This window comes from Aquarana catesbeiana, linkage group LG09 (genome assembly GCF_042186555.1).
Source record: "Aquarana catesbeiana isolate 2022-GZ linkage group LG09, ASM4218655v1, whole genome shotgun sequence".
Lineage (NCBI taxonomy): Eukaryota > Metazoa > Chordata > Amphibia > Anura > Ranidae > Aquarana > Aquarana catesbeiana.
In genome coordinates this window covers 113,445,939-113,734,296 of record NC_133332.1, presented here as the reverse complement: position 1 = coordinate 113,734,296, position 288,358 = coordinate 113,445,939, and the positions used below count along the sequence as shown (strand labels likewise).

Here is a 288,358-nt window from a genome sequence, read left to right as displayed (position 1 = left end):
GAAGAAAAATGCATTTTTTTACAAAAATTTGGTCTCTTTTCATTTATAGCACAGAAAATGAAAAACCCAGAGGTGATCAAATACCACCAAAAGAAAGCTCTATTTGTGTGAAAAAAAAAGATGAAAATTTCATATGGGTACAGCGTTGCATGACTGAGTAATTGTCATTCAAAATGCGAGAGCGCTGAAAGCTGAAAATTGGTCTGGTTAGGAAGGGGCTTTAAGTGCCCAGTGGTCAAGTGGTTAAAACTGCTCACGGCTGTAATGTATTGTCGGGTCCCGGCAATATGGATGAAAATCATTGGAAAAAAACGGCATTGGTCCCCCCCCCCCAGTGCACTACCAGGCCCTTTGGGTCTGGTATGGATATTAAGGGGAACCCCACACCAATTTTTTTTTTTTAAATGGCGTGGGGGTCCCCCAGGCCCCCAGGCACTATATACTCTGAACAGCAGTATATATACTATATGGCCTGCTATATATACTCTGCAGAAAATTGGGCCTTAGGTGTTGGTGGTACCAGAACACTGTAAGCCCCCACAGTTACTCTTGGTGAGTGCAGGAATGGGCCCTGTTGTGAAATAGTATATAAAAAATTGTAATTACATGCCCCTGTTTCACAGGGGAAGAAAAATTGGGCCTTTGGTGGTGGTGGTGGCCCTCACAGTTAATCTTGTTGGGCGCAGGAATGGGCCCTTCTGTGAAATATTATATCAAGACTTGGAATTACATGCCCCTGTTAAATGGGCAGAAAAATTGGGCCTTTCGTGGTGGTGGTGCCACAACACTGTAAGCCCTCACAGTTCCGCTTGTTGGGCGCAGGAACAGGCCCTTCTATGAAATATTATATCAAGAATTGTAACTGTTACTGTAACTGTTAAACAGGGGCAAAAAAATTGGGCCATGGTGGTGGTGGTGCCCTAAACCAAAAATATTGTTGGAAGCTAGCATCATCAAGATTGAGGAGGAATAGGATAGTCACTCAGCATAGGCAGTCTTCGAAGGATCCCACATCCATAGAAAATTCAATCAGTTACATCAGAATCAGGTGCTTGATAGCTGCTGATCCAAGACTGATTCATTTTTATGACTGTGAGCCTATCAACAGAGTCTTTGGACAGGCGCACTCTATGATCCATTACAAACCCTCCAGCAGCACTGAATGTGCTTTCAGAAAGAATGCTGGATACAGGACAGGCCAGTAGCTCAATTGCATATTGAGCAATTTCTGGCCAGTGGTCCATCCTCAAGACCCAGTAACCCAGTGGATGCTCTGTTGGAAAGGTCTCCAAGTCTGCTCTTGCCACTAAATATTCCTGCACCATATAATGCAGACACTGGCGATGATTTCTTGAACTGATCAGACCTTGGCGTTGAGGACTGAAAAATTGTTTAAAGGCATTAGTCAGTCGGCCACCTTCTCCACCGCTCTTCCTCTGACTGAATGAAGCCTCAGCAACACGTTGTCCAGCACCAGGAAATTTTTAACCTCCCAGGGTCTGGAAATGCATTGTACAAACCTTTCTTCAAGGCCTCCTAAAGATGTTTCATCCTCTGCTCCCTCTGCATAGGATGAGTTCTGCAACCTTACCTCTGGGTCACCAAGGATCACATGATCCGTAACAACCTCCTCCCAGCCCAACTCCTTGTGTTTCTGGGGACTGAAAACCATTCCTTGAAGACTGCTGCTGAGTGTTATCCTCCATGTCCATGCTGACACAATCCTCCTCCTCTTCTTCCTGTGTGTTTGGCGGGCCCGCAGGAATACTATCTGGATAAAGGGGGCCTTGAGAGGTAAGGAAGTCCTCCTCTTCCTCCCGCTGTTCTGCCTCAAGTGCCCTGTCCATTATTCCATGAAGCGTGTGCTCCAACAGGAAGACAAGAGGGACAGTGTCACTGATGCATACATTGTCGCTGCTCACCATCCTCATGGCCTCCTAAAATGGTGACAGGACAGTGCATGCATTCTTGATCAGTAGCCACTAGCATGGTGAAAAGAAGCCAAGCTCCCCTGACCCTGTCTTGGTGCCATACTCACACAGGTACTCATTGATGGCCCTCTGTTGTGTGTGCAGCCGCTGCAGCATTGCCAACATTGCTTTCCACCTGGTGGGCATGTCACAAATGAGGCAGTTGGTGGGCAGGTTGCATTCCCTTTGAATGTCAGCCAGCCGTGCACTGGCATTGTATGACTGGCAGAAATGACCACAGATCTTTCTGGCCTGCCTCAGGAGATCCTCTAAGCCTGAGTACCTGCTCAAAATCCGCTGCACCACCAAATTCAGGACGTGTGCCAAACATTGAACATGGGTCAAGTGTCGGAGAACGGAGAGAAAGTTGGTGCCATTGTCGCATACAACCATTCCTGGCTGAAGCTGAATCAACCACCTCTGAACCTGCCCCTGCAGAGCTGACAAAATCTCTGCCCCAGTGTGGCTCCTGTCCTGTAAGCAAACCAACTCAAGCACTGCATGGCATCTTTGTACCTCACTGCTTGCGTAGCCCCTTGAATGCTTACAGAGCGTGGTGGCGGAACAAGCTCCAACAACAATTAACTCTTTCCTGCATCCTTCCCAGCTGCCAGCAGAGTTACCCAGTGAGCTGTGAAGGAAAGGTAACGTCCACGCCTATGCCTGTTGGACCATGAGTCAGCGGTAATATGCACCTTACTGCTTACTGCCCTGTCCGACGAGGCCAAAACATTGCCTTACACATGCCAGTAGAGAGCCGGAATGGCCTTCCGTGAGAAGAAATGGCATTTTGGAACCTGCCACTGAGGTACAGCACATTCCACAAATTCACTAAAGGGGGCAGAGTCTACCAGCTGAAAAGGCAGCAGTTGCGGTGCTAGCAATTTGGCCAAGCTAGCATTCAGATGCTGAGCATGTGGATGGTGTCACGGAACGCCCCACACTCCGCTTGAGTGCTTCCGTCAGTATACTGCTTCCTAAGTTCTGGAACATGAGTCCAATGGATCTGGCTATAGGAACCCCCAAGAACTAGACAACACCAGTCTGGGAGTACATCAGAACTAACTTTTATTTTGAGATCTCACAGACCTTTATACAGCAGGGATGACTCAAAGCTAACCTAATTAACATGAGCTAATTTACTACAAAATGTACCCAGACCAGATGACAGTCTTGTGGGCACCGAGCTTCACACATTAATATAAACACAATAGCTGGAGCTAATTACAATTAACAATACAAACAACAATCTCCCCCCTCCTCAGCCTAGACCATTTGTCTATTAGCCAGTGCTGGTGGCTAATATGATCAGCTCTCTCAATTAACATAAACACATGTTGATAACACCAGCATCTCCTCACAGGATGTGTCCCAACAGAATGAATCAGTCTTATCAGCAGGGGGCTGCTGGAGGAATCCTCCCTCTTCAGGGACACAAATCTACAGTAAGGAGTCCCCATACAATATATACATGACTGAGTCCGATTAGTATAGTTCAGACTGGATTTCTCATTCACCTCAAATGCTAGGGCCCATAATCGGTGGGCAACAGGCTTGCATACAGTCCTCTCCAACAGCCTCTGTACTGGCTAGGTCTGTGACAGATGGCTGGGACCGAATTTCTTTTTATGGTTCAGCAACTGGGGTAGGGAAATTTGCCTGCTAAATAAAATCAGATGGTGGTGTACTGCTAGCAGATTGGCTGCAAGTACTTGGGACACCTATTGCTATACCTTCATTCCTCTCAGTGCAGGTTTATGAGAGGACTGGAGGTACAGTGGGGTTGGAGATCCCAGATGAGGAGCAAGAAGAAGTCCATCTTTTTCTTTGATGTGGATCTTTCAAGTGCTGTTGCAAAAGGACTGGATGGCAGGTTGTCATATGTCTGGTCAAGCATGTGGTGCCCAAGCGGCTGTTGTTTTGGCCGCGCTTGATCCTCTTCAGACATAGGTTGCAAACAACAACGGGGCGATCTACTGCACACGTGATGAAAAAGGCCCACACCAAGGAACTTTTAGAAGTCAGTGGGGAGTCAGCAGCATCCTGCACCTGCGGAGCTCTGCTGTGTGATGCAATAGGGTGGCTTCCTTTAAGCTGCCCCCTAGAGGACATCCTGCCTCGTTGGAGTTGTGCCTCCTCCTCCTCTCTTCTCTCAGTCACCCAAGTACAGTCAATGACCTCATCATCCCCTCCCTCCTCGCCACTGGCGCAAACTTGGCAGTATGCTGCAGCTGGGGGGACATGGCTGCCAGTTTCTTGTTTTTCTTGGGCACCCCCTCTCTCTAGGCTCACATTACCCCCTTCCTCAACCTGAGATCCAACATTGGAGACTTCAAATTGCTGTGCATCCTCCAGCAGCATGTACCCGACCCTGTGGTCGATTAGTTCTGGGGACTCCTCTGTGCATGATAGTGGGGCTAAGGAAGGAGTGACTGTGGACAAGAAGCCGGTGGAATAGGCCGCTTTGGCAGCTGCATTGGAAGGCAAACTACTCTGAGCCTGGGTGACAGAGGATGAGGAGTATGAGGACTGCTTTGTTATCCACTCCACCAACTCTTCTGCATGTTCTGGCTCAATAAAGCACAAGCATGCCCCATGGCCACCTGCAGAGGATGCACCATGTCCACAACCAGTACTGTTGACTGTAGACACAGAGGCTGCTTTCCCTCTTTTAATGGCCTGTGAGCGTCTGCCTCTCCTTGGTGGCCTTCCAGACATGATGTATATTTTGCAACACCACACTATACTTTATTAGACAATGTGTGCACCACCCGAAGTGTAGTAGAAACTCTACACACTGTATTAGGTACTGTGTACACCGCGTGCACTGCATTAGCAACTGTACTATGGCTGCACTGTATTGTGTACTGTGTACACCACCAGAAGCGTAGTAGAAAATGTACATACTGTATTAGATACTGTGTACACCACCAGAAAAGTAGTAGAAACTGTACTACGGCTGCTGTCAGAGAGGTTACCTTGCTGGCCGCTCTGGTGCGCGCCGCTGCACGTTGGCACGTGTGTTCCTGTGTGCGCTGCTGTGCGTGCCCCTGTGAGCGCTGGTGTGCATGATCCTGTGGGCGCTGGTGTGCGCACTGGTGTTCAGGCGCGTGCGCGCCTGTGCACGTTGGCGTGCGCACGTGCGTGGCGTTTGGCGCCAACCGGCCTATTTAGGTCTGCTGTGCACTCTACTCGGTGCTGCCTGATCATCAACTCCCTGTGCCCTTGTTCCCGTTGCCTTTACCTGTGTTCCTGTGTTCCTGATCTCCAGATGACTGGGATGGCTTCTCGGATATTCCTGACTTCTGCCTGCACCTGACCTCGGCCTGTTTGACTCCGCTTCTGCCTGCTCCTGTTGTACCTTTGTTGCTCGCCTGTTGCCGAACCCTGCCTGTGCCCTGACCTGCCTGCTCTGCTCCTGCTCAGCATCTGTTTGCCTGTATTCCAGCCTACTTACCTGCTGCCTGAAGATCATCTTCCTTCCAGCACCTGGATAATCATCAGCAGGCTCTCATACCATTCCGCACTCCCATGCCTCCTGTCTACTCTATCAGGAGCAGCGAGTCAGACACGTAAGGGAGACCACCGTCTGCCCAAGTGGACTCACCGGTCTGGTAAGTGGAAGTTTGACAGTATCAGGCAGCCATGGCCGAGTCCGGGCAGGGGGCCTCCCCCATGGATGAACTGTGTAGACATCTGGCGGGTCTCACTCAAGCTGTGAAGAGCCATCAGGAAGGCTACTCAAGACTGGAGGAACAAGTTCAGGCCTTATCTTCTCCTTCCAGTCCCCAGGGAGCATCTTCTGCCGGATTTTCACCTGCACCCTCCGTAGTGATGCTTCCTCCAGAGCCCAGAGTACCCACACCTGAAAGATTTGCCATGGAACGCAGCAAGTACCGTGCTTTCCGTAAAGCCTACGAGCTCTACTTTGCTCTGCAACCTCGCACCTTCTCCTTGGAAGCAACTAAGGTGGGCTTTGCTATCTCCCTGTTGACCAACGAGCCTCAAACCTGGGCCCACTGCCTTCTGGAGCGAAAGTCTGGGTCCCTGGATAGCCTTGACGCCTTCTTCTTGGCTATGTCCCAACTATACGAAGACCCCCATCTGACTGCGACTGCCGAAGCTGCACTGCGCTCTCTTCAACAAGGTCGCAGAGCGGCTGAAGACTATGCGGTAGAGTTCAGATGCTGGAGCTCTGACACGGACTGGAATGACGCCGCCCTGCGTCACCAGTTCTGGATGGGGCTATCTGACCCACTTAAGGATGAGTTGGCACGAGTTGGAATACCTCAGTCCTTGGATAAACTCATCAACCTCTCCATCCAGATTGACCGTCGCTTAAGGGAGCATCGGTCTGAGAGGTCTACCGGCCATTTTCGCCCCACCTGGATGCTACCTAAGGTTCTTAGTTTTGCCGGTCAGTTTCCTCCCACCTCTACCGCTCCAGTTCAAGAAGCTCCCGAACCTATGCAGCTTGGTTTGCTCCGTCCCACGCTTACTCCTGAGATAAAGCTGCGCAGACGAGCCCACAACCTATGTCTATATTGCAGTGAACCCGGGCATTATGTGAGGGCCTGCCCCAACAAGACGCATAAGTGCTTTCCTTCCTCCTCAATGTGTGCATCTGTTTTGCCTAAATCCGATTCTCATCTTGCTCTTTCCATCACATTACAGCTTCCAGGAGGGAATATTCCAGTGTCAGTCATTATTGATTCCGGAGCATGCAGCTGTTTTGTCGACCTGACCTTCGCTGCCAACCACTGCATCCTGCTTAAACCCAAGGCCCAGGGGCTTGCTGTACACCTTGCGGATGGCTCCACCCTTAATTCCGGTCCTGTCACACAGGAGACCGTCCCTTTGCTGGCCACCATGGGCACCCATCATCAGGAACTTCTACGCCTGGATGCCATCTCTTCTCCTCTTTTCCCTATTGTAACGGAACATCCCCCACACTCCGATTGAGTGCTTCTGTCAGTATACCACTTCCTCACAGTCTGAATCTAGATATCAGATATTCCAACCGCTCATAAGCACAAACAAGACGACACTTGCTTAGCTGCTAACATGGACTGTTTTATTAGAACCAAAATTACAAGTCTTTATATACTATTAAAGAGGAGGTTCCCCCCTCCTGCTCATATTACTCTAAAAATACAACTGTAACCTAATTAACCTAATTAACATGAGCTAGTTTACTAAATCATTTACCCAGACTAGGTGACTCAGAGACATGAATAAAAAAAAAACAGAAGGTTAACGCTGCGCTACAAAAATAGTGAATTGAGTTTAAAAACATAAAGAAGAGTATAAAGAAGCTGCCAGCACCAAAAGTCCAATACCAAACTCAAATAAATTGTAATAGAATAGGATGCAGCGCTAATACAATGATAAATCAGGAATGGTGAAAAAAAACTTCAAAAAATAAAAAAATAAAAACGACTAGCACACCTAAAAGTCACTAAGGGTGATAGTCCAATTACTTCTGACACAGTATACACAATATTCGTTGAAAAATAAAAATTAATAAAAATAGGAGTAATGGTGAAAAAAAACTCACATAAAAAACTAAGGCAGATATCACAAACAATTCTTATTGAATTAATTGTAAATCTACATAAGTAAAAAAAGAAGATCAGTGAGAGATTACCAAAAACCAATCACTAGAATAAACACAAAAATAACAAAGTAGTGCAAAAAAAATAGTCCCAATATCAATTGGTGCAAAAACCAACAAAAGAGTCCATATACATTGTGAAATGCTCCAAAAGGAAATGTGGTAAAGGCAAATCCAAAATCCAAGGTAGTTCACACCCAAGTGAGAATTGAGACTCCTTACCGACTATAGATGACCACCGTACAGGTAGTCTCACCAGGCATTTGGGAAATTCAGGTCTCCCACTAACCTATACCGATATCCACGGTGGAAGCTGAGATCGTGGTACTGGGAACAGCGCAGAACAGAGCAGGGGAACCGACCTGCCTCCTTTGACTGCCAGGGGATTTCCCTCTGGTCTGCGCTGTTCCCAGTACCACGATCTCAGCTTCCACAGTGATTTCCCCCCTCCTCAGCCTAGTAGGCAACAAACTATAGTATGAGTAGACTGTCCGACTCCTACCCAGTTCTAGAGGCCAATGTGATCAGCTCTCTCAACTAACATGTCATTTTCACAAAGCTAGATCTTCGCGGAGCTTACAAATTAATCCGTATCCGAGAAGGGGACTAATGGAAGACGGCCTTCTGTACTCGAATTGTCATGACCTTCGGTTTATGCAACGCCCCTGCAACGTTTCAACACTTTGCCAACAACATTTTCCGTGACTACTTGGACTTGTATGTAATAGTGTACCTTAGCTGATCACGTCCGGTAGCTGATACGTCTGGAATGTTCTAACCCGGCTCAGGCAACACGGGCTTTATGTAAAACCCGAAAAATGTGAGTTTGAACTCCAGTGCATCCAATTCTTTGGCTTAGTCATCTCGGTCGAGGGCATCAAGATGGATCCCCAAAAAGGTACTCACCATCCTGGACTGGCCTGCACCCTTGGAAAAGAAAGGCGTGCAGCGCTTTATTGGTCTGTCCTGAAGACTGCTGAGCTGGTACAGCGCACTTTCTGGTGGCCCCAACTGCTCAATGATTGTAAAAATTTTGTGGACTCATGCAACACTTGTGCTCGAAGTAAAAATAGCCGGACAAAAGCTTGGGGATTATTAAAACCTTTACCCGTTCCAGAGAGACCGTGGAAAATGATATTGATGGATTACATCGTGGAACTCCCTCCGTCTGAGGGATTTTCTACCATCTTTGTTGTGGTGGACAGGCTGTCCAAGATGGCACACTTCCTTCCCATGAGGGGCACACCCTCGGCCATGGAAACAGCAAAGATCTTTGTTAAAGAAGTTGTAAGGCTGCATGGGGTCCCAGTAAGTATTGTGTCCGATCGAGGTGTCCAATTTACCTCGAGGTTCTGGAAGGCTCTCTGTGACTCCCTCGAAAAAGAGTTGGCATTCTCGTCGGCTTATCATCCCCAGACTAACGGGCAAACTGAGAGAAGCAATCAGACTCTGAAGCAATACCTCCGCTGCTTCTCCGCCTTCTCTCAGGATGACTGGGTCTCTTTATTACCCGTTGCAGAATTCTCCTACATTAACTCCCTGCATTCTGCCATCAATCAAACACCATTTTTTGCCAACTACGGTTTCCATCCATCTTTCCTGCCCAGTTCAATACCTGAATGTACCGTTCCTGCAGTCTCTGAAACAATGAATTTTTTCTCCACCAATAACAAACTTCTACAAGAAACTATGGCCAAGTCTCAGGAGTACAACAAAAAGATGTTTGATAAGAAGAAGCGCGGAGAACTTATCTTGGAACCCGGCAACCAAGTGTGGTTATCCACAGTTAACTTAAAAATGGCCTGTCCCTCTAGGAAAATGGGTCCTAAATTTTTGGGTCCCTTCTCGGTGAAGAGGAAAATAAATGATGTCACCTACGAACTTGATTTGCCCCACTCTCTAAAAGTACACCCGGTCTTTCATGTGACCCTACTGAAGCCTGCTACTCCTAATCCCTTTACTGGCCTCACTACCGGCCCACCCAAACCTATCATAGTTAACAATGAAGAGGAATTTGAAGTTGAAGCAATTCTGGATTGCAGAAAAAGGGGCAACGAAATCCAGTACCTCATCAAATGGAAGGGTTATGGTCCTGAGGACAACTCCTGGGAGCCAGAGAGCAATTTGCATGCCCAGGAACTTTTACGGGCATTTAAGAACTCCCATGCCTCCAGATTGGCCCAACTGGGCATCCGGAGTCTGCCCTTAAGGAGGGGGCACTGTCAGAGAGGTTACCTTGTTGGTCACGGTGCTAGCTGCTCTGGTGCGCGACGGTGTGCGCCGGTGTACATTGGTGCACACATTCCTGTGCGCGCTGCTGTGCATGCCTCTGTGCGTGCCCCTGTGAGCACTGGTGTGCATGATCCTGTGGGCGCTGGTGTGAGCACTGGCGTTCGGGCGTGTGCGTGTGCCCATCGGCGTGCGCGGCGTTTGGCGCCAACCTGCCTATTTAGGTCTGCTGTGCACTCTGCTCGGTGCTGCCTGATCATCAGCTCCCTGTGCCCTTGTTCCCGTTGCCTATACTTGTGTTCCTGTGTTCCTGATCTCCAGACGACCCGGCTTGCCTCTCGGATATTCCTGACTTCTGCCTGCAGCTGACCTCGGCCTGTTTGACTCTGCTTCTACCTGCTCCTGTTGTACCTTTGCTGCTTGCCTGTTGCCGAACCCTGCCTGTGCTCTGACCTGCCTGCTTTGCTCCTGCTCAGCATTTGTTTGCCTGTGTTCCAGCCTACTTACCTGCTGCTTGAAGATCTTCTTCCTTCCAGCACCTGGATCCTCATCACCAGGCTCTCTTACCATTCCGCACTCCCGTGCCTCCTGTCTACTCTATCAGTGGCCACGAGTCAGACACATAAGGGAGACCACCCGCTGCCCAAGCGGACTCACCGGTCTGGTAAGTGGAAGTCTGACAGCTGCACTGTATTGTGTACTGTGTACACCACCAGAAGTGTAGTAGAAACTGTACACACTGTATTAGATACTGTGTACACCGCCTGCACTGTATTAATAACTGTACTACAGCTGCACTGTATTGTGTACTGTGTACACCACCAGAAGTGTAGTAGAAACTGTGCACACTGTATTAGATACTGTGTACACCACCAGAAAAGTAGTAGAAACAGTGGCGGCTGGTGAAGTTTTAGGATGGGGGGGCGCCCTTCCTTTTTGACCCCTCCCACTTGGTGAAAACCGGCGTGGTTTCAGTGAAATAGTGGGCGTGACTTAAAGGGGTGTGGCTCTAAGCGGTTGTGGTTAGCGTCTGAGATGAACGAGGGATGGAGGGAGAGGGAGGGAGGGAGAGAGGGAGAGAGGGGTGGAGGAACAGCAGGCCCAGATCCTACACAATAGAAATATGTGTATTCCAGAAAGTTTAACAATCAACAGATAAAGATACTCCAAACACCTGGTGTTAGCGCTTCAATCATCCCGGCACCGTGGTTGTTATGATGTCAGGATGATTGAAGTGCATTATTTCTATTATTACATTGTAATATAAAATGAAATTATTCAACTCACCATAATGCAGAATCAGTGGGAGCCCTGAGCGTGTCACCTGCCACGTCGCCTGCCACCAGATGCCATCAGGTGCCCCCAGCAGAGTCCGTCCTTACATCATGTGCCCCCAGCGGAGTTCGCCTTATATCAGGTGCCCCCAGCGGAGTCCGTCCTTACATCAGGTGCCCCCAGTGGAGTCCGTCCTTACATCAGGTGCCCCCAGCGGAATCCGTCCTTACATCAGGTGCCCCCAGCAGAGTCCCTTCTTGCATCAGGTGCCCCCAGCAGAGTCCCTCCTTACATCAGGTGCCCCCAGCCGAGTCCCTCTAAACATCAGGTGCCCCCAGCCAAGTCCCTCCTTACATCAGGTGCCTCCAACAGAGTCCCTCCTTACATCAGGTGCCCCCAGCAGAGTCCCTCCTTACATCAGTGTCCCCAGGGGAGTCCCTCCTTACATAAGGTGCCCCCAGCAGCAGAGCCCTCTTCACATCTGTGTCCCCAACAGCGGAGTCCCTCCTTACATCTGTCTCCCCATCAGCGGAGTCCCTCCTTACATCTGTGTCCCCATCAGCAGAGACCCCCCTTACATCTGTGTCCACATCAGCAGAGTTCCTCCTTACATCTGTGTCCCCATCAGCAGCAGAGTCCTCCTCACATGTGTCCCCATCAGCAGAGCAGAGTCCTCCTCACACGTGTCCCCATCAGCAGAGCAGAGTCCTCCTCCCATGTGGCCCCCATCAGCAGCAGAGTCCTCCTCACATGTGTCCCTGGCAGCAGAGCATAGTCCTCCTCACATGTGTCCCCATCAGCAGAGCAGAGTCCTCCTCACATGTCCCCATCAGCAGCAGAGTCCTCCTCACATGTGCCCCCGGCAGCAGAGCAGAGTCCTCCTCACATGTGGTCCCGGCAGCAGAGCAGAGTCCTCCTCACATATGTCCCCAGCAGCAGAGTCCTCCTCACATGTGTTCCCGGCAGCACAGCCCTCCTTCATGCCGCATCTGTCTCTGTCCCCTTCAGTGGCAGCTAGTTCCCGGCTTTCTCTGTGTGTTCAGTGGAGAGGGAAGGGGCCTCCCCTCTCCACTGAACACAAGGGGATTAGTCCTCAAGGCGGTGGCCATCTTTTTGTAGTCCACTGGAAGTGACATTGTTCTCACACTGAAAACAAAGCACCCAGCCATAGTGATACACTATGGGCGCCAGGCGGAAGCTGCTCAGCGTGATGGACTGTGCCACAAAGCAGCTCCAAACCCTGCAAATGAAGCGCCTCGTCTGCAATCTCGTGAAGCTTCCCATAGTGCACTGTGTCCGGCGCCAGAACACAGTGCACTTAAGGACTTTTTTTTTTTTAAAGGGCCATGTTTAAAAAACTTTCTTTATTTTCTTGTTTTTTTGTGACTGCCTGGTGGCGCCTCGGTGCCCCCTATGGATGGGCTGCCACTGAGTAGAAACTGTACTACGGCTGAACTGTATTGTGTACACCACCAGAAGTGTAGTAGAAACTGTACACACGTATTAGATACTGTGTACACTGCATGCACTGTATTAGCAACTGTACTACAGTTGCACTGTATTTTATACTGTGTACGCCACCTGAAGTGTATTTGAAACAGTACACCACACAATGCAGTGGTGTAGCGTGGGGGTTGCGAGGGGGGCCGTGGCACCGGGTGCAACATTTTGGGGGGCGTAATTCAAAGTCAGTGTGTGTCACTGTCCTAATTCCGATATACTGTTTCCCCACGCTCCGGCCGCCATGTTTAATCTCAGGCACAATGGCCGGCGCCCTGTGATTGGGCGAATGGGGTCATGTGCAGTGGCAGGGCTGGCCTGTCCGTGATGTCGGGTGGCACATGCGCACAGGTTGCTCCTGGAGTCCCGCCTCCACCTTGTGACCTGCTGCCACTGTCATTTCCTCCTCCTCCTCTCCTGCGCATCTCCAATTGTTTACCGTTGTGGCAACGCAGATCGATAATGGATGGAAGATAAAACGCAGGTGAGACTCCCTCGTCAGAGACGAGTCATGTTGCTGGCCTGGGGGGGTGTGCACATGGTCTGGGGAGAGGAATCAGCCAGCCAGAGAGAGAGAGAGTAAACAAGCAGTTAGAGTCATGATGTGTAGTGGTCAGTATAGGAATACTATAGATAGAGTGGGTAGTGTAGTGGTCAGCATGGTGTAGTGGCTGTAGGGTTGCCACCTGTCTGGGATTCACCCAGACAGTACGGGTTTAGAGTAATTTTGAATCACATGTCCGGGTCTCCTGCCGCCTGGAACCCGGACAAATGATCCATACCGCACTGTGGCTCAGGGCTCCATGTGTTCAGCTGGGGGTCGGGGCAGGAACATTAGTAGGTTTTTAGGCAGAGGTTCTTATGCTAATACAGCAGTTTGGACAATTTAATCAGTCCCAACGCTGCTTCTATAGTATCCTGACGACTTTCTCAGGCAATGCACAGGATCCTACAGGAGGAGAAAAGGTGCCCGGCAGACACTGAGAATGAGGGCACTCGAACCCTGGAAAACTTTACAGAGGAGGAGACCGCTATAGAAGAAAGAGTCTGACCAGCAGTGCCCTGTCAGTGTTCGGGTGTCAGTGAAGAATTGGAGGAGCGTGCTGGATCGGGGATGGGAGCTCCATGATCGCCCGATCAGCATGTCATTTATCACACAGACAGCTGACCGTGAACAGACCATGCAGGAGACCAGCCGCATAATCAGCTACATCCACAATACTTGGCTGGGTAAGAAAAACTGAACATAGGAGGGAGGGGGGAGAGGGGGAATTCTTAGGATTCTTTGCTATCACCTCTGTGTTGTATGTGATGATCGGGAGTCAGGCCCAGTGCCAGCATAATACAGTGTCCTGCATAGAATAGTGTGTCCACTTCACAGGTCCTCCTGTCATCCTGCCCCTTCTGTCACTCTGCCTACCCCCCTCCTGTCACTCACTCTGCCCCCTCCTGTCCACTGCTTGCCCCCCCTCCTGTCATCCTGCCTCTCTCCTGTCATCCTGCCCCCCTCTTGTCACTCTGCCCCCTCCTGTCACACTGCCTGCCCTCCTCCTGTCATCCTGCCCCCCTCCTGTCACTCTGCCCCCCTCCTGTCACCCTGCTCCCCTCCTGTCACTCTGCCCCCCTCCTGTCACTCTGCCCCCCTCCTGTCACTCTACCCCCCTCCTGTCATCCTGCCCCCCTCCTGTCACTCTGCCCCCCTCCTGTCACCCTGCTCCCCTCCTGTCACTCTGCCCCCCTCCTGTCACTCTGCCCCCCTCCTGTCACCTTGCCCCCTCCTGTCACTCTGCCCCCCTCCTGTCACCCTGCCCCCCTCCTGTCACCCTGCCCCCCTCCTGTCACCCTGCCCCCCTCCTGTCATCCTGCCCCCTCCTATCACTCTGCCCCCCTCCTGTCACTCTGCCCCACTCCTGTCATCCTGTCCCCCTCCTGTCACTCTGCCCCCTCCTGTCACTCTGCCCCCTCCTGTCACACTGCCTGCCCCCCTGCTGTCACTCTGCCCCCTCATGTCACAATGCCTGCCCCCCTCCTGTCATCATGCCCCTCTCCTGTCATCATGCCCCTCTCCTGTCATCCTGCCCCCCTCCTGTCATCCTGCCCCCCTCCTGTCACACTGCCTGCCCCCCTACTGTCACACTGCCTGCCCCCCTCCTGTCACACTGCCTGCCCTCTCCTGTCACTCTGCCCCCTCCTGTAACACTGCTTGCCCCCCTCCTGTCACTCTGCCCCCCCTGTCACACTGCCTGCCCCCCTCCTGTCATCCTGCCCCCCTCCTGTCACACTGCCTGCCCCCTCCTGTCACTCTGCTCCCTCCCTGCCTCCTGCATTTGTCAGGCAGGGAGGAGGTGTTATATCACCTCCTTACCACCTGTTTAAACCCCACAGCATTGCCCCGCCATTTAATGCATTGCACATGGATGCAGGGATCCCCCATTCACTTGAATGGGCCACATTCGTAGTCAATACTGCTCGCTGAACCCAACAGTGCAGACATGTTTTGTTGCACTGTGATGCAAAACATTTTGGCTGTGGCAGGTATACATCCCCCTCTGTTGCCTTTTCAGCTTGAGGGGAATGGTTGGGTAGCAGTAAAAACACAGCTCAACCTCTAATTTTTACTGTCCCCCCAACCACAAGTGTAAACGGAGTCGCAGGGCACTCTGAAGAGTGATCCATAGTGGATCATGTTTTGAAGGTATTTTACAGGTGGTGAAGAAGCATTATGTTGCCTCCTCACCACCTGTTTTTAACCCCTATAAACCCATGCCACTGTGCTTTAGCCATGTGCATTGCACACGGTTGCAGCGCAGCCCCATTCAAGTGAATGGGTTGAGTTAAGCAAGCACAGTGCCGTGCACCACTAAAATGTCCGGGTTTGGCTTGAAGAAAAGGTGGCAACCCTAGTAGTGGGTAGTATAGTGGACAGTGTAGTGTAGTGGTCAGCATGGTGTAGTGCACAGTGTAGTGGGTAGTGCAGTGTAGTGGGTAGTATAGTGGACAGTGCGGTGTAGTGGTCAGCATGGTGTAGTGGACAGTGTAGTGGTCAGTGCAGTGTAGTGGGTAGTGGTCAGTGTGGTATAGTAGTCAGTGCAGTGTAGTGTAGTGGACAGGTAGGTAAGCGTAGTAGTCAGTGTAGGAATCAGGTATGTCAGTGTTAGTGGTCAGTATAGGAAACAGGTAGGTCAGTGTAGGAATCAGGTAGGTTAGTTTAGTGGTCAGGTAGTGTGGTGTAGTGGTCAGTGTGGTGTAGTGGTCAGTGTAGTGGGTAGTGTAGTGGTCAGTGCAGTGTAGAAGTGGGTATTGGTCATGGTAGTGTAGTGGTCAGTCTAGTGTAGTTGGTAGTGTGGTGTAGTGGTCAGTGCAGCGTAGTGTAGTGAGTAGTGGTCAGTGTAGTGTAGTGAGTAGTGGTCAGTGTAGTGTAGTGGTCAGTGTAGTGGGTAGTGGTCAGTGTGGTGTAGTGGTTAGTGTAGTGTGTAGTGTAGTGGGTGGTGGTCAGTGCAGTGTAGTGTGTACTGAATAGTGTAGTGGTTAGTGTAGTGGTCAGTGTGGTGTAGTGGTTGGTGTAGTGGTCAGTGTAGTGTGTAGTGTAGTCGTCAGTGTAGGAATCAGGTAGGTTAATTTAGTGGTCAGTGTAGTGTGTAGTGTAGTGGGTAGTGCAGTGTAGTGGTCAGTGTAGTGGGTAGTGGTCAGTGTAGTGTAGTGGTTAGTGTAGTGGTCAGTGTAGTGTAGTAGACAGGTAGGTAAGCGTAGTGGTCAGTGTAAGAATCAGGTAGGTTAGTTTAGGGGTCAGGTAGTGTGGTGTAGTGGTCAGTGTAGTGTAGTGGGTAGTGTGTAGTGAACAGGTAGGTAAGCATAGTGGTCAGTATAGGAATCAGGTATGTCAGTGTAGTGGTCAGTATAGGAATCGGGCAGGTAAATGTAGTGGTCAGGTAGGTCAGTGTAGGAATCAGGCTGGTCAGTACTATTGTAGGAAGGGAAGGAGTGCTAAAAGTTCACAGGTTAGAGGGCGCAAATGACTTGCCTTGCCCCGGGTGCTGACAACCCACGCTACACCACTGACACAATGCACTGACTAAATATGGACTAAACACCGAATTGATAAATGCAGAGTGTATATATATATATATATATATATATATATATATATATATATATATATATATTAGACTGACTGTATATATATATATATATATATATATATATATATATATATATCAAATACACTGCCACTAACTGAATAACCTGCCTGCTTAATCTAAATCAAGCTATCTCTCTGTCCACACCAAAAACACTACACAGGGCCACCGTGTAGGCAGCCTTATATAGTGTGGGGCGTGAACTTAGTTCCCCTGAGCCATGATTGGCCAAAGGCACCCTGTCTTTGGCCAATTTTGTCTCTCTTAGCAGAGGGCGCTGGGATTGGCCAAAGGTCATGGTGCATGCTTTGGCCAATCATCATACAGCAATGCACTGCGATTTCGCAGTGCATTATGGGGCGTTCTGCAGCGCTCAAATTTTCCATGAACGCCCCGTAATGTTCGCTCTTCCACCCGAACATCAAGCTCATCCCTACTAATTAGCCACTAGATTGCTTTTACAGGCAGTGGGAGTGCCTCTTGTTGCCCGCTGGTGCTCCTCCGGGAACTCCCATCCCTGCGGCGAGCCCGGAACGAAAGCTGGTGATTATGCTGGCTTACCACACAGAGATCATGGAGGACCAGAAGGATTTTAAAGCATGACATGTTAGGTACTGTATCTATTTACTTTGCGTAATGCCATCTTTTATATTTTACCAAAAATAGGTTATTATACTGTGTTTGTGTGCATTAAAATTCATTAAAGTATATTTTTTTCCAAAACATTTGCGTTAAAAAAACGCTGCAAAAATACAGCGTGACATAAAAAATTGCAAAATCAACTATTTTATTCACTAGGGACCATGCTAAAAATAAATATTTTCTAGCAAAAAATCGATTTTTTTTTAAATAAAAGTGTCAGAAAAAGGCCTTGTCTTCAATTGGATAAAGAAGAGAAAAGGTATGAGGCTTTTAGCTTCATTGGAAGTGTGCTGCTCACCATCTGTGTCTGAAGTTTGGATTTTAGAGGTTTAAAACAAATGGTAGACCAGTGGGCACCCCTGCACAGTAGTGTATGACTGTCAGCTATGCTGTAGACACCTTTTGGGTGGTCAGTCACTGATGCTCAATCACTGGTCAATCACTGATCATCACTGATGCTGAACAAGTCCATTGCCCAGCTGTAGGGGACAAGTGTTGCAGTCCCAGATTTATTTGCCGACAAGGAAAGGAGAGAGGCCACCACATGATTCAGAGAGAGGCCACTGGCCAGCCCCACTACACCCTATTAAAGGAACAGCATCGTCCATTATCAGTGTATCGAGGAATGTTTCTGTCAGAAACTATAAATCAGACTGAGACAGAAGTGTACAGTTAAATCTCACTTGTTTAATATTAATAAAAAAAGGTAAACAGAGTAACTGTAATCAAAACATAGCCAGAGTTCAGGAACTGGAATGGATAGTCAGACAAACCAAAACATCAGAGAGCTGAGAGTAGTAGAACAGCAAGCAGGATCTGGAGCCAGAAGGAATGTCAACCAAGTGAGTCTATACCAGGAACACAGGAGAGCGTCTCTGGAGATGTGACCAAGGCGAAGGCAGAGATCATCTGGGCTGGACGGCTTAAGTAGGCAGGATAAGCAGGATATCATCAACAGGTGAGTCACTGTGGAGAGATAGGAGCTGGCAATTAGCCGACAGCTGAGCAGCCAGCTCAGAGAAGGAAGGGCTGAGCCCAGCCCTGACAGTATCCCTCCTCAATGACCTCTCCTCCTCGGAGGACCACCAGGCTTGAGTGGAAAACGTCTATGGAAATCACAGAAGAGGACAGGGGCATGTACGTCCGAAGATGAGACCCAAGAGCGTTCCTCCGGACCGTACCCTTTCCAATGCACCAGGTACTGTATGCACCCACCGAACCTACCGGAGTCAACAATGGACTGTACTTCATACTCCTCCATGGTTCTCAACCTGTACTGGGCGAGGACAAGGCACCGAGGTGGTAAAGCGGTTGCAGACCAAATGTTTTAATAAGGAGACATGAAATACGTTTGAGATACGCATATTAGAAGGAAGGTCTAATGCGTAAGCCACTGGGTTAATCCCATGCGAAGAATATGGAAAGGTCCAATAAACCCAGGTGCACACTTCAGAGAGGGAACACGAAGTCGGAGGTTGCGAGATGACAGCCAGACCCTGTCCCCAATCTGGTAAGAAGGCGCAGGCAGGCGTCTGCGGTCAACATGGAGTCTGTACCTATAATCAGTAGCATGTCACAAAGCCTCCTGGACTTGTGCCCAGTGGAAGGAAGACCACGGAGATTCTCCTCTACCGCAGGAATGCTCTGCGGAACAAATGAGTCAGGCAACATGGAAGGTTGGAAACCATAGTTCGCTATAAACGGGGATAATCGGGAAGCAGAATTCAAGGCACTATTGTGAGCAAGATCCACCCACAGCAAGAGGTGTGATCAGTTGTTATGATGGTCAGAAATATAGCAACGTAGGAATTGCTCCAAGGACTGATTGACTCGTTCTATGACCCCATTAGACTGCGGGTGATACACAGAGGAGAAAGTAAGCTGAATTCCCAATTGTGCACAAAAGGCTCGCCAGACCTGCGGCACAAACTGACTACCCCTGTCCGAGACAAAATGAAATCCAGTTCCTTAGAAGTGGGTAATTTCTTAAATGGAATACAATGAGACATTTTCGAGAACCGGAAACCACCATAAGGATAACTGTGTTGCCCTGGGAGTTGGGTAACTCCACAATGAAATCCATAGACAAGTAGGTCCAGGGCCTCTCTCCATTGGGTATGGGTTGTAGGAGGCCCACTGGAAGGTGTCGTGGAGTCTTACTCTGAGCACACACGGAAAAGGCAGCTACGAAGGCAGTTACATCAGCACGTAGACTAGTCCACCAGAATTGTTGGGAAATGGCCCAAAAGAGTTGATTCTTCCCAGGGTGGCCAGCAGCCTTGGGAGTATGGTAAGTCTGGAGCATGGCAGTACGGAGACTCTCTGGGACAAAGCAGCGGTCACAAGGCTTCTCAGGGGGAGCTTGAACCTGAGCAGCAAGAATTTTATCACCCAAAGGAGAAGTGAGACTGGTGCGAACCGTAGCCAGAATACGATCAGGAGGAATCACAGGAACCGCAACAGACTCCAACTTGGAAGTGGAGGAAAATTGTCGTGACAAAGCGTTAGCCCTTACATTCTTAGTACCAGGTAAGAATGAGACAATGTAATTGAAACTAGACAAGAAAAGAGCCCATTGCATCCTTCTGGGAGAGAGGTTTTTAGCCTCAGACAAGAATGTGAGATTCTTATGGTCAGTAAGAATGAGAACCGGCACAGTGGTACCTTTGAGGAGATGTCTCCATTCTTTCAGGGCTAAAATGATCGCCAAAAGCTCTCTGTCACCAATCTCGTAATTGCACTCTGCAGGTGATAATTTCTTGGAAAGGTAGCCACAAGGATGCATAGTGCTCTCAGAGGTAGGACGTTGAGACAGAAGGGCGCCGACTCCAGTCTCAGAAGCATCAACCTAAAGGATAAAGGATAACGTAGGATCAGGATGTGCCAACACAGGAGCAGAAATAAAGGCAGCCTTGAGACTCTCAAATACCCTAATGGACTCCGGAGACCAACACTGCGGGTTACCGTCCTGTCTGGTCATATCAGTCTGGGGTTTGACCAGAGACCAGAAGTTACAAATAAACTTCCGATAATAGTTGGCAAAGCCAAGAAAACGCTGCAGAGGACATAAACCCACGGGTCGGGGCCACTGTAGGACTACTGAAAGTTTCTCTGGGTCGATCGAAAACCCAGTAGGTGAAATGACATAAACCAGGAATTTAACCTGTTCATGATGGAATTCGCATTTCTCCAATTTACAATAGAGATTGTTCTCTCTTCGTTTCTGAAGCACCCGACAGACATCTGTGTGGTGGCTCTCCAGGGACTTAGAAAACATAAGGATATCGTCGAGATAAACCACCACACATAACTGCAACAAATCTCGGAGGACATCGTTAATGAATTCCTGGAAAACTGCCAGGGCTTTACAAATGCAGAAAGGCACTACAAGGTACTCATAACGGCCTGTTCTGGTATTAAACACAGTTTTACACTCGTCGCCCTCCTTAATCCTCACAAGATTGTATGCCCCTCTCAAATCAAGCTTCGTGAAAACCGTTGCTCCCTTGAGGCGGTCAAATAACTCCGTAATCAACTGAATCGGATAGGCATTCTTAATCGTGAAACAATTGAGACCCCTATAATCAATACAAGGTCTCAGTTCACTACTCTTCTTCACAAATAAGAAACCAGCACCAGCGGGAGATGAGGATTTGTGGATGAAACCTCGAGAAAGTGCGTCTCCAACATACAGTACTCCTCCATGGCCTTATCCTCCATGACCGACAAAGGGTAAACCCGGCCACGAGGGGGTATGGCACCGGGTTGAAGGTCAATTGCGCAATCATACGACCGGTGTGGAGGCAAACTACCGGCTTGACCTTTGTCATAGACAACGCTAAAATCGCGGTACTCCTCCAGCAGGGAGGAGAGAGAAGAAGTGCACAGGACCTTGGCTACCTTCTGGAAGCATGTCTTACTGCATTGTGGCAACCAGGAGAGGACCTCAGCACAGAGCCAATCAAAAGGGGGTTGTGCCTCTGTAACCAAGGATAACCAATAACCAGTGGAAACTTAGGTGAGTAAATAACTTGGAATTGGATTATCTCATGGAACAGTCTCACATGGGTAGGCTGTAGAGGTCTTCTGTCAAGAGCCTCAATGACAAGTGGAGTGTCACGCAGCTGCGGCGGAATCTAGTGCTTCGATACAAAGGCAGCATCAATGAACAGGCCTGCAGCCCCAGAGTCGATTAGAGCCTGTATCTCGATGACGCAGCCCAAGAAAGGGTAACCGAAACCAGGGGCTTATCCTTCTGGATAACTGGAGATGAAACAACGCCACCTAAGGTCTGTCCATGACAGGACCTCAAGGTTCGGGCGTTCCCTGAACAGGTAGGACAGGACTTCAAAACGTGACCTGCCTGGCCACAATAAAGACACAATCTCTCCCTCCTCCTAAGGGTTCTCTCATCCGCAGAAAGATGTGTGAAACCCAAGTGCATGGGTTCATCTTCACTGACCGCCTCGGTACCAGGAGGCATGGGAGGTGAGGGAGGCAAGGGCGGGACTGCAAAGCGCTCCTTAAAAGAGTCTTTCTCTGAGTCTGGAGTCAATGAGGTTGGCAAATGTGATCAACTTCTCCAGCTCAGTGGGTATATCTCGGGCTGCTATCTCATCCTTGATGGTATCCGAGAGACCATGAGAAAAAGCAGCCACGAAGGCCTCATTGTTCCAAGCAACCTCTGCTGCCAGAGTACGGAATTCAATAGTGTAATCGGCAACAGTTCTCGTACTCTGATGGACATGAGACACTTGGCAGCAGAAGTAGAGCATGCGGGAACGTCAAATACCCTTTAATGGGGAAGCTACAAACTCAGGGTAACTCAAGACAACAGGTTTTTGCGTCTCCCATAGAGGGTTTGCCTCGGCCAAGGCTCTCTCAGAAAGCAAAGATATCACGAAACCTGCTTTGCTTCTGTCCGTGGGAAATGCCTGGGGCAGCATCTCAAAGTATATCTTAACCTGGTTGAGAAACCCTCTACATTGGACTGGATCTCCCCCAAATCATCGCTGGGAAAGTGGAGCGGAACCAGACACACCTCTTATAGAGGTAATACTCGAGGTGGGTGCCTGCACAGAGACTGGAGCAGCAGCAGGGATGGCCTGAAACACAGGTTGTACCAGAGCAGCCACAGTGGGAGATTCCAGGTGAGCCGTGCGACTCAGGAGCGTTTGTAACGCCATGCCAAACTGATCTATGCAGTGATCCTGCTCATCCAATCTGGAAAAAATATTACCAATGACTGGATTGACTGCATCTTCTGAATTCATGGCCTTTGCCTACTGTCAGATAACATAGTTACATAGTTACATAGTAGGTGAGGTTGAAAAAAGACACAAGTCCATCAAGTCCAATCTATGTGTGTGATTATATGTCAGTATTACATTGTATATCCCTGTATGTTTCGGTGGTTCAGGTGCTTATCTAATAGTTTCTTGAAACTATCAAAGCCCCCCCGCTGAGACCACTGCCTGTGGAAGGGAATTCAACATCCTTGCCGCTCTTACAGTAAAGAACCCTCTATGTAGTTTAAGGTTAAACCTCTTTTCTTCTAATTTTAATGAGTTGCCACGAGTCTTGTTAAACTCCCTTCTGCGAAAAAGTTTTATCCCTATTGTAGGGTCACCAGTATGGTATTTGTACATTGAAATCATATCCCCTCTCAAGCGTCTCTTCTCCAGAGAGAATAAGTTTCCAGTACATCCTTCCTGAGGACTGGTGCCCAGGACTGGACAGCATACTCCAGGTGCGGCCGGACCAAAGTCTTGTAGAGCGGGAGAATTATCGTTTTATCTCTGGAGTTGATCACCTTTTTAATGCATGCCAATATTCTGTTTGCTTTGTTAACAGCAGCTTGGCATTGCATGCCATTGCTTAGCCTATCATCTACTAGGACCTTTTCCATCCTATATTCCCCCAGAGGTTCTCCCCCCAGTGTATAGACTGCATTCATATTTTTTCCACCCAAATGCACTATTTTACATTTTTCTACATTGAACCTCATTTGCCATGTAGTTGCCCGCCCCATTAATTTGTTCAGATCTTTTTGCAAGGTTTCCACATCCTGCGGAGAAGTTATTGCCCTGCTTAGCTTAGTATTGTCTGCAAATACAGAGATTGAACTGTTTACCCCATCCTCCAGGTCATTTATGAACAAATTAAATAGGATTGGTCCCAGCACAGAACCCTGGGGGACCTCACTACCCACCCCTGACCATTCCGAGTACTCCCCATTTATCACCACCCTCTGAACTCGCCCTTGTAGCCAGTTTTTAATCCATGTACTCACCCTATGGTTCATGCCAACGGACCTTATTTTGTACATTAAACGTTTATGGGGAACTGTGTCAACTGCTTTTGCAAAATCCAGATACACCACGTCTATGGGCCTTCCTTTATCTAGATGGCAACTCAACTCCTCATAGAAGGTCAATAGATTGGTTTGGCAAGAATGATTCTTCATGAATCCATGCTGATTACTGCTAATGATACCGTTCTCATTACTAAAATCTTGTTATAGTCCCTTATCATCCCCTCCAAGAGTTTACATACTATTGATGTTAGGCTAACTGGTCTGTAATTCCCAGGTATGTATTTTGGGCCCTTTTTAAATATTGGTGCTACGTTGGCTTTTCTCCAATCAGCTGGTACCATTCCAGTCAGTAGACTATCAGTAAAAATTAGGAACAATGGTCTGGCAATTACTTGACTGAGTTCCTTAAGTACCCTTGAGTGCAAGCCATCTGGTCCCGGTGATTTAATAATGTTAAGTTTCCCAAGTCTAATTTTAATTATGTCCTCTATTACCATGGAGGTGCTTCCTGTGATGTGTCATGAGGATAAACACTGCAGTTTTGGTTACTGAAGCCCCCCCGATTCCCTCGTGAAGACTGAGGAGAAGAATAAATTCAATACCTTTGCCATCTCCCCATCCTTTGTAACCAGATGTTCTTCCACATTTTTTATGGGGCTAATATGGCCTATCCTCCCTTTTTTACTGTTTACATACTTAAAGAATTTCTTGGGATTTTTTTGCTCTCCTCAGCTATGTGTCTTTCATGTTCTATCTTAGCTGTCCTTATTGCATCCTTACATTTCTTGTTGCATTCTTTATAAAGTGTGAATGCTGATGACTGATGATCCCTCAACCCCATATTTTTTGAAGGCCTTCTCCTTTGCTTTTATATGCATTTTTACATTGGAGTTAAGCCAACCAGGACTTTTGTTCGCTCTTTTAAATTTATTACCCAATGGGATGCATTAGCTGATGCCCTTATTTAATATGCTCTTAAAACAAACCCATCTCTCCTCCGTGTTCTTTGTTCCTAAGATTCTATCCTAATTTATGCCTTCTAGCAAGGCTCATAGTTTAGGGAAGTTGGGTCTTTTGAAATTCAGTGTCTTTGTATTCCCCTTTTGTTTCCTATTTGTGTTATTTATACTGAAGCCAATTGACCTGTGATCGCTGTTACCTAAATTGCCCCATATTTCCACATCCCTGATCAGGTCTGTATTGTTGGTAATCAGTAGATCCACTAATGCTTTATTTCTAGTTGGTGTGTCTACCATCTGACCCATAAAATTGTCTTGCAAGACATTTAGCAACTCGCCAGCCTTAGATGAATGTGTGGTTCCCTCCGCCCAGTCCATGTCTGGATAGTTAAAATCCCCCATTATGCTAACACTTCCCATCCTTGCTGCTAATCCAAATTGTGATAGGAGATCTGTCTCCCCTTCCTCCCTCAAGTTAGGGGGCCTATAGCATACTCCCAGTATTATTTTCCCCTTAGCTTCATCCCTTTGGAGCTCTAGCCATAAGGATTCCACCTCCTCCCTAGCTCCCTTAGTGATGTTCTCTCTCACATTCACTTGTACATTATTCTTGATATATAGGCATACCCCTCCCCCTTTTTTACCCTCTCTATCCTTGCAATAAAGGGTATACCCTTGAATGTTTGCCAGCCAATCATGAGAGCTGCTGAACCAGGTCTCTGAGATTCCCACAAAATCCAAACCATGAATCAGACTGAGATAGAAGCACAGTTAAATCTGACTTGTTTAAAAATAATAAAAAAAGGTAAACAGAGTAAACGTAGTCAAAACATAGCCAGAATTCAGGAACCGGAATGGATATTCAGACAAGCCAAAACGTCAGGGAGCCAGAGATGAGCATAGTAGAACAGCAAGCAGGATCTGGAGCCAGAAGGAATGTCAGCCAAGCAAGTCTTTAATAGGAACACAGGAGAGTGTCTCTAGAGATGTGACCAAGGCGAAGGCAGAGATCATCTGGGCTGGACGGCTTAAGTAGGCAGGACTGATGAGCAGGATATCATTAACAGGGGAGTCACTGTTGAGAGATAGGAGCTGGCAATTAGCCGACAGTTGAGCAGCCAGCTCAGAGAGGGAAGGGCTGAGCTCAGCCCTGACAGTTTCTGAGTGCTCCAACACTTGTTTGGGCCCCAACTTGGTGGCCAGCTAAAAAAAAACGGGGTTATTATAGGCTGTGGAAGTTCTACCGTGGTACCACCCCCTTTGGGTAGGGCTACCCTCAGTATAAGGTTTTGGGACTGTCCTTTCTTCTACTTGTCACTAACTCTCCTTTATTCACCAACTGTATACCTTAGATGCCACTGTTTCACATATTTGCTGAACAATTATTGTTGTTTCTTTCATTTAAACTGTTATCTATTTGCAATACATATTGGCCTTTAGATCAGATGTGTCAGCAAACACGGTGCTAATTACAGAGTCCCCTAAGGATAAATCTGTTAGGGAGGGGGATATGAATGGGCTTTCCACACTACCTATTCCAGTCAGCACAGAATGGTCAACCAACTGCTTAAAAAGCACTGGAGAGTATTAAAAAGTGATGAGATTCTGGGTCCTGCTCTCCCTGAACAACCAAAAGTGATCTTCAGGAAGGCACCCGGATTGAGACATCTAATAGCCCCCAATGTAGTGGAACCACCAATTAGGCCTTCTTTCTTTGCAAATCTAAAAGGTTTTTTTCCTTGCCGGAAGTGTCCAGTATGCAAATGTGTGGGTCCAAATTCCATCAGGACCACAACATTTTCATCTAAAGTAACAGGTAAATCATACCAGATTGAAAAATTCATATCTTGTAACACAAAGAATGTGGTTTATCTATTGGAATGTAGTTGTGGCAAACAATATGTTGAGAGGACCAAGAGGGCACTACACTTTAGAGTGGGTGAGCATCTAACCAATATCAATAAGGGATTTCCAAAACACAACCTTTCCAGACATTTTGCGTTAAAACATAATAAGGACCCATCACAACTGAAGGTGGTTAGTATCATGGTGGGCATACCACATTGGAGGGGCATGAACATGGTCCGACATATATCCAGGCGAGAAACTCGCTGGATATACGAACTCCGATCCCATCAGCCAAAGGGGTTAAATGTTGAGTGGGACATCAATAGTTTTATTAATAATAGCTAAAGAATTTATTAGGGGACTACATTTATTTAATATTTTATTCAATTTTATTTAGTATTTTTTTACATATTTTATTGTATAATATTTACCATATAAAGGTACTAATATTTATTTATGGTACTGTTAATTTGTGCAGCGCTTTGCATCGGTCCCTGCCCTCGGGTATCTTGCTGCCTGGGGTCCCTGGCTCACATTCATGCATATACTTGGGCCATATTTTATTTTATTTATTTTTTATTTATTTTTTTTATATGGGATCCAGTTGACTGGCTGGCATGTTTTCGGGGTGTGGGAGGAGACCAGAGTGCCTGGAGGAGACCCACGCAGGAGCAGGGAGAGCATGCAGGCTCCGGGCGGATGGTGTCGTGGTTGGGATTTGAACCGGCGACCCTTTTTGCTGCTGGGTGAGGGTGCTAACCACTACACCACTGGGCTGCCATTAATATGGATATGCCATTAGATTAATTGGAATATTAGAAGAGGGGATTGAATGTATGCTAAGCTTAGGATAGCAATATGTTTGGTCAATTGTTGCTGGATAGGGGGGCAGTGGATCACTGGGAACATGGCCGCCATGGGAGGAATCTCTGGCTACATTAACATAGTGATGGGGTCCATGTTGGTTAGTGGACAAACTGCCCTCTAATGTCCGGCACTAATATTGCCTTTTGTTTACTAGTGATAATATGGCTATGTTAAAATTGATCGTATTCTGGATAACCAAATATAGGATTTGTATACTCTAAATGAGTGCATGGACCAATTGTATATGCCGATTAAAACAGCAATACGTTTGGTTATATGTTGCTGAAATAAAGCGCAGTGGATCCCTTGGAACAAGGCCGCCATGTCAATAGTCTTGGACTACAGAAATATGGCAGTGCAGTACATGCTGGTTTGAATACTAGCAGCACTGCTCTCCAGTGTTTGGCAATAGAAATTTCTCTGAATATAAGGAAGTGATGTGAGCACCGCTGACCCTTACTGCCTCACAGAAGAAGACCCATTGGACGAAACATACGTCAGGCTAGGCACGGAGCAGCGGTGACTTCCAAACTCTCGTGGAGGGTGCTGGACAATGAATGTTTCCATTTTGAGCCTAATTTTATCGTTTTTATTGTAAGTACAACTTTTAATAAACTCCTGTGTGCTTTTAAAAGAATGTTGCGCAATGAGTTTATCTTCCTCTTTCATATTCTGAATGTGTGACCGGACTCTGGAGTTTCCTTAACTGAGGATAGCTGTGGAATATACACCTGTGGAATCCAATTAAGCAGGCTGGGTAGTGGATGCGGTTGAGCCCATAGTGAGGGGTGAAAGCTCACTAATGCGCAGATAGACCCTGGAGGGTCTAAATATCTGGTAAGCAGGTATACTTACCCTGTCTATCCTATAGGGAGCACTGGGTGTCTTCACCAATTGAACATTGGAGCAGTACACATTTTGAGTTCACTTTATGGATGTGGAATTGGGACATTTGGACTATTATTAATAATAATTTTTTTTTTCTCCTTTTTTTCAAATTTTTTAGCTTTATTGCATTATATTAGATTTTTTTTAGACTTTGATCATTAAGGTCATGTTTTGACAGAGCTACACGTTTTTGAATTTAATTTTTGTTGTGAAGTGTATATTGTTGTGAGAGCTGCTGTCAGTCATGGATCATCCGCGTCACTTACATAATTGAATTTACTCTATATGCAGCAATATCACCATTTTACTAATTACAGTGTCATAGGTTCAGGAAACAGCAGCTCCTTTAAGGGTAATCGCTGCATTTACAATTGCTTTACCAGCAATATACAGATCTCAACAAGAAGCAGTAGTCAACCAGGCGTTAAAGGCTTTTACTATCAAAGGAATAAGACCTCAAGTGTAGCTGTACTTACACCTCAGGATGTGGTATGTGGTGTGCTAATAGAGTCATGGTAATGTGGAGGAGGCGTAATGAGAGTGTTCTCTGTGTAGGAAATCTGTAGTGACAAAACACTTTCAAAGTGAATCTCAGTGGGAGGAAAGGTTACACGAAGTTCATATTGCAATTTTTTTTTTTTTTTTGAAAAGTAGTTTTTATTGTAAACCTTTACACCTCCAGATTTTATCACTCAATATGCAAAAATCACTGACAAAAAACATGCTAGAAAAACACATACACAATCTCCTACTACATCAGGCAGACAACAAATACAAAAATTGATGTATTCGATAATACATAAGTAAATTATTAAACAATAAAAAAGCAGCGCTAATCCCCCAAGTTGAATAAAATTGATAAGTGAATAATCAAAAGTGAATAATCAAAAATTGGTGTAAAATTATTAAAACACTTAATAAATCACTAATGGTCAGAATAGAACTATATAGTCCATCTTCTTAATCCACGATGAAAGGATTAAGCGACATATGTCAAAATGGTGACACAAAGTTCATATATGTGCATAGAAAATAACAGGATTAGTGGCCCACGGTAAATACTCCAACCTCCACCACACCACTAGTGCTGAGAGAAATGCTCGCTTACCAGATGGCAAGCAAATGATGCTTGCGGCCTATACCCGGCCAGGGCCTTTATCCAATATAGCGACACAAGAAATCTCCAGAGGAACCCGTCTGGGGGATCGCCAAACTTATCAGCCAAGGACCGTGACCAGGAAGGATACCGTAATATTCAGATGTTCCCAGAATACAAAGGAATCACCATAGCGTAACATTGTAAAACACCATTTATTTAAAAAACGAAAAGCCACTTACAATAAATGTAGCAAATAAAAGCAGTTCAGCTGGCCGGCTAGTACGGACACCCGTCCCTTCGGATACAGCACGCGAGACGTCAGCACGTCAGCTCCTCCCGACGCACGTTTCGTCATACAATGACGTCGTCTGGGGCACGGGCGACGCACTGACGTGTCGCATATAAGTAAGTAAACACAAGGAACCAAGCCTCGATGTGAAACCTAATCCGGAAATCATCCGCGTTCCACCTCAAGACCTGGCGGAAGTTCCTGGCGGCCATTTTAACTATTGGGAGTTATCCTCAAATAGTGACCGGACAAAATAATTAATTAAACAGGTATAAAAGCAAATATCTGGGAAAACCAACTAAGCTGACAGCCTATGGGTACCGTACAGAGTGTACCTCCTAAACCAGGAGGTGGGACATAAGAATAATATAGCCTAAAAGTAGAACTTATAATGAAATAACCTCATACTCGAAAAAGTATTAAAAATTAATAGTTCATTAATTTAAGAGCCATCAGTTAAATAGGAGGCAAAAAAAAAGAGGACCAGAGAACCATATAAATCCAATAGAAGAATAAATAACCACTACAAGCCATAAAGGAGAAACCTTTTTGGCCCAAAGGTCATATCAGGGGAAAAACTTTGCTGGCTCCAGGCAACTATGGATACACCCAACTAAATTAAGTGGCATCATCAACAGTTATTCCCACACAGGGATCTTCATGCCCAAAAAATATCGTAACATCAAACTACAGGTGAGGTCAGGGATGATTTCCTTAGGCTCACAAGGAGTTAGATTCCAGAACCAGAAAGAATTTTTTAACAACATATTAATAAAATAATACATAATAATGATATCAGGTAGAAAGCCTCAAATATACATATTCTCAAGAATTGTCTATGAAAGCGTTAGTATCAACATCCACGTTGAGCCCATGGGGGGTATAACATTTGATTTTATGGATCCATAGCATCTCGAGTCTGGAGATACTCCTGACAAGAGAGCTACCCCTCCAGTGGGGGTGATATTTATCTATCCCTAGAAATATTGTATTCGAGGGATCTTTATTGTGGGTGATAAGATAATGTTTGGAAAACGAGTGTTTTGGGAATCCGTTCTTAATATTAGAGATGTGCTCATTTAATCTGACGGAAAGGGGTCGCCTAGTCCTGCCCACATACAAATAATAAGTAAATTATTCATTTTTTTTAATGCAAGCCATGTAAGTATGAGAATTTGGCTTGATATGAGGAGCTTACAATTTTTGTACAGCAGAGCTGAGATTGGGATAAGGAGAGTCAGTCATTTGTGCTGCAGTGTGGTAACAAAGAATAGGTGGAGAGAACAGAGTGACAGACAGATGAGCTGTCTGCTGCTACCCCTTGCACTGTCCAGTCTCTAACTGGAGGGGGGACAGGACCTACAAATGTTACAAAACTGCTGCAAAGAAAAATCTTAGTCTCCTTTCACACAGGCAGCCATGGGGTGATAAAAACAGGAGGTTGATTCACATTTTTATCTGCTACAACTGTGAGCCAAACGCTTGGTTCACAGTTGTAATGTGCTACTGAAATGCAAAGGTTGGGCAATAAAAAAAGACAAACCGGAATCAGGAGGCGGAAGCAACATCTCCTGAATGCTTGCAAACCTCCTTTCAATGTCCAAAAAGCCCAGTCCAAAAGGCTTCACACTTGTGTGACCTGCATTCTGTGGGTAGGGTAGCCCATTCATTCAGATAAAGTCTTAGACCCTGTGTCGCACGGAATCGCATTGGTTTAGCGTGGCGGAAAATGCTTTAATTTTGCCACTCATGGGGGTGCCATTAAGAATTAATGACGCCCTTGTATGACTGCTAAAGAGCGGCATGTTTTGCCTGTGGGTAATGTGCTCAATTTTGCGAGGGTTCCTGGCCTGCACAAGTGTGAACCAAGGCTAAAATAATGATCCACAGTGGATCGCTTTTTGGGGAAGGAGAGTGGTAAACACAATGGCTAGTGTGAAAGGAGCCTTAGAACTGGATGAACCTTATATGTATTTCATCTGTGTATTTAGAAGTTTGCCTGGAGGTCAGCTTTTAGGGGAGCCTACACCAATATATAGAACTCACCTAAATAAAATACCAAACTATCATCACAAAACCAAAACTTTCTTTGACAAATGAGCACAACACATTTCACGTTTTGTATTCTTCCAGCACTGACTTCCTTTGTAGCTCTTTACATTCAGTCACATAACATCCCAGAGCTACAAAGGAAGTAAATACCAGAAGACTTCCCTCTTCCCAGGCAATTGACCTGCTCTGCCCTTCAGCCTAGTTCTCTCCTGGTTACAAGTGCACTGAAACAGCTATATCACCCTAGGAAATCTTACTGAACCTCTACTAGTATACTTTGAGTATTAATCAGTAATGGCGGCGATCTGCAATTTTTACCGTGGCTGCGACATTATGGCAGACAGATCTGACACTTTTGGCGCCATTTTGGGACCATTCACATTTATACAGCGATCAGTGCGATTAAAAATGCACTGATTACTGTGTAAATGTGACTGGCAGTGAAGGGGTTAACCAGGAGGGGGCGCTGTGGGGGTTAAAGAGGAAGTAAACCCTGATGGGTTTACTTCCTCTTTGTTTCCCTGCAAAGGTAAAGCATAATGCCCATTATGTGTCACTTACCTGACACAGGAGCCTGCAATGTCACCGCTGTCCCCTCTGCTACGGAGCGTCCATCTTCTTTCCGGGTATCGTGGCTCCAGCGCTGTGATTGGCCGGAGCCGCGAAGACGTCACTCCCGTGCATGCGACGGGAGCCGCCACTAACGGCATGCTCAGTGCGCCTACGCGCCGCTGTCTACGGTGAATGCTCCGTAGACAGCAGTGCCTGTCTTTTTGCAAATATCTTCTAAACCGTATAGGTTTAGGAGATATTTCTTGGACCTACAGATAAGCCTTAATCTAGGCATACCTGTAGGTCAAAGTGGTCTGTAAGGGTTTACAACCACTTTAAGTGTGTCCTAGGGATGTGTTCTAACTGTGGGGGGGATGGGCTACGTGTGTCGCGACACTGATCACCGTTCCTGATCACAGGGAGCTGTGATCAGTGTCCTGTCACTAGGAAGAATGGGGAAATGCTTGTTTACATCAGCATTTCCCCGTTCTTCCACTCCATGAGACGATCGCGGGTATCCCCGCGGACATCGAGTCCGCAGGACCCGCGATCACACTCACAGGGTCCGCAGCGGGCAATGCCGCATCTTAAAGGGCAATGTACAGGTACGTTAATATGCTTGTACGTGCCATTCTGCCGACATATATATCGGCGTGAGCCGGTCGGCAAGGGGTTAGGTAGCTCCCTTAGGATTGGCTAAAAGACCTGAGGTGACTGGGTGGAGCCTGAACTCTAGGAAAAGGCTATGCTGAGGCACATCCAGCTGCACTGAGGAGATTCAGCTGTCACAAGAGTTGAACACCCTCCCGCCTGTTGTGATGTTTTGTCACAGCTTTATTGGCAGTTTTGACCTTGCCAGCAATTGATGTTGCTTTATGGGCTATGCCCTCAAGTTAAATTCTGGAGTCAGTCTAATTCCCGTCTGGCACTGATGGTAAGGACAGGCCTCTTAGACTATGTGAGTTTATATATATGGGTGCTCATGGTATACTGTGACTGGCATTGTTTGGTACATATGAAAAGTTCAATAAAGCTGTGGCCTTGCCCTATTTCCAACTTAATCAGCTTCTGTGTCTTTTTGGGGGGGCAAAATATTGGTTTATTAGTTAGTCATAAATGAGCTTATGCTTCTCAGTAGGGATGAGCTTCGCGTTCGAGTCGAACCCTTGTTCGTCTCGAACATCGGCTGTTCGATCGTTCGCCGAATTGCGAACGTTATGGGCCGTTCGCGCCAAATTCGTGTGGCGCGTCACGGCCCATAATTTACTGCGGCATCACAGTGCATTGCTGGCTGATGATTGGCCAAGCATGCACTATGACCCACATGCTTGGCCAATCACAGCGCCGTCAGTAGAGAGAGCTGTAATTGGCCAAAGCCAGGGTGGGGGTTTAGAACACGCCCCACACTATATAAGGCCGCCTGCACGGCGGCCCTGTGTAGTGTGATCCAGCGTGCTTAGATAGACAGAGAGACAGTGTCATTTCATTTGAGTTAGCTAGATTAGGCAGGACAGTCAGTGAGTTAGCTGCACTTACAGTGTATTGTGTATATATATGCATCCCAGGTGTTGTGTGTGTATATATATATATATATATATATATATATATATATATATATATATATACACTGTATTCAGTTTAGCTAGATCCGTTCCTGTTATCTTCCTACTGACAGGCAGGCTTGTCTTGTTACAGTATTTACAGCTACCTGAAGAAAATTGCTGGTGTTCTTTTGATCCTATTAGTACCACAGTCAGGCAGCTAGACTATTTACAGTTAGTGTAGTGCGTCCTCCTCACAGTGTTCAGTTAAAGCTACAAGTTAGTTTAGTGTGACCTCTGCACAGTGTTCAGTTAAAGCTACAAGTTAGTGTAGTGTGTCCTCCTCACAGTGTTCAGCTAAAACTACAAGTTAGTGTAGTGCGACCTCTGCACAGTGTTCAGCTAAAGCTACAAGTTAGTGTAGTGCGTCCTCCTCACAGTGTTCAGCTAAAACTACAAGTTAGTGTAGTGCGACCTCTGCACAGTGTTCAGCTAAAGCTACAAGTTAGTGTAGTGCGTCCTCCACACAGTGTTCAGCTAAAACTACAAGTTAGTGTAGTGCGTCCTCTGAACAGCGTTCAGCTAAAACTACAAGTTAGTGTAGTGCATCCTCCTCACAGTGTTCAGCTAAAGCTACAAGTTAGTTTAGTGTGACCTCTGCACAGTGTTCAGCTAAAGCTACAAGTTAGGGTAGTGCGTCCTCCTCACAGTGTTCAGCTAAAGCTACAAGTTGGTGTAGTGCGTCCTCCTCACAGTATTCAGCTAAAACTACAAGTTAGTGTACTGCGACCTCTGCACAGTGTTCAGCTAAAGCTACAAGTTAGTGTAGTGCGTCCTCTGAACAGTGTTCAGCTAAAGTTACAAGTTAGTGTAGTGCGACCTCTGCACAGTGTTCAGCTAAAGCTACAAGTTAGTGTACTGCGACCTCTGCACAGTGTTCAGCTAAAGCTACAAGTTAGTGTAGTGCATCCTCTGAACAGTGTTCAGCTAAAGTTACAAGTTAGTGTAGTGCGTCCTCCTCACAGTGTTCAGTTAAAGCTACAAGTTAGTTTAGTGTGACCTCTGCACAGTGTTCAGTTAAAGCTACAAGTTAGTGTAGTGTGTCCTCCTCACAGTGTTCAGCTAAAACTACAAGTTAGTGTAGTGCGACCTCTGCACAGTGTTCAGCTAAAGCTACAAGTTAGTGTAGTGCGTCCTCCTCACAGTGTTCAGCTAAAACTACAAGTTAGTGTAGTGCGACCTCTGCACAGTGTTCAGCTAAAGCTACAAGTTAGTGTAGTGCGTCCTCCACACAGTGTTCAGCTAAAACTACAAGTTAGTGTAGTGCGTCCTCTGAACAGCGTTCAGCTAAAACTACAAGTTAGTGTAGTGCATCCTCCTCACAGTGTTCAGCTAAAGCTACAAGTTAGTTTAGTGTGACCTCTGCACAGTGTTCAGCTAAAGCTACAAGTTAGGGTAGTGCGTCCTCCTCACAGTGTTCAGCTAAAGCTACAAGTTGGTGTAGTGCGTCCTCCTCACAGTATTCAGCTAAAACTACAAGTTAGTGTACTGCGACCTCTGCACAGTGTTCAGCTAAAGCTACAAGTTAGTGTAGTGCGTCCTCTGAACAGTGTTCAGCTAAAGTTACAAGTTAGTGTAGTGCGACCTCTGCACAGTGTTCAGCTAAAGCTACAAGTTAGTGTACTGCGACCTCTGCACAGTGTTCAGCTAAAGCTACAAGTTAGTGTAGTGCATCCTCTGAACAGTGTTCAGCTAAAGTTACAAGTTAGTGTAGTGCGACCTCTGCACAGTATTCAGCTAAAGCTACAAGTTAGTGTAGTGCGTCCTCTGAACAGTGTTCAGCTAAAACTACAGGTTAGTGTAGTGCAACCTCTGCACAGTGTTCAGCTAAAGCTACAAGTTAGTGTAGTGCGTCTTCTGAACAGTGTTCAGCTAAATCTACAAGTTAGTGTAGTGCGTCCTCCTCACAGTGTTCAGCTAAAACTACAAGTTAGTTTTTTGTGAGCTCTGCACAGTGTTCAGCTAAAGCTACCTGTCGAAGGTTGGTGGTGTTTTCCTGATCCTATCACTACCGCAGGCAGCTAAATAAGCTACAAGTTAGTTTTTTGCGAGCTCTGCACAGTGTTCAGCTAAAGCTACCTGTAGAAGGTTGGTGGTGTTCTCATATTACAGGCAGGCAGTTGATTTTGCTAGCTGCAGTATCAGTATATATATATTTATATATATATATATATATATATATGTATATATATATATATATATATATATATATATATATCGCAGCTTAATGCAGCTACAGGCCATTAGTATGTCTGGAAGGTCAACAAGGACAGGCAGACAGTCACAAGCCAATAAAAGAGGGCAAACAGGCTCTGTGTCTAGAGGCAACAGTGCTGGTCGTGGAGACGGTGCATCTTCATCAGCACGTGGCCGTGGGACACGCTTGGCCTTTTTTTCGGCAGCTGGCCGTGTTGAGCCGCAACATGCGGAAGACTTGGTCGAGTGGATGACCAAGCCGTCCTCATCCTCCTCATTCTCTCTCACCCATGCTTAGGGTACTTTGTCTGGCAAAGCAGCTGCCAATGCGGCCTCTTCCCTTGGCTCAATGGCATCAGTGACTCCTTCCCTAGCCCCACCATGTTCTCCTGAGGAGTCCCTCGAACTGTTTGACCACAGTGTTGGGTACATGCTCCAGGTGGATGCCCAGCGTTTAGAAGGCTCTGATGATGATACTGAGCTAGATGAAGGCAGTAACGTGAGCACGGACAGAGGGGGTGCCCAAGAAGGACAGCAATCTGGCAGTCATGCTCCCCCTGCTGCAGCATACTGCCAGGTTTGCTCCAGTGATGAGGAGGGAGGGGATGATGAGGTCACTGACTCAACGTGGGTGCCTGATAGGAGAGAGGAGGAGGAGGCACATCACCAACGAGGCAGGATGCCCTCCAGGGGCCAGCCTAAGGGCAGCACACTGACTGCATCACACCCCAAAGCTCCGCATGTGCAGGGCGCTGCTGTCTCTGTGCGTTATTCCAAAAGTTCTTTGGTGTGGGCCTTTTTTGAGACGAGTGCATCAGATCGCACCGCTGCTATTTGCAACATATATCTCAAGTGTATCTCGCGTGGCCAAAACATCTCCCGCTTGGGCACCACATGCTTGACCAGACATATGTTGACCTGCCATGCAGTTCGTTGCCAAGCGTATCTAAAAGACCCACACCAAAGAACAAAGAGGACCTCTCCTTGCTCCTCATCAGCTGAGATCTCCAACCCCGCTATACCTTCAGTCCTCTCTGAGACCTGCACTGAGAGGAATGAAGGTGTGTCACAGCCAAGTACTTGTGGGCAATCTGCTTTCGGTACACCGACGTCAGATTGTACCAGGCAAATTTCCCTGCCCCAGCTGCTGCACCGCCGAAAGAAGTTCGCTCCCAGCCATCCACATGCCCAGCGGTTGAATGCTAGCTTGGCAAAATTGCTAGCACTTCAACTGCTGCCTTTTCAGTTGGTAGACTCTGCCCCCTTCCGTGAGTTTGTGGAATGTGCGGTTCCTCAATGGCAGATACCCAAACGCTACTTTTTCTCACGGAAGGCAATTCCGGCTCTCTACCGGCATGTGGAAGGCAATGTCTTGGCCTCGCTGGACAGGGCGGTCAGCGGTAAGGTGCATATTACCGCTGACTCATGGTCCAGCAGGCATGGACAGGGACGTTACCTAAGTTTCACCGCACATTGGGTGACTCTGCTGGCAGCTGGGAAGGATGCAGGAGAAGGTGCAGTAGTGTTGGAGGTTGTTCTGCCACCACGCCTCCAAAATGCCACTACTAATGATTGTGACACACCTCTCTCCTCCACCCCCTCCTCTTCTTCTTCCTCCATGGCCTCTTCCTGTGCTTTGTCCTCGGAACCAGCGGTGCTCCATAGCCGTTCAAGGGACTACGCAAGTATGCAGGCCAAAAGATGCCATGCGGTGCTTGAGCTGGTGTGCTTGGGGGACAAGAGCCACACTGGGGCAGAGGTTCTGTCAGCTCTGCAGGGGCAGGTTCAGAGGTGGTTGACACCACGCCAACTTAAGGCAGGAATGGTGGTTTGTGACAATGGCACCAACCTCCTCTCTGCCCTCCGACAGGGACAAATGACCCATGTGCCCTGTTTGGCTCACGTCCTTAACTTGGTGGTGCAGCGGTTCTTGGGCAGGTACCCGGGCTTACAGGATGTCCTGAGGCAGGCCAGGAAAGTCTGGGGAGCTTGTTTTTTTTCCCCACGCCAGTGGGCCATGATCAGGGATGCATGCACTGTCCTGTCACCATTTGAGTAGGCCACGAGGATGGTGAGCAGTGACAGTGCATGCATCAGTGACACTGTCCCCCTTGTCCACCTGTTGGAGCACACGCTGCGTGGAATAATGGACAGGGCACTTGAGGCAGAACAGAGGCAGGAAGAGGAGGACTTCCTTAGCTTTCAAGGCCCCCTTTATCCAGACAGTGTTCCTGCGTGCTCGCCAATCACACAGGAAGAGGACGAGGAGGAGGATTGTGTCAGTATGGAGGTGGAGCCTGGCACTCAGCATCAGCAGCAGTCTTTAAGGGATCAGTCCCAAGAAACACATGGACTTGTACGTGGCTGGGAGGAGGTGGCTGCGGACCATGTCATCCTTAGTGACCCAGAGGACTCCGGACCGAATGCCTCAGCAAACCTATGCTGCATGGCCTCCCTGATCCTGCAAAGCCTGCGTAAGGATCCTCGTATTCATGGTATCAAGGAGAAGGACCAATACTGGCTGGCAACCCTCCTTGATCCACGTTACAAGGGTAAGGTTGCGGACCTTATTTTGCCATCGCAGAGGGAGCAGAGGATGAAACATCTTCGGGAGGCCTTGCAGAAAGGTCTGTGCAATGCGTTCCCAGAGACTGGGAGGTTACAAACTCCTGTTTCTGGACAACGTGTTGCTGAGGCTTTGGTCAGTCAAAGAAGGAGCGGTGGAGAAGGTGGCCATCTGTCCGATGCATTCAGACAATTTTTTGGCCCGCAGCCCCAAGGTATGATCGGTTCCAGCAACCATCGCCAGCGTCTGTTTTACATGGTGCAGGAATACCTAGGGGCAAGATCTGACTTGGACACCTTTCCCACCGAAAATCCTCTGGGTTACTGGGTCTTGAGGATGGATCACTGGCCAGAGCTTGCACAGTATGCAATTGAGCTACTGGCCTGTCCTGCATCCAGCATTCTTTCGGAACGCACATTCAGCTTTGTAACCGATCACAGGGTGCATTTGTCCACCGACTCGGTCGATCGACTCACCTTCATAAAAATTAATCAGTCTTGGATCACCACCAGCTACCAAGCACCTGATGCTGATGTAACTGAATAATTTTTTTTGAAATCTCAGATCCCTTTAAAGACTGCCTATGCTGATGCTGAGTGACTATCCTGAGTACTTATCCTCTTCCTCCTCAATGATCACGCTGAAAGCTTGTAAGAACATTTTTGGTTCTGGGCGCCACCACCAGTGCCTAAGACTCAATTTTTCAGCCCCTGTTTAACAGGGGCGTGTAATTACAATTTTTGATGCAATACTTTGCAGCAGGGCTCGTTTCTGCATTCCAACTAGAGTATCTGTGAGGGGTTGCAGTGTTGTGGCACCAGCACCAGTGCCTAAGGCCCAATTTTTCAGCCCCTGTTCAACAGGGGCATGTAATTACAATTCTTGATCTAATATTTCACAGCAGGGCCCGTTTCTGCGCCCACCAAGAGCGAGTGAGGACTTACAGTGTTGTGGCACCAGCACCACCACCACCAAAGGCTCAATTTTTCTGCCCCTGTTCAACAGGGGCATATAATTACAATTCTTGATCTAATATTTCACAGCAGGGCCCTGTGAGGGCTTACAGTGTTGTGGCCACAACAACACCTAAGGCCCAAATTTTTGCTGAGTATATAGGGCAGGCCCCTACTTTCAAACATCCAACTTACAAACGACTCCTACTTGCAAACGGAAGGAGACAACAGGAAGTGAGATGAAATCTACCCCTAGGAAGGGAAATTCTCTCCTGTAAGAGTTAATATGGGAAAAACGTTTCTCCTTTCCACTGATGCTTTATCACCAATCCTTGTTTCACAAAAAAACCCAAATTTTCAAAAAACATTTGTCATTGGGACAAAAAGTGAGGTGAAATCTTCTGAAGGGGAGCACAGACAGCAAAACAAATGTCACAGGGGTGATAACCCTTCCCTATGTTTTCTGAAAAGCTTAAAACAGATTTTTTGGCTGGAGCTAAACATGTTAAAAATGTACCAGTTCAAAATTACAAACAGATTCTGCCTACAGTCCCTGTCTTGTTTGCACCGCCTGTATACTGCTGTTCAGAGTATATAGGGCCTGGTGGCCCCACGCCTTTCCTTTTTTTAATTTAGGTGCGGGGTTCCCCTTAATATCCATACAAGACCCAAAGGGCCTGGTAATGGACTGGGGGTTACCCATGCTGTTTATCTCACTGATTTTCATCCATATTGCCAGGACCCGACATTACATTAAAGCCGCAGGCAGTTTCAAATGACTTTTTTTCCTTTAAAAATGACATTTTGTGCAGGAACTGTTCTAAGCACAGGAAACACGTGCCACTTTACAGGCATACTATAGACACCCCCCAGGTATGATATTTAAAGGAATATTTCACTTTTTTTTTTTAACTTTAACCACTTGACGACCGCCTCACGCCGATTTACGTCGGCAAGGTGGCACGGACAGGCAAAATCACGTACATATACGTGATTTGCCTTCCGCGGGTGGGGGGTCCGATCGGTGCCCGAGGCGGTCGTCTTTTGTCCAGCGGCGATCAGAGATAAGGGGGAGGCCATCCGTTCGTGGCGCCCCCCTCGCGATCGCCGCCGGCCAATCACATCATTCCTTTGCTGCTGTATGCTAAACAGCAGCAAAGGAAATGATGTCATCTCTCCTCGGCTCGGTAATTTCCGTTCCGGCCCGAGGAGAGAAGACAGGTATGTGAGTGCACAACACTACACACACACAGTAGAACATGCCAGGCACACATAACACCCCGATCCCCCCCCCCGATTGCCCCCCGATTGCCCCCCGATCGCCCCCCCCTCCCCCTGTCACAAACTGACACCAGCAGTTTTTTTTTTTTTTCTGATTACTGCATTGGTGTCAGTTTGTGACAGTTACAGTGTTGGGACAGTTAGTATTACCCCCCTGTAGGTCTAGGATACCCCCCTAACCCCCCCTAATAAAGTTTTAACCCCTTGATCACCCCCTGTCACCAGTGTCGCTAAGCGATCATTTTTCTGATTGATGTATTAGTGTCGCTGGTGACGCTAGTTAGGGACCTAAATATTTAGGTTCGCCGTCAGCGTTTTATAGCGACAGGGACCCCCATATACTACCGAATAAATGTTTTAACCCCTTGATTGCCCCCTAGTTAACCCTTTCACCACTGATCACCGTATAACGGGTGACGCTGGTTAGTTTGTTTATTTTTTATAGTGTCAGGGCACCCGCCGTTTATTACCGAATAAAGGTTTAGCCCCCTGATCGCCCGGCGGTGATATGCGTCGCCCCAGGCAGCGTCAGATTAGCGCCAGTACCGCTAACACCCACGCATGCAGCATACGCCTCCCTTAGTGGTATAGTATCTGATCGGATCAATATCTGATCCGATCAGATCTATACTAGCGTCCCCAGCAGTTTAGGGTTCCCAAAAACACAGTGTTAGCGGGATCAGCCCAGATACCTGCTAGCACCTGCGTTTTGCCCCTCCGCCCGGCCCAGCCCACCCAAGTGCAGTATCGATCGATCACTGTCACTTACAAAACACTTAACGCATAACTGCAGCATTCGCACAGTCAGGCCTGATCCCTGCGATCGCTAACAGTTTTTTTGGTAGCTTTTTATTGAACTGGCAAGCGCCAGCGGCCTAGTACACCCCGGTCGTAGACAAACCAGCACTGCAGTAACACTTGGTGACGTGGCGAGTCCCATAAGTGCAGTTCAAGCTGGTGAGGTGGCAAGCACAAGTAGTGTCCCGCTGCCACCAAGAAGACAAACACAGGCCCGTCGTGCCCATAGTGCCCTTCCTGCTGCATTCGCCAATCCTAATTGGGAACCCACCGCTTCTGCAGCGCCCGTACTTCCCCCATTCACATCCCCAACCAAATGCAGTCGGCTGCATGAGAGGCATTTTCTTTATGTCCTCCCGAGTACCCCTACCCAACGAACCCCCAAAAAAGATGTCATGTCTGCAGCAAGCGCGAATATAGGCGTGACACCCTCTATTATTGTCCCTCCTGTCCTGACAATCCTGGTCTTTGCATTGGTGAATGTTTTGAACGCTACCATTCATTAGTTGAGTATTAGCGTAGGGTACAGCATTGCACAGACTAGGCACACTTTCACAGGGTCTCCCAAGATGCCATCGCATTTTGAGAGACCCGAACCTGGAACCGGTTACCGTTATAAAAGTTAGTTACAAAAAAAGTGTAAAAAAAAAAAAATATATATAAAATTAAAAAAAATAGTTGTCGTTTTATTGTTCTCTCTCTCTCTATTCTCTCTCTCTTGTTCTGCTCTTTTTTACTGTATTCTATTCTGCAATGTTTTATTGTTATTATGTTTTATCATGTTTGCTTTTCAGGTATGCAATTTTTTATACTTTACCGTTTACTGTGCTTTATTGTTAACCATTTTTTTGTCTTCAGGTACGCCATTCACGACTTTGAATGGTTATACCAGAATGATGCCTGCAGGTTTAGGTATCATCTTGGTATCATTCTTTTCAGCCAGCGGTCGGCTTTCATGTAAAAGCAATCCTAGTGGCTAATTAGCCTCTAGACTGCTTTTACAAGCCGTGGGAGGGAAAGCCCCCCCCCCCCCACCGTCTTCCGTGTTTTTCTCTGGCTCTCCTGTCTCAACAGGGAACCTGAGAATGCAGCCGGTGATTCAGCCAGCTGACCATAGAGCTGATCAGAGACCAGAGTGGCTCCAAACATCTCTATGGCCTAAGAAACCGGAAGCTACGAGCATTTTATGACTTAGATTTCGCCGGATGTAAATAGCGCCATTGGGAAATTGGGGAAGCATTTTATCACACCGATCTTGGTGTCATCAGATGCTTTGAGGGCAGAGGAGAGATCTAGGGTCTAATAGACCCCAATTTTTTCAAAAAAGAGTACCTGTCACTACCTATTGCTATCATAGGGGATATTTACATTCCCCGAGATAACAATAAAAATGATTAAAAAAAAAAAAAATTAAAGGAACAGTTTAAAAATAAGATAAAAAAGCAAAAAAAAAATAAAGAAAAAAAAAAAAAAAAAAAAAAGCACCCCTGTCGCCCCCTGCTCTCGCGCTAAGGCGAACGCAATCGGCGGTCTGTCGTCAAATGTAAACAGCAATTGCACCATGCATGTTAGGTATCGCCGCAAAGGTCAGATCGAGGGCAGTCATTTTTGCAGTAGACCTCCTCTGTAAATCTAAAGTGGTAACCTGTAAAGGCTTTTAAAGGCTTTTAAAAATGTATTTATTTTGTTGCCACTGCACGTTTGTGCGCAATTTTAAAGCATGTCATGTTTGGTATCCATGTACTCGGCCTAAGATCATCTTTTTTATTTCATCAAACATTTGGGCAATATAGTGTGTTTTAGTGCATTAAAATTTAAAAAAGTGTGTTTTTTCCCCAAAAAATGCGTTTGAAAAATCGCTGCGCAAATACTGTGTGAAAAAAAAAATGAAACACCCACCATTTTAATCTGTAGGGCATTTGCTTTAAAAAAATATATAATGTTTGGGGGTTCAAAGTAATTTTTTTGCAAAAAAAAATAACTTTTTCATGTAAACAATGAGTGTCAGAAAGGGCTTTGTCTTCAAGTGGTTAGAAGAGTTGGTGATGTGTGACATAAGCTTCTAAATGTTGTGCATAAAATGCCAGGACAGTTCAAAACCCCCCCAAATGACCCCATTTTGGAAAGTAGACACCCCAAGCTATTTGCTGAGAGGCATGTCGAGTCCATGGAATATTTTATATTGCGACACAAGTTGCGGGAAAGAGACAAATTTTTTTTTTTTTTTTTTGCACAAAGTTGTCACTAAATGATATATTGCTCAAACATGCCATGGGAATATGTGAAATTACACCCCAAAATACATTCTGCTGCTTCTCCTGAGTACGGGGATACCACATGTGTGAGACTTTTTGGGAGCCTAGCCGCGTACGGGACCCCGAAAACCAAGCACCGCCTTCAGGCTTTCTAAGGGCGTGAATTTTTGATTTCACTCTTCACTGCCTATCACAGTCTCGGAGGCCATGGAATGCCCAGATGGCACAAAACCCCCCCAAATGACCCCATTTTGGAAAGTAGACACCCAAAGCTATTTGCTGAGAGGTATAGTGAGTATTTTTCAGACCTCACTTTTTGTCACAAAGTTTTGAAAATTGAAAAAAGAAAAAAAAAAAAGTTTTTTCTTGTCTTTCTTCATTTTCAAAAACAAATGAGAGCTGCAAAATACTCACCATGCCTCTCAGCAAATAGCTTGGAGTGTCTACTTTCCAAAATGGGGTCATTTGGGGGGGTTTTGTGCCACCTGGGCATTCCATGGCCTCCGAAACTGTGATAGGCAGTGAAGAGTGAAATCAAAAATTTTCACCCTTAGAAATCCTGAAGGCGGTGCTTGGTTTTCGGGGCCCCGTACGCGGCTAGGCTCCCAAAAAGTCCCACACATGTGGTATCCCCATACTCAGGAGAAGCAGCTAAATGTATTTTGGGGTGCAATTCCACATATGCCCATGGCCTGTGTGAGCAATATATCATTTAGTGACAACTTTGTGCAAAAAAAAAAAAAGTGTCACTTTCCCGCAACTTGTGTCAAAATATAAAATATTCCATGGACTCAATATGCCTTTCAGCAAATAGCTTGGGGTGTCTACTTTCCAAAATGGGGTCATTTGGGGGGGTTTTGTGCCACCTGGGCATTCCATGGCCTTCGAAACTGTGATAGGCAGTGAAGAGTGAAATCAAAAATTTACACCCGTAGAAATCCTGAAGGCGGTGCTTGGTTTTCGGGGCCCCGTACGCGACTAAGCTCCCAAAAAGTCCCACACATGTGGTATCCCCATACTCAGGAGAAGCAGCTGAATGTATTTTGGGGTGCAATTCCACATAGGCCCATGGCCTGTGTGAGCAATATATCATTTAGTGACAACTTTTTGTAAATATTTTTTTTTTTTGTCATTTATTCAATCACTTGGGACAAAAAAAATAAATATTCAATGGGTTCAACATGCCTCTCAGCAATTTCCTTGGGGTGTCTACTTTCCAAAATGGGGTCATTTGGGGGGGTTTTGTGCTGCCCTGCCATTTTAGCACCTCAAGAAATGACATAGGCAGTCATAAACTAAAAGCTGTGTAAATTACAGAAAATGTACCCTAGTTTGTAGACGCTATAACTTTTGCGCAAACCAATAAATATATGCTTATTGACATTTTTTTTACCAAAGACATGTGGCCGAATACATTTTGGCCTAAATGTATGACTAAAATTTAGTTTGTTGGATTTTTTTTATAACAAAAAGTAGAAAATATCATTTTTTTTCAAAATTTTCGGTCTTTTTCCGTTTATAGCGCAAAAAATAAAAACTGCAGAGGTGATCAAATACCATCAAAAGAAAGCTCTATTTGTTGGAAGAAAAGGACGCAAATTTAGTTTGGGTACAGCATTGCATGACCGCGCAATTAGCAGTTAAATCGACGCAGTGCCAAATTGGAAAAAGACCTCTGGTCCTTAGGCAGCATAATGGTCCGGGGCTCAAGTGGTTAAGCATCATTAAAATCACTGCTCCCGAAAAATGGCCCTTTTTTAAAAGTTTTTTTTGCATTGATACATGTCCCCTGGGGCAGGACCCGGGTCCCCAAACCCTTTTTAGGACAATACCATGCAAATTAGCCTTTAAAATGAGCACTTTTGATTTCAAACGTTCGAGTCCCATAGACGTCAATGGGGTTCTAACGTTCGTGCAAATTTTCGGTCCATCCGCAGGTTCTGGTGTGAACCGAACCGGGGGTGTTCGGCTCATCCCTACTTCTCAGCAGTCAAGAACAATATAATCAAGTAGGTTAGAAAACCTGTCTGTATTATTCGTCTCTCTCTCTCTCTCTCTCTCTCTCTCTCTCTCTCTCTCTCTTCTCCATGAAAGTGTAAAGCTGGATACACATTATACAATTGTTGTTCAATTTCCTTTAGATTTACCTTCAATATGTAGTGCAAGGGCCTGCCTGATTGCATACAATTTGAAAGTGTTTAGGTTTGACCTAATATTTTATGGTTTTGGTAAATCTAAAGGAAAGTTGTACAAGAACATTGTATAAAAAATGTATGGTTTGTAGCCAGCTTCAGTCTATTCCAATTTTTTTTCATTTTGGATACAGTGGGGAAGGTTTAGAAAGAACACATTGGCGTATGGTGCTTCATCGGTCTGGGGCGGGGGGGAGGGCAGACAGACGTGACCACAGACATCATCCCCCTTGCTCCAGCTTGCCACCCCACACAAACCCCCCCCCTGTCGCTTGAGCCCACCACCGCACACCCTACCCACACCCCGCACCCCTCTGGTCACTGGTTCGCTCGCTCGCTCTCTCACCCACTATGCCCCCGTCAGCCCTGCACTTACCCCATGCAGGTCACGGCTGTGGCGGTGGCTTTTCCCCACCATCTCCTCCATGTCCCAGCCGTCGCCCCCCCGGCCAACCGGGTCTTCGGACTCCTGGCCAATGGGGTCTTAGGACCCGCTTCCTGATTGGCCTGGGAGGAGAAACAGGAAGACATTAGCAAATATTAATTCGCTAATGTTAGGCAACACTGCGCCCCAAGGCCACCCTTTTTTGAAGCCAAATCGCGTGCTTAAAAAAAAAAAAACCCCAGTGGAATCCATGTGTTCAGCACCCTGCATGTAGATTAGGGGTCGGGCGCATAGATTAGGGGGGAGGCGCCCTGGTGCGTTTTTAGTGCTTTCCAAAGCCCCGTTAGAAAGACGTTCCCATGCTGTCACAGTGACAGCAGAAAGGAAGTGAGAAAATCTACAACAGGAATAACACTGAAAGCAGTTCTAGCCTTCTGCCCCTTTCACATGAGCGATCCGATCAGGTCCAACTGTCAGTTTTTCAGGCAGACCTGATGGGACCCTCCAGCGTCTTCTATGGAGTGGCAGATGTCAGTGGACACATGTCTGCTGACAGCAGCCGCCAATCTGATCCGACCCTGTCCGGCAAAAACAGACTGATAGTAAACCTATTCCCCATCTGTCTGGCGGATGGGATCGTATGGAAATGGACAAGAGGTCCGTTTCCATCTGATTGCCCCATAGAGGAGAGCAGGACTGTGTCCGTGTCCGCTCTGCATAGCGGAGTGGACACGGACCTGTCATCTGCCTGCTCAGCGGGGATCAGCAGAAAGATTCCCTGCTGAACAAGCGGATTCCACTTGAAAAGGGCCTCCCCCTACTCTAATAAAATGCATTCTTACACCCCTGGTCTGGCCCCTTCATGATTGGTAATGGACGGGCTCCTACAAATATGAGCGCTGATGGTTCCCCTATCAAAGGGGTTTAGGTTTCTGTACCCACCAGTTGTTTTGGCTACTCTATATTTGATTATGTCCTTATGATGGGACATGGGAAAGAAAATAAATTCTTTGTCAAAAAAGAGCTTCTACCTGTTTAACTTAAATGTTCCTTTTATTTTGGTTTGTTTTGACTGGAACCAATTTTTCCTTTAATATTCAATCTTTGTGAATGCTAAGATGTTTGACATGATCTGTAATGCCTTATTTTTGTGCTCTTTGATATCAATAAAAGGGTTTGGGGGTTTGGATTAAAAAAAAAAATGCATTCTTATTTCTGTTTGTGTTGGTTTTGGAGATTTTCTCTCTTTGCAGCTGAAGCTGTTGTCACCGTGACATTGAGCGTATGCCTCTTTAAAGAAACCCTGGATAGCAGTAAAAATCCAACAGGGGTTCTAATCCTTCCCCGCTCTATCGAAAAAAAAAGTAGGTTTGGGTAGACTTAAACTTAAAGCACTATTAACCCTGTTGCTGTCAGGTCTATATGTCATACAGACATAACAGCTGAGGGTTTTACACACATTGCCAATGGCTACAGCCACCAGAATTGTGTGGAAATCTGGAAGCATTAGGGCAGATGTGCTGCCACCCGATTGCTTCCACACGCCCCCCGGTAATGCCCCCGCACGCGTGCGTGCCCCCTCTATGTATCTTGGGCTCCACTTTCCCACCTGCGCGTCCATGACTGACATAGCAGGCGCCGCTGGGTAGAGAGGAGGGAGAACAGCGGATGCACATGCACTCTCCTCCCCTCCTTGTTGCTGACCCAGAAAGTGACATGTTTGATGTCCCTTCCGGGTCAGCCTCTCAGTGTCCCTTGCCACTGTGACCAGGATGGTCGGGAAAGAATATACTTCAATGTTATCTGTTTTGCATTACATTCAGTGGAGCATGCAGGAGACATCCACAGTCTTTTAGACTGTGGATGTCTCATTAAAGAGAACCTGTCACCAAAAAAATCATCACACAGAAAACATTTGTCCCCTATGTGATGAAAAAGAAAGTTAAGAAAAAAAAAATGTTTTCATAGTAAAGTAAAGTTACACCCAAGCACATAAATCCCCCCCCAATTTTTTTTCAGTCCCCTTCACCCCCACATATACACATGTACGAAATTAAATACATGTGTCGGGGAGCCTACGCATGAAAACATCAATTGTGATACACATGTTACATATGGCCATGCATGCCAGAGAGAGAGCAATATTTCTAGCACCAGTAACCTGATGACCTATAGGGGGCTTTTAAAATGTTGCCTATGGAAAATATAGGTTACTGAAGTTTGTCACCATTTCATAATGCATGCAAATTTTATGTTTGTCATGTTGGGTATCTATTTAATCAGTGCAACCTCGTCTTTTAGATATTACCAAAAATGGGGTAATTTAGCATGTTTGTGTGCCCTAAAATGAACTTTTGTGTATTTTTTGCTGACATGTTGTGTTTTCTAGACCTTTTTGGTAATATTGTGTGAAATAAAAAAATGGAACTACCACTATTTTATTCTCCATGGTGTCTGCTTTCAGAAAATATATAATGTTTTGAGGTTTTATGTAATCTTCAGGGCTAAAATTATTTTTTAAACATGTGTGCAAAAAACACAAAAACTTCTCTAGCAGCAAAAGAGTTAAACCCCAAATAAAAAATAATATAATGCAGCTTACCAATCATTAGAGGTGATGGTTGCATTAGTATTATTTTTGTAGGCTTTTTCCCCTCTATATTCAGCTGGTGATCTGGCCAGTAACACACCTCCTATATTAGAGTGTCCCCACTGTGGATTAAGGAGCACTGGGGGCACCTTTGGACAGCAGTATCGTCAGTCTTGGGGGAGAAGAGTGTTATATGTGCTAGCAGATTAAGATACACTAACAAATTGAAGCCAAACTCAAGTCCACACTGCAGTTACACAACCTGTTACAGCAACAGTTTTTTTTTCCATTTTGGGATAAAGTTTTTACATAAATAAATAAAAGCTAATCATTGTAAGCACCCCGTCAGTGGTAAATTATTTGTCTAAACACTCTACCATCTGCAGGACAGTTTGTTCTTTTGAAAAGTAACAGATGTACTGCCCAGATCATCAGAAGAAATTATAAAAAAGAAAGCCTAAAAAAGGAAACGAACGCAGCCATCACATATAAGAATTATTAAATTGCATAATAATAAATGTTTGATTTGGGGTTTAATAGTGCATTAATCGCTTGCCGACGGGCTCATGACGATATACGTCAGCAGAATGGCTCTGCTGGGCAAAGCCCCATATGGGTAAGTTGTTCTCTTCAAGAGCCGCCAGAGGGCGCATACCCGCGGTGCGTGGCCGGCGGGCACAATTGCTGCCAGGCACGCGCGATCGCAGGCACGAGAGCCAGCATGGGGATTTGTGTGTGTAAACACACAAATCCCTGTTCTGTCAGGGAAGAGAGACATATCGTTTCTTCTTACTAAGTAGGAAGAAACGATATGTTTCCTCCCCCAGTCAGTCCTATCCCCATACAGTTAGAACAACCTAGGGAACACATATTTAACCCCTTGATCGACCCCTAGTGTTAACCCCTTCCCTACCAGTGACATTTACACAGTAATCAGTGCATTTTTATAGCTCTGATCGCTGTATAGATGTCAGTGGTCCCAAAAATGTGTCAAAAGTGTCCGATCTGTCTGCCGCAATGTTGCAGTCCCGCTAAAAATTGCAGATCACTGCCCTTACTTGTAAAATAAATAAATAAATAAATAAAAATGCCATAAAAATGCCATAAATCTTTCCCATCGTTTGTAGACGCTATAACTTTTGTGCAAACCAATCAATATACGCTTATTGTGATTTTTTTTATCCGAAAATGATGTAGAAGAATATATATTGGCCTAAACTGATGAAGAAATGTGTTTTTTATAAACATTTTTAGGGATATTTATTATAGCAAAAAGTAAAAAAATATTGTTTTGAGTTGAGTACAAATGCTCAGAGTCATATCCAGAGGTTTTCTTTGCAAAATAGACATATGAGTGCTGCCAGCATTGCTGCAGAGGTTGAAGGGGTGAGGGGTCAGCCTGTCAGTGCTCAGACCATACTCCGCACACTGCATCAAATTGGTCTGCATGGCTGTCATCCCAGAAGGAAGCCTCTTCTAAAGTTGATGCACAAGAAAGCCCGCAAAAAGTTTGCTGAAGACAAGCAGACTAAGGACATGGATTACTGGAACAATGTCCTGTGGTCTGATGAGACCAAGATAAACGTATTTGGCTCAGATGGTGTCAAGCATGTGTGGCGGCAACCAGGTAGGGAGTACAAAGACGAGTGTGTCTTGCCTACTGTCAAGCATGGTGGTGGGAGTGTCATGGTCTTGGGCTGAATTAGTGCTGCCAGCACTGGGGAGCTACAGTTCATTGAGGGAACCATGAATGCCAACATGTACTGTGACATACTGAAGCAGAGCAGTATTCAGAGATTGGCCTGCAGGGCAGTATTCCAGCATGATAATGACCCCAAACACATCTCCAAGACAACCACTGCCTTGTTAAAGAAGCTGAGGGTAAAGATGATGGACTGGCCAAGCATGTCTCCAGACCTAAACCCTATTGAGCATCTGTGGGGCATCCTTAAATGAGAGCCCGAGTGGAAGGTGGAGGAACGCAAGGTCTCTAACATCCACCAGCTCTGTGATGTCGTCATGGAGGAGTGGAAGAGGACTCCAGTGGCAACCTGTGAAGCTCTGGTGAACTGCATGCCCAAGAGGGTGAAGGCAGTGCTGGAAAATAATGGTGGCCAAACAAAATATTGACACTTCGGGCCCAATTTGGACATTTTCACTTAGGAGTGTACTCACATTGTCGCCTGCGGTTTAGACAATAGTAGCTGTGTGTTGAGTTATTTTGAGGGGGCAGCAAATGTACACTGTTATACAAGCTGTACATTCACTACTTTACATTGTAGCAAAGTGTCATTTCTTCAGTGTTGTCGCATGAAAAGATATAATAAAATATTTACAAAAATGTGAGGGGTGTACTCACTTTTGTGAGATACTGTATGTGACACTAAAGATAATAGCCCTAGAATGTGGTTCCAAGATTCCCAAATCTAAGGGCACTTTCACACTGGGGTGGCAGTACTGTCATTTTAGTGGGGCGCTTTGAACCCCCGCTAGCGGCTGAAAATGGGTTAAAAGCGCCCGCAAAGCGCTGCTGCCATTGATTTCAATGGCAGGGGCATTTTAGGAGCGTTGTATACACAGCTCCCGCAACCCCCAAAGATGTCGATTGCAGGACTTTTTCTCCCGTCCTACAAGCGCACGCTCCAGTGTGAAAGCACTCGGGCTCTCACTGAAGCTGCAGGGGAGGCGTTTTTCAGGCGCTATTTTTAGCCTTTTAGCACCTGAAAAATGTCTCAGTGTGAAAGTAGCCTAACAAATACTTTTATGACATGTTTATCTCTAAAAATCTTCTGCCTCTCATTCCATAGCCCACGCTCTACTCATTTTATGTGACCCTGTTTGTTTCACACCTCTAGATTGCTATCTTTAGAGAATTAGGAATTTGGTTAAATATGAGTGAGCATTGATGTGCTCTAATATAGACAGTGGATCTCTCAAACGTTTGTTCTGAAAAATGGACAGCAGGTGCAAATGAAATTATAAAATACATGTGCCCACCCTCCTCTTTTCTCTTGTACTCACCCTCCTCTTTTCTCTTTTACTCACCCTCCTCTTTCTCTTTTACTCACCCTCCTCTTTTCTCCTGTATTCACCCTCTTCTTTTTACCCATACTCATATTTCTTGTTATTTCCCAGACCTCGTGTCTTGCAAATGAAGGACTAGAAATTCATACGGGTGTTTGTTATACATAAATATTTTCAAAAGACATGCAATTTGAAATGATGACTTCATATTCAGAATGTTGTATCCTGAAGAAATGTTCTATTATGTCCTGTTATATTCTCTACTATGACTCCTCTTCTACAGGTCAATTCTGACATCTGTTTGAACTATGAATATGTGTATTTTTTTCTTATCATTGCCCTTCTGTGAAAATTTGAAATAAAGAATATTTAAAAAAATGATCACATACATGTCAATACTACATACTACACAACTGTTTTGTTAGAATTGCACTAATGTTGTTACAATCACCATACTCATGTACAATATGTAAATGCATAAAGAAGTGTGAATAAGCTCTAACATATTGGGTAGATTTAAAACTACTTACTACATTATATAAAGATTTAAAGTGTCACTAATGGAAACACTTTTTTAAAAATTCTTTTTGTAGTAGGGCGTTATAACCCTTGTCAGTTTTGCCATCTGTGTCCCATTTGGGAGATTTCCCCTCACTTCCTTTGGCATAGCCAAAACAGGAAGTGAGAGGAAGTGCCTCCAAAGTGAAGGAATCCTTGGTTGTCACCAGGATCACCAGAACTAGTGTCCCTATTGGAAGATTTAACCTCTGTACCTGTTCTAGTGTCAACCCAGAATTTGGTATTTTCTTATATTTTCACTTTTGATGATAAGGGTAAACAGGACAGAGTGAAACTCCCTAACTAAGGCACAGACAGCAATTAAACTTGACAGGCGTTCCAATCCCTCTCCACTCTATGCAAAACAAAAAACAAAGCCTTTGCCTGTAGTTTTACTTTAACCACTTCAATACCCGCAAATAGACATATGACGTCCACAGATGGGATCTCCCATCCTGGGTGGACGTCATATGACGGCCTCAGGTTCCCGGCCGTCTAGGGGGCATGCGCCCGCCGCGTTGCTCGGGACCCGGTGCGTGTGCCCGGCGGCCGCGATGTCTGCCGGGCACCCGCGATTGCCCGTAGACCGGGCCGGACCGTGGATCTGTGTGTGTAAACACACAGATCCACGTCCTGTCAGGTGAGAGGAGAGCGATCTATGTTCCCAGTACAGAGGAACACTGATCGGTCTCCTCCCCTTGTACGTCCCCGCCCCCTACAGTTAGAAGCATTCCCTAGGAAACACATTTAACCCCTTGTGTCCCCCTAGTGGTTAACCCCTTCACTGCCTGTCACATTTACACAGTAATCAATGCAATTTTATAGCATTGATCGCTGTATAAATGTGAATGGTCCCAAAAATGTGTCAAAAGTGTCCAATGTGTCCGCCATAATGTCGCAGTCATGAAAAAAAATCGCGATCGCTGCTATTACTAGTAAAAAAAATAAATTTTTTTTTTTTTAAAATGCCATAAATCTATCCCGTATTTTGTAGACGCTATAACTTTTGCGCAAACAAATCAATATACGCTTATTGCAATTTTTTTTACCAAAAATATGTAGAAGAATACGTATCGGCCGAAACTGAGGAAAAAATTTGTTTTTAAAAAAAAAAATTTGGGATATTTATTATAGCAAAAAGTAAAAAATATTGTGTTTTTTCAAAATTGTGGCTCTTCTTTTGTTTATAGCGCAAAAAATAAAAACCGCAGAGGTGATCAAATACCACCAAAAGAAAGCTCTATTTGTGGGAAAAAAAGGACGTCAATTTTGTTTGGGTACAACGTCGCACGACCGCGAAATTGTCATTTAAAGTGCGACAGCGCTGAAAACTAAAAATTGGTCTGGGAAGGAAGGGGGTGAAAATGCCCTGTATTGAACCGGTTAAAAGAGAAGTATGGACTTTTTTTTTTTTTTTTTTTTTTGCACGTTTATACTCACCTAGGTGGATGCTGCCTCTGTCCCCCGCCACCGGTCTCTTGGTTCTCACAGCTCCCTGAGCAGAACGTTGCTATCAGTAAGCAGCTCTCTGCTCTGCTCCCCCCCCCCCCGCACTCACTGGAGCGCTGGGCTGTGGAGGAGGCGGGAGCGGCTTGCTGAGAGGCTGAGCCGGGTGCCAGTCCAGGCATGTGAGCAGATCCCAACTTCATTGTCGTGATCTTACCTGAGCCTGGACCGGCTCTGTGATGTCAGCTGACAGAGGGCTTCAGCCCGCTGTCTGCTGAAAACGGGTCACAGGAGTGCAGAACGAACTGCACTTCTGTGATCCACAGGAGGAGTACAACCAAACGTACTTTGGCTTTACTTCTCCTTTAAAAGGTATATTGGTTATAGGTTTGCATATTTGCATACTTTTTTATTTTATTCTAAAGCCCAACTCTGGGCAACTAAAAATGATCCCTTGCAGTGGGACTGTGCCTGCACTGCAAAGGTTAATCGCTGCTTAGGTCTAGGACAGTGATGGTGAACCTTGGCACCCCAGATGTTTTGGAACTACATTTCCCATGATGCTCATGCACTCTGCAGTGCAATTGAGCATCTTGGGAAATAATATCTGGGGTGCCAAGGTTCGCCATCATTGGTCTAGGGCAGTGTTTCTCAACTCCAGTCCTCAAGGCGCACCAACAGGTCATGTTTTCAGGATTTCCACTATTTTGCACAGGTGATTTGATCAGTTTCATTGCCTTAGTAATTACCACAGCCATTTCATCTGAGGGAAATCCTGAAAACATGACCTGTTGGTGCGCCTTGAGGACTGGAGTTGAGAAACACTGGTCTAGGGAAACAAAAAAAAAGAGGATGATTTATTTACCCGATCCTCTGCTCCTCTCTATGGCTAGACTTGCCCCTGATCCCCACAGCTCCTTCTCCTCCACACTCCAGCCGTCTATAGTCCTGACGTCATCAAGACCAAAGCAGGCTCCATAGTTCTGTATTGGACTTGATGGTACAGAGGGACAGTCCAGAGTGGGGGAGCACCATCTCCCGGGGGGAACTGAGGATCAGAATGGTAAGTAAAGCTGTTTGTCCTCATCCCTAGACAAAGTGAGTCATCAACCCATTCATTGAAGACACAGCCCTGCTACAAGGGATCATTTTAAATCATCCCAGAGTTGGGCTTTAAAATTAAGTACATATGTACATAATAAGTACTGACCAAGTATGACTTATTAAATATATATAATCTTTTTGTGTTTTTTTTTTTTTGATCGTCACAAATGTCCTCCATAAATGTTCTTACTGTAAAGTGAGGAAGTGAGGAAACAAACAGCAGTTGATCCAGAACAGGAAAAGGTGGGAATCTGCAATAAGGTTTGGTAAAGCCCTTCTCCAGGGAGAACAAACATCCCTTTTGCAAGGGGTCTTCCCTTACACTGCATAACAGCTGTTTTTTGTTAGCCTAGACATAAACAAGCATTTAACCCTTGCAGTGCATGGGAGCCCTACTTCTTTCCCCCTAGAGTTCAGCTTTAAAATCCTTGCAATGTGCATTTATCACTCCGGGGGGATTTTCTTTTACTCGCTATCAGTGCGGATCACATACGTTTTAAGATGAACAGTGCCAAATAAACGTAATCAACATGCAATGCTCTTAAAATAAATTAAATAAACTCTGACCATTCAACATATACAGTACTCATATATGACTCAACATACTGTATAATCAATGTGTCTATAGACATCAGTCTTTCAATAAAAAAGCAAAAAGAAAAGCAGCGCTGCTCTAAGAGTAGTAAGTAGTTAAAAACACTATTTTATTACAAATTGTACACTCACATTTGTGTGATAAGAAATAGGCATAGGTAGGTTCTCCTGGGCAACGCAGAGTCACATCATGAAACAGCTGGGCTGTGGCGGGGCCAGCCTTGGTCACTTGTGGTGGAGTCCGTAGCTTCCGATGGCTTGGGGTTCCCTCAGACAGCGCGTCAGCAGGTTCCTAGGAAGATGACGTCAGGTGGAGAAGAGCGGGGGGCGTGGCTGTAGCGTGCTCGTGTTCAGAGCATGCGGGCTCCTTTCTCAGGCAGGGATGCCTGAGGAAGGAGCCCGCATGCTCCGAACGCGAGCACGCTTCGGCCACGCCCCCCGCTCTCCTCCACCTGACGTCATCTTCCTAGGAACCTGCTGACGCGCTGTCTGAGGGAACCCCAAGCCATCGGAAGCTACGGACTCCACCGCAAGTGGCCAAGGCTGGCCCTGCCATAGCCCAGCTGTTTCGTGATGTGACTCTGCATTGCCCAGGAGAACCTACCTATGCCTATTTCTTATCACACAAATGTGAGTGTACAATTTGTAATAAAATAGTGTTTTTAACTACTTACTACCCTTAGAGCAGCGCTGCTTTTCTTTTTGCTTTTTCATACCACAGAGTCCCTTCTACTCTGACAAGCCGGCTGCTGCTCATCATAGAAGCCTTAACCATCTTTAACTGTTTTTAACTGTTTAATACCCCCTGGACATATCCTATCCCCCATGCTACTGCCCCTTATCTACCCACTAGCAGCATCTGTCAGCGCTCCATTTCCCCTCTGTTACTGTATCATAGTCTTTCAATAAAGTCTCTGTAAAAACAATGATGTCCCTGCATTCCTAATATTTTCTAAAGATTGTCACCATCACTGTGCATCCACTCCAAACCAATCATGTTCCCACATCGGTGCTCTCCTAGATTACCTTGACCTTTGAACAACCTAGATTTAGAGTAGACACGTGTGTATATATATTGAGTCAGATATTATTATACATGAACGCTGAGCCCTGATCATGACGTCTTTGCGTTCTTCAAACCAGGAAGTGAACTTTTTGTTACCCCAGGATGATTGTTTTATTCAAGCGCTTTGTCTTTTACCAAACGTGAGTGTTATTCTGCATTTTTAAATAAATTATGCTCTCCAGTTTTATGCTATGTGGGATTGTCTCTTTCTTACATAGATGTAGTCAGAGATACTGAGCTGCAACCCTAAGCCCACCCAGTTAATATTCGCTATTGTCTTCCTGATTCTCCTCCTGGCCAATCAGGAATCGGGTCCTGAGACCCGATTGGCCAGGGAGTCTTAGGACTGAAGCAGAGCATGATCCCCTCCCTTTGGGACTGGGCCGCAGGGCAGTATTCCAACATGATGATGACCCCCAACACACCTCCAAGAAGACCATTGCCTTGCTAAAGAAGCTGAGGGTAAAGGTGATGGACTGACCAAGCATGTCTGTAGACATAAACCCTATTGAGCATCTGTGGGGCTGCCTCAAACAGAAGGTGGAGGAGCACAAGGTCTCTCACATCTACCAGCTCCGTGATGTCGTCATGGAGGAGTGGAAGAGGACTCCAGTGGCAACCTGTGAAGCTCTGGTGAACTCCATGCCCACGAGGGTTAAGGCAGTGCTGCAAAATAATGGTGGCCACACAAAATATTGATACTTTGGGCCATTTTCACTTAGGGGTGTACTCACTTTTGTTGCCAGCGGTATAGACATTAATGGCTGTGTGTTGAGTTATTTTGAGAGGACAGCAAATTTACACTGTTATACAAGCTGTACATTCACTACTTTACACTACTACTACTACCACTACTTTTTTGTAGCAAAGTGTAATTTCTTCAGTGTTGTCACATGAATAGATATAATAAAATATTTACAAAAGTAATGGGTATACTCACTTTTGTGAGATACTGTAAGAGTCTGATAACACTTTGGGACTTACCGAACTGCACAGAAGGAGAGTGAACATTTTGATATGCTCTGAGTCCAATCATTGGTGTCAGTGAGAGGAATAGTGTCCAACTGTTGGTGTCAGTGGCAAGAATTATGCCCCATGTTGGTATCAGTGACAGGGATAGTCCCTCATATCAGTGGGAGGGATAGTGTCCCTAAGGGCTGGATAAAGGAAAGCAAAGGTCAACATCTGTCCCCGGGCTGCAATTTTCAGACCAATGCTCTAAATGAAAAAAGTTTGTCATTAGTTCCACTTTAATTTATTTTGCAAGCATTGTATATTGATTATTTTATTTTAATATATTGATTATGTTTATTTGGCAGAGTGAATCTTAAAATGTTGGAGATTTGCACTGATTGCACTTAACTAAAGTACAATATTTGATGAGTGACAAGTGCACTTTATTTCAGTTGCATGTAGTACTTAATGCAAGTTTAAACTTTTGTTTTCGAAGACGGAAGTTTTGCCTTCCCTCTGGGGTTTGTTATCATTTATGTAACAATAAACTCTCACTACCAGAATGGAACAGCGAGGAAATTATTCAATGGGTGTTTCCACAATGAATAATATCTAAAACGTGTGGTTTTAAACACACTGTGTACACGCAGCCTGTGTCACTTTGCGCTCAGATGTCATTGCCCAGCAAAGAGAGGAGAATAGTTGTGTTGAGGTTTTCTCCACGTCTGGCATAGTTTTTTCTGTAGAAGGCCATATTACACTCAGTGGGAGGAAAGGGGTGGACACACTGTAGGAGGAAGCGTGTTTTCCTGGAAATTTAGTTTCCTTATTCTTTCTGGGCAAAAGCTTCTAAAACAGTAAAGATCACAGCACTGCTAAGTTGTTTAGGACACAGATATTGACTTCTAAGCTGAATTCAACCCAGAAATGGAAACATCTCTCTGTCACCAAGGACTGATCATTTTAACGCTGTGTTTTGTGACTTCCACAGCTTCTAGGAATGGTAAGTACAAATTACTGGAGGAGACTTTAGTATGATTGTGTTTTTCTAGTGTCATACGGTATCTCTGATTGACAATAAAAGTTAATTCTTTGGGAAACAAAATGAGAATGTCAGTGACCTATTAAGTATTCAATTTCTGATATAGTCTGTTATGCTAATCAATAATCAATTGCACTGGTTGGTACACTAATATTAATGTCCCCAAAAAAACTTTTTCATTTATTATTTAAGTAGCAGCACTAAAATTATAAAACACTATAGGCGATTTTTTTTTTTTGGAATCCTAAGTGCAGTGAAATACACTTTTTTTGAGTCTATTATACTGCTTGTGTTGTCTGTGAAGGTTTTCAATTATCCAGGTCATGATGTCATAACTAGTACAGTAGTAGCTAAAGGCTACATTTGTGCATTTATTATTTTTTTAAAGCAGGTACACACTATAGGAAAATCAGGCAAACGATCATTGTTGTTTATTGTTTCTGATTATGCACAGTCTTTCGTATCTGATTTTTCTCGTACGAAAACAGTACACATTGAACGAAAATCGCTCTGTTCATGTCCGAGAAAAATGTTGGAGTTTTTCCCTTCTAAAAATTTTAATTTGGAAAGTCTCAATCGTTTGTCAAAAGTTGTGTACATACTATACGAAAATCGAAACAATCTTTTTTTCTTCTGATTTTCTTATCGTGTGTATCCTATTTTACTCTGCAGCCTGTAAGGATCTTGCAGACTCTCAGTGCACTCACCGGCTGCCGGTACCTCCGATACGGGCAGGCAGTTTCTGAATGACAGGAAGAATCAATGGACTACGAGAGTGCTCACCAGAGCCCTCGCAGTTCATTGAGAACTATAAGCCTTCAACCGTGGTGGCCAATGGTACTTGTAGTTCATTCATTCACAGAATTCTGTGAATGAATGATGCAGCTGTGTGTGTAGAGCCCCTGTGTTTAAATGTTGACAGCGGGTGCAGGGAGACGATCCACTGTCACAGGGAGGAGGGAAGAAGAGCTGGAACATGTAATATGTTCCACCCTAAGTCCCCAATCACACAAGCAGTTAGATCAGGTCCTCCTGTCTGTTTTTCAGGCGGACCTGATCGGACCCGCCATCCTTGTCTATGAAGGAGCAGATGTAAACGGACTTGTGTCCATTTAAACCCACCTACCACCAATCCGGCAAAAGCAAACGGAAGGGGATCCATTCCCCTCTGTCTGGCCAGATCGAAAGGTAGTTGGGTGTAAACAGACTGCTGGCCCATTTACATCCGACTGCCCATAGAGCAGAGCAGGCTGTGGCAATGTCTGCTCTGCGTAAGCGGACCCTGTCATCTGCTCCGCTCAACTCAGCAGGGATCAGCAAACAGATCCCCTCCTGAGAAAAACAGATCTGGCCTGTGTAAAAGGGGCCTTTATATGGATGAAACATGTAAGGTGTCCAAAGGTGAACTTATCCTTTATGCTGGCCATACACAGTTTTTCTTTTTTGCTTTGTTCAGCTGGCAGGCTAGACAAAATAAATAAATACATAAATAAATAAATAAATAAATAAATAAAAGATTCCTCCTTCTATATAAGCAAGATGAATAGAGGATTCCCCCCCTCCCGGAACATCATATTCTGACAGCAAGTCAGCTGCTATCAGAATACACTTATCACAGGCTGCAGATGATGATAAAAAACATTTTCCAGCATGACCCTTCAACAGAACTTGATCACACGATTGACTTCAGGGTCAGCAGGGACGGCCGGAATTTCAATCAGTGTGTGATTATCCTACAGGGATCTACAGCGACTGCACTTCCAAGTGCATTTCCAAGTGCACTTGTAGTGCAAAGTGGATTTGCCTTTAGTAAATCAACCCCTATGGAGCGCACTGCACTGCCCTGCCCTGCCCAGGGCTGAGATGGGCACAGACACTATTTTTATTATGGAGACGTTGGACGCATGAGTTTTTAGCATGATGCAATGCATGCATTAAAATGCAACAGTGTAAATGGGTCCTGTGTGGCAGAGCTCTTTAAAGTGATTGTAAAGGCTCGTTTTAAAAAAAACAAAAACAAACATGTTATACTTACCTGCTCTGTGCAGTGGTTTTGCACAGAGCAGCCTGGATCCTCCTTTTCTTGGGTCCCGCTTTGCTGCTCCTAGCTACTCCCTCCTTTGAGTCAGCCCCTCAGCCAGAAGTCTGCTACAGGGGGCAACCAAGCAGAGTCAGAGCTCCCTGTATCCATTCAGGCATGGACCCCCGACCTGGCCCTGCCCCTCTCCCCCTGATTGGCTGACTGACTTTGATTGACAGCTGCGGGAGCCAATGGTGCTGCTGGTCTGTCTCAGCTAATCAGGAGGAGTGTCATGGATGGCTGAGGGGATCGTGGACATTGCTGGAGAAAGATGGGGCTCAGGTAAGTAATTAGGGGGGCTGCTACACACAGAAGGTTTTTTATCTGAATGCATAGAATGCATTTAGATAAAAAAACCTTCTGCCTGTACAACTCCTTTAAGGCTGGGTCACACTAAAACACGCAGCGGCTCACAGCAGGGGGTCCAGTGCATCACTATTCACCATTTAAGGTTCGATTTCAGCCCAAATTTTGGGCTGAATTCGGGCCTGAAATGGACCAAAAGACGCACAGGACTCCTGTGTAATTCTCATTATAGAGAGCTGGTCACAATCTCTTGCTATGAGATTTGAATGCGGGGAAACACAAGTGTGAACCCAGCCTAAAACTCATGTCTGGATGAACAGTAATATAAATCCTTTGGAAGGTGAAACAGCTCTCTTATATGTATGTAATTTTTGTTTTTAAATAATGGCCTTGAATTCAGCTTAAGGGGCTCATTCAAATAGGGAGCTGGGGGAAGGGGATGGAGTGGTATAAGTAGTTTTATCACCTTCTGACCACCCACCTAAAAACGGACATGCAGCCTTTGCTTTGTGGCTGCAGCAAAAATTAAACTGCATGTTGTATTTGGTGGGTTACATAGAGGGTTATTTACGAAAGGCAAATCTACCCTTTCAAGTGCAGTCGCTGTAGATCTGAGGGTGATATGCAAGGAAAATAAAAAAAGAATTTTAGCTTGCACATGATTGGATGATAAAATCAGTAGAGCGTCCCCTCATTTCAGATCTTCTCCTCAGATCTACAGTGACTGCACTTCCAAGTACACTTGCAGTGCACTTGTAGTGCAAAGTGGATTTGCCTTTAGTAAATCAACCCCACAGTTACATAGTTAGTCAGGATGAAAAAAGACAGAAGTCCATCTAGTTCAACCATAAAAATAAATGAATAAATAAAAAATAATATTAAACAGTCCCATATACGCAATCCTATACCCACAGTTGATCCCGAGGAAGGCGAAAAACCCCAGCAAAGCATGATCCAATTTGCTACAGCAGGGGAAAAAATTTCTTCCTGACCCCCAAGAGGCAATCAGATTTTCCCTGGATCAACTTTACCTATAAATGTTAGTACCCAGTTATATTGTGTGCATTTAGGAAAGTATCCAGGCCTTTCTTTTTTTTTATAACAAACGATTTTTTATTGTTTAAAAGAAATAGAAAAAAAAGAATAAAACATACAGTCTGGTATCAATGTACATCATAAAAATGATATTCAAACCATAATAACATAAAAGGTTGTGACAAAATAATACTTCGAAAGCGTACAGAGTACATCATAAGAAAAAACCCATACATGAAGTTATTATCTATCCATGGTCAAGGTACTTCGCTTAGTGCCTAGTTATGTGTCAATAGGATGTGCTTATGGGATTTCCAAGGCTCCCATCTACGATCAAATAAGTGCATTCTGTCCTGTAGAGTATACAATATCCTCTCCATAATCATTATCATATCAATTCAATCTTGGATGGAAGTTAGGGGGACAACTGGGGATTTCCAGTGAAGGGCAACAACCCATAGGGTGGATATACATATCGTGTGTATGAGACATTCCTCTCTGCGGAGGATTCCTGGGATCGTTGCTCCAAGTAAACACATCAGGAGCGTGAGCCTCAGAGGGGTTCCGGAGATTGCAGAGGCAACCGCAGTCACCCTTTCCCATATCGGGGATAGAATTCTACAATCCCAAAATATGTGTTTGAATGTGCCCAGCATCTGACATCCTCTGAAGCACAGTCCCGATGTCCCTGGGTACATTATATGAAGTCTGGAGGGTGTGTAGTACCATCTAGTTAGGACCTTATCGGCTGTTTCCCTAACCGCTAGTGATTTAGTGGCCTTCCGAAGGTTTGCTAGCATGGTCTCCCAGTCCTCCGGAGTAAATTGTTCATTCCAGGCCTTTCTTAAAGCAATCCACTGAGCGGGCCAGAACCACATCTGGAGGGAGTCTGTTCCACATTTTCACAGCTCTTACTGTGAAGAAACCTTTCCATATTTGGAGATGAAATCTCTTTTCCTCTAGGCGTAAAGAGTGCCCCCTTGTCCTCTGTGTTGACTGTAAAGTGAATAACTCAACACCAAGTTCACTATATGGACCCCTTATATATTTGTACATGTTGATCATATTTCCCCTTAATCTCCTCTTCTCAAAAGAGAATAAATTCAGTTCCTCTAATCGTTCCTCATAGCTGAGCTCCTCTGCCTCTTATCAATTTGGTTGCCCTTCTCTGTACTTTCTCCAGTTCCCCGATATCCTTTTTGAGAACTGGTGCCCAAAACTGAAATGCATATTCCAGATGAGGTCTTACTAATGATTTGTACAGGGGAAAAATGATATCTCTCTCTCTGGAGTCCATACCTCTCTTAATGCAAGAAAGGACTTTTCTCGCTTTGGAAACCGCAGCTTGGCATTGCATGTTATTATTGAGCTTATGATCTACCAAAACTCCCAGATCCTTCACTACTACAGATTCCCCCAGTTGTCCTCCCCCTAGTATGTATGATGCATGCATATTCTTAGCCCCCAAGTGCATAACTTTACATTTATCAACATTAAACCTCATCTGCCACATATTCGCTCAATTAGACAGTGCACTGAGGTTGGCTTGTAAATTAGAGACATCCGGTAAGGATGTTATTCTATTGCATAGCTTAGTGTCATCTGCAAAGACAGAAATTATACTTTTAATCCCAGACCCTTTATAATTTATAAAGGTATTAAAACGTAAGGGTCCCAACACTGAACCTTGGGGTACACCACTGATAACCATAGACCATTCAGAGTAAGAATCATTAACCACTACTCTCTGAATTACTCTCTGTCTTTTAGCCAGTTTTCTATCCATTTACAAACTGATATTTTCAAGCCTCTATACTTTACCTTACACATTAGCTGTGTGTGGGGAACTGTGCCAAATGCTTTTGCAAAATCCAAGTATACCACGTCCACAGCCACCCCTCTGTCCAAAGTTTTACTTACCTCTTCATAAAAAGAAATCAGATTTGTTTTACAACTTCTGTCTTTCATGAATCCATTATGTCTGTTGCTTAAAATATTTTTTTTCAGCAAGAACTCGTCTATGTGGTCTTTTATTAAACTCTCCAGTATTTTCCCGACTATAGAAGTTAAACTAACAGGCCTATAGTTACTTGGTAAAGACTGTTCCCTTTTTAAATATAGGCACCACATTGGCCCTATGCGAATCCAGTGGTACTATTCCCGTCATTAATGAGTCCCTAAAAATTAGAAACAATGGCTTTGAAATGACAGAGCTCAATTCTTTTAGGATCCATGGGTGGATGCCATCTGGTCCAGGTGCTTTATCGACCTTTAGTCTGTCTAAATATTTTTGGTCTATATCACTTTTGAGCCATTGTGGATCATTTGGGGCTGTGTCAATACCACCCCCATTATGGATTTGAGCTCCCCCATGCTCCTTTGTATACACAGAAGTGAAGAATGTTTTAATAAATTTGCCTTTTCTTTGTCCCCAGTCACCCACTCTAGATTATTTTGTAAAGGGCCTACATGCTCAGACCTGACCTTTTTACTATTAATATATTTGAAGAATTTTTTGAGGTTTGTCCTGCTATCTTTTGCAATCTGTCGTTCATTTTGAATTTTTGCGTCCTTGATTTCCTTTTTACATATTCTGTCATATTCTTTGTAACATTTAAACGACAATAGTGTTCCTTCATTTTTATATTTTTTAAAAGCTCCTTTCTTATAGTTTATAGCTTTTTAAACTTTGGCCGAGAGCCACATAGGTTTTATTTTTAGCCTTTTAAACTTATTGCCCATGGGAATATACTTTGCAGTGAGTTGACAAACAGTCTTTTTAAAGAATTCCCATTTTTGTTCTGTGTTCATCTATGCCAATATTCCCTCCCAATCTAAGTCCTGGAGAGCAACTCTCATCCTTGGAAAATTAGCTCTCTTAAAGGTAAGTGTTTTTATCTTTCCTGTATGTGTTTTTTGCTTAGAGCTAACATCAATTGAAATCATGTTATGGTCACTGCTACCCAGATGTTCCTTTATATGAACATTAGTAATAAGCTCTGCATGGTTTGAGATTACCAGGTCCAACAGATCACCAATCCTAGTTGGGGCCTCAATAAACTGGACCATAAAATTGTCCTGCAATAGGTTTATACATTTTTGCCCTTTAACTGATCCAGCAGTGCCACTACTCTAGTCAATTTCCGGGTAGTTAAAATCCCCCATTATTATCACTGCCCCAACCCTTGCAGCCCTTTCCATCTGTGCAAAGAGCTGAGTCTCCACCTCCTCATTAACATTGGGTGGTCTATAACAAACGCCAATGATTAACTTTGAACTACGCACATCTATATGCAGTTCCACGCATAATGCTTCAGCCACATCACACTCTCCATCAATTGCGTCCTCATTCACACTCGCTTTGAGATCACTTCTCACATAGAGACAGACATCGCCACCTTTCCTTTTTACCCTGTCTTTCCGAAAGTGTGCATAGCCAGGAATATTAATAGCCCAGTCATGTGAGGAATGAAGCCAAGTTTCAGCAATACCGATTACATCATAGCTCTCCTCGTGCACTAGAGCTTCCAACTCACCTATTTTGCTTGGCAGACTTCTGGCATTTGTGAACAAATACTTTAATGCATTATTACATTTTACTCTGGTGTTTTGCATATCTTTTTTAGTAGTACAAATGGCACTATAATTTCCAATGGTTGTTTGCAACATGGGAACTTTCTTGTCACCTGCCATAACCCCCCCCCCCCCCATCTATCCCCATGCCACCCTCCATAAATGTCTGGCCCCTAACTGACCTGTCTGCCCAGTTCACCCTCCCCCCCCTCAATCCTAGTTTAAATACTCCTCCAACCTTCCCATAAATCTCTCCCCCAGCACAGCGGACCCCCTTCCATTCAGGTGCAAACCATCTTTAGCATATAGGTTGCACCCCAATGAAAAGTCAGCCCAGTGCTCCAGAAACCCAAACCCTTCCTTCTTACACCAGATCTTAAGCCATGCATTCAGCTCTCTAATCTCCCCCTGCCTTTCCCTGTGTTTCTTGCACATGGCACAGGCAATATTTCAGAGAATATTAGAATGAGAAACACAACTGGCTTCAGTGTTTGGGGCCATGTCACTACCACTTTGCAACAGCATACAATGCGGGTGGTTTAGCCTAAAACAAGTGGTGATGAGGTGACATATCACTTCCTCACCACCTGCCAAACACCCTCCGAAAAGCAATCCACCACAGATCTCTTTTCGGGGGCCAGCAAGAGCTGCCCCATGTGAGAATGAGCCCTAAAGCTTGAACCTGAGCTGAAGAAAAAGTTACCTGTTACAATGGGGCCCCCTATTGCACTGCAATACTTAAAACTGGGTTCACACATGCTACGGTCGCGGGTCACAGCAGGGGGTCCCTGTTCACGGTATCAGGTGCGAATCAGGTCTGAATTTTGGCCTGAATTCACACCTGAATTGGAACCAAAGATACGCAGGACCCTTTCCAAATGTGGACCGCGGCCGCCCCGGAGTTGTGTGAACCGGCTCCATTGAGAGACGGTCACACTCTCCTGTCATGGGGAAACCCACATCCTATTCGCATAAGTGTGAACCCATCTTAAATGTAAACTTTCTCTACGGGATGGTGAATAGGGTCAACTACTTACCTGATTTCTTGCTCCTCCAGCACTCTTCTCCACTCGGGCCCTCTAAATCATTACATACAATGTTGAACCACTTGTCATATTGTAAGTGATGACATCGGAGAGCTGTGACCACTCAACCAGTGAAGAGGAGCTGCTGGGGTGAGAGGTCTAATGAAGAGGAAGAATCCTGCAGAAGAGAGATTAGGGGGTTTTACTTTATTCCTCTCCCCCTAGGCAAGCATTTAACCTTTGCAGTTCAGGGGGCCCCACTGCATGGGTGACTTTTTCTTCAGCCCGGATTTCAGCTTATAGTGATATCATCTTTCTGCCCACTACCCACTGATTGGACAATAAGGGAGCGGCAGCACGACTCTTCACACTACACTCTCTACTTCTGTCAGTGTGTTTCCTTGCAGTATATGTGCATTTAGCAGGGACTTATTAGCTTCTGGTGCTGCCCTTTCACATCCTGTGTGCTACTGCTTCCAAGACATCAGGAGACAAGGTCTCAAGATGTTTTATATCTCTGTAAAGTTCATCTTTGAGTCACTTCCTACATCTCTAGCAATATGCCTTCACCTTTATGTCCCTCTCAGACATTGTTTATTTTATGAGGAATGCAGTATGATTATGAGAAGTAATTACCAGAATACAGGGACAAGGGTGGACGGTTAATGATTCATTGGCATTTCACAAATGCTCAAATCTGTTGGGAGAAGCCCAGTACTTAAAGGTTTATTCTTGTTTCCAGTAAGAGGACAGAGTTCTTTACATCATTTTCTTCCTGACTGCTGATGTATCTACATGGTCTTCATGAAAGTGAAACTATTTTGTGTGTTTTGCTTTGCAGTTAGTAGTGTATGTGACTGATAAAATCAGCCATTCCTTAAACTGGACCAAACTGTATCTAAGCACAACAAACTGAAAACACTGACTGAGCCTCTTTCTGAGATTTTGTGTTTACAGGTTTTTTTTTGCTAGAAAATTACTTAGAACCCCCAAACATTATATATATATTTTTTCTAACACCCTAGAGAATAAAATGGCTGTTGTTGCAATATTTTCGGTCTTACAAGCACACTTTTTTTTGAAAAAATACACTTTTTTGAATTAAAAAATAAGACAACAGTAAATCTAGCCCATTTTTTTAATATTGTGAAAGATAATGTTATGCCAAGTAAATTGATACCCAACATGTCACACTTAAAACCTGCGCCCGCTCGTGGAATGGAATCGTGGACAAACTTTTACCCTTAAAAATCTCCATACGCGACATTTAAAAAATTCTACAGGTTGCATGTTTTGAGTTACAGAGGAGGGCTAGGGCTAGAATTATTGCTCTCGCTCTAATGCCCCGTACACACGGTCAGATTTTCCGACGGAAAATGTGTGATAGGACCTTGTTGTCGGAAATTCCGACCGTGTGGAGGCTCCATCACACATTTTCCATCGGATTTTCAGACACACAAAGTTTGAGAGCAGGCTATAAAATTTTCCGACAACAAAATCCGTTGCCGGAATTTCCGATCGTGTGTACACAAATCCGACGCACAAAGTGCCACGCATGCTCAGAATAAATAAAGAGATGAAAGCTATTGGCTACTGCCCCGTTTACAGTCCCGACGTATGTGTTTTACGTCACCGCGTTCAGAATGATTGGATTTTCCGACAACTTTGTGTGACCGTGTGTATGCAAGACAAGTTTGAGCCAACATCCGTCGGAATGTCCGATCAATGTCCGACCGTGTGTACGGGGCATAACGATCGCGGCAATGCCACACATGTGTGGTTTAAACACAGCTTTCATATGCGGGCGCTACTCACGTATGTGCTCACTTCTGCACGCGAGCTCGGTGGTACGGCGCATGTTTACATTTTTTTTTTCTTATTTATTTTACCTTTTATTTTTTATTTTTACACTGTTCTTAAAAAAAAAATCGTGTCACTTTTATTCCTATTACAAGGAATGTAAACATCCCTTGTAATAGAAAAAAAGCATGACAGGACCTCTTAAAGAGGAAGTAAACCCTGATTGGTTTTACTTCATCTTTTGCTCGCTGCTGCAGCCTGCAAATGAAAAGCATAATAGGCTAGTATGCATCGCATACTAGCCCATTATGTGCCACTTACCTGCAAAAGAATCCAGCGATGTCCCCTGTGTGGGCAGCGTCCATCTTCTGGCCCTCTTCCTTCCGGGCCGCGGACTCCGGCTCTGATTCGCCGGAGCCGCGTGATGTCACTCCCGCACATGCGCACGGGAGCCGCGATTAACAGCATAGGCTAGGGAAGAAACGGCACTTAGTTTTGTTTCTTCCCCGCGCATGCGCTGTTGGAATTTCTGGCGGACTACAAGTGAAATATCTCCTAAACGGCGCATGTTTAGGAGATATTTCCACTACCTATAGGTAAGCCTTATTCTAGGCTTACCTACAGGTAGAAGTCCAAAAAGTGGGTTTACAACCACTTTAAATATACGATCTGGGGTCCAAAAAATTAAATAATTAAATGTCATTTAAAAAAAAAAACATGTCCCTTTAAGAGCTATGGGCGGAAGTGACGTTTTGACGTCGCTTCCACCCTGCAATGATATGGAGACGGGTAGGGGCCATCTTCCCCTCACTCATCTGCATGACTAACAGGGAGAAGAACCGGATCTCTTCCGCTGCTACCAACTGCTCCGGTAAGTGGCGGAGGGCACCAGAGCGTGGCAGGAGGGGGGGTGCCCTCTACCGCTACGTATAAAAGTGATCTTGCGGCGAATCCACCGCAGAGAACACTTTTATCTGAAAGTGGACTGCCCACTGCCATAACAACGATATTCCTCTTCCTCTTCTAACGACGGCGGGCGCTCCATAAGTGGTTAATTCATTATATTCAAAGCAAACCCACCACCTATTCATGTCTCCATGCTTTATTTTGTTGAGATGCTCAGGCTGCATTGCATGACACAGGTCATGCTCAGGCTGCATTGTATGACACAGGTCAGGCTCAGGCTGCATTGTATGACACAGGTCAGGCTCAGGCTGCATTTAATTGGCACTGGTCAGGCTGCATTTCATGGGCACTGGTAAATATTTTAGTACAGCATTTGGTTCAGAATATTTTTTTTCTTGTTTTCCTCCTCTAAAACCTAGGTGCTTCTTATGGTCAGGTGCGTCTTATGGAGCGAAAAATACAGTACACAGGTTCTGTGGCTGATTAAGGTGGTAATTAAACTCACTTGGTGCCTTATCTGTATTAAATTAGCCTCAGAACCTCAGGCTAAATTCGTAAGGAAGACCACCTTTAGTGGTGACATCGCGCCACTGGAAGGCTTTGTTCTAAGGTATTTGATACCTTAGCACATTATGCAATTTTCTTACTGGGTTTTAAAAAAAATGCAGTTTACTACCGCTTTAAAAAAGGGTTAAAACAAGTAAATATGATATACTTTCCTACCTATTTAGTAAGGCTAGTAGCTTAAGGATTAAAAATAGTTAATTTAGATTGAGAACATTTAGTTCTGCTTTTAATGCAAACTTCTGACCTAAGATTGTGGTCAACATAGAGCATTAAAATACATATTGAGAATTTAGCAAAAATTCCCCTAGCCCCCTCCTTAGCCCCCTTATTACATGCAGCTGGGGGTCTACCCCACCCCTGCAGATCTGTAGGTTGCATCCATCAGAGATGGAAGGGGGGGGGGGGCACCCAGCTGTGTGTTATGATGGGGTAAAGGAAAGGAACCATAGAAACGTATTACTAAATCCTGAAAATGTACATGAAGCTATGAACTGTTTAGAGGCAAATTATGAACTACATTTTTACACATAACAAATGTGAGTATTCTTTTAATTGAAGGCTGGAATTAAACAAGTAACGTTTCTTGCAGTTTGTTTATTTGTTGCTAATCCTTATGAACAATTTTTCTCAAATCCAGAGTCCTAGTGCAAGAAACCATGAAGGGCCCCCCTGACCGCCAGGCCCTTTCCATCGGTCCCAGGGCCCTTTCCTCTAGACCTAGAGCACTTCTGTCCAGGCCTGGGGCCCTTCCCACCGATCCAGGGGCTCTTTACTCCTGTCATGGGGCCTTTTATAAGCCTCGTTTCACACTGCAGCACATAAAGTCGCATGGCAGGTTAAACACATTCATTTCAATGAGTGCCATCCTAATCAATGTGACTCAAGTAGCAGCGACAAAAAAAGGTTCCTGCACTACCCCTCTGCGACTTTGGTGTGATTTGAGTGTGTTAAACCACAAAAGTCCCAAACAAATCAAAAGCAAGCCACACAACTTTGGGGTCACAGCAGTGTGAACTGAGCCTTACTGTAATGCAGCACCCACCACACCCCCCAGCCACCCCCCCACCCCCCCCCCCCCCCCACGGTAGAGAAGAAAAAAGCCGCTCACAGGACACTTACTCCTTTCTAGTGGTGAACGCCCTCACCCAGCCTCACAGGTGCTGGCTCTGCACAAATCTTGGAAAAGAAGGAAGAAAAAATCGGGACGGCCGCACTTCCGTGTAGAAAAAAGCACATTTATTGTAATAAAAAATAAATAAATGCAAAACAGGTCACATCACAAGTAGATGAAGTGGGATAGCTCCTAACGCGTTTCACATCAACCAATGCTTATTCATAGCTTACGGTGGTGGAATGCCAGGACCCAGTTGCAAGTGCGGCCTTTATGATAGTACAAGAAAATGGCCACTGCCCAGACCAAGGAGCACATGGAAGGGCAATGCATGTCCAGCAAAACCAAAGAGATTCCCAGCTCAACTTACCGACCAGTCTGCACTAAACCAAATTATCCTAAAAGTATGTGTTAAAAGCAGGGGATTCGTTAGCACACATTTACCCCCCCCCCCCTTAAAGGCACAGGGGTGCACTGGACACCCAGCATACAGCACATTGTCACACATGTCATTGCACTATATGCTAGGAGTCCAGTGTGCCCAGGGGTGGGAAGGTTCAGCTATCATGTGACCACTGTGACTATCTGTCATTATAGTCACATGATGGGAAGCCAGTCCTGGCAGCTTTGGATCGAGAGCTGTCCTTGAAAGTGAGCATGCTCTCAGCAAAGAAATATCAGTCGCCCGGCAAAAAACTGTGGGCGAATGCAGCTATGGTCTAACTTGCAATAAAAACACCTCACTCTCTAAGAACTGTACATCTACAGTATATAATATGGATTATGTCAACTAATCTGCTGCTTGGGTTTTCTTGCCCATAGGCAGACCTGCCTACTTGTTAGCATCACATGTGAATACTTCAATCTATTTTACATTCAAAAAGGTTTACTTTAACTCTAATGGAAAAAAAGGTGAGGGCCTTGAAATGCCTATGCTGTTTGACAGGGATGGTTGGATCACAAGACTGGCCGAACAGATGTACACATCTGTTGGCAGGTAGCACAGTTTAAACACAGTATTTGTATTGTAAGTGCGTATTAAAGGTATAGAAGATAGGTTAATCTACTCATCTCATCTTCTTCTCTTCCTCATTTTGTCACAGCCAAAATGTCTGATGTAACAACAATTTCCTTTCATGATGCAATTCAAGCTGTGAACTTGCTCTGTGTTTAGATAGCTGTTACTCAGCTTGGTGTAATTTAGGTTTTTAAAGAAAACAACATGCACCTTTATTGCAAGAAATATAGGGAAAATAAGATATGTGCCCGCTGTACCATGTACTTGTATGAAAAAGTATCCTGTTCTCTTTGTATTGCTTCATTTGTGTGAAATCCCTGGTGTTCCTGCCAGTCCCCCTGGTTTCTGATTAAAAATTAACCACATTAGGCATGAGAGCACATCGTGGTCAGTTCCTTAGCTGTACTGAGAGCTCAGCCTGCTCTCCTCCAATGATCTGACTTGACCTGTCACAACCCCCCCACCTGCACAATTATTCACTGGGGATACCAGTGTGCTGCTGTTTCTCCTCCGCCAGCTCTCAAAGGTCCTTATGCAGCTGAGAACAAATGTTATGTGATCACTTATACACAAGGGGAAAGATAGGTGTTTATAATGTTTTTCTTATATCTATGCACAAATGTTTTGCCTTTCATTTCTATTTTTAAAGGAATGAGTTGTTGTACAAGGTATGAGGATTGTTTACTTTAACTTTCAGGTCTTTAAAACAGGTCTGTGTTTAGGCCTTAAAGTGGTTCTAAAGCTGAAGGTTTTATTTTTATCTTAATGCATTTAATACATTTATGTAAAAACCTTCTGGATGCAGCTTCCCAGCTCCCTCTTATGCCCCGTACACACGGTCGGACTTTGTTCGGACATTCCGACAACAAAATCCTAGGATTTTTTCCGACGGATGTTGGCTCAAACTTGTCTTGCATACACACGGTCACACAAAGTTGTCGGAAAATCCGATTGTTCTAAACGCGGTGACGTAAAACACGTACGTCGGGACTATAAACGGGGCAGTGGCCAATAGCTTTCATCTCTTTATTTATTCTGAGCATGCGTGGCACTTTGTCCGTCGGATTTGTGTACACACGATCGGAATTTCCGACAACGGATTTTGTTGTCGGAAAATTTTATAAGCCTGCTCTCAAACTTTGAGTGTGATGGAGCCTACACACGGTCGGAATTTCCGACAACAAGGTCCTATCACACATTTTCCGTCGGAAAATCCTACCGTGTGTACGGGGCATTATACTTACTTGAGCCCCATCTTGATCCAGTGATGTGCATGAGAGCAGCATCTCTCCCAGGTCTCTCTCTCACTCCTGTCCATTCAGAGGAGTGTGGCTCAAGAGGCTTGCTACTGGGGGGACTAGGCAGCGGTGAGGAGCCAAAAAGAAGAGGATCAGGGCTGTTCTGTGCAAAACCGTTGCACAGAGCAGTAAGTACAACATGTTTGTTTATTTTTTCTTTTTACAGTACAACCTTTATAATCACTTTGGGCTAGTTTACACCAGATGCAGTCCAGTACAGTTTTTTTCTGCATCAAATACACATGAACAGTGGCGGCGCAAACAAGCTGAAAAATTAAACTCTTAGTAATGCAAAATGGTATATAGCCATTTATCAGGTGATTATATATCATTACTGCTAGATACAACTGTGCCCATCAAATGCAGCCTCACTGTGCCAATCAATTACAGCCTCACTGTGCCCATGAATTGCAGCCTCACTGTGCCCACCATATGCAGCCTCACTGTGCCAATCAATTGCAGCCTCACTGTGCCGTCATATGTAGCCTTACTGTGCCAATCATTTGCAGCCTCACTGTGCCAATCAATTGCAGCTTCACTATGCTCATCAATTGCAGCCTCACTGTGCCCATCATATGCAGCCTCACTGTGCCCACCACAGTAGGACAATCTCATCCACATTTGAAGTAAAAGAAAATAAAACCATTTAACATAAGGTGTCCTCATCAGAGCCCCCTTTTCCACCAGATGTCTCAATCAGAGTCCCCCTTTACAGCAGGTGCACCCCTTTACATAAGGTGGTCCAAACTGAGTCCCCCTTTACAACAGGTGTCTCCATCAGCATCCCTATACATCAGGTGTTCTCAACATGGGGTCCAATGACCTAGTTCACACCGGTGGTGCAGTCAGTTTCAGAGCATTCCAGTGCAGAAAACAAAAGTAGAACATGCTACATTTTTTTCTGCACAGAACTCTACTGAAACACTGAAAAAAATGCATTGAAAACGCACCAGAATGCAACAAAAATGCATTACAGCAAAAAAGAAACCCCAGGAAAGTTTGTGAAAAAAGAGGGGAGAAAACACATGTAAACACATAAGAAACACACATGGAGAAACGCATCCAGAACGCATCTGGACTGCGTTTCTGTGGTGTGAATCAGTCCAGGTTTGTTGAAATAGATGAGCAGCAACAGGATGAAATATTTTTTGGGGAGAATACACTGCTCAAGGCTCCTTCCAGTTCTGCTCACTTGAGCAAAAGACTTTTGGTCTCACATTTTCTGCTAGTTTAGCCAGTACAAATTCAGATCAACCTTTCAATAAAAATGAAAATGGGAAAATTCTGCAGAAAAATGACAGTCTGCACCCACCAATCCCCGTATACTTAGCTTTCCAGAGCTCCCCCACTGGATGTGCAAAGTGACAGTAGGGGTTATTTACTAAAGGAAAATCCATTTTGCACTACAAGTGCGCTTGGAAGTGCAGTCGCTGTAGATTTGAGGGGGACATGCAAGGAAAATAAAAAACAGCATTTTTGCTTGCACATGATTGGTTGATAAAATCAGCAGAGCTTCCCGTTATTTTAGAACTTCCCCATCTACAGCGATCTACAGCAACTGCACTAATAAGTGCACTGCAAGTGCACTGCAAGTGCCCTTCAAGTGCAAAGTGGATTTGCTTTAAGTAAATAACCCCCAGTGTCTCTTAAAGGATAATAAAACGCTTGAAGTACAACCCAGCCAATCAACCTTCTATGCTGTTCTGTGGTTTGCATTATTTAGTAAACCGCACAGTTATTAAACTACTGAAATGGTTTATGCTGCAAAGAAATATCCATCAATAAAAGAATAATTCCATCACTATGGGGTTGATTTACTAAAGGCAAATCCACTCTGCACTACAAGTGCACTGCAAAATCTGAGGGGAAGATCTAAAATCAGGGGAAGCTCTGTTGATTTTATCATCCAATCATGTACAAGCAAAAATGCTGTTTTTTAAAATTTTCCTTGCATGTCCCCGTCAGATCTACAGCGACTGCACTTCCAAGTGCATTTGCAGTGTACTTGTGGTGCAAAGTGAATTTGCCTTTAGTAAATAACCCCCATAAAGCCTCAACAGAAAAACTGAAAAGGGTTTAACCTTTCCCCACTCTGTCCAATGCATTCATTTGTACTCAGTCCTGTTTATCCTTTTCTCTGTTTTTTGTTTTTCAAAAGCAGCATGGTGGAGAAGATGAAACAACAGTGCTTCATTTATGAGCTCTATTTTAAGAGCTCTATATTGATATAAAACAACGATGACTTATAATACAATAATGCACACAACAAAATTCTGTTTGAGTAAACAGATATCAGCAGATGTTGGTAGTTACCACCGATTGCTGAAAATGAGGGTTTGGTGTGCCCCTGTATCCTCACATCACTTTGCATAAAATAACCACTACCTGCTAGTTGGAGCAGAGGCATGTCCCAAAATCCCCAGCAAACCCTAAATTCCCTGCCCATTACGTTTGCAAGCTATTGGGAAAATTAGAATTAAAATAGGTTGTTCAGGGGGGCTCCAAGGCATATATTAGAAATCCTATATGACAAACCAGTTAGACTTACCAATATCTTGTATTTTATATGTTACATATTGTACCAAATGGCAGACGCAGGGGGTGTTTACAATGTGTGAATCAAGTTTAGGCTTTCTTGTCCAAGGAGAGGATTATCCTACCAAATAGAGGCTTCCTGTTCCCCTGCAAAAACATGTGCATTTAGTATTTTTTTTCAAATAGACAAGCTTAGCCTTTAAAGTTATGCAGTCTAAATGCAATAGAAGATTTGATTAAAGAGATCCACCGAAAACAGGGGGGGCTGGAGGTTGCCAATCCCAAATACAATATATAAAGGAGCAAATGTCCCCCAGATAAATAATAGGACTTTTCAGGCAACAAGAAAAAAGGGGGTCTAAGTAAACATTAAAAAGTTAAATTTTATTGGTATATAGGAAAAAATATATAAAATTATTCAGGTGCAGACACCACCGAAAATATAGTAAGTTAAAAACAACAACAAGTATACAAAAACTGTATCGTTAATGCGTGGTAGACATTCAGCCTGACATTCAGTCCGATATGCTATGGTAACTCTGCCTCATCTTGAATGACCCTGATGAAGGGACCCAAGGTGTCCTGAAACGCATCGGGCTGAATGTCTACCACGCATTAACGATACAGTTTTTGTATACTTGTTGTTGTTTTTAACTTACTATATTTTTGGTGGTGTCTGCACCTGAATAATTTTATATATTTTTTCCTATATATCAATAAAATTTAACTTTTTAATGTTTACTTAGACCCCCTTTTTTCTTGTTGCCTGAAAAGTCCTGTTATTTATCAGGGGGACATTTGCTCTGCAATAGAAGATTTTTTCCATTTCTAGAAAAATGCCTAAAAAATGTTTTATGCTCAACTCTATCTATGCTTTTGCACTCGACCCTTTCTAGCAGCCTCTGCTGTGGTTATTTTGGATATCTAGAGGCAGCCTCATTTATGAACAGGAACAGCAAAGATCCTGGGGAGATAGGAGGCTATTATTTCTAACATCTTATCAGTGGTTGTGCAATGCCAGAAAATATACTAATACTACTGCATTTGTAAGATAGGTTAAGCAAAGAAAGTTGTTACATTTGAGATAAATGAAACACCATTCTGTTTCGCTTATCCTTAAGTGACACCTTTAAGCTGACTTCATCTGAACCTTAAGTTAGGTACACACTATGAGAAAACTGGAAGAAAAATTCCATACAAGGCTTGACCGTTTGATTAAAGTATAGTGTGTACATAACTTTCGACATCTGATTGAGACTTTGCAAACGAAAATTTTCAAAGGGACAAACATCAACATTTTTCTTGTACGCGAACAGAATGAAAGATTTCCGTTTAATGTGTAGGGTTTTCGTACGAGATAAATCAGATACCAAAGACTGCGCATGATCAGAAACTATAAACAACAACGAAAAAAAGCCTTTGTCGTATGAGAATTTTCGTACATTATTTCCTCCCTCGGTTCCAACTTACTGTGAAACAACAAGTAAAAAGCAGGACGATCGTTCCCTCGATTTTATCATGTTGTGTACCCAGCTTTAGCCTTATTTTTTTTCTAAAGAAATCTAAAAACTTTCTTTATACATATAGTTTGTATTCATATATGTACATGGGTGCAGCTATATTTGCTCACCGCCGATAAATGCTATGATGCTGTCTTTGGTACAGTGAATGCCCTTTACTGTTGCTTTCTATTTTTTTATATATATGCAGGCTTTGGGCATGCTACACACACTCAAAAAAAGTTATCATTGTATACTGGGCATGTGTAGCATGTCCAGTCCCTCTGCCCTTCTCCCCTTTAATGCCCTGTACACACGATAGGATATTCCGGCAACAAATGTTGGATGTGAGCTTGTTGTCCGAAAGTCCGACCGTGTGTATGCTCCATAGAATATTTGTTGTTGGAATTTCCGCCAACAAATATTTGAGAGCAGGTTCTCAAATTTTCCGACAACAAAACTTGTTGTCGAAAATTCCGAGCGTGTGTACACAATTCCAACGCACAAAAGTCCACGCATGGATGGAATCAAGCAGAAGAGCCACACTGGCTATTGAACTTCATTTTTCTTGGCTCGTCGTACGTGTTGTACGTCACAGCGTTTTTGACGTTTAGAATTTCCGACAACATTTGTGTGACCGTGTGTATGCAAGACAAGTTTGAGCCAACATGCTTCGAAAAAAAAAACACGGTTTTGTTGTCGGAAAATCCTATCGTGTGTACAGGGCATAACAGTACACAGCAGTCTGATTAATAAAAGCTGTATTGTTGTGTACACAGAGAATGTGGGCAGCTCTAGCTGTTAAAAAAAAAGAAGTCTGACAGTGTTTTTTTCAGATGCTACAGAAAGATACAATGTAACATATTGTAACATTTGTATCATTCTGTTCATTCATCTGTGGATCAAAGGGATAAACTTCTTTCTACAGATAAAGTTAGGAACCTGCCAAGTAAAAAAGTTTTTTGTTTTTTTTAAATAAAATGTTTTCTCTGTTTAACCCCATTATTAACCCTTAGTTTACTCTAATCAGCCATAATTAACTCCTTATTCTCTTTATTCATTCAATTGTTCTTTTCTTGATGTTTTTTTTGTTCATTTCTATTTTATTAACCAATAATATTTAAAAAATGTTTTGTTTGTTGGTATTTGTTTGTTAATATTTTTACACATTTAACATATATTTACATGTTTCCTGAGTTCCAACCACATATATGAATTTTTTTTTTTTTAATCCATCTGTTAGTATCATATTATGCTTATTTTACAATCGTTAGGCTGGTAAATAGTGCCGCTTTTGTTAGTATTTTATTAAAAAACTTACATTATACTCCTCCTGCTCAGGCATTCCCTTCTTTCTTGTGGGCAGGCGAAGCCCACAAGCATAAACTTTAGGGATAAGGTGCTGCTGAATAACCAGCATGCACCACCCGTTCTCACGCATGTGCAGTAAGCACAACTAGCAGCGCAGGAAACTTCTCAGGTTGGGCGTCGGCGTCAGAAGTGCTCGCCCCGTTGCCCCGTTGTGATGGCAACCAAGATAATCAGAATATATACAGATGAACACGGAAGACTGTAAATAAGCACATTGCAGGGAGAGAGCAGCGCAGGTGATATTTGCTTTTATGTCCCAAACCATAAACTATAATGGAATGGCAACAAAGGGCTTTGTTCCCTTTTTTAAAACGCCGCTTAACCTTCCTGACGGTATGATTATGTCAGATTTTTGATGCTGAAAGCGGTACAATTATTTTGCATGGAAATTTGGTGTTTTATATTGTAGGCCTGTAATTCTTAGGAATAACTCAATTAAATCTGTCCAAACAAGAGTTTAGTAGACATCCCGGGTATGATAAAGTTTGAAACACAAAATCATAAATAATAATATAATAAATAACTATCAATAATTATAACAAATAATAATATAATAATAATAAAATGTATTCAATAATGTAATCAAATCAAAAACACTGAAATTTGCTCAGTTGCAGAATTGTCACTGTCGTCACTTTCAGTGTTTGATGACGAATTTCCCCACAAATCACTATCGCTCAATTCTGCAAGTGATTCTAATTCACTATCACTCAATTCTGCAAGTGATTCTAATTTATTATTTCTGTTTTCTAGCTGGTTTAAAACCGCTTTTGAAACAAAGGGACACTTTTTGGTTGCTATGGACAATATCAAGTTTCCAGGCAGAAAGAACAATATATATAATATAAAACTGCATGCAGGGCACTGGACAAAGCACTAGGGACAAAAGGGAGGTGAAATGATTTCATATAGTAATATAATCTGTAGGATTACAGTGTACTGTATGTGTTCTGTGCTTTTAACCTTTTGAATTTGGCGCCGGACACGGCTCGCACACAGAGCGGGGAGACATCGAAGGATCCTGGGGACAAGGTAAGTAACTTTGCCTGTATCCTGCGATGTGATCCCAAGTGTGGCTCAGGGTTACCGCTTTTGGTATGGAAAATTCACCCTGAGCCACACTCTGATCTGCCTTTACCCACGTCACTTCCGGTTTTGAAATACCGCAATTCTAGCCGAGGGAAATGATGTGAGGCGCCGTGGAAAGGATGAGGCAGATTACAAGGGACCCCATAGCAACAGCCCTGAATGGGTGAGTAAAAAAAACATTTCCAAATGTTGTAGCTGATGGTTATTGCTGTTGAGCACTGTAAAGTTCATTTTATGGGTGGAACTCCGCTTTAAGCCACTTAACGCTCATCTCTCCCTCACTGCTAGTGATTGACAGAGTGCAGGTGAGAGGAGGAAGTATACCCAGTACAGAAGGAGCTGTGTCCATTTTATAAGTGATCTGAGAGTAGCATAGATATTGGCGGTCCTTATTTGCAGCTACACTTAACACCACCTATGAAACAAGAAGAGAGGCAGAGTTGGGGTGAGAAAGGACAGGCCCCACTGTTAACACAGTTTACAATTTGTTTAAATTTACTTCCAATATTTCTGTTGTTGTTGCTGGTAGCGTTGTTAGTCTGTCATTGTGCATTTTGGCAGGGCCATTTACAGGCAAATAACGGTAACAAATGCAATCTTTATTTAGCTCACCCTGTCTCTGTATATTTTGTGGTTTATAACGTATCAACCCCTGCTATTGTCAAACCTGTTTAATCAGTTTTTTTTCCCTTAGAGCTTACTGCCATATTAAAAGCCTATTTACTGCTATTGGTGTGAATTGTTGTATGGTCAAGTCCAGTTAGGGGTGGGACAGGAGAACCAAACAATCCAGCAGCTCCTTAGAAGTCAGTGCAACACTACACTCACTGAATATTATGTGCGGTCCTTTGGTGATGTCAGCGGTTACACTTGAGGTCCATTATATCAAGAAAATTGCCCACCGCTGGGTTAGACCCCCCAATTCTTTTTTATCTCACTTTCATTTTTTTTTATAATGGGTTTTCAAAATAACAAATGCAATCATTAATAGGTTGAATTAAAGGTTTAGTGTAGTATAATATTTTTGGTAGTTATTTGGTGCATTTTGTTCATGGAAGTCTACATATCAGATCAAAAAGAGACAACTAGGGGAGCAGAGGGAAGTGGTTCTAAAAGAGGGACAGTCCCTTCAAATAAGGGGAAGTTGGAAGCTGTGTGGTAAGCCTTGTGCAGTTTGGTGCTTTTACAGTAATCGCAACCGTCAGACTTGCTTTGTGAAGTCTGTTATATAGTTTTTACCAAAGTCTTGCTGCATTCTGTGCTGTACAGATGTCCAATCTACTGTATATGCAACAAAGAAGTTGAATAGGTCATCTGATAACTACACTCAGTACATTCAGTGAAATGACATTCTAGGGTACAGACTATGGGGTTGATTAATAAAACTGGTGAGGGCAAAATCTGGTGCAGCTGTGCATGGTAGCCAATGAGCTTCTGACTTCAGCTTGTTTAATTTAGCTTTAACAATAAGACTCTGAAGCTGATTGGCTTCTATGCGAAAGTGCACCAGATTTGCACTCTCCAGTTTCAGTAAATCAACCCCATGGGTTCATAACTTGATCCTGCAGATCTGTCAGCTCAGCTGCTCAGAACCTTCCCTTTTCTAGCTTTGGCAATGTATGTTTTCTGACTATAGCAGTGTGACCCTGTAGGTCACATAGATTGTGGTTTGAAGAAAAGAGAAGCACACTAAATTCTGTAGACAAACCCTTAAGAGTTGTATAGTTAATTATGCATATAGGGATGATCAAGCCCCAATCCAAAGAGTAGATTACAACTGTTTTATTTAGTAAAATCAGTGATAGCAACAACACCTTAGTGTAATTAAGAGGATAACTGACTAAGCACTATCAGACATACATGGAAGTTCCTGGTTCCACCAAGCGTTTCCAACACATTGGGGCTGATTTACTAAGGCAAGTAGACTGCACTTTGCAAAGTGCAGTTGCACTCTACAGAGCTTAGTAAATGAGCAGAAGTTCTGCTGTCTTCCATCATCCAATCATGTTCAAGAAAAATTATGTTTTTTTTATTTTCCTTTTCACGGATTGGGTATTCTTTGCAAAGTGAAACCTTATTTTATTTACTAAGCTCTGGAGCAACTACACTTGTAAAAGTGCACAGTCTATTTTCCGTTAGTAAATCAACCCCAATGTGTATTACAGCTCTTGGTGTGATAAAGAGGCTGGGATTTGTAAATACACATACCCAACCATGCAGCAGTGGGATGGACAGGGAGCCGCAAATGTGCCAGGGAGAGAGGGAAGCACCTATCCAAGGTAAGTGATGTAGCAGTGGCTAGAAACCAACCATGGCCGCCCTGAGCAGACAGAGGAGACTGGATGAGATGTCAGCGCCAAGCCACAGACCGGAAGTAATGTCAAGGATGATCTCGGCAATAGGAACAGAGGCTGGAGAAGGCCAGGAATCTTCTCTCACATAGGATAACGCGCTTCAAAGCAAACAGCTTTTTGTTCATAGATAGTAGTTTACAGAACAACTTAGGCGAATTGTGGCAACATCGAGCCGCGTTTGGGGTGCTATTGAAAGTGACAGGGAATGCATAGGCATCCCCCGATTTGCAGCTATCTCAGATAGATCTCTCCCGCGGTTCGGAACGCAGAGATGTGAACAGAACCCTTAAATTGATATTAAAATCTTGGGGGGGTTTTTTTGCTTAAAAATAACAAACATGCCATACTTACCACTGGCGCCCCGCTGCTGTCTTAGCAAATTAGGAGGGAGAGTCCCGGACAGCCAAGACTCTTGTGCAACATCGCTGGATTGAGATGGGGCTCAGGTAAGTATTAGGGGGGCTGAGAGGGGCTGCTGCACACAGAAGGTTTTTTACTTAATGTATAGAATGCATAAAGATAAAAAGACCTTCTGACTCTAAAACCACTTTAACCTCCCTGGAGGTAATCCCGAGTGTGGCTCGGGGTTAATTTTCAGTACCATTAGCGGTAACCCCGAGCCACACTCGGGATTACATTGCAGAATCCTGGTCCAGGTAACTTACCTTGTCCCCAGGATCCTGCGATATCCCCCTGCTGTGTCCTCTGCCCGATGCTCTGTGTGCCAGACTCCGTTCCCTGCGAGCGCTGCAACGCATGGGGGCGGAGCCCGGCTGCAAATTCAAAAAGTACAAAATACATAACACATTCAGTACACTGTAATCTTACCAATTACATTACTGTATCAAATAATATCACCTTCCTTTTGTCCCTAATGCTTTGTCCAGTGCCCTACATTCACTTTTATATTATTGTAGCAGGCATGTTGTCATGGACCAATGAAAGTTTGCTGTAATACAATTTCTCCTTTTGGCCACAAGATGGAGACAGAGAGATGCTAACTGGTCCTTCCAGAAAACTGAGAGAGAGAGAGAACACTGGGAAAAAGGGGAGTTTCAGGAAGTGCTGGGGGGAGAGAAGAGAGGAGATTGCTTAAAAGAGAGGGAGATACCAAGGCCCAAAAAGTCCTTTGCTGGGACACAGTGACGCTTAACAGTGAGGAGAGGAGGAGTGTGTGAGGGGAAGGAACTGAGGTGCCAGAGTGAGGAGAGAGACACACGCTGACACCAGGGATTGTGTGACCCCACAGAGGAGGAGGGATATCCTGAAGCGCTGAAAAAAGAGTCTGTGAGGAGAATAAGAAGAGTGGTCTGAGGAGAGAGAGGAAGAGAGAGAGTCTAGGAGCCCAGGAAAAGAAAAGGCTCTGACATGACAATGCAGAGACAGTGAGGAGAGAACAACTGTGTCCAAGATTGTCAGCCAGAGAAAGACAGAGCCTGAGTTGGCAGAAATCCACAGCCATTTGGGGACTCTCCTAAGTCTGCAGTGAGTTATCGGGGCCAGTGTGGAGAGAGGATGAGGTGCCATTGGAAGCTACTACAGTGTGGGGAAGCAGTTCTGGGACCGGATCATGGAGAGATGGAGCCACTCCTAGGATGCTGTCTTTGCCGTGCTGCCTGCCAGAGTCACTCTAAGCAACCTAAGTGAGTTGACGCCTGATCGGAGGGGCAACTAAATCAGTGTTACCGGGACTGGTGAGCAGGCCTTGTGGCCAATACTTGCTACCACTGCTAGGGAATAAAGTCACTAGGAGCTACTTAACCAGTGACCCCATAGCTTTAATACTGCCTGCAGGCCTTGCTGACGGCCGCAACGCACGCCAACAAGCTCCCACGAAACTTAGGACTAAGAACTGCCCCTAGTTGTAACTACCTTGAAGTTCTATCCGCTGGCCAGTTTAAAGGGGTAGTATTCCTCTGTCTATTAGTTTGAGTGCACTCAAAACCTAGTGTGGATTTATAAGTACCCTTGTTGCATTTAACGTTTATATGCATTGTTTATTGTTAACCTGCCTGCTGAGTGTGTTCAATTCGGTTTAACTGTTACTTACGCTATAATTGTCAATTAATAGATTAAGCATATTTATCACTAAATAGGTGTGTGTGTGTGTGTGTATTTATTGCTTTATCCCACAGCCAGGCAAAAGGTATTTCTCACTTGTGTTGTAAATTGTGCTTGCAGTAATTTTATTCAACCAGGCAACCAGGTGTACCAGGGGGGCTGAGTTTGTTCTTGGCGTCGAGGCGCAGAACAGAGAACCCAAAATTTAACCATTGGCTCCTTCGGGGGTGTTGCTAGATTATATATACTGTTCTTTCTGCCTGGAAACTTGAGACTGTCCATGGCAACTAAAAAGTGTCCCTTTACGTCAAAAGCGTTTTTAGACCAGCTAGAAAACAGCGATAGTAGATTAGAACACTTGCAGACTTGAGTGATAGTGAATCGTGGAGAAATTAATTTTATTTATTATATTATTATTTTTTATAATTATTTATAGTTATTTATTATATTATAATTTATGATTTAGTGTTTCAAACTTTATCATACCCAGGATGTATACTCTCTTGTTTGGACAGATTTAAGTGTGTTATTACTAAGAATTACAGGCCTACAATATAAAACGCCAAATTTCTATGCGAAACAATGTACCGCTTTGAGATACAAAAATCTGACATAATCATCCTGCCAGGGAGGCTACAGTTTAGACAGAGTCAAATTTTGTTTTACATTTTGGTTAGTGGTGAGGGGTTACTATCCTTGTTAAATTGTTATTGCTGGTGTCCAGCTGGGGAGATTTACTCTTTTTGTCCTGGTGACCAATCCTCAGTGTGGAAAAACCCTACATTTTGAGTTGTCACCAAAAATAGAGGGTTCATTTTCTAATGAGGACACTTGTTGTAGAATGTCACTTTGGGGAGATTTCCACTCATGTCTTGTTTCAATTGAAAAAGAAATAAAGGTTATTCTCTACAATGGGACACAGATAGTAAAAAGAACCAGACAGTGGTATTTATTTTTTCTACCTCTGTCCAACACTTTATTGAATGCTTTGGCTTTAGCTATATTTTAACTCACAAGATTAAGCATTGAACCACTTTAAAGAGTATATACAGTTTCTAATGCTTTGTACTTTTTAGGTCCAGGCAGTAAATAAGCCCTTAGGCCTCGAAGTTGGGATTATCCCTTAAGACTTACAATACGTTTCAATCTGGCCGTACAATCTCTGTAAATGAACTGTGTAGATTTACCAAAACTATGTACTATAAGGACCTACCTAAAATATCAAATCAAACTGTACACAATCATACAGACCCTTAGACTGCATACCTGTTGGTAATTCTAATGGAGATTGTACAGTTAGATTTTAATATGTGTGGTGAGCCATAAAAAAACTAAGAGTATTTGAATTTTTTATTCAAATAAAATGCAAGAGGGATTGTAAAATTACATTTAAAGTCACTGTCACTTTAAAAATAAATTAGGCTGCTGACAGATATAAAGAGCAAGCAAAAAGTGGCATGAGGCAAGCATAGTCCAGGAATTGCAGGCGCTTTGTCCAATCGGAACAGTCAGGCATAGGGTAGGCTGCAAAAATTAATTTGTGTAATACCTTTAGTGGCTATACCATTTTTAAGTAATAGTCACTTTGAGGTAAAAAATTTATTTAAGATGTTTTTCGAAATCTTATCAGAAACAGATGATATAAAACATGGTTTTGGAACAATTCTTATTTGTGCATAAAAGCTGTATTTGCTAAGGGGGTCAACAGGCTTTTTAAATGAGGAAGTTAAACTAAACCTATTATGTATTTTATTAGTCATCCTCTTACTGCTTCATTATTGTCAAGTCACTCTCCTCAAACAAGCATATAAGGTATAAGTGTATAGCCCAGCTTGATAAAAAAATAAATAGTAACAGCCCACTCCTTCCGCCCTTAAGCCCCCTGCAAATACCGAATATAATGCTAATTTTGTTCAGGAGGTTGTAATAGGGAAGAATACTTACCTCAGGCTGGGTTCACACTGCCGCATGGAGCAGGGGTCCGGTGCGTCCCTGATCACCGTTTCAGGTCCGATTTCAGTCCGAATTTTTGGCTGAATTCGGACCTGAAATGGACCAGAAGATGCACAGGACTCCTGTGCAATTTGCTCCGGAGCCACTTGGAGATGTGTGAACCGGTTCCATAGAGAGTCGGTCACAATCTCCTGACATGGTAATTTCCCCGCATCCAATTCGCAATAGTGCGAACCCAGCCTTAATCTTTGGTGCTATAGCAGCCTCTGATCTTTTTTTGCTGGAAAATCTTCTGATCAGCGGCGGTTGGTGTTCAATACTTGGGGGGCGGCAAACCAATGCCTCCCCCCCTTGCGGGAGACAGAGGGGCTAACCCCCCCATGCAGGAGATGGACAGATGGGGATGCGGCGATCAGAGGCCTCCTTACCTTAGGAGGCAGATGACGAGTCCTGGGATGACTCTCTGATCTCCCCTCAAAAAGGAAAAGGTCTGATGTCACCTGCAAACCACCTCCATCCCAATATATGCAACAAAAAACAGGAAATCGCCCCAGGATTTTAAATGAGGTGAATGCGGTTAGCCAACAATTGACAGAGTAAATGCAGTCTCAAAATTTATTAAAATAGTCATGCAAACATAAACATGAATCATAGCCAAGCCACTGAAATGATACATACAGTAGAAAATGTCATTACATGTATCAAGGTATAAAATGTAAATTGCAGAGTAAAAAGTATTCCAACGCGTTTCGCAAGATCATGCTCGCTTCATCAGGGGTAGATGTGTGTGTAATACATCTGTAGGGGGTATAATAAATAAGTATTAACACAAACATGGTATCATGACAATTAGTCAAGAGGGTTGAAAAACGCATGGCCCTATACTCACCAAAGGGTGGATCAGACTACCAATTGCTTAATACCCAGAGGCGGCAGTAATGAGCGTCCGGCTTGGGAGCTGAGGAGGCAGAGGAAAAACCAACCCAACAGAGCACAAACAGGGGGCAGACATGGCCGGGATGGGGGAATGTGCCACCAAAGATCTCCCAGTATCCATTAATAATGTCAACTGAAACATAAATGCATATGTATCAATAGGTGCTGCCATACCAACATAGAAGTAAAGTAGTAGTATGATAAAAGTATGTATAGGCATGAACCAAACTGGTTCAATAATGGTATGAGCTTGGAATCTAGGAGACAATGGAGAAAAAAATATAGACATAAAATAGGACAAAAACAGTGTGATAAAGTATGTCCCGTATAGCATGTATCCAAGTCCATTGTATATGTCACGCTGGAGTAACCAATTCTTTGACCATGAACTCCTCCCCACCCTGTTCATGGACCGGGCTTGGGTCAAAGTAAGAACCCCAACACCAAGCCACCACATAGCACGAACTCTACGATGAGTACATACCCGCAACATGGCTAGAAAACGGTCGGATGGTCAGAACGAACTAACAGAACGCACTGAAAATCAAAAAGGCCTGAGAAGAGTGACCTGAAAATCAGAAACGAGCGGACAATGGGATACACTGGCTAATGCCCTTATTTAATATGGTCTTAAAGCGAACCCCTCTCTCCTCCGTGTTCTTTATTCCTAAGATTTTATCCCAATTTATATCTTTTAGCAAGGTTTGTAGTTTAGGGAAGTTGGCTCTTTTGAAATTCATTGTCTTTGTATTTCCCTTATGTTTCCTATTTGTGTGAATTATACTGAAGCCAACTGACCTGTGATCGCTATTTCCTAAATTGCCCCGTATTTCCACATCCGTGATCAGGTCTGTATTGTTGGTAATCAGTAGATTTCTAGTTGGTGCATCTAACATCTGACCCATGAAATTGTCCTGCAAGACATTTAGGAACTGGCGAGCCTTAGACGAATGTGTGGTTCCCTCCGCCCAGTCTATGTCTGGATAATTAAATTCCCCATTATGATAACACTTCCCATCTTTGCTGCTAATTCAAATTGTGATAGGAGGTCTGCCTCCCCCCCCTCCCTCAGGTTAGGGGTCCTATAGCATACTCCTAGTATTATTTTCCCCTTCGCTTCATCCCTTTGGTGCTCTGCCCATAAGGACTCCACCCCCTCCCTAGCTCCTTAGGGATGTCATCTCTCACATTCACTTACATTATTCTTGATATACAGGCATATCCCTCCCCCTTTTTTCCCCTCTCTATCCCTGCGATAAAGGGTATACCCTTGAATGGTTGCCAGCCAATCATGAGAGCTGTTGAACCAAGTCTCTGAAATTTCCACAAAATCCAAATACTCCTCATACAACAGTATCTCTAGTTCACCGATCTTGTCCACCAGGCTCCTGGCATTGGTGAACATGCCACGTTGTTTAGACCAGGCACATGCTATCCTCTTATTGGGTGTTCTGAGATTGCAACTAGGACTTGTTACTATACTTACCTTGGGTTTATGTGCTTTAGTCAACCTACCACTAATGCCCCCAATACTACCCTCTGTTCCTCGCTGACTATCTCTACCTCTGGACCCCCCCCCATCGCTGTGAGCATGGGTCAGCATTGGCACCCTGACTGGTCTGCGGCTATGTAGTCCCATACGCAACAAACTGCGATGTACTGTGTGTTCTGACATAATCGGAACCAGCATTACCGTTTTTCAGCAATTTCAGCTACAATAGTTTGATCAGGCTACACGGCAAGGCTTCACCTCCTATATGTATCAATGAGCCTTGGTTACCCATGACCCTGTGACTGATTCACTGTTTTTTATTGCTTGGGCCACTTTTGGTAGGTCCTGACCACTGTAGACTGGGAACATCCCATCAACTGTATATTGTGGTTTGCCTGGAGCTCAGCTTTAACTAGAAGGTGCTTGGGGGTCTTGCCTATGCAGCCAAACATATTAATTGGGGAGTCATGTGAACAACCGGAGGCTACTTCTGAAACTGTGTGAACCTTGTGTAGCGCCACTCCTGAAGGAGCTGCTTTGTACTTTTGGGTTCTCTATTTTGAGCCTCGACTCCAAGAACAACCCCAGCCCCACTGACACACCTGGTTGAACATAAAACACTGCAAGCATGTATAAAGACACCAATATGAAAAAGTTTGCCTGGCTATGGGTACCACCGAAAAAATAAAAAATAAACACACACCTGTTTAGAGATAAATGTGCTTAATCCATTGATATGAGATTAGTAAAAATGTCAGTAAAACATAAATGAGCACACAGCAGGTGAACGTTAACAGTCTGCTAGACAGAATAATTATGCCAAAATGTATAAGATCGGTTTCTATACCACTAAATGTAGTACGAGCGATACTACTACTCAAGATCTGAGTGCACTCTAAGGAATTGGCTGGGGTATGGTGCAACTTCCCCTAAGAAGTACCTCTTTAACTAAGCAAAGGGGCAAATGCCTTGGGGCAGCAACTGTTAGGGGCGGTCTTTAGTCCTGACCAGTCCTTTAGTCCTTTCCAGGTGTAGGCACAGCAAAAGGGCTCTTGGCTGGCTCAGTCCCTCCCTCTTCCTGGGACAGACACACAGCACTGATCTTGGCAGTTCCCCTCTCCACGCTACTCTAGAGAACTTCGGTAGAATTTGCCTAGGCCAAAACATTCCTCTCTCCTCCTCTCCCAAGCTGAGCTAGGTGGTGTCAATCAGCAGCACTTCTTAGGGGACCACTAATTGGTCCCTTACCGCTGCCAGGAGGGCCAGGATTACACACCTACCGGCCGCTACACATCCCCAGTGTCCCAGAACTGAGCTCCGGTCCTTTCTTTCTCCTTCTTTGCTGTTTCTAGTCTATGCTTTAGGCTGGGGGGGGGTTGGGAAACACACACAGAGCCGCACAGTGCACACAGTGCAGAGGGAGAGAAACAGAGAAAGGCTTATAACTGGTGTTCGTGTAGAAGTCTTGACAATATAGCAATCATCTAAAACATTTCAATTAAATGTGTTCTACAACTTTCCTTGAATTGAATTGTTTTTACTGATTAAAGAAGTTTGCAACAGGTGTTGACCTGACTCTGTCTTTACTGTTCTGCTTTCTGTTTTTTTCTTAAGTGTTTACAAGCAAACATTCCTTTTAGAGCAGTTATTTGCTGCCCAAGGTTACATAAAAAAGCTCAGTTAAAGGTACACAGATTTTCCTTTGAATATCTTCCTCAACAGACACAGAGGAAATAAACATCCTCACTTTGCTGCACAGTCTGTGCAGAAAGCATAGCTCTGGGAAGGGCCTACCAGCTCCACCCACTGTCCACCTGCAGAAAACTACAGGAGGGGGTGAAGACAAGACCAGTCACTCTGCACAAGGAGATAGAGCAGCAATGACTGGTCTTTATTACAGGAAACTCCTGCACAGAGGTGAAGTTTAACCCTGCATTTCTGCACAGATCTGTAGAAAATGTCACAGATCAGCTGCGGAGCTGATCTGTGTCTCACATTTACTGCTGTAGGCCGGCTGGCACCTGTTGTTCCACTAGCTTGTGTTCAGCTCTGCTGCACTCTGCAGCTATGTGTGTCGCCGGCTTCACCTGTTGCTTAATATATTATTCCTTCCTGCTACTTCCTGTCCAGCCCCTCATGTGCTTCTCTATTTAAATCCCTCTCAGACCAGTTCTGGTTGCTTGAGCAACATTTGTTTCTGAGCTCCCTTCGTGTAACCTGCCTTAACCTGACCTCTCGTGAACTGATCTCTTGTGTACTGACTAGGCTTGTTCTGATTACGTTGTCTGCAGCCCACCCTGACCTTGGCTCTCTATCCGACTCTCCTTTGCTTCATCCATCCATCCTTGTCTGACAGTGTCTTCTGGTACTTCCCTAGCGAGTAGGATGAACCCGGGGGTCGTGACCTGGGGTCAGCACGCAGCTAAGCCCAAACCCTCGTGAGGGGGTCCCTGGCAGAATACCGGCTGGCCCTTAGACTCCATGCCCTGGGGGATCCTGTGTCACCAGCTCGCCTGTGGGCTCACTGTAAGTAGTACCGTGACAGAAAATACACAAAGCACACCAAGATTCTGAAAAGATACACACGCCTCCTGTATTTAGACAATATTAGCTTATCCCAGAGTTCAGCTTTAAGAGTTGGTTCACACTTATCTGACATGTGCTCCGACTTCCAGAGCACAAGTCGCATGATGTGTCTTAACTGGTCTGACTTGTGTCAGTCCGACTTTGAAAATGCTCCCTGCACTACATTTGTCCTACTTGGGCATGATTTTAGCCCACTGATTTGAATGCAAGTCGCATCCAACTCGGATCATCATCTTAACTGATCCCACTTGTGGCATGCGACTTGTGCTCTGAGGATCTTTAGGGGGGACCCCACAGCAAAAAAAAATATGGCGTGGGGGTCCCCCCCAAAATCAATACCATACCCTTATTTGAACATACAGTCTGGTAGGTCAGGAAAGGGGAGACAAGTGAGCGGCCCCCTCCCTCCTGGACCATACTAGGACACATGCACTCAACATGAGGGGGTGGGTGCTTTGGGGCAAGTGAGGCTCTGTGCCCGTGTTGATTTTTTTTAGAGTGTTGGTAACAGTGGCAGCTGGTGCTCAAAATTTTTGGGGGGGGGCACAAACAAACTGAAAACATTTTGGAAAAAAAAATCATCAATTGCAGCCACTGTGCCAATCAAACGCAGCCACTGTGCTATCAAACACAGCCACTGTGCCCAGTGCTGCCACTATGCCCATCAAACGCTGCCACTGTGCCATCAAATGCAGCCACTGTGCCATCAAACACAGCCACTGTGCCCATCAAACGCTGCCAGTGTGCCCATCAAATGCTGCCAGTGTACCCATCAGATGCTGCCAGTGTGTCCATCAGACACTGCCAGTGTGCACAATTGCCCATCATATGCTGCCAGTGTGCCCAAACGCTGCCAGTGTGCCCATCAAATGCTGCCAGTGTGCCCAATAAATGCTGCCAGTGTGCCCAACTGCCCATCATATGCTGTCAGTGTGCCCATCAAACGCTGCCAGTATGCCCATTAAATGCTGCCAGTGTGCGCATTAAATGCTGTCAGTGTGCCCCCCACCCGCTCGCCGTCTGCCCAGCACTTACCCTGTGTCTGTGGGGCAGTGGGTGATGGCAACAAGTGGGGTCCTCCATGTGTCTTCTGCCTCATCTCCCGTCCTCTCCTCCTGATAGGCGTCCAATGGTGGCGCCTGTCATTTCAGCCAATCAGGTGACAGGTAACAGACTCGAGCATCTGATTGACGGAGAGGCGGTTCAGTGTTCAGTCAACCTGCACCGAGACCGTCAGCTGAGCCGGGAGAGTGTCGAGGGTTTTAGGTTCGGTGAGCGAGTGTGTGAGGAGACCGGAGAGGCGTGTGTGGATGTGACCATAAGAAGCCGGTGTACCATCTCCTGGATATGGTGTTGGAGGCTGTGCTGAATAGAGGATCCATGTGGACGTTCTGACTCAATACAGGAGGCCATCCACCTTTACTGATACATGCCCATCACCCCTGTAGGGGTATCAAGAGCTGGTGAGTGGGGACCCTTAATGGTGATCACAGAAGTCACTGGATTTTGATGAAGCACAAGAGTCACATTCCTATATGAACATTTTGCCATTTTGGAGCTTCACTTTCACTTTTATTTTTATTTTTTTTACCGTCACTTATACATATATTTTTTGCTTGGTTTTCCACATTGCTGCTTTTTACATTGCTGAGTTGGACACTTACCACCTGGTATTATTTTTGTCAATTACAATTTTTGGTTGCCATTATCTCTGGTGATAGCAAGGGAATTTTTTGGGTGATATTCCCCATTTTTCTTCCTTTTTTGCTAGCAGGATTATTGTATACATTATTGAATACATCATGGTCAGCGGTATTGTACACATTGCAACACTAGTACAGTTTGATGTATTTTTGTTAATATATATATATATATATATATTCACTGATACACGGTTATTGTGATATATATACATATATTTATTATTTAATTTTGCATTACACTTATTTTTTCACCCTGATTACTTTAGGTGGCTTAAAGCACTACACACTTAGGTGGTGAATCTATGTCTGTTTATATAGGGATTCCATTCCCACTAGTTTAGGGAGAGCCACTTACCCCTTACCTTCATTTATCTATTTAGAATGTAAACAATGTTCATACCGTGAAAATGCCCCAACATACGAACAGAAACTTGCCTGTAGCCAATCACAATATTCCTCAGCAATCAATGAACAGGTAATATTATTGTAGTTAATTATTTTTCAGCATGTTCCATGAAAATATGATATAATTATATTAATTATATAATGTTTTTATTTTTTGTTTTTAATGGCATTCTGGATAGCCAATATCCCCAACATGGCAATTGGAAGTGCTGGGCCCTACATTCCTTCTGTAACGTTCTCCGTTCATTAAGAGAACAAGCAAACAAGCGTTTGAAAAGAAACGTCCGGAGAGCAATACACGAATATACCTGTATACTACAAACGGATAGCCAAAAGGCGTGGCAGACACAGGGGTCACACATATTTGACATCATTTCTGATACATAGCTACGCACACCGGAAAGGTTTTTCCAGAATCGGACGTCAAAAATCGTACTTTTCGTAGAGCACATTTTGCACTATTGTATTCGATATTAGTTTTATGCAACAAAATGCGAACGATTCGTCGTGCGATAATCTGATCACGTGTACGAGGCATAAATCTAGTACACATGTTAAGCTTTTTTTCGTTCAAACCAGCAGGCTGAACAAAAAAAAAAAAAAAAAAGAACTGAGAGGTTGCCATACCAACTATGTGATGTTAGTGTAGTGATCTTTCCTGCTGTGCTATTTTGTTCCCCCCCTCAGCCAGAACACAATCAGCCAATGGACGTGAGCTCTGATCAGCTGCTGGTCATCCAGCATGTCCCTTTGTTGGACCAGCTTCTGTCAGACAGGCAGCTGTACTCACTGTCCGAATGTCGACCGATTCAGCAGGATATTCGGATCATGTGTAGCCAGCATTAGAGACCTTAGATTAAAGTGATTGTAAAGTCAGAAGGTTTTTTATCCTAATGCATTCTATGTGTAGCAGCCCCCCTCAGCCCCCCTGATACTTACCCGATCCCCATTTCTATCCAGCGATGTCCACGAGTGCCTTGGCCATCCTGGGACTCTTCCTCCAGATTGGCTGAGATAAGGCAGCAGCGCCATTGTCTCTCACTGCTGTCAATCAAAGTCAGTCAGCCAATGAGGAGAGAAAGGGGGCGGGGCTGGATCATGACTCCGTGTCTGAATGGACACAGGGAGCTGTAGCTCGGCTTGGGTGCCCCCATAGCAAGTTGCTTGCTGTGGGGGCATTCACCAGGAGGAAGGGGCCAGGACCTCTGAAGAGGGACCCGAGAAGAGAAGGATTAGGGCTGCTCTGTGCAAAATCACTGCACAGAGCAGGAAAGTATAACATGTTTGTTATTTTTATATATAAAAAAACTAGACTTTACAATCACTTTAAATATTTTCCTCCCAATGTTAGAGTCACCATTTAAATATTTGCATATCACTATCATATCCCCTCTTCTGCTGAAGAACACCCTCTGTCACAGCTGCCCATTAGGTCTTCTTCACAGTCAACGCATTTCTATGTAGTGTGCTATTTTGAAAAAGATAAACTTAATGGGAATTGAATTATTCACTTATGTAAGTGGAGCACATTCTCACCAGAGTGATGTGCTGGAGTATGGTTTAAAAATATCCTGCATGGGAAACTGTAGTTTGACATTTTACTTATCTAAATGGAAAGGAGTAAAAATTCCTTGCATTTTGTCTTGTCTTAGGGGTTATTTACGAAAGGAAACTCCACTTTGCACTACAAGTGCACTGCAAGTGCACTTGGGAGTGCAGTCGCTGCAAATTCGAGGGGGACATGCAAGGACAATAAAAAACAACATTTTAGCTTGCACATGATTGGATGATAAAATCAGCAGAGATTCCCCTCATTTCAGATCTACCCCTCAGATTTACAGCTACTGCACTTCCAAGTGCACATGCAGTGCCCTTGTAGTGCAAAGTGGATTTGCCTTCCGTAACTAACCCCCTTAGTGTTTTAGGAGACACAATTGCTGCATCCAGCCCCCCTGCAGTCTGTCAAAGTTTATGGCAGGTTCAAATACACTGTGGCTGGACGAGGTTGAATGCTGTACTGAGTATTATTCACATTTGTAGCCCCATGCGTTCAGGCATGTATGTCTGGAGTATCACTTGGTACAGCAATTAGTCCCACCCAGCTGCAGTGTATTTCAGCCTGCCATATAATTTGATAAGTAGTATTAAAAATAAATGCAAATAAATATAAAAAATGCATGATAAAATAATGTTCAGATGTGGATATCAATTTTCAATAAAGTCCAAAAACAACCACCACCGACAATTCTTCAATCAAGTGCACAGTGATGAAATAAATTCAGTAACAGGAATGGAAAGTGCCGTCTCCCGCCAGTTTAGGCAAACATCCTACTCACCAGATTTATCAGACAGCCATGACAGGTGTCAGATAAACAGAAAGATGCACCCATCCATATAGATGCCTCTCCCCAGCAAAGTAAAGATGTAGCCACCGATGCAGACACCTCTCACCAGTGATGTAGCCAGATGGGGTTTATAAATAAAGGAGAAAAGAAGAACTCCTCATAGCGTAACTTGTAGCCATTTATTCATATATGACCCCTGATGACATCAGATGCGCTGATGAAACACGTCGGATTACGAAATATGTGACACATCACTTCCGCCATTGTGCTGGAGCGCAGGTGGAACGCAGCTAGGCTCCATTTTATGTGCTTTTTATTGGAACAAAGTTTTATGAATAAATGGCTACAAGTTACGCTATGAGGAGTTCGTCTTTTCTCCTTTATTTATAAACCTCGTCTGGCTACATCGCTGGTGAGAGTGTCTGCATTGGTGGCCACATCTTTACTTCGCTGGGGAAAGGCATTATTATGGATGGATACATCTTTCTGCTTATCTGACACCTGTCATGGGTGTCTGATGAATCTGGGGAGTAGGATGTTTGCCTAAACTGGTGGGAAAGGGCACTTTCCATTCCTGTTACTGAATTTATTTCATCACTGTGCACTTGATTAAAGAATCGGTGGTGGTTGTTTTTTACTTTATTGAAAATTCATATCCACATTTGAACATTATTTGATCACACATTTTTTATATTTATTTGCATTTATTTTTAATACTACTTGTACATTTGAGCGCGGTATGAAATTAATTATTAATTTTCTTTTCACTATGTGACCTATGTTATACTACGAGCTGCTCTATATTTGGTTATATTGGTAATTGTGGTGTCCAGGGTGCGCAGCTTAGAGGTTTTCACCTTTCTTTTACATATAATTTGATAGGCTACAGACATATAAACTTTAATGTGTTCATTTATTTATAAAAGGTGCTTGCTCATGCATTTCCTGTTATAGGGTAGCAATGCTCTGTCCCTGTCTCCTAATTGTCCTCCTGCATTGTCATCCCATCACACAGGCATCTAATGGAGACTACAGGTATCTGTTTTAACACGTTACACAGACATGGTTCAGTTGTCACCTAAGAAATGCTATGCAGCCATCAGCGTATTTTTGGACTTTGGAGTACACACTCCATAGCAAAGCAAACACTTACGGTTAAAGGAGAAGTACAGCCAAAGCTTGTTTGGCTGTACTTTTCCTGTGGATCACAAGAACGCAGTTCTTTCTGTACTCCTGTGACCCGTTTTCAGCAGACAGCGGGCTGAAGCCCCCTGTTGGCTGATGTCACAGAGCCAGTCCAGGCTCGGGAAAGATTGCGACAATATGGTTGGAATCCGCCCACATGCCTGGACCAGCACCCGGCTCAGGCTCTCAGCAAGCCGCTCGGAGCCTGAGCTGCCCACTCCCACCCCCTCCACAGCCCAGCGCTCCAGTGAGGGAGAAGCGGGCAGAGGAGAGAGCCAGTGACTGACAGTCACCAGATCCCTGCTCACGGAGCACTGAAAACTGAGCGATCAGCAGTGTTTGATCGCTCGGTTCTCAGTCTTAGAGCCGGCGGGGGACAGATGCAGCATCCACCTAGGTAAGTATGATTAAAAAAAAATAATTCCCATACTTCTCTTTTAAATTTACCATATACAAATATTCTGTGTGCAAGGTTTTCAGTTGCTTGATTTGCCAGCAAGGTATGGTGTGATTCCCACCCAAGCACATGGGAGTTAATTGCACCTGAATTGTACACTGCTCTGCACATGCTCAGGAGTTTGGCTTAACTAGAGACAGAAGGTAAAGTGAGAAGCCCTTTTTCCTACCTCTAGTAAGGTACCCCCTAACATCATTGCCATGCTTCATGGTATAGAGAAGCCTGGAGCAAAAAAAAAAATAGCGCAGGGCTTGCATGACAGTGGAAACAGGGGACAGAGTGGAAGAAATAAGAAAGCTTACCTGATTGGGGCAGCTGGAGGAGGAGGAGTCATAGGCAGTAAAAAGTAGATGGCCCCTCCCCAGCGTTCAGTGGCAGCGTGAGGAGCGAGCTTGGCTGAGGCACAGCATGCCGGTGGTGGACACACTGTTGGCCCAGCTGCGGACAGAGGTGGCATCACGAGGTGCGGAGTGGCTGCAGGAGCATCTGTCTATGGTACTGGGCGATGGGGCACCTGGAGCCAGTACAGGGGGGCAGGAGTCCGCACGAGCTCGAAGGTCTCGGCCTCCGGAGCGCTTCTCCCCGGACTACTCCCCCAGAGCTCGGTGTCACACTGGGGGTCCCGTACGGGCCCCTTCAGGACCGCCTGCTAAATTCCCGGCTGTGCCCGCGGCGGGGGATCCTGGGAGGAATCCCCCTCAAAGACAGAGCTCGGTGGGCGGGGTCTCCAGGAGTACGGGGGTCCCCCCTTGGCCCGCCACACAGCAGGAGCAGGACCATTTGGTGCCGCCCCTGGCGATGAGTCAGCGGGGGTGGGGCTTTGGCGCGGGAATCTTAAGGCAGCAGCCGCCGGGCCTTCCCATGCAGCAGCCGACGGCTCTCCGGTTCCCAGACGGCATCATCTGAGGTCTGAAGTGAGGGGGGATACTGGACGGCAGAGAGGGGAGTGCGGAAAAGGCCCAGGGAAGGCGACCAAGAAATCTGTGGGCGGATCTGGCACAAGGAGGTGGGGCCTGCAGCAGCGCAAATCCTCGGCATCCAGGGACGGATCCCCTGGAGGGCTGTAGGTGAGGGAAGGCTGTCGCTGTCCTTTTCAGAAGAGGAGGAGCCTCTTGGACGACCTGCAGCGATGGAGGTGGGAACTTCGGCTGGTGGGACCCTTCCTAGGCAGCCTGGTAAGTCCAATTTTAATTCTTTTTGTGCCATTAGATCTGAGGGTGATGAGGGGGTGGTTTCGGGGGTGGGCCTAGGTCCAGTAGGAAGTTGCTGTACGCAAGGGCAGAGTTGCCCATGGATTCTCCCCCCGGCCACTTTGGTCCACGCCCCGGTGAATACAGGGTTGCAGGGGTTCCTGGCGGGTTTGAAGGAACTGGTCCAGAGGTTTGAACCTGGGACAAGCAGGCAAGCCACCCCCGTGATGTCCTGGATCCTGCCTGTGGGGGGGCAAGCCCAGGGGATCCCGGGTCTGGGGTCGCCTCCACACCCCCTACTGTGGCAGTGGCGCCCGCATTGGTGGAAACTGTGGCAGTGGGACAGGCTGTGGCAAGTAGGGCGGCAGCATGGGACAAGGCGGAGGCGGTAGGGAGGCCGCTAACAAACAAGACGTCGTCAGGCTGGCCAACTCGGCAAAATGTAAACTCTATGTGTGTTTTGAGGGGCCCCTGGGAGCGCACCTTAAACCGATGGTCCGGGAAAAAGTTTGTAAGGGTGAGTATGTGGAGATATTCTCACTGCTACCGTTGGAGAAATTCAACCTGGGTACGGTTAAGCCAGAGGAGCAGAAGAAGGAGGATGAGGAGAAATGTTGGTACAGACTTTCCCTAACTGGCTGCAGGCTTTCACCATTATGGCTAGTGTGATTGGCTCCCGGAACACTGTTCGGCGCTCTTCTGCTATCTGGACGCCATTGGGGAGGCGTGATCTGGATAGGCCATCGGACGTTTTTGTGTTACTTGTCCGCGGCAATGATTAGGGCTTAAGGTCCATGTTGGACATTATGCAGAATATCAAATTTGATTTCCCACGGCTCCACATGGCCTTTCCGGAGATGCTGATTGTATGGTCCCACATCATTGCTCGGACGACTTGGTGATTGTCTAGATCGGTGGAGCGGCTTAATATGGCCAGAAAAAAGGTTAACAGGGACGTTAGTAGATTTGTGGTTAGGAACGGGGGGCTGGTTATCAGACATTTAGAGCTGGAAGTGGATACTTGGCGATACCTTCGGGGTGATGGGGTACACCTCAATGCGGTGGGGATGACGTGTGGGCATTAGGGTTGCAGGACGGTATCCAGAGAGCATTAAGGGTGTGGAGGGGCACACAAGGGTAAGGTTTTCCCCTTGGGTGCTGTGGCGGGTGTTGGTCTTTGTAGGTGAAGGAAGAAACCTCGGATAAGGAAAAGTTCGAGAACCATCAATGGTATGGGTCCCGCTGGTGGTATTCCAGCTAACGGCAGTTTAACTGGAATTTGGTTAACGGTGCACTGCGGTCAGTGGTTTTGTCTCCCAGCTAGTATGTCAGCTGGAGACCTATTTAGGATAAAAGGCAACGCAGTGCATTATTAAAATCATATGGAAGTTTGGGGTTTCCTGCAAAGATCAACGCGAGTATTGACTGATGGTTTTTTTTTTGGTTTAACAGATGTATTATCCAGTTATGTTAATTTAAGTTAAGTTGGTTAATAAAGAGGCTGCTACAGCCAATATTTACTCCAACTTGGTGTGGTCTCCATTAATGGGGCTCTGGGGGGCAGCTGCAGAACAGGTTTTTCACCTTAGAAAAACCTGGAGACTTTGCAACCCCTTTAACCACTTAAGAACCAGACCTTTTTTGGCACTTTTTATTTACAAGTAAAAATCGTAATTTTTTGCTAGACAATTACTAAGCCAAGCATTATATATATTTTTTAGCAGCAGAGACCCTAGAGAATAAAATGGCGATTGTTGGAATTTTTTATGTCACACGGTATTTGTGCAGCGTTTTTTCAAACAAGATTTTTTTGGAAAAAAACATTTTAATAAATTTTAATGCAAAAAAACAAAATGTGGAAAATTTCAAGGGTATGAATACTTTTTCAAGGCACTGTATGAGTGCTCTTGCGAGTTTCAAGGCTTAGGCGAACATGCTAGAAGGGGCAATCACATGTATCTAGCCTGAAAAATGAAAACAAACGTAGCCACCATTTCTATAGGTAAGCTGCAATATATTACATTTTTGTTTTTGGGTTTACCTCCCAGATAACTTGCCACGAATTTGTGGCAGTGTTGAATTGTATCTTGTTAACTTGCTGCACATTTTCACTGGCCAGTTGTACACTTGCAGAGCACTTGAAGCACAAATTCTAGTTGATACTTTTGCAATTTGTAGCAAATTTGTGTGGCAAGTCTCTAGCAAGAGCAAAGTTTCAGTTGTGAGTCTACAGCAAGAGCTCTGAAAATCACAGTGGCCCCTGTGGTAGGATGACTAGTGCATAACATAACTGAACCAGAACTTGCAGCAGACTTGCAGAGTGTTTGTAAAGAAAGTTGATCTGGAGTCATTCAATGCGGACTTGCTGCAATTTTGCAACAAACTTGTGAAACCTGGCAAGTCTAGCAATAGCTTAGCAAGTCATTTTCAAACTTGCAGCTCAATTGCTTGCTATCTGGGCTATACCGTAACTAATCTTTTTAAAAGAAAACCTATGCCAGGCAAAGCAACAGGGTTACTTTAATACGGCTCCCCAAAGCAGCTTATACACAGGGCCAGACTTCTGAATATCCAACATAGGCCATGGCCTAAGGTGGCAGGGCTTTTAGAGGTGACTCACAGCAACCTGCAGTTCATGTGGCTAACTGAATATGTGCACCTAGAAACAAACTGCTAGCAGTATAGGGCAAAAGTTTGTCCCAACAAGTTTAAGCATGCTGATGCAGATTAGGCAAACTTTCCCGTTTTGCCTCTCTGCTCCCAGTCTTGGGGTGACTTGTGTGGTTATGATGGCTATTCCTGTTGGTGTGGTACTAAGGCTAGCATTCCAACAGGAGTGGGAGTGGGGAGGCATAAGGCAGCTGGCCTAGGTGGGCAAAAATGATAGATCTGGTCCTGCTTATACATACTTTACATTAGCTGCTATCTGGGGTAGCAAAGTGACATACCTGGTACTTCTTATATGGAAAAGCACAAAATTCACTCCCTTTCTTTCAAGCAACAGCATGCACTGTCAATTGGCTGCTCCAGCGCACTTGTAAGTTGTTAAAAAAAAAGGAAGAGAAATTAGTGTGATAGTCATCCTTTTTGCAATGGCAATTTGCCAATCACCGTGTGTTAAAACTCAACTCCAGGAAACTTGAAAATGATCCCTTGCAGTGGGACTGCGCCTGCAATGCGAGGGTTAATTGCATGTTTAGATATAGAGAAATTGTTAAAGATGATTTACTTACCTAATCCCCAGCTCTTCTGCACTGATAGACTGCAGTGTGTTCTCCCCCATACTCCAGAGGTCTAAGATTCATGAACAATACAAGGTCCATAGCACTGGAAATGTTGATGCAAGAAACAGCCCACCACCAAAGTGTTGGTAAGAGCCTGAGCCAGAGGGTCAGGTAAGTAAAAGGGATAAAAGTGCTTTTACTCTCCCCTTGACTAAAGCCTAGTACACATGGGCCAAATATTGGGTAGTGAAACCGCCCGTCATTTGGCCCGTGTGTACGGCAGCCAGTCCGACAGAAGCCAGGCCGAATGCCAGACTTCTGTCAAAGGGATATGAGCAAAAAAGGTCTGCCAATCGGCATCCGATCAGCTGACCTGTGTGTTCTGGCGGGGGCAGTCACAGCACAATAGCTCAGCGGGTGAGATTGATGTACTAACATTGGATTGTTAGTACAGGATCTCCTCAAGAGCTTTTCAGTTTTTTTTTTCATTCAGCCCGCTGGGTTGAACGAAAAGAAACCTCACAGTGTGTACTAGGCTTAAGCATGCAATTAACCATTTGCAGTGTGAATGCAGCCCCACTGCAAGGGATCGTTTTCAAGGTTCCTGGATTTGGACTTTAAGCTGAAACTCATTTATGAACTTTATATTTGTATTACGCAATATTTTTTGGCTTCACAACACATGGCCAAAACTGCAAACCTAAATATAAAGAATTTCTGGTAAATTTGATACAAGTTAACGTTTTTTTTTGGTGGGTTTTTGCTGTCATAACAGAGCACAATATGATAAAATTCATCCAGGGAATACAGAGCACAGATTGTATGTGAAGTTCAGCACATTTTACCTACTCATACATTTCCCAGCAGCAAGACTTTCTGGAATATGTAAAACAAGCCGCCAGCTGCAAGCAAGATTTTTAGCATTATTTACAGAAAGTTCACTGATTTTAAAGACAATAATATAATTTATGAGATTTCAGACAATGTTTGGATTGCAACTCCAGGTGTCAAGTAAAATTATGCAATTGACTTCTAATGTAATCAAGGAAAACCTACCTATTGTGCAAACTCAGTTTACTAAATTCATCTTTAGTTCAAATTTTATATAATCTCTTTATTACTAGACTGTGAAAGACTTTCTGATGTCCCCTAGGCAGCAGTGCAGCCTTTTACCAGTCAAGCAGCTTAACTTCATCCTGGTGTGTTTGCCTGCTTGCTTTAGACTGCAATGGGGCAGTCTTTATGAAAGTAGCGCTGACAACTTTTGTTGTTAGTCATGTGTGTATTGTAAAAGAATATAAGTTGACCTAGTGCCATCTAGTGGACAATTGAAAAGGTACAACACTTTTATGTTTCATGATTAAGAGAAGTGACATGGAAGTGATTGATTGTTTACCTCTGAACATTAACTATGACTTACCCACAATGCTCCTGGACAAGAGAAGAACTGAATTGCATTATGGGAGGATATTAAAGGGCTGGGAGTGGCCATCTTAAGTCTCTTGTTCCTGGAATGCGTGGCCTGCCAGCAGGACTCTGTGGGTGTGTGTGTCCAACAGGATTGCGGCCTCCCTTGTGAAGGAGCGGAGCAGCAGCAGGGATCCTGCCATCGTATCACAGTGTGCTGAAGTAGCAGAAGTGATTGTTTCGGAGACCCGTGGGGGAGGTAACCAAGGACTCCCGGTCATTGGTAAACGGAACAGTGTGACGGCAAGGTGGTGGCTCCATACGGACTGAGAACTGCTGAAATGGAGACATCCATCTGCCCAAGTCCCGTGTGGTGAGAGGGTTAACACACGGAACTTTGTTTGATACTACACACACTTAGGACGGTTACAGAGTATTGCTGGGACTGATAGTCCCACGGAACAAGTTAAGTTGGAAAACATTACGTTTGCATAGATTTCAGTATTCAAGAACTGATACTAGATGTTTGTCTTGTTCATATAAGAACACTTAATCAATCTTCTGGATTATAATTGTCTTACCTTACACTGCGCAACACCCAAGAAGAACCCTCTGTGGATTACAATTACAAATTTGTAGCTAGCGAAGATTGAAGACATCGAGACTATCTCTTTTATTGCAGGGCCCTGCATCTAGTTACAAAGGGTAGTGACTTTACGGTTTAGAGCAGGGGGAGCTGGTACAGATATATATTTAGGTATATTCGTGTTTGTCACCAAGACTGTTATAACTGTTTACTGTACTGTTGCACTACGTTGGTGTGATAGTGTAGTCACTGTAATAATTCTTTATATAAATATATCATTTATCCAAACAAAGAAGTTATTTTGGTTATTACAGAAGTTTATGTGCAGTGTTGTTATTTCTCCTGCAGGTGGAGCTACAAGCACCCAGGTAGAGGTAAATATAAATATAAGTGTATATTGTGGGTTAAAGTTGGTATTAATATCATTACAACACTGCACTACAGCTGTGTCAAGGGGATTGAACAACTTAAGAGGGGTGAAGAGAATAGAGGACAGGCCCAATAATAAACCAGCAGCTCCACCGAGAGTTATTGCTACATGTGGGGGCTCGTCCGGGATAACTGTCACTCTAAAGTCAAGAACCCCCTTAAGAACCATAGAATGGATCCCCCCACTGTGGCACTGTGGTGTGAGGCGGAGGGCACCCGCTCAGAAGCGAGAGTGGCCATGGAGCTCTGGGGAGATATCTGGGAGAAAGAACACATTAACCAAGTGGTAAAAACACTATCCCCAGAACAAAGAGCCAAGGTGGTAGCAGTAAGACCCAATCATGAGACATTTCGTACTTATGCATTATTGGAGTGGAGGAAGGGAGTTCCGGAAAATTTCAGGGGTGCAAGTGTTGAACTCTCTGACAAGACCAAATTTTATCTGACCTGCCCAAGGGAAGAAGGGGAGAATCTTGCCACCTTCCCCCAGATGAGTTCAGCAGAAACCAAGGTTCCATCACAGTCAGCACTGGCTGCAATTGAGCCAGAACTCTTTACAGCCCTGGGAAATTTGGTGTCCCAATGTCAAAAAGGGAACCCAACATATTCAGGGACTGGGTACCGAAAACTGGGGATTTTCTCCGGCCAACGGCCTGTACCCAAAGGAGAAAACACATTTGAAGAGTGGTTATTATCAGATCCTCATGAGTCCTGAGGATAAGGAGAAGACTGCTTTCATTACCCCCCATGGGATTCTATGAATTTAACCGGATGCCACAAGGTTTGTCTGGGGCACCAGCAACTTTCCAGCGGCTTATGGAGAAGACGGTAGGCGACATGAATTTGATTGAGGTCTTAGTATACTTAGACGATATCATAGTGTTTGGCCGAACTCTTGAAGAGCATGAAGAGCGACTTGAAAAGGTTCTGAAGAGATTATATGATGAGGGCTTGAAACTTTCAATGGAGAAATGTCAGTTCTATCAATCTTCAGTGAACTATTTGGGGCACATTGTGTCTGAAGAAGGGATAGCAACTGATCCTGAAAAGTTGGAAGCTGTTACTTCTTTGCCCAAGCCCACGAATGTGACTGAGCTCAGGTCATTCCTAGGATTCTGCTCCTACTATCGGAGGTTTGTGGAGGGGTTTGCGAAGATAGCCCACCCACTTACAGAGCTACTGAAGAATCAGGAAGCATCTGATGTGGATTGGAGGAACCTGGGAGGAGAAAGGAAGGGCCTCGGAAGAAAAAGGAGTCTATCCTGGATCAGTGGACTCCACAGTGTGAGGAGACATTCAGACAATTGAAGTGGAGCCTTACCACTGCTCCAGTGTTAGCTTATGCGGATCCTACCAAGCCCTATGAACTGCACGTGGATGCTAGCCGAGATGGACTAGATGGAGCACTCTACCAAGATCATGATAGACATTTAAGGCCCATTGCTTATGTGAGCCGGAGCCTGTCTCCCGCTGAGAAGAACTACCCCACTCATAAACTCGAGTTCCTGGCTTTGAAGTGGGTCGTGGTAGACAAGTTGAGAGATTACCTGTATGGTGCAGAGTTTGTAGTCAAAACGGATAACAACCCCCTCACATACTTGCTTACCACCGCAAAGTTGGATGCCACGGGCCATAGGTGGTTGGCTGCTCTTTCAACATCCTCCTTCAGCTTGAAATACAGACCAGGAGTGGGCAATAGAGATGCAGATGCGCTATCCAGAAGACCTCACAGTCCCCTGAGCTCCCAAGAGGATTGGATTCAGCTTGCCCCCGAAGGGGTAATAGCCCTTTGTGAAGGAGCAGAAAAGCAGGAGAAAGGTGGAGCCAGAGCTGAAGAGATTGGAGTGACTACAGCAGGGGTACCTAGGTATTACTGTAATGTCTCTCAGATTGCAGCAGAAGGTCTACCTAAATTATCAAGAAAAGACCTTAGGAGAGACCAACAGGAGGATCCACTCTGCAGCTTGGTATTGGAAGCTCTGGAGAGTCAGCACCCTGATCTACTTTTGGAAAGTGCTCGGAAAGAAGCTCTGTTGTTACATAAAGAGTGGAGATGGTTGCAGTTGCAGCAGGGGGTGGTCTACCGAAGGGGCCCCTCTGAAGATCTGGAGGAAAAGTGGCAACTGTTTCTGCCAGAGAAACACAGAGAGACAGTGTTAATCGCTCTGCATCATTGTCATGGGCATCTGGGGACAGAAAGAACTCTTCAATTGATAAAGGATAGATTCTATTGGCCTTACATGAGGAAAGAGGTGGAGAGTTACTGCCATTCCTGCCATAGGTGTATCCAGAGAAAGACTTTGCCGCAACGGGCAGCTCCGATGGGTCATTTATCAAGCCAAGGTCCCATGGATTTAGTTTGCATAGATTTTCTGTGTCTACAACCTGACTTGAGTGGGAAAGGAAATATTCTGGTAGTCACAGACCATTTTACCAGATATGATCAAGCCTTCTCCACAAAAGATCAGAAGGCAGTCACAGTGGCAAAGACACTAGTGGAGAAGTTCTTCGTCCATTATGGCCTACCACAGAGGATTCACTCAGATCAGAGAAGAGACTTCGAGAGTACGCTCATCAGGAGATTATTGGATCTGTTGGGAATTCAGAAGTCGAGAACTACACCCTATCATCCACAAGGAGACCCTCAGCCGGAGAGGTTCAATAGAACTCTTCTCAATATGTTGGGGACACTGACCTCTGAGCAAAAGCCCAACTGAAGTAAGCATATTGCTGCTTTAGTACATGCATATAACAGCACCAAGAGTGATGTCACAGGATATTCACCTTATCAGCTGATGTTTGAGCGAGAGTCTAGATTACCAGTGGACTTGGCCTTCGGAACTTCTCTGGACCACACCTCAGAGACCTCTCATCGAGGATATACAAACAGGCTGCGAGAGAGTCTGAAGATTGCTTATGAGAAGGCTCGGACTATGTCAAACAACAGAGGGAATAGAAATAAGAGGAACTTTGACCTCAAAGTAAGGATTCAAGATATACAACCTGGTGACCGAGTTCTATTAAGGAATTTGGGTATTCCTGGGAAGCACAAGCTGGCAAACCACTGGAGGTCACAACCATACATTGTATGTAAACAGCTCCCAGAACTTCCAGTCTTTGAAATCAGACCAGAGGAAAGTGCTGGACCCATTAAGACTTGGCATCGGAATCACCTTTTGCCCCTTACTGATGCAGTCAGGATAGTCCCCGAGGAGGAGTTATCATCTACATCAGAGGTTGCACAAAGGCCTGTAACTAGGTCTCGGTCTGGGACTTTAACAATTGAAGATAGTGAGGAGAGAGACATGGACATTAGTTGGTTGTGGTCATCTGATATACCTGAAGCTAGAAAGAGTGTTTCATCTCCGATGACCGAGGAGGGTAGTGACGCCCTCAGGCCAGACGCTCCATAGTTTATACCATTGTCTGAAAGAGCTGAAACCTGTTTATCTCCCTCTGAAGTAGAAGGAAAAAATAGCACAAATATCATACAGCGGCAATCGTGAGGGGTCCACCCTCACGATTGCCGCTGTATGATATTTGTGCTATTTTTTCGATCTTCAAAATGTGAGTCTGTTTTTTAACTATTTTAATAAATTAGTGTTTTAACGTTATTACGCTATGTGAGTTTTTCTTGCTCCTCGCATGGCATATGAATATACGTTTGGCTTATGCTGGATTGTCTATGGGTGAGGAAGCCGTGCTGTTACCCCTATCTCCACCATATGTTGATGACATCTGACATGACGCACTTCTCAGAATCGGTGGTTATTAAGCCTTTCTGACTTGTTTGGCGTATGCCATTTCAGGTCATTAAGTTTCGGTAAGCCTCTTCAATTCCTGGTGATTGCTCCGGCACTGATGTAAAGTCTCTGTACACTTGCGGTTCTCCTACTGTCTACCTATTTGCCAGATTTGGTGAAAACATCTATCTGTGAACTTGAGAGTTGTCTTTTTTCCATCATTGGTGATATACTACTCCTATAGACCTTTGGTGACGTTTTTTTCACTACTTTTTCACAAATCTGTACATATTCAATATGGACTGTTTTGCTTTTTGATTTTTGATTTTGATTTTTGAGGTGTTTGGTTCATGGAACCGTCACGGGTTTCTCATTACTAGTCATTGGTACATTTGTTAACAAAGTACACTTATTTTTAATTTTTCTTGTGATCAACACAGTGTAATTATTTTGTATTATCCATATTTATGGTCATATATATTTTATCAGTATTCACTTTATATATGCACTTATGTAATATGATACACATGGTTGTGGATTATAGCGCTACACTTTTATTTATTTTCAAGTGCTACCACCACCCTGGTTCCTGAATTTTCATGCTGAGCCTGTATGTTCATATATAATCTTCTAATGTTCATGGCAGTGTTTTTCCCTGGCATAAATCCTGTTTGGTCAGGATGTATGAACGTGAGTATAGCTGTGTTCAATCTATTGGCCAGTATTTTAGCTAGTATATTTATATCCACCTGTAGGAGTGATATAGGCCTATATGACTCAGGGTAATGGGGATCCTTGCCTGGCTTAGGGAGTACAATTATCTGGGCCTCCTGCATGGATAAAGGGAGCGAATTTATGTCAAATATGGATTGATAAAGATCCTTGAGTTTAGGTATGAGCGTTTCTGAATATGTTAAATAGAACTCCAGGGGTAGACCATCTAGTCCAGGAGCTTTAGACTTGGCCAGTTGGGCAATCACATCGGAAATATCCTGTGTAGTTATGGGTGCATCTAGTAATTTCACTTGTTCTGGTTTTAATCTAGGGAATTTGATAGTGTTTAAGTATGCCTGAAGTTCCGTTTGTGTATGCGTTGTACGGTATTTATATAGGTTTTTATAGAATTGTAAAAACTGGGATGCTACCTGGAAGGGGTCTGTAATACTATTTCCCTCAGTGTCTATTAGGGAGACTACTACCGGGGGCCTGTCATCCATATGAGCTAGATAGGCCAATAACCTGCCCGCCCTCTCCCCCTGTTCATACACTCTCTGCCTACAGAAAAATATACTTTGCTTGGCCTTTTCAGTGCATAACTGTGTTACCATGCGGGATTGTAATTTTACCCTGTTTAGGTTTTTGGGAGTGGGATTGGAGTTATAAATTGTTTCTAGTTCTTGTAGCTTGTCAGTTGTTAATTGTAGTGATAGATTGGATGTCTGTTTTAGTCTATTTATTCTGGTATTAAGAATCCAACGGGCCTGTTCCTTAAAGTCATCCCGAATGCGTTGAGGGAGGGTGGGATTCTAGGTCTATCCAGGAAATATTTAATCTCTCTTTCAATGGATTCATGGTCTGTAAGGGCCGACAGCCAGTGGGGGTTTAATCTCCATATGCGTATAGGGGGGGCATTCCCCAGAGAAACTGTCACCCAACATGGGGAGTGGTCTGACAATAACCTTGGTGCAATCCCTGACCCCGTGACTTTAGGTAGTAGAATCTGGGACACCAGTACAAAGTCTATTCTAGACATGGTATTATGGCTTGTGGAATGGCACATATATGCTCTGGTTGTTGGGTTTCTGTGCCTCCGCACATCCACCAGGGCAACTCCGTCATGGTGCGTGATAGTCTGGTCTGCGTGGGTGCGCCTAGTGGGACCCCTATTTGTGTCGGTCGGTCAAGATATGGGGACATTGTCCTGTTAAAATCTCCCATCCATATTGCTGATATTGTCGGGTGTTGCGCTATAAATGCTAGGCCCTCTGTCACAACATCAGATTTATATGGGGGGGTATGTAGCTGGCTATGATTAGCAAGGGGGTTCCTCCAACAAGTGCATGAATAAAGATATATCTACCCTGCCGGTCAGTCTCCAAAGCAATCAATTCAAACAGGGTGGATTTAGCCACTAGCACCGTGACCCCCCTGGAGAAGTTCGTATGTGTGCTGTGATATGCCCATCCCACCCAGGGGCGCCGCAGCGATGCCTGCAGATGGCCAGTGACATGTGTCTCCACCAGTGCTACAATGTTTACCTTTTGTCTTTTAATAAATGTTAGTATAGCTGTACGTTTAATTTTATCCCGCATACCTCGCACATTCCAAGTTATAAATTTAATATCTGTCCCGTTGGTCATGACTTACAGGGGACATATATACCAGCAGGGCAGTGAACCTCAATAACACACATTGCCTAATCACTTTAAGAACATCTCTAGAATTCACACAATAACCACATAATTTCAGGTTCTTTTAAAAAGACAGACAATTTACAAAAAATGTAAAGAAGGTCTAAATGATCTCGCACTGATGGCTAAAAATGACTGGTGGTGATGAACTTCTGCCCCTACCGGTACAACCACCTAGGTGGAATGTAAAATGCAAATATACATTTCAAAGGAAGGTGTGGTGCTATTCATGCGTTGCAACCCCTGCCTGAGTTGGGGATATGCCAGTGAAACACTACCTCCACAACATAGTGACACTTTATCAAAGTATTGTAAACATAACTCTCATATGCGAATACAACAAATAATAAACCAAAAATTAAGATAAAAAATATCCAACATGCATAGATTCAAAAGTGCTAAGTGCTGAGAGATTCAATAGTATGAGACAGTGCTGGTATCATCCAAATTTATAATTGATACCGTGCTCATATGCAGTCCATATGTGAAAAAATTGTGTTCATATACTGTCCATATGTAAAACCAAAACCAATTAAAAATATGTAAGCTGGAAAATATCGTGCTCATTTACTGTCCATGGGTAAAACTAAAATCAATGAAAAATATAAAATGTAAAAGTGACAGGTGCTCTTCAAATTCATGCCTTTGTGCTTCTTATAGTGCCCCCTATAGGTAATGCACTCACCGGAACAACTCACCCCTCGCAGGGGTATCTCGCCTCCACAGTATCTGCCACTGTGCAGCAATCTCCGGATCCACGCTTGCGATGTCAGTCTTTTCTTTCTGTTTTAGCTCTTACTCCATATCACCCACCTTCTCCATGATCACCGTCCTTATTATCCAACAGCTCCCAACAGACCCTCTCCTAGTATGAGATACAAAGGAGAGGGTCTGTTGGGAGTTGTAAAACAAATGTCTTCATCAGTTTAGGCCAATATGTATTCTTCTACATATTTTTGGTAAAAAAAATCGCAATACGTGTATATTGATTGGTTTTGCGCAAATGTTATAGCGTCTACAAAACAGGGGATAAATTTATGGCATTTTTATTATTATTTTTTTTTTTTTCCTAGTATGGTGGTGATCAGCGATTTTTAGCGGGAATGCGACATTACAGCAGACAGATCGGACACTTTTGACACTTTTTTGGGACCAGTGACATTATTACAGTGATCAGAGCTAAAAATAGCCACTGATCACTGTATAAATGACACTGGCAGGGAAGGGGTTAACAGTAGGGAGCGATCAAGGGGTTAAATGTGTCCTAGGGAGGTGTTTCTAACTATGGTGGCAGTGGACTGACTGGGAGTAGCGAGAGATCGCTGTTCCTGATCACTAGGAACAGACGATTTCTCTCTACTCCCCTGTCAGAACGGGGATGTTTGTTTACACTGGCACACTGTCTCTCCGTGGAATAATCGCGGGTGGCCGGTGGACATCGAGGCTGTCGGCCACACGCATCAGCTCCGGCGACGTGTGCGTGCCTGCTATAGCTACTGAACGAACCGACGTACAGCTACAGGGATTCGCGCAGCTGAGCCAACCTGCCACAGTATAACTGCGGCGGCTGGTCGGGAAGCGGTTAAAAAATGTTTATATATTTACCTATTCAGTTTGTATTTTATACTGTGTGAGATATGTCTTCTTTGTAAACATTTTTGTATTCCCTTTTGTGAAATACTTTATTAAAAACATTAAAACTGAAATAAAAAAAAAATGAATTGAATGTTTTAATGGGATATCTGGAACAGAACACTACAGTCTTTTAGTAATTGATTATCATCATGTCATCTGGTCTGTTAGCAGTAAAAATATACAAACTGTTATCAGCAATTACATAATCACACTGGCATAAGCCCATCATAAATGTATTTAAAGCATTCCAGTTTTGCCATGCTTGTACGTGGGACCTTTCCTAGGTACCTTGGATTGGGAGGGAATAGCCACACACAGTGATAGGGTATGGATGTCTTCATATAAATTGGCACAGTCTAATAACAGTACAGATAACTGATCTTCAGCGCTAGGATATGCAATAAAACATACTGGGGTTGATTTACTAAAGGCAAATCCACTTTGCACTACAAGTGCACTGCAAGTGCACTTGGAAGTGCAGTCACTGTAGATCTGAGGGGGACATGCAAGGAAATTAAAAAACAGCATTTTTGATTGTACATGATTGAATGATAAAATCAGCAGAGCTTCCCCTAATTTCAGATCTTCCCCTCATATTTACAGCGACTGTACTTCCAAGTGCACTGTCAAGTGTACTTGCAGTGCAGAGTGGATTTGCCGTTAGTAAATCAACCCCACTGTGTTAGTATTTTACAGGAGGTATTCCCGGAGGACAGCTTCCATTACCAGTGGTAGTGTCCTTTTTCGGAAAAGGCTGTAGATGTTTTGGCAGTCTGTACTAGCTCCATGCCTTTGCACTTGCTTATCTGAAAGTATACTGTGAAAAAGAAGCCTTCCCTGAATCATTCCTCCTCATTTGGAACCTGACCCTGTGTTAAAAACTGTCCCTCACAAGCGAGTTTATTTGCCTATCATGCATTTACCAGAAGCGTGCCAAAATGATGTGTGGTCCCTTATTTGAAGGGTTACCTCACCCAAGATGGCTGCCAAAATCTCAGAAAACTTTCCTCTCTCAAGACATTGTATGGAAGCTCTAAGGGACCAATTCCCTTAGGAGACTGCCCTTCCTAATAATGACATGAGGCTATCTACAGATGGGAAATTTAAAGGCACCTGCCTACACACTCTATACCTCAAGGAAATAAAGTCCAATAAGGATAACTGGTATGCAATAAAAACATTATACACAATTGATAATTCCATTTAGGATGATATAAAATGGCCTGTCAAACTCAATTTTGTAAAAAATTCATACACAATTCTTAAAAACTGTTATAATAAAGCTATGTTAATAGTAAGTATCTAGCTGAAAGTATTAACATTTTTATGAGCAGTTTTGGTACCAGACAGGTTTAGGCCATTGAATCCTGCATAATAATATGTGGGTTATAAAATTGTATCGTGTGGTACAATAAATATGTCACCCCACTTTGACTCGTGGGAGAGTCTGTTTGATTATTATAAAACATTTCAGGAGTCTTAGCCCCCACCCCTTAACCCTTGTGATTAAGGGATACATTCTGGCAAGTTCCTGAGTGTATTTATATGAGTAATTGGCAAACAGTATACGGATGAATATAATCGAATTCAAAATGTAAACACTGCATCCCGGATCATGCAGACATGTTTCAGGAAGACGCTTGAAAAGAAAAACGAATGTCTGCGTGAACTGACCCTTATATGTGATTCCAATAAACTAGTGAGGACCCATTAAATAAAGGCAGCCCAGGGCCCACAGTACAATTCATTTTGAACTTCACTTTCAATTATTTTAGGCTCCCTTCTCTTGTAATAAAATTACGAAATTGTACTTACCCTCTATATGCCCTCTCCTGTCCAACATTGCTGGTTCTCTTTGGACATCACTCATGCCATTCTGGCCATTTCCTGTGAGCCCAACCTGTTGCTGACACACTCCCTGAGGGCACGTCATCTTATATGCTAGACTCAAAGTACTCCAGAACTGAGCAGTGCTCACAAAACTTTACATGAGTGTCGCTTGAAGAATGCCCACCCCTTGCCACTACCGAGGAAGAAAAGGCAGCTCCCATGACATCACCAGATCATCTAGAAGCCTGCAAGAAAAATATACATAAAGGGCTTTTTTTAGTAATAATAAATAGGGGGGGGGGGGCTTTAGGGGCTTAATTACTGATGTTTTTATAGTTTTAGATGGCATTCCACTTTAATCCAACACTGCATCAAAGGTGTACATACCCCACCTAGAACAACTAGCTGGTGTCACTAGTCTCCTCCAGTTGCCTGGCTGGCCTTAATTTCACTCTAACAGGATCAGACATGATCATAGCTAGCCACACAAAGCACAGCAAGGCCAAAATGAAGAAGTTGAAAGACAACTTGCCCACTTTGTGTGTCAGACACAGAGTCAGACCCAAATAATGGGGCAAACTGTTTTTCTACTGTGGATTTTGTAGACAAGAGTAGCCTGGTGTGCTCAAGCTTTACTAGAATGCTAAATAAATCTCCAGGAAGGTAGGACATGTCTCCTGTATGTGTTTTATTGTTGATGAAGTATGAATGAATTGTGTTTTCTATTGTTATTAATAATAGCAGCTCACATTTTGTTTGTTTTTCTTACAGATGTTTCCTCTCCAGACAATCTCACTTTTGGTTTAAAAGGGATGTTTCGGTTATTTTGGGAATGGAAGCCTTCAAGTGCAAATTGCTCAAATTATAACAAAGAGATGAGACCATTAAAAAATGGAGAACCAATGAAGGTAATTAGATAATATTTACCTTTGTGTGTTAACTTCCTATTGTACTGCTATTGTCTAACACAGGGGCAGGCAACCCCCCGGCATGGGTGCCGCAAGCACGACACAAAGCCTCTTTTGCTGGCACTCGACTCCCTGCCCATCAGCAGAGCAGTGCAGAGAAGTGTCATGCCGTGTACACACGGGCAGACTTTTCGACCGGGCTGGTCCGACGGACAGAGTGTGGGCTTCATCAGACCTGCAGCGGACTTTTTCGGTCGAAAATCTGACGGACTTTAGATGCTTCAAATCTTTCTGACGGACTCGAGTCCGGTCGAAAAATCCGCTCGTCTGCATGCTAGTCCGATGGACAACAACCGACGCTAGGGCAGCTATTGGCTACTGGCTATCAACTTCCTTATTTTAGTCCGGTCGTACGTCATCACGTCTTTGGACTTTGGTGTGATTGTGTGTAGGCAAGTCCGGTCATTAGAAAGTCAGTCGAAAGTCCGTCGGAAAGACCGTCGGACCTTTGTTGTCAAAAAGTCCGACCGTGTGTACGCGGCATCAGTGAGACAGTAACGCATTCCAATTTCAGAATTCCCCACACCACACCTGCACTGAGGTGGAGGCACTGTGCTCCCACACATTGTAAAAGATGGGAAACATTGTTTGGTTCTCTAACTTTGCTGTAGCTTCGATCGTCAGCTTTTGTGATGGGGAAGAGATTGGGTGCAGTTCTGCTGGGGGGGGGGGTCCCTGTTTCCAGCAATAGGAGGGCTGTCATTGGCCACTGCTAAAGCCAATCATAGTCCTGCTAGCCCCGTCCACCATCTAGAGGAAGATGACTCGCTTGGTTGCCACTTCCAATCTCAGAAAGAAGGGATTTCACGGTGATTGAGAAAACCACAATCAGGTGATAGTTTGTGAAATTACTGTAGAGCTTCTGGGAACTCTGTTGAAATTATTCCTGAACCTTTGCGTCAATTACTACTGAACCCCTGCACTCTGTGTCCCTTTAAGACTGAGCCAGTATTCAGCGCAATGAAAATCACACCTAACTTTTCCTGTGGCGCAGAGTGCCACACTTTTTCTCAGCTGCAGGGGCCCAACTTATGATCCTGCACACAGGCCTACTGCTTTCAGAAAATACCCTTGACCTGAGCTCATCATTGCGCATCCATTCCAGATGCTTGTGTGTGACATCACATACAAGCATGTGGGCTGGATGTGAGAGGTGGATCAGCAGGGTGAGTGTGCCAGGACAGGTAGATGTGTCTCATCTCTGCTTCCTTTCATCACTCTGCATATCATAGATGAGAAGAGGGTACAGAAGTGGAGCAGATGAGCAGGAGGGTACAGCAGTGGGGAAAATGAGCAGGGGGGGTTCAGAGGTGGGACAGAAGAGCAGGGGGGTACAGTGATGGGGCAGATGAGAAGGGGGTTCAGTGGTAGGATAGAAAAGCAGGGGGGTAGAGCAGTGGGGCATATGTGAAAGGAGGTGTATTGGTGGGACAGATGAGCAGGGGGTTACAGTGGTGGGGCAGAAGAGCAGGGGGTACAGAGGTGAGACAGATGTGCAGGAGGTACATTGGTGGGGCAGATGAGAAAGTGGGTTACAGTGGTGGGGCAGATGAGTAGATGGGTTCAGTGTTAGGACAGGTGAGAAGGTGATTCAGTAATGAGACAGAAGAGCATGGGGATACAGCGGTGGAGCGGATGTGCAGGGAGGTACGGTGGTGAGGCATTTGAGAAAGTGGGTACATTGATGGGGCAGATGAGCAGGGGGGTTACAGTGATGGGACAGAAGAGCAAGGGGGTACAGTGGTGGGGCAGATGTGCAGGAAGTACAGTGGTGGAAGGGATGAGAAGGGGGTTCAGCGGTGAGACAGAAAAGCAGGGGGGTACAGTGATGGCGCAGATGAGCAGGGGGTTTCAGTGGTGGGACAGATAAGCGGGGGTTTAGTGTTTGGCCAGATGAGAAGGGTGTTAGTGGTGGGAAAGATGAGCAGGGGGGTTCAGTGCTGGGGCAGATGAGAAGGGGGTTCAGCGGTGGGAGAGAAGAGCAGGGGGGTACATTGGTGGGGCAGATGTGAAAGGAGGTGCATTGGTGGGACAGATGAGCAGGGGGTTACAGTGGTTGGGCAGAAGAGCAGTGGGGTACAGAGGTGGGGCAGATGTACAGGGGGGTACAGTGGCGGGGCAGAGGAGAAAGGAGGTACATTGGTGGAACAGATGAGCGGGGGGTTACAGCGGGGGGTCAGAGGAGCTGGGGGGTACAGAGGTGGGGTAGATGTGCAGAGGGGTGCAGAGGAGAAAGGAGGTACATTGGTGGAACACATGAGCAGGGGTTTACAGTGGTGGGGCAGAAGAGCAGGGGGAACAGAGGTGGGACAGATGTGCAGGAGGTACAGTGGTTGGGCAGATGAGAAAGGGGGTAACAGTGGTGGGGCAGAAGAACAGGTGGAACAGAGGTGGGACAGATGTGCAGGAGGTACAGTGGGTGGGGCAGATGAGAAAGGGGGTTACAGTGGTGGGACAGATGAGCAGATAAGTTCAGTGTTAGGACAGAGGAGAAGATGGTTCAGCGGTGAGACAGAAGATCATGGGGGTACGGCTGTGGAGAAGATGTGCAGGGAGGTACAGTGGTGGGGCAGATGAGAAAGGGGGAACATTGGTGGGGCAGATGAGCAGGGGGTTACAGTGGTAGTACAGAAGAGCAGGGTGGTACAGTGGTGTGGCAGATGTACAGGGGGTTACAGTGGTGGGACAGATGAGCAGGGGGGTACAGAGGTGGGGCACATGTGCAGGGTAGTACAGTGGTGGGGCAGATGTGCAGGGATTTACAGTGGTGGGGCAGATGTGCAGGGGTTTACAGTAGCAGGACAGATGTGCCGGGGGTTACAGTGGTGAAACATATTTGCAGGGGGGACAGTGATCTGAGGTGTGAAGGTGCAGGAATTGGGGCTAATCTGAAGTGTGGAGTTGCAGGAATTGGGGCTGATTTGAGGCGAGTGCAGGATGTTAATTTCTCACTACTACTCAAGTAGTTTACAGCATTTACTTTATAAAAAATCCTTTTCGTTAATGAGAGTGTGAAGTTGACATTTTTTGTTATAAAATCAGCATGCTCAATTTCATTGAAAACATTTTCCGGCACATTGTGCTCAAAAGGTTGCCTACCCCTGGTCTAAAATAATGTTGTCCTTAAAGCCATTTTAATGGACATTTAGAGCCTGCCTAGGTAGTTCCAATTTACACTAGCAGTAGAGAGCTTTTAAACGCAGACAACAGAGCTTATTGAACGAAAAACATATACCGCGCTGTGCTGCATAATAAAAAGCAGCCAGCACAACCGAAGACAAACAGCACAAATACCAAAGAATAAAAAAATGCGGCGCTTAAAATTATTGGGTGTAAACAGTGATATTTGATATCAACAATACTGACAAATTGTGACATAAAATCCACCGAGTGTAATGAAAAACATTGAACATCAATGAACTGACATGAGTGTTAATTGGCATCAAAAAATGGAGCAACAATTCATGAATTTTCAAAGGATTTCTAGAAACTCATTCAAGATAACCATGTTGAGATAAGGAGTAAACAGGAATCATGTGAGGGAACCGCCACCAATTACGTGAAGGCTTACCTGAACTAGTGGACTTAGAGAGGCATATACCACCTAAGTCGACCAGGCTTGTAGTAATGATCACTATATGCGATAAACTCTCGGCAATCCTGATGGCCACAGTCACATTGGAATTTAAGAATGGTACTGGTCAGCAGGTAATTCTCACAAACAGGCAAGAGCATTTCAAACGCAGAGATGACCAAGGAGGTTACTCATATCCACACATGGAAACCCAGAAATAAAACAAAGCTCCACATAGTGTGATAACGTTTAGGAGAAATATTTATTAAAAATGATAAAAATTGTTGCAGTAGTGATGCCAGTACTCGACCCTGGCTTATTGAGCGTTATTGGGCAATTCTTCTGTTGGGTGCAGTGCCTTTAGTACAGATACTCAGCATGCAGCGCTCATTGAATCCTATATGGCAATGCTTCTGCTCTGTAAATGGTGTCTTCAGACTCAATATAAATCAAAATACATTCTATTCATTTACACCAAGGTTGGCATTTGCATTGCATGAGACCTAGGCTCCTCTCACCAATGGGGGCCCACTATGGCTATCTATGCTGTGCTCATCACTTTCCCTCTATATTACTGCATCTTTTCCTGCATCTTGCTACTTTCTGCAGCCAGGAGCCATTAGCAAGAAGTGCTCACATAATTTTCAAGTTAAACCCTGTAAATTTTGAAGGCAGACAGTAATTGACCCATATTTGGGCCCAGAAGGAAGACGGTAGTAAATCTAGCGAACTTGCATGAAGCCCCACTAGGGAGAAATAATCTGGGCTGCATTGAGGACAGAATATGCCCATGGTTGTGGGCAACAGCTAGCGGACTATTTAGAAAAGCCTAAGTCTAAAAAGGATTGGATTTCTAGGAACACGCCAGGAGTAGTTTTCAGCCACAGGCACAGGATACAGCCCATGACCAGTTCCTAATTAGTAACCTGGGAAAAAGAAATGGAATATTGGTAAGAAAGGAGAAAGAGATTTAACAGAAGGCTATTAATGATAAAATCTTCAATGTTGTGTTTAACCTGTGGGTTAAATCACATGCCAACACCTCTTTTGTACTCCACTGGTAAGGTTTTTCAAGTACTGCCCTCTCATAAGGTCTTAACGAGATGTTATGATTTCTAAGCTGAGCAGAGTAATGTAATAATTGGCTTTAAAATGTCCCTGACATTTAAATATTAGGGAAGCTTTTTGGGAATGTCTTATCAATTGACAGTTGAGATGTAGGCCAGCATATTATAAAGGAAAAACTACAAATAAAAAAAAAAAAATTTACTAACTATGTTGTAATGTATTGTTAACCTATTTGTTACTAGGGGTCATTAATGCTTAGCTACATTTAGCAATATGGTTTACCTTGGCAAATAAATTTGTACATATAATGTGTATGTATATTTTTAGAGACATTTAATACACTCTTAATAAAACCCCTGCTTCATTTTTTTAAATTATAGGCTGCCAAACATGCAAAAAAAAAAAAAATCATGCAATCACAGTATTGTCGATGAAGCATTTAGGCTGCATGTGATCACTGTCATAGAAAGTTATTGCACGATCAGGAACCACTCTGATTGGTTCCCACTTATGAATGGGGATAAGAACTGTCAGTGACAGCTGGGACTGAGAGCCATCAGCTGCACAAAGTGTTTTCTGGAAGCAGTCAGCAGTCAAAGGGAGGAGGTTTATTAATGTGTTATTAAGGGGACAGCAAGCTGATGAATATTAGTATACAGATTTCAGGCCGGAAGAGGTTAAAATTTGCTTTTAATTTCAGTTTGCAGCCATATATGATTTAAAGGGATTATAGCAGGTAGAACCTGCTACAGTTTAAGGAAGTCACTGGAGAGGCCTGTCTCAGCATCTTTAGAACAGAAGCCAGTAAGTAGTTAACAATTACGAAACATTTTTTCTATACAAGAAGCCTGAAGTGGGTTGTTTTTTTTTCTCTTAGCAAAAGTTGAGTTTTACTTTAACAGAGCAAAATTCATCTTTCATATACTATTGTGGTACTATTTAGGAAGGCCCATACATTACCAATGCTAAGAAATAGCAATGTGAGTGTGCTACAGGCCGACTCAACTTCTAAAGCCGCGTACACACAAGCAGAATGTCCGACAGAAAAAGTCCGACGCTTTTCATCGTCTATTCCGATCGTGTGTAGGCCTCATCGGACTTCTTTTTTCGAAAATTCTGACGGACCTAGAAATGGAACATGTTCTGAATATTTCTGACGGAACCAATTCCTATCGGCAAAACTGATCGTCTGTATGCTGTTCCGACAGACCAAAAACGACGCATGCTGTGAAGCAAGTACGAGACGGAAGCTATTGGCTACTATCTATTGAACTTCCTTTTTCTACTCCAGTCATAAGTGTTGTACGTCACTGCGTTCTGGACTTTCGGACTTTGGATGGACTTTGGGTTGACTGTGTGTAGGCAAGACCGCTTGAATGGAATTCCATCAGAGTTCCGTCGGAGAAACCTTTGGAGTTTATTACGATGGCAAAACCCGTCGTGTGTACACGGCATAAGAGATGCTGCATAGATCTGGTCAAGCTCAAGTACAGAGAATGCTGCAGTCTGGATCTAAGGGCTGCTTTTTTTTTTTTTGCATGCACGTAAGTGGGTGGGTGGAGGAACAAGTACATGATTTAATTAAATTATTTTTTTAAGATTATTAATCATAGCCATAGATAAGGCCACATAACCCTATAGCAAATCCTCATACACTTATAGGAAATCATTCGATATAATTTAGCTTTCTTCATATACTCTACAGTAGACAAATCAAATGCCGCTCATCTTCATTCTAACATTGGATATTGCAGCTTACTAGTCTTTGGTATGGTGGCTGCATTTGTTTTATTGTTTAAGCTTTTTTGCATTATTTTCTCTTGGTGAGCCTGCAAATAACCCACTTGACTGTGAGTGGCTATATCACAAATCCACTGATCTATGGAGGGAACCGTGGATGACACCCTAGGCTTGTGATAGGGACTACAAATATGTCTGTATTTCTTCATCTTCATTGCATGAAGCAGGGCAATTGGTAGTTTACAGAAGAAAACTAGGAAGGAAGATAATCTTCTGTGCAGTTCAAAAGTGACAAGGACACAGTATTTTTGGCAAAATCGACAAGTATTTTCTGTATTTGTTGAAAATGTTCTTAGCTTGAAAAAATTTTAAAAAGGTAATACTAAGCCACCTAGGCCATTTTAGGACTGAAAGCTGCAATATAATGCATTTTTGTTCTTGTGTTTAGTTATCAATTAATATCTTAATTTTTCACGTGTAAATCAGTAAAAAAAAAAAAAAACGCATGTACTCTATTTTGCTGAGTTTGACAAAGCTCCTTTTTTCATATTGTAATTACATTAGGAAAAAGGAGGATCACCACATGGGGAATATGAAATATTAAAACTGAAATGGTTTGATCCCAATGATAAAATATCCCTTTATGTTGAAGCTCCGTGCAAAAACATAACAGAATCACTGAACAGGACTATACAGCTGGCACCAGGTAATGTCTGTTCAAATGCACATTTCTCATATCATTATTTCTACTTGTCCAATGTTCAATATCATACCCATTTTGTTAATGTGTATTTCTCTACTCTTTTTTTAAAACTGCAGAGAAATAGTTCAGTCTGATGGCAGGGTCTCTTTGCACAGATGTCTGTTCTGGATTTTAGGTTATTCACTGAAACTGTTTGCTAGGTGCACAAAAACACATATGTTGTATGTTTGCACAGATATCTACTGGGCATATGATATCTGTTTTTACTTATCTAGATTTTATCGGAATTATCTGTTCAAATGCAAATTTGCAATGTGATTATTTTACTTGTCTATAGTTTAGATCTGGCTTTCATCTAATCCAAGCATGTCAGACTGGTGTTTTTGTGTCACATGCGCCCCTCTTTTTCCTTTTTGCAGTCCTTGTGGTGGTTTATTATTTAAACTGGTAAGGATTCTAAAAGGTTGTGCTTGGCCACAAATTACAAAGATATAAGAAACTGCACTCAAAAACTTCCTTGAATACTGAGGAAATATTAAATAGATATAGCCATATATTGGTGCGCTGTTTCTATTAATTTATCATAAGTGATCTATTACAATTGTGAAAATAAACTATATCAGAATTTAAAATAAACCATCATACTGAATATCAAACCATTATTGGTTCACAAAAAATTATGATTTATCTAAAGTGCTGTGTGCAATAATCAATGGTGCTTATATGCTGTGCTACAGTATATAATGTAATTAATCAAACAAAAGTTCCAAAGTTCATATGGTTAAAATTGTGCAAAACGTGTTCCAGTGTTCATATAAAGAAATGCTCCAACAGTTCACATCTCCTTGCACGTAAAACCTCCTTTCTCAGTTGATGCCTTCTGAGAGGAAACGCGTTGGGTAGGAGCCAGTAGCGTGACATCAACGCGCACAGATCGTTCATATGGTTAAAATTGTGCTCTCACAAATACAATTGAACATGTGTTCCAGTGTTCATATAAAGAAATGCTCCAATTCACATAATCTCCTTACATAAAGTTGATGTGTAATTCAAAATTCCCCACATGCGAGAAGAGGAAAAAAATGTCCTTGTGTAAAATAAATAAATCAAAAGTGCTTGTGCATCACCACCGTGCTCCAAAACAAAAAATTGTCTGCTTACCAGACAAATAGATCCCACATAGGAGATCGTGTGCGCTTAAACAAGATTATATCTAAGGGTTGGTTGTCAGTTGGCCTCAGAAGATTAGGATGGATCCAAGCTCATGTCACTCACAGCGTGTTATAATAAAAGCAATGGAGAGGGCTCATAGTGCATTACAGGCAGTCCCAGAGTTACGAACGGGTTAGGGACTGCTGGTTTGTTCTTAAGTCAGAAATGTTCGTAAGTCAGAAGCACGTGAGCAGAACGGCAAAGACGTCATTTTCCAATGTTTTCCGATGTTCTGTCAAGTAGCCGTGCATGTGCAGACGTCATTTTCTGATGTTTTCCGAGGTGCCCGCCGACGAAAAGTAGCCGCGCATGCGCAGAACATCACGCCGCCTCCCGTTCGTAAGTAGGAGTCGTTCACAAGTCGGAGGTTCATAAATCGGGGACTACCTATAACGTATATAGCATCAATCATAAAAAACAAAATGCACTTACAAAACATTTGCTTGTATGAGGCAGACAAACTCAGTAGTGTACAGCCATCTGCAGAACCATGTGTGTTGACGTCACGCTACTGGCTCCTACCCAACTCTTTTCCTCTCAGAAGGCATCAACTGAGAATGGAGGCTCCATTCCCAGTTAAAGCCTTCTGATAGGAAACACGTGCAAGGAGATTATGTGAACTGTGGGAGCATTTCTTTATATGAACTCTGGAACACGTTTTGCACAATTTTAACCATATGAACTCTGGAAATTTTGTTTGATTAATTGCATATATAGCACATCATATAAGCACCTTTGATTATTGCATACAATACTTTAGATAAATCATAGATTATCATCATTTTTTTGTGAACCAATAATGGTTTAATATTCAGTATGATGTTGTATTTCAATTTCTGATATAGTTTATTTTCAAAATTGTAATACATCACTTATGATAAATTAATAGAAACAGTGCACCATTATATGGCTATATATTAATAATTTAAAGTCCAACTGCAGGAAAAACTTTAAAAATATTCTTTTGTATTGAGTAAGGGTGAGAGACCCTGTCAGGATTTTATTTCTGTTTTTGCTCCTTTTGAAAAGATTTTCCTTTTACTTCCTTCCAGAAGTCTCAGATTTGTGCCGCCCAGTTGTTTTCAACTAGCCACAAAGCCAGCTAAGCTTTTAGAGTGGCTTTGTTTTCTCCAACTTTAAAGTGAAACTAAACTGTATCTGAGCACCACAAACTGATAATGCTATTTAACTAATTTTTATTATTTAAAGCAAACTTGCCCATCCATTCATGTTGTCATGTTTTATTTTGTTAAGAAATTACTTTGATTAAAAAAAAAAAAAAAAAAGAATGATAAGGAGGTTAAGTTAAGCTGATCATCTAATGAAAGAATGATCAAAATCCAGATGGTTCAGAAGAAATCAGATGAATTTCCTTCAATTTCTTACCGTCCATGCTTGACAGAAGTTGATCGTTTGATCGACTTCTGTCAAACAAACAGGTTCAAAAATGTTTCTTGATCAGTAGCTGCAGCCGCTGATCAGTGTATTCTATGAGTAGCAGGTGCCGCTGTCAGAGTACAATGTCCTAGGTGATGGGGGGGTGGATTCCTCCATCCACCTTGTTTGTGGATGGAGGAATCTATCAGTTTTTTTTTGTGCAGCCCCTTGGCTGAACGAAAAAACCTAATAGAGTATGGCAAGCTTTAGACAGGTCTTACTGTTTTTAAGATCATTCTATAAGATCATAGCTCCCAACTGTCCCTGATTTTGAGGAACTGTCTCTGATTTGGAACAAAGTCCCTTTTCCTCCTCATTTGTCCCTCATTTTGGTTTGATCTATATCACTGTATATAAAATGATAAAACTATAAAACTATTTTATCTATCAAAAAGTGTTTCCCAGTGCTAAACCTTTTATCCAATTTCTAAATTGCTGCATTTGTAAACTCCAAAAGAAAATATGAAGGAAGTAAAAGAGAAAGTGGTAAAAAAAGCACTTGTGGGTTTAACTAATCATTTATTTATTTTTTTTACAATTCTGTTTTAAGGGGGCGTGGCAGTGGGTGTGTCCTATGCCTACATATTTTAGGTGTCCCTTATTCCCATTTCAGAAAGTTGGGAGGTATGTAAGATCTATGTTTCTGAAAGAATAAGGGCTGCCCATAATGAAGAAATTTTGGAACCAGTGAAGGGTACTGTTTGTATTGCAGCGTACAAGGACATTATAAACAGTTGTTCCCTTTTCAAACATGTGACAACAGTTTTGGGTAGGCCATTTTCTTTTACAGCATTCTGCACCCCTGTGTATAAAAATCCAGGTCCATAAAATAATGCTTTGATGAGTCTGATGAAACCTCCACCCTATTAAATACCTTTGGGATGAACTGGAATGCCAATTATGAGCCAGGACATCTTTTGCAACATCATTACCTTACGGCACATATTCTATTTATGGCTGTTTGGCAGGGCCAGGACAAGGGGTTGGCAGCGTGTATTGTAGGAATGGGGGCACCACAAGTTCCTTCTACTGTATGGCTGACAGGAGTAGTGACAGTGGCAACACTACGTCTGTCAGCTCAGCGCTGGAAGCAGCAAGGAGAGGGGGTGCGGGCTGTGCTTTCTCTCCCCCTCCTCCTCATAAGCTCGCACATAATGGGGGGGGGGGGTGCAATTTGCCATCTTTGTCCTGGGCACTGGATGATCTTGTACCAGCAATGCTGTTTGGGCACACATTCCCATATAAAAACTTCACAATGATTTAAAAAGCCTTCTCAGAGGAGTGGAGGCTGCAAAAGAGTGGAGGGGGAAGGGTTTACATATTTATGCCATGGTTTTGTAATAGTGGGGATGATTTACTAAATATGGAGAGTGCAAAATCTGGTGCAGCTGTAGCCAATTAGCTTCTAACCTCAGCTTGTTAAATTAAGATTTGGCAAAAAGCCTGGAAGCTGATTGGTTTCTATGCAGAGCTGCACGCATAGTGATCATGGTGAAGTTTCACTTTGCAAAGAATACCCAATCACATGCAAGAAAAGTAAAAACAAAAAACAAAAAAAACCCAGCATTTTTGTTTGGATTGGATGATGGAAGTTAGCAGAGCTTCACCTCATTCACTAAGCTTTGGGACAAATTTCCTTACAAAGTGAAAAAAGTCTATTTGTATTATTCAACCCCATAGTGTATAACTAAGTTCTAAAGGCTTGTTTACATTTGTGGTTGGGAGGCAGCAAAGACATGTAGCTGAGATGCATCCCCCCACAACTGCTCCCCATTAAGCTGCACAGGCAGAGACCAGGGGTGTTCACATGCCGCAGTCATGATGCTTTGCTTGATGGCTGTGGCAGGAATTATACCCACTGTCACATTCGGCAGGCAAAAGCGCCCATTGAAGGTGACTCATTCAACCGCCCCACAACAGCTTGCAGGGCATGTGATTTGGTAGAGTGGCATTTAGGGGGTTAATGCAGGTGGTGTGGAGGCGATAGATTGCCTCCTCACTACCAGTCCTTGCCACTAGTGTAAACGAGACCTTAGCCAGTTAGTCCGGTGTCAGTTTTGTGTGGTTACCAAAGAATAAACATGTCCTAATTGTTCTTTGTACAATCCAAAATGTGACATCATACAGCTCGACTTATGCAAATTACATTTTTTTGACAATACTGAATTCATGCAAAAATTATAATTTGCTTCTTTTCTAGGTGATGAAGGAACAGCTGTGAACAATTTCCACTGTGTTTGGCATTATCAGGAACATGTAACGTGCACTTGGCAACCTGGCCCAAATACATCACCCAACACAACTTATCGGATCTTTTACTGGTTCGTAAACAGAAGATTTGTAGATAAAATATTTGACATGGCAGGTGGTAGCAGAAGATGAAAACATAGTGACACTACACAGCAGAGATCAGAGCTAGACCTAGAACAGTATCTTGCAAGAGAGAGGTTAGAAAAGAATCAGAAATAATGTGTACAGTGGTAGTGCAAGAGAAAGTAAATTAGTGCTCTACTGATACAGTACGTAAAGAGGTTGTAAACCTCAGAAAAAAAATCCCCCCCCAAATAACCCTGCAAGACAAAGGCATAATGAGCTAGTATGCATCATACCAGCTCATTATGAAATACTTACCTTAAAACGATGCCCTGTAGTGCCCCCCCCAACCCCCCCCCCCCCCCGCTCCAGCGGCTGTCACCTTTCCCTGAGCTACTTCTGGGTTCGCGGGCTCCGGTGCTGTGATTGGCCAGGTGCCGCTGGTCACGACACAGGTCCTGAAGAAACAGCACGAGAGGGTTATTCTTTCAGTGCGCATACACCGATGACGTCTGTGGCAGCGTATATAGTAAATATCTCCTAAACGGTGCAAGTTTAGGATATATTTACAGTACCTACAGATAAGCTTACCTGTAGGTACAAAGAGGAAGACTTTATTTCTTCTTTAATACCTAATCATTCAGTGGGGTGGAGTTTCCATGACCACCAGGCCCCATGACTAAAGCATAGCTCCTAACTGTGTCTGATGTCGAGGGACAGTCCCTGATTTGGAATAAGGTCCCTCTGTTCCTCTTTCCTCCTCATTTGTCCCTCATTTTGGTCTGATCTATATAGTTGTATATAAAATGCACTTTTTATCTTTCAAAATGTGTTTCCCAGTGCTAAACCTTTCATTCAATTGCATTGGTAAAATTAAAATTCAAAAGCCAGTATAAAGGAGTTGTAGTGGTAAAATAAAATGCACTTGTGGGTTTAACTAATAATTTTTTTGTATAATTCTCCATTAAGGAGGCGTGGCAGGGGGTGTGTCCTATGCCTACATACTTTTGCTAATAGGTGTCTCTTGTTCCCATCTCAAAAAATTGGGAGGTATGCTAAAGTAGTGTAATGTAGTAATACAATATATCCCCCAGTCCCCATATCTGAACTGGATAAGCCACTCGACAACGACAGCAGATCCTTATACAGCAGTGGCAGCTCTCTAAGCATCTCTCCCACCTCTGCATTTAGTGATTAGTCTGTAAGGGGTGTGACTGCCTTATTCTGACTTCTGACTGATCCACAACCAATCAGCATACAGTTCAACCAACTCAGCATGCATACTCCTTGAAGAGTAACTTGCTTATCTGGATTTGTTTTTAAAACAGCAGTGGTAAAAGTGTCTTAAGAAATTACCTTTATCACGTAATATATACAGTAGCTTGACATTGATATTTATTTGGCACAACCTCATCTTTTATATTTTAACACAAAATTGGTTAATATAATGTGTTTTTGTGATTTAAAATTAACTTTAATGTATTTTCAACTAAAATTTTGCACTCGATAAACAGTAAACAAAAATTTGGAACTACCACTATTTTATTCTCCAGGGTCTCTGCTTTCAGAAAAAATATAATGTTTTGTTTATAAAAAATCGGAACTTGCGCTCAGCCACTAATGCAATTAGACTGCTGCACTTAGCCACTTGCCGCCCGCCATATAGCAAAATGACGGCTGCAAAGTGGTTTCAATATCCTGACCGGACGTCATATGACGTCTTAAAGATATTAAGCCAGGGGTGCGCATCCCGGCGATTGTTGTTGCGGTGTGCCAGACACGCCGCAACAACGATCGCCAGGATGCACGTCCCTGGGGGCGCGCAGAGGCTTAATATCCTGAAGACGTCATATGACGTCCGGTCAAGGTAAAGAGTCTCTGACAGAGACATCGCAGTCTAAGGTACTTATGGATGCCAATCAGTGCCCACAATGGATGCCAATCAGTGCCTACAATGAGCATCACTGATTGGCAGGCATTTTTGTTTGGCACTGATTGGCATCCATCATACATTACAGTACATCAGTGCCACATATCAGTGCCCATCCATGCCCATCCGTGCCGCCTATCAGTGCCCATCCATGCTGCCTATCAGTGCCCATCCATGCTGTCGCAGACACTGGCTGCAAGGACCTTTTTCTGTCCACATTCACCCTGTTATTTGGTATTTCTATATTAATCTTTTATTTTTTTGGACTTGCCCAAAGACTATTCTCAGTTGTTTATTCTGAACAATACATGATCCTTGAAAGAGTTGATCAGATTAACCTGCAGAGACGAACTGTCTGGTCACCAGGTCTGCCTTAAGTGTTGTGTTAATTAACATGTTAATTATATTATTGTCTTTTAAGTTTTTGCTAGAGGGGAGGGGGGGAGTGTCCATGAGTCAGCTCTACCTCGTTATCTAACCCCTTGTGTTAAATGTGTATAAAAAGGCTGTATTCTACCCAATAAAGCAGTCAAGATTCTACAAGCTATTATCGAATAGACTTGTATTTAATTCAGCGATAATATTATATCTGTCTGATGGTCATACTGGAGGAAGCGGTGTTATTGACGGAGGCACTCAGTGGAGTGTGGGATAGGATCCGTCACAATTGGTGGCAAGCTCTGGGATGCTTCCTCTTGTCTAGGCACACCCAAATCACCACCGGGACCCCCTGCTCCTAACAGCAGATGGAACATCACTACGCCAGACTCAAGCGCAGCACCTTGAAGGATCTCTTGGAAGCCCGTGGAAAAGTCTCCAGCAACAAATCCAAAGCGACTCTCATCACCGAACTAATGGAGATTGACCAGGCCAGCAACCCACCAGCAGACACCTCAGAGGCGACAGAGTTCCAGCGTGACGTTCAATGGCGACTGGCCTTGTATGGTACTCACCCCCCACAGGAGGTTATCAGTCAAGTGTTAACAGAGGTGTCCCAGCTGCGAATGGCTGAACTCCAGTGGGACCAAGGAGCGTCAGTTATGTTCAACCGGGAAGCTCCAGCGGCCCGCAAAAAGCTACCCTATGCCGCCTTCCACATGTTTCAAGATGGTGAAGATTTGATGGATGTTTACCTGCAAATGTTTGAGCGGCAATGCGGTCTCCAAGGTGTCAATAAAGCAGATTGGGTCACGCTTTTGGTCAGCCGTCTCACAGGAAGGGCTGCAGAGGCGTACAATAATGTCCCTGATGAGATCAGCCAGGACTATGACCGGGTAAAAGAAAGACTATTGGCTCGCTTCGGCAGTACTCCAGAGGCACACCGTTTGAGGTTTCGCAACCTCCGCCGAAAGGAGAGAGAGCCTTACACAGAATGGGCTCATCAAATGACCCGAGCAGCGGAGAGTTGGATGACCGGGCGCCAAGCTGTTACCATGGCAGATGCGCTCCAGCTAATCCTCCTGGAACAATTCTACAATCATACCCCACATGAGGTTAGAGACTGGGTAAAGGATCGGCGGCCATACACAGTAGATGAAGCTGCCACCCTAGCTGACCAATACGTGGATTCAAGGCGGACTGTACAACCAGAGCCTAAGACCCCAGCTCGGCCTGTCCCCAACATTCCACGGTGCTTTGCCCCTCCACACCAGCTGTCGATCCCCGGCCCCACTCAGCTACCATCTTCACGAGGAAAAGGGGACCTCTGCTACAGATGCAACCAAGCAGGGCATGTTAGGAGGTATTGTCCGCAGAATGTTTCCCAGGACGCGCGGAACAACAGGCCCCTTGGACCTGCCCGGGCTGCTGCACACTGTCTGGAGAGAGATGATGTGACTTACCCAAGCGAGGAGAATATTGGAATTCTACATGAGGCAGACCCTGTGCAAGCTGCCACTACAGATAATCGTTTGCACCATCGACAAGCCGTGTGGATTAATGGTCGGGCTGCCCAGGGACTGCGGGACACGGGAGCTACTATTACCCTGATACAGTCCCGAATGATAAACCCGGCAGAGCAGACGGGATGGTCTGTGGCTGTGCGGGTGGCTGGGGGAAATGTGATGCGGGTCCCCACTGCCAGGGTTCACCTTGATTGGGGTTCGGGGGCCAAAGAAGTGGAAGTGGGAATAATGCAGAACTTACCTGCAGAGGTTTTGTTGGGCAACGATTTGGGACGTTTAAATTCAGCCTTCTCCCTGGATGTATCCCCGGAAGCCTATCCTGTTACCACCCGCCAGCAAGCCCGGATGGAGGTGCGCTCCCTCGAGGACGGGATCCAGGTAAGACCTGTCACCCCTGACCTAGATTGTACTACCCCAACTATCCCTACCCCGACTTGGGCTTCTCCCCAAGAATTTGCTCAGGCAACTCTTAGCGACCCTTCCTTAGCTAGCTATAGAGAAAGAGCAGGATTGGACCCTGGGGGGTTGGAGCGGGAGCGAATAGAGTGGGTCCAGGGATTACTCTATCGGGTTACTGAGGGAAAGACACCCTCCCATCCACCCAAGCGGCAGCTGGTTGTGCCGCAGAAATATCGTCATGACCTGCTGCGCATTGGGCATGACATACCCTTAGCCAGACACCTGGGGATGTCCCGGACCCTCCACCGTCTGACTCAGTCGTTTTTTTGGCCAGGGATTACAGGGGATGTCCGACAGTATTGCCGGACCTGTGACACATGCCAGCGGGTGGGTAAGCATGGGGGCCCGCTGAAAGCTCCCCTACACCCTTTACCGATCATTGATGAACCCTTTAGCCGCGTTGCCGTAGACCTGGTTGGACCATTGCCCAGACCTAGTCCTTCTGGGAAGAGATATATCCTTACTGTGGTGGATTATGCCACCCGGTACCCGTAGGCCATTCCCCTTGCAAATATCCATGCAGAAACTGTGGCTGATGCTTTGCTTCGGATCTTTGCCAGGGTGGGTTTCCCTCGAGAAATCATCTCTGACCAGGGGACCCAGTTCACTGCTGAGCTCACTCAGCAGTTATGGAGGCTCTGTGGGATAAAGCCCCTACAGAGCTCTCCCTATCACCCCCAGACCAACGGACTGTGTGAGAGGTTCAATGGAACACTGAAACAGCTGCTTAGGACATTTGCAACCTCTCACAGGGATTGGGAGAGATATCTGCCACACCTTCTCTTCGCTTATCGGGAGGTGCCGCAGGAATCTACCGGGTTCTCCCCATTTGAGTTACTGTATGGGAGGCGGGTGAGGGGGCCCCTAGATCTAGTCAGAGCCCACTGGGAAGGGGGAATTGATCCCCAAGGGTCCTCTATCGTAGCATACATTCTTGAGTTTAGGGACAGACTGAAGGAGCTCACGGACACTGTCCAGGAGAACCTTCGGGCTGCCCAAAGGCGGCAGAAACGATGGTACGATCGTACTGCTCGGAACCGCACTCTGGAGGTTGGGCAGAAGGTTCTTGCCCTCAGACCAACCAAGCAGGACAAGTTACAGGCCACTTGGCAGGGACCTTACCGGGTTGTGGCAAAGCTCTGTGACACAACCTACCTAGTGGCTAAATGTTCGGATGAAAGAGTCCGACGGACCTTTCATGTGAACATGTTGAAAGCATACTGGGAAAGATCAGGGGAGGTAGCCGCTATATGTGCTCCAGCTGTGGAAGATCCTGAGAATCTTCCCCTGCTGGTGCTCCCGGAGCTAAATAGAATTACTGCAGGGATAGAGATGATAAAGCTTGACGACCAGCTAGGGCCAACGCAGAGAGAACAAGCTAGACAGGTCCTTAGTCAGAGAAGGGAAATGTTCTCCACAGTCCCCGGGTACACTACTATGGCAGTGCACCGTGTGGAGACCCCGGGACAACTGCCGCTAAGACAGGCGGCTTACCGGATACCTGACGCAGTGAGAGAGGGGATGCGTCATGAGATTAAGGAGATGCTTGAATTGGGAGTCATTGAGCCATCCAGCAGCCCCTGGGCTTCCCCGGTGGTCCTTGTACCGAAGCGGGATGGCACAACTCGCTCCTGTGTAGACTACCGCAGATTAAATGAGTGCACCACCACTGATGCTTACCCTATGCCCCGGGTCGATGATCTGTTAGATCGCATTGCTCGGGGAAAATTCCTGACAACCCTTGACCTATGCAAAGGATACTGGCAAATTCCTCTGGATGCGGAATCTATTCCGAAATCGGCGTTCATTACCCCATTTGGCTTATACCAGTCTAAAGTAATGCCATTTGGGATGAAGAATACACCGGCGACTTTCCAGAGGAAGGTAGAACATATGTGCATATGTGCATATCTGGACGACATTGCGATCTACAGTGATACCTTGGAGGACCATCTGGTTCACCTGGGTGTCGTGTTAGACCGCATCAAGGCTGTAGGACTAACCCTTAAGCCAGAGAAATGCAGCATAGGTATGTCCGAGGTACAGTACCTTGGACATCGAGTAGGCAGTGGACAACAATGACCTGAGCCTGCTAAGATTGAGGCAGTTGCCAAGTGGCCGACCCCCCGTACTAAAACCCAGGTCCTGGCGTTCCTCGGCACAGCTGGGTACTATAGGAAATTTGTTCCGCAATATAGTTCCATCGCTAAGCCCCTGACAGACCTGACAAAGAAGCACCTTCCCCGACAGGTACTGTGGTCCCCCGAGTGTGAAGCTGCCTTCCAACGATTAAAGAATGCACTAACTTCAGCTCCTGTTCTAGCTGCCCCTGACCCAACCAAACGTTTTTGTGTCCACACAGATGCCTCTACATTTGGGCTGGGGGCAGTACTGAGCCAAGTAGGACCTGATGGTGGTGAGCACCCAGTGGCCTACATCAGTCGGAAACTGTTACCCAGGGAAGTCGGTTATGCAGCCGTGGAGAAGGAGTGTTTGGCGCTGGTGTGGGCTCTCAAGAAATTCCAACCTTATCTCTACGGACGATCTTTTATGGTGCTCACCGACCACAATCCATTAATCTGGCTTAATCGGGTCTCCGGGGAACGCTGATGGACTTTCCCGGCAAACTGAACTATAAAACTCTCCCGGACAGCCCCAAGCTGACCCGTGGTGGATCTAGTTGGGTCTGCCGGACTATGGGACATCATATGGGACAAATCATAAGAAAGTCCATCCAGGTGCTAAACAAAGTGCTTTGTGCCCAGAATTATACAAAAGTGCTTCAGTGCCAAAAAAAATGCTCCTTAGACCAAAGAGGCTGCTTAACAAACCAATATGATCTCACAAAAGGAGATCATCAGCACTTTGGTATATTCCACTCTGGAGAGTCGACACTCTCACCACAGGATCTCACAGGAGCACTGCGACCCCATCAGCACTTCCAACTACAGTGTTCCTGCCATAAAAATATAACACTTGGCCTGAACTCCATCATCAGTCTCCAGCACATATATGTATCAAAAGCAAAGGAAGAGGTCTCATGTGCTAAATTGTAACGCTATGGTTTTATTTGATAAAAAATTGCACTTACAAAGAAATATCAAGTGATAAACACAATTGAGCAGGACTGCGATGTCCTCAACCATGCCCATGCACGATGATATCACACTCCTAGCTCCACCCGATGTGTTTCCCCATACAAGGCGTCCTCTGGGATTAGAGGCTAGCATGGGATGTCAAAGCTGTCTCTTTAACCACTTCAGCCCTGGAAGGATTTACCCCCTTCCTGACCATCGCACTTGTTACAATTTGGCACTGCGCTGATTTAACTGGTAATTGCACGGTCGTGCAATGCTGTAGCTAAACGAAATTTGCATCCTTTTTTTTCCCACAAATAGAGCTTTCTTTTGGTGGCATTTGATCACCTCTGCGGTTTTTATTTTTTGCAATATGAAAAAAGAATGAAACTTTTGAATAAAAAAATATTTTCTACTTTTTGTTAGAAAAAAATACAATAAACTCAATTTTAGTCATTATTTAGGCAAAAATTCAACCACATGTCTCGGGTAAAAAAAATTCAATAAGTGTATATTTATTCATTTGCGCAAAAGTTATAGCTTCTTCAAACTAGGGTACCTTTTCTGGAATTTACGCAGCTTTTAGTTTATGACTGTCTATCTCATTTCTTAAGCTGTTAAAATGGCAGGGCAGTACAAACCACCCCCCAAATGACCCCATTTTGGAAAGTAGACACCCCAAGCAATTAGCTGAGAGGCATGTTGAGTATTTTGCAGAGTTCGCTTTTGGTCACAACGTTTTGAAAATTGAAAAAAGAAAAAAAAACATTTTCCTTTTCTTTCTTCATTTTCAAAAACAAATGAGAGCTGCAAAATACTCACCATGCCTCTTAACAAATACCTTGGGGGTGTCTACTTTCCAAAATGGGGTCATTTGGGGGGGTTTGTGCTATCTGGACATTTCAGGGCCTCCGTAACTGTGATAGGTAGTGAGAAGTGAAATCACCATTTTACACCCTTAGAAATCCTGAAGGCAGTGATTGGTTTTTGGAGTCCTGTGCGTGTCTAGGCTCCCAAATAGTCCCACACATGTGGTATCCTCGTAGTCAGGAGGAGCAGCAGAATGTACTTTGGGGTGTGATTTCACATATGCCCTTGGCATGTTTGAGCAATATATCATTTAGTGACAACTTTGTGAAAAAATGTGAAAAATGTATTGTCATTTTCTCAAAACTTGTGGCAAAATATAAAATATTACATGGACTCAACATGCCTATCAGCAAATAGCTTGGGGTGTCTACATTCAAAAAAGGGGTCATTTGGGGGAGTTTTGACCTGTCCTGGTATTTTATGCACAACATTAGAAGCTTATGCCACACATCGCCCACTCTTCTAACCACTTGAAGACAAAGCCTTTTCTGACACTTTTTGTTTACATGAAAAATGTATTTTTCTTTTGCTAGAAAATTACTTTGAATCCCAAAACATTATATATTTTTTAAAGCAAAGGCCAAACAGATTAAAATGGTGGGTGTTGCATGTTTTTCACACAATTTTTTGGGAAAAAAGCACTTTTTGAAATCTTAATGATTAATAAAACACACTATATTGCCCAAATGTTTGGTAATATATAAAAGAAGATCTTATGCCGAGTACATAGATACCAAACACGACATGCTTTAAAATTGCGCACAACCGTGCAGCGGCGACAAACTACATACATTTTTAAAAGCCTTTAAAAGCCTTTACAGGTTACCACTTTAGATTTTACAGAGGAGGTCTACTGCTAAAATGACTGCCCTCGATCTGACGTTCACGGTGTACCTCACATGCATGGTGCAATTGCTGGTTACATATGGCACGAGACCGGCGCTTGCGTTTGCCATTGCGTGCATTTTTACACTGTTCCTTTCATTTTTTTTTCATCATTTTTATTGTTATCACAGGTAATGTAAATATCTCCTATGACAGTAATAGGTAGTGACAGGTACTCTTTTTTTTTTTTTAAATTGGAGTCTATTAGACTCTAGATCTCTCCTCTGCCCTCAAAGCATCTGACCACACCAAGATCAGTGTGATAAGAGGCTTTCCTAATTTCCCAATGGCTCTGTCAAAACCGAAGTCATGAAATGTTCGTAACTTCCAGTTTCTTAGGCCATAGAAATGATTAGAGCCATTCTGATCTTCGTTCAGCTCTATGGTCAGCTGACGGAACCACCGGCTACATTCTCAGGTTCCCCGGTGGGACAGGAGAGCCCGAGAAAACCATGGAAAATGGCGGGAGGGGGACATTCCCTCTCACTGCTTGTAAAAGCAGTCTAACAGCTAATTAGCCACAAGGATTGCTTTTACATGAAAGCTGACCACTGGCTGAAAAGAATGATACCATGATGATACCTAAACCTGCAGACATCATTCTGGTATAACCACTTGAAGTCCAGCAACATACCAGTACCTTGCTGGTCCTTGTTGGGCATATATTGTAATGTTCTTTTTTTTTCATGCTGCCTGTGGGCTGAATGAAAAAAGATTGATCGGTGGGTGTGCCCACCATTAGAATACTGCCCAGCATCCACCCACTTCTAATGATGTGCATACATGCACCGTTTTTTTCCCCAACTGTGGTGGTGAAATCAGCTCCTACAGCTCCGGAGTCGCTGATTTACGTATTGTGAGAGCAAATGCTGTTGCTTTCAAGATAAATAAATCAGTGCTGCAGCTGAATGGCGTACCTGAAAAGCAAACAATGGTAAAAATAAAACATTAACTCAATAAAACAACAATCTGTACCAGAAAAAAGAGTAAAAAATATATGCTGAAGCATGGGGGCAATCCACCCCTTAGGTTAGGGGCAAATTGCCCCTCCACCCCTGCCCCCATGCTTAGGCATATATGCTTTTTTTTTTTTTAACTGTAGTGGTGAAATCACCTCCTACAGTCCTGGACTCGCTGATTTATGTATTGTAAATCAGTGCTGCAGCTGCATAGAGTACCTGCAAATAAAATAATGGTTAACAATAAAACACAGTAAACAGTAAAGTATAAAAGAATTACATACCTGAAAAGCAAACATGATAAAACATGGTAACAATAAAACACTGCAGTTAAAAAATACAGCAAAACAGAGCAGAACAATAGAGAGAGAGAATAGAGAAAGAATAAAAGGACAACTATTTTACATTTAATGAAATATATATAGAAATGGAAAAAAAATCCTCTACGTGTAATGTTTGTTAAAAAATGTATTCCATGCGTAAATGCTCATCAATTCCTTCAAATAATGAAAAAAATCAAAAATCTAAATTGATATAAATTAAAATAAATATATGATGAAGAAAAAAACAATTCCTAAAAAGTTAAGCCTCCTACTCAGTTGTTTCTGTTAATGGCTGTGTTTCAATCTACATATCCAATTGATGATCATTAGCATCTTCTTGGTATAATTGGTTATTCATAAATCTGACTCTAATCCTACAAAATCCCTAACTTTGTGCAAGTGTACAGTGTTCAAGTGTAAGAACTGATGCTGGTTTGAATCCAAAGGGTAGTCACACCAAATATTAATTTGGTCTAGATTATTCTTCTGTACACTCACTTTGCATTTTGTAAATTGATAATAGTAAACAATTAAAATATATATTTTTTTAAAGCATTCTTACTTTGCAGATTTCTTCACACCTGGCTAAAACTTTTGCATAGTACTGTATATAGTACTGTATATCTTTTTCTTTACAAGATACATAAAGAACACATACAATTATTGTTTTTGTATCTTTTATATCACGAGATGAAACAAATCCTCCTACATAAGTTTTACATGCATATCTGCTGTCTTCCCCTTTCTGCACTCTTTGGAAAGTGCAGATTGTGCTAAAAATCTTTCTTCCTCTTTCAGCAGCACATAGAGGCGGGTGGGGATACTGGACTTACACTGTGCAAGAGCTGATTGGAGGAAAGGGACACACCCCCCTCCACATAGGCAGAGGAATGAAGGAACATGCAGAGCTGTAGTCTGAATAGACAAGCTCCCTGCTAATCTACCTCTAAGCTCCCTCCCTGACACAAATTTTCAGCTCATGTTATCACATGTGTCAGAGAACTTGTCAGAAGTGACTCATGCTGATAACAGAGGGATGGAGCACCAGAGAGAAACGGCACTTGAAGCTTTGGAGAGAGATAAGTAAACACTACAGATGTTCTTAGTTCAACTTTCATGAACGGAGTTTACAACCACTTTAAGTAATCACATGATCTTTGTTCTCAGCTGCAGCTTAGAAATATGGGGTGAAGATTCCTTTTGATAATTGGGGTGTGTGGCAGCAGCAGCTTGGGAATCAGCAGAGTACAGACACAGTGCTGTGTAAAATGCAGAAAGAAATACCATGTGAGGAGCTGGGCAGGGAATCAGGGCATGCCAGCAGGAGGCAGAGGGACAGCTGTGCACTGATTTTCCTATTGAGCTGTGCATGGGGACATTTCAGCCAAAGTCTGGTCAATGGAGTACAGGCAAATTGTTCACTCAAGTAGGCAAATAAGCAAACTGACCATGTTGGGAGGGATGTGCTTCCATGCCCTAGCATGATCAGTTTGAAATAGAAAAGCGGGGTGACTGACAGGATCACCAGGTATTTCACAGAAAGTAAGCAATGCAAGCAGAGCAGGATACTTTGATTTACCATAAGTGGTAACAAAGATACATATCAGAAATATTAAATATTTGAGTAACATACACTTTAAGTCACAGAAGTGGATCTTTTACTGGTAGAAACTCCAGTCCTAAAAGTTGTTATCATAGAGACTCTAAAGCCCTCTCTATATTCAGACATTCTTTCTCTAAGACAGTGAAGACAGCAAATCTGTATCTCTGGGGAAAAAATCTGCTTAGATAGAGCACTGGGTGGTCTTTTTCCATCACATTCCTGGCTGAGGACAGCTCCTAAACCAACTTTTTTTTTTTAGAATAGGGTCATTACAGGGAACATCTTTAATCTTAGTAAAATATTTTTCACATTTTGTATTCCATAATACTTGATTGCTTTTTGCTTTTTTGGTGAGCTCAGTACGTTGTGCTAATTTGTTGAAAAATCATAATGAAACCTGTAGTATCCAGCTGGAAACCTAGAAAAAGACGAACATAATTTTTTTCGTGGTAGCAGGGATCTTAGAATCTGTAATCATTCCGATCTTTGCAATTTCAGTTTTCACTTCACCATTGCCCAAGATGTATCCTAAATATTTATTCTGATTAAAAGCAAACATGCACTTTAAGGGGATTGACAGTAAGTCCTGAAGATGTATTACTGGACAGGATGGTATCCAGATGTTGCATGTGTTCTTCCCAAGTGGAACTGAACACCATCACATCATCAAGATATGCAGCAGCACACTCCGTATGCCCATCCAAAAGATCCATTATTAGGTTCTGAAATGTTGCTGGCACCCCATGAAGTCCCAATGGCATAGTAACACAGAATTTAGGAAAATCTTCAGGTACTCGGGCCAAAAAAAAAAATGGTAAAGAATTGGAGGTAGTGCTTTTACTCTACTCATATGACCTGCCGTAGAATTCTAAAGGGATCATTTAAAGTGTTACTAAACCCACAACAGTAAAATCAGTCTGTATATGCAGCAAAGCATGGTTGTTATACTAACTGTAGAACCCAAGGGGTTAATCCTGTGCATTGCATGATAAAGGCTGTTTGATTTCGTCTTCTCTGATCCTCCCCTTTTTACTGTCCCCAAATCATCTGCTGATAGAACAGAGCTCTGGAGGCAGTCTGCCCATGCTTGGTTTGGTGTGTATTGCCAGTGAGTTTTTTTTTTTTGGGGGGGGGGTTCATGTGATCAACACAGGGCCAATCAGCACTGTCCAGACAGAGGGCCAGGGGTCATGCAGCCTCATAGGACAGTCAGAGGAGAATGAAAACTCCTTCTACAAGCTTTAACCAGACACTGATAGAAGTCACAAGACTGCTATATACTACTGATGGGTTTATATTACTAAATTAATTGTATTTCCATGTTCTGTGTACTGTGGGAGACCAGATATAGTGAATGCATGGTCCTGGGTTTAGTAACATTTTAAGGGTTGCTTAATGATACTTTGTTGGCATCATCAGTTGCTCAACTATAATACCATATTTTGGGTGCGTGCATACTTTTATTGGTATACTTTAAGAACATTTACAGAATTGTTGTCAGAAACTTCTAAAGCACTCAATTATTGTTTCATCCTTAGTCTCTTCATCAGCAATGTCAGTGTTCCAGCTAAGATGAGGTGACATTTTGCATGGTCTGCCTTCTTTTTTTTAATCACTTTCTTTTCACTCTTGCTTCTTTTGCATTTACCAGCACCTTTAGAAAATGTCCTTCCCAAAAGGAAATAGCTGATATAGAGATTCATCGGTTTTGTTTATCAGAGCTTGCCCTTGGGTGATAACTGCAGCAATCTATCCCGTTGCTTTATCAAGCAACATTACAAATCCTGGAAAATGTCTGCCCAAGAACATTAAATAAGGTAGTTTATCAAAGGTAAATAGGCTCTTCAATTTGCAAGGGTTGTTGCATTTTGCAAGGGAATTTTTCCTCAGAGCTTAGCGAATGGGGCAAAATGTTACTGTGCAAAGAACAACGAATCATGTGCAAGGAAAATAGAAAAAAATGATATAGCATTTTTGTTTGCACATGATTGAATCATGGAACGACAGCAGAACTTCACCTCAGTCACTAAGGGCCTGACCATGCTATATACAGTTATGAATGTTTTTTGCTCATGGATAACTACAGGTAACTGCAGTGGCACACAGGAAACAATAGTTTTTGTCATGTTCACACCAATATGTGGTGTTTCTCTGCATTCCAGAGCTGTGAGATATTATGCTTGTATGTTTGCATAATACCAGAGCTATGTGATGTAATAAAACGCACATCACACTGCCCCCTTCCACGTGAAACTGCAGCCCAAAACAAGCAAGTGTGAATGAGCCCTAAGCTCTAGGGAAACGTCCCTTGCAAGGTGCACTTTTACTTACAAAGTGAACCGCTTGCTTGCTTCTAGTAAATCAGCTCTAAGGCTGGGTTGACATATGAGAGAACCTGTGAGGATAAAAGTTCCAATTTTTGACATCTTTTGTTACTGTGCAGCTTGTAAGATTGTCATCCTCATCCCTACTGCTTATCGAGTCACTGAGTATGAAGCCCCTGAGGTGTTAGAGCTCCTGATCTGCTCATGCTTGCTTTGGGTCAATTATTAAATACTGAAGTTCATTTTAAGGATATTGCCCCTAGAGCTTGCAAGCCACCAATAGTTGCTTCTATATTTCTATCCTGTCAGTTTTTTCCTGATCCTATTATACACCACTATCCACTTTTGTTGGCCTCATGCCTGCGTTTGGTGCATAGAGTAGTAGAACAAGCTCTTACCGTGTTGGAACATGTATTTGCTTCAGAGTTCAGAGCTTTGTGACGTCAGAGTGAGCTGATAGGAAAATTATGTTGGTTAGTCATTTGCAAGGCTTTGGTTTTGAAATGTGAATTGCAGATCAGCTTAAGGGCCCATTCACACTTGGGCATTGCGGCAATGTGTTAAAACCTGTGAGTTAATACACATTTCTGCAATATATGGTAATGCATATGCTCTATGTGCACTTTGTTGTGGCACCATTCATTGTGAAAGGCACCTCATTGCTCTGAACAGTAGAGCAGTGGTCTCCAAACTGTGGCCTAAGGGCCAGATGCAGCCCTTTGCTTGCCTTTATTCAACCCTTGGGGCAATATTCCTCTCACTGGTACAAGGCATTATTTCTTCCTACTGGCACTATTCTTTCCAACAATACCAACCGTGTGGCATAATTCCTCTCATTGATGACAACAGTTGGGCCCTATTCCTTCCAATGTACTAATCCTAGCACACACATTCCCGTTGAAATGGCTGTGCATCAAAGTGGGTGCTGTGGTGAACAGTTGGAACCGTTTTAAGTCAAAACAAAAATTCTCACCAGCATACCAAGAATCTCCAGAGTGGGTCCAAAGTTTTTTAATCAGTTACAGCAGATAGCAATGTTTCGGAGCCACGCAGGACCCCTTTATCATGCATGTGATGATGTGATCGCTGATTAAAAAACTTTGGACCCGCTCTGGAGATTCTTAGTATGCTGGTGACAATTTTTGTTTTGTGTTGTTTCTATTCCTTCCAATGACACCAACAATGGGCCAGGCTTACTTCTTTTGATGTAGACATTGGAAAACTATTCCTCCCACTGGCATTAAAGATGGAGCACTATTCCTCCCACTGATACCAACAATGGGGCACTATCCCTCCTACTGACACCAATGATGGGACACTATTACTCCCACTGACACCAACAATGGGGGACTATTCTTTCCACTGACACCAATAATGGGGCACTATTCCTTCCACTGACACCAGCGGTGAAGCACTATTCCTCCCACTGATACCAACAATGGGGCACTATCCCTTCCACTGACACCAATGATGGGGCACTAGTCTTTCCACTGATACCAACAATTGGGTACTATTCCTCCCAGTAACACCAATGAGGGTCACTAGTCCTACTCTAGGCACTATGTATTATTTTCACTCCTACTGACCACCAAGGCATTTTCTACTCCCACTGACCCTCCTAAAGTCTGCAGGACAGTAAACTGGCCCTTTGTTTAAAAAGTTTGGAGACCCCTGCAGTAAAGCATAACACACTGCAGCACACCCCACAACACACATTCCGTGTGGTGCACTGTGTTGCCCGAAAAATATATTGAATGGGTTCCCTTACTGTGGCACACATTTATGCATGGCCTAAATGTTACTGTACCCTAAAGGGCAAATCCAGCCAGTCAGATTGGAACACAATTATACCATAGCTCCCAACTGTCCCTGATTTCAAAGGAACTGTCCTTGATTTGCAACAATGTCCCTCTGTCCCTCTTTCCTCCTCATTTGTCCCTCATTTTGGTCTGATCTATATAGTTGTATATAAAATGCACTTTTTATCTTTCAAAAAGTGTTTCCCAGTTCTAAACCTTTCATCCAATTTCTCAATTGCTACATTTGTAAATTTCAAAACCAGTATAAAGGAATAGTAGTAGCAAAAAAAGTCCTTGCGGGTTAACTAATCTTTTTTTTTACGTATAATTCTCCTTTAAGGGGGCGTGGCAGGGTGTGTGTCCTATGCCTACATACATTTGCTAATAGGTGTCCCTCGTTCCCATCTCAAAAAGTTGGGAGGTATGTTATACAACCCAGTAGAGGAACTATTTTATCTGCCAAAAGATTATAAAGAAAGGGGCTTCCTCTTGTCATCTACCATTTCCTGATAAATTATCTGATTGTATAGTATAAAAAGAATGACAGTCCCTTTCAGAGGTCCCAAAACTGCAGAACCTGTGACACCATCCCTACCCCTACTAGTGAACATTTTCACACGACATTCCCTGAGCTGCTCTCTCCTATCAGCTCATAGCATACATCACAAGTCTTCCCACTAAAAGACAGCTTTCAACTTTCACTTTGTGTGTGCTAACACACTGATATTGCTGGCAATTATTGTAGTAGTTTCTCTAAAAGGAACATTTTTTTTTCAGAACACTCTTTACAGCCGACTAGAAAATGGCAAACAATTGAAGGCTCTCTTAAGCCACAAGTGCAAGTTCTCACTTTCAGATTAGTCATTTTAAGAACTGATCTGCCACAAGCATTCTTACATTTATTTATTTTAGGTACTTATATAACGCTGTCAATTTACGCAGCGCTTTACATATACACTGTACATTTACATCAGTCCCTACCCTCAAGGAGCTTACAATTTAAGGTCCCCAACTCACATTCATACATACACATACTAGGGACAATTTAGACAGAATCCTATTAACCTACCAGCATGTCTTTGGAGTGTGGGAGGAAACCAGAGTACCCAGAGGAAACCCACGCAGGCACAGGGAGAACATGCAAACTCCAGGCAGGTAGTGTCATGGTTGGGATTCGAACCAGCTACCCTTTTTACTGCTAGGCAAAAGTGCTATCCACTACACCACTGTGCCACCCATCTTATATAAACAGTATTTTGTCCCTAGCAAGGACTAAACACAATACACCGTAATTGCTGCCATATTGTAATAGACACTACAAACAGATTGGTATTAATGGATCCTTTAAGCTAATTAGGCTTATGTTCAAAAGATTCTCCACTTATTTGCCTGGGTGTTAAATTTTTTAAATGCACACGCATCACTCATTGACAGGTAGCACTCACTGCAATTATAATGCAGCACCACCAAAGGTCCAGCATGTGTGTACTTGGAGAATTTTGTTAAATACCATGTACAGCAAGGCCATTTGTTAGGATTTTAGAAGCGACTCTGGAGCTGATCGTCTGTCCTAGAAATATTTTATCTTGTTGTCTACCAATTTTATATTTATGCTTTTTTTCAAAAATAAAGTAGATACTAAAATGAATTTATTCTTAAAGTGGTTGTAAACCCTCTCCTATACCCAGTGAAGTGAATAGCCTCAGAGATGAAACAAATCTTCCTACATAAGTTTTACTTGTATATCTGCTGTCTTTCCCTTTCTACACACTTTTCAAAGTGCAGATTGTGTTAGAAATCTTTCTTCCTCTTCCCTTTTTGCCAGTGGGTGGGGAGTCTGAGCTTACACTGTGTGAGAGCTGATTGAAGGAAAGGCACACACCCCCACTCCACATAGGCAGAAGAACAAAGGAACATGCAGAGCTGTAGTCTGAATAGTCATAAGTGACTCATGCTGATAACAGAGGAACAAAGCACCAGAGAGAAACGACACTTAGAGCTTTGGAGAGAGATAAGTAAACACTACAACTAAATGTGTTTAGATAAAATTTTATGAATGGGGTTTACAACCACTCTAATGATGTAAATCAGGGGTAGGCAACACCCGGCACTGGTGCCACAAGCGGCACACAGAGCCTCTTTTTCCGGCACTTGACTCCCTCCCCTTCAGCAGAGCAGAGAGGGAATTGTCAGTGAGACACTAATGCATTCCAATTTCAGAGTTCCGCACCTGCACTGAGGGGGAGGCACTGTGCCCCCACTCATTGTAAAAGATGGGAAACATTGTTTGGTTCTCTAACCTTGCTGTAGCTGCAATCATCAGCTTTTGTGATGGGGAAGAGACTGGGTGAAGTTCTGCTGGGGGGGAGGGCAGTCACTGTTTCCAGAAGGAGGAAGACTGTCATTGGCCACTGCTAAAGCCAATCACAGTCCTGCTAGTCCTGCCCACTATCTGGAGGAAGATGACTCGCTTGGTTGCCACTACCAATCTCAGAAGGATTTCCCTGTGATTGAGAAAACCACAATCAGGTGACAGTTTGTGGAATTACTGTAGAGCTTCTGGGAACTTTGTTGAAATTATTCCTGAACCTTTGTGTCACTTACTACTGAACTTACTACTTACTACTGAACCCCTGTACTCTGTGTCCCTTTAAGCCAGAGCCAGTATTCAGCACAATGAAAATCACACCCAACTTTTCCTGCGGTGCAGAGTGCTGCACTTTCTCAGCTCCAGGGGCCCAACTTATGATTCTGCACACAGGCTCGCTGCTTTCAGAAAATGCCCCTGACCTGAGCTCATTATTGCGCATCCACTCCACATGCTTGTATGTGAGAACACTTACAAGCACGTGGGCTGGATGTGAGAGGTGGATCAGCAGGGTGAGTGTGCCAGGACAGGTAGATGTGTCTCATCTCTGCTTCCTTTCACCACTTTGCATATCATGCATATCATAGATGAGAAGAGGGTACAGTGGTGGAGCAGATGAGCAGGAGGGTACAGTGGTGGGGAAAATGAGCAGGAGGGGTTCAGAGGTGGGACAGATGAGCAGAAGGGTACAGCGATGGGGAAAATGAGCAGGAGGGGTTCAGAGGTGGGACAGATGAGCAGGAGGGTACAGCGGTGTGGAAAATGAGCAGGAGGGGTTCAGAGGTGGGACAGATGAGCAGGAGGGTACAGCAGTGGGGAAAATGAACAGGAGGTGTTTAGAGATGGGACAGATGAGCAGGAGGGTACAGCGGTGGGGCAGATGTGCAGGGAGGTACAGTGGTGGAAGAGATGAGAAGGGAGTTCAGCAGTGGGACAGAAGAGCAGGGGGGTACAGTGTTGAAGCAGATGAGCAGGGGGGTTCAGTGTTGGGCCAGATGAGCAGGGGGGTTCAGTGTTGGGGCAGACAAGAAGGGGGTTCAGTGGTGGGACAGAAAAGCAGGGGGGTAGAGCAGTGGGGCAGATGTGAAAGGAGGTGTATTGGTGGGACAGATGAGCAGGGGGTTACAGTGGTGGGGCAGGAAAGCAGGGGGAACAGAGGTGGGGCAGAAGAACAGGGGGGTACAGAGGTGAGACAGATGTGCAGGAGGTATATTGGTGGGGCAGATGAGAAAGTGGGTTACAGTGGTGGGGCAGATGAGCAGATGGATTCAGTGTTAGGACAGATGAGAAGGCAATTCAGTAGTGAGATAGAAGAGCATGGGGTACGGCGGTGAAGCAGATGTGCAGGGAGGTACAGTGGTGGGGCAGATGTGCAGGAGGTACAGTGGTGGAAGGGATGAGAAGGGGGTTCAGTGGTGGGACAGAAAACCAGGGGGGGTACAGTGATGGGGCAGATGAGCATGGGGTTACAGTGGTAGGACATATGAGCAGGGGGGTTTAGTGTTGGGCCAGATGAGAAGGGGGTTACAGTGGTGGGAAAGATGAGCAGGGGGTTACAGCGGTGGGACAAAGGAGTAGGGAGGTACAGAGGTGGGGCAGATGTGCAGAGGAGAAAGGAGGTACATTGGTGGAACACATGAGCAGGGGGTTACAGTGGTGGGGCAGAAGAGCAGGGGGTACAGTGGTGGGACAGATGTGCTGAAGGTACAGTGGTGGGGCAGATGAGCAGATAATTTCAGTGTTAGGACAGATGAGAAGATGGTTTAGCGGTGAGACAGAAGAGCATGAGGTACGGCGGTGGAGCAGCTGTGCAGGGTGGTACAGTGGTGGGGCAGATGAGAAAGGGGGAACATTGGTGGGACAGATGAGCAGGGGGTTACAGTGGTGGGACAGAATAGAAGGGTGGTACAGTGGTGCGACAGAGGAGCAGGGTGGGGCAGATGAGCAGGGGGTTACAGTGGTGGGGCAGATGAGCAGGGGGTTACAGTGGTGGGGCAGATGAGCAGGGGGTTACAGTGGTGGGGCAGATGAGCAGGGGGTTACAGGGGTGAGGCAGATGTGCATGGGGTTACAGTGGTGGGGCAGATGTGCAGAGGGTTACAGTGGTGGGGCAGATGTGCAGGGCGTTACAGTGGTGGGGCAGATGTGCAGGGCGTTACAGTGGTGGGGCAGATGTGCAGGGTGTTACAATGGTGGGGCTAGGGTTGCCACCTCATCCCTTTAAACCCGAACGTCTTTGAATTACACAGGTTCTGAGGCTAATTAAATGCAAATAAGGCACCAAGTGAGTTTAATTACGACCTTAATCAGCCACAGAACCTGTGTAATTAATATGTGTTCGGGTTTAAAGGGATGAGGTGGCAACCCTAGGTGGGGCAGATGTGCAGGGGGGTACATTGGAGGGGCAGATGAGCAGGGTGGTACAGTGGTGGGGCAGATGTACAGGGGGTTACAGTGGTGGGGCAGATGAGCAGGGGGTACAGTGGTGGGCAGATGAGCAGGGGGTACAGTGGTGGGCAGATGAGCAGGGGGGACAGTGGTGGGGCAGATGAGCAGGGGGGTACAGTGGTGGGGCAGATGAGCAGGGGGGGACAGTGATCTGAGGTGTGGAGTTGCAGGAATTGGGGCTGATTTGAGGCGTGAGAGTGCAGGATGTTAATTTCTCACTACTAAAGTAGTTCACTACTTTTACTTTAAAAAAAATCCTTTTCTTGAGTGTGAAGTTGACATTTTTTTGTTATAAAATCGGCACACTCAATTTCTCTGAAAACATTTTTCAGCACACTGTGCTCAAAAATGGGTTGCTCAGGGGTTGCCTACCCCTGATGTATATTATTTAAAAATGTTGCTCATAAAACAAAAAAATGTGGTTCAAAACAGGTTTATCAAAAGCCTATAGACCTACTTTTGTATCTATTTGATTAATATTGTATTGAGGTGTATTGTATTATTGGTATATCACCATGATCACCGTGTGTAAATACATTAGTGGTCCACATAGTGAACTTGGTGTAGAGTTATTCAATTAAAAGTGGTTCTAATATGAAAACATTGTTTACCTTAAAGGATAAGTTCACCTTTCAAAACATGTTACATATTACACCCATATTCGGGTGTATCATGTCAAAAATTTTTAAAAAACGCTCTGTGAATGGAAAACTACAAGATCCGGCAGCCTTTGTAGGTGTCTGCTTGTAATTTTTAATAAACTACTACGGCGCCGTGAGCGCTGTGGTAGTTCATTCATTCTTCCTGTCAGCATGTATCGGCTTCCTTGTACCATCTGCTGATCGCTGGTGCAATGCTTTACAGGCTCTTGCAGCAATAAATAACAAATTCACATTTTTTTTTTACCTGCAAAAAATGTGCATTTACAATTTTTTGTGAAAAGGTGAACTTATTCTTTAATGCACTCCATGTCTAAGGTATACACGGGCCTTGCGCATTAAGGTATAAAACACCCAACTAGCTCACTAGCAAACCCCCCTCCCCCGCCCCTAAACACTTACCTGGCTCCTCTCACGATCCAGCGATACCCCAGCTGCAGCTCCACTCCACTGACTTCCTGGTCTCAGAGGAGACACAGGCAGCAGCTGGATCCACTAGTGACATATTTAATGGGGGTGAGGTATGAGCATTGGGTTGCAGATCTCATAACTGACGTGGTTAATGGGGGTGACATATTACTAGTGACATGGTTAATGGAGGAGAGGTATGTGTTTCGGGGTGCAGATCTCATTAGTGTAATGGTTAATGGGGGTGGGGTATGTGTACTGGGGTGCAGATCTCATTAGTGACATAGTAAATGGGGGTGAGGTATGTGTATTGGGGTGCAGAGCTCATTAATCACATAGTAAATGGGGGTGAGGTATGTGTACTGGGGTGCATATTTCACTAGAGATATAGTTAATGGGAGTGAGGTATGTGTACTGGGGTGCATATCTCACTAGTGATATAGCTAATGGGGGTGAGGTATATGTATTGGGGTGCATATCTCACTAGTGATAGTTAATGGGGGTGAGGTATGTGTATTGGGGTGCATATCTCACTAGTGATAGTTAATAGGGGTGAGGTATGTGTATTGGGGTGCATATCTCACTAGTGATATAGTTAATGGGGGTGAGGTATGTGTATTGGGGTGAATATCTCACTAGTGATATAGTTAATGGGGGTGAGGTATATGTATTGGGGTGCATATCTCACTAGTGATATAGTTAATGGGGGCGAGGTATATGTATTGGGGTGCATATCTCACTAGTGATATAGTTAATGGGGGCGAGGTATATGTATTGGGGTGCATATCTCACTAGTGATATAGTTAATGGGGGCGAGGTATATGTATTGGGGTGCATATCTCACTAGTGATATAGTTAATGGGGGCGAGGTATATGTATTGGGGTGCAGATCTCATTAATGACACAGTAAATGGGGGTGAGGTATGTGTACTTGGGTGCATATCTCACTAGTGATATAGTTAATGGGGGTGAGGTATATGTATTGGGGTGCATATCTCACTAGTGATATAGTTAATGGGGGTGAGATATGTGTATTGGGGTGCAGATCTCATAAGTGACAAGGTTTATGGGAGTGAGGTATGTGAACTGGGGTTCACATCTCACTAGTGACGTGGTTAACGGAGGTGAGGTATGTGTATTGGGGTGCAGATCTCATTAGTGACATAGTTAATGGGGGTGAGGTATGTGTCACTGGGGTGCAGATATCACTAGTGACAAGGTTTATAGGGGTGAAGTATGTGTGCTGGGGTGCAGATCTCACTAGTGACATGGTTAAAAGAGGTGAGGTATGTGCACTGGGGTGCAGATCTTATAAGTGACATGGTTAATGGGAGTGAGGTAGGTGTACTGGGGTGTACATCTCACTAGTGACATGGTTAACAGAGATGAGGTATGTGTACTGAAAGGATAGATCTCTCTACTGGCAGAGATATGGGAAATTATATGTGAGTGCTGGATTGTAGAAATGTAAGTAATAATGATTAATCATATCCATTTATTTAACATATCCATTTGTTGACAAAAAACAGCCCCTTTTTATGTCTTTTGTATTTAATTAGGGCACTCAGTCTGAAATCTTATATTGTTGTGGCTATTCTGAACTAATACTTTTTTTCAGGTAACTGTACTTAGGAAATCGTATGACTGAATTAAAACCTATTTAGTTAAAATTCATTTCAAGCAAGAAGACTTCTAAATGTTTGTAATTTCTTAACATCGGTTTTTGTTTTTTAGGATAGAGGAGACCTCAAATGCAGACAGACTGTATACACAGGCACAGTAAGTTTGATTATAAATATAATTTAAATTCTAACAATTAGGTCCTTTTTTTTGCTCCTTTTTGGTCAGTTAAATATACCATTTAAAAATATAGTATTTTCATATTTGTTGAAAAAAACTGTGCTAAAAAAATCTTTGTTGATCCTGCCAAAAGTCAAGAGCTGTGCACCGTGCATTCTTATCTCAAGCAGCCTTATCAAACCTGCACAGGTTACTTCTGTAAACTTCAACCCCCCTCCCCCCATGGTTTGCCCTATGTTATAGAGAAGAGGAGAAGGGGAGGTGTTCTATAGTTTCAACACACTTTTTGTTCTAAGGAGTGTAAAGCCTCATACACATGATCGGACGTTAACCACTTCAATACCAGGCACTTAAACACCTTCCCGCCCAGGCCAATTTTCAGCTTTCAGCGCTGTCGCAATTTGAATGACAATTGCGCGGTCATGCTACACTGTACCCAAACAAATTTTTTATCATTTTGTTCCCACAAATAGAGCTTTCTTTTGGTGGTATTTGATCACCTCTGCGGTTTTTATTTTTTGAGCAACAAATAAAAAATGATGGAAAATTAAAAAAAAAAAACAAGTTTTTCTTTGCTTCTGTAAAAAATTTTTGTAAATAAGTAAGTTTTCTTCTTCAATGACGGGCACTGATATGGCTGTACTGACGGGCACTGATACGGCGGCACTGATGGGCACCGATGAGGTGGCACTGACGGGCACTGATGATGGGTACTGATAGGTGGCACTGGTATGCGGCACTGATGGGCACTCATAGGTGGCACTGATGGGCACTCGCCAGTGGCATTGATGGGTACTTATGGGTGGCACTGATGGGTACTTATGGGTGGCACTGATAGGTGGCACGGATGGGCACTGATGGGCACTGATAGGTGGGCACTGATGGACACAGATGGGCACTGACAGGTGGCACCGATGGACACTGATGGGTGGCACTGATGACACTGATTGGTGGCACTGATGACACTAATGTGTGGCATTGCTGGGCATCACTGAAATATAATGGTGCCAATCAGTGCCCATTTGTGGGCACTGATTGGCACAGATTGGGCACATTGGGCACATGCGGATGGCCATGTCAGATGCGAGTGAGGAAAAGCCGATCAACGGCTCTTCCTATTGACATCGTGATCAGCCGTGATTGGACACGGCTGATCACGTGGTAAAGAGCCTCCGCTGGAGGCTCTTTACCAAGATCGGTGGAGCGGGTGCGCGACAGCATGTTATCTTGCTGGACGTCATATGACGCCCACTCAGGATAACGGAACCACCGCCCGGCCGTCAATCTGCTATAGGCCGGGCGGGAAGTGGTTAAACAAACTTTTCTGTGGATTTCTGTCCAAAGGGCGTTGGCTGTGAACTTGGTGTCCATACACACGGCAGGACTTTTTAGGCAACAAACACGAACGTAGTGACTTTTCAACGTACTGACGACACTTCAAAAGAGGAAGTTCAATTCTCCGGCTCCACCCTTTGGTCAACTTCTGTATTGTTGTCTGATCTTTTGTATTGGTTCTGAGCATGCGTGTTTGTACTTTGGACTAAAGTCCGATGGTTTTGTGTACACACGATCGGACTAGCCGACGTAGGACTTTTGTTGCTGCCAAGTTTGTCTGTTCGCACAGCCAACATTTGGCCGATGAAAACAGAAAAAGTTTGTCCGATGGAGCCTACACACGGTCGGATGTTGCCTTAAAACAGCTAATTTGCATGTTTGTTGTCAAAAAGTCCGATTGTGTGTATGGGCCTTTACTGGCATGATCACTAGGTGAAACTAAAGGGAAAAAAACTTAAAAGAGATAACTATAATGCAGTCACCACAATCCTGGGAATTATTTTAACTACTTCCTTACTGCGCTATAGCCAAAAGATGGCTACAGCGTGGCTCTGTTGTTCCGTAAAGTCCATGGATGTCCTTCTGAAACCACGCCCCTTGCATGCTCCCCTGGTTAAGCATCCGGCACGCTCTGTGATCACTGTGACTTTCAGACACAACCAATCTCAGATCATGGTAAATGGCCAATCACAGCGCCCCTTTACCACTTGATCAGCTGTGTCCAATCACAGCTGATCACAGTGTAAACAGACTTGCTGGTTATCAGCAGTGCTTTACTCATGCGCTGTTAAGGCGCAAGGAGGGGGGGGGCGGTAACCAACAATTCTGACAGGAGACATGTACACAGATAATCAGGGCACTGATCATCAGTGCCCTGATTACTACTGCAGCCCCATCAGTGCTAATCAGTGCCTATTAATGGTGCCCATCAGTGTCCATCAATGCTGCCCACCAGTGCCCATCAGTGGCACCTATTAGTCCCACCTCTCAGTGCCGCCTATCAGTGCCCGTCAGTACCATCTATCAGTGCCCATCAGTGCCACTTATCAGTGCAGCCTCATCAGCGCCTCCTCATCAGTGCCCATTGGTGCTGCCTTATCAGTGCCGCCTATCAGTGCACATCAGTGAAGGAGAAAAATTATTTATTTGCAAAATTTTTTAATAGAAACTTAAAAAAATTTGTTTTTTTTTAAATTTTGGTCTTTTTTGTTTGTTTAGCAAAAAACACAGTGGTGATTAAATACCACAAGAAAGCTCTATCTGTCTCAAAAAAATGATAAAAATTGAATTTGGGTACAGTGTTGCTTGACCGTGCAATTGTCATTCAAAGTGCGATAGCACTGAAAGCTGAAAATTGGCCTGGGCAGGAAGGGGGTATAAGTTCCCAGTAGGCAAGTGGTTAAAACAGCACGCAACACTACCGTCCATTACAATCTCAAGCAATCTTTATACCAAGCATCAGGCTGCTCCATGACTGCTTATGAATAATAATGCTGCAGCCAACCAAACTGAACTGATGTGACAGCTTTTGTAGGGCCTATTTACATCTTTGGGGTTCAAAAATGTACACATGCTAATGCACATTAGGCTGCATGTTATAGTACATTGCAGTAAAGCACTATAAAATGGTCTACGCACCAAATAGCATTAAAACATTTCAGGCACCATTTTTAGCAATGCAGTGCACCACAACACACGATAGTGTATTACTATGTATTGAAGTGGTGCTTTAGACAGGTCCACTGTGGTGCCATTCAGATAGACATGGGGCCACTGAAAGATATGAAAACTGATCAGAGGTTCCAAGTCCTGCTCTATGCCATTCAAGTATGAGACAGAGGCTGATGTACAGTTTGGTAATGCTTGTTGGATTCCATGAGGAATTTAGGGATTAAAAAATCAGTTTTTGTTTTTATTTTGTCACTTTTTTAACAAAGTTTTTAAGTGTTATAATGAATATTAGTTGATTTTTTTCAGGTTATGGGACTTATTTGAAACTGGAAGCACCTGTGAGCTTTTTTCCACTAATGATTTAAATACTATTGGATGCCAATTCCCACTAAATGGAAGCATTAAAGATCACACTGAGTTCGCAATGGTAGTTACAGACACATCAAAAAGGATAAAGCCCTATATATATTATACAAATGCTAATCATATAGGTAAGTTTGAAGATTTTATGAAATGTTACATTGGTAGATCTGTAAATATAAGGAGGCATTTAAAAAGGAACCATTGAGTATGGAAATGTGGGAACTGTGTCCTGTTTCAAATGTTGCTTTATGCATTGACATTCCTTAGACTCAGTTTGTCTAGACAGTATAGTCACTTACTGACTTGGTGCCATCCACAGGCAGCCTAACTCTTCAATAATACACAGACATTTAATCCTGCAGTTTTAACTTTAGCTAATTGCAGTATAGAGGCTGTTTTTCCAGTCTTTTAACCGCTTCCTGACCAACCGCCACACTCATACTGCGGCAGGTTGGCTCCCCTGCACGAGCCGTCGTAGCTATACGTCGGCTCGCGGGGGGGATAACAGGCACGCGCGCCACTGCGCTGCACAGCGGGGGGTGCCGATGCTCGTGGCCGACTGTCGCGATGACCGCCGGCCACGAGCAATCATGAGCAGGAGACACAGAACAGGGACGAGTGTGTGTAAACACACACTTCCCTGTTCTGTTCTGACAGGAGTGACAGATTGTGTGTTCCTATTAGCTAGGAACCATGATCCGTCACTTCCTCTAGTCAGTCCCCTCCCCCTTAAGTTAGAATCACCTCCCAGGGAACACAGTTAACCCCTAGATCGCCCCCTAGTGTTAACCCCTTCACTGCCAGTGACATTTTTACAACAATCAATGCATTTTTATAGCATTGATCGCTGTATTAATGCCAATGGTCCCAAAAATGTGTCAAAATTGTCCGATATATCCGCCATAATGTCGCAGTCACGCTATAAATCTATCCCCTATTTGTAGATGCTATAACTTTTGCACAAACCAATCAATACACGCTTATAGCAATTTTTTTTACCAAAAATATGTAGAAGAATACATATCAGCCTAAACTGAGAAAAAATTTGCTTTTTTTTTAAAAAAAAAAGGGGATATTTATTATAACAAAAAGTACAAAATAATGCGTTTTTTTCAAAATTGTCGCTTTTTTTTTGTTTATAGCGCAAAATTAAAAACCGCAGAGGCAAATACCACCAAAAGAAAGCTCTATTTGTGGGAAAAAAAGGACATCAATCTTGTTTGGGTACAACGTCGCACGTGCAATTGTCAGTTAAAGCGACGCAGTGCCGAATCGCAAAAAGTACTCTGGTCAGGAAGGGGGTAAAATCTTCCGGGGCTGAAGTGGTTAAAGTGTAAGAAGTTAATGACTTTGCTAAGCCCTGTCTCTGTGAATAACTAACACTGACTGAACATGGAAGAAGTGGGGAGAGTCTAGCTAGGACTAAACTAACTAGCATTAAGTAGGAGGGGTGAACATAGGGAGGTACCAAAATAACATAGTAAACAGGTTACTACAAAACAATAAAAACCTAATGCAGTTCAATACAAATTTAAAAAAATACACAAAAGTGGAACAGAACAAGCTGCCATAGCTGATTTGATCTTACACGGTATCTGATCTATCAATTCCCTCATCAATGCTAAATTTACCCTGACAACTATTGTATTCTGACAGCTTTCACTCAAAGCTGTCAGAGTATCTCAGGAGCGGCTGTTTAGCTCACTGTTCAGCTGCTTTGATTTTCAAGGCCCCTCACAGCTTGAATTGTGGTTGGTTTATCAGGAACAGGCTGAAATTCACTTTGGGTATGGTCAGCTTAATGGTACCATCTCTGGGGCTTTTATCTTTATCCTAGTTTTTCTGCTTATTGAGGCTTTGAACTGAAACTAACATGCAGGATTAAACTTAACTGGTTGCATGCCTTCTTAGTGACTTACTAAGTAGTGAAACCAGCATTAGAAACACTGATCCATAGCATGCACCTTTCTAAATCAGATGGCAATGGTAGATTCCATATTTGACCCCACATGTTCACTTCAAGAGCATTTTGTTGCTAGGTCCCAGTCCCACTGTTCAAAAAGTCCAATGTGGATTGCTGCACAGATCTGGAAGTAATACACAAAGCATACCAATAAGCTTTAAAATGGTTGTAACCCTTAAAAACAACAAAAATCCTGTTCCATAGCACAATGCTTATGCTGGGTAATTTGTCCCTTCCTATGTTGTAATATACCTGCCTGTTCCTGTGTCCCCCTTTCTGTGCTGAACATGGTAATCATGGCTGCTGAGCCATGATACTGTGTTCAGGTTACGTTCCTCCGTCAGCCCGCTCTCTGCTGTGAGTCTCTTCCCTCTCCCCCTCCCTCCCTGCCTGTCAGTGTGAGAGCGGCTCTCCTGCCCTCCCACTGCTATTCAGCTGCAATATGCAGCAAATATACTTGTATCCCCTCCGAATTACGCTGCCAAAAACTAAAGTGTGTGTGTCTTTTTAAAATGAAAAGGCTAAATATCTTTTCCCACACAGCCGCTGCTGTGCGATCACATGATCCCCCTCTGCTGGCCTGATGATGTCACAGGGGATTCTGGGTCCCTCCCCCTCTTCTTTCTATAGATCGGGGAAGAAGAGCGGAGGAGGATCACATGACCCCACAGCTGCGGTGTGAGAAAAGGTATTTAGCCTTTTCATTTTAAAAAAATCACACGTGCTGTAGTTATTGGCAACATAATCCGGAGGGGATACATGTAAAGTCACAAGTGACTTTACAAACACTTTAAGTTCAAGAATACACATACTTACAGTATGAGACTTATGAGTCTGAAAAAAAAATGCCAAAGCAGATGCAGCATAAATACAACGTAGATGACTAACTTGAAGGTTAGGATGAAGCTTACTTATCAGTGGGTAAGCAACATCCTGTGTACTTCAGCATCTTTATTAGCATGTACTTTATAGTTTGTTCTGTAATTATATTGCACTTTAAACAGGAGAACACATCATCGATCTTGGCATTACATTTTTAAAGCGCAACTCCATATAAACTAAGGTAACCAGATTTTTCAAATGAAATCTGGGGACATATTTTTTTTTTTTTTTATTGGCAAATGGTAAACTATTTTATAAGCATATGTTCCTCAAATTATATATAGAGTGTATGCGGTATGTGTTTATGGAATGATTGTATGATATATACGTTATTTCTCACATTTTGTCTATGAGATAAAAAAAGATACTGCTTAGAATTTTTTGGGATATGACTAACAAATGTTAAGAAGACACGATAGAGAAAAAAACTTGGAGGGAGGGATGGGGCAGCAAAATTCTAATCCAATCCAGGCTGGGGGGGGGGGCAAAAAGTGGGTGTGGTCAGCAAGTGGGCATGGCCAGCAAGTGTAGCTTTCTTTATGGCGTACAATGGTGATCAGTATGTCCTGGCCTCTGTATACCAATAAAAGGCCAAAAAATTTATCCTTTATACAGTTATACAATTGGATTTATAAGTGCAATGATACAATAATAACAGAGATGCAAAGCAACCAGTGTATTAGAACATAGTAGCGATGGTGTCACCCTATCTGCAAAAGGTAAGAAATATTGCAGAGATGAAATGTGTAAATAGTGGTGAAACCCCTCATATATAATAATAATAAAATGTACAATTGATGTACATATTTTACATTTTATTATTATTATGTACTTTATGGGGGGTTTTACCACTATTTGGTTATTGCAGCTCTGCAATATTTCTTAACTTTTGCAGAGAGGGTGACACCATCACTACTATGTTCTAATACACTGGTTATTTGCATCTCTGTTATTATTATTGTATGCAGGGGGTATCACAATTATTTGAACATTAAAGCTCTGCAATTTCTCAAAAAACTTTTCAGATGGAGTGACACCATCACTACTATATTGCAATACATTGATTGATTTGCACTGGATATTCTTTTATAGGTTTTACCATTGCACTTATAAGTCCATTTGTACAATTTTATAGATGACGAGTAGGGCAGCGCTGCATTTGTTGCTTTTTATTAATTCACATTAGATGAGGGAACCAACTAACAAGATTCTCTTATTGCTTTTGAGATTTTTTTTAGTTGCATGGTAGTTGTTTTTTTTAAAAATCAAAATTAAGTTTATTGGGCATAAAAAAGAAAAGGATATGCATACAAGTACAAAGTGCAAAAAGCACTAATGAGAAGGATGAAGCATTTGACATAACCTTCGCAAGTGTAGAGTATATAACAGGTCATATTATCAAGGATAGTCCTAAGAACCTACCCAATTGGGATTAACATATTTCTTAAGAAAACAGCAGGGGTTGTAGCACAGCTCGTCACATGGAGGCATACAAGCATACAAAATGAGAGCAAAGGGCGATATCATGAGCTACATCAGAGACCACACCTTATATAAGAGTTATTGCTCGTCTGTGCAAGTGGATGAGTCCTCCAACCACCTGTCCCAGATTTTGTTATATTTGGCTGGGCAACCTCTATGTGAATACAGCACTTTTTTATAGGGAAGTGTAATGTTCTCTGCCCTAATCCATTGCTGAACGGTAGGGGGAGACTCCTTGATCCAAGACTGGGCTATTTGCATTCTGACCATAAACAGAGACTCTTGCAAAAATATATTTAAGTACTTTTCCTCTTCGGGGATGGAAAGGAGGCCTAGTAAACACTGCCGGGGCAGAGTTAGGGGAGAGCCCATGTGGTCGTGGAGGAATTTAACCACCTGTGACCAGTATTCTTGAAGATGAGGGCAAGTCCACAGTAGGTGGTAAAATGTACCCCTGGGGTCCCCACACTTGGGGCAGGCTGGACTGTAGTTAGATTTATATTTAGAGAGGCGAATTGGGGTAAAGTAAGACCTATGAAGGATATAGAGATGTGTGAGTCGGTCTGACAGTCTAGGGGACACCATCCTACAGGAGGCCAGCATATCTTCCCAGTCCTCATCTTCCACATCCCCCAGGTCCGTCTCCCACTTGGATTTCAATTGGTAAGCTCGTGAAGTGGCCGTAGGTAGCATGAGGTGGTTATAGAAAGAGGAGATCAGCCTCTTGGGGTCCTGACCAAGAACCACATCCACTAGGAATAGTGACTCCAGTTTGGGAATGGAATCTCTGAATTGGGAATTAAAGGCATGATGTTGCTGGAGGTAGCGGAAAAACATGCGATTAGGTAGGCCAAAATCGTCCTTAAGGGCTTGGAATGACCTAACTATACCGTTTTCCAGAACCTGTGAGAGAAACAAGACCCCTTTAGCAAGCCAAAGATTATGGTCGGGATGGTAAGCAGTTCGGGCAATTGGGAATTGCCCCACAATGGTGTGCGGGTGTGGAATGCAGGGGCCTTGGTGATAGCCATGGCAAGCTGCCATACCTCGCAGTGATGGAATGTCATATGGCATCTATTGCCCACATGTGGGGATCCATGGGTGCCACTTAGTAGATCATGAAAAGGATGGGTAACCAGGCTAGTGACAGAGCAGCATACCAGAGTAGATTACTGATCTCTATCTACTTGATTATAGTAGTAAAAATGGGACAGTTGTGAGGCAATATAGTGAAGGGCAAGGTCGGGTAAGGCAGTACCACCCAGATGGAAAGGTTATTTCAGAGCTCGCCATGAAAGTTTTTGACGGGAGGAGCCCCATACAAATGTATTTAGGATAGATTCCATAGATTTGAAGACATGGGAGGGAAAGTATAAAGGGGCATGCCAGAACAGGTAGAGCAACTTGGGAAGGAGAATCATCTTTGCCAAATTATTACGGCCCATAATTCCAAGGGGAAGTCTTGGTTTTAAGAAGGTCAAACAGGGGCTATAAGTTTAGGCCTATGTAGTCCGTGGGGGTTCTCGAGCATTGCACACCTAGATATTTAATCTGGCTTGCTCTGACCAGCGGTAGTGCTGCTTGATCTGCTGTAGGGACATCTACATCCAATGGAAGGATTTGGGATTTAGACCAGTTGATCTGCAGTCTGGAGTATGCTCCAAACAGCTTTATCAACTGTAGAGCCAAAGCAAGTGAAGGGGTGGCGTAGAGGAGCACAGGGCCGATCCTAGGGTCACAGGCGCCTGGGTGCAGAAATATTTCTGGCGCCCCCACATGGGCGTGGTCATCTTACCAACTCCTTCCCTTTACAAATGTTTCTATGGCAACGACTCAAACACAGAGATGCTCCCCTTAGAAGTCTTTGTTAGCTTGGGATCCTCCCATGATCTCTTAACAATAAAGAAAATACAGGAAGAGAGTACACGAGACCTGGAGGGGAGTCTCTCTGATGCACACACAGAGGGCTGTCTGTTAGAAAGAGCCCCTAGACATAATACGGTCAAAGACTGCAGACATAATACAGGAGATGGTCAGAGACTGCAGACATACTACAGGAGATGGTCAGAGACTGCAATCATAGTACAGGAGACGGTCAGAGACTGCAGACATGATACAGGAGATGGTCAGAGACTGCAGACATAATATAGGAGAAGGTCAGAGACTGTAGACATGATACAAGAGACAGTTAGAGACTGTAGACATGATACAGGAGATGGTCAGAGACTGCAGACATAATACAGGAGATGGTCAGAGACTGTAGACATGATACAAGAGACGGTCAGAGACTGTAGACATGATACAGGAGATGGTCAGAGACTTCAGACATAATACAGGAGATGGTCAGAGACTGTAGACATGATACAAGAGACAGTTAGAGACTGTAGACATGATACAGGAGATGGTCAGAGACTGCAGACATATTACAGGAGATGGTCAGAGACTGCAGACATGGTACAGGAGATGGTCAGAGACTGTAGACATGATACAAGAGACGGTCAAAGACTGCAGACATGGTTCAGAAGCTGGTCAGAGACTGCAGACATGATACAAGAGATGGTAAGAGACTGCAGGCATGCTACAAGAGATGGTCAGAGACTGCAGACATGATACAAGAGATGGTCGGAGACTGCAGACATGATACAGGAGATGGTAAGAGACTGCAGATATAATACAGGAGATGGTCAGAGACTGCAGTTCCTATGGACGTTAGTAGATAATGGCCGATCGGCCCTCTCACCTTACCCAGCGATACGGCAAGAACGGTTCCTCTGATCAGGAGTCAGCTCACTCTGAATTGCCTGTGGCGACTCCGCTGGGTAGCACCCAGATCTGTATTCCTGCAATGACTCCATTCCTTTCTCAGCAAGGGATGGCGCTAGGCTATGTGGCTTTTCCTCTGGTGGCGCAGGGCAGCGGGGTTCTCTCTCTGATGGTGTTCTCTCAGCACTGCCCTCTCCCTCTGGAGTCCTGGGTGTACTTTCCTGGGTAGAAAGAAATCCTGGATAGCCGCACTCTGGGATAAGGACATCTTTATTTCAATAGAATCCAACAATACAGTCAATTGCAGAGACATCCAGGGTGGTAGACTGCTAACGCGTTTCACATCATTTGGATGTTTATTCGGGATTTTTAGTGTGTAAAGAGGAGTGCACATTGGTACCATCTTAATATGGGCCCCTGTGCAAAGTAATGTTCTGTCCCCATCATAGGGCTCTCTTACATCATGTTCCCCTATCGCAGTGCCCATATACATCAGGTGTCCCCATCACAGTGTCCCCTTACATCAGGTTCACCTATCACACGAATAATCATCCAAATGATGTGAAACGCGTTAGCAGTCTACCACCCTGTATGTCTCTGCAATTGACTGTATTGTTGGATTTTATTGAAATAAAGATGTCCTTATCCCAGAGTGCGGCTATCCAGGATTTCTTTCTACCTCACTGCAAACCAGCAAAGCCAGCACTTGGAACCAGTTCTTACTAGGGCGGTGTCATTCCAGAGCAAGAGTGTTTGTGAGCTGCATTTCCTTTTTTCCTGTACTTTCCTGGGTGTAGACCCCCTAGGACAAACCACCTCCCTCCATTAGTACAGACCCCCCCAGGACAAACCCCCCTCCATTAGTACAGACCCCCAGGACAAACCCCCCTCCATTAGTACAGACCCCCAGGACAAACCCCCTTCATTAGTACAGACCCACCAAGACAAACCCCCCTCCATCAGTACAGACCCCCCAGGACAAACCCCCTCTATTAGTACAGAGCCCCCCAGGACAAACCCCCCTCCATTACTACAGACCCCCCAGGACAAACTCCATTAGTACAGACCCCCCCAGGACAACCCCCCTCCATCATTAGTACAGACCCCCCCAGGACAACCCCCCCCATTAGTACAGACCCCCCAGGACAACCCCCCCCTCCATTAGTACAGACTCCCCCAGGACAAACCCCCCTCCATTAGTACAGACCCCCCAGGACAAACACCCTCATTAGTATAGACCCCCCAGGACAACCCCCCTCCATCATTAGTACAGACCCCCCAGGACAACCCCCATTAGTACAGACCCCCCCAGGACAAACCCCCCCTCCATTAGTACAGACCCCCCCAGGACAACCCCCTCCATCATTAGTACAGACCCCCCAGGACAAACACCCCCATTAGTATAGACCCCCCCAGGACAACCCCCCTCCATTAGTACAGACCCCCCCCAGGACAAACCCCCCTCCATTAGTACAGACTCCCCCAGGACAAACCCCCCTCCATTAGTACAGACCCCCCAGGACAAACAACCCCATTAGTATAGACTCCCCCAGGACAACCACCCTCTATCATTAGTACAGACCCCCCCAGGACAACCCCCCCATTGGTACAGACCCCCCGCAGGACAACCCCTCCATCATTAGTACAGACCCCCCCAGGACAACCCCCCCATTAGTACAGACCCCCCCAGGACAAAACCCCCTCAGTTAGTACAGACTCCCCCAGGACAAACCCCCCTCCATTAGTACAGACCCACCAGGACAAACCCCCCCTCCATTAGTACAGACTCCCCCAGGACAAACCCCCCCTCCATTAGTACAGACCCCCCAGGACAAACCCCCCCTCCATTAGTACAGACCCCCCAGGACAAACACCCCCATTAGTACAGACTCCCCCAGGACAACCCCCCCATTAGTACAGACCCCCCCAGGACAACCCCCCCACTATTAGTAGAGACCCCCCAGGACAACTCATTAGTGTACATAAAAACACCCGGGCGGCAGCTAGTGAGGAGAGGACAGTGTGCAGCCGCGCCACCCGGGTGGAGAGCAGATGGAGACAGGCTTGGGCGGGAGTGAGAGACAGAAGAGGAGAACATGTCAGGCACGGACCGCCCCCCCCAGCAATGTCACTGTGCGGCTGGTCTCTCTCCACACAGAGACCAGCCGCTCCGATCTCCGGCGCTGCTCTCCTTCTCTGATAGGTGGAGGGAGGGGGGACGGGCTGGAGCCTCGAAAAATACAGCGGTGGCGGGAGCCGCCTCTGGACACAGAGGAGGAGAAGGAGGGAGGGGAAGCACTTTGGCGCTTTAGCGCCCCCACCTCTCTGGCGCCTGGGTGCACTGCACCCCGTGCACCCCGCCTGGGATCGGCCCTGGAGGAGCATATCGTCTGCATAGAGACTGAGGACCACAGTCACCCATCCCATGCGGAGGCCTTTGATGTGGGGGTGTGCCCTAATGGCAAGAGTGAGAGGTTCCATGGCTAAGGCATACAATAGAGGGGATATAGGGCAACCCTGGCGAGTGCCTCTAGATAGCACAAAGGAGTCCGAGATCCTACCATTGACTTGGATCCGGGCAGTGGGGGCCTGGTAAAGAAACTGGAGCCATTTGACAAACTTTGGGCCGAAGCCAAACCTGCGCAGACACTCCCACAGGTAGTTCCACTCCACAGAGTCAAACACCTTGGCGGTGTCCAGGCTTCCCACTACCCTGGATCCAATGGTGTCATGAGCGGCCTGAAGATTCATAAAGAGATTAAATGCTGTGTTCTTATTGGGTATGAATCCGGTCTGGTCCAAATGTATTAAACTAAGTATCACTTTATTTAGCCGCAGGGTGAGAATTTTAGCAAGGATTTTGATGTCTAATTGTAGGAGAGAGATGGGGCGGTATGATTCTGGGAAGAGGGGATCTTTTCCAGGTTTGGGTATTAGGACAATGAGAGCTTCACCCATGGATGTTGGGAGAGTAGCAGAGTCGAAGATATGGGTGTATAGGGCTTGTAATTTGGGGATAAGGACCTCCTGAAATTGGCTATAAAACTCTAGGGGAAGACCGTCAGAGCTAGGTGTCTTTGAGGGTGGGAGGTGCGCCATTGCCTCTGCTATGCAATCTGCGGTAATAGGTGCTCACTGCAGCCAGGAGCTGGAGAATCTCTCTGTTCTATTCCATCCCCTGTAGTGTAGCAGGCTGGGCTGAGCTGTGCTCTCTCCTCTCCCTCCAATCTAACTGCCGACATGTCCTCTCCTCTGCGCATCTCAGAACTCAAAGAAGGCGAGCTGGAGAAAGGGCGGGCTTAGAACTTTCCTATTGGCTGAGAAGGCAGCAAAGTGGCTGTATATCAATCTGCCTGCCGGGTCTAGCTAAAAAATTATCGGCTTATGTGGCAGGAGCTGCTGTATCCCTCCACAGGAAAAAAAAGAGTCCCCAGCTTCCTGGCATCAGTACAGGATTTACAGGTGGAATAACATTTTTAAAAACACTGACATACAATAATTGGTATGTGAATTTTAGGGGTGCTGTGTGGCGGTGCTTAAAGAATTTGTGAGGGTGCTTGAACACCCCCAAGCTCCTATCTAGCTCTTCCCCTGAATCCGGGGACAAAGCGGAGACAGACTTGGTCCAGGGACAGTGTCCTCAGTCTGGGGACTGTCCCCGGAAACCAGGGACGTCTGGTCACCCTAATATAAACAGCTAAATACATAACTGAAATGAATATTAGTGACCTATTTTAGATAAGGGTTTTGTATTACCATTCAGACATTCCTGTAATTAGAACACCTCTGCCACACTATATGACCAGGAGGTTGACTCCACTATTCCCTACTTCAGCTTTACAGTTTCTTTTCCTCATACCTGCTTATTGGACAGATGAGATCCTTCTGGTTTGTTGTCTAGTTACTGGCTTGGACACAGAGAGGTGATAAGGGGGTGATATAGAGCTGAACCAAAAAATAGGAGTGTTACATGCCTAGCTACTTACAAACTTATAATTATTTGGGGCAAAGTATCTCTTTTACCTATGTCGAACATGAATGATGACATGTGAAATGTCATGGCTTGCTATGAGCTATCCTTTTGTCACTTTAAAGAGACACTGGGTTTATTTACTAAAACGGGAGTACACCGAATCTGGTGCAGCTGTGCATGGAAAACAATCAGCTTCTAACTTCAGCTTGTTCAAATAACCACTTGCCGACCACAATACGTGTATATATATACGTTGTGGTGTGCAAGTGGTTTACCGGGATTTACCCAGTACTGTTTTTTTCAGCAGGCAGCCTGTTTTCTCAGAAAACTGGTCCATGTGGTTCGTCCGAGAAACAATCCAGCAGTGCAGCCGGCTGCTCCTATAGGTGATCAAAGAGTTAACACTCTTTGATCGACTTTATGGCCTTGGAGGACCAGAGCGATACCATGACGTCACTTCTGGTCCAGGCTGAAAGAAAATATTTTTTTTTGTAAAGTGAAAGATCAAAAAAAAAAATGTTGTTAATCTTTTGCTTTTAAAGGTAAAGAAGAGCTTTGGGGTCTTTTTGACCCCAGATCTCTCCATAAAGAGGACCTGTCATCCTTATTTCTATTACAATGGATGTTTACATTCCTGGTTATTGGAATAAAAGTGATAAAAAAATAAAAATAAAAAGGACAGCGTAAAAAAAAAAAAAAAAAAAAAATTCTTCTGCTCGCACGCAGAAGCGAACACATACCTAAGTTGTGCATGCATATGTAAACGGTATTCGAATCACACATGTGAGGTATCGCCATGAACATTAGAGCAAGAGCAATAATTCTAGTGCTATACCTTCTCTGTAACTCTAAAAAGTTTGTCACCATTCCACAAGCGTGCACCAATCACGACATGTTAGGTATCTAATTACTCAGCATAACATCATATTTCCCAATATGCAAATTGGGGTAACTATTGCATTTTTTAAAATTCATTAGTGTATTTTTTTCCAAAAAATTGCCTTTGCAAAACCGCTGCGCAAATACCATGTGACATAAAAAATTGCAACGACTGCCATTTTATTCCCTAGGGTCTCTGCTAAAAAAAAAAAATGTATAATGTTTGGGGGTTAGAAGTAATTTTCTCCTACTCCTAGTGTTAACCCTCAACTCCTTTCTCCTCTGTATCCCGTGATAAGAGCCAACACTTCCAGGTATGGAGGTCCTTGTGACTTCCTCTATGACAGTGCTTAGATTTAGAAGCCAGTCATTACACCCAAGCAGAGTCAAATGGCTAGAGGGAGTGACATTACTACTGCTCCAGTAATTTAAGGGCTGGGTGTGTGGTGCCAAGGGAACGCAGGTAAGGTGAGTACATGGGGATCAAAGGCCCTTTTGCATGGTCACCTGGGTGACAATGCATGCACAAGGTGAAAGAGTCTCTTGAAATTATTTTTTAATCATTAATTACAGTTAAGGTTTATAGCTATAAAGATTAATTATATCTAAATGTTATTTTACTTTTTTTTTTTTATTTAGCAAAATTAAAACCTCCAACAATAATTGAAGCAAACAGGACTTCACATAATAATATATATGTGAGCTGGAATAAATCACAAGATACTGAGAAGGTAGTATATGAATTATTGCTCACATCAGCCAATGGGCATACAGAATCATATAACGTAAGTATAATTCTTTTAAAACAGAATTTATTACAGGGTGCACCCTTGATATATACTGTATTAGGCATGAAGCAGAAGCTGTTTGCCTTAAAGCAGTATTAAAGTGTTACTAAACCCACAACAGTAAAATCAGTCTGTATATGCAGTAAAGTCAGGGCCGTCTTTAATATTGATTGGACCCTGGGAAAACATTTCCTTTGGGCCTCCAGCTCCCCCCGACTGAAAATCATGACAGGTAGCAATTGTGATTGGTTGCCAGAGGTTACAGCATATCATTACTGCTCATTGACTGGATGCTAGATGTTACCACAAACATTACGACTCATCGATTAGCTGCTGGAGGTTACAGCACATAATTTCTGCTAACCGATTGGTTGCTAGAGGCTACTGCACATCCTCACCACTCACTGACTGGTTGCTAGAGGTTACATGTTTACCGCTCACTCATTGGTTGCTAGAGGTTACATGCTTACTGCTCACTCATTAGTTGCTAGATGTTACATGCTTAACACTAACTGATTAGTTGCTAGAGGTTACATGTTTACAGCTCACTGATTTGTTGCTAGAGGTTACTGCACATTATTACTGCTTAGGTTGCTACTGATTACTGTGCATCATTACCACTTACTTATTGGTTGCTAGAGGTCACAGCACATCCATACAACTCACTGATTGGTTGCTGAAGGTTATAGCACATCATCTCCTTACTGCCTGCACACCATGGACTGGAGAGGTGAGGGGACCCGCCAATATACAGAAAATTCCTAGAAAACTTGCTATTAGCAATGAGCAGAGCAGAGCACAAACAGCTACCCCTATGCAGGTTAACTGAGTGCAGCTAGGAACAGAGCCCAATAGGGGCAGTATTCCTAAGGACAGGCTGCCAGAAATAAATGACTAGTTATGCCACCTAAATTCAAAAATTATGTAAAAAAGCTGCGCTAAAAATTGAAATATAATCCATAACAAATGACATCAAAAGAAAAAGTGAGTCCTTCAAAAAAATATAAGCACCACCACCGTGCATCTATAGACAATAGTGCTAATCCACCGTAGCTGTTGATTCAGCTTACCAGATGGCAAGCTTAAAGAGGCAAGTGGCTATAGCCCAGCCAAGGCTTTTAAGCTTGCTGCCGCTCCCGGTGTTCAAATGGCGGGGGGGTAAATCTCCACGCTGACTCGCGGTGTCCACATATACACATGTTCCAATGGAAACCCGGATAGCTCGTAATGGTAGTTCATGCAGGTTAGGTCACGCCAGCATTTGTCACCTCGAATTTTAATCAGACCCGCCCCAAGCATAATGCGGAAGATGAGCCAGCGAAATGCCCAGATGATGATGCCAGATGGGGGTGTTTGTTCCGGAACTCGTGACAAAGTCCAGACAGGGCACAGAAAGATTCCCAGAAATCCTCCTCCTACACGGAAACCAAAATTCCAAAACTAAGACCCCATGGACACCTCCCACCATCTTTGGACAGACCATCTCGCCAAGCACCAAAGCCAAGAGTCTCGGAGTCATCTTTGACTCAGAAATGTCAATGGATGCACAAATAGAATCAGTAGTCAGCGGATCTCACCATCTCCTCCGCCTGCTACGTAGACTAATCCCATTTGTGCCAGAAGAGGACAAAGCAGCAGTAGTTGGAACAATCATCAATTCCAGACTCGACTACGCAAACTCCCTCTACATAGGACTACCCCAATATCAGCTTGCGCGCTTACAACTCCAAAACACGGCGGCAAGACTGTTAACAGGAAAAAAACCCTGGGAATCCATCTCCCCTTCCCTGAGGAGCCTACATTGGCTAACCGTAAAGAATCGGATCACCTTCAAGACCCTCTGCCTCACCCACAAATGCATATACGGAAATGCTCCTCAATACCTATGCGAGAAAATAAAACGCTACACACCGAATTGCAGTCTTCGATCTTCTAACCATAACCTCCTCCATATTCCAAAAACCCACTACAAAACAAAGGGAGAACGAGGATTCGCAGTCCAAAGACCACGGCTATGGAACGCTCTACCTACTCACATTTGCATGGAAGAAAACCATCAGGCCTTCAGAAAGAAACTCAAGACCTACCTCTTCTGAGAAGCTTGACAACACAGGACGGATCCAGCGCCTTGAGGTGATTCAGTTCACAACTGCAGCGCTATACAAATCATTCATTCATTCATTCATTCATTCATTCATAAATCCTGTTTCCAAAAGCTGTGACTCCCACCCAAAAGAATACCTGTCTCCATGTGTTCATCTCAGTGAGATGAACACATGGAGACAGGTATTCTTTTGGATGGGAGTCACAGCTTTTGGAAACAGGATTTCTGGTAATCTTTCTGTGCCCTGTCATGATTTTGTCACGAGTTCCGGAACAAACACCCCCATCTGGCATCGTTATCTGGGCATTTCGCTGGCTCATCTTCCGCATTATGCTTGGGGCGGGTCTGATTAAAATTCGAGGTGACAAATGCTGGCGTGACCTAACCTGCATGAACTACCATTATGAGCTATCCGGGTTTCCATTGGAACATGTGTATATGTGGACACCGCGAGTGAGCCTGGAGATTTACCCCCCGCCATTTGAACACCGGGAGCGGCAGCAAGCTTAAAGGCCTTGGCTGGGCTATAGCCACTTGCCTCTTTAAGCTTGCCATCTGGTAAGCTGAATCAACAGCTACGGTGGATTAGCACTATTGTCTATAGATGCACGGTGGTGGTGCTTATATTTTTTTGAAGGACTCAACTTTTCTTTTGATGTCATTTGTTATGGATTATATTTCAATTTTTAGCACAGCTTTTTTACATAATTTTTGAATTTTGGTGTGATCGCACTGTATGCTGCTGCTCATTGTACAATTTTGTTAGCGCGGCATTCTTATTATTTAAATAGTTATGCCACCTGTAGTAGAGCAGTGTGGAGGGGTGAGCTATGTACAGAGTGCAGGGTTCAGGGGTGCGTTGTGTACAGAGTGCATGATTGAGGGGTGAGCTATGTAGAGAGTGCAGAATTGAAAGGTGAGCTATGTACAGAATGCAGGATATAGGGGTGAGCTGTGTACGGAGTAAAGAATTTAGGGGTGAGCTGTGTATGGAGTGCAGGATTTAGGGGTGAGCTGTGTACAGAGTGCAGGATTTAGGGGTGAGCTGTGTACGGAGTGCAGGATTAAGCAGTGAGCTGTGTACGGAGTGCAGGGTTCAGGGGTGAGCTGTGTACAGAGTGCAGGAATTAGGGGTGATCTGTGTATGGAGTGCAGGTTTTAGGGGTGATCTGTGTACCAAGTGCATGGTTTAGGGGTGAGCTGTGTACGGAGTGCAGGGTTTAGGGGTGAGCTGTGTATGGAGTGCAGGATTTAGGGGTGAGCTGTGTACAGAGTGCAGAATTTAGGGGTGAGCTGTGTACGGAGTGCAGGGTTTAGGGGTGAGCTGTGTACGGAGTGCAGGATTTCTGGGTGAGCTGTGTACCGAGTGCAGGGTTTAGGGGTGATCTGTGTACGGAGAGCAGGATTTAGTGGTGATTTGTGTACAGAGTGCAGGATTTAGGGGTGAGCTGTGTACGGAGTGCAGGATAGGGGTGTGTTGTGTACATCCAAGTCCCCCCCCCAAGTACAGAGCCCCCCCCCCCCCAGATTCCAGTTTGGAGCCCACCCCCGTCAATACACATTCTTCTGACATCAATCCCCCCTCCTCCCCCTTTCAATAATGAGCACATTCCTAGGGTGAGCTAAATAACGTCAGAGTGGGGCTGCAGAAGAGCAGATGTAACTTACTGCATGTCCTTGGCTTGGAACAGCTTCTGCCTGTGTAGCTCCCCCGCCCCTCCCCCCTCTGTTCTCTCTGCTCTCTCAGAGATCGAGGATATGTTTTGCAGAGCAGGGAGGGATATGAATGGCCGCCGGGAGGCGAGTGCTGTCACTTGTAAATACAGAAGCAGCGCGTCTGTATTTACAAGTGACAGTAGCGAGCAGCTTAGCAGCCAGTGCCAGATCCTGAAGGTGAAGGAACTCCGGCTGAAAAAAAGCCGGTGGGCAGAGCGGGCTCCAGGGGCAGCTGCTTTGGGCCCATCAACAATGGCGGGGCCCTGGGCAGATGCCGGTTTGCCCTGTGGTAAAGTTGGCCCCGAGTAAAGTATGCTTGTTATACTCGCTGTGAAAAATAAGGGGTTAATCCTCCACATTGTGTAAAAAGGCTGTTAGATCCTGTCCTCTCTGATCCCCCCCTTCCTCCACTGTCTCCAATCCATCTCCTGATAAGACCGAGCCTTTGGGGTCACTCTGCACATGCTCAGTTTGGTGTGTATTGTTAGAGTTGCCAATCAGCACTGTCCAGACAGAGGGTCAGGGGTCCTGTGGCCTCATAGATAAGTCAGAGTAGAATGAAAATTCCTCCTTCAAGTTTTAAGCACACTGATAGAAGTCACAAGACTGCTATATAATGCTGATGAGAAAAGGTATTTAGCAGTTTATATTTACTAAAATAATTGCATTTCCATGTTCCTTGTACTGTGGGAGGCCAGATATAGTGAATGCAGGGTCCTGCGTTTTGTAACACTTTAAACCCAAAAGCAAACATTTATTATATTGCAGCTTACCAGTTCTTGTGCTGGCTGCACTTGCTTACTTCTTTAGGCTTTCTTTCTTCTATTTTCATCTGGTGATCCAGCCAGTAAGTCTGCTGTTTTTTTAAAAGAACAAGGTCTTTGCCAGATATGTCAACTTACAGGGATAAGTCAAACCATTTAACACTGACAGGGGTGCTTACAATGATCAACTTTAATTTATTCATGCAAAACCTTTTTCCCAAAAGAAAAAAAATGGTTTGCTGTAACTAACTGCAAGTTCACAGGTGAAAACAGAAAGAAGAAAGTCTTAAAAAAAAGAAAACAAATGCAGTCATTACTACAATATATTACATTTTTGGTTTTAGCCACATTGGAGGCGGGTTTGAAATGGGGGTTTGAAATTGTGCTAGCTAAAAATAGCGGCGCTTTACTGCCGATGCCCGGACGCTGCCAATGTGAAAGTGCTCTAAAGCAAAGAGCTCTCTCAAGACCTTTGCAACCTTATTGTTGCAAAACATACTGATGGCATTGGTCACAGAAGGATTTCTAAACTTCTGAATATTCCAGTGAGCACTGTTGAGGCCATAATCCGGAAGTGGAAAGAACATTATTTCACCATAAACCGGCCACAACCAGGTGCTCCTCACAAGATTCCTGACAGATTGAAAATAATTATCAGAAGAGTTGTCCAAGAGCCAAGGACCACTTGTGGAGAGCTTCAGAAAGACCTGAAATTTGCAGGTACAATTTTTTATAAGAAAACAGTAAGTATAAGTAATGCACTCAACCGCCATGGCCTGTATGCACGCTCAACACGCTAGACTCCATTGCTGAAGAAAAAGCATGTTGAAGCTCATTTAAGCTTTGCTGAACAACATTTAGACAAGCCCGTGAAATACTGGGAGAATATAGTCTGGTCAGATGAGACCAAAATTGAACTCTTTGGATGCCAAAATACACATCATGTTTGGAGGTCAAATGACACTGCACATCATCCCAAAAACACCCCCATACCAACAGTGAAGTTTGGAGGTGGAAACATCATGGTGTGGGGCTGTTTTTCAGTATCTGGTATTGGCAAACTTCATTTCATTGCAGGAAGGGTGAATGGGGAAATGTGCCAAGACATTTTTGATAAAAATCTGCTGCCATCTACCAGGATGATGAAGATGAAACGAGGGTGGACATTTCAGCAAGACAATGATCCCAAACACAAAGCCAAAGAAACTCTCGATTGGTTTCAAAGAAAGAAAATAAAGCTGCTAGATTGGCCCAGCCAATCACCTGACTTCAATCCAATAGAAAATATATGGAAAGAGCTAATGATCAAAGTTCATATAACTTTGAAGCTTCAAGATTTGAAGACGGTTTGTGTGGAAAAATTGGCCAAAATCACACCTGAGCAATACATGCGACTAGTTTCTCCATACAGGAGGAGTCCTGAAGCTGTCATTACCAACAAAGGATTTTATACAAAGTAATAAAAACATTTCAGTTAGTGTGTTTAATACTTTTTCCCTGTGTCATTCCATTTTATTACACATAACTTAATTTCTGAACTAATTTTTTTTGGTTTCTTTGTATGTATGGATTGCATGGGTTGTTACCGACATGTGGTGAAAATGTCATGTCAATAGCACCTTTAGAAATATATTTACCTAGAAAAATGGTGACGTTATTTTACCTGCTGTTTCGTTACTGTTTCGTCACTTAAAGTGATTGTAAACCTCAGAAAAATGAACAAAGCATATCCCACTATAGTGTGTACTTGCCTCTAATAATAGCCCTATGTGTCATTTCTGTCTGTTGCTTTGTTTTTTGCCATCTGCATGAATCACTTCTGAAACGTTTTCCTGATACCAAGAGAAAAAAGGTGACAGAGAGTGATCTTCAGCACACATTCTGTGATTGACAGCCTCAGCTGTCTTACTGTGTGAAGAGGGGTGTGTCCTTTCTCTCCAATTTGCTCTCAGAGCTTCTCTCACTGAGCTCTGCTGTGTGTAATTTCAGCTATCTGCCCCCTGTTTTCTGACATCTAAGACAAGCTCTGGACTATGTAGAGGAGAGAAGACTGTAGTTAAACAGGAACAACTTATGCAGGAGGATTTGTTTCATCTCTGTATCACCTGCGGCCGGTCACTTCACTGGGTATATGTGAGGTTTTACAACCACTTTAAGACCCCTTTCACACTGAGGCACTTTACAGGCGCTATAGAGCTAAAAATAGCACCTGCAAAGAGCCTCTCCTTTCCCTCCAATGTGAAAACCTGAGGGCTTTCACACTGGAGCGGTGCACTGGCAGGATGCTCAAAAAAGTCCTGCAAGCAGAATCTTTGAGGTGCTATAGGAGCAGTGTATACACCGCACCTAAAGCGCCCCTGCCCATTGAAATCAATTGGCAGCACCGCCAAAGCGCTTTTAACACCTTTTCGGCCGTTAGCGGGGGATAAAAGCGCCCTGCTAGTGGCCGAAAGGGGCGCTTTACTGCCGACGCCTGTGCGCTGCTAGTGTGAAAGTGCCCTAAGAAATAGGTAACATTTTTGTGAAACTGTTTGATTAGACAGAATCCCTGACATTTGTTCCTTGAGCTACTGTGCTTAGAACTAATCGTCAATGTGATATGGATAGGAAAGGGTAATAGGAAGAAAAATTAGGACTACGTAGTAATTCAATATTAATATATTCTGTAAATGACCAGAAACATGATTATTTATTTGATTTTCCAGATTACTCACAGCAGCATGACTCTTAATGTTCTGCCTGATGTTGCATACACAATTAAAGTACGGGTAAAGCTTTCAGATACTCTGTTATTTGATGATGACAATTTTATCTGGAGCGACTGGAGTAAGGAAACAATATTTCCAGGTATTTCATTTTTGTGTTTCTCTTTAAGGGTTCGTAGTGTCTACAGTGCCAGATTTAGACCTTGGGGGGCCCAGGTCACATCATGTTCAGGGGCCCCTCAGCACAGAAATAAATTATATGACAAAAAAGTGAACTGAAATGAATGATAAACCACATTTATTTGAAAAAAAAAAGTTAGGTTCTAAAGAAGACACTTGTCTGATTTTGTTCCCTAATTTTATTGACTGTTAGAATATACATTACACAGGTAATTGGAACTGGCCAGTTGTACATCATAGTTATGCATCACACTACAATATTTATAAAAAGCTTTTCTTCCTGTACTTGCACCTGCAAAATCTTTAATGGGCCATAGATGGAGCCGGTTCAGCAGGGACTGGGCGAGATTCGATCCATCTATGGGCAGGCTGGTTATACCCAAATTGATCCATCGATCAACTTGGGTACAACCAGCCTGTTGGATTTTTTACGTACATTTACTGCTGACAGCTACAGCTACTAGCAGTATTTATTGTGTTCTGCATTCCGGGAAGGCTCCCTGCACATCTTTAATGGAAAGAAAGAAAATTGCATAATCTATGCGCTGCCTAACTCACAAATCTGTATCATCTTGAGGATACTGCTCTCTACAGCCAAGAGGGAAAGAGCAGTCTTTCATTGGTCATCGTTGACCTCAGTTGATTCTTTATCAGTGCCAATTTGCTGAACAACCTTTCTCCTGAACAACGAGTGACCATCATGCTCAAATATTTTCTAGGAGCTACATTAACGCCTGGAAAACTATCAGCAAGCCCTTCATCATGTAATAAAACTGCCTGTTTAGATGGAGTGAGACGTGACAAGAGCTTGGGAAATGACAATTTCCTCAAAAAACTACTGAAGTCTCTAGGGAAAATAAGTCTAATTTATTTTCCAAATGAACTCCTTCTGGAAGCAGAAGAACTTTCCTTTTATTGATATAAAAGGATCTCAGCCTTCAACAGATGCTACATAGTTACCATCCTCTGCCAGACCCATACCCAGCTCTACTTTTACTTTACCCTTACCCATGAATGGAGATCACACCAAGCTGGAGTAAATACTGGCCGTAGCAGCCATTTTTATTAACAACTCAAGTAAATTTACATAACTTTCTAAAAACACATCTGTTAAAACCACCACCCATCAGTCACATATTTGCGTTGGTCTTTGCAGGAAAAACCCCAAGCTTGCCACATGATCCAAATCGGCACTGCAGTACCTTTAACTTAAAATAGGCCTCCAGCTGACATGCTAGCTTGTAGACAATCAAACACTGACTGCAGTGTACCCGTTAACCAAATTCCAGCTAAACCACCGTTAGCTGGAATACCACCAACGGGACCCATACCACAGATGGGTCCCGAACTCTTTCGTATCCGAGGTTTCTTCCTTCACCTGCAAAGACCAACAACGCGACACAGCACACCAGGGGAAAACCTTACCCTTGTGTGCGCCGCCACACACTCAACGCTCTCTGGATCCCATCCTGCAAACCTAGAGCCCACATATCAATCCCCACAGCACTGAGGTGTACACCGACAACTCAAAGGTAACGCCAGGTATCAACTTCGAGCTCCAAGTGTCTGATTGCCAACCCCCCATTCCGGACAACAAATCTACTGACATCCCTGTTCACCTTCTTCCTAGTCTTATTGAGCTGTTCTACTGACCTAGCTAAGCGCCAAGTGGTCGCTGCCACAATGTCGTACCACACTATGAACATCTCTGGAAAGGCCATACGGAGCCACAAGAAGTCAAACTTGACATCTCGCACGATGTCCAACATAGACCTGAGCCCCAAGTCATTATCACCCACATGTAATACTAAAATGTCAGGGGGCCTATCCAGCGCGCAAATCTGTGCACTTCTGGAACGGTCCTGTTCCATAGCATGCCGTGGCGCGGTCGCGGCCAGAAGGGGGGAATGGGCGGAACTGCCCGCTGCAGGGTAATCTGACTATCAGAGTTATTACCATTACCCACCCCTAACCTGTCTACCCCCCACTGTACAATGAAGAAAAAACTGACTTACCAGGCTGCCTAGGAAGGGTCCCACCAGCCGACAGTCCCGTCTCCATCAACGCTGGATGACCTTGCGGCACCTCCTCATCTGACAGCGACAGCTCTCCCTCGAATCGATCGACCACCATGTCTGGATGCCGAGGATCCCTGGATGCCGAGGATCCGTGCTGTTCTCTGACCCGCCACCGCGCGCTGGATCCACCCCTCGACTTCTTGGTCGATTTTCCTGGGCCTCTGCTGCCTCCACCGCTCTGTCGGCCTGGGTCCTGACTCTCCTCTGGCTTCTTCCTCTGCCCATCCCCTTTATGGGAGCCGCCGGCTGCTGATGGATAATGCCTGGCGGCCGCAGCAGATCGCGTCCCCGCCAAAACCCCACCCCTGCTATATAGCCGCATCTTCCGCCTCCATCCACGTGTCTGGCCTAGTGGGGGCTCCCAGACTGCCAGAGGCCCCACTAGCCAAGCTCCGGCCATGATGGGGATTCCTCACTGGACCCCCCGCACTGCTGAGCACTTCGCAGGGGGGCCTGAACTGGCCCTCCGGGGACTCCCTAGTTGCCGCTGAGCTCTAGGGGGAGTCCAACGGCTCTGGTGTGTCAGGGTATGTCTGACCCATTCATTTAGTCAGTTATATCAATTATTTTATCGATCAATGAACAACAGTGTCTCCAATACAAAGATAATTTTAGAAAAAATGTGAAAAATGAATTAGGCTGACTTAATTATTTTGCCCATGCAGAAAGTCTTTGAATAACACAATGAAATTGCAAACAGAATAAAATTACCAAGAGAAATGGAAACTATAATTACCAACCCAAAAGTGGGTGTAGGCTTTAAAATGGCTGCTGAGCAGACCCTCAGATGGCTACCGATCACTGGGTGGAGTTGGTTTTCCTCAAAATGGCATTTAGCTATGCTGGAAATAACAATTGTGTATATACCGTGTAAAAACAGGGTGTTAAGGTAAGGTAAGTTCAACAAAAAAAAAGCAAATCTCATTGCTGGATGGAAATTTACTGGAAACAGAACAACCAAGTTTAAGTAAAATATAAACATTTATTGATACATAATACCATTTCCAATGAGGTAATACATATACAAAGATAATAAAAGCATGCAACTCTAGTTACATGCTAAGGTAAATGCATACAGTATGTGACCCACATGTTGTCTCCACTCCGTTTCAGGAAAACCTTTCATCAGGGGTCCAATGGGGGAGATGCATATGTATAAGACATTCTTTGAATAAAAAACATAATATCAAAATTCATTCATAAGAAGTGCAAGTAATAGGTTGGTACACTATGTGGTCATAATCATTATTCAGCTTGGGGGAGAAAGGCAACACAATGTCCAACCGGGGGGGTAAAATCCTCACCGTCACCAGGAAGGTCCTTAGGCAAAGATGCTGCTGTAATCCACAGATGACATTGATTGGATTCTATAAGGGTGGAAAGATTTGCAGAAATTTGAGTAATGTGAGTCAGAAGGTAAGGCTGGATGTTAGACAGTTGCCATGCAAGATAAAAAGAAAAAAAAATGTCTTCGAAAGGGGAAGACCAACAGTCCAATTCTTAGATTAAAGAAAAGGACTATATTTCAAATAAGTATATAAATGCAAATGAATGTAATAATGCATATGTATGTGAACAAGCATGCATCTGTGACATATCCAGCGATACCCATAATATGGTTCATAATTATAGTGAGGATAGAAAATTAAGAGAAAATTACCATAAAAAGCAGAGACTCCACATGAGTCTGTAGGTAGGGATGAGCCGAACACCCCCCTGTTCGGTTCGCACCAGAACATGCGAACAGGAAAAAAGTTTGTTAACACACCGTTAAAGTCTATGGGACACGAACATGAATAATCAAAAGTGCTAATTTTAAAGGCTTATATGCAAGTTATTGTCATAAAAGTGGTTGGGGACCTGGGTACTGCCCCAGGGGCATGGATCAATGCAAAAAAAAGTTTTAAAACGGCCGTTTTTTCAGGAGCATTGATATTAATAATGCTTAAAGTCAAACAATAAAAGTGTAATATCCCTTTAAATTTCATAGCTGGGGGGTGTCTATAGTATGCCTGTAAAGGGGCGCATGTTTCCCGTGTTTAGAACAGTCTAACAGCAAAATGACATTTCAAAGAAAAAAGTCATTTAAAACTACTCGCGGCTATTGCATTGCCGGTCCGACAATACACTTAAAAGTTCATTGATAAAAATGGCATGGGAATTCCCCACAGGGGAACCCCGAACCAAAATTAAAAAAAAAAAAATGACGTGGTGGTCCCCCTAAATTCCATACCAGACCCTTCAGGTCTGGTATGGATTTTAAGGGGAACCCCGCGCCAAAATAAAAAAAAATAAACGGCGTGGGGTCCCCCCAAAATCCATACCAGACCCTTATCCGAGCATGCAACCTGGCAGGCCTCAGGAAAAGAGGGGGGACGAGAGAGCGCCCCCCCCGAACCGTACCAGGCCACATGCCCTCAACATTGGGAGGGTGCTTTGGGGTAGCCCCCCAAAACACCTTGTCCCCATGTTGATGAGGACAAGGGCCTCATCCCCACAACCCTGGCCGGTGGTTGTGGGGGTCTGCAGGCGGGGGGCTTATCGGAATCTGGAAGCCCCCTTTAACAAGGGGACCCCCAGATCCCGGCCCCCCCTGTGTGAAATGGTAAAGTGGTACAAAAGTACCCCTACCATTTCACTAAAAAACTGTCAAAAATGTTAAAAATGACAAGAGACAGTTTTTGACAATTCCTTTATTTAAATGCTTCTTCTTTCTTCTATCTTCCTTCATCTTCTTCCTCTTCTGGTTCTTCTGGCTGTTCTGGTTCTTCCTCCGGTGTTCTCGTCCAGCATCTCCTCCGCAGCGTCTTCTATCTTCTTCTCCTCGGGCCGCTCCGCACCAATGGCATGGGGGGAGGCTCCCGCTCTTCTCTTCATCTTCTTCTCTTCTTCATCTTCTTCTCTTCTTCTCTTCGTCTCTTCTTCATCTTCTTCTCCGGGCCGCTCCGCATCCATGCTGGCATGGTAGGAGGCTCCCGCTGTGTGACGCGTCTCCTCTTCTGACGGTTCTTAAATAATGGGGGGCGGGGCCACCCAGTGACCCCGCCCCCTCTGACGCACGGTGACTTGACGGGACTTCCCTGTGACATCACGGGGAATGCCACAGGGAAGTCTCGTCATGTCCCGTGCCTCAGAGGAGCCGGGGTCACCGGGTGGCCCCGTCCCCCATTATTTAAGAACCATCAGAAGAGGAGATGCGTCACACAGCGGGAGCCTCCCACCATGCCAGCATGGATTCGGAGTGGCCCGGAGAAGAAGATGAAGAAGAGAAGAAGAGAAGAAGATGAAGAAGAGAAGAAGATGAAGAGAAGAGCGGGAGCCTCCCCCCATGCCATGGGTGCGGAGCGGCCCGAGGAGAAGAAGATAGAAGACGCCGCGGAGGAGATGCTGGACGAGAACACCGGAGGAAGAACCAGAAGAGCCAGAAGAACCAGAAGAAGAAGATGATGAAGGAAGATAGAAGAAAGAAGAAGCATTTAAATAAAGGAATTGTCAAAAACTGTCTATTGTCATTTTTGACAGTTTTTTAGTGAAATGGTAGGGGTACTTTTGTACCCCCTTACCATTTCACACAGGGAGGGGCCGGGATCTGGGGGTCCCCTTGTTAAAGGGGGCTTCCAGATTCCGATAAGCCCCCCGCCCGCAGACCCCCAAGAGAAAATTAAAAATGGCATGGGAATTCCCCACAGGGGAACCCCGAACCAAAATTAAAAAAAAAAAAATGACGTGGTGGTCCCCCTAAATTCCATACCAGACCTGAAGGTATGGATTTTAAGGGGAACCCCGCGCCAAAATAAAAAAAAATAAACGGCGTGGGGTCCCCCCAAAATCCATACCAGACCCTTATCCGAGCATGCAACCTGGCAGGCCTCAGGAAAAGAGGGGGGACGAGAGAGCGCCCCCCCGAACCGTACCAGGCCACATGCCCTCAACATTGGGAGGGTGCTTTGGGGTAGCCCCCAAAACACCTTGTCCCCATGTTGATGAGGACAAGGGCCTCATCCCCACAACCCTGGCCGGTGGTTGTGGGGGTCTGCAGGCGGGGGGCTTATCGGAATCTGGAAGCCCCCTTTAACAAGGGGACCCCCAGATCCCGGCCCCCCCCTGTGTGAAATGGTAAAGTGGTACAAAAGTACCCCTACCATTTCACTAAAAAACTGTCAAAAATGTTAAAAATGACAAGAGACAGTTTTTGACAATTCCTTTATTTAAATGCTTCTTCTTTCTTCTATCTTCCTTCATCTTCTTCTTCTTCTGGTTCTTCTGGCTGTTCTGGTTCTTCCTCCGGTGTTCTCGTCCAGCATCTCCTCCGCAGCGTCTTCTATCTTCTTCTCCTCGGGCCGCTCCGCACCAATGGCATGGGGGGAGGCTCCCGCTCTTCTCTTCATCTTCTTCTCTTCTTCATCTTCTTCTCTTCTTCTCTTCGTCTCTTCTTCATCTTCTTCTCCGGGCCGCTCCGCATCCATGCTGGCATGGTAGGAGGCTCCCGCTGTGTGACGCGTCTCCTCTTCTGACGGTTCTTAAATAATGGGGGGCGGGGCCACCCAGTGACCCCGCCCCCTCTGACGCACGGTGACTTGACGGGACTTCCCTGTGACATCACGGGGAATGCCACAGGGAAGTCTCGTCATGTCCCGTGCCTCAGAGGAGCCGGGGTCACCGGGTGGCCCCATCCCCCATTATTTAAGAACCGTCAGAAGAGGAGATGCGTCACACAGCGGGAGCCTCCCACCATGCCAGCATGGATTCGGAGTGGCCCGGAGAAGAAGATGAAGAAGAGAAGAAGAGAAGAAGATGAAGAAGAGAAGAAGATGAAGAGAAGAGCGGGAGCCTCCCCCCATGCCATGGGTGCGGAGCGGCCCGAGGAGAAGAAGATAGAAGACGCCGCGGAGGAGATGCTGGACGAGAACACCGGAGGAAGAACCAGAAGAGCCAGAAGAACCAGAAGAAGAAGATGATGAAGGAAGATAGAAGAAAGAAGAAGCATTTAAATAAAGGAATTGTCAAAAACTGTCTATTGTCATTTTTGACAGTTTTTTAGTGAAATGGTAGGGGTACTTTTGTACCCCCTTACCATTTCACACAGGGAGGGGCCGGGATCTGGGGGTCCCCTTGTTAAAGGGGGCTTCCAGATTCCGATAAGCCCCCCGCCCGCAGACCCCCACAACCACCGGCCAGGTTGTGGGGATGAGGCCCTTGTCCTCATCAACATGGGGACAAGGTGTTTTGGGGGGGCTACCCCAAAGCACCCTCCCAATGTTTAGGGCATGTGGCCTGGTACGGTTCGGGGGGGGCGCTCTCTCGTCCCCCCCTCTTTTCCTGCGGCCTGCCAGGTTGCGTGCTCGGATAAGGGTCTGGTATGGATATTTTCTGGGACCCCACAACGATTTTTTTTTTTAATTTTGGCTGGGGTTCCCCTTAATATCCATACCAGACCTGAAGGGCCTGGTATGGAATTTAGGGGGACCCCCACGTCATTTTTAAAAAAAATTTTGGTTCGGGGTTCCCCTGTGGGGAATTCCCATGCCATTTTTATCAATGAACTTTTATGTGTATTGTCGGACCGGCAATGCAAGAGCCACGAGTAGTTTTAAATGACTTTTTTTCCTTTGAAGTGTCATTTTGCTGTCAGACTGTTCTAAACATGGGAAACATGCGCCCCTTTACAAGCATACTATAGACACCCCCCAGCTACGAAATTTAAAGGGATATTACACTTTTATTGTTTGACTTTAAGCATTATTAAAATCACTGCTCCTGAAAAAACGTCCGTTTTTAAAACTTTTTTTTGCATTGATCCATGTCCCCTGAGGCAGGACCCAGGTCCCCAAACACTTTTTATGACAATAACTTGCATATAAGCCTTTAAAATTAGCACTTTTGATTTCTCCCATAGACTTTTAAAGGGTGTTCCGCGGCATTCGAATTTGCCGTGAACGCCCCAAATTGTTCGCTGTTCGGCGAACTTGCGAACAGCCGATGTTCGAGTCGAACATGAGTTCGACTCGAACTCGAAGCTCATCTCTATCTGTAGGAATAATCAGGAAGCTTGGTGGACAGTGGCAGCCCGTGCATTAGGGGCGCCACTCCCCATCTATGCGTCCGGCCCCCTGTTCTACATACTATGGATTCCAATGGGGAGGGAGTGTGTTTTTGAAGCACATGATTAGAGCCAGAGGCTCTAACTGGCTTCAAAAAAGGGTGGCCTCTGGGCACACCCAGTTGTGTGCCTCACCAATCCTCCTCCTGGCCATTCGGGAAGTGGGTCTGACACCCGTCACCCAATTGGCTGAAAGGACAGGCAATCCTATAGGATGCCTAGGAGGAGGAGAGAAGAGATGCACGGCATCTCTCTATGAGAGAACACAGGAGCTGCTGCCTGGGACACAGCTTGCCGCTTGTCACCCACTGCCTGACCCGCAGCCCGTCACTAAGATAGGGAAGATAGGGTGGTAAGTGCTGGGCAGACAGCAGGCGGGGGGTGCCGTTAAGTTCCACTGGCCCTCCAAAAAAAAACCATGAGCCGCCACTGTTGGTGGAGTAATTATTCCCTATATCAGATGGAAAGGGAGTTATAATTGATAAGTAACTAGACAGTGGTGCAGGCTAGGTAATCCTGAGCATAGACAAAGAGCTCACCTGTACACACAACAGCGAACTGCTACGGCCATGCTGGCATCTGGATAACAGGTCTCCCTCAGAGTGCTGTGTAAAGCAGCTACTCTGGGGAGTTAAATATGGCCCCAAAGCCCACGCATGCCCATAACGTTGCCTATGCGGAAGTGACTCAGAGGACCAATCAAGCCTGGAACGAAAGGCGCCGCCACCACAGTAAGTGGGCGTGGTGTCATGCGCTCCAGACCCACCGGCGCAAGTGCTTGGCCACTACAGTCCGCCCGTGGATATCCCCAAATGGGAGGAGAATCCTGTGGCACCGATGACACCGTGGAACAGAGTCACATGTGAAGATTCACAAAGAGACTCCCTCCGTGCGCCAGGTGGGGACAGTGCCTCCCCTCGGTAGAGGAGGGAAGCCACCCCCAGTGTAATCAGACACAATTGGAGACAGCACCCTACATGGCCAGAGATGGAAAGGAAATATTAATAACCAGGGAAAGAAAGGAAAGAAATCAGACCAGACACCAAATAGAATTCATGTACAGAGAAGAAAAAGGAAAAGAGAGAGGACTGCATTTTGAATAGCAGCAGCAGTATATAGAGGGTACCTAGCAATGTAAGGACAAATGAATATGTCCAAAAGACAGGATGGAGAGGGGAGATGGACATACAGTAGTTATTGTGTATGTCAAGGGTAAGTAACAGGGGATTCTTTGGTTACGCCTAAAGCACAGAACACGAATGATGTATGTAAAAGAAGGGGAGAGAGTATGGCTTCAAGATAAGTACATGTGGAGGTAGGTGCAATTCCTCTCAGGCTGTATTATTACATAAAAACTATATAATCCATATCGTAAAGTACTATGGTTATTGTTCACAGAAAGAGGGAATTATTAGGAATATGGGACAATGACCTCCCATTGCTGTATAACATATGAGCATGGTCCAAGTAATGTAAGTTCATGTCAGAGGTAACGTGCAGTTTGATTGTTACTGTATGAGATGGGAAGAAAGGTATCCTCCTAGATATACTGTACATATCAGGCTAAATGGGAGAAAAAAAACAACAAAAAAAACTTGTCCCTGACTACTAATATGCCTGGCATAAGGTAGAAATTTGGGGTAAATGTGACCTATAATGGGATGATCATATAATTAAGGTTACTTCTCCCAACCCCCTGATACGAATCCTTCAAAAAAAGGACGATAACTAACTGTGTCGTTGAGACCGGGGTTTAAAGTGGTCCTTAAGCTGAACATCCAGCTTGTCTCATGTTGGAGCAGGATCTTGCTCCAGTCCCCTCCCCTTTTGCTCATTTGGACATGATCAAGTATTAAAAATTGAATATAGGGGAATTTGCTCTTGTGTACTTCTTTCATGTGTCTCCCAAGGGGAAGGTCCAGGTTGCAAGTTTTCATACCTGCAATATGTCTGTATGCACATTTGTGGAACTCTAGTTAGGTCTTCCCTATGTAGAAACAACCACAGGAACATGTAAGTAGGTACACCATGCCAGCAGGTTTGCAGTTGAAATAATGGCGTGGTGTATATGGTCTGCCGTTGGGTAAGAGTAAATTAGTACCTGTATTCATGTACTGGCAATATGGACAGCCTCCACACTTGAAAGTTCCAAAACATTTGCAGAGGTCTTTCTGAAACGTACCTGTAAATTTGCAATGGACCAATTGATCCTTTAAGGATTTGGTTCTGCGATAAGTTAGAGAAGGGGTCTCTGAAAGAAATGGTTTTAAGGATTGATCTATACAGAGAAAATGCCAGTATTTTGTAATGATTCTTTTCAAAGTTTTTTGTTGCTTAGTGTATTTGGTAATAATGCATAATGTATCGCCATTTTGAGTGGTGGATTCGGAAGTGTCCATTTGCTTAAACAGGAGACTTTGTCTAGTATGGTGGATGGCTCATTTGTAGGCCTTCTTGAGGCAGGTCCTTGTGTATCCACGTTCCAGGAGTCTGGCTCTTAATTTTATGGCCTCAATCTAAAAATTAATATCATCGGAGCAATTACGGCAAATATGTAAGTATTCACCACATGGAATGGATTTGGGTAAAGGTTCTGGATGAGAGCTACTGGCGTGTAGTATAGTGTTACCAGATGTGACCTTCTGGTAAAGTGTGCTGGCCAGTCTACCATCGTGTTCCTTGATGTTTATGTCCAGGAACGTGAGTGTGGTTGAGCTGTAAGACATAGTGAATTTGAGGTTGAATGTTTTGTTATTAATTGCCATGATGCAGTGTTTTAATGACTCAAAGGGACCGTCCCAGATGATAAGAATGTCATCTATGTAGCGATACCAGGATATGATGTGCTCAGTCAGTGGAATAAGTTCCTAGTCTGCCAAAAAGGAACGTTCCCCCTCCCCCGGGTACAGATTGGCGTAGGATGGGTCAAAACAAGTCCCCATCGCTACGCCCTGTATCTGGAGGAAATGGAAGCCATCAAAGGAAAACAAGTTGTGTGTAAGTATGTATTTTAAAGATGAGAGTATGAATTTATTCAAGTCCCAATCTGTCCTATGCAATTGCGATAGGATATGTTGAATTGCTGCGAGGCCCTGCTGGTGCAGGATGGAGTTATGATAGGATTTTTAAAACAGCTTACCTGTAAAATCCTTTTCTTGGGAGTACATCACGGGACACAGAGCCCTTGATAGTTACTAAGTGGGTTAGATAGTCACCATCAGGTGATTGGACACTGGCAACTCTAATTACAAGGTGAGTTCCTCCTCTATATAACCCCTCCCATATGGAGAGTACCTCAGTTTTGTAGCAAAGCAATAAGTATCCCAACGTATAATCCCGAAGAGCGGAGGGAGCTCTGTGTCCTGTGAAGTACTCCCAAGAAAAGGATTTTACAGGTAAGCGGTTTTAAAGATCCTATTTTCTTGTTCATACATCAGGGGACAGAGAGACTTTGATAATTACTAAGTGGGATGTCCCAGAGCAATGCCCAAATTTGAGGGGAGGGAGACACAGATCAGAAACACAGACCGCCAATGGACGTGAGGACCTATACTACTGCCTGCAGCACAATGCGCCCGTAGGCGGCATCCTCATGCCCTCTTACATCCACCTGATAGAATCTAGTGAATGTATGGACCGAAGACCAAGTTGCAGACTTGCAGATCTGAGCCATGGAGGCCTGGTGATGCACTGCCCAAGAAGCACTAACTGCTCTAGTCGAGTGCGCTTTAACCTGAAAAGGAGGAATTTTCTTCATCAAACCATAAGCCTGAATAATAACCTGTCAAATTAATCTAGAGATAGTGGACTTCGATGCTGCCTGGCCCTTTTGGGGCCTTCTGGCAGTATAAATAGGCAATCAGTCTTTCGTATCTAAGCCATTGCCTGCAGATAGATTTTGACTGCTCTTACAACATCTAAAGAGTGTAACAACTTCTCCTCCACGGACTGTGGATCTAGAAAACCAAGGACTACATCTTGATTCAGATAGAATCCTGAAACCACTTTAGGCAAAAAGGTTGGGTGAGGATGCAACACCACCCTGTCTTCCTAAAAAATCAAATATGGCTCCTTACATGAAAGAGCTGCTAATTCCGATACCCTCCTAGCTGAGGATATGGCTACAAGAAAAAACTATTTCTTTGTCAAAAGAACCAAAGGAGCATGGTGCAATGGTTCAAAAGGTTGTTTCTGTAAAACAGACAAAACCAAATTTAAATCTCATAGGCACACGGGAGGCTTAACCGGCGGATTCAAGCGCAGTGCCCCTTGAACAAAGGCCCGATCAGGGAATGAGAGGCAAGCTGTCTTTGAAAAAATACATACAAGGCTGAGAGTTAGCCCTTGATAATGCTCAAGGCTAACCTCATTTCTACGCCGAATTGAAGAAAGGCAAGAATCCTGCTAATGGCATAACTTTTAGGATGCCACCCCCTGGATTCACACCAGGAAACATATGCCTTCCAGATTCTGTAATAGATGAGCCTGGAGGCCGGCTTCCTAGCATTAACCAGAGAGGATAGGACTGGACCCGAGAGCCCACGGCTCTTCAGGATGTGGGTCTCAACAGCCAAACCATCAAATTCAGACTTCGTAAGGCAGGATGGAATATTGGGCCCTGTGAGAGTAGATCTGGACGTAGCGGAAGAACCCAAGGTCTTCTCTCTGCCATCTTTACGATCTCTGCATACCAAGGTCACCTGGGCCAAGCCGGGGCCACCAGAATTATCGGCTTCCCTTCCCTTTTGACCCTCTGAAGGAATTGCGGGAGAAGCGGAACAGGAGGGAACGCATAGATCAGAAAGTATTGATCCCATGGAATCGCTAAGGCATTTCACCCTTGTGCCAGCGGATCCTTTGTTCTTGACACAAAGTTGTTCAGTTTCTTGTTGAATCTGGAAGCCAACAGGTCTACATCCGGAGTACCCCATTACCGACATATGGCCCGAAATATATTGGGGTGTAGAGACCATTCTCCCGGACACAGCTGCTGGCGGCTCAGGAAATCCGCCTGCCAATTTTCTACCCCTTGAATGAAGACCGCAGACAGGCAGGGAACATGCCTTTCTGCAAAAGCAAAAATGTGATTCACCTTCTTCTGGGCATCCAGACTCCTGGTGCCCCCTTGGTGATTGATATAGAAATATATAAAACGGTGCAGCGCAATAAAATATAGTTCATACAATTTGCAATAAAAGGTAGATATAGCGATATAAGATGTAGCGATATAAGATGATGCCACCACGTGATAGTAAAAGGATCTTCAAATAATATTCAGGGTGACAATTCCTCCACCGTCAGTAATATGCACCTCTTACCAGATCTTGTGGACCACTGAGTGAACAGATGGTCAATCACACTTGTTACCACACAAGGGGTAAGGACAATAGATCAATCCAGCGGCACCAATCCAGCAACATAGACAGGGTGTATGTTAAGTTGGATCACTCCAGCAGCATAAATACAGCAGCATGGACTGGGGTAAGTTCAAAATGAATAGGTGGTGTATTTAAGAAATATAAATAAAAACGATCTAAGTGTACACTAATAAGATTGTTTATTGAAGAAAATGACTGGCTAAATACAACTGTGGGAGCCGTACACAGGGCTCAATGCCAGAAATGCAATAAAAACGGAGGTGTGACAACAGCAAAAGAAAAAACAAATGACAGATGAGCAGCGGGTGACGTCTGCACAGTAGCTCCTCTGATTGATATAGGCCACCACTGCAGCATTGTCTGACTGTATCCGGACAGGACAGCCTTGCAACCTGTAAGCCCAAATCTCCAGAATGTTGATGGGCAAGACCCTTCGGCTCTGGACCATCTTCCCTGGGAAGAGGCTTCTTCCAGAACTGTTCCCCAGCCTACAAGGCTGGCATCTGTGATTACGACCTTCCAAATAACTGGAACAAAAAATTTTCCTTTCAGTAGATTCTCGGTTAGTAACCACCAATTGGGGCTCTGGCGTACCCATGGTGACAGGCACATTGGAAGATCCAAAGCTTGAACTTTCTTGTTCCAGGCAGATAGGATGCTGCTCTGTAAAGGTCTTGAGCGAAACTGGGCGTAAGGAACAGCCTCGAATGAGGCTACCATTTTCCCTACTAACCTCGTACATAGTCGAATGGAAGGATTTTTCCTTGTTTTGACTACTCGGACCAAATCCTTTATGGCTTTGGCTTTTGACTTGGGTAAGAATACTCTGCTTTGGACCGTATCTATGACCATGCCCAAATATTCCAGCCTTTTTAGGGGCTGTAAGGAGGATTTTTCTAGATTGAGGACCCAGTCTAGGTAATCTAAATACTTCCCTGTGCTGAGCACATTGTGGTCTAAGTGTGCTACGGACTGTTCTACGAGTAGCAAATCATCCAGATAAGCTGTTACTGCTATGCCTCGAGCCCTTAGCTTTGCCAGGGGCGTGGCTAGAACCTTCATAAACACTCGAGGTGCGGTAGCAAGACCGAAAGGTAGGGCCACAAACTGGAAGTGGCGCTGCCCCACCACAAACCTTAGAAACCATTGCTGAGCGGGGAAAATTGGCACATGTAGATATGCATCTTTGATGTCTATCGATGCCAGAAGTTCTCCTCCCTGAAGGGTGGAAACCACTGAGTGGATTGACTCCATGTGGAAAGAACAAATGTTTAGGAACTGATTCAGGTCTTTTAGATCTAGAATAGGTCTGACATCCCCATTTGGTTTTTGAACCGTAAAGAGGTTTGAGTAGAACCCCGAGCCTTGCTCTTCTGCGGCTACTTCTATAATCACCCCTTGGGATAACCGGCGTTCTAAGGCCAGAAGCAAGGGCCTCCTTTTTTCTGAACCTTTGGAGACTCTTAACCTTAGAAAGGATGGCGAAGCTCCCGAAACTCCAGCTTGTAGCCCAGAGACACCGTGGAGGTTACCCATTTGTCCTGAACCTCTTCCCGCCAGGCGTCTGCAAACCGCAGCAGCCTTCCTCCCACTCGGCCGAGCGGGGAGCCTCTTCATAAGGCTTTGGGGTTCTGCTTAACAGAACTTGGACCCCTAGACTTTTTCTGCCCTTGGGCCTGGCCTTGGACCTTTCCCCTAGTATTGGACTGGGTAGGCCATCGCCACTACCTGGAGGTCGAGGCTCCAGGGGCTGGGGAAAGAGAACGTCTAAATGAGGGATGTTTACTCTTATTCTTAACCGGCAACAAAGTGGTCTTGGTCCCGGTAATCCTCTGGATATATTTGTCCAAATCATCCCCAAACAAGTGTTCCCCATGAAACGGGAACCCAATCAAAAATCTTTTGCACGAAGCCTCAGCTGTCCAATGCTTAAGCCAAAGGGACCTGCGCATGTGTACCAGCAGGAGAGTAAGGCGGAATGCTTGCGGAACAGAATCCATAATGGCATCAACCGCAAAACATAAGGCCTTAGGAAGGTCTGCATATACCTCGACCTGTTCAGTGGGCAGGAGGTTAACCACCTGCTTCATTTATTGCTTTAGGAATTGGCACATGCCAACTGCTGCGACTGCAGGTTGGACCACAGCGCCAGCCATAGAAAAAGGAGGCTTTAAATAAAGATTCCAGCTTTTTGTCAGTTGGATCTTTGAACCCCTGAGCATTGTCCACAGGACAGGTCAGGCTTTTAGTCACACAGAAAACAGCCGCATCAATTGCTGGCACCCCCCATTTCTTGGTGAATTTTTCCTCTACCGGATAAAGAAGGGAAAACTTCTTAGGAGGAGAAAATAGGTTATCTGGGTGAACCCAGTCCTCATACAACAATTTCTCCAGCAAGGGATGAATTGGGATAGTATACGCAGCCTGTGGGGATTTCTGGGATCCCAAGGAGGAAACAGAGGATATGGCAGCCTCAGCAGAGGGCAATTTGTATGTGGCACGCACCAACTCCAACTACAATATTGCACCTGCACCTTGAGGGCCTGATAGGAAGAAGAGCTTCTCCTCATCACCTGAATCACCCGACTGCTTCTGATCCCCATCCCTGGATAGATCCCCATCCCTGGGATACTTCATCATTATCAGATTGCTCATCCGATAAGGAACCTAAAGCAGAGGCAGGGGATCTATCCCGTTTTCTGCTACTCTTTAAGGAAGTTGTGATTAAAGTAGCAATCCTTCCTTCTAAACCATCCAATGCAGCTTTCATAGTGTCTTTAGTGACATACACAGGGGCTGCAACATTGGGAGAGGCTGCAAAGCCTGACAGGGGCAATGACTCATCCTGTGAGGGTGCCTCCAGTCTTTCGGGGGGGGGGGTTTGCTATCCTGCAGGCATGTCCAGAACCCCTAGATCTAGGCGGTGACTTCTTAGTGCCTCTTTTACCTGCACCTAAAGCCCTTTTACGGGGAGACAGTCCTAAGCTGCAAAAGCAGAGGTACTAGTATAGATGCAATCACTGTTGTGCCTTAGTCTTACAATATAATCATTAGCTTAGTCGACACAACCTGATGCCGAGTAGGTATCTTAGGTATGCCTGGATCTGAATCCACTGAGATGCTTACTGCCCACAGCTCTGTGTCCCACCACTTACAGGGGCTTCGGCATCCTGGGCTTTAAACATTGCCACCTTGCGCCTGCGTACTGATGCGCCGTGCACGACGCCCGCAACCACGCCCCCCCTCCTTCCCCGCCGAATCCACCGTAAAAGTGTGCCCCCTGCGCGCGTGTAGGACCATCATGGCAGTGGCCGGGGGGGAGGGGGGAGAAAGGAGACCTCCGGAGGACTACGTGGGACCCCAAGGTTATGTGGGATCCCCCCTTTCAGTTTATGTGGCAGAGCCTGCAGCGGAGGAGGTGATCGGCTTTACAGACCAGCTTCACTGAACGTGTATCCTGGAAGGCATGTAAGTAAACACCAGGTATGTCTCTTCCCTCTAGTGGCGGAAACCAGGTAAGACATGAAAACTACTGGTAGAAGATAATCCTTAAGGTAAATACCTAGGATTGTCTTCACTTACCTTATCCCAGTCGCAGGAAACTGCTTAGAACAGACAGATCCAACCTTCACCCATCACGGCGGGTAATGTTGTGCCAACCTTCAGGGTTCTGGGTTCCTACTTACAGGATCCTCTTCCCTGGACCTGTAGAAGACTCTGCCAGAAAACTTTTCGTGCATCTTTTAATTTGTGCCCCAAAGTGCTGGATCCCAGAGCCCAGTCCTCAAAGAGAGACATTACAGGCAAAACCTCGTTTCTTCTTTCATGAGGCTCGGGTACCATCCATCTTAGGCGTATTTATTGGCCCGTGGTATGGATCCGGTTGTATAGCTCATAGCAGTGTTAATTTAGTCGACTAAAACGACTAAAACATTTTAGTCGACTAAAACGACTAAAACATTTTAGTCGACTAAATGTATACTATTTTAGTCGACTAAAATACGACTAAAACCAAAACAATTGAGATGACTAAAATACGACTAAAACTAAAAGCCATTTTAGTCAAAAGACTAAAATGAGACTAAAACTAAAATGCCATTTTAGTCAAAAGACTAAAATGAGACTAAAACTAAAATGCCATTTTAGTCAAAAGACTATGACTAAAACTAAATTGCAATTACTGAAATGTACTGGAGGTTTTAGTCGACTAAAACGTAGGACATTTTAGTCGGCTAAAATGTACTGGAGATTTAGTCGACTAAATACGACTAAAACTAAAACAATTGCAGAAGACTAAAATGGGACTAAAACTAAAATGCCATTTTAGTCCTAAGACTAAAATTAACACTGGCTCCTAGGCCCCCGCAGAGACCATCAAACAGAGCTCTATTTTTAGCACATCTTCAATGTGACCAATGACCTTAGACACTGGCGAAAAAACTGAGGTATTCTCCATATGGGAGGGGTTATATAGGGGAGGAACTCGCCTTGTAATTAGGGTTGCCAGTGTCCAATCACCTGATGGTGACTATCTAACCCACTTAGTAAATATCAAAGGCTCTGTGTCCCGTGATGTATGAACAAGAAATAAAGCTTCCAAGTCTACCGCCACCAGCAGGGCCAAAGAAAGCACAAAGATGTCTTCCAGGTTTTGCAACAGTTGAATGGTGCCCTTAATATATGATGGGAGATTCATCACATAAGGCCTCAGCTGCTAATCAATGAATTTGCGGAGGTTCTCAGTGATGCTCCCCTACCTGAAAGGATAGGTATCCCAGGTGGATTCTATATATCTTCATGTACTTTGGGTAAGCTGTAGAATGTGGGTAGTTTTGGATAGGTAATGTGTATGTATTCCCATGTTTGTTTATTGACAGTGTTATTGAGATATGCCTCATCAATCAGAACATAAAATTCTTGATTGTACTTTTGGATTACAGAGTGATCATGGTAAGGAAAGCTCCCAAATTCGGATTTTGATAAGGGGAAAGAAATGTATCTGATATTTTCTTCAAAGTAGTGTGTGTTGGTGGGTAATGGGTTTTGTCTTCCAAATGTTAATTTATAAGAGATTCTATGTCATATTGATCAGTAGTGTCAGTGTTGTTTTGTTCTTCTAAAAGTGCTATTAGTGCATCCAAAGCTTTATCATCAGTAGTTTTGAGGTGACCATGTGGTATGTTTTTAGCATGAAAGCTTTTTAGTATCAGTTTTCTTGCAAAAAATTGTATATCCTTGATTAGTTTGAATTGATCCAGGTCCAAATCTGGACAGAAACTGAGACCTTTGGACAAAAGTAAGATCTCATCCAAGGAAAAAGTGTAATCCAAAAGGTTGATAAAGTTTAATGGGTTGGTTGACTCCTCTATGGTAGGCATGTGCAATTCGTTTTGTTCCGAATTAGTTTTTTAACGAATTTCGACAAATTTGTTAATTCGGTAATATCCGAATTAACGAAAAACCTATTTAACGAATTTTTTCAGAATATTCGTAAATTCGATAAAGTTGGACATTCGTAAATTCGGGCATTCGTACATTCGCAATTTACGAATGTACATTCGTACATTAGTAAATTAGTGAATTCGTAAATTTGTAAATTCGAAAATTCGGAAATCTGAAATAATAGTCAACTAATAATAACTTAACTATTAGTAATTACTAGTAACTTTTAAATTATAGGTATTGTAATTTCCTTTCAAATTTGGCTCTTAGTGAACGTAACACATACAAATTTATCCAAAGTTATGAATGATCAAAAAAAATGGAATGGAACGTAATGAATTAATAATAATAAATAACAATAATAATAATAACAACGTTTTATTATTATTATTTATTATTAATTTGTTCCATTCCAATTGTTTAGATGCAGCATTTGTTTTGGATAATTCGTAACTTCGGATAAATTCGTATTTGTTACGTTCACTGACAGTCAAATTTGAAAGGAAATTACAATACCTATAATTTAATAGTTAGTTACTATTTCAGATTTTTGAATTTTCGGGTTTTTGGATTTTCAAACTTAGAATTTACAAATTTCCGAATTTTCTAATTTACAAATGTATGATTTTACGAATTTACGAATGTACAAATTTACAAATGTACAAATGTAAAATGTACGAATGTACGAATGAACGAATGTTCGAATTTACAAATGTACGAACGTACGATTGAACGCATTTACGAATTTACGAATGAACGAATTTACGAATCGCGATCATAACGAATGACCCGGAAAACGAAAAAAATAATAAACTAATGAAACGAAAATGAACGAATTTTTTTGGCTGTGCACATGTCTACTCTGTGGTACTCCCTTTTGGTAGTGCATGTCCTTTACCTAACTGTTGGTGGGTTCTAAAAAAATCATCTGTGATGTTGGCGTTTTTGATGGGACCTATAGGTCCCTCATGGAATGTGCCATTAGAAATTGAGGTAGAGTTAGCCAAATGCCTAGATGGGCCACCGCGTGCATTATCTGTGAGTTGTGGGGTAGAAGGTCCTTTCAAAGAGGGAATAGTGGATATTGAAGTAGGATAGAAATACATTATACTTTTCTTTTGAGTATTAGATCCAGCACCAGGTGAGAGAAGTTTTTTTTTGTTATGTCTTTCTTAATTTGAAGTCTGTGAAGATGAAGAAAGTGAAGAATTAAAGAATGAATTTGAACCTCTGTCATTGTTAGTACCTTTGATTTTGTTATCACTAGATCTTGTCTGTGTTTTCCTTTGTTGCCATTTATAAGCTTTGCCTTCCCGGAAAGGCAGCTTTGTTTCTCTAAAATTTGCATTCTTTGGTGATGAGAATAACCTTGACTACAAGGTCAAAGTGAAGTTTGATGTTTTCTTCCTGATCTTTCTATGTGGGTGAGTCTTTGAACGGGTCTAATTTAGTATAAATTAGGTCAATTTCATTGTTTAGCATGCAAATACGTTTGCGATATTCTTGTATGAGGAGTTCCATCATTACTTTGGTACACTGTTGTAAATTGTTTTCCCATCTTTTTTTGAAGTCATGGACATCCTCTAGTAGTGGGAAAATCTGTATCCGTAGGCCAAATGGATTTATATCCTCTTTGATGTAATGTTCAAAGCTCTCTGTGTGCCAAGAAATGGTTACTTTCTTCTCAGCAGTCTTCCAAAGTTGGAAGAACAAAGAAATCATTTCTGACTCCTTTGACTCCTTTTTTGTTTTGTTTTCTATACTGGGTCATTAGTGTGTCACATTCCTTTCCCCTAAACATGTTGAGGCCCTTTGTAGGTTATAGCTCTGATATGATAGATAGAATAATTTACAATAAATGACATTAGGTAATAAGCAATGCATAGACAATAATTATTTGTTGTTTTTAGACAGTAGGATACTGGAAGAGAAGGGGGTTGGGTATTTGCTACCCTGGAAGTTATAACAATTGTGTATCTACTGTGTAAAAACAGCGTGTGTGTTGCCCACATCCCAGGTAAGTTGAACAAAAAGAAAAAACCCCATTGCTGCAAGGGACTTTACTGGCAACAGAACACCCAATTTTAGGTAAAATATAAAAATGTATTGATACATAACATTTCCAACAAGGTAATACATGCAGTGCTGTGAAAAAAGTATTTGCCCCCTTCCTGATTTTTTATTTTTTGCATATTTCTCACACTTAAATGATTCAGATTATCAAATTTTAATATTACACAATGTTAACCCAAGTTAATCCAAGATGCAGTTTTTAAATTATTATTTCATTTATTAAGGGGAAAAAGCTGTTCAAACCTGCCTGGCCCTATGTGGAAAAGTAATTGCCCCCTCCCATGCTGAATCATGAATGAACTGTGATTAACCACAATTTTTTGGAAAGCTTCAGTTAAATTTCACTTGCCACACCCAGGCCTGATTACTGTCAGACCTGTTGAATCAAGAAATCACATAAATAGAAGCTGTCTGACAAAGTGAAGCACGCTAACAGATCACAAAAAGCCACACATCATGCCACAATCTAAAAAAAAATTCAAGAACAGATTAGAAACAAAGTAATGGACATGTATCTGTCTAGGAAAGGTTTCAAAGTAACTTCTAAGGCTTTGAAACTCCATTGAACCATGGGGGGAGCCATTATCCACAAATGGAGATAGCTTGGAACAGACGTGAACCTTCCCAGGAGTGGCCGGCCTACAAAAATTACTCCAAAAACATGACGAGGACTCATCCAGGGGGTCATAAAAGAACCCAGAACAACATCTAAAGAACTGCAGGCCTCACATGCCTCAGGTAAAATCAGTGTTCATGAATCAACAATAAGAAAGAGACTGAACAAAAATGTTCCAAGGCCAAAGCCACTGCTGACCAAAAAGAAAACAATGGCTCATCTCACACTTACCAAAAAACATGTTGATTATCCCCAAGACTTTTAGGCAAATATTCTGTGGACTGATGAGACAAAAATTTAACTTTTTGGAAGGCGTGTGTCTCGTTACCTGGCATAAAACTAATACAGCATTTCATAACAAGAACATCATACCAACAGTCAGACCTGGTAGTCGTAGCGTGATGGTCTGGGGCTGCTTTGCAGCTTCAGGACCTGGACGATTTACCATAATTGATGGAACCATGAATTCTGAGCTCTACCAGAAAATCCTAAAAGAGAATATCCAGCCATCAGTTTGTGACTTCAAGCTCAAGTGCACTTAGGTTGTGCAGCAGGACAATGATCCAAAACACAACAGCAAGTCCACCTCCAAATGGTTCAAACAAAGCAAAATTTAGGTTTTGGAGTGGCCTAGTCAAGGCCCGGACTTAAATACAATTGAGATGCTGTATCATGATCTTACACAGGCCATTCATGCTAGAAAACTCTCCAATGAAGAGTGGGCCAAAATTGCTCCACAGTAATGTTAAAGATTCATTGACAGTTATCGCAAATGCTTGATTGCAGTTGTTGCTGCCAAGGGTAGCACAGCCAGTTATTAGGTTTAGAGGCAATTACTTTTTCACATAAATCCAGGCAGGTTTGGACAGCTTTTTTCCTTAATAAATGAAACCGTCATTTAACCACTTCAGCCCCGGAAGGTTTTACCCCCTTCCTGACCAGAGCACTTTTTACAATTTGGCACTGCGTCGCTTTAACTGCTAATTGCGCGGTCATGCAATGCTGTACACAACCCCCCCAAATGACCCCATTTTGGAAAGTAGACACCCCAAGCTATTTGCTGAGAGGCATGTTCAGTCCATGGAATATTTTATATTTTGACACAAGTTGCAGGAAAGTGACAATTTTTTTTTTTTTTGCACAAAGTTGTCACTAAATGATATATTGCTCACACAAGCCATGGGCATATGTGGAATTGCACCCCAAAATACATTTATCTGCTTCTTCTGAGTATGGGAAAACCACATATGTGGGACTTTTTGGGAGCCTAGCCACGTACGGACCCCGAAAACCAAGCACTGCCTTCAGGCTTTCTAAGGGCGTAAATTTTTGATTTCACTCTTCACTGCCTATCACAGTTTTGGAGGCCATGGAATGCCCAGGTGGCACAAACCCCCCCCCCAAATGACCCCATTTTGGAAAGTAGACACCCCAAGCTATTTGCTGAGAGGCATGGTGAGTATTTTGCAGCTGCATGGTGAGTATTTTGTTTTGTTTTGAAAATGAAGAAAGAAAACAATTTTTTTTTTTTCTTTTTTCAATTTTCAAAACTTTGTGACAAAAAGTGAGGTCTGCAAAATACTCACCATACCTCTCTGCAAATAGCTTGGGGTGTCTACTTTCCAAAATGGGGTCATTTGTGGGGGGGGGGGGGTTGTGCCATCTGGGCATTCGATGGCCTCCAAAACTGTGATAGGCAGCGAGGAGTGAAATAAAAAATTTACACCCTTAGAAAGCCTGAAGGCGGTGCTTGGTTTTCTGGGTCCCGTACGTGGCTAGGCTCCCAAAAAGTCTCACACATGTGGTATCTCCGTACTCAGGAGAAGCAACAGAATGTATTTTGGGGTGTGATTCCACATATGCCCATGGCATGTTTGAGCAATATATCATTTAGTGACAACTTTGTGCAAAAAAAATGTGTCTTTTTCCTGCAACTTGTGTCACAATATAAAATATCCCATGGACTCGACATGCCTCTCAGCAAATAGCTTGGGGTGTCTACTTTCCAAAATGGGGTCATTTGGGGGGGGGGGGGGTTGAACTGTCCTGGAATTTTATGCACAACATTTAGAAGCTTATGTCACACATCACCCACTCTTCTAACCACTTGAAGACAAAGCCCTTTCTGACACTATTTGTTTACATGAAAAAATAATTTTTTTGCAAGAAAATTACTTTGAACCCCCAAACATTATATATTTTTTTAAAGCAAAGGCCCTACAGATAAAAATGGTGGGTGTTTATTTTTTTCACACAGTATTTGCGCAGCGATTTTTCAAATGTATTTTTTGGAGAAAAAAACACACTTTTTAAAATTTTAATGCACTAAAACACACTTTATTGCCCAAATGTTTGATGACATAAAAAAGAGGATCTTAGGCCAAGTACATGGATTCCAAACACGACATGCTTTAACCACTTAAGGACCGCCTAACGCCGATTTACGTCGGCAAGGCGGCACGGGCAGGCAAAATCACGTACATGTACGTGATTTGCCTCTCGCGGGTGGGGGGTCCGATCGGACCCCCCCCCGGTGCCCGAAGCGGTCCCGTTCTGTTCCCCGGCGATCCGAGATGAGGGGGAGGCCATCCGTTCGTGGCCCCCCCCTCGCGATCGCCGCCGGCCAATGGGAACACTCCTTTGCTGCTGTATGCTAAACAGCAGCAAAGGAAATGATGTCATCTCCCCTCGGCTCGGTAGTTTCCGTTCCAGCGCCGAGGGGAGAAGACATCAATGTGAGTGCACAACACACTACACACACAGTAGAACATGCCAGGCATACAAAACACCCCGATCCCCCCCCCGATCGCCCCCCGATCCCCCCCCAATCACCCCCCCCCTGTCACAAACTGACACCAGCAGGTTTTTTTTTTTTTCTGATTACTGCATAGTGTCAGTTTGTGACAGTTACAGTGTTGGGACAGTGAGTATTACCCCCCTTTAGGTCTAGGGTACCCCCCTAACCCCCCCTAATAAAGTTTTAACCCCTTGATCACCCCCTGTCACCAGTGTCGCTAAGCGATCATTTTTCTGATCGCTGTATTAGTGTCGCTGGTGACGCTAGTTAGTGAGGTAAATATTTAGGTTCGCCGTCAGCGTTTTATAGTGACAGGGACCCCCATATACTACCTAATAAATGTTTTAACCCCTTGATTGCCCCCTAGTTAACCCTTTCACCACTGATCACCGTATAACCGTTACGGGTGACGCAGGTTAGTTCGTTTATTTTTTATAGTGTCAGGGCACCCGCCGTTTATTACCTAATAAAGGTTTAGCCCCCTGATCGCCCGGCGGTGATATGCGTCGCCCCAGGCAGCGTCAGATTAGCGCCAGTACCGCTAACACCCACGCACGCAGCATGCGCCTCCCTTAGTGGTATAGTATCTGTACGGATCAATATCTGATCCGATCAGATCTATACTAGCGTCCCCAGCAGTTTAGGGTTCCCAAAAACACAGTGTTAGCGGGATCAGCCCAGATACCCGCTAGCACCTGCGTTTTGCCCCTCCGCCCAGCCCACCCAAGTGCAGTATCGATCGATCACTGTCACTTACAAAACACTAAACGCATAACTGCAGCGTTCGCAGAGTCAGGCCTGATCCCTGCGATCGCTAACAGTTTTTTTGGTAGCATTTTGGTGAACTGGCAAGCAAGCACCAGGCAGCGTCAGGTTAGCGCCAGTACCGCTAACACCCACGCACGCACCGTACACCTCCCTTAGTGGTATAGTATTTGATCGGATCAATATCTGATCCGATCAGATCTATACTAGCGTCCCCAGCAGTTTAGGGTTCCCAAAAACGCAGTGTTAGCGGGATCAGCCCAGATACCTGCTAGCACCTGCGTTGTGCCCCTCCGCCCGGCCCGGCCCAGCCCACCCAAGTGCAGTATCGATCGATCATTGACACTTACAAGGCACTAAACGCATAACTGCAGCGTTCGCAGAGTCAGGCCTGATCCCTGCGATCGCTAACAGTTTTTTTGGTAGCATTTTGGTGAACTAGCAAGCACCGGCCCCAGGCAGCGTCAGGTTAGCGCCAGTACCACTAACACCCACGCACGCAGCATACGCCTCCTTTAGTGGTATAGTATCTGAACGGATCAATATCTGATCCGATCAGATCAGATCTATACTAGCGTCCCCAGCAGTTTAGGGTTCCCAAAAACGCAGTGTTAGCGGGATCAACCCAGATACCTGCTAGCACCTGCGTTTTGCCCCTCCGCCCGGCCCAGTCCAGCCCACCCAAGTGCAGTATCGATCGATCACTGTCACTTACAAAACACTAAACGCATAACTGCAGCGTTCGCAGAGTCAGGCCTGATCCCTGCGATCGCTAACAGTTTTTTTGGAAGCTTTTTATTGAACTGGCAAGCACCAGCGGCCTAGTACACCCCGGTCGTAGTCAAACCAGCACTGCAGTAACACTTGGTGACGTGGCGAGTCCCATAAGTGCAGTTCAAGCTGGTGAGGTGACAAGCACAAGTAGTGTCCCGCTGCCACCAAAAAGACAAACACAGGCCCGTCGTGCCCATAGTGCCCTTCCTGCTGCATTCGCCAATCCTAATTGGGAACCCACCACTTCTGCAGCGCCCGTACTTCCCCCATTCACATCCCCCAACGAAATGCAGTCGGCTGCATGAGAGGCATTTTTATGTGCTCCCGAGTACCCCTACCCAACGAACCCCCCCAAAAAAGATGTTGTGTCTGCAGCAAACGCGGATATAGGCGTGACACCCGCTATTATTGTCCCTCCTGTCCTGACAATCCTGGTCTTTGCATTGGTGAATGTTTTGAACGCTACCATACACTAGTTGAGTATTAGCGTAGGGTACAGCATTGCACAGACTAGGCACACTTTCACAGGGTCTCCCAAGATGCCATCGCATTTTGAGAGACCCGAACCTGGAACCGGTTACAGTTATAAAAGTTAGTTACAAAAAAAGTGTAAAAAAAAAAAAAATATATATAAAATAAAAAAAAATAGTTGTCGTTTTATTGTTCTCTCTCTCTATTCTCTCTCTCTATTGTTCTGCTCTTTTTTTACTGTATTCTATTCTGCAGTGTTTTATTGTTATTGTTATTGTTATTGTTATTATGTTTTATCATGTTTGTTTTTCAGGTATGTAATTATTTATACTTTATTGTTTACTGTGCTTTATTGTTAACCATTTTTTTGTCTTCAGGTACGCCATTCACAACTTTGAGTGGTTATACCAGAATGATGCCTGCAGGTTTAGGTATCATCTTGGTATCATTCTTTTCAGCCAGCGGTCGGCTTTCATGTAAAAGCAATCCTAGCGGCTAATTAGCCTCTAGACTGCCTTTATAAGCCGTGGGAGGGAATGCCCCCCCCCCCACCGTCTTCCGTGTTTTTCTCTGGCTCTCCTGTCTCAACAGGGAACCTGAGAATGCAGCCGGTGATTCAGCCAGCTGACCATAGAGCTGATCAGAGACAAGAGTGGCTCCAAACATCTCTATGGCCTAAGAAACCGGAAGCTACGAGCATTTTATGACTTAGATTTCGCCGGATGTAAATAGCGCCATTGGGAAATTGGGGAAGCATTTTATCACACCGATCTTGGTGTGGTCAGATGCTTTGAGGGCAGAGGAGAGATCTAGGGTCTAATAGACCCCAATTTTTTCAAAAAAGAGTACCTGTCACTACCTATTGCTATCATAGGGGATATTTACATTCCCCGAGATAACAATAAAAATGATTTAAAAAAAAAAAATGAAAGGAACAGTTTAAAAATAAGATAAAAAAGCAAAAAAATAATAAAGAAAAAAAAAAAAAAAAAAAAAAGCACCCCTGTCGCCCCCTGCTCTTGCGCTAAGGCGAACGCAAGCGGCGGTCTGTCGTCAAATGTAAACAGCAATTGCACCATGCATGTGAGGTATCGCCGCGAAGGTCAGATCGAGGGCAGTAATTTTTGCAGTAGACCTCCTCTGTAGATCTAAAGTGGTAACCTGTAAAGGCTTTTAAAGGCTTTTAAAAATGTATTTATTTTGTTGCCACTGCACATTTGTGCGCAATTGTAAAGCATGTCATGTTTGGTATCCATGTACTCGGTCTAAGATCATCTTTTTTATTTCATCAAACATTTGGGCAATATAGTGTGTTTTAGTGCATTAAAATTTAAAAAAGTGTGTTTTTTCCCCAAAAAATGCGTTTGAAAAATCGCTGCGCAAATACTGTGTGAAAAAAAAAAATGAAACACCCACCATTTTAATCTGTAGGGCATTTGCTTTAAAAAAATATATAATGTTTGGGGGTTCAAAGTAATTTTCTTGCAAAAAAAAAAAACTTTTTCATGTAAAAAATAAGTGTCAGAAAGGGCTTTGTCTTCAAGTGGTTAGAAGAGTGGGTGATGTGTGACATAAGCTTCTAAATGTTGTGCATAAAATGCCAGGACAGTTCAAAACCCCCCCAAATGACCCCATTTTGGAAAGTAGACACCCCAAGCTATTTGCTGAGAGGCATGTCGAGTCCATGGAATATTTTATATTGCGACACAAGTTGCGGGAAAGAGACAAATTTTTTTTTTTTTTTTTTTTTTTTTGCACAAAGTTGTCACTAAATGATATATTGCTCAAACATGCCATGGGAATATGTGAAATTACACCCCAAAATACATTCTGCTGCTTCTCCTGAGTACGGGGATACCATATGTGTGAGACTTTTTGGGAGCCTAGCCGTGTACGGGACCCCGAAAACCAAGCACCGCCTTCAGGCTTTCTAAGGGGCGTGAATTTTTGATTTCACTCTTCACTGCCTATCACAGTTTCGGAGGCCATGGAATGCCCAGGTGGCACAAAACCCCCCCAAATGACCCCATTTTGGAAAGTAGACACCCCAAGCTATTTGCTGAGAGGTATAGTGAGTATTTTGCAGACCTCACTTTTTGTCACAAAGTTTTGAAATTTGAAAAAAGAAAAAAAAAAAAAGTTTTTTCTTGTCTTTCTTCATTTTCAAAAACAAATGAGAGCTGCAAAATACTCACCATGCCTCTCAGCAAATAGCTTGGGGTGTCTACTTTCCAAAATGGGGTCATTTGGGGGGGTTTTGTGCCACCTGGGCATTCCATGGCCTCCGAAACGGTGTTAGGCAGTGAAGAGTAAAATCAAAAATTCACGCCCTTAAAAACGCTGAAGGCGGTGATTGGTTTTCGGGGCCCCGTACGCGGCTAGGCTCCCAAAAAGTCCCACACATGTGGTATCCCTATACTCAGGAGAAGCAGCTAAATGTATTTTGGGGTGCAATTCCACATAGGCCCATGGCCTGTGTGAGCAATATATCATTTAGTGACAACTTTGTGCAAAAAAAAAAAAAAAAAAAAAAAAGTGTCACTTTCCCGCAACTTGTGTCAAAATATAAAATATTCCATGGACTCAATATGCCTCTCAGCAAATAGCTTGGGGTGTCTACTTTCCAAAATGGGGTCATTTGGGGGGGGGTTGTGCCACCTGGGCATTCCATGGCCTCCGAAACTGTGATAGGCAGTGAAGAGTGAAATCAAAAAGTTACACCCTTAGAAATCCTGAAGGCGGTGATTGGTTTTCGGGGTCCCATACGCGGCTAGGCTCCCAAAAAGTCCCACACATGTGGTATCCCCGTACTCAGGAGAAGTAGCTGAATATATTTTGGGGTGCAATTCCACATAGGCCCATGGCCTGTGTGAGCAATATATCATTTAGTGACAACTTTTTGTAAATATTTTTTTTTTTTTTTTGTCATTATTCAATCACTTGGGACAAAAAAAATAAATATTCAATGGGTTCAACATGCCTATCAGCAATTTCCTTGGGGTGTCTACTTTCCAAAATGGGGTCATTTGGGGGGGTTTTGTACTGCCCTGCCATTTTAGCACCTCAAGAAATGACATAGGCAGTCATAAACTAAAAGCTGTGTAAATTCCAGAAAATGTACCCTAGTTTGTAGACGCTATAACTTTTGCGCAAACCAATAAATATACGCTTATTGACATTTTTTTTACCAAAGACATGTGGCCGAATACATTTTGGCCTAAATGTATGACTAAAATTGAGTTTATTGGATTTTTTTTATAACAAAAAGTAGAAAATATCATTTTTTTTCAAAATTTTCGGTCTTTTTCCGTTTATAGCGCAAAAAATAAAAACTGCAGAAGTGATCAAATACCATCAAAAGAAAGCTCTATTTGTGGGAAGAAAAGGACGCAAATTTCGTTTGGGTACAGCATTGCATAACCGCGCAATTAGCAGTTAAAGCGACGCAGTGCCAAATTGGAAAAAGACCTCTGGTCCTTAGGCAGCATAATGGTCCGGGGCTCAAGTGGTTAAAATTGCGCACAAACGCGCAGTGGCGACAAACTACATACATTTTTAAAAGCCTTTACAGGCTACCACTTTAGATTTACAGAGGAGGTCTACTGCTAAAATTACTTCACTCGATCTGACCTTCGCGGTGATACCTCACATGCATGGTGCAATTGCTGTTTACGTTTGACGTCAGACCAACGCTTGCATTCGCCTTTGCGCGAGAGCAGGGGGGGACAGGGGTGCTTTTTTTTTCTTTATTTTTTTTTTTTTGCTTTTTTATCTTATTTTTAAACTGTTCCTTTCACTTTTTTTTATCATTCTTATTGTTATGTCAGGGAATGTAAATATCCCCTATGATAGCAATAGGTAGTGACAGGTACACTTTTTTCAAAAAATTGGGGTCTATTAGACCCTAGATCTCTCCTCTGCCCTCAAAGCATCTGACCACACCAAGATCAGTGTGATAAAATGCTTTCCCAATTTCCCAATGGCGCTGTTTACATCGGGCGAAATCTAAGTCATGAAATGCTCGTAGCTTCCAGTTTCTTAGGCCATAGAGATGATTGGAGACATTCTGGTCTCTGATCAGCTCTATGGTCAGCTGGCCGAATCACCGGCTGCATTCTCAGGTTCCCTGTTGGGACAGGAGAGCCACAGAAAAACATGGAAGACGGTGGGGGGGGGGCAGTTCCTCCTACTGCTTGTAAAAGCAGTCTAGAGGCTAATTAGCCGCTAGGATTGCTTTTACATGAAAGCCGACTGCTGGCTGAAAAGAATGATACCAAGATGATACCTAAACCTGCAGGCATCATTCTGGTATAACCACTCAGTATACCAGTACGTTGCTGGTCCTTGTTGGGCATATATTGTAATCTTTTTTTTATGCAGCCTGTGGGCTGAACGAAAAAAAGGAAATGGTTGGTGGTTATGCCCACCATTAGAATACCTCCCTTCATCCACCCACTTCTCATACATGCACCATTTATATATGCCGAAGCATGGGGGCATCCACCCCAAAAGTTAGGAGCAAATCGCTCCTCCGCACCTGCTGCTCCCATGCTTCGGCATATATCACCCCCGACAGCGCTGGAGTCACGGCTTTATGTATCGTGGGAGCAAACGCTGTTGCTGTCAAGATAAATAAATCCGCGCTGCAGCTGAATGGCGTACCTGAAAACAAAAAAATGGTTAACAATAAAACACAGTAAACAGTAAAGTATAAAAAATTGCATACCTGAAAAGCAAACATGATAAAACATAATAACAATAAAACATTGCAGAATAGAATACAGTAAAAAAAGAGCAGAGCAATAGAGAGAGAATAGATAGAGAGAGAACAATAAAACGACAACTATTTTTGTTTTTCTTATTTTATATATTTTTTTGTTTTTGGTTTTTATACTTTATTTTTTGTACAATTTTTTTTGTAACTGAAACTTTTATAACTGTAACCGGTTCCAGGTTCGGGTCTCTCAAAATGCGATGGCATCTTGGGAGACCCTGTGAAAGTGTGCCTAGTCTGTGCAATGTTGAACCCTACGCTAATACTCAACTAGTGTATGGTAGCGCTCAAAACATTCACCAAAAGACCAGGATTGTCAGGACAGGAGGGACAATAATAGCGGGTGTCACACCTATATCCACGCTTGCTGCAGACACGACATCTTTTTTGGGGGGTTCGTTGGGTAGGGGTACTTGGGAGGACATAAAGAAAATGCCTCTCATGCAGCCGACTGCATTTGGTTGGGGATGTGAATGGGGGAAGTACGGGTGCTGCAGAAGTTGTGGGTTCCTAATTAGGATTGGCGAAAGCAGCAGGAAGGGCACTATGGGCACGACGGGCCTGTGTTTGTCTTCTTCTTGGTGGCAGCGGGACACTACTTGTGCTTGCCACCTCACCAGCTTGAACTGCACTTATGGGATTGCCATGTCACCAAGTGTTACTGCAGTTCTGGTTTGACTACGACCGGGGTGTACTAGGCCGCTGGTGCTTGCCAGTTCACCAGAAGGAAAAGCGGCACTAGTACTACTCTGCTCCATACGAGGGACCTGCGGTTCCTGCACCTCAACAACAGCAGAAGAAGATTGGGGTCGGGTACGCCTGACCTTGGCAGGGACCACAACTCCATCGTCAGAGCTTTCTGTCATGGAGCCGCTGTCGTCTACAGGATCGTATTCTGAGCCTGAATCTGACAGATGAGTGACTTCCTCTTCACTATCTGTCATGCTCAGAAACGTGTAGGCCTCTTCACTACTATACCTTCGATTTGCCATTTTGGGCTCTAAATTTAGTGGTACAGTAGTGAGACTCACAGGTGACTTTTAGCGACTGAATCAAACGCTACCAAAAAACTGTTAGCGATCGCAGGGATCAGGCCTGACTCTGCGAACGCTGCAGTTATGTGTTTAGTGTTTTGTAAGTGAGAGTGATCGATCGATACTGCACTTCGGTGGGCTGGGCTGGGCCGGGCGGAGGGGCAAAACCCAGGTGCTAGCAGGTATCTGGGCTGATTCCGCTAACACTGCATTTTTGGGAACCCTAAACTGCTGGGGACGCTAGTATAGATCTGATCAGATCAGATATTGATCCGTTCAGATACTATACCACTAATGGAGGTGTATGCTGCGTGCGTGGGTGTTAGCGGTACTGGCACTAACCTGACGCTGCCTGGGGCGACGCAGACCCTATCTGACCCTAAAACCTAACTTGTATCACCCGCCTGGTGATCAGGGGGGTTAAACCTTTATTAGGTAATAAACGACGGGTGCCCTGACACTATAAAAAATAAACTAACTAACCAGCGTCACCCGTAACAGTTATACGGTGATCACTGGTGAAAGGGTTAACTAGGGGGCAATCAGGGGGTTAAAACCTTTTATTAGGTAGTATATCGGGGTCCCTGACGCTATAAAACGCTGACGGCGAACCTAAATACTTACCTCCCTAACTAGCGTCACCTGTGACACTAATACAGGGGTCAAAAAAAATGATTGCTTAGTGACACTGGCGACGGGGGGTGATCAAGAGGTTAAAACTTTATTAGGGGGGGTTAGGGGGGTACCCTAGACCTAAAGGGGCCTAACACTAACTGCCCTACCACTTATAACTGTCACAAATGACACCAGTGCAGTAATCAGAAAAAAAAAACTGCTATTGGTGTCACAGTGACAGGGAGTGCAGGGGGGTGATCGGGGATGATTGGGGGGTGACTGGGGGGTGAAATGTGTGCCTGGAGTGTTCTACTGTAAGTGTAGTGTTGGTGCACTTACTTGGATGTCTTCTCTGCTCGGCGCCGGAACGAAAAGACCGACACGAGGAGAGATGACATCACTTCCTCTGCCGCTGTTTACATTACAGCAGCATAGGAAGATTTTCATTCGTTGGGAGCGATTGCGAGGGGGTGGCCACGAATGAGTGCCCCCCCTCAGCACAGATCGCCCCCCTAACAATGCCGACCGCCTCGGGCACCAGGGGGGGGGCGCCCCCGCCCACAGGAGGCAAATCACGTACCAGGTACGTGATTTTGCCTGCCCGTGCCATTCTGCCACAGTATATCTGCGTTAGGCGGTCGGCAAGTGGTTAAAAACCATATTTTGTCATTTACTCGGGTTATCTTTGTGTAATAATAAAAATTTGTTTGATGACCTGAGTCAATTAAGTGTGACAAATATGTAAAAAATCAGAAAGGGGGCAAATACTTTTTTACAGCATTGTATATGAAGATAATAAAAGCATACCACTCTAGTTACATGCTAAGGTAAATGCACATGTGAATCACATGTTGTCTTCACTCGAACGCGTTTCAGGAAAACCTTTCATCAGGGGTGCAATGGGGGAGATGCATATGTATAAGCCATTTTTTGAATAAAAAACATATCAAAATCCATTCATAAGTACAAATAATAGGTTGGTACTCTATGTGATTACAATCATTCCTTAATACCAGATAGATAAATTGTGATAAAATGGGTCGTATGTAACTAAGTGCTCAGGAGAGAGGATAGAACTCTACATGTGTCTAGCAACGTAACATCCAACCCGAGAGAGGGGGGGTAGAAACCTCACCGTCCCAATGAAGGTCCTCAGGCAAAGATGCAGCTGTAGTCCGCAGATGGAGTGAGATTCTATAAGGTTGGAAAGATTTGTTCAGGTAATCCTGAGCATAGACAATGAGCTCATCTGTACACACAACAGTGGACTGCTACGGCCATTCTGGTGTCTGGATGGCGTCTCTCCCTCAGAGTGCTGTGTAAAGCAGCCATTCTGGGGAGTTAAATATGGCGCCTGACGCCCACGCATGCCCAGAACGTCGCCCATAGTGTACACGATTGGCCACTACAGTCCGCAGGCAGCTATCCCCAAAAGAGGAGGAGAATCCTGTGGCACCGGTGACACCATGGAGCAGGGTCACATGCAGAGAAGAGACCCCTTCCGTGCACTGGGTAGGGAAAGTGCCTCCCCTCGGCAGAAGGCAGAGGGAAGCCACCACCAGTGTAATCAGAGACAATCGGAGACAGCGCCCTATGTGGCCAGAGATGGAAAGGAAAGAAATCAGACCAGACACCAAATGGAATTAATGTATGGAGAAGGAAAAGAGCGAGGACTGCATTTAAATAGCACCCGCTGTAATTATATGGAGGGTGCCTAGCAATGTAAGGATAAATGAATATGTCCAAAAGACAGGACGGTGAGGGGAGATGGACATTTTTTTAACAAAAACAGAGCTTTCTTTTGGTAGTATATAATCACCGCTGTTTTTTTAAAAAAATTTTCCGCTATAAATAAAAAAAGGCTAAAAATTTTGTAAAAAAGAAAAAAAGAATATATCTTTGTTTCTGTTTAAAAATTTAGCAAATAAATAATTTTTCTTCATAAATTTTGGCCAAAAGTTAAACCGCTACATATCTTTGGTAAAAATACCCTAAATCAGTGTATATTTTTTTTTTGGTCTTTGTGAAGGTTGTAGAGTCTACAAGCTATGGTCGATCATTGAAAATTGATCACACATGATGTACTGATGGCCTATCTAATTTCTTGAGACACTAACAAGCCAGGACAGTACAAATACTCCCCAAATGACCCCTTTTTGGAAAGTAGACATTCCAATGTATTTAGTAAGAGGTATTGTGGGTTTTTTGAAGTTGTAATTTTTTCCCACAATTCTTTGCAGAATGAAGATTTTTTTTTGTTTCACAACATTGTCATATTAACAGGTTATTTCTCTCTCACAGGGCATATGCATACTTGCCACTACACCCCAAAAACACATTCTGCTACTCCTCCTGAGTTTGGTGATACCACATGTGTGAGACTTTTTCATAGCCTGGCCACATACAGAGGCCCAACATGCAGGGAGCACCGTCAGGCATTCCAGGGACACACAGTTAGGTCCATGTATATTTTGACACAGGCACAATTTTCATACTTTTGGCTCTGTATGCCACTAGAATAAAGTTAAAACGAAATAATCCAAATGAATGAAGTGCAGACTTTCAGCTTTAATTCAAGAGGTTGAACATAAATATCAAGTACAAATTGTAGGAACTGCACCCAGTTTTATACACAGTCCCCCCATTTTCAGGGGCTCAAATGTAATTGGTCAAATAAATATAATCATAAATAAAATGTTAATTTTTAATATTTTGTTGGCAATCCTTTACTGGCAATGGCTGCCTGAAGTCTGGAACCCATGGACATTACCAAAGACAGGTTTTCTTCCTTTTGATGCTTTTCCAGGCTCTAACTGCAGCTGTCTTCAGTTGTTCTTTGTTTGTGGGTCTTTTTGACTTTAGTTTTGCCTTCAGCAAGTGAAATGCATGCTCAACAGTGGCTGCCCCCTATCCTTGCATCTGACCCCCTGATCTACATGCAGGGTGCTGGATGCATGGATTCCAATGGGGGGGGGGGGTTTGAAGCACGTGATTAGAGCCAGAGGCTCTAATAGGCTTCAAAAAAGGGTGGGCTCGGGGCGCAGAGAACTGCGCTCTGAGCCCACCCAGTTGGGTGACAATAGCAAATTGATATTCGCTATTGTAACACTGATTCTCCTCCTGGCCAATCAGGAAGCAGGTCGTGAGACCCGTCACCCGATTGGCAGAAAGCAGATCTGATCAGATTGGCCACCAGAAGGAGGAGGGAGGGGAAGCGAGGAAGCAGCCAGAGAGAACTGCCTGGAGAGAAGCCAACACCGCCCGCGAGATAGGGTAAGTGCGGGGCCCTACTGACTGAGCGATCCGGGGGGTGACACCCGTGACCCGGCCAGCCGATCCCAGGATGGGTGGTGGATGCAGCCCGTGACCCGACCAACGGGGGGTGGGGGGAGGGGTGGCGTCAGGTGGGTCATTTTCCGCCCCCCCCCCAAAAAAAAACCACCAGCTGCCACTAAGGCTCAAGTTGAGATCAGGATTGAGATCAGGTGATTAACTCGACCATTGCAGAAAATTCCACTTCTTTTCCTTCAAAAGCTCCTGGGTTGCTTTTGCAGTGTGTTTTGGATCATTGTTCATCTGTACTGTGAAGCACTTGCTGCATTTGGCTGAATCTGGACTGACAGTATATTGCTAAACACTGCAGAAATCATTCGGCTGCTTCTGTCTTCTGTCACATCATCAATAAATACCAATGACCCAGTGCTACTGGAAGCCATGCATGCCCATGCCATCATACTGCCTCAACCATGTTTTATAGATGACATTGGTGTGCTTTGGATCCTGAGCTGTTCCAAGCCTTCTCCAGACTTTTTTCTTCCCGTCATTCTGGTACAGATTTATTTTAATTTCATCCATCTAAAGAATGCTTTTCCAGAACTGTTCTGGCTTTTTTAGATATTTTTTCGCAAAGTCTAATCGGGCTTTTCTATTTTTCCTTGTCAAAAGAAGTTTATTGAGTATACAATGTTATAAAGATACATAAAGTAAGTTTACAAGGATCTATAAAGTAAGCTCAATGTTTTACAGTAGGGTTTATATAGGTAAATATCATGAAATTTCAAATATTAAACATTGGGTTCACGTAAACCTAAATTAAAGATATATATCATTTCCTTAGTTACTTTTGTAGGTATTTAAATGATTTATACCTACTATACATATTGTTTACAAGTAGAGTGTATATAGGTCAAATAAATTCTGATAATGAGCTTTAATCGTAAGGTGGAGAAAAGGAAAGAGAAAGAAGAAAAAGGGTTGAAAGGTAGAGGTATGGTCCACAAGGTTGTCCCGCTCGTCAGTTTATTATTCTTTTTAGTTCTCTTTGAAGCCTTAGAATGGGTGTCTCTGTAAGTCATTTAATCTGTTACCATGGCAACAGGACAGAGTCATTGAAGTTTGACAGGAACTGTTGTTTTATCCAAGGATGCCAAAGTTTTTCAAATTTTGGAATTTGATTTTGATCGATGGCTACCATCTTAGCATGGGACATTGTATTATTCATTCTGTGAATTGTTTCTGCTAGTACCAATGTAGGAGATTTCCATGCCTTGGCCACTGTTTGTTTTGCAGCCGTTATTAGTTGGATCATAAGTTTGAATTGAGAGAGTGTTAACCATTCCGGTTTTAGATTAAGTAAAGTTAAATATGGATCTGGTTGTATTATTTTTTAAAATATTTTAGATGCAATCACGAAGACTTCCTTCCAGAAGGTTTGGATTACTGGGCACGTCCACCATATGTGTAAATATGTGCCTATTTCTGGGCATCCTCGAAAACAAAGAGCTGAGGTATTAGGTGAATATTTTGCCACTCTAGCGGGTACAAGGTACCAGCGAGTTAGGACTTTATAATTTGTCTCCAGTGCTAAGATGTTGGGTGAAGATGACTTGGATGTGAGCCATATGTTAGACCAGTCCGTGTCTTCTAAAGTTCGTCCCAGGTCCTCCTCCCACCTCTGAACGTAAGAGGGTCTATTAAGATTTGCTACTCCATATAATTGATTATAAAGTGATGAAATTGTACCTTTAGCAAATGGATCTTTTGTACAGATTGATTCAAAAATGGATAATTGGGATAATGGTGTATCCCCCTTTAGGAATGGTGTATAGAAATTTTTGATTTGGAGATATCTAAATATCTCAGAGTTTGGTAGATCATATTTTTCTCTAAGCGATGGAAATGAAAGGAATGATTTAGATGCTATGAAGTCATTTAGTGTCTGAATGCCTGATATTGTCCAAGCTTTAAAAGAATTTGGGTAGATCCATGCCGGATAAAAGGCCGGATTTCTGATAAAAGAAAGGAGAGGATTGTGTGGAGATTGTAACTGATATTTGGTTTTTAGTTTATCCCAGAGAGATAAGAAGTGTTTAGTTATGGGATTATGAATTTTAAAGCGGTCTTTAGGATCAAGCCATAATAAATTTGATATTAATAGAGGGTCATTTTCTGAAGCCTCTATAAATACCCATAATGGGATTTCCTGTTTTGCATGGTATTTGGACAGACTGGCCAAATGTGCTGCTCTGTAGTAGTTAGTAAAATTAGGGTATCCCAGGCCTCCTTTATTTTTGGGAAGATGTAGTGTGTGTATAGGTATACGTGGTTTAGAAGAGCCCCATATAAACGAAGTTGCTCTTTTTTGTACTATTCTCAAAAAATAGGAAGGAATTGGAATAGGGAGGACTCTGAATAGATAAAGCAATTTGGGTAGAATAGTCATTTTGATTGCATTAATCTTCCCTATCCAGGATAAAGGAAGTTGCGACCATTGTTTTATTAGATTTGTGATCTGTCTTAATACAGGAGGATAATTGGTTGAGAATAAGTCAGAATGAGATGCTGTTAAATGAATTCCAAGATATGGGATTGATTTTTCTGCCCATGTGAATGGGAGTGCAGCCCTAGCCGGGATCAATTCCATGTTTGTGAGTGAAATATTAAGCACTAGGCATTTCTTAGGATTAATCATAAGGCCGGATAGGGCTGCAAATCCATCAAGAGCTGGTATTAAGTTAGGACCAGAGACCTGTGGTGATGATAGAAAAAGTAATATATCGTCTGCAAATATACATAATTTGTGTGTAATACCTCCTACTTCAATGCCAGTTATAGTTTGGTTTGTTCTGATGTATTGGGCCATGGGTTCGAGTATAAGGGCAAATAATAAGGGAGATAATGGGCAACCCTGTCGGGTACCTCTTTCGATATTAAAGGCTTCAGATTTGTATCCAGCATATTTTATATAGGCTTTGGATTTATTATATAATGCTTTGATCCATGTTAAAAAGTGGGGTCCAAAACCCCATTTTTGTAATGAATATTGCATATATTGCCAGGATACTGTGTCAAATGCCCTCTTAACCACTTGCCGACCGCCGCACGACTATATACGTCGACAGAGCGGCACGGGCAGGCAAAAGGACGTATATGTACGTCCTTGCCTGCCCGCGGGTGGGGGGTCCGATCGGACCCCCCCCCCGGTGCCTGCGGCGGTCGGCAAATCTCCCCCGGCGATCGGAGGTGAGGGGGAGGCCATCCATTCGTGGCCCCCCCCTCGCGATCGCTCTCAGCCAATGGGATCATTTCCCCGCCTCTGTATTGTACACAGAGGCAGAGGAAATGATGTCATCTCTCCTCGGCTCGGTATTTTCCGTTCCGGGCCGAGGAGAGAAGACTGCAATGTAAGTGCACCAAACACACACACACAGTAGAACATGCCAGGCACACTAAACACCCCGATCCCCCCCCCGATCGCCCCCCGATCCCCCCCCAATCACCCCCCCCCCCTGTCACAAACTGACACCAGCAGTTTTTTTTTTTTTTTTTTTTTTTTTTTCTGATTACTGTATTGGTGTCAGTTTGTGACAGTTACAGTGTCAGGGCAGTGAGTGTTAGGCCCCCTGTAGGTCTAGGGTACCCCCCTAACCCCCCCTAATAAAGTTTTAACCCCTTGATCACCCCCTGTCACCAGTGTCGCTAAGCGATCATTTTTCTGATCGCTGTATTAGTGTCGCTGGTGACGCTAGTTAGGAACGTAAATATTTAGGTTCGCTGTCAGCGTTTTATAGCGACAGGGACCCCCATATACTACCTAATAAATGTTTTAACCCCTTGATTGCCCCCTAGTTAACCCTTTCACCACTGATCACTGTATAACCGTTACGGGTGACGCTGGTTAGTTTGTTTATTTTTTATAGTGTCAGGGAACCCGCCGTTTATTACCGAATAAAGATTTAGCCCCCTGATCGTCCGGCGGTGATATGCGTCGCCCCAGGCAGCGTCAGATTAGCGTCAGTACCGCTAACACCCACGCACGCAGCATACGCCTCCCTTAGTGGTATAGTATCTGATCGCATCAATATCTGATCCGTTCAGATCTATACTAGCGTCCCCAGCAGTTTAGGGTTCCCAAAAACACAGTGTTAGCAGGATCAGCCCAGATACCTGCTAGCACCTGCATTTTGCCCCTCCGCCCAGCTCGGCCCAGCCCACCCAAGTGCAGTATCGATCGATCACTGTCACTTACAAAACACTAAACGCATAACTGCAGCGTTCGCAGAGTCAGGCCTGATCCCTGCGATCGCTAACAGTTTTTTTGGTAGCATTTTGGTGAAATGGCAAGCACCAGCCCCAGGCAGCGTCAGGTTAGCGCCAGTACCGCTAACACCCACGCACCGTACACCTCCCTTAGTGGTATAGTATCTGAACGCATCAATATCTGATCCGATCAGATCTATACTAGCGTCCCCAGCAGTTTAGGGTTCCCAAAAACGCAGTGTTAGCGGGATCAACCCAGATACCTGCTAGCACCTGCGTTTTACCCCTCCGCCCGGCCCAGCCCAGCCCACCCAAGTGCAGTATCGATCGATCACTGTCACTTACAAAACACTAAACGCATAACTGCAGCGTTCGCAGAGTCAGGCCTGATCCCTGCGATCGCTAACAGTTTTTTTTGTAGCGTTTTGGTGAACTGGCAAGCACCAGCCCCAGGCAGCGTCAGGTTAGTGCCAGTAGCGCTAACACCCACGCACGCACTGTACACCTCCCTTAGTGGTATAGTATCTGAACTGATCAATATCTGATCCGATCAGATCTATACTGGCGTCCCCAGCAGTTTAGGGTTCCCAAAAACGCAGTGTTAGCGGGATCAGCCCAGATACCTGCTAGCACCTGCGTTTTACCCCTCCGCCCGGCCCAGCCCAGCCCACCCAAGTGCAGTATCGATCGATCACTGTCACTTACAAAACACTAAATGCATAACTGCAGCGTTCGCAGAGTCAGGCCTGATCCCTGCGATCGTTAACAGTTTTTTTGGTAGCGTTTTGGTGAACTGGCAAGCGCCAGCGGCCTAGTACACCCCGGTCGTAGTCAAACCAGCACTGCAGTAACACTTGGTGACGTGGCGAGTCCCATAAGTGCAGTTCAAGCTGGTGAGGTGGCAAGCACAAATAGTGTCCCGCTGCCACCAAGAAGACAAACACAGGCCCGTCATGCCCATAGTGCCCTTCCTGCTGCATTCGCCAATCCTAATTGGGAACCCACCACTTCTGCAGCGCCCGTACTTCCCCCATTCACATCCCCAACCAAATGCAGTCGGCTGCATGAGAGGCATTTTTATGTCCTCCCGAGTACCCCTACCCGACGAACCCCCCCAAAAAAGATGTTGTGTCTGCAGCAAGCGCGGATGTAGGCGTGACACCCGCTATTATTGTCCCTCCTGTCCTGACAATCCTGGTCTTTGCATTGGTGAATGTTTTGAACGCTACCATGCACTAGTTGAGTATTAGCGTAGGGTACAGCATTGCACAGACTAGGACACACTTTCACAGGGTCTCCCAAGATGCCATCGCATTTTGAGAGACCCGAACCTGGAACCGGTTACAGTTATAAAAGTTACAGTTACAAAAAAAGTGTAAAAAAAAAAAAAAAAAAACAAACAAAAATATAAAATAAAAAATAATAGTTGTCGTTTTATTGTTCTCTCTCTATTCTCTCTCTCTCTATTCTCTCTATTGTTCTGCTCTTTTTTACTGTATTCTATTCTGCAATGTTTTATTGTTATTATGTTTTATCATGTTTGCTTTTCAGATATGCAATTTTTTATACTTTACCGTTTACTGTGCTTTATTGTTAACCATATTTTTGTCTTCAGGTACAGCATTCACGACTTTGAGTGGTTATACCAGAATGATGCTTGCAGGTTTAGGTATCATCTTGGTATCATTCTTTTCAGCCAGCAGTCGGCTTTCATGTAGAAGCAATCCTAGCGGCTAATTAGCCTCTAGACTGCTTTTACAAGCAGTGGGAGAGAATGCCCCCCCCCCCCACCGTCTTCCGTGTTTTTCTCTGGCTCTCCTGTCTCAACAGGGAACCTGAGAATGCAGCCGGTGATTCAGCCAGCTGACCATAGACCTGATCAGAGACCAGAGTGGCTCCAAACATCTCTATGGCCTAAGAAACTGGAAGCTACGAGCATTTTATGACTTAGATTTCGCCGGATGTAAATAGCGCCATTGGGAAATTGGGGAAGCATTTTATCACACCGATCTTGGTGTGGTCAGATGCTTTGAGGGCAGAGGAGAAATCTAGGGTCTAATAGACCCCAATTTTTTCAAAAAAGAGTACCTGTCACTACCTATTGCTATCATAGGGGATATTTACATTCCCTGAGATAACAATAAAAATGATTAAAAAAAAAAAAAAAATGAAAGGAACAGTTTTAAAATAAGATAAAAAAGCAAAAAAATAATAAAGAAAAAAAAAAAAAAAAAAAAAAGCACCCCTGTCCCCCCTGCTCTCGCGCTAAGGCGAACGCAAGCGTCGGTCTGGCGTCAAATGTAAACAGCAATTGCACCATGCATGTGAGGTATCACCGCGACGGTCAGATCGAGGGCAGTAATTTTAGCAGTAGACCTCCTCTGTAAATCTAAAGTGGTAACCTGTAAAGGCTTTTAAAGGCTTTTAAAAATGTATTTATTTTGTTGTCACTGCACGTTTGTGCGCAATTGTAAAGCATGTCATGTTTGGTATCCATGTACTCGGCCTAAGATCATCTTTTTTATTTCATCAAACATTTGGGCAATATAGTGTGTTTTAGTGCATTAAAATGTAAAAAAGTGTGTTTTTTCCCCAAAAAATGCGTTTGAAAAATCGCTGCGCAAATACTGTGTGAAAAAAAAAAATTAAACACCCACCATTTTAATCTGTAGGGCATTTGCTTTAAAAAAATATATAATGTGTGGGGGTTCAAAGTAATTTTCTTGCAAAAAAAAATAATTTTTTCATGTAATCAAAAAGTGTCAGAAAGGGCTTTGTCTTCAAGTGGTTAGAAGAGTGGGTGATGTGTGACATAAGCTTCTAAATGTTGTGCATAAAATGCCAGGACAGTTCAAACCCCCCCAAATGACCCCATTTTGGAAAGTAGACACCCCAAGCTATTTGCTGAGAGGCATGTCGAGTCCATGGAATATTTTATATTGTGACACAAGTTGCGGGAAAGAGACAAATTATTATTATTTTTTTTTTTTTTTGCACAAAGTTGTCACTAAATGATATATTGCTCAAACATGCCATGGGAATATGTGAAATTACACCCCAAAATACATTCTTTTGCTTCTCCTGAGTACGGGGATACCACATGTGTGAGACTTTTTGGGAGCCTAGCCACGTATGGGACCCCGAAAACCAAGCACCGCCTTCAGGCTTTCTAAGGGCGTAAATTTTTGATTTCACTCTTCACTGCCTATCACAGTCTCGGAGGCCATGGAATGCCCAGGTGGCACAAACCCCCCCCAAATGACCCCATTTTGGAAAGTAGACACCCCAAGCTATTTGCTGAGAGGTATAGTGAGTATTTTGCAGACCTCACTTTTTGTCACAAAGTTTTGAAAATTAAAAAAAGAAAAAAAAATTTTTTTTTTTGTCTTTCTTCATTTTCAAAAACAAATGAGAGCTGCAAAATACTCACCATGCCTCTCAGCAAATAGCTTGGGGTGTCTACTTTCCAAAATGGGGTAATTTGGGGGGGTTTTGTGCCACCTGGGCATTCCATGGCCTCCGAAACTGTGATAGGCAGTGAAGAGTGAAATCAAAAATGTACACCCTTAGAAATCCTGAAGGCGGTGATTGGTTTTCGGGGTCCCGTACGCGGCTAGGCTCCTAAAAAGTCCCACACATGTGGTATCCCCGTACTCAAGAGAAGCAGCAGAATGTATTTTGGGGTGCAATTCCACATATGCCCATGACCTGTGTGAGCAATATATCATTTAGTGACAACTTTGTGCAAAAAAAAAAAAAAAAAAAAAAAAAAAAAATTGTCACTTTCCCGCAACTTGTGTCAAAATATAAAATATTCCATGGACTCAACATGCCTCTCAGCAAATAGCTTGGGGTGTCTACTTTCCAAAATGGGGTCATTTGGGGGGGGGTTTGTGCCATCTGGGCATTTTATGGCCTTCAAAACTGTGATAGGTAGTGAGGAGTAAAATCAAAAATGTACGCCCTTAGAAATCCTGAAGGCAGTGATTGGTTTTCGGGGCCCCGTATGCGGCTAGGCTCCCAAAAAGTCCCACACATGTGGTATCCCCATACTCAGGAGAAGCAGCTAAATGTATTTTGGGGTGCAATTCCACATAGGCCCATGGCCTGTGTGAGCAATATATCATTTAGTGACAACTTTTTGTAATTTTTTTTTTTTTTTTTTTTTTTTTTCATTATTTAATCACTTGGGACAAAAAAAATGAATATTCAATGGGCTCAACATGCCTCTCAGCAATTTCCTTGGGGTGTCTACTTTCCAAAATGGGGTCATTTGTGGGGGTTTTGTACTGCCCTGTCATTTTAGCACCTCAAGAAATGACATAGGCAGTCATAAATTAAAGACTGTGTAAATTCCAGAAAATGTACCCTAGTTTGTAGGCGCTATAACTTTTGCGCAAACCAATAAATATACACTTATTGACATTTTTTTTACCAAAGACATGTGGCCAAATACATTTTGGCCTAAATGTATGACTAAAATTGAGTTTATTGGATTTTTTTTTAGAACAAAAAGTAGAAAATATCATTTTTTTTCAAAATTTTCGGTCTTTTTCCGTGTATAGCGCAAAAAATAAAAACGGCAGAGGTGATCAAATACCATCAAAAGAAAGCTCTATTTGTGGGAAGAAAAGGACGCAAATTTCGTTTGGTTACAGCATTGCATGACCGCGCAATTAGCAGTTAAAGCGACGCAGTGCCAAATTGTAAAAAGTGCTCTGGTCAGGAAGGGGGTAAATCCTTCCGGGGCTGAAGTGGTTAATATCGAGAGATAGAAAACATAAAGGGATTTTCCGTTTTTTAGCAATATGTGCCAATAACACTGCCCTGCGTATATTATCGCCTGCCTGTCTATTTGGCATGAAGCCTACTTGATCTCTATGTATTAATTTTCCTATAATGCTATTGAGGCGTTTTGCTATTATTTTTGCTAATAATTTAATATCGAGGTTTAACAGAGAGATAGGCCGATAATTCACACAGGAAGTATCATCAGAAAGGGGTTTTGGGATCATACAAACAATTGCCATTAGTGTTTCTTGCCGAAAAGAATGTCCATCTAGAAGTTTGTTAAAAGTTTCAGTGAGAATGGGAGAGAGTATTTCTGAGAATGTTTTATAGTATAAAGCCGAGTAGCCGTCTGGGCCTGGTCTTTTGTTAAGCTTTAGGTCTTTTATGGCGTTAGCAACTTCATCTATAGTTATAGGCTCATCCAAACTGCTTTTTTGATTCTGAGATAACTCAGGTAAGGTTATTTTTGAGAAGAAGGATTCAGCTTCTGTAGGATTAAATTCATTGTTTGTCTTGTATAAAGTTGCGAGATGTGAGTGAAATTTATGGACTATTTTAACTGGATTACAAGTGTAAACATTTTTTGATAATTTCAAACGTATTGGTTTGAAAGATTTGTTAGTTGAATTTAATGCCCGAGCCAAATATTTACCTGGTTTGTTTGTATTCATGTAGAAATTGTGTTTGGAGCGTTTGAGGGATTTATCAACTGACTCAGTGAGAAATAGATCGTATTCCAATCTAGATTTTTCCAGATGAGATTTTGTACTCTGAGATGGATTATCTTGAAATGATATGTAGGCTGCATTAAAATTGAGTTCTAGTTTTTTTGCTAGATTTTTGCGTTCCCGTTTAAATAGTGCCATTTGTCTTTGTATTGTACCACGCAAGACAGGCTTATGAGCTTCCCACAGTGTTATTGGGGAGATGTCTGTTGTATTATTAATTGATATGTATTCCTTTAAAGCTTGTTCAATGGCCATCTGATGTAGTGGGTGTTTGAGCATTATGTCCGTAAGTACCACGTTGGGTCATGCGCTTTTGGTATGGCTGAGGCTATAGTAGTGTATACTGCATTATGGTCAGACCACGGAATCGGAATTATATCTGATGCAATAATTTCTGGTATCATTCCTATTGTTAGAAAAATATGATCTATTCTGGTGAAGGTTTGATGAGGGTGCGAGAAATAAGTGAATTTCTTTTTCATTGGGTTACTTTCTCTCCATGAATCTACCAGATTGTATTTGGAAAGAAGTTGAGAAAAAGGTAATCTAGAGGTTATTTTGGATGGTGTAAAAGGTGATTTATCTAGAAATGGGAGGAGGACCTGGTTCGAATCCCCACACATTATCACTGTTCCTATTTTGTGTGTATTAATCACTTGTAATATATGTGAGAGGAATGGTGTAGGTTGTTTGTTTGGAGCGTAGTAGGAAATCACCGTGATTGCTGTATCCATTATATAACCCATGAGTATCAGGTATCTACCTTCTGGGTCTTTAATTTCTGATGATAAGGTGAATGGTGTGGATCGGTGAAATGCAATTAGAGTTCCCCTTTGCTTGGTACAGGCAGAAGCCGTGTAAATTTGTTGATAAAAAGGAGAAATATATTTTGGAGTAGAATCTTTGGTGAAGTGTGTTTCTTGGAGGCATACTATGTGAGCCTTCTTGTTATGGAAAGTACGGAAGGCTTTGGTCCTTTTTTGAGGGACATTTATTCCCTGAACATTCAGGGAAAGTATATTCAGTGGTGCCATGGCAATAGATCAAATAGTTTTGACTTACTTTTTGTTATGCAGAGCTGACTGCGCAGATCAACCTGTGTGGACTGAAGAGATGAATAGATAGAAAAGAAACCAGTGAATTCTGGAGTAAAGAGTAAACAAAAAACATATGAGATTAGATGATACATTGTATAAATTATTTTTTGCAAGTAATCACAATTTACCCGTGAAAGAGAATAAATATCTCTCTCAGGGGAATAAGTGCCTTCGTCACACTCCCACATAATATGGTTGGGAGAATGAGGAGGGCTAATGGGGGTACACGGATCTTCCGCTTACAGGAGAGAAGTGCTATGTCAAAAGACATCAAAATGATGTTTCATTAATTGGAGTGCAGAATATAGTTTTTGTTGAAATTATTTATTCCAGGGTGGTTGTATATGGTTAGTCTTGCCCTAGGCTAAATAATTCAGTTAGAAAGGTACTGTTAATAACTTTGGTATTGATGAAGATAGTTTGAATTATTTTGGGATTTTAACCCTTTTAGAGTAAACAATTACATATTTTATTCATATGTAACTGTTTAGATATGTTAACTCATAAAATTGAGGTTGTATTGCTTCAGATTAGAATAAACAAAAACATAATTCTAGGAACTAGTTAGGTAATAATATATTTGTTTTAAGAAAAGAAAGAAAAAGCTTCCATTACTTCTGGATTATTACACATATTTGTCCTAAAAAGTAATAAATCTATTGTTATTACCTGATAATATATAACTGAACAAGAATTTCCTTATTTCACTTATATATTCTAAGGCTATATGAATCAGAAGTAATAAGAAATATAACTGGAATGTAACATGATCCCACACAGTGTGTGACTATCAGAATGCAGTTACATTCAGTTATAAATATAGTTTTTTTATAGAGAACCATCTCTTAGTATAACAAATGAAGAGATATCAGGAATTAGGATGTCAGTCCATTGAATCTTCTTGGTCCATGGATGATGTGGCATAACGGCCTCTTTTGTGAGAATGATGATTCCCATTTTGTTCTGGAATTTTCTGGGTGCTGCCTGAAGGTGAAGATGATGCCATTCTTCTGCGTGTGGGAGAGTTGCTGCTTGTGGGTTCTGTCAGATTTAATTTTAAAAGGGTTTGTTGTAGTTCATCTGCTGATCTGCTTCTGTAAATTGTACCTTGGTAGTTAAATCTGACTGAAAAGGGGAAGCCCCATTGATACATAATGTTGTGGCGTTGCAGTTCCATTAGTTGGGGTTTCATGGATCGTCTTTTAGTAATAGTAAGTTGGGATAGGTCAGCAAAAATTTGATAATTGTGTCCTTGAAAATTAAGTTCCTTTTTTTCTCTTGCAGCAATTAGTATTTGTTCTTTCGTTCTGTAATAATGAAATTTTGTGATTATATCACGTGGGGGTCCATCTTTCTTTTTGGCTGTGAGGGCTCTGTGTACTCTGTCCAGTTCTAAACGTTCAATAGGGATATCTGGCTTTAGTTCTTGTAATAGAGCAGTAATAGTAGATTGCAGGTCTGTCACAGTTTCAGGTATTCCCCTTATGCGCAAGTTTGAACGTCTGGCTCTATTTTCGTAATCTTCGAGCTTAGTTTGAAGTATTAAATTCTCTTTTTTTAATTGTTCCAATTCTGTTATATTTTCTTGGGTTGTAAATTCAATTTCATCCATTTTTATTTCTAAGGCTGCGGTGCGGTTTCCCAGCTCTCTTATTTCTTTGGTTAGGCTTTTTGTTATTTGGTCTGAGGTTTGTTTTAAAGCCTTATGAAGCATCTTTTCAAATTGTAATAATATTACTGGGGATACTGAGGAGGCTTGTGGAGAAGTTTGTGAGAGGATTTGTTCTGTATCTGACTCAAATGGAGAGTCTTGCTGTGACATTTTCTGTCTGTGAGAGCGCCCTGATGCTGTATCTTGTGAGGTGACTGGAGCTGCTTCAGCTGCAGTGAGTGCCTGTGAGCTCTTTGTGAGGTGATTTTTATTTCTGCCACGGTTTCCTCCCAGTACCATATTTCCTGCCCAAACTTTCACAGTTTGTTCCCTGGGGCAAAAAGGTTCAAATGGATACCTTTTGAGCCTGCAGGCTCCGCTTTGTCCTTCTCTTCTCTCCTCAGCGGTGTGGAGCTCTAACAATGCATGTCTGCTCCGCTAGGCTCTGCCTCCTGCCCCCCGGGCTTTTCTATTTTTCAGGATAATGAATGGTTTGCACCTTGTGGTGAACCCTCTGTATTTGCTCTTGTGAAGTCTTCTCTTGATTGTAGACTTTGACAATAATACGCCCACCTCCTGGAGAGTGTCCTTCACTTGTCTGGATGTTGTGAATGGGTTTTTCTTTACCATAGAGAGGATCCTGCAATCATCCACCACTGTTGTCTTCCGTGGATGTCCAGGCCTTTTTATGTTGCTGAGATCACCAGTGCATTCTTCTTTCCTCGGAATGTACCAAACTGTTGATTTGGCCACTCCTAATGTTGCTGCTATCTCTCTGATGGATTTGTTTCATTTTTGAAGACGTATAATGGCCTGTTTCACTTGCATGGACAACTCCTTTGAACGCATGATGTAGGTTCACAGCAATAGATTCCGAATGCAAATACCACACTTAGAATCAAACAGACCTTTTACCTGCTTAATTGATGAAGAAATAACGAAGGAGTAGCCCACACCTGGCCATGAAACAGCTTTTGAAAAAGGGGAATGGCTATTCTTAAGAGCTAATCCAAATAAGGCAGCGCTAAAAAAATTACAAAAACATCAATTCATATATCAGTGCAAATTAACGGTGATATTAAAGTGATATTTAAAAGAAGAACAGGTGATAAATTCCTCAATCCATATTCAGTGAAAAAGTCCCATCTGGTTACAGATCCTAATCATATATGTTCCACGGTCATCTACCACCAACACCTCCACTCGTGAATAAAAACCAGGGGACAATTCACCCCTGTTGGAAATACTCTTACCAGACTGAGCTGGAAAATAGGCATCAATCAATAGTCATAGGTGTCACTTAATGAATGGGTATCACTCTCTCGTACTGTGGCTCAGAAGTTGGATCCTACACTGATACTCTCATGCGACGGCAAAAAGAAATATCCATAGCATAATTCCATTTTAAAATTGCTTTAATCTCAACATTCAAACCTCCCTCTTAAGAAATGCACTTACAATGTTGACAATCAAATCAAGCAATGTATCACACTGACATCCATCTGCGTCCGGGAGGGATCAGATACCAGGCGGCATCTAATACCTCACTCTGCGATGCTCACTTGACGCATTTTGTCATCAACGACATCATCTGAGGGTGTGGCCAAACGACGCGACGTACCAAATATATACAACCCTAATCCCAGCCAATTGACTCTGTCTGAGCTTCGTTAGTGGACAGCCACCATGGTAACTCCCAATCGGCTCACACTTCCTGGCTAGCTGTGAATGGATATTTCTAAATCAATCTTTCAGTGCACAAAAGACACAGACCAAAATTATGTGAGATATAAAGTCTGTGATGACCACTAATACTGGTCCTAATTCTCCAAGTGCCTTACAGAATATGGTAAGACAGGACAATTTGCATACATTTAGGATTCCTCATAATCCCACATGGTGTTCTACTCCCCGGCCTGAGAATGTGAGGGGCAGAGGGGGGGGGGAGGATGGGGAAGGCAGGATCATCAGAGACCTAGAGGTGACTCTAGTAACAGAGGGAATGCACCTCATAATGATTATCAGTATCCCATGCCCACTTATAATAGATTTGACACTTTAGCATCCAATGACGAATGGGTTAATGCTGGATCTTCACGCCCTCCTTTTTTAGAGTGAGGCAAGGGGGGATCCGGGGGCAACAGGGGGAACCGCCTCTACAGGAGGAGAATGCTTGGGAACCCATATCCCCCCCAACACCACCAGGGATGGTGGAGACCCCTGCAAGAAGGTCGATATGACCCATATCCACTGGAACCAATAAGAAGGGAAGGAGAGGATGTAGGGCCAGAAGGTGGATCCAGTTTAAACAGCAAAAAAAGAAGGAGGGAATAATGGGAATATATAATCTCAGTTCCACTAAACTCACCCATAAGGAGTTTAATATATTGAATTTGGGATTAAAATGTGCCTCTGGGGGGGCGTGTCCGGATGTAGTGGGAGAAAGACGTGTTGCTCTGGAGCTCTGCCGATCCTGATCTAATCCGTCGCCATCCTGCATGAACTACAACCTGGAGAGCCTCCAAATGCTCCCTAACAGTTACCGGACATCATCCTCACCAGCCCCAGCGGAAATTGTGGTCGATTGTGTCTCCATCGGGCCGTGGCTGACATTATACCTCAGAGACCTGCCGCCATCTTGAGGCCTACGGAGCCTCCGTCATCCTCGGGCTGGAGTGCCGCGATCCGCGGGGTGAGAGGCAGCTGAATAGCACACATAGCTGGAGGTTGTCCCTGGGAGACAGCTGGACTGTGTGGGGGGCCTGAACGGCCACCTGAGAATCCATACAGGCTGATTCCGGGCGCCCGCGGCCTGCTGATCAAATCCATCGCCATCCTGCATGAAATACAACCTGGAGAGCCTCCAAACTCTCCCTAACAATCACCGGACAGCATCCTCACCAGACCCAGCATAAATTGTGGCCGATTGTGTCTCCGTCGGGCCGTGGCCAACATTATACCTGAGAGATCCGCCGCCATCTTGTGGCCTACTACAACAGACACATCCTCCACACTCAGGTACTGTGCCCCAGCAATACTGTACTGTCTTCCCTGTGCCATCATCTGTGCCCCAGCAATACTGTACTGTCTTCCTTGTGCCATCATCTGTGCCCCAGCAATACAGCATTGACTTCTCTGTGCCCCAGCAATACAGCACTGCCATCCCTTTGTCATCATCTGTGCCCCAGCAATACAACACTGCTATACCTGTACCATCATCTGTGCCCCAGCAATATAGCACTGCCATCCCTGTGCCGTCATCTGTGCCCCAGCAAAACAGCACGGGTGTGTGAGACAAGCCAGACGTGCTGCTGTGGAGCACTGCACATCCTGACTCAATCTACAGCCATCCTCAGCAGCGAACATTCCGGTGAGACTCCAGATCAGCCCTATAGTTTCCTGTGCACCCCCTGCATCAATCCCAGCCCAAATTGCATATCCCGGCCGGCCGGTGGTGTTGATACACAGCCCGCGGCTGGCTCCACACAGCAGTGACCCGCTGCCATCTTGCGGCCTACGAGGCCACATACATCCTCCGCGCTCGGGTGCCCCGATCCACGGGACGAGCGGCGGCATCGTCATCACCCGCCTGGAGCAGCTTCTCCGGTGAGGGCGGACTGGGGGTGAGCCATCGGAGGGCCGCCTGAGGATCCCCGGAGACAGGCTCTACGCACCCACGGCCTACAAGGCAGCCTGCATCCTCCACACTTGAGTACCGCTATCTGACGGACGAGTGGCGGCCCCATCCTCATCCACCTGGGGCAGCTCCTTCAGAGGGGATAGTCCGGGAGAGCGCCATCGGAGGGCCGCCTGAAGATCCCTGAAGGCTGATTCCCCACACCTGCAGCCCATCACCATTTTGGGCCCTATAAAGCCAGTAACATCCTCCCAGCCTGGGCACTGTGATCCGGCCATCCTTTCCTCCTCCCCTCCTGCTAGCATCCCTGTGGGGGAAAGATTGAATCATACTGCAGCTGGGGAGTGGATGATCTGTGCAGGGGTGGACGTGCCCCACTGGCGATTTGCCCCCATCAGCACCTTCACATCCTCCATCCTACCCCGTGGACCCCAATACCTACCCACAGGCCCCCTAGGAACCTCCTTCATCGCGGGGCGGACCTCGGATGGGTCACCCTAGGACCCGCTACACAAAATCTGGTCCGAAGGCCTCTCGTACCCCCCCACCGGCGACCAAATCCTCTACGAGGCGGCCCGCTGCCACTATGGTGGCGAATTCGCAGGCGGAGCCGGGGGCGGCGGTGGCCCCCACGGGGGCGGAAATCCTGGCGGCCATTACAGCGTGCAAGGAAATTCTGACAACCAAAATCGACTTCCTGACCATAGATGTCGGTCTCATCCGTCAGGATATGGACAAATTCCGGTCCCGTATCGCAGCAGTGGAGGACAGAGTCTCCACGGTGGAGGATACAGTCCGGGCAGATTCTGGGGAGGTGAGGGCCCTGCAGCTCCAAGTGAAGGTGCTCCAGGAGCGTGCTATAGACACTGAGAACCGCCTCAGGCGGAATAACATCCACATACTTGGATTACCTGAGAGAGCTGAGGGTCCCAGACCAGCTGAGTTTACTGAACAACTACTGTCCACTCTGTTCAGCCTGGGTGATATGCCTCCCACCTTTGTGGTGGAAAGAGCCCACAGGGTCCCACCGCTCCCTCCAAGACCAGAAGCCCCTCCTCGCCCCTTCCTGCTACGGCTATTAAATTACCGCGACCGGGATCGCATTCTGGCAGCAGCGCGCGCCATGCCTGAAATTAAATACGAAAATACCAAACTGCTCTTTTTCCCGGACTTCTCTCAGGAAGTACAGCAACGCCGCAAGTCCTTTACGGATGTGAGACGTCGGCTCCGAGAAAGGGGGATATACTTTGGTCTATTATATCCCAGCAGGCTGCGTATCACTGATGGTGACAACACGCGTTTCTTCGACACCCCGGAGGCTGCTGCTGCATGGCTAGATACCCGCTGACAACATACTACCATGGAACCATAGTTGATTACAACATACTGGGAGCAGCTAACTATCACAATCCCCCTGAACAGGACTACCTCCTGTCCCATGTTGACTCACAGTATTATGCACCATCCATCCCTAGGTCTTTTCTCACTGCTCTAATTCACCATTACCCCAATTGGTTGTTCAACGCCCTTTGTTACATAGACTACCATCCGCTCCTGTCTGCGGAGCTCCAACAGCAACCACCAATTTTGTTTTTCCTCTTTTCTCTTTTTTTTTGACTGTGCTACTGTCTGGAACCTGCTTCCCCTACCTAAGAGCTTCCATAAGTGTTGGAACACAACACTGAACTGTTGCTAATTAAAGTTTAAGGGTTTACTGTTTTTGAGTTTTGGGTATAGGCCAGATCTGATCGCTCCCCAAATTTTCTGGGGATGTCATCAGATGAGGGCAGATTTGACACCTTAGTGTCATCACGGGTATTATTTATCAGTGTTATATCTATTCATGTTCGTTTGTCTATTTGGTCTTCCATAGGTCATGATTCCACCTGGTACAGGCTCCCTGGGTCCTTGCTGCTCCTGAGCTGTGCACGTGCACCTGCCTCACTCCTCCTTACTTCCCCCGCCAGACCTCCGCACAATGACAGGACGTGACGCCCCCACCTTCAGTGCGCTGTCCTGGAATGTCCGGGGGCTCAATTCTAAATTTAAGAGAGCGGTACTCTTCAAGTACCTTAAATTGCACTCCCCACATATAGTAATTTTACAGGAAATGCACCTTATGGGCTGCAAACTACTGGCGCTGAAAAAGCCATGGATCCAGAGAGCCTTCCATGCTTCCTATTCCACATATGCCAGAGGGGTCACAATCCTGATTAGTAAATCCTTCCCATGTGTGATGGAACATGTTCACACTGACCCCCAGGGTAAATATGTACTGATAGTGTTCACTGTCTGGGGTGTCCGGTATATTGTAGTAGGTGTATACATCCCCCCTCCTTTTTCCTCCTCCACCTTATACACCATTCTAGAGAAAATCACTCCATACTGCCCTGCTAGGCTGTTATTAATGGGTGATTTCAACGCCATTCTGGCCCCGGACCTGGACAGACCTACCCCCCCAAACAATTCTCTACTGACTTGCTCTCATGGGCAGAGGCGCTGGGTGTATCTGAGGTGTGGAGATGGAAACATCCCACCACCAGAGCATACTCCTGTTTCTCCAATACACATAAAACTTCCTCCCGTATCGATCTCGCCTTTGCCAACCCGACTATGCTGACAGATGTACTTGATGCCTCATACTTGCCCAGCGGACTCTCAGATCACTGCCCCCTACTCCTTACCGTTCGTTCCCCATCCTCCCATTCCTCCTCCCTTTGGCGCTGGTGACCCATTGGATCTCTCATGCTGACCTGGCAGACACCATTCCACCACGCTTAGTGGAATACTGGGATCTTAATACGGGATCCTCCTCCACAGCGGTGACCTGGGATGCCTTTAAGGCTTTTACCAGAGGGCAATACATTTCTTCTATTGCTGGGATCCGGAGAGAACAAGCGGCTACCACTACTGCCCTACAGACCAATCCGCAATCCCAATCAGACATCTATGCAGCTGACCCCACTGATGCACACTTTGACTCCCTCAATGCAGCGAAACGTGAGCTACACCTCCACCTCACCGAAGTTACCAGACTTGACCTTTACCGCAACAAACAACGGTTCTTTGAACAAGGAGACGCAACGGTTGCCTTCTGGTGATGCTGGCACAACATGACAGCCCCCTGACGGTGATCTCTAGTGTGGTGTCCCCTTCGGGCGGGTCGGCCTCTTCCCTGCCAGACATACTTGAAGCCTTCCGTCAGTACTACAGCTTTCTCTATACTTCAGTGCTACCATCGGACTTCCAGTCGCGGGACCTCGCACCTTGGCTGGACCCCTTGGCACTTGGCTGGTTGCCTGATGGGGAGAGAGAATCCCTAGTGAGGAGGTACTGAAAGCGATTAGGAAAGTCTCCGGGCCCAGATGGACTACCCATTGAGTTCTACAAAACTCATGGGGACCTATTGGCCCCCAAATTGGCCCAGCTCTATTCCCAATGTTTGACTGATGGTGCCCTCCCAGCTTCCATGGGCCATGCCCATGTCATTCTCATTCATAAAGTGTCTAAAGACCCCACATCCTGTGCCTCCTACAGACCAATCGCCCTACTTAATACAGACTTCAAGATCCTCACCAAATTACTAACCACGAGACTACAGCCCCTACTACCATCTATCATTGAGACTGACCAGACTGGTTTCATGGCCAATAGAGTGACAGACGTTAACTTGAGGCATCTGTTCACCAACATACACGCACAACATCTCAATGAAGGATCTAGGGTGGTGGCCTCCCTGGACATTGAGAAGGCCTTTGACACGGTCGAGTGGCCTTTTCTCTGGGAGGTCCTCCGCAGGATGGGGTTCCCCCTGATCTTCATTGGATGAAGGTCCTCTACTGTGACCCCACCTCGGCTATTAAGCTGGGAGGGGGCCTGTCACGGTCCTTCCATCTGTCCAGGGGCACGCGGCAGGGCTGCCCTCTCTCTCCGGCCTTATTTGCCATCGCAATGGAGCCACTTGCCGAGGCCCTTCGCACCTCTCCTCACATTAGGGGACTGCGGGTTGGCTGGCTGGAGGAGAGGGTCGCCCTGTATGCGGATGACCTCCTACTCTTCCTCAATGACGCGGGTCCATCACTCGAGGGAGCCCTGCAGGTCCTCAACTCCTTCTCCTCTGTCACGGGCCTCAGGGTTAACTGGACAAAATCTCTCCTGTTCCCCGTGGATCCTGCAGCCCGTGACACAGCTCCCACGGACATCCCTCTACAATGGGTCGAGAATTTTAAATACTTGGGGGTGGTGGTCTCCAGGCAGGCTTCTGAGTTCTTACCCCTCAACTTGTGCCCGGTGGTTAAGGAGACTCGGCAACGGCTGAAGGCGTGGGAATCGTTGCCTCTTTCACTGTTGGGACGCATTAATTTGTTTAAAATGAAAATACTCCCCAAATTTACATACTTATTTCGCCACTCTCCACAGTGGATTCCTAAATCCTTTTTCATACGACTACATCGCCTCCTCGCCTCTTTCCTATGGGGGTCCCAATCCCCCAGATACAGCTGGTCAACACTGATACGCCCGACCTCCCAAGGTGGCTTGGCGTGTCCAGATCTATACAAGTACTATCTGGCTGCCCAGCTAGTAACAGCTGCTTGGTGGCTCAATCCGGACACCTCCAACCCAGCTACCCAGGTCGAGACGGCAGTGCTGGGATCCCTAGAGGCGCTCAAATTTTTGCTTTTTCGAGGCCCTCGAGCCACTTATCCACTGACACCCTCCATGCGCACCACACTGCGTGCATGGGGGGCAGGTCTCAAATTAGAAAAATACCCTCAACAGGCAATCTCACCCAATGCTCCCCTTTGGATAAACCCAACCCTGGAGCACATCTATAAACTACCTGAGCCTCATGCCTGGACCAAATTTAACATTAAAACGGTGGCACAGATTATCTCCAATCAATCCCTAGTCCCGCTCTCCAAACTAAACTCCGATTTTAATATACCACAGTCCTATTTTTTCCGATTCCTTCAACTCTCCCATGCCTTTAGTCACCAATTCTCCAACTCCCCTCCTCAACTAGTCCAATCTTCACTGGAGGACCTTCTTAGATCAGATTGTGCGAAAAAACCCACTTCTCAATTATATTCACACCTGACTGTCACCTCCCTCCCGACTATGGAAAAGCTAAGATCTAAATGGTCCCATGACATCCCCAATTTTGACAACGATGACTGGGATGACATATGGGATTTCCCATTTAGCTCCCTGGTCTCTCTGAGAGATCGCCTGATCCAATTCAAGATAGTCCATCGGGCATATTTTACCCCTCACAGACTACACAAAATGAACCCAGACTCCCCTCCCGGATGTTGGAGATGTGGTGGGACTCCTGGGGACTTCACCCACATCTTCTGGACCTGTCCGGCAATTGTCCGATACTGGAGGGAGATATTGGACTTTATCACACAAATCACCTCTGTGCCACTACAACCATCACTGTCAATCTGCATACTAGGCCTGGTAGAACAACTAATTCCTACGGTGGCGGGACGCACACTGGTGGGATTGCTCCTGTTCTATGCCCGTAAAGCTATAGCCCTTAATTGGCGCAAACCAACCCCCCCCTCCTCTCTCCCTGTGGAAACAATTAACAATAGCTTACCTCTGTATAAAGACACATATGACAACAGAGGCTGCCCCAACAAATATAGCAAAGTCTGGTCTAAGTGGCTCGCAGATCCCTCCACGGCTTCAGAGGCCTCTCAGTAGACCCCAATCACAAAGTAGCTCCCAAGCGGGTGCCAGGTGTACACAATAATCTACAATATGCTATTTTACCATGTACAACTGCACATAGCACCACCTCATGACCCAGTAAACTGTACCGCTATGACTGATTTCATAATATATTTTTCATGAATAAGGTGACAGCGTGATTCCTGCAAGGATCACATAGACATCATATTAGACCAATGTATGTTTAACTGTTTGTTCTCTTTATCTGTTTTTGTTTCTCTTTTTAAAAACCAATAAAAAGATTTTGGAAGAAAATGTGCCTCTAAAAAATCCTTAAATAAATTTGATGTCCACAAATACATTCAGAAGCTAAACATGAAGAAATATTTTCTAAATAGTGGACTGAGTAGTAGTTATCCAGTGAATACGAATATAATAGGGGTGGACAGCGGCTTAAGAAATAAATCTCTGTTCAACCCAGCCAATTCAGCTAATCAACACGTGGAAGTGTTTAAAAACTTGGTTTTAAAAGATTTAGATAAGGTCGTGCCAAAAAGAAATATTAATCCTTCTCACATTCAAGAAGGAATGGAACAATTACAAGAAAGGAAAAACATAGTTATACGCCCAGCTGATAAGGGGGGTGGGATGGTCATATTAGACAAGACTTACTATGACACCCAACTTAATGGAATGTTGTCTGATGAAAATACCTAAGTTAAACTTTAAAATGATCCCACAAATGCATATCAAGCGGATTTACATAGGTTGGTTGATTTTGGCAGAGACAAAAGAGTTTTGAATAAGAAGAAATAGAAAGTATTTAAATCACAGCTTCTGCCAAATCCCCACCATTTATACATTGCCTAAGGTCCATAAAGATTTGGTAAATCCCCCGGCTAGGCCAATTGTAAACATTATAGGCTCTATGACAGCAAGACTAGGACAATATCTAGATACGTTCCTCCAGGCTAGTGTATTAAACACTAAAGCATATTTAAAAGATACCAAAAGTTTTTTACAATTAATTGGTGAGATTAATTTGGCAGGACAAACTGAAGTTTATTTGGTGACAGCAGATGTGTTGTCTCTGTACACCATCATTCAACATGACGACGCTCTGCTGGCACTGAACTGAGCTTTAATTCCTTGCGAACAAAAGGTGTTTTTGAGACAGCCATTAGATTTTTGCCTACCTCACAACTATTTTTGGTATAATCATAAGTTCTATTCCCAAAAAAGAGGCATGGCGATGGGAGCAAGATTTGCTCCCAGCATCGCTAATTTATTCATGGAGGAATGGGAGGACAAATTCGTCTTTGCTAATAGAAAGGAGGGGCTCCTATTTTATAGGAGATTCATAGATGACCTCTTCTTTATTTGGGAAGGTGATGAATGCTCCCTGCACGAATTTATGAGAGAACTGAATTCCAATAAAAATAATATAAAATTGGAATATGAGTACAGTTGTGAACACACATTCACTTCCTGGATGTAGATGTGATAAGACAAGGGTCGTCACTGATCACTACCATCTACTTTAAACCGACAGACAGAAAAAGTTATTTGCCGTTAGTCAGTGGACATCATCCACATTGGTTGAAAAACATTCCAAAAGGCCAACTGATGAGAGTAAGGAGGAATTGTACTACAGATGATGACTTTATTACACATTCAAAGGTCATTAGAGATAGATTTATCCAAAAGGGTTATAAAGAACAACATCTGGATAACATTGTAAGAGAAGTTGCGGAGATACCACGTGATGTATGTTTGAATGTTAGAGAGCGACAACAGAATCCCAGACAAGAATGGGGTTTTTACCTCTGATTTTCATATACAATATAAAGAAATTGAAAACATTTTCAGACGTCACTGGCATGTATTGTGTTTAGAGTCTTACAGAGTGCATTGCCAGAGCATCTGCCATTTATCTATCGGAAAGCTCCTAATTTTGGAGATAGGGTAGTACAAAAAGTACTTGATCCTCCAGTTAGGAAAACTATGTTCTGGCAGTGTACAGGTTTTTATTCATGCAGAAAGGGCAGTGTATGTTTACAATTAAACAAACCTATTAGAGGTTTGTCAGAATTCATGTCCACTGGTAATAATAAGACATTCAGTATTTCAGAATTTATTACCTGTAACACTACAAATGCAGTGTATGTGTTACAGTGTCCTTGTAATATATGTATGTAGGTCAGATGAAAAGAAAATTGAAAATTAGGATTTCTGAGCAGATACATAACATTGAAATTGGGTTCAAGTACCACAGTGTATCCTTACATTTTAAAAATTTCCACAATCAGGACCCCTCAGGTCAATTTTGAGGGGTGGATTGTATACACCCCAACTGGAGGGGTTCTAACCTTGTACGAGAAATATCGAAGAAACAAACTCGGTGGATTTTTCTTATAGATACACTAACACCAAGGGGAATGAACATTGAACTAGATGTGAATTGCTTTATTAGTGATTTTTAGCTTAGTGCAATTTATATATGGATTTTAACTTTATCTATTTTTAATACATGTATTATTTTACTCACAACGATTTTAATGTATAATCCATTTTTTATATATAAATTGGTTATTATTATGACATCTTCTTCGTTTAGATTAATTTTGGATACACATAGACCCACATGGGGTTCTGTTTGATGTATACTCATAATAAGCAGTATCGTATTTTATCCTTATTTATTTTTCTAGTTGTTTGATTCATGTAAATGGATGTTAACATGTGACAAATTACACCCTTTAATGTTGTGGTTTACGAACTTTATATCGCACATAATTTTGGTCTGTGTCTTTTGGGCACTGAAAGATTGATTTAGATATATCCGTTCACAGCTAGCCAGGAAGTGTGAGCCAATTGGGAGTTACCATGGCAGCTGCTGTCCACTAACGAAGCTCAGACAGAGTTAATTGGCTGGGATTAGGGTTGTATATATTTGGTACGTCGTGTCGTTTGGCCACACCCTCAGATGATGTCGTTGATGACGAAACGCATCAGAGTTGGGCCAAGCGACTGCCAATAGTGACGTCATCATGCTTCCTTCGATTTAGATGTACATACTCTCAAATTAAACCCAAGAGTGTGCACTTTCAGCCCATTTCCATTATATAACTACAGCTTGAATATGTTTTGGTAAACACCTGAAAAAAACTAAAATTGTGCCTGTGTCCAAATATATATGGACCTAATTGTAAATAACACATCTAATTTCTTGACTACCTATTACACTTTTGAAGGCTCTGGAACACCAGGACAATAGAAGCCCATAAAATGACCCCATTTTGGAAAGCAAACACCACAACGTATATTCTATGAGGCATAATGAGTCTTTTGAACATGTCATTTTTTTTCACAAGTTTTTGGTAAATGTGGAAAGAAAATGAAAACGCATTTCTTTTACGCATATTTTTACACACTGATGGGTGCTGGTGATGACCCACTGATAGAGTGGCACTGATTAGCACTCACTGATGGGCACTGAAAAGCACTCACTGATGGCAATGATGTGCACTGTAGGGCACTGATGTGCATTGATGGCACTGATAAGCACTCACTTATGGGCACTGATGTGCACTGCAGGGCACTGATAAGCACTCACCGATGGGAACTGTAGGGCACTGATGGCACTGTAGTGGCACTGTAGGGCACTGATGGCACTGTAGGGGCACTGATGTGGCACTGTGATGGCACTGTGGGGACTGATGTGGCACTGTGGGGAAAGATGTGGCACTGATGAGTACTGTGGACATAACCAAAGCAAAAAAAAAGCAAAAGGTGGCTCTACAAAGTATTGACTTTAGGGGTGTGAATAGTTATGCACATTGACTTTTTCTGTTGTTTTGTCCTATTTGTTGTTTGCTTCACAATAAAAAAAAAACATCTTGAAAGTTGTGGGCATGTTCTGTAAATTAAATTATGCAAATCCTCAAACAATCCATGTTAATTCCAGGTTGTGAGGCAACAAAACACGAAAAATGCCAAGGGGGGGTGAATAATACTTTTGCAAGGCACTGTACATGTATACACACACACACACACAGAGTCTTGTGTGTATGTATATATATATATGTTTTAAGCAACCCTTCTTGATCCACGTTACAAGGGTAAGGTTGCAGAACTCATCCTACCTTCGCAGAGGGAGCAGAGGATGAAACATCTTCAGGAGGCTTTGAAGAAAGGTTTGTGCAATGCATTTCCAGTCCCTGGAAGGTTACAATTTCCTGGTGCTGGACAACGTGTTGCTGAGACTTTGTTCAGTCAGAGGAAGAGCAGTGAAGAAGGTGGCCAGCTGACCGATGCCTTTAAACAATTTTTCAGCCCTCAGCGCCAAAGTCTGAGAGGTTCAAGCAACTATCGCCAGCATCTGCATTACATGGTGCAGGAATATCTAGGGACAAGAGCAGACTTGGAAACCATTTTCAACCGTGCATCCACTGGGTTACTGGGTCTTGAGGATGGACCACTGGCCAGAACTTGCTCAATATGCAATTGAGCTACTGGCCTGTCCTGCATCCAGTGTGCTTTCTGAACACACATTCAGTGCTGCTGAAGGGTTTGTACTGGCTCAAAGAGTGCGCCTGTCCACAGACTCCGTTAATAGGCTCACATTCATAAAAATGAATCAGTCTTGGATCAGCAGCTATCAAGTACCTGATGCTGATGTAACTGAATGAATTTGCTATGAATGTGGCATGCCTTGAAGACTGCCTATGCTGACTATCCTATTACTCCTCAATCTTGATAATGCTAGCTTCCAACAATATTTTTGGTATTGGGTACCACCACCACCGCCCAATTTTTCTGCCCCTGTTTAATAGGAGCATGTAATTACAGTTTTTGATATAATATTTCACAGCGGGGCTCGTTCCTGCTCCCAACAAGAGTATCTGTGAGGGCTTACAGTGTTGTGGTACCACCAACACCTAAGGCCCAATTTTCTGCAGAGTATATAAGACAGGCCGTATAGTATATATACTGCTGTTCAGAATATATCGTGCCTGGAGGACCCCCACGCCATTTTTTAAAAACTTTGGGTGAGGGGATCCCCTAATATCCAGACCAGACCTGAAGGGCCTGTTATAGATTTTGAGGGTGACATCCACGCCATTTTTTTTGGTATTTATGGTATTTTTATCTATATTGCCGGGATCTGACAATACAATACAGCTGCAAGCAGTTTTAAATGACTTTTTATCCTTTAGAAATGACATTTTGCTGTGGCACTGTTATAAACATGGGAACGATGAGCTACTTTACAGGCATACTAAGGACACCCCCCAGGCATGATATTTAAAGGAATATTTCATTTTTATTGTTTCACTTTAAGATTATTAAAATCACTGCTCCCGAAAAAACGTCCGTTTTTAAAAATTTTTTGCATTGATACATGTCCCCTGGGGCAGGAACCGGTCCCCAAACACTTTTTATTGCAATAACTTGCATATAAGCCTTTAAAATTAGCACTTTTGATTTTTCACGTTCGTGTCCCATAGACTTTAACGGTGTTCAAACTAATTTTTTGCCTGTTTACATGTTCTGCTGCGAACCGAACCGGGGGTGTTCAGCTCATCCCTAGTTAGAAGTATTATATACAAACCAGCGTGCAGGATGCAGGGGTCAGGTGTATGTACAGTATGTTATATACAGTGCCTTGAAAAAGTATTCATACCCCTTGAAATTTTTCACAATTTGTCATGTTACAACCAAAAACGTAAATGTATTTTATTGGGATTTTATGTGATAGACCAACGCAAAGTGGCACATATTTGTGTAGTGGAATGTAAATAATAAATGGTTTTCAAGATGTTTTACAAATAAATATGTGAAAAGTGTTGCGTGCATTTGTATTCAGCACCCATGAGTCAATACTTTGTAGAACCACCTTTAACTGCAATTACAGCTGCAAGTTTTTTGGGGATGTCTCTACCAGTTTTGCACATCTAGAGAGTGACATTTTTGCCCATTTTTCTTTGCAAAATAGCTCAAGCTCTCTCAGATTGGATTGAGAGCGTCTGTGAACAGATTCTCAAGTGGATTTAGGTCTGGACTTTGACTGGGCCATTCTAACACATGAATATGCTCTAAACCATTCCATTGTAGCTCTGGCTGTATGTTTAGGGTCGTTGTCCTGCTGGAAGGTGAACCTCCGCCCCAGTCTCAAGTCTTTTGCAGACTCTAACAGGTTTTCTTCTAAGATTGCCCTGTATTTGGCTCCATCTATCTTCCCATCAACTCTGACCAGCTTCCCTGCTGAAGAAAAGCATCCCCACAACATGATGTTGCCACCACCATGTTTCACAGTGGTGGTGTGTTCAGGGTGATGTGCAGTGTTAGTTTTCCGCCACACATATCATTTTGCTTTTAGGCCAAAAGGTTCAATTTTGCTCTCTTCTGACCAGAGCCCCTTCTTCCACATGTTTACTGTGTCCTCCAACATGGCTTCTCGAAAATTGCAAATGGGACTTCTTATGGCTTTCTTTCAACAATGGCTTTCTTCTTGCCACTCTTTCATAAAGGGCAGATTTGTGGAGTGCATTACTAATAGTTGTCATGTAGACAGATTCTCCCACCTGAGCTGTGGATCTCTGCAGCTCCTTCAGAGTTACCAGGAGCCTCTTGGCTGCTTCTCTGATTAATGCTCTCCTTGCCCGGCCTTTCAGTTTAGGTAGATGGCCATGTCTTGGTAGGTTTGCAGTTTTGCCATACTCTTTCCATTTTCCGATGAGGGATTGAACAGTGCTCCTTGAGATGTTTAAATCTTGGGATATTTTTTATAACCCAACCCTGCTTTAAACTTCTCCACAACTTTATCCCTGACCTTTCTGGTGTGTTCCTTGGCCTTTATGATGTTGTTTGTTCACTAAGGTTCTATAACAAACCTCTGAGGGCTTCACAGAACAGCTGTATTATTACCAAGGTTAAATTACACACAGATAGTTTTTATTTACTAATTAAGTGACTTCTGAAGGCAATTGGTTCCACTAGATTTTTGTTAGGGATATCAGAGTAAAGGGGGCTGAATACAAATGCATGTCACACTTTTCAGATATTTATTTGTAAAAAATTTTGAAAACCATTTATCATTTTCCTTCCACTTCACAATTATGTGCCACAAAAATTTCTGCAGCATTGAAGGTCCCAATGAGCACAGTGAACTCTATCATCCGTAAATGGAAGGAGTTTGGAAACAACAGGACTCTTCCTAGAGTGGGCCACCCGGCCAAACTGAAGGAGGAGAAGGGCCTTAGTCAGGGAGGTGACCAAGAACCCGATGGTCACTCCGACAGAGCTCCAGCATTTCTCTGTGGAGAGAAGAGAACCTTCCAGAAGAACAACTACCTCTGCAGCCAGTGGCATCACTAGGGGGTGGCTATTGAGGCTGAAGCCCAGAATCTGGGGCCCATAGCCCCGAGTCCAGAGCCAGCCCTACTGTGAGAGTGTTGCAGGCTGCCTGTCCCACACAGCCGCGGCACTCTCACTGAGTCTGCACTCCATGCTTCACTGACAGCCAGAGCCATGAGATCAGTGTGTGTGAGAGCGAGTCTCCTCCTTGCTCCCCCCATATCAAAGAGTCAGGAGGAACTTTCTCACACAGATCTCCTGAGCAGGTGAGTGCAGACCATGGGGGAGGGGGGAAACTGTATTACCCAGCCTCTCTGTATACACCAGCCTCTCTGTATACACACCAGCCTCCCTGTATATACACCTGTCTCTCTGTATATACACCAGCCTCTCTGTATATACACCAGCCCCTCTGTATATACCCCAGCCTCTTTGTATACCCAGCCCCTCTGCATATACACCAGCCTCTCTGCATATACACCAGCCTCTCTGTATATATAAACACACACACACGTATATTATATACATGTATATGCCCGCCCAAGCGTATGACTTTCTTTACTTCGCTGCTATGGGCTCTAGCCCCAGATCTTTGTAGACCTAGCAACGTCCCTGTCTGCAGCACTACCCCAATCAGGCCTATATGGTAGAGTGGCCAGACGGAAGCCACTCCTCAGTAAAAGGCACATGACAGCCCACCTGGAGTTTTCCAAAAGGCACTTGAAGGACTCTCAGACCATGAGAAACAAAATTCTATGGTCTGATGAAACAAAGATTGAACTCTTTGGCCTTAATGGCAATCATCATGTCTGGAGGAAACCAGGCACCGCTTATCACCTGGCCAATACCATCCCTACAGTGAAGCATAGTGGTGGCAGCATCATGCTGTGGGGATGTTTTGCAGTGGCAGGAACTGGGAGACTAGTCAGGATGGAGGAAAAGATGAATGCAGCAATGTACAGAGACATCCTTGATGAAAACCTGCTCCAAAGCGCTCTGGACCTCAGACTGGGTGAAGGTTCATCTTCCAACAGGACAACGACCCTAAGCACACAGCCAAGATGATATAGGTGTGGCTACGAGACAGCTCTGTGAATGTCCTTGAGTGGCCCAGTCAGAACCCAGACTTGAACCCAATTGAACATCTCTGCAGAGATCTGAAAATGGCTGTGCAGAGATGCTCCCTATCCAACCTAATGGAGCTTGAAAGGTCCTGCAAAGAAAAAGGAGAAACTGTCCAAAAATAGGTGTTCCAAGCTTGTAGCATCATACTCAAAAAGACTTGGGGCTTTAATTGGTGCCAAAGGTGCTTCAAGAAAGTATTGAGCAAAGACTGTGAATACTTATGTACATGTGATTTTTTTCGTTTTTTATATTTTTAATAAATTTGGAAAGATTTCAAACAAACTTCTTTCACATTTTCTTTATGGGGCATTGTTTGTAGAATTTAGAGGAAAATAATGAACTTAATCCATGTTGGAATAAGGATGTAACATAACAAAATGTGTAAAAAGTGAAGCACTGTGAATACTTTCCAGATGCACTGTATACGCACACTGGGGGGAGATTTACTAAAACTGGAGATGGCAAAATCTGTTGCAGCTGTGCATGGTAGGCAATCAGCTTCTAAACTTCAGCTTGTTCAATTAAGCTTTGAAAAAAAAACTGAAAACTGATTGGTTTCTATTGAGAGCTGCACCAGATTTTGCACTCTCCAGATTTAGTAAATCAACCCCACTGTGTACTGTATATGTGCACACACTATCACTTACCCCTCTAGTAACATAACATGCTGTCCTCCAGCCTCTTCGGTTCCTTGTCCGCACTCCTGCCAACATGAAAGCATGGGGTGCAGCAGTGTTGAGGAGAGTGGCATGAAAGGCTGGGCCCTATTTAAGGCTTCATGCTCCTTTGTACACAACAAATGTAGCTGCCTTATACCCAGGGCCGGTGCAAGGATTTTTGTCTACTTAGGCGAAGGTGCATTTTGGTGCCCCCCCACCAATCATGATCATGGCCACACAGAATGGTCAGAGGCTGTGGGCATGGCACACAGAATGGTCAGAGGCCGGCGGGCATGGTGCACAGAATGGTCAGAGGCTGTGGGCATGGCACACAGAATGGTCAGAGGCTGCGGGCCTGGCTCACAGAATGGTCAGAGGCTGCGGGCATGGCGCACAGAATGGTCAGTGGCTGCGGGCATGGCACAAGGGCAGGGCTGATACAATAATATACACAGCCAGCTAGACTCTGAATCCATCAAGCTAGAAGCAGCTTGCTTGCCCTACCTTCCAAAGAGATAGGAGAGAGAAATCTTCATCTGTGCTGGTACCACCACTACTTGCAATCCTCCTGGGCCTTCTGCTGGCATTGCCCCCCCCCTTGTCTCATCGGCTCCATGCTCCTCCCCCTGGTCTTCTCGACTCCAGGCTCCTTCCCCTTTCTCCTCGGCTCCAGGCTCCTTCCCCTGGTCTCCTCAGCTCCAGGCTCCTCCCCAGGCTCCCTTCATCTCACACGCCCTCCAGTTCAGTGGTGATAGTCTCTGTGAGCTGCTGAACTGGAGGCGTTCGTGACCCTCTCTCTACTACCACCCAGGTGGGTGGAGGAATTATTTTTTTCCAGGATCCAGCCACAAGGGCAGAAGGGAGAGGGGGGTGGCGTCTTCTAGCCGAGCCGTTCTTTGCCCTGCATCTGGTAAAGGAGGAGTGCGCAAGGCAGAGACGGGTTACATTAACAGCGCCTGGCTGGGGATGTGGTGCACGGCTTGTCAGTGTGCTTTGTACAGGTGTGAGCAGGGCCAGCCACCGGCGCTAGAATTAGCAAGTCTCTTGGGGACAGAGCCCCTGGCTTTGGTGCCCCCCCTCTCCTGGCGCCCTCAGGTGGCTGCCTTATGCTAGCGCCGACCCTGCTTATACCAACATGTTGGGCAGACACTATTTCCTAATAAATTGTTTACATTTTTCTTTTTGGTTCAATCCTTGGGTACCGAGATAAACCTAGACGCTTTAGTGCTATAGAGTATGTTTGGAGCAGCTCCAAGCACTTCCCCATTTTCCAGCATCAGGACCTGGCACCACAGGCAACAGATGCGGGGGCAAGTGCCCTGTGCTAGGGACCCCTATGTCTCTGACTCAACAGCTTTAAAATACCAACCAGTATTATTTCCAACCAAGTTATTTCCTTCATATCTTTGATGTAAGGGGAAATCCCATCTTTTTTTGACAGCTGTCACCAACACGTGTTCCTGTTGGAAGATTTCCCTGTACTTCTGTTCAATGACAACTGTAAAATATATATTTCCCCACATTTCCTCTCCTGGTTTTTAGAATAGTAAGAACAAATGTCCTATCCAGGGACACAAACAGTGATAGAAAGCAGAAATTCTTAACCATCTATCCAAAACAAGAAAAAGGTTTTCCCTAAAGCCATATATTTTTTACTAAGAAGCAATTTTTGTCTTAAGTGAAAACAGATGCGTTTCCCAGTTATCACACAAAATGTAGGACTTTTTGCCACTAAAACAATCCTGTAAATATAGAAAAGATCTTTTTCACGCATGAGCTGTTTTCCAAGTATTTTGCGGCTCTCTCTTCTACTAGACATCTGTGAATGTAGTTGCAGATTAACTGAACTATTCTGTTTGAAAATTTTCCTCTATGCATATGCTAATAATTGTTATTTAGTACCATTGAAATTTTTCTAAAATGTATTCTTTAATTTATCGTAATAAGGGTGATAATAATAAAGCATCCATCATCTTCCAATATGATTATTGTCTGGCATCTTATAAATCTGCTAAATTTGGAATATCCTTTTTTTTATGGAATATTATATTTTTGCATGTAGATGTATTAATTGCTTGTTTCTGGTTGTTTTCTAGGGAAGGATGACAACAGATTAACATCTATAATTGTACCTCTCATCATTTCAGCTGTAATCATTATTGCAGCAGTTATCCTACTTGTCCATATGGAAACGTAAGGTGTTTTTTCTTTTTTGTGGTTGTTTTTTTTAAACTAGCAAATATGTTCTTATTCAAGAACAGGTTAATTTAGAATGTTTTGGATGTTTATTGGCCTTTTGGATGTTTCACAACACACTGGTATGCACTATTGTCCTAACAGGAATTATTTTAGCTGAACTTGTTTTTGCTCAAGAATTCAATCTCATTAGAACTAACCTTGGGGGCAGCCAATGTAAACTGCATGTGGAGCTGGGAGTCATAGACCTGGCAAAGAACATAGAACAGATCGGAAGAGCTGCCAGGAAATGCAACATGAAAAGGAGCAGGGTAGAGCTTGCAGGAAACACCAAGTCAACAAGGGAAGAGCTGCCAAAGGACAGAGCATAGATAGGGAAAAGTAGAGCTGGTGGGAAGGTAGTATGGATGGGGGTGGGAAGAGCTAACAAGACACAGGGACTATATGGGAAACGTTAGCAAGGAATGTAGCATGGATGGATTTGGGGAGAGCTTGCTGGGAACACGACATGGACAAGGATATGTGGCATAGATGGATAATGTAGCATAGACCGTGAGAGACTAGATTTTGTAGGGAACACAGAGTGGTTGGGGGATGGGGTTGCCAAAGAGCATCGCATGAATGGGGATGGGGAGAGCTGGCAGGGAATGTAACATAGATGGGGTTGTGGGTAGAGGTGGCAGGGAACAAACAGTGTACAGGGAGAACTAGCTGGAAATGTATCATGGATTGGTATGGGAACAGCTGGCAGAGAGCATAGCATAGTCTGGGAGAGGGGAACTGGAACTGCCAATAAACACCTCAGGTAGCTTCCAGAACATGGCATGGAAATGAGGGGTCCATGTGGACTGTAAAGTGGAGGATAAGACAGACATGAAAGAAAAGGGGTACAACATAGGGAAAAGGAAATAAGATTTGCATGTCCATTTTGCAGCTGATCATGGCTGGACCTCACATAGTGAGGGTTGATAACTCCTATCTGGGATCCTCTGATATAACCCCATTAAAACAACTAAGTAATGAACATGCATAATTGTTGCAAAGCCAAGGTTTCATATGTACGGCTGATAAAAATTAGCAATCTTCAACGTGCAGTATGCCGGTTGAGTAAATGATTCTGTATTTTAGGGCCTGCCTGTGAGATAGATCAAAGTTGATTACAGGAACTTAAAGTGTATTTGTTGGCAAAATAAAAATAAAATCTGCATGCAAGCACATTTTCCCATGTTTTATCCTTTTAAAGTACAGAAAAATACCTGTTGATTCTGCCTAAATTTCAAAGATCTCCTAACTTCATGTGCACTTCCTGCTGCATTGAAATCTTACACAGTGTTATTATCCCTACCGGGTTCTTCCCCTGGGCTAAAAAAACACTTCCCCAATATCATACCATAGAAACAAAACATTCTTTATCAGTTGAACTTAAGTATAAACCTTGTAACAGTTTGTCAATGGAATAGACTGTGTAAGTGAAAAAAGTTTAACCACTTAAACACTAAACCTTTTTCTGACATTTGTTGGTTTCAAGTTAAAATCATTTTTTTTTTTTTGCTAGAAAATTACTTAGAACCCCCAAACATATATATTTTTTTAGTTGACAACCTAGAGAAAAAAATGGTGGTTGTTGCAATATTTTATATCACACTGTATTTGCGCAACGGTTTTTCAGATGCAATTTTTTTTGAAAAAATTACTTTAATGCATTAAAAAAAAAAAATCTAACCAGTAAAGTTAGCTTTTTTTTTTTTTTTTTTGTATAATGTGAAAGAGTTTATGTCGCGATAATCATGAGAGAATCGTGATCTTTTTATTCTAAGCAAAAAAATTGTGATTCTCATTTTGGCCAGAATCATGCAGCTCTAGTTGATAGTATGCATTTATAACAGTTCTGCAAAATTACTAAAATATATGTATCACCCAAAGTATAAATGAAATATTTTGCAGCTTACTAGTCCCTAGATGTGGCTGTGACTGATGCAGCGTATGTCCTCGACAATCTTCACCAACTTGTGACAAATGGGTGGTCAAACTTACACCATGCTGTCACTGATATGCCACAATGACCCTTCCAGCCTCACCCTGTACAAAGATTTCCAGCTTGCGGAACCGCAATCACATACCAGCAGACTGGCGATAACCACTGTGTATGTGTACATGTCACTACTACTTTCAATATCCCTGTAAATTGCATTTGCTAAGAAACACATCTATTGGTTTTTTTAATTTATCTACCCCTCACTAACACCACCAACTGTGGAAGGGATTTCTCTATCTTTACTGCTCTAACAGTAAAAGACCCCTTACACAATTTAAGATTGAACTGCTTCTCATCCAACTTCATTGTGTGGCCGCATGTCCTCTTTAGAGACATTAGGTTAACCTGTTCTTGCTGACATTACGCATTTATGCAGCCCTATGCAAACACTTTCTATGCTGAGAGTGTGCACCCTGTGCGCTCCCAGCACAGACACCAGTGGTACTGTAAAGCTCCTGATGAATACTTGAGATCGGGAGCTTCCTGATCATGTGACCACTGTGACAGCCAATCACAGCGGTCAGATGACCTAAATGCCTGCTTCCGCCTCCTGGCCTTTAGAAGCTTTTAAAGGGCCGTGAGGCAGCGGCAGGAAGGGGTTAAATAGTTTCCTCCCAATTATACAGTCACCATTTAAAGATTTGTATATTGTGATCATCGCTCCTCTTAAGCACCTCTTCTCCAGGAAGAATACATTTATTGTTTGTAGTTGTTCCTCATAACTGGCCCCTTATTAGCTCTTTTGGCCTTCTCTGGACTCTCTCCAGTTTAAGCACAGCATTCTTGAGTATTGATAACCAAATATGGACAGCACAATCAAGATGTGGCTGAACCAGAGTTTTGAAAAGTGGTAGAATTATAATTTTATCTCCTGAGTAAATACCCTTTTAATGTATGCTAATATTCTGCTAGCCTTGCTTGCTGCAGTTTTGCATTACATGCTATTGCTGAGTCTGTGATCTACCAGGACCTAAGATCCTTTTTTATCTTCGATTCCCCCAGAAGTTCACCCTGTAGCATGTAACTTGCATGCATATTTTTAGTTCCCAAGTGCATTACAATTTTAGATATTAAACCTCATCTACCATATAGCTGCCCTCTATTTTATCTAGATCTTCTTGTAAAGTTGCTATATCCTGTGAAGTTTTTTACCCCGATTAGCTTTTTATTATTAGCAAACACTGAGATTGAACTATTTATTCCAACCGCTAAATCCTTTATGAACAAGTTAAACAAAATTTGTCCCAGGACAGAGCCCTGGGGTACACTGCTCATAATTACAGAAGATCCAGGAAATATACCATTATTCGCCGCCCTCTAGACACGGTCCTGCAACCAGTCTTCTATACAGGTACATGCAATCTCAATAATGCCAAAAGACCTTAATCTGTAAATTAAGCATTTATGGGGTACTGTATCAAATGCCTTATTGAAATCTAGGTATACTACACCCAAAGGCCTTCCTCTATCCAAATTACAACTGACCTCCTTATAGAATGTTAAAAGGTTCTAGCAAGAACTGTCTTACATAAATCCATGTTGGTTACTACTAATGATACTATTTTCATCAGCAGATTCTTGGATATGACCCCTTATCATTCCTTCCAATAGTTTTCACCTAGTAATCTTGAGAATAATAAACTTCCTGTCCTAGAGTAGCTACGCTTACTCCTCCACTCCATCTATAGGGGAGCCATGATTGCCACTCAGGCTGGATTTTAAACATGTCTCTGTTTCTTCATCTCCATTACATGGGGAAGACAGAGGGAATTAGAAGTAACAAGGACACCTCATTTCTGGCAAGATCAACAGGTATTTTCTGTAATGCTGTAAATGTTCCTAAATGGAAAAATAATAAATAATGCAGTCACCACATCTAAGGAGTGAAAGCTCCAAATAAAATTTTTGTTCTTGGCTTTAGATAACCAATAAGTATTTTTATTTGCAGTTATTTTTGATTTTCAAATCACCACTGCACGTAGTCTGAAAATATACACAAACTTAATTTACTTTAGGCAGTTTTATGTGTTTACAATCCTTTTTTCTTTACACAGACTGAAGGCCTTTATCTGCCCTCAAATCCCAGATCCTGCAAGAATTTTTCCAAAAGATTTTCAGGTAAACATTTACACCTAAGAAACAATGTTTAGAAAGCTAAATCTGTAATTTTGATGGCATTTCCCAATAAAATCACCTAACCTTGCATATTTGAGAAATATTTAAATCAATTCCTTGCATTGCTCCATGATCACCTACTATATCCAGCGTGCCTCGTTTATAAAATAAAAAGTAGTTCCAATAAGAAGTGAACCTAGTGATAAAAAGGATTTTACCACATGTTCTTAAAGTAGTTCTAACGGCAGAAGTTTTACCTTAATGCATTCTGTACATATTGGGGTTGATTGGGGTGCAAAATCTGATGCAGTTCTGCATAGAAACCTGCTTCCAGGTTTTTTTTGTCAAAGCTTAATTGAACAGGCTGAAGAGGTTAGAAGCTGATTACCTACATGCACAGGTGCACCAGATTTTGCACTCTCCAGTTTTAGTATATCGACCCCAATGTATCATGGAAATGTGATGTCTGAAATGAAGACTGAAAACTTGAGAAATAGCTGTTCATTCACGAGCCCCCCTCCACTTCCCAAAAAGAAAAAAAAAAACCCAAAGGGGAGTGCACTTTTAATTCTTTAGGAAAATCCATTAATGGGAAAATGTATTTATTGTTGCTTTAACGTCCTTTACAAATTATGCAGTTATTGTCAGAATGCTTGACTGTGTCCTTTTCTTTCTTTTTAGCAATGGTTAAAAAGCGATGTATATAATGTCTACAGTAAGCCAGAGAAAGAGGAAATCTGCCCGGTATTTCTGATAGAAAGCCATCCAACCACAAAAAGTGTGTAGGACTTTGGTTCACTGACTCAAGCAACATGGACTTATGTTCTCCTCTGCACTTCAGCTCATTATTATGAAGTCTGTATCAGATGTAAGGATATGTGACTCTAAACTATCTCAGAAAGGAGAGGAAAACCGCACATAAATCCTTTCTTGTATCAGTGCTTGCCTATGCAAGTATTGTGATCATGTATTAAGCACTGTGAAGAAGAAGATCTGTTGAATGCATGATTGTAAAACACTGGTAACCAAGACTAACCATTACTTCTGTCATCCAAAACAAACCAGATCACATTGGAGTCATGTTTTGTGTTATTATCATTGGGTAAGTCACTAGATACCTCCTATGCAGGTCTGACAACCTGATATTCTTGCATTTAGCCAGAAGAACTGGTGTCTCTGGCAGTGTCCATAGACTGGTTTGAGTACCTTTGGGCAACTTCTCCCAAGTCTGTGCTTTGGTGGTTTACTAAAATGCCTATGTTATATGCTATGGTTGCCCTAAATACTTTCTTTGATGAACTGTGTTCTTAAATGTAATCCAAGTTTGCCCAAGCCAGTGGGCAGATCTAACCCTCGCTGTATATTCATGACCTGCCTTAGGGTCACCTTCTAGCTTGGCAACCCTGGAGCTTTTCTAAAGGGATCCTTACAAGGATTTTTATTGTACCATATTCCTTTGGCTTTCTGCTGTACCCATCCAGTGAAATGCACAGTACAGAGAATAACATAAAAAAAAAAAAACAGTTAGCCCTGGTTCACACTGGTACGATTTGACATGTCAAATCGTATTTCAAGTCGGTGGCAACCGTCCTAATCAGTGCGATGCTGCATTTGCAGCACTGCACCGATTTCAAAAAGTAGTTTCTGTACTACTTTTTTGCGATTTACATTGACATCTGTGCAGATGTCTCTAAAATTGCGGCCGAAATCGGGATTGACATACGGGAGTGAAATCGTGTGAGTTCAGATGAACTCACACGGCTTCATTCCCGCAGCTCAGTGTGAACCTGGGCTTAAAGAACATTTCCAGAAAAGTGTTCCCAAGAATGTCTGGAGCAACAGCTCTTGGAAATCTGCACTTTTTATTCAGCACTGTCTGGAGATATATGTTTGTTTATTATTAGGTGCTCAGGTACCTTTCTGGCAATTTCATCATTAACACTGTATTAAGATTACAGGGAATGGACATGTAAACTTTGCAATTTAATTTTACTTGTTTGAATATCAAACTTTTGAAGTGATGTATCTACTACATTCCATAGTTTTGTAAATGTTACACATTATACATTGTCATCGAGGATTAACATGCGTTGTGTTTAATATATATGTAGGAATATTTATTTTTTACACAATCACTTTTAAATCAAATACACTTTAAATACAAAGTAATATTGCAGAAACCGTGTTGTGTGTGTGTGTTACTTAAAACGTATCTATGCTAAAATGTAGCATAAAATCATTATATTCGGGTTCCACATTGAATTTCAATTATTTCTAACCGACTCACACCTAACACCAAACATTTTTGAAGTTTGTAAACTTACTTTGGAAAATCCCCACATATTTACTTCTGTGATATGTATTCACTATGCCCTGTGAGTAGGCACTGCTGTGTCACAGAATTTACAGAGCCTGCCTTCTAAACTACAGAGGTGCTGAGAGGAGGAGTTTCAGGAGGCAGAGTCAGTACAGGAATCGCTGCTTGCAGCCAGCAAGGTACCATGGGATGTGTAGTCCTTAGATTTTGAAATTAAACAGCAAAGATGAAACTGCAAAGCATGTTGAGCATCCAACAAATTGTGGAAAGAGATGGTCAGCAGACAGACAGCACTCAAAACATGAAATGAGATTTTTTAAAAAAGCTTATATGGAATTGTCAAAGATAACAATTGTTTGTCTTGCTGTTACAAAGCTGATGTTGTAAAATAAAAGTGTTGTTGTGACCATAGAATTCCTTTAACCACATGCTATACCCCCTTCCAGCCCAGGCCAATTTTCAGCTTTCAGCGCTGTTGTAATTTGAATGACAATTGCGCGGACATGCAACACTGTACCCAAACTAAATTTGTATCATTTTTTTCACACAAATAGAGCTTTCTTTTGGTGGTATTTAATCACCACTGGGTTTTTTATTTTTTGCTAAAAAAACAAAAAAAGACCGACAATTTTGAAAAAAATACAACCATTTTTCATACTTTGTTATAAAATTTTGCGAACAGGTAATTTTTCTCCTTCACTGATGTGCGCTGATGAGGCAACACTGATGGGCACTGATGGAGCTGCACTGATGAGGTGGCACAGGTGGGCACTGATGAGGAGGCATTGATTAGGCTGCATTGATAGGGAGGCGCTGATGGGCTCTGATAGGCAGCACTGAAGGACACTGATAGGTGGCACTGATGGGCACTGGTAGGCGGCACTGATAGGCAGCACTGATAGGTAGCACTGGTGGGCACTAATAGGTGGCACTGGTAGGCACTGATGGGCACAGATAGGTGGCACTGATTGGCAGTACTGGTGGGCAATAATAGGTGGCACTGGCATGCACTGATAGGTGGCACTGGTTGGCACTGATTTGCAACACTGGCGGGCACAGATTGGGACCAATGCTTCTGTAACAGAAGTCGGTTACCGGCTTTCTTCTATTCATTTATTCTTCTATACTGACAGCTGATCACATGTTAAAGGGATGCTGTAATTGGCCCTTTACCCTGTTCTGTGATCAGCGGAGTTCGAAGGACTTGACGTTCACTGAGCACCGGCTGCACACTGCAGGGGTAAATAGACGTCTTCTCAGCACTGGAAGCCTGCGCTGTAGCCTTCTTTCAGCTATAGCATGGGCAGAAAGTGGTTAATGTTAAACTATTTTTTATTTTGAGAAATTAGCTTATCAGTAGACGCATACTGGCTTCCTTAAAAAGGCAATTCAATGTGCAGTGACAAAATGCCAAAGTGGATCTATGTATAAAAAAAAAAAAATCCCTCTTAGACAAAAAATGTTTATCAGTGTAATGTGACTAGTAATCAGAAAAAAAGTTCCTTTACCTGTATGATTCCTGACTAGAATCAGCAGAGCACTTTTGCACGCGACTGTGTCTAGGCACCAGGGTCATGCGGTGAGGTCAGTGGCTGGTGAGGCACTGGCAGGGGCGCACTGACCATTCGGACACTGCCTGATGGGCAACCCCCCATGCCACTAAGGGGCCCCATCAGGGTTGCCAGCCTCAATAAAACCAGGGACAGTATGTAAAAATCTATGTTTTTTTAAAAATCCCAAGATTATAGCTGGTCTGCCTCTCCAGTACCTTTTCAGTGTGTGTATGTGTATTCTGTGTGTGTATACTGTGTGTGTATATTGTGTGTCTGTGTGTGTGTATACTGTGTGTGTATATTGTATGTGTGTGTATACTGTGTGGCCCCATAATCTATTGCCTGGGGGCCCCATAATCGCCTATTGCCTGGGAGCCCCATAATCTTCTCCTATTACCCGGGGGCCCCATGAGTTGTCAGTCCGCCCCTGGGCACTGGCTAGTATCAGAACCACATACACACAGGTTACATACACCACGATTGTTAGAGCGAGAGCAATAATTCCAGCACTAGACCTCCTCTGTAACTCTAAACATGTAATCTGAAAAAAATTTTTAAGCGTTGCTATGGAGATTTTTAAGTATTGAAGTTTGGTGCCATTCCACGACTGTGCACAATTTTAAAGCATGACATGTTAGGTATCTATTTACTTGGAGTACCATCACTTTTCACATTATACAAAAAAATCAGGTTATCTTTAGCGTTTTTTTTTTTTATGTTCATGAAACAGTTTTTTTCCCCAAAAAAGCGTTTGAAAAATTGCTGCACAAATACCGTGTAACATAGAAAGTTGCAACGACCACCATTTTTCGCCCTAGGGCGTCTGCTAAAACATTATATATAATGTTTGGGGGTTATGAGTAATTTTCTCGCAAAAAAAAATGATGATTATTACATGTAGGAGAGAAGTGTCAGAATTGGCCTGGGTGGCAAGGGGTTAATTACCATAAGTAATATACAAGTATTTATTATATATTGTTTTTAAGGTAAGTTACTATATTTTTAAAAACTGTACTCAAGCAGGTGGCTTAACAGACAAATTACTGAAGTTTTAACTTCAAACCAGTAATTTCACAAATAGATAAATAATAGAGGGCTGGGCTGGAAGAAGGCATTTTTCTTTTAGACACATGCCCCTTCTATGACACTGCAGTGAGACGTGTGCCTCCACTGCTGCATTTTTATTGGACAGCTGGGGCCAATGGTGCTTTACCATTGGTCCAAGACTCCAAGCTGTCCATTGAACTCAGTGCCTCTGACAAGAAGTGAGAAGAGGCACTGTGACCTCATCCTCTCAGTCTGCTGCAAACAGAGTGTGCCAGCTTGTATTTAAACTGGCCACTCTGTATGTAGCTTCTGACAGGCTGCGCAAAGAGTCCCGTATCTCCAGAACCATAGAACACAGGAGCCCCAAATTTACCAGTGGTATGGTAGGACTTTGGCTACCTACCCCCCAAATTTGGGGTCTCTGTGACCTCAGGTCGCCGAGCTACAACCCTCAAAGCTCGAATTGTTTTTTTTTAAATGTTCATGGCTCTGCCTCGCCTGCCTCCCCTGACTGCACGTCCCTGCAGTAGGCACCTCCTGCTATTTTGGCCTCCAAGGATCCTCTCAGGAGTTTGATAAGCATATCCCACCCATTCGTGTTTCTTACTGTACTGATGGTGTCAACAGGAGGTGAGGTCTATAACAGGAAGAGCTATTCCACAAAGGCATTGTGGAATGCAGGGAAAGTAAGCCATGTCTGGCAAGTGATGGTATTATGAAAAATATGTAGGAATGTAGTATCAAATGATCTTGTATTTTAGTGATCGTGTAGAAAGATTTAGTCACTTAGCTGGGTGCTGGCTAGTGTTCTCTAAGCATGGAGTGTATTTTTTCAGTCACAGGTTGAGCATGCCTAAGCAGGGCTAGAGATAACATAAAGATGTTTAATATCAACAGGCATTGGGGACTGCAAGTGCATGATGGGAATGTTATTAAATATCTGATGCACTTTCTGGCCTTCCCTCCAGGGTGTTTGCCTTTTAGTATATTCAAATGTCATTCAAAAGTACTTCAACATTTTGTTCACTTTTAACATTCCATTTTGGAATGAAGCTAATTTGCCTAAAAAAAAAACACATTTACTGTTAGAAATTTGTTTGGAGAAGGACTATCCTGCACCTTAGAATTTTCTTGTTGCAGTGACAAACACATCTTTACAATCATTTGTTAAGCTTTTCTTTCACACATATAGCAGAAAGCATTCAAGCCTACCCTGTTACAAGAAGCTTGAAGCCCCACCACATCAAGCTGCGGAATTATTCTCCCACTATGCAGACAGCTGGGTGCAAATACACGGGGTAGCCCTTCCATGCGCCGTGTGAGACGTGCCGCTAAAAAGGAAAATCCTGCATTCCAATGACATCACAAATTTCAGACGTTTATTTGATAGACAACACACACTGCATCCTTTCACCTCTATACATTTCACCCATTCAGGCTTAATCATAGAGATGGGGGTGGCTAAGGGGATACAATGTTGTTAACAATTAAACAATAAATAAAAAACAACTAAAGGGCCAGGCAAGATAATGCACTATAATAATATATGTGCAGTCCACCAGTCTTTATGTATACAGTATGTGGGGCCAAACAACCCCTCAGTGGTTTAAAATAAAAGTACAGTGCAAAAAAGAGTGTGCCTGCATGTCCCCTAGTTAACAAGTCAACATCTTAATTTGAAAACATCATATCCCTCTAAAGACGCTATAATGCAGATCGATATGAATATAAAGCTAAAAAGAGAAAACAAAAAATTATTATTCTGTTCAAAAATATATTTTTGTAAGCAATCAATTTATTATTTAGAAAAATATTTTAAAAGATCCCTGTAAAGGACAATGGAAAATATAGTTAAACATGGTAGATTGGTTAATGTATATGTAGCACTTCCTCCTCGGGGGTTGCTTGATAATGCATGTTCTCTTCTGCCGCCAAAACCATGTGAACTCTCCAGTCCCTCTGACACTCTAGGTGCAGACATGTTGTGTATAACTTTAAATAACACACAGACACAAAGTAAATCCTTTCAACTCTCTCTGGTTTTACTTATTTGAGATGAGAGGTTTAAACGAGAATTATTCAGCCAAATCCTGGGTTCAGCCAAGACTTGGTTGAAATAATACTTGTAGCAATAACAATTAGCAATGACACATGAATGAAACAATATACACAATCACCATGGGATATTATAGAAAAGCTATCAATGAATATAAAAAAATGTGTCCACTTTAAAGGAGAACCCAGGGCTGACCTATAATACCTTTATCCTAATGAGAGATGGTACACTATAGTGACCACTAAAGTGTCCCCTTTGAGAGTACTAACAACGCTGTCCTAAAAGCAAGGCCTTGCACTGTCTTCACTGGCAATGTTGGAGCTCGTAGAACAAAGATTCCTGGCTGCAGCAAAGTGATGATGAACAATGCAATATAGCAAACCCCGGTTGATAGCAATACTATTTGTAAACCAAGAGAATGTCACATGTGCACTGTGTTGAAAGTGTAGTACTTAGCAAAGCAATGGTATCTGTGAGCACAAGCCCCCTCACCAATCCGGGTAGACCACGGAGCCTCCCATGGGACCAACAATTCTTCCTATCACCGTCTGCTAACTCAGCGGTCTGGTTCCGCAGTGTTCAGCGCTGCTGCAGGGCGTCCTTCTGCCAGCGGGCGACAGCTGGACTCGCTGGGGCTGGAGCGGTGGGCTGTGTGTCGCGTGCTAGGCCACGATGTTCTTGCACAGCGGCTGACTGGTGCTCACACAGTGAGATCCAGGAAGCAATAGAGAGTGGGCCTGGTCCGCAAATCCCTACATAGTCTCTCCCACAATTCCCCTGCAGAGCAGGCGTTCTGCTGGGAGATGCAGTTCATAGCAATTTCTGCGGGATAAGCAATGCCTATCCAGAGGACTACATCTCCCACAATACCTTACTCTGTGCTTCAGGAGATGATGTCAGTGATTCAGATCCAGCACTAGGGGGATATAGGAGCAAGACTAGAACAGTCTGCAAAAGTCAGATAACCATAGTCTGCTCCCGGCTACATATAGCATGTTAAAGAATACATAATTCATAAAGAGATTAGGATTGGTGGGTTTGGGGCCATGAAAGAAGTGGTAGGGGGTGGGAGGTAGGGGAAAGGGGAAAGGTGCAGACTTAAAGAGGAGTTCCGATTAAAAAAATAAAATAAAAGTCAGCAGCTACAAATACTGCAGCTGCTGACTTTTAATAATCGGACAATTACCTGTCGCAGGGTCCTCCTCCCTGCTGTGCTGGCATTGTCACTGTGGGCACGCACTGCGCATGCGCGAGCCAAATGTGGCATGTCAGAGGGTCACCTTCCCTCCCATTTTGGGTGGAACTCCACTTTAAGGCAGAAGAGTACAGTGTGTTCTGTCTATCAAATACATTTCTGGATTTTGATGACGTCAGAGTGAGACCCTTTCCTTCTAAGCACCATTAAAGACAACAGTTATTCTTTACAAGGTACTACAGGTATATATTTAAATATATCTTATCTCTTGTTAATGCCTACTAATGAAAAGTAGCAAGGCTTGCGGCATTGGCCTTTCTATTCCTTTGTAAGCAGTCCTATGCTGTTCTACTGGCTGGAGTTACCTCTTTCCAACTTGCTGCTCCATTTCAGTATTCATATGAGAAACCGAGCATGTTATTATTTGGGCGGTGGCCGACCCTATGGAGAAGTGAGGGCAGCTTGCAATAGTCAGCAAAGAATAAGAGTTATCTTAGGGAAAAAATGCAAACGGTTCCTCAAAGGCACGGCTGATGAATGCATACTGATATACGTTTTCATGATCTGGTAGATCTTATGTTTATAAGCACCTAAAGACTGTAAAAATACACTGTAACTGCTGATTGCATTTGAAGTGATACACATTTGCAGAAGAGCAGAGTGCAGGAAGAGAACTAAAGTTTTTTTTAATGCCTTCTGAGAATTGTTGTTAATCATCCTATGTGACAAACAATGTTAAACCCTCAGGTTTTAAGCACTTTCAGTAGCTGATTTATTCACTTACAGATTATGCATCTTCTTTATTTTTTTTATACTTGCCTATGTTGCGATAAAAATAAAAGAAAGCCGGCAACATGGTCAAGTCTTCAGCAATCAATCCTTTATTATTGCATGGTAAAAATCTGTTATAGAAAGACGTTTACATGTTTCAGCTAAACAGCCTTATAACACAGTGCTATGATTTAGTCTGCATTCACACCTGAGCGTAGCGATTTACTGGCATTTTTATTTGAGTGTTTTGTGAGCCTTTTTAGAAGTGCATTACAAGCGTTTTACAGCTTCAGGCGTTTTTTGTTTAGCCAATAGATAGCACTAGGGGGAGGAGAGGAAATTAGGGGTGGAGAGCTGCTGTTTGAGCAGAAAATGAGCGACAAAATGCTTGTAAAACGCTCAAGTCAGGCAATTCTATTGAAGTCTATGGAGCTTGTAATCTGCCAAAAAGAAGCTCATGTACTTTTTTTGAGCAACAGGAGTTTTGCTCCAGGTGACAGAACGCTCACATGTGTCTGTTGAGCGTTTTAGAGCTACAAGCTTCAAGCAGAAAATCGCTCAGGTGTGAATGGGGCCTAAACCTGTTTAGCAGAAATGCATAAGCTTCTTTCTATATCTTTTTTTACTATGCAGTATTAAAGGATTGATTGCATGACTGTGTTGCCGGCTTTCTTCTATTTCTCATCTCCACAGTCCTGCAGGATTGAGAGGTTGAGCGCTGCGTTTTCCTCACTTGCCCTTGTTTCAGTGTAAGCTGGTGCCAAGACTGCTGGCCCAGGTATTCTGTTTCAGGGTGGCTCCTTTGTCTTGCAGTATCCTATGGAATCACCCTGGCATGCAGAGGCTAGAGTTGTGTCTCCCTACACTGTGTGCATCAATAGAAACACCCAACCCCATAGCCTAAGAAGGCAAGACACTCCTGCTCCTCCCTTCTATTTTAACATATAGCTTTCTGAGGAATGTTTACTTTATTGTGCTAAATGTGTTAGGCCCCATTCACACGATCAGCCCGCTCGGATCTGCCTGTCCATTTTTCAGGCGGGCCCGAGCGGGCCACCCATTGACTTGTATGTGCAGGCGGATGTCAGTGGAGATGTGTCTGCTGACACCCACCTGTCATCCAAACCGACAAGATCTGCTCAAAACACACGTATGACGATATAATCGCAATCCGTCTGGCGGATCAGATGAAAACGTACAGGCTGTTCATTTTCATCCAATCTTGCCATAGAGAATAGTGGGGATCTGACAGGTTCATCCCTGCACAGTGAGTGGATATGGACCTGTCATCCGCCTGATCAGCGGGAATAAACGGAGCGATTCCTTCCAATGGATCCGCTCCATGTGAAAGGGGCCCAAAACATAAAAAACTCAGAGAGGTTTTTTCTATTATTTATTTTTAATTTATTGTATTTGGAAATAAAACTTGTGCCAGAGACTTCAGATACCACAGTCAGAGAGAACATCCAATAATAATGTTTTCCCTTTTAAGATTTGTTGCAACTGCATTGTTGTTCTACAGAATAAAAGGATAGTAAAGAAATAAGAAGAAACAACAAAGGTTAGTCTTAAGTTCACACACAACGTGAAGATAAAAATATGACATTTATGTAGGCTGCCATTGCTGTCCATTCTTTTTTGGAGAATGCTATTTCCCTGGCTGTCATACTGTTTGATAATGCACTGCATGTAATGTGAAACATGTAAGAGCAGGATTATGACATTCCCGATTAGTTCACAATTTAGGAAAATCCTTTTTAACCTACTACCTATGTTAATACTGAGTGACAAAGGCAACACAATGGGTTATGAGTATTGCATTCTTCCCAGTAAATATAGACCGTATCAATGACAGAAATTACTGCTGTTTTTTTTTGGGGGGGGGGGGTTCATTTGTTTTTGTTGCGTATATGCAAATAAATGTACATTCACAGAGAAATATTCAGAATACAGGAGAACACAAAAATGTCACATTGGCAAACAAACAGAGTAAAAGAAAAAGTACAACATTTGTACACCTAGATCAATTGCTTTTATGGTGAATGTGTTCAGAATTTTGCAAAGAACAGATAGTGTAGTGCCAGTTAATACATAACCAAACTGTAAATCATATAATAGTCCGACCTTTAGAGAAAAAGAGTCATTGTTGGGCTCACCCATATTCAAAACATAATAAACTAGAAAGCCTGTGCTTGAAAAACTCATCAATCATGTTCCATCTGCGCTTATTGTACCTTGTGGTGGCCAAGTTTTAAATACGGCCGTCATGACAATGCACAAATAAGGGAACTATGTTGTAGAATCCACTATCAAGAAAAGGTGAGAGTTTGCAGTGCCCTGTGTATTTAGCCAGGGTCCCCAAATTTTATAAAATTTCCCTTGGCACCCTCTAGTCTTGTATGTCAGCTTGCACAGAGGCAAGGTGGATCATTCACTTTTCCCACAAGCCTATATGAAGAGGTTCAGAGGAAAGCCACTGAAGGGCGTAATATAACATAAGCCTCAAGAACTGTTGGGACATGGCAGAGATGTAAGTCCTCAAACACACCCAATAAACACCATTTAGGTTTGCATACATTTGGAAAATCAAAGGTCTCAGCTATAAAGGCTGTAATACTCAACCTAAAGGTCTAACTCTATTGGAGTTCCCCACCATATGCAGAAAGTCAACATTCTCTTTAGCACTTTTATGGTATAAAGGGGAGTCCCTCCTACGTATATAAAATAAATATTGTGGGGTATAATATAGTCATATTGTAATATATATGTAAATAGCGCAATTGAACAAGCTTATCCATGGCAAAGATCACTGTGGAAGGGTATAGATTAAACAGTTCTTGACAGTTTTCGTCAGACATGTCAGGAATATCTACTATCCAGCGTGTCTAAAGTTTAGATAAATGAGGGGAAGGTTTACTCATTAGAAGAAGATAATATGTAGAAATAAGATGTGTGGGTCGGGTGGAGTAGAGTCTTTTCAAGTTTAGAATTTGAAAGTCGCACCTCTCGGAGCCTGAACTGTGTCTCTGTAGCATGTCTCAATTGTAAATATCTAAAGTGCCAGTAATCAGGGATCCCCAGTTCCTGGTGCAGGGTACGTTTTTAAACATACCCTGGTGATGTAATTGATGTAGATAAGTAAGGCCACACCTTGCCCACAACAGACCATCTTGTCATTTGTAAACATGCGCAATCTAGGGTTGTGCCAAAGGGGCTGGTTAGGAGAAAGTAAATGAGAGCTGTCAGAAAGTAAAGAAAGGCACTCATTTTTTCAGAATGCTGTTTTTAACAGAAAAAAACATACACAATTGGTGACTGAATTTACTATATCAATGCAGCTATTGTAGATCTTCTGCTGGTCACATGATTTACATCATTTCTCTACCCAAAAAAGATCATTATGAGCGGAAGGGAAGAACATTTCCTCCTTACACACAGTTTAGTTCCTCAAGAAGTAGAAAAAGGTCTTTTAACAAATTCTAACAACAAAGCTGTTTTGTAAAAGGTTCTACTGGTAAATCTTCTTTGAACAGACAATTCTGTTTCAGCAAACTTAGATATGAAATATAACGTCTATTCAATCATCTTCTCCTAAACCATTTTAATAACTGGATGGTTTATCGCTGGTTTCACAACACTCAGGAGGATAAATGACAAAATGATAGTTTCAGTTCAAAAAAACATTGATCTACATTTCTGCTTTCTAAATAGTTTAGTTCAATTTTAAATTAATCTAATCCTGTCTACAGAAATGCAATGATTGGCCAACTAGGGGGTGAAGTTATGTCTGCTAGTCACACTCCTGACAACCAGCTGATGGCTGTTGGTAGGGGGTTAGGAAGGGTTAGGGAAGGATTAGGGATTAAAGCGGAGTTCCACCCAAAAATGGAACTTCCGCTTTAAGGGAGGAGACCCCCTGACATGCCACATTTGACATGTCATTTTTTTTTAGGGGGTTTGGCGGTACCACTTCCTCCTGGTGCACCTCGGCACTAGAAGGGAGATCACCTCTCCCCCCTCCCTCTCAGCAATCATCTGGGACACATCACAGGTCACAGATGATTGCCCAGCCAGTCACAGCGTGCGGCGTGCGCATGCGCAGTGGGTGCCCGGTTGTGAAGCCACAGCCGGGCGCCCACAGTTACAATGCCGGCACCGCAGAGAGCAGGGGGAATGAACGGCACAGCACTTATAATGAGGGTATGGGAAGACCTCATGGCTCCCAGTTGGAGACTGCTTCACACCCAGAGAGACAGGAGGTCTCCAGGAGTCAGAGGGGCTGCAGGAGGCAGCCAGAACGTGTGACTGCAAGAGGCAGTGCAACGACCTGAGGACTAAGGCCAGAGCAGAGCTGTGGGCACTAAAGTGAAGCCATCCACATTGAGGAATCCTGTGGTCTGTGTGACCAGGATAAAGGGCAGAGGTACTGCTAAAGAGAGCCAGGTGGGCTAGCATTTTCTGTTGTGTTTATTTGCTGAAGAAGAACCCCTGCATGGGAAACCTTGTACCATGTGGGCTACCATGCCCTTAAATATAGTTCCTGACTGGCTTGAATCACTGACAAACGCATCTGCCATGAGAGCTAATGGTCCCCGATATTACAATTGAATAGAAGATTGAAATTATATCGGTATAACGCGTCGGCTGCACCATTGTAATTCCCACTGAAGAATTCTTCCTGGAAATGAAATTTGTATGTCAAACCCAGCCATGTCAACCATGCACATAAATGACATGATGAGAAGTGACCCAGATCTGCCTTTATTAATAATTTTGGAGGTGACCAAATTATCAGTAAAGAATATGAACGAGTTCCCTGACCAATTTGGTCCCCAAGTGACTGCTGCCGCCAATATCGGGAAAATATCAAATAATGCCGACATCTGAGCAAACTTGGGCATGCAAAATACTTCCGGGGGCCAATGGCTGGCCAGCCACTCTCGGCCAAAAATGGCCGCAAAACCGACTGATGCAACGGCATCTGAAAATACTCTGGGAGACTTGCTTGTTGGTTGTGGAATAAGCATAGCAATACCATTCCAGTCACGCAGGAAATGGTCCCACGTGATAAGATCGTCTCGTGCGACAGCTTGTAAGCTAACGAACGAGTCAGAGTCCTGATATAGGGGTAGAAGGGCCAGCAATCTGGAAACAAAAGATCTACCCTGTGGAATAATCCTCATAGCATCATTCAGCATGCCCAAGAGTGACTGTAAGTCTCTCTTGGAACAGACTAGGGACTGGACAAAAAGATGAATCGTCTGTCGTATCCTGACCAACTTCTCCCTGGGCAAACTCGCAATCATGAGATTAAAATCGAACGTAATGCCCAAAAAATGTATGTTGGCCGGACCTTTCACCTTACAGGCAGCCAATGGAACATTTAACTCAGCAAAAAGCTCTGTGAGAGACTGCAAATCTTTGGGCGGACAACCAGGGTCCTCCAACTCCAAGAGCAGGAAATCATCGAGATAATGCACTATCCCCTGACAACCTTTGCAGTTACCCAAAATCCAATGGAGTGCTTGGAGAAAGATGTCAAACAAGCAAGGGCTGCTCTTTGACCCGAATGTTAACTTGGTGGCGAAATAGTAATGTTCTCACCATCTGATGCCATGTGATTGCCAAAGGGCAGGCCTGATTGGAAGCAGCTTAAAAGCATCAGCAATATCCGCTTTGGATAACCAAGTTCCCCTGCCAATTGTATGATACTCTGGATAGCCAAATCCACAGATGAATATTTCAATGAAAACTCCTCCGAGGGGATCAGGGAATTGAGACTGGGAATGTGAGATGAATGAGGCTCAGACAAGTCATAAATGAATCGATATTTATTGGAAAACTTGCCACAAACCACCCCAATGGGCTTGACCCTCCACATGCCGAATGGTGGAGAAATAAACGGACCAATTACAAAACTTTTGGACATTTCCGCCTCCAGTAATTCATCCACAATAGAAGCGTGGCTGTCTGCTGACAATAAATTCCTGCATTCAAACAACTCAATTGGCAGCGTAATTAGGCCTGTGTGAAATTCTACTGAAAATCCATCCAGCAGGAATTGTCTGAAGGCAGGGGATGGGTGACTTTCTAAACAAGCCCCCAGCAAAGATACATTGACTTGGCTTAGTCATGAACTAAAGGGCTTGACAAGACAGGAGGATTTGGGGTGAGCTCTGAAACAATTGCAGCAGACATGCAGGAGCCTGCATTGGTTGTAGTTGCAACTGGAATGATTAAAATTGTTGCATACTTGAGCCTTACCCAGGTAATTAATGGGCCTACCTAATTTGTCCACCTGCCCAGAAAGCCCTGTGGAGGACCCACTGACCGCCTGCTTGCTGGTCCTTGTGTGACCGGAAGGCTCCAACATGGGACAAAATGCTGATGTGTGTGCTGAAGATGATTTTTGGTTAGCGAAATGCCTGCAAAAAAGTTTCATATCAATGTTACTCCAGCACATTACTACCTGGAACTGCGCCCAAGTGGCTGTCACCTTCATGTGAGGACAGAGGGGACAGGGTGGCCCCGCCCTTGGCTTTATAACAGCTGTCAAAACGAAAAGACAGCAGTCGGCAAGACGCCTCTCATGGAGGCGGAGTTTTTCCAGTTTTTTTTCTCTGGACCGCGGGACGCCGTAATTGATGATGGATTTACATTGCGGGACACTTTTTTTTTTTTAACAAAGGAATTGTCAAAAACTGTCTCCTGTCGTTTTTACTTTTTTGACACTTTTTTGGTGAATGGGTACCCAATACCCATTCACATAGGGTGGGGCGGGATGTGGGGGCCCCCTTGTTAAAGGGGGCTTCCAGATTCCAATAAGCCCCCGCCCGCAGACCCCCACAACCACTGGGCAAGGGTTGTGGGGATGAGGCCCTTGTCCCCATGTTGAGGGCATGTGGCCTGGTACGGTTCAGGAGGGGGGGCTCTATTGCCCCCCCCTTTTCCTGAGGCCTGCCAGGTTGCATGCTCGGATAAGGGTCTGGTATGGATTTTATTTTACATTTTGGTGCTGGGTTCCCCTTAAAATCCAAGCCAGACCTGAAGGGCCTGGTAAGGACTTTGGGGGGGCCCCCCACGCCATAAAAAAAAATAATTGGCGCGGAGTTCCCCTTAATATCCATACCAGGGCCTGGTAATGGACTGGGGGGGGGGACCCACACGTTTTTTTTCAATGATTTTTTATGTATCCGTCAATACATTACAGCTGCAAGCAATTTTAAAGTGGGAGTCCGGCGACCAATCTTTTTTTTTTTTTTTTTTTTTTTAGGTCATTGAGACACTTTGCTAATCCCAAAATAATACTCACAGTTTGGGTGTAATATTTCCGCCTCTGTCTGTTTTCGTACTGAAGAATAACTTTAAAAATGTGATGCTGGCTGTTTCCATCTTGCTTGTGGGCATGTGAAGCCCACAAGCATTGATTTCCTGGATGCGGTGAATGCTTTTCATTCACAGCTTGTTCATAAGCATGATCATTGTTCCCGCACTGAATCTTGGGAAGCCTGACACTAAGCTCCCAGGAGACAGTGCGGCGCCGTGGAAAGGCAATAAACACGCCTACTCCCATGGGAGGAGAGACAGGAAGTGCCACAATAAAGTACAATATAAAGGTAATTACAGCGATGAAAAAAATTTTCGTGCGGCATTTGAACATCTATGCAATTAACTGAAGAGGGTAAGATTAAGTTAAAAATTTGAGTGGAACCCTACTTTAAATGACATTTTTTCCTTTAAAAATGGCATTTTGTTGCGGTACTGTTATAAACATGGGAAAGATACGCTACTTTACAGGCAGACTAAGGGGACCCCCAGGCACAATATTTAAAGGAATATTTATTTTTTATTGTTTTACTTTAAGCATTTTTAAAATCACTGCCCCTTAAAAAACGTCAGTTTTAAAAACTTTTTTTTGCATTGATACATGTCTCCAGGGGCAGTACCCAGGTCCCTAAACACTTTTTATGGCAATAACTTGCATATAAGCCTTTAAAATGAACACTTTTGATTTTTCACGTTCATGTCCCATAGACTTTAACCGTGTTCGCACAAATTTTTTGTCTATTCGCATGTTCTGGTGCTAACTGAAATGGGGGTTGTTCAGCTCATCCTTAGTGCTTACTTACACATGCTGTACCTCACCTTGCTTTAGTGCGCTTTTTAGTGTATCCTCCTGTAGTGCTTTCACCCAGGGAGTTGCTGTAGATTTAACTGGTTCTTTCCCAAAACAGTGCTTAGGCAGCCAGGCACACAGCAACAGTTTATTCAGCTGAACAGTCTAGGGGTTTGTCTTTTTGTATTTTATTGCTTGTGGAAACTTGAGAGGAGATCTGGGGTGTTATAGAGTAATCCAAACAGCAGCAACACAGCCTTTCACTCACAGCTGGGAACCATGAGCTAGATTGCAGAACAGGTAGAGCTAGACTAGAACAGTCTATATAGGTTTACTGCTGGGGACTAGGAAGTAGCTTTAGCACAGGTACAGCTAGACTGGTTCATGGCTGGGGACCATGAAGTAGCTTTAGCACAGATACAACTAGATAGGTTCATGACTGGGGACCATAAGGTAGTTCTAAGGTGCAGCACAGACATGAGGCTCTACTCACAGAATCCTGGTAAATCCTGGGAAGAGATCGGCCCATATGTGTACCCTCTTGAAAAGAAACCCAGCATCCAGTCTACGGGATGCAAGCAGCCCCCCTCTTCCCAGCTCACTGATCTGTTCCTTCTGGAGGTAAAAAGACATACTCCTCAGGTCTTCAGACTATGGCTAAGCCATGCTCAACATTCGGGCTAGTCATCTAAATTCTCCCTTCCTAAGCTCTAGAAAGAAATAAAAACTCTCAGCCTGTGAAGCCCTGAAGAGACCAGATCAAACAATCACTGCTCCTCTGGTTACAGCAGGAGCCAAAAATAAAATGTGCTTAGCAGCCCAACTAGGAGGGTACTACTCTCTGCTGCTAAACCTTTATCTTATATCAATGGTTTTATGCTATGCTGATTGTTTGTTTTTTTCTTTTCTTTTGTCTGTGAGTAAAGCTGGCTATGCATCAAACACATTTCAAATAGTTCACCAAGAACTCGTTCAGTAGGTTGGCCTGTCAGCCATCTCTTGCCCGGCATCCCTTGATTGAAAAAATCAAAGGAATTGGCAGAAAACTGTCAGCCAAACAGAACTTGCTTCCAATCAATTTCAGGCACAGTTTTGTTATTTTGACAGCTAGTGGGGAGTCAGAAATACATACTTGATTTTTTTTTTTTTAAATCAGAGTTTAGTGTCACCTTAAGTGTAATGAATCAGCTACTGCAGAGAGTGAACTGCTAAACAGGCTGGTAGAAGGAGAGAGCAGAGTGATGAGCTCATCACAGTGATGCTTCTCCTTTCACTGTCCAGTCACAGGCTGGGTCAGTCCCAAGATGACCTGAGCTCAGAGGAGGTTGGAGGTAAATTTGTTGCATGATGCTGGGCTTCAGTCTGAGGACATTTAGTGGCAGGCAAAAAGATCTGAAGGTAAACATTGTAGCAATAACTGGTTTAATTACCAGTTTAATGTTTAAACTTAAACTTTTACAATAGATACTATACACTTGAAAGCCTAACTTTAAGTAAAAACATTTTTAAAATAATCAGCACAAGGTCTGTTACTTACATTAAATGAGGATTGTTCGTTGTGCTGTAATGGCTCTTATAGTGGATATCTTTTGTCCTCTGACCCCTCCGCATACCTCCAAACTGTAAGCTTCTGGTGCTGCAGGGGTTAAGGCCAGTGCTGGATCTGTGACACCCGTTAAGAGTGCTGACTATGTGATCGATGAATGGAGGGCGGGCAGATGAATGAAAGGCTTTTCTGTCATGGAAGCTATAGTACGGCATCTACGAATGGAGGAAGATGACGGAACGGGCAAGCATAGTCGGCACTCTTGATGAGCGGCTGTAACAAATCCAACATTTGTATTAACCCCAAATCACAGGAAGATTATGGCTGCTGACTATGGGAAGGGGCAGAGGATGGAATATTTCTACTTTGACGACCACCACAAGAAAGACTTCTCATTAAATGTAAAGCCGGGCTATACAAGGATCAAAATTCAGCTGGTTCAGCGGGGACTGGTCAAATTTGAATCCATGTATGGGCAGGCTGGTTGTTCTACCGATCAACTTCTGTACAACTAGCCTGTCGGATTTTTCCTGCTCGACCAGCACTGACAGGTAAGGCAGCAGAGCTGATCAGTGTATTCTGACAACAGGGAAGTCTCCCTGTTGTCAGAATACAATATTTTATTGAGAGGTTTCCCCCATCCACCTTGAATGTGTGAATGGGGGAATCGGGTCAGTTTTTTTCGTTCAACCAGCTAGCTGAACGAAAAAAACGGACTCATGTATGGGCTGCATAAGTAATGTCTCTTGTGATGATTTTTTTAAAAACATTATTTACCTCCACTTAGGCTTTAAATTGTTACTCCTATATTTATTATTACATATTCATGTGTATTAGTCATTCCCATGCAAAGTTACAAGACCGTGCTGTAGCACCATGCACCTGTAACTCTATAGTCAGTTACAGCCATATCCTCTGCCCAATCCTGCTGTGCCCTGTATCAGTGTACAACTGTAGTGTGTACACCTCTCAGCCCCGCTTAGTTTAGTATACACTGGCAGTTTTTCATTTTTTTTTTTTCGTTCAACCAGCAGGTTGTATGAAAAAAACTCCCAGGTTCCTGCATCAGCACAAGCAATGTGGATGTAGGAATCTCTCCCGTTGTGCTATTGTATTCTGTGGGGATTCCCCCTTCTCAGAATACACTGATCAGTGGCTGCAGTGAATGCTAGTTTACCAGTAGGACCGTTTGACAGAAGCTGGTCTAATGGCTTGCTGAACAAGCCAAATTTTGATGCATGTACTGTATGTACAAGCTTTAAAAAAATTCACAGTCATTTGAATGTTGTTTGAAAATAGTTCAAGATTTCAGTTGCTTTTAACATTCGATTTTGAAATGAAGGGACTTTTCCAAACAAAAACCACATACACCGTTAGGCCTCATGTACACTGCTGCTGGTAAACGGACGTTTAGGAGCAGTTGGGCATTTTTTTCAGCTGCCCCTAAACTCTCCTCTGATATCTTACCAGTACACGTACACAGGGTCATTTGCAGTAATTTCTAGGCAGTTGAGCTTAGAAGTTTTTTTTTGAATGCAAAAAAATGGGTTCAGAAGCTGAGTTTAGAGGCATTTCAAGCGCCAAACGATTCCAAATGCGGTAACTCGCGTTTAGGCGCGTTTCATTTACAGGCGTTTTTTGTTTTGGCTATTTTGAAAAAAAAAAAAGGCTTCTAAACACAAACGCGGCAAAATGAAGCAAAACGCCTCTAAACGCAACGTGTAAACGTAGCAAAAAGGACCTTTTAAATGTGGGTTACTATCTGTCAAGTTAAATCGTTCAGGAGAGGTTGTAAAAATGTCCTGTTGAGAAAAAGAGAAATCCCCCTTCATTGGGACTTTGTAGGCAACACACATGTGTTTAAGCAAAAAATGATATTTTTTGAATATACATAAAAACATACGATCATAAGGTGATCGATATTAAAAAGGGCATCAGAATATTGCAAAAATGTGTAAACATAAAAAACAACAAAAACAAAAAACGACAAGTTACACAATAAGTATGACAGCAAAATTAGTACTCTCAGGTATATAGTAATCCCCGGTACCCGATCTGGTTAGAGCACCTTTGTCAGGGGTATAAGGTAGGAGTATGTATGGTCATAATTTTGTTTTTACATGCAAACAATTCCTTATAGAAAATGGGTGAAGTAACTGTGCCAGCGGGGGTGTAGGTGTGCGCCAACCAAAAAGCGTTAAGAGTATGGGAACCAAATGTTCCCTACATTAGCATTAGCCTGATGATCAGCAAAGGGTCAATTATGGCAATCTGACAGAACAAGGTCAGTGGATTTATAAGAGGTGGTAGGCTCTACCACTGGCTGTGGAACGCAAGCTCATACCACGCCGGCGATCGCGGAAGTGTCATTTGGTTTACAGCAACGGAGCATTGTAGCTCCTTTTTAGATTTTATATGAGAACTTTTTTTTAATAAAATACCTCTTTGGTTCCACGGATTCACGCTATAAGGCAAAACGTTTTTACCCTACATATGGAGACGCCCGTCGGTGGAGATCCTTAATGCCGCTCCTGGAGAGGTGGAATACAGCTGTACGGATTCGAGGGGATACCCCACGCAAGAGAAGTATACCACCTTTGGAACACATCCACTACGCCTGTTACCCCTGTAGGTCTCTGGTGAGTGCAAGCACAATTGGGTGATACAGAGGAAAGTGGGGAACACTGAAGATTCACCTTTACATATATTTTTTCACCATTTACTTTTGCACGGACCACTTTTCACAGACTGCTTAAAAGTGTATTAATATACACATATGTTCATTATAAATATTTTTGGGACTTAATACTTTTGATTGGCACTTGTCACTTTAATATCTATTTTTTGTGCAGATTAGCACTGTTTTTCATTTATTTTTTATATATTTCTGTTTTTTTGCTTATTTGAGTTCACAATTATATATATATATATATATGTGGATACAATCCTTGGTGTCCATACATATATTTTTTGGCACGGAACACTCATCTTTATTGTATGTAATGTATACATAGTTTTTATTATTTATTTTGATTAGTTGAACACCCACAGCCATCTTTTATTGTAGATACTTTTTACGTTTACTACACTTTTATCTTTTTAGTATTGCATTATGTTGCACCTAACACTCAATAGTTTTTGATGAAGCTCATTGAAGCATATGCGATTTTTATTTTTATTTTTTTGAGTTGATCTTGTGTGTGTATATGCACATCTTTACTATATAATTTATTTTATTCACTTTTGTCTGTTTTTTGCGTAGGGGTTTATATACACCTTTACCACTTTTTCACCTCACACGTTGAGTCAGTAAACTTTATAATAGTGGATTGGATTCATATATATTTATACTCATTATTTGAACAGTGCCTTTTCAGCTAAATAGAGTTTTTTGTTTCCTATGACCCCACTCAGGTGGTGTTCTTAATTAGGGGGGCTGCAGTTCTACTTTCCCTAAGCGCGGATTTTTTGTGTTTCTATCTCACCCATCTCACACTCCCATTCTTCTATGGAAGGCGCTATCCTACTTTTCCACTTTCTGGCTATAATAATAGTTCGTGCTGCAGTTAGGAAATGTTTTAAGATACCCTTTTTTATATTTTTCACCGATCCTGGGATCATTGACAATACTGACATAAGTATATCCTGCTGTAGATTAATTCCTGTCACAGCCAGATATACTTTAAATATTTTTTTCCAGAGTGTCTGAACCCCCGGGCAGAAATACTAAATATGTGACATTGTACCTTTTGCCCCACGACACCTCCAGCATATATCTTCATTATCTGGATTTATTTTATGCATATCTACTGGACATCTATACCATCTTGCCAATATTTTATCATTTCTTTCTTGATGTCTATTAGAGATTGATAGTTTATGTGTTAGTATGATTGCCTTTTTCCATTTTGCTTTGGGGATAGTAATCCCCAGCTTTTCCTCCCATCTTTTTTATATAAGTTATCTCCTGCTCCTTATCTTTTTAAATTAAATATTTCTATACATTAGATAGAGTATGTGTTGGTTTATTCTCTTGTAGAAATAACTTTTCCAGCTCTGTCAATGGTCTATCCAGTAAAGCCTCCTTCGTCAGAAAGAGGATGTACTTCTGGAGCTGCCAGTATTGCATCCATTTCATTTTATTTTCCATACCCAAAGCATCTAGCGGAAGGAGTCTGTTCCCCTTCATTGTCTCTACTATCCTAATATCCTCACTTCTCTGCCATTTGAGGAAGGTCCTGACTTCGAATGCTGGTGGGAATTCTGGATTACTGAAGAGAGGGGTCATTGGACCTCTATAAGTAGACCCTATCCCCCGCTTCATCAATCAGTCCCAAACCTTCAATGTTGATACAACCAGGAAGGGCAGATCCCCCTCAGAGGGTCGATTTTCCCTTATTATCCATTGTAGTGACTTCAATTTTGTGGCCGCAATCTCTTCCTCGAGTTTCACCCATTGTTTACAGCCTGCATTGTGAAACCAATCCACAATCCTCAGTACGAATACCGATCTAAGATACACTGATAAATCTGGGAGAGCCAAGCCTCCATCCTTTTTTAGCTTGTTTAATACTTCTCTGCTGATTCTGGCAGGCTTACATAATTAATTCAGAATGTTTGTTGAGGGAAATATTGGAATAGTCTGAAATGCGTAAAGTATCTTATGCAATATATTCATTTTTATGGTGTTTATCCTACCCATCCAAGAAAAAATTCCCTTATCATATCGGAAGCTAATTATATTCCTGGAGCTTTTCAAGCTCTCTAGGGATGAATGTTCCAAGATACTTGATTGCATTTGTCTGCCATTTAAAAAAAAAAATATTTTTAAGAAGTTCCACAGTATTACTTGGTATTGTGATATTCAAAGCTTCTGATTTATTGTAGTTCACTTTAAAGTTGCTCAACTCACCAAAGCGTTTGAATTCCTGTATTAAATTTGGTAGCGTCACCTATGGATTTGTAATGTATAATAGCAGATCATCCGCATATACCGACATTTTATATTCCTCTTTCCCCACTTTTATTCCTTGTATGTCACTATTATTCCGTATAGCTATCGTTAGGTGTTCCATAGCTAATACATACAGCAATGGGGACAGCGGACATCCCTGTCGGGTTCCATTAGCTATAGTAACTGCGTCAGATACATCGCCATTTGCACGTATTCTAGCGGTTGGATTGTGATATAAAACCATTATCTTTTCCAGAAGCAATGGGTCCAGTCCCCATTGTTTTAATGTCTTCTCAAAAAAACACCATTCCACCCTGTCAAACGCCTTCTCGGCATCAATTACCAACAGGCAGGATGGGATGGTGTGTCTCCGGGCATATTCCACAAGTGTCAGTGTCTTCAGGGTATTGTCTCTTGCCTCCCGTTCCTTTATAAATAATCTTCGAATATAATCTAAGGTCAATATTCGTCAAAGAAATAGGTCGGTAATTTTCGCATATAGTATGATCTTTCTCGGGTTTAGGTATAAGCGAGATATATGCCTGCATACCCTGTGGGACAAAGGGTTGAGAGGCGGATACCAAATTAAAGGTCCGCTTCATAATTGAGATTAACAAATCTTTAAAAAATGTATAAAATCGCGGAGTAAAGCCATCTGGGCCGGGACTCTTACCTGGTACTAGCGAGTCAATTACTTTCTGTATTTCAACCTCTGAAAATTCCTGTTCTAGCTGCTCTACTTCTGTTGTAGTTAATGTTGATATAGCAGTATCCTTTATATATTTCTGTATACTCTGCTGAAAAATTTCCAGATCCCTTTCTGTTGGTTGGTTTGGTATATTATATGGTCTGGTGTAATAGGTATGGAATGTTTTCAAGAACCCCTTTGGATCGTATACCGTATCACCTGTTTCTGTTTTAACCACTTCAGCCCCGGAAGGTTTTACCCCCTTCCTGACCAGAGCACTTTTTACAATTCGGCACTGCGTCGCTTTAACTGCTAATTGCGCGGTCATGCAATGCTGTACCCAAACGAAATTTGCGTCCTTTTCTTCCCACAAATAGAGCTTTCTTTTGATGGTATTTGATCACCTCTGCCGTTTTTATTTTTTGCGCTATAAACGGAAAAAGACCGAAAATTTTGAAAAAAAATGATATTTTCTACTTTTTGTTATAAAAAAAATCCAATAAACTCAATTTTAGTCATACGTTTAGGCCAAAATGTATTCGGCCACATGTCTTTGGTAAAAAAAAATGTCAATAAGCGTATATTTATTGGTTTGCGCAAAAGTTATAGCGTCTACAAACTAGGGTACATTTTCTGGAATTTACACAGCTTTTATTTTATGACTGCCTATGTCATTTCATGAGGTGCTAAAATGGCAGGGCAGTACAAAACCCCCCCAAATGACCCCATTTTGGAAAGTAGACACCCCAAGGAAATTGCTGAGAGGCATGTTGAACCCATTGAATATTTATTTTTTTTGTCCCAAGTGATTGAATAATGACAAAAAAAAAAAAAAAAAAAAAATTACAAAAAGTTGTCACTAAATGATATATTGCTCACACAGGCCATGTGCATATGTGGAATTGCACCCCAAAATACATTTAGCTGCTTCTCCTGAGTACGGGGATACCACATGTGTGGGACTTTTTGGGAGCCTAGCCGCGTACGGGGCCCCGAAAACCAAGCACCGCCTTCAGGATTTCAAAGGGCATAAATTTTTGATTTCACTCCTCACTACCTATCACAGTTTTGAAGGCCATAAAATGCCAAGATGGCACAAAACCCCCCCAAATGACCCCATTTTGGAAAGTAGACACCCCAAGCTATACCACATGTGTGGGACTTTTTGGGAGCCTAGCCGCGTACGGGGCCCCGAAAACCCAGCACCGCCTTCAGGATTTCTAAGGGCGTAAAGTTGTGATTTCACTCCTCACTACCTATCATAAAATGGCACAAAACCCCCCCAAATGACCCCATTTTGGAAAGTAGACACCCCAAGCTATTTGCTGAGAGGCATGTTGAGTCCATGGAATATTTTATATTTTGACACAAGTTGCGGGAAAGTGACAATTTTTTTTTTTTTTTTTGCACAAAGTTGTCACAAAATGATATATTGCTCAAACATGCCATGGGCATATGTGGAATTACACCCCAAAATACATTCTGCTGCTTCTCCTGAGTACGGGGATACCACATGTGTGGGACTTTTTGGGAGCCTAGCCGCGTACGGAGCCCCGAAAACCAAGCACCGCCTTCAGGATTTCTAAGGGCATAAATTTTTGATTTCACTCCTCACTACCTATCACATTTTTGAAGGCCATAAAATGCCCAGATGGCACAAACCCCCCCCCCCCCCAAATGACCCCATTTTGGAAAGTAGGCACCCCAAGCTATTTGCTGAGAGGCATGTTGAGTCCATGGAATATTGTATTTTTTGACACAAGTTGCGGGAAAGTGACAATTTTTTTTTTTTTTTTTTTGCACAAAGTTGTCACTAAATGATATATTGCTCACACAGGCCATGGGCATATGTGGAATTGAACCCCAAAATACATTCTGCTGATTCTCCTGAGTACGGGGATACCACATGTGTGGGACTTTTTGGTAGCCTAGCCGCGTACGGGGCCCCGAAAACCCAGCACCGCCTTCAGGATTTCTAAGGGCGTAAAGTTGTGATTTCACTCCTCACTACCTATCACATTTTTGAAGGCCATAAAATGCCCAGATGGCACAACCCCCCCCCCCCCCCAAATGACCCCATTTTGGAAAGTAGGCACCCCAAGCTATTTGCTGAGAGGCATGTTGAGTCCATGGAATATTGTATTTTTTGACACAAGTTGCGGGAAAGTGACAATTTTTTTTTTTTTTTTTTTGCACAAAGTTGTCACTAAATGATATATTGCTCAAACATGCCATGGGCATATGTGGAATTACACCCCAAAATACATTCTGCTGCTTCTCCTGAGTACGGGGATACCACATGAGTGGCACTTTTTGGGTGCCTAGCTTCATACGGGGCCCCAAAATCCAATCACCGCCTTCAGGATTTCTAAGAGCGTTAATTTTTGATTTCACTCCTCACTACCCATCACAGTTTTGAAGGCCATAAAATGCCAAGATAGCACAAAACCCCCCAAAATGACCCCATTTTGGAAAGTAGACACCCCAAGCTATTTGCTGAGAGGCATGGTGAGTATTTTGCAGCTCTCATTTGTTTTTGAAAATGAAGAAAGACAAGAAAAACATTTTTTTTTTTTCTTTTTTCAAATTTCAAAAGTTTGTGACAAAAAGTGAGGTCTGCAAAATACTCACTATACCTCTCAGCAAATAGCTTTGGGTGTCTATTTTCCAAAATGGGGTCATTTGGGGGGGTTTGTGCCATCTGGGCATTCCATGGCCTCCGAAACTGTGATAGGCAGTGAAGAGTGAAATCAAAAATTTACGCCCTTAGAAAGCCTGAAGGCGGTGCTTGGTTTTCGGGGTCCCGTATGCGGCTAGGCTCCCAAAAAGTCTCACACATGTGGTATCCCCGTACTCAGGAGAAGCAACAGAATGCATTTTGGGGTGTAATTTCACATATTCCCATGGCATGTTTGAGCAATATATCATTTAGTGACAACTTTGTGCAAAAAAAAAAAAAAAAAAATTGTCTTTTTCCCGCAACTTGTGTCACAATATAAAATATTCCATGGACTCGACATGCCTCTCAGCAAATAGCTTGGGGTGTCTACTTTCCAAAATGGGGTCATTTGGGGGGGTTTTGAACTGTCCTGGAATTTTATGCACAACATTTAGAAGCTTATGTCACACATCACCCACTCTTCTAACCACTTGAAGACAAAGGCCTTTCTGACACTTTTTGTTTACATTAAAAAATTATTTTTTTTTGCAAGAAAATTACTTTGAACCCCCAAACATTATATATTTTTTTAAAGCAAATGCCCTACAGATTAAAATGGTGGGTGTTTCATTTTTTTTTTCACACAGTATTTGCGCAGCGATTTTTCAAACGCATTTTTTGGGGAAAAAACACACTTTTTAAAATTTTATTGCACTAAAACACACTATATTGCCCAAATGTTTGATGAAATAAAAAAGATGATCGTAGGCCGAGTACATGGATACCAAACATGACATGCTTTAAAATTGTGCACAAACGTGCAGTGGCGACAAACTAAATACATTTTTAAAAGCCTTTAAAAGCCTTTACAGGTTACCACTTTAGATTTACAGAGGAGGTCTACTGCTAAAATTACTGCCCTCGATCTGACCTTCGCGGTGATACCTCACATGCATGGGGCAATTGCTGTTTACATTTGACGCCAGACCGACGCTTGCGTTCGCCTTTGCGTGAGAGCAGGGGGGGACAGGGGTGCTTTTTTTTTTTTTTTTTTTTTCTTTATTAATTTTTTAATTTTTTTTCTTATTTTTAAACTGTTCCTTTCATTTTTATTTTTTTTTATCATTTTTATTGTTACCTCAGGGAATGTAAATATCCCCTATGATAGCAATAGGTAGTGACAGGTACTCTTTTTTGAAAAAATTGGGGTCTATTAGACCCTAGATCTCTCCTCTGCCCTCAAAGCATCTGACCACACCAAGATCGGTGTGATAAAATGCTTTCCCAATTTCCCAATGGCGCTGTTTACATCCGGCGAAATCTAAGTCATGAAATGCTCGTAGCTTCCGGTTTCTTAGGCCATAGAGATGATTGGAGCCATTCTGGACTCTGATCAGCTCTATGGTCAGCTGGCCGAATCACCGGCTGCATTCTCAGGTTCCCTGTTGGGCCAGGAGAGCCAGAGAAAAACATGGAAGACGGTGGGGGGGTGGGGGATCCCTCCCACTGTTTGTAAAAGCAGTCTAGAGGCTAATTAGCCGCTAGGATTGCTTTTACATGAAAGCCGACCGCTGGCTGAAAAGAATGATACCAAGATGATACCTAAACCTGCAGGCATCATTCTGGTATAACCACTCAAAGTCCAGCAACATACCAGTACGTTGCTGGTCCTTGTATTGTAAACTTTTTTTTCATGCAGCCTGTGGGCTGAACGAAAAAAAGATATTGATCGGTGGGTATGCCCACCATTAGAATACCTCCCTTCATCCGCCCACTTCTAATGATGGGCATACATGCACCATTTATATATGCCGAAGCATGGGGGCATCCTCCCGCAAAAGGCAGGAGCAAATTGCTCCTCCACCCACTGCTGCCCCCACGCTTCGGCATATATGCTGAAGTATGTAACTGTGGTGGTGAAATCACCTCCGACAGCGCTGGAGTCACGGCTTTATATATCGTGGGAGCAAAAGCTGTTGCTGTCAAGATAAATAAATCCGCGCTGCAACTGAATGGCGTACCTGCTAAGCAAATGATGGTTAACAAAAAAACAAAGTAACATTACAGTATAACAGTAATACTTACCATACCTGCAAAGCAAATACAAAAAAAAACATAGTAAAAAATAAAACATTTAACGCAACCTGTGCCTACCTAAAATATATATATGCCGAAGCATGGGGGCATCCTCCCGCAAAAGGCAGGAGCAAATTGCTCCACCACCCACTGCTGCCCCCACGCTTCGGCATATATGCTGAAGTATGTAACTGTGGTGGTGAAATCACCTCCGACAGCGCTGGAGTCACGGCTTTATATATCGTGGGAGCAAACGCTGTTGCTGTCAAGATAAATAAATCCGCGCTGCAACTGAATGGCGTACCTGCTAAGCAAATGATGGTTAACAAAAAAACAAAGTAACATTACAGTATAACAGTAATACTTACCATACCTGCAAAGCAAATACAAAAAAAAACATAGTAAAAAATAAAACATTTAACGCAACCTGTGCCTACCTAAAATATATATATGCCGAAGCATGGGGGCATCCTCCCGCAAAAGGCAGGAGCAAATTGCTCCTCCACCCACTGCTGCCCCCACGCTTCGGCATATATGCTGAAGTATGTAACTGTGTTGGTGAAATCACCTCCGACAGCGCTGGAGTCACGGCTTTATATATCGTGGGAGCAAACGCTGTTGCTGTCAAGATAAATAAATCCGCTCTGCAGCTAAATGGTGTACCTGAAAACAAAGTGGTTAACAATAAAAAAACAAAGTATAAAAAAATTGCATACCTATAAAGCAAACATGATAAAAACATAACAATAAAACATTGCAGTATAGAATGCAGAACAATAGAGAGAGAACAATAAAACGACAACTATTTTTGGTTTTTTTATTTTATATTTTTTTTGTATTTTTATTTTTTTTTTATTTTTTTATTTTTTTAACACTTTTTTTAGTAACTTTAACTTTTAACTGTAACAGGTTTGGGTCTCTCAAAATGCGATGGCATCTTGGGAGACCCTGTGTTAGTGTGCCTAGTCTGTGCCGTGCTGAACCCTACGCTAATACTCCACTAGTGTATGGTAGCGTTCAAAACATTCACCAATGCATAGACCAGGATTGTCAGGACAGGAGGGACAACAATACCGGGTGTCACGCCTAAATCCGCGCTTGCTGCAGACACGACATCTTTTTTGGGGGGCTCGTTGGGTAGGGGTACTCTGGAGGACATAAGGAAAATGCCTCCCATGCAGCCGGCTTACTGCATTTGGATTGGGAAGGTGAGGTGGAGCACCATCTGAAAACAGAAGGGCTCTGACGATCTCTTCCTGGAATTTAAGGAAGGATCCAGTCCGTCCTGAAGCTCTGTATAGCACATGAGCATTCAGCAAAGCCAATTGAAATAAATAAACAGACACTTTTTTGTACCAGCGTCTGGCCTTACGGGCAACTAGGTACGGCGCCAACAACTGGTCGTTGAGGTCCACCCCTCCCATATTAAGGTTGTATTCGTGGACACAGAGGGGTTTCTCCACAACACCAGTCGCCGTAGTAATTTGGGTCGTCGTGTCTGCATGAAGGGAGGTAAGAACGAAAACATTCTTATTGTCCCTCCACTTCATAGCGAGCAAATTATTATACTGCAAGCAGGCTCTCTCCCCCAGCCTAAGACGGGACTCTACAAGCCGCTGGGGAAAGCCCCGGCGATTAGGTCGCACGGTGCCACATGCTCCAATCTGATGATCAAACAAGTGACTAAAAAGTGGCACGCTCGTATAATAATTGTCCACGTACAAGTGGTACCCCTTTCCGAATAAGGGTGACACCAAGTCCCACACTATCTTGCCAGCGCTTCCTATGTAGTCAGGGCAGTTTATCGGCTCTACGTGACTATCTTTGCCCTCGTAAACCATAAATCTACATGTATAGCCTGTGGCCCTGTCACAGAGCTTATACATCTTGACCCCGTATCTGGCACGCTTGCTGGGAAGGTACTGTTTGAAGGACAAGCGGCCAGAAAACTTAATCAGGGACTCATCAACGCAGACAACTTGATGGGGGGTAAACAAGTCTGCAAAACGTTGGTTGAAGTGGTTTACGAGGGGCCGAATTTTGTAGAGCCGATCGTATGCAGGGTCTCCACGAGGACGACAGAGTTCATTGTCGTTGAAGTGCATGAACCGCAAAATCTGCTCGTATCGTGCCCTGGTCATGGAGGCAGAGAACACGGGCATATGGTGAATTGGGTCAGTGGACCAATATGACTGCAACTCACTCTTTTTGGTTATGCCCATGAGGAGGGAAAGGCCCAGAAAGATCTTAAATTCGGAGACCGTAATTGGTCTCCAATCTCTGGCAAGGGTGGACTGGGGAATAGTGGCGATGTGTTGACCAGCGTACAAATTGCTTTAGTCCACAATAGATCTATAGAGATCTTCGGTGAAAAACAGCGAATAAAAATCCAGTGGCGTAAAGTCAACTGTTTCCACCTGAATTCCGGGTTGGCCAGTGAAAGGGGGAAGTACGGGTGCTGCAGAAGTGGTGGGTTCCCAATTCGGATTGGCGAATGCAGCAGGAAGGGCACTATGGGCACGACGGGCCTGTGTTCGTCTTCTTCTTGGTGGCAGCGGGACACTACTTGTGCTTGCCACCTCGCCAGCTTGAACTGCACTTATGGGACTCGCCACGTCACCACGTGATACTGCAGTGCTGGATGTATGACCAGGGTGTACTAGGCCGCTGGTGCTTGCCAGTTCACCAGAAGGAGTAGCGGCGCTAGTACTTCTCTGCTCCATACGAGAGCCCTGCAGTTCTTGCACTTCAAGGACAGAAGAAGTTCGGGGTCTGGTACGCCTGACCCTAGCAGGGACATCAACTCCGTCGTCAGAGCTGTCATGGAGCCGCTGTCCTCTACAGGTTCGTATTCTGAGCCTGAACTTGACAGATGAGTGACTTCCTCTTCACTATCTGTCATACTCAGAAACGTGTAGGCCTCTTCACTAGTGTACCTTCGATTTGCCATTTTGGCCTCTAAATTTAGGGGTACACTAGTGAGACTCACAGGCAAAAAAGCTCCTGACTGTTAGCGATTGATTCAAAACGCTACCAAAAAACTGTTAGCGATCGCAGGGATCAGGCCTGACTCTGCGAACGCTGCAGTTATGTGTGCTTAGTGTTTTGTAAGTGTCAGTTATCGATCGATACTGCACTTGGGTGGGCTGGGCTGGGCTGGGCCGAGGGGCAAAACGCAGGTGCTAGCAGGTATCTGGGCTGATCCCGCTAACACTGTGTTTCAGGGAACCCTAAACTGCTGGGGAGTATAGATCTGATCGGATCAGATATCGATCCGTTCAGATACTATAGCACTAAGGGAGGTGTATGCTGCGTGCGTGGGTTTTAGCGGTACTGGCGCTAACCTGACGCTGCCTGGGGCGACGCAGACCTTATCTGACCCTAAAAACGTAACTTATATCACCGCCGGGCAATTAGGGGGTTAAACCTTTATAAGGTAATAAACGGCGGGTGCCCTACAACTATAATAAACTATAATAAACTGTAATAAACTACAAAAAACAAACTAGCTAACCAGCGTCACCCGTAACACTTATACGGTGATCGCTGGTGAAAGGGTTAACTAGGGGGCAATCAAGGGGTTAAAACCTTTAGCAGGTAGTATATGGGGGTCCCTGTCGCTATAAAACACTGACAGCGAACCTATATACTTACCTCCCTAACTAGCGTCACCTGTGTCACTAATACAGCGATCAGAAAAACGATCGCTTAGCGACACTGGCGACGGGGGGTAATCAAGGGGTTAACTTTTATTAGGGGGGGTTAGGGGGGTACCCTGGACCTAAGGGGGGGTACCCTAGACCTAAAGGGGGCTAACCTAACTGCCCTAACACTTGTAACTGACACAAACTGACACCAATGCAAAAAAAAAAAAAACTGCTATTGGTGTCAGAGTGACAGGGGGTACAGGGGGGTGATCGGGGGGTGATCGGGGGGTGACTGGGGGGTGAAAAGTGTGCCTGCGTGTTCTACTGTAAGTGTAGTGTTGGTGCACTTACTTGGATGTCTTCTCTCCTCTGCGCCGGGACGAAAAGACCGGCTCGAGGAGGGATGACATCACTTCCTTTCCCTCTGTTTACATTACAGAGGGAAAGGAAGCATTTTCATTCGCCGGGAGCGATCGGGAGGGGGTGGCCATCAATGGATGGCCTCCCCCTGACCTTTCATCGCCCGCGAACGAGAGCCGACTGCCTATGGCACTGGGGGGGGTCCGATCGGACCCCCCACCCGCGGGAGACAGATCACGTATGGGTACGTGATTTTGCCTGCCCGTGCCATTCTGCCACCGTATATGTGCGTTAGGCGGTCGGCAAGTGGTTAACCTTAACATAAGATGTTGTACTTATACGTTGGCGTAGTGCTCTGGCTAAAAGTTTACCGGGTTTGTTTCCTTGTTGGTACGGTTTTTATCTCTAACCCATAACGTTTGTTCATTTAATAAGGTTCGTAGTTCTGATCTCTTTTCTGTTAATTCTACTGATTTTTCCGGTACTGGACTTTGCTTATGTTGTATTTCCAGTTTAGCTATTTCCTTTAAAAGCTGAGCTATTCTGTTCCCTTTTGCTTTTTTTAACCTCTTAACCTAGCTCCATGTTTTATAAATAGGCCCGTACTATACATTTCAGTGTTTCCCACTGCATAGATAAGGAAGTAGTGTCCCTTATATGATCGTTTGTAAAATGAGTTATTGCTGAACTAATCTCAGATACACAGGCCTCATCATATAATAAGTTATCATTTCGTTTCCAAGTACCTCTTGTACCATTCCCATTGGATAACGCCATCTCCAGAAATATTGGCGCATGATCCGACCATACAGAGCTACCTATCTCAGAGGAAGAAGTCGCACCCGCCCCAACTGATTAATCAAAAAATAATCAAGTCTATGCCATGTGCCATGGACTTTTGAGTGGAACGTATAGTCCCTCTTTAATGGATGAAAGGCCCTCCATATGTCGACCAATTGATGCTTATCCAACGTATCCTTAAATTTCTTTTTATCACTGCTCCTCTGTGACATTGAGGATGCCGTGGAGTCCATATCCAAGAACAAAATTGAAGTCTCCGCCTATTATTGTCACCCCTTCTGCTCTTTCCATAAGGTCCGTTAGCAATTGCGTTCCTACTTTGATCTGGTCTTGATTGGGTAAATATATATTGATAAAAGTGTATTTTTTACCATATATATGGCACGTTTTAGTAGTATTGCTTTTCCATCTCTATTCCTCCAGCTTTCCAATACCTGATGAGGTATTGATTTATGAATTGCAATAGAAACTCCCCTAGATTTTGAATAAGCAAAGGAGTCATGATACCAGGTTGTGTAGTATCTATTTTGTATATTAGGTGTATGGTCTGCACGAAAATGCGTCACCTGAAAGAAGATGACGCCGACTTTTTGTTTGTGGAGAGAGAGTATAGGATCTGTGATCTTTTTGTTACTGAATTTAAGCCTCTAACATTATAAGAACATATTTTTATCGTACCCATAGGATATAAAAAAATAAGAACAAAGGAAAAAACAACAACCCCCACCCACCAACTGACACACACTCAACCATGCAGCCACACCACACTCAACCCCCACTCAACCCAAGCTCACTGACCTATACACTCACTACCTACTTGACTCCTTTGAGTCTAACCTTACTAAGTAAGTTCCCTAAATTGGGGAATAAAAAGGGATCTACCCTAGAAAGGACGTTCCCTAGCCCAGGCTTGTTTATTAATTAGATTAGAGAATTAGTTCCCACATGATACAAGGAGAGAGAGGAAAAAAAAAGAAACCCACCTCCCCCCTATCTGTATAGTAACCTATTGACACTTCAACTTTAGTTTTACTACATTATATATACAACAAATCCACATTACTATTATATACATTTTATAATAGCCTGTTGTCACTTCAACTTTGATTTTACTACGTTATATATATAACAAATATACAATATTATTGCAAACGTTTTAATTTATACCCATTTACCAATTGTATCTTATTTAAGAATATCTAAATCATACTTATTCACAGAGTGTACCTTTCGATAAAAGAGGCGGAAAAAAAACAAAAAAAACAAAACAAAATTGCCCCTCTCCACCCTCCCTACCCCAACCAGTGTACCAATGAGTTGGCACTGTTACCTTAATTATCCTTAATTGTACACTATTTTATATAAAACAAATATCTACAATTACGGAATAAGTTTAACTTTATACCACTACATGCAAATTATATCATAATTAAATCTATCAAAAGCATGGTTATTTATACCGTATATTTTTCAATCATGGAAGCCCCCCCCCCCCCCACCCTCTCTAACCCACCCATTTGACAACCTGTTTACATTTTGTGTTCTGTGAAAAATTTAAAACCTAACATTACTTTGTGCATTTACACATTGTATCCCCACATTAATGTGTCTTGGTTTATTAGATATGTCCATATCATATTTATTGGAGAAAAAAAATACCCCACCCCCAAACCCCCGTCTCCCCCAATCAAACACATGTGATATCTTATTCTTCCTTGGACCTGAATTGTGTTATATAGTGTCAAAAAACAAATCCCAAATGCTGCATTATGCCTTTTCACCATTAACCCATAACCTACAAATTGTGTCTAACTTTCACTTTAAATAAATCAAACTCATGTTAGAAATAAGGTGTGTATTTATTGAAAAAAAAAAGGGTGGGGGGGCATCCACCCACACTCAACAAACCCATGTAACATCCTATACCCACTTACTTAGTGTGTGTCCCCTTTCTCCTGCCACCCTCTCCCACCCTACCCTCCCATGTTGAAACATATCTGATTCCTACCCATTAAAAAGTGAGTATATTAAAAAAAAAAAAAAATCCCCAAGACCCCCCACCCCCCTCACCAATTCCCCCTCCTACCGGCCCCCACCATTTATTTATATATATAGTAAAATGAACCACAGAAGGGAAAATACATCACCTTCAGTATGCTGCCAACATCCCGGATTAATACTAAAAAATAAGAACCCTAAAAATAGGGAACTTATGTACCCCCCAGTACTGTGGGACTTTGTATGCGAACAAAATGATTGTGTTTGAATAAAATTATTATTTATTAGAAAAAAAGCATAAAAATAAGACAGACTGAACATGAATCTCTACAAAAGTGCTTATGCAGTAAATTTTCTTTCATATTGATAATTATATACTTTCATCTATAGATACATGTTTCTCTGTAGGCCTAACATGTTTCAGGACGGTGTCCCTTCTTCAGAGGCGTATTGCAGAGAGAAATTATATATATAGAAGACGCATTCTGAAAAGACAGGTGAAAACAATTTGTATATTAAAATATTGTACAGGATAAACATTTCACAACATGGCATCCAACAGTGTCCAACATACGTACCAGAATCCAATTCTCGAAACAAGGATAAAGTGCATGAGGTATGCAGAGGAGCAGACTTTTGTATCAAATGAAAAGAAAAAGGAGTGGTTTGATAAAATAACAATGGCCACCAATTAGCCAAATGGCGGGCGTGGCGGTTTTTCCCTTGGATTCAGGAAAGGCTCCCAAAAGTTGAGGATGACCCTGCTGCTGCCTCCACACAATGGCCCTAGAAAGGGGGGGAAAACAATGAAAATAATAAAATTTGTGTGAATTAAAGAATCATTGGCTTGCTGTAGGCATTTTAAATTGCTGTAAACTGCTTTCTCCATAGTTTCAAACAAAGTGTATAGCCTTGTATTGTGACTGTAGAAACTCACAGTCCTTTGGTTGCTGTGTAACTACATCTTAGAAAAAAGAGGGGGGAGTTTTTATTTTAATTACTTTTCTCTTATAATTCCAAAACTTTCAACTTAGAAAGAAAAAGGAACAATATCAAGAAGAAATAAAAACATGGTAAACACAGTTTTTCCCCAGTCGTTATATTGAAAAGACATAGTGCTCCATGTGTATTGATGAACAAATAAGAATGGAAGGGGACTATTCGTGCAGCCACAAACTTAACCACACGAGCACGGTTTAAATTGCAATAGAGGAGATGGTAAAGCATTAACTCTCCTTTATCACAAAATGCATACACCATATATATCATAAAGCTTATTTACTACTTACTAGTTTAGGTTTTAGCCGTGTTGGACAGATGACTGGAATGTGATGAGCATTGATAGATAGAGTTTTAACACTGAGCAGGACGCCAATTGCAGCTTTTAAATAGCCTGTGCAGTGTGGGTCGAACTTTCGGTGTCAGCAAGGGTGGATCTGTGTCGTCGCATATGACGCACAGCGTCATAATAAAGCAACGAGCACGGGCAATCTAAATGGTTAGTGGCCTGGAGAAGCCAAGAGACCGTGCCCCCACTACAAAACCACGTCACCGCGTCCAACGCAATGACGCGATAAGGGGGTGGCACACAAACCAGAAAAAAAACGTGCAGTATACTACTCACGGGAAGTCCAATCATCACCACGGCAACTCAAGGAGAGTCCAATCATCACCACGGCAATTGAGGGGGCAGAGCAAGGAACCATAAGACAGGCAACAAAGCCGTGCAATAGACTGTTGAAGGAGACCCACTCAGCACTATGGCAACCAAAAAATATTAAGGCGTACTAACTACCGATAAATACCAATCGAATACTAACCAACAAAGACAAGGAAGTCATGAGAAGATCAGGGGACTTAGGACTTGGGACATCCAGTGAAGGGGCCCCAGGGACAAGTCTGCACGGCACCCACCCAGAGCTTAAGCGCTGGGGGAGCGTCATGCAGATAAGTCCCACCGATGCACGAAACACCGCAATGACATGTCCGGAATCGGACAAATCTGCAGTGTGAAAGGACGCCATGCTACCATTGGGAATGGAAATGACATGGCCCCCGTGCGCCGGGCAGAGATAAAACCGAAGCCAAGGGCGCAAAAAGAAAATAAAAATTAAAAAAAAAAACAAAATGTCTTATGGGCATACCTCTGTATATACAGACATATTGCTCCAAAGATTAAATAATTTTATGGGTCTGGATGCGAAGGACATAGTCGGATGTGCATGATGAAAGAATGGCAGGAATCAATGAATCCAGGACAGCATATGGAACTGCAAACCATCTGGGGTAAAAATAGGGGGGGACAACACAACCAGAGACCAAAGATGACAGTCAAATGTACAAATATATTAGACACATTCATCATATAGTGGTGTCAGCATCATACATAAATATGTTAGGTACAGTTTATGAACAATGTACATTCACGGATATATTAACAACATTGCATGATAGACAAAGCTGCACTATGAAAAAAGGGTCTTTCACAGAATCAAAATTAATTATCACATTGCCCTTAGATTATTTAAATATTTAGTCTAAGCGCACATAACTCTGATATTTTTGGGTACGTAGATCATTTTAATGTGCTAAATTATTCTTTTTCACATCCTCCTGATACAAAGCCATCTAGGGATGGACGGAAACTCATTTGGGTATTTAGACCTGGAAATTGTGTTGCATTGAGTCTTGCGATCCAACGGACCTCCCTCTGGAGCAGGATCTTATTCCAATCACCACCCCTCTTATCCGGATGAATCCGGTCGAGAATGGTGAAATGGATAAGGGGAAATTTACTCGTGTGGTGGTCTCGCACATGTCGCCCCAGAGGAAGGTCCGGGTCCGCCTGCCTCATGCTGGTGACATGTCGTGCCGCCCTTTTGTGAAATTCCAATTTTGTCTTTCTGACATAAAAACATTTACATTGACATGTCAGAAGGTAAATGACCCCAGAAGTCTTGCAGTTAGCAAAGTGTCTAGGCCTATACATTCTGCCATTTGGTAATTTAAATTTGGTTTGTGTGTTCATATAACGGCAGCACGAACATCCACCACAAGTAAAAGTTCCAAACCTTTTACATGTATCGGATCGGAAAGTACCCGTATATTCGCTTTTTACAAGATGGTCCCTCAAAGAGAGTGCTTTTCTAAAGGTGATAGTGGGTGTTGTAGATATATATGGTTTTAGGTTGGGATCTATTTGTAATAGGTGCCAATGTTTCTGTAAGATACTTTTAATAGTCCTATGTTGTTTATTGTAGGTGGTGATTAATCTAATGGCTGAATGGGAATTAGAAGGTGTTTTTTTAGAGAACAGGATATTATGCCTTAATTGTCCCCGAGCTCGTTTAAAAGCTTTTTTTAGGCATGTAGGCGAATAGCCTCTATCCAAAAGTCTCTCTCTTAATTTGTTTGCCTCCCAAACAAAATCAGTATCAGTCGAACAGTTGCGTCTAAGTCTTAAATATTGCCCGTATGGGATAGATAAGACTAATGCACAACAAGTCCCCATCGCAACCCCCTGCACCTGGAGGTAGTGGGAGCCATCAAACGAAAAAATGTTGTGTGTTAGAATAAAATCTAACGCTTTCAATAGGAAAGAATTTAATTTACGGTCATCTTTATGAGATTGAGATAAAATATGTCTAATAACCGAAAGACCTAAATCATGCGGGATAGAGCTGTATAGTGCTTCTACGTCAATGGCCACTAGAAGCGAGTGTGGTAAAGTGTGTAATTCCTCCAAATTTTGCAGCAGGTGGATGGTGTCCTTGATGTATGAAAATAGACCCGCAACATAAGGTCTGAGATGACTGTGTACGAATTTACTTAGATTTTCGGTTATAGAACCATTTCCGGAAATGATAGGACGACCAGGAGGGGTTTTTTTATTTTTATGTATTTTGGGAAGGCAATACAGAGTAGGGGTACGCGGATATGGTGTTCTAATATATTCCCAAACATCTTTATCGATAGCCCCACTACAAAATGCTTCATCAACAGATCATAAAAGGCACCATGAAATTTGTCTATGGTGCCCTTTGAGATGGGTTTATACCATGATAAATTGGTTACGACCTTGAGGCACATATCTTTGTACTGCTCATTGGTCATAATGACGATGTTCCCGCCTTTATCCGATGGCTTGATGGTGAGGGAATGTTCTCTTTTTAGGGATTCTAAGGCTAGTTGTTCATCTTTGGTGAGATTACTTTAGGAGATTTTTGGTTTCGTGTTTTTTAATTTTTTGATCTCCGATGTAGTGGATGCTATGAATGATGCTAGATTGGGATTGCTTGTGAGAGGCGGAAATTTATCCAATTTTTCTTGAATTTCAACTGTGTATCTGACCGTGCTGGAATCTCCTTTGTAATATGTTCCTCCAAGAGGCTTTCAATATCAATTGTATCAATGAGTTCGCTAGGATCTTGTTCCTCATCTGATCTCCTAGTCTCTGTTTGAGAGATGTTTTTTCCTTTTTCTTTAGAGATAAGGCTTTTGTAATAGAGTTTTCGGGCGAAAAGGTGTAGATCTTTTATTACTTCAAAAGGATCTGGGTCTGCATCTGGACAGAAACTGAGACCTTTATGCAACAAATCTCTTTCAGCTTGCGTAAGTGAGTAATTAGAGAGGTTGACAATATTTAAAGTGTTGGACGAGGA

At 43.8% G+C, this 288,358-nt stretch overlaps 1 protein-coding gene across 1 annotated transcript; it reads left to right on the top strand.

The window, feature by feature from the left end:
- The first annotated feature begins 58,416 nt into the window (after positions 1 to 58,416).
- LOC141108006 (interleukin-13 receptor subunit alpha-1-like) lies at positions 58,417 to 250,093 on the top strand. The gene is made up of 11 exons (XM_073599156.1): positions 58,417 to 58,802; positions 114,758 to 114,894; positions 121,901 to 122,042; positions 126,889 to 127,009; positions 150,752 to 150,796; positions 154,130 to 154,314; positions 166,768 to 166,913; positions 174,206 to 174,347; positions 243,664 to 243,760; positions 247,853 to 247,916; positions 248,595 to 250,093. The coding sequence occupies exons 1-11, from the start codon at positions 58,727 to 58,729 to the stop codon at positions 248,697 to 248,699; spliced, it is 1,260 nt and encodes a 419-aa protein (XP_073455257.1). The 5' UTR covers positions 58,417 to 58,726; the 3' UTR covers positions 248,700 to 250,093.
- Positions 250,094 to 288,358: the final 38,265 nt, after the last annotated feature.

What these genes read in the sequence shown, in the direction of transcription:
- LOC141108006 (XM_073599156.1), top strand. Translation starts at nt 58,727, where the DNA reads ATGGAAACATCTCTCTGTCACCAAGGACTGATCATTTTAACGCTGTGT. An exon ending in AAAATGGAGAACCAATGAAG is followed by an intron (nt 114,895 to 121,900) that starts GTAATTAGATAA and finishes TAATTACATTAG; the next exon opens with GAAAAAGGAGGATCACCACA. An exon ending in ACTTATCGGATCTTTTACTG is followed by an intron (nt 127,010 to 150,751) that starts GTTCGTAAACAG and finishes TTTGTTTTTTAG; the next exon opens with GATAGAGGAGACCTCAAATG.